We start from the raw sequence: 288,358 nt of genomic DNA on the forward strand, positions 1-288,358 counted from the left end.
CATCACTTTAAGACTGTCCTCTTCTCTTTGACAGATGTGGTGGCGCACCAGAACGACGGCTTGTCTTTCCGCCGAGGTAGGAAGAAGCGGATACCTTACACCAAGGTCCAGCTCAAAGAGCTAGAGAAAGAGTACGCAGCCAACAAGTTCATCACAAAGGACAAGAGGAGAAAGATTTCGGCCGTGACCAACCTGTCAGAGCGACAGATTACCATCTGGTTCCAGAACAGGAGGGTGAAGGAGAAAAAATTCGTGGCCAAAGTGAAGAGCAGTACTCCATAGCATGCAGGTCACTGCTCTTTGGACAATTTGTGACAATTGAGATAATTAACAGTGAATGGAAAAAAATAAAAAAAACTGAAAGTGGGACATCTCACAGACTGCGGCTGTGCATGAATATGTGTGATTCAACAAATTCAGGAGGACGGACAGATAAGAATACTTCACCAAAGCCGTCCGACAAACTTGCCGAGAGGCATTCTGTAATTACAGAACTTTCCTGACTGCTTTGATAATATATCTGTCTGGTGTGTGTCTTTTACTGTCAGTGTTGTCCGTGCCAAGTAGCCTATAGCATAACTACTATGCTCTCCATACAGTTTATATCGCATGTAAAACAGTAACCAAATCACAATGTAACACTTAATAAATTTTGTCCCATCCCAATAAAGGTGTTATGTTTTTAAAATAATTTTCTACGTCTGGAGGAGGAAAACAAACAGGCCTGAAACTTTTATTTAATATTGAAAACTGAAAACTGAAATTAGACAGCAGAGGAATCCATTTTGCGCTTGTAGATTAAAACTGTTCATGAGAGACTAAATTCACTTACCAAGTCTGCGTCTGGAGGAACGCTCCCTGTGGTGGAAGCCTGTCTCATGGAATGGCAAGCATTCTGGTTTTCCATGCCTGTGACAGAACCGCGTATGGAAGAAGAAAAAAAAACTAATTAGTGCAGTTATTATTATCATAGACATTAGAAATGTGTTTAAATATATCTATTTGTTAAAAAGTATTAATAAAAATATTTAAAACATGCTAAACAAAAACTCTCGTTCTTTTCTTCCCTTTTTAAATATTCTATCCATAACATTAACATTACACTGAACTAACGTGAACAGTATTTTAATTTTAAATAAAGTTAACCTAGCAATTCATATCAGTTCAATATTTTGTGAATATAATAATAATAATAATGATAATAATAATAATAATAATTCCAGAAATCTTAGAAACACATACAGAACAAAACAGAATAGAGACTTTAAATCGTGTTATTTTCTTTGCGCTTTCTGCAAATTCTTTTAGCCTGCACTGTGCGTGCGTTTAAGAGAGAGAGGTAGAGAGAGAGAGAGAGAGAGGGCGACAGAGAAAGAATAGGGGGGCGGGCAAAAAAGACCTTGACCTTGAGTGTGTGATACTAATAATAATAATAATAATAATAATAATAATAATAGGTATTCCGTGAAGATAATCCTAGAAGCTTCTGTAGAACAAAAAAGAGTGGTCTGTGCGTATATCTACAATTTTTTTTTAGCCTGCAATGTATGTAGCTCTCAAATAAAAACGTGTAGCGGGAGTGAGGGTGGGTGACCTTGAAAATCATGTGACCAAACAGGCTTGTATCAAGTCTTCCATGAACATTTTATAATAGCGGGGCGTGTGAGGGACATCACTAACAATACACACAATATATACGGGCCACTGCCATGCACCACAGATTACAACCGACACATGAGCTCACCACAGTTTTTACTCGCTAGTTTCAATGCGATGTCCCGCCCTTTAACATTAGTGTGCTTTCTGGCGACTGGGATCTGTTTTAATTTACATAGTCTGATTGTGTGGATGCAAGACACATTCAAAGTGTGCGACTTTAGCAATTGATAAATGCCACTCCATTTCATAAATGTTCAGCACTGGCGAAGTCAAAAGATTTCTTATGTGAACTTCTTGCGCCACGCTCAAATTTGAGTCCTCAATCTAAAAACCACGAGCAACGTTTTGCTAGTTTTTGAATTTAACAACTCCTTTGACTGTGTTTTATGGGCGATGAACCGAGTTCTAAACATTTACTTTAATGCTCAAACATAACCGATATAAATAAACAATTATTATTATTATTATTATTATTATTATTATTATTATTATTATTATTATTAAGAACTGGGGCAGACCGGAACGTATCTCAGAACTTATCATGTCTTTACCAGACACACAGATTGTGGTTAGTAAGCTTTACAGATGCAGAATGTGCTGAATAGCTTGATAACCATTTTCACTTAAAGGTAATTTGTTTTGAAACGCACACAATGTAGGCTATCCTCAAATAAATTTGAAAGCGTTTATAGGGAGAGGGTGTAGTGACGGATATCAGAGGGTGCTATAACTAAAGATATTTGAAACATTTTTTGACCAGTTTTGTGTGTCCAAAACAAGGGTTTAATATTCACATAGGCTGTCCAGATTCTAACAAATAAAATGTGGGGCGAACACAGTGTTTATGTGGGACAACGTGGGACAGGTGAACAATGCTGAGAGGTACTCTGAAATTTTGATATCTAAACTAAAACTAAAAATACAATAAACTGTGCCTGATACAGGATTATCATTTAGCATGTACAGGCCAAATATATCATATTTCCAACTTTTGGTTTGCCCTTATGATCCCAATCAATAGTCAGTATATGCTCAGGCCAATACCCTTTAATTATGGTCAATTGCTTTTCTGTCTGGTAACAGGTTTTGTATTTATAATTGGATGTAGCCATTGATTGGCATAACTTTTTGGGTCATATCTGTTCATTTCGGCAAATTTTATCCATGGGTCTGCGACCCAATATTTGTGTTTCAGATTCTGAATTAATATTCTTTCACTATTGTTATTCCTGGTTTTGGTTATCTTTATTTCTTAAGTTCTTAGTGATGTTAATTCTTTCTCCTTTAGTATTTATCTGTGTTTAGTCTCTGTTCCCATGTCCCATGTCTGTGCTTTTCCCATGTTCTGTTATGTCAGATTAGTACTAGCTGTGTTTCCCTCCTGTTTCCCCATTCCCTCGTTACTCTCTTGTGTATTTAAGCCCTGTGTTCTCCTCTGTCCATTGTTGTTTCATGCTACTGCTATAGCTGCATGTTCCTCTGTGAGCCTTGCAATGCTGAACTCTAGTTTCTCAGTTTGTAAGTTTTAGTTCCTTGTTTCTAGTGTCTAGCTTTTGGTTTAGTTTTCTTGTATTTAGTATTAGTAGTTTTTGTACACCCGAAATAAAGCTGCCTCCCTTAGTTCACTCTTTTGTTTCGTGATTCCTGTATTTGGGTCCCATCCTGCCTGCCACACAGCCAGACCTTGACACATATACTATGTGACTTCACACAATATTTCCCCCCAAAGTGAAAATGAAAAATAACATTAGCAAAAAAGACCAAAAATAAATTTCTCAGAAGATACTGCTGTTCAGTTTTTGTTTGTGATAGTTTCCATCATATTAAACATTTGCTGCAGCAAGAGTACTGACAGGGACTAGAAAGAGAGAGCATATTTCTCCTATAATGGCTTCCCTTCATTGGCTCCCTGTTAAATCCAGAATTTAATTCAAAATCCTGCTCCTCACATACAAGGTATCACTTTGGCCACAATCACAAGATAATAATCAGGCCTCATCTTATCTTATCTGCTGAGGAGTAGGGCATTAGACAAGCTAACCTTCTTCAGACTATAACAAAAAGCTTTCCTTTCATGTACATAGATGTGGGTAAAAACCAGATTAATAAGTGCTAGTTCTAAATGTCCTTTAGAACTAGTTATAATTCCTCAAGATTTGCGACAGGGGCACAGGGAACAAATATGCTGTGACACATTATGAGGGACATTTGGTCACCCTCATGGCCCAAAATTCAAATGAGTATACAAAGAGTGCCTTCTTGATCTCCATGCAGTCCCTTCCAAGTGGTTTTGACCACCAGTGCAGGTTGTTCGTTTTTCTGCAGTTAGTCATGTAAAAAGGTCAAACAAACCTGAAATCCAGCAAAGAAAAATCCATTTTATTGTAAGAGAAATTTAAAAAATTGAGGAATTGTTATTGAATTAAAACACTTTTCAGAATTTTTAGTCTTAAAAACAATTTTGGTCTATATCCAAATCTCTACCTTGAATATTCAGAAATAATTTAAATAAAATCATATTGATGGCTTCTTTTTCATGGCCGTAATTTTTTTTTTTTTTTTTTTTTTTTACTTTATTGGGTACTGTCTTTTAAATGTTAAGATGAGAACTTATTTCACTCCACCAGAAAATGGTTTTCATTGCACTGAGTATTTCATATGCACATTTCATGGAAGTGACACTGTAAACTTTTTAAAGAAAGTCCAAGTCTACTCATGGACTGCTGACTATAAATTCCATGGGGTGACAGCAATAATAATGGTTTAAGTAAAACTATAAATGAAAATGCTTTTGTAAAACTTGACTGGTGTTAAATACATACTTTTTGTGTTCGTGTCAAATTGAAGTTAATTGCGTCACCAGACCTGCTTCTAAAAGTTCTTTGTTCCCTTTCATTGGATACTTTGCTTGAAGTCAATTAATTATATTAAGCAAATATAATGCTTCAGATACAATCAAAGATGAAATGTGAGATTTCTGTGTGCAGGAAGATTTTTTTACAGTAATATCTACAGGCTCAAGTATGTGGCTTACAATACAATATTAAAAACTGAAATACAATATTAAATACAACTTTATTTGCTTTGCCAGGGCGATTTGGCAGAACTGAAGTGAAACTCCAGGGTCAAGTGCACATTAAAGCATACAATGTATTAATTGGAATGAACTGGACAGCAGTAGTTATTTTTGCTTAAAGCAGGCAGCACCAGGGAATGCACATAATTGAACTGCTGGGTGCATATATGAAGAGTTGGTTAATTGCTTCTATCAAGGAAATAATGCTTTATAATTCAAAAGGAGGCACATGCATGTGTTATCATTAAAAATTAACACTGAAATTAACACTGAACTTCACAAACAGCAGTGTGTTCTGCTGGTCTGTTGACTTTCTTTACTGCTCCATCTCTTTCGTTCTTTAAAACCAACAAAATTGATGGAAGACCTAAAGCTCACAAAGCTACTTCTCCCCTTTATTTCGCATACCAGAGAGGAGAAGGAGATGAAAGAGCAAGCCTTTGAGCTGGACCATGCTGTCACTTTATTCACACATAGCTACAGAGAATCCCTTTAATCCACACATGCATTTTAAATGTCTTTCGTCTTTCACTGAGCATGCGTTTTTATTATTACTAAAGAAAAAAAGGCATGCAGCATCTAATGTAGTACTATGCAAAAATCTAGGGCAGGGGTCTCAAACTTAAATGAGCTGTGGGCCACTGCTGGCACTGTCATCTCATTGGAGGGCCAATGTACTACTAGAACACTAAAGTTAGTGTTCTAGTAGTACAAAACAAACAAACAAACAAGAAACACCCACAAATATTTCCGAAAGTGTTGCATTTTCTTTTTAGTTTTTTTAAACTTCAAATATTCTATAACAAGACAAAACTGCAAATGCGAATACAGTTTTTTTTCTCACTCTTAACTAACTGAAGCCTTTCATTGAACTACCAAATTAACAAATTGGTACTCTCTTTCTGGCCAGACACGTGGCAGCACTTCTGCTATCATTTTGTTCGTATTTAACAAAATAAAAATGCAGACATAAATGTACATATTAGCTTTTGACAGCTTGTTTTCTTTACACATAACTCTCTCACTGAACTAACACAGCCAATCTCTACACATGTTTGTACTCTCTGCTCATATTTCCTTCATATTAAATCATTTTTTGCTTTTAAAGAATTTATTTTAACATTGTACTCAACAACAAACAAATCCTCCCAAATAAAAAAAGTAACTTCAAGGGCAAACTTGCATTGTATTTCTTCACATCATTATACAAGTAGGGGTGATGTGGGCCGCAAGTGGCCCTCGGGCCATGAGTTTGAGACCCCTGGTCTAGAGTCATACTTTATATTTTCCTTCCTAGGAGCAAAACTTGTCATTTTTAAGATTGTACTTGAGCAATAGTTTTTTGAAGGTCTTTCTTATGATATTTGCTATTTTTTCACTTACTTTCAGGCCACTCCTTGTACCTAACCATTGTCAGAGGAATTTTTATTTTTTGTTTGTTTGTTAAGCCACTTAACACTCATTTAATAATCACCAAAGAATAAACAAGGTACCTAACTGAAGGTATAAACCAGTGTTGTTTAAACACATAACAGACAAGCACTAAAAATTTTAGTTTTTATAGACTTGGTTACTAGCAGCCTGCCACAAAAATAATCCTCCCCACCCCCATTTCCTTAGCTGAATCTACAAAAATGATAATGATAACACAATTTAACAGTCATTTTTTTCACCATAGGTTATTTCCAAAGAGTTATTAGCTGAACAGTTGGCATATCTTGGCATGGAAGGCAATGTAGGTCAGAACCCATTGCTGTCAAGAAGACATTTCAAGGAAGAGAAACAGCATTACAAACGCACTGCAGATGCGTTGGGTTAAAAAACACATAATGGACAATCCTCCCCAGAGTCCTGACCTCAAAATTATTAAATCAGTGTGGGATCATCATGACAGAGAATGAAACAAAGGGAATCAGCATCCAAAGAATAGCTGGAATGCTGAGCTAGATATACAAGATCCTAAAGATATTACAAGAAACCTTTGTTAGGAGTCAAGGCTGCGTTCAGGCACAAAGTGGTCGTAGCAAACATTGACTTTTAAGAATTGTACAAAGTCAGTTTTGCTTTATAAACTGTTTTTCCATTTATCTTTTATGTTTCCACAAATTACTGTACCTAGTTCCTAGTAAAATATAAAAAAATCCAGGACTCAAGACTATAATATGTAACTCTATCAGAACTTGACAATATCTGTTGAAAATGACACAAAATTAACAGCAAAAAACACCAAGGGTAAATAAATAAAGAAAAAAAATATAATGTCAATAAAACATAAACAAATCTGAAATGTAAAAAAGTGATCTTCAATTTAAAAATGAATACAATAACACGCACATATGAAAGAATCAGAAAGAACATTCACATTTACATTTACATTATTTATTGTATTAATGATTAAGTGCATTTTATAGATTATTATTCAGTACTTTTATTCAGGAAGGTTTTCAATAGAGATATTATGCTTTCAAAGGAGTGGATTATTTTCACTTTGGAATTTTCAGGGTTATCACCCATCACTGGCATTTATATGTTTATATATCAGTGCACAGCTAATATTTTGCTGAGGAATTTTAATATTTGATAAATTATATTATATACTTAGTCAAAATTCAACATTGCATCGAACCAACAAATTTTTTTAGAGACTACATTGACTAGACTTAAAACAACAACAACAAAAAAGGAAATCACATAAAAAAGGAAAGAAAGATGTCCAAAAGAAAGCTGCCTATACACATTTATCCACAGCTGGGATTGACAGTGGTGTGAAGTGGAATTAAATATTATACTTAAGGGGGTCACAATGATTTCATTATCAGATGAGTTATGTGTGCAAATAAATTTATACATGGAAGACAGCTTTAAAAACATTTACTTGTACAACCACAAACATGTTTGGAGATTAATATAAGAGATCAGCGAGATAGATAGTATCACACTGTACCTGTGATCTCAGAAACTTGCCTTTACTTTGTAGTTTGCTTGGTACAGAGGTATGCAATGACATGTTTTATTTAGCATAAATAAGCACAAACAACAAAAACAGCAACAACAACAACAAATCAGAATTAAATTCCATAATTGAATAACTTAAATCAAAGAACTTAACTTAAATTGGTAATTTATTTATTCTAAAAAGTATGATAAAATCCTTTAGCTGAGTTATGAGTAAGGCTGCATAAAGGATGGAAAACGGTATTAAATTTTAAAATTAAACAATTATTTATCACCCCTAAGCTTTATAAATTACATAACTAAACCTAATCAATACTCAATAAAATTCAGTTATTCTAAAGTCACTTAATTATACTAAGTACAAATTAGGATTTCAAGGCATCAAACAAAGTGTGCATTCACTACACGCACACACCCCAGGGGTATACTTTGTGCTTTACACCAGGAATGCAGGACTGTAGCTCTTTTTTTCTGTCTCAAATTCATGTTTAACAGACTGCAGATGCATGCACACACACACACACACACGCACACACTCCATCTTTATCCATCCTTCTCTGTGTGCATTGCAGACTGACTTTTTGTTCCCCAGGTTGAATGTTGAAGTTGAACTTGAGACAGACAGACAGCTTGTTAACTGTTGGCAGTCTGGCCCTTGTCTAGTACGGAATGGCCTGGGGGAGGTGGTGGCAGCCAGCAGTGAAGTGGGGGACTGAATTCAAAAATCCTTTTTTAAACCAAATGCTTTCATATAAAATTGGAGATGGTCTGCATCTTCAAAATATTTAAACTTCATGGAAACTAAATATAATTTTTCAAGCTCTGATCTGTTTCAAGCTCAAGATCTTTAAAAAAAATGCAGTTAAAAAAAATACAGACTGGACTAGGTAGCACAGATATTGGATGTAAAATGGTAAAACTGTTGAAGCTCTAGAATGGAGAATATATGAAATCAAACTAACTTTAAATTGAAATGTAAAGAAATAACACTACTATTGTGTGTGTGTGTGTGTGTGTGTGTGTGTGTGTGTGTGTGTGTGTGTATGCATGTGTGTCTGAGTGTGTGTGAATTTTTACAGCTCAGGAAGAAAAGGAAATGACTATAAACACACTATACAGCCGGACCGGCCGCCAACAAAGCCTTTGTGTGTGGGATGGTTAATGCCAGTCTGATTTGAAAAACACAGAAAGAGACCCTTGAGTTTCCTGGAATTCAGTAGAGCAAAAAAAAAAAAAAAAAACCCAAAAACCCACTTAATTTATTTCATCAGCTGCATATTTCTAAAGTTGATAAACAGTAAACTGAGTGGAAATTATTGGCATATAATAAACGAGGCAATTACAATTATTCCTCTTGTACAGTTATTACTTTTAGTATATTCATAATATGGTAACATTCAAAATATGAATCAATACAAAATCATTCAGTTTATTAACACTGTCACAATGACATGTTGGCATTACTCTTCAGTAGACCATTCTATGTTTGATAATAGGATAATTATGTATTGCAAGCAACGGTAAGGGAAGACATTACAAATAATGATATATATAAAAAGCTTATCCATTGTGTAAGAACATTAAATATATGTATATCGATAGACATAAAAGAAGATTAATTTGTGTAGGGGAACTTTGTCTTTGTTTCTATAAATTCATTTTCAGTAGACATCTTAAATATTTCACTTATAATAAAAATCACAGTCCTGAGTGAAAGACAGCCATTAACATCATTTACAGAATATACTGGAAAACTGATGAACCAACAAGTCTCTTTTTGTAAATGTTGATATAAGAGAGGTTTTAATTTTAATACTTTGATTTAATACTTGTGTTCTCACTCTGCACTTTCTAAAATTATACATATTGATAAATGTGGACACACCAGGATGTCATTATGTCCTTAGATCCTACGAAAAATACAATAAAATACAGGATCGGTACAAGGAATACATTGTAGAAAAGTTATTTTGACTTAAACTGAAGAGTGTTTAAATAAAAGGAAAATTTGCTTGAATGTTATCAGTCTCCATTTTCTTTTTTAGTTTTTTATCTCTTCTTAGATAGCTATTGCGTCAAGTATGCTCATCCTATATTTCTCGTTCTCTAGATCACCAAGTCTGTAAATCTTCAACTCTTTGTTCAACCAGCTAACTACTCAGTGAAAAAATCCTGCTACCCACTTTCCACTGGCTCCCCAGAAAACCACAAACTCTTTCAACTCACACTTCACCTCTGATATCCAGTAGATCTACTTCATTGGGTCTTGGAACTTATTCTATCAGTTTTTTGTGTGTACTCTAAAGATTAATATTTTTAGTCGCAGTCATGCTTTGTATGTCTTGGAACTTTGTAATGCACTGCACTGCAAGATAAACCCTGACAAAACATTATGCAGCTGAAAACAGTGTAAAGATCAGTGACTGATGGTTAAAAAAAAAGCTCAATAAAAATGGCACAGAGGTAATGCAAAACAGTCATATTATAGGCCAAGAAATACATTCAAGATGAGATTGATAGTCGTTTTTAACAGATTGCGAAATTATTTCCTACAGTGAACTGATGCCTACACAAATTCTGTTCCTACCCATAAAATTGAGGGCCCTATAGGTGGCAAGAGACAATGCAAGCTGATACTGTGACATGGCATTTACACTGCAGGTCACTTTTTTAAAATAACATCAATATGCAAGTAAATAAAAGTTTATTTATACAGGAAATTTCACAGACAAATGCCACAAAAAAAACAGAAAATAATACAATCATGAATGCATCATAAAAGCATTTAAGCCCTTTAAGTCATTTAAGTCGTCACAGAGTTCAGTGCAGTTCCACGGTCTGGGTGCAATAGTTTTGAAGCAGGTGTGAGAGGCCACTAAAAGGTTTTGATTCGATGACATCAGGCCACGAGAAGAGGTGTATATATATTTATATATGAATCAAATCAACAATACAAGGAAGGGCTTCTGCATATAATGCTCTAAAAGTTAGAACTAAAATTTTAAAAGTGCAGCAACTTTAAAACAGGGGTTACGAGTTCCTCTGTTTGAGCGAGTCAGTAGTCTCACTGCAGAGTTTTGGACAACCTGGAGACTAGCCAGCCCTTTCTTGTTGAGACACGTAAACAGACCATTACAATAGTCCAGTCTTGTAGAGACAAAAGCATGAATTATCATCTTAAGTTCACTTGTTGACACCATTGATTGAAGTTTTGAGCTGTTCCTCAAATGAAACAAGCTGGTTCTTACTGTCTGTTTTAAGTTATATTTCTGGAAAAAAAAAATGTCAAAAATAACATCTAAATTTCTGAGGCTACAATTCTGTGAGAGACCTAGATCACCCAATTGCTGATTAATGTTGGACTGTGACAAAGTGGGTGAGAACACCGTTTGTCCATATTCTTAGCATTCTTGTTTTGATTTAACCATATTTCACATGTAATCTGCAATAGGCAAACATCTACTATCCCGGGTTTGTTTATGTTTTGCACTTTTACAGATTATATAATATAACATCTTGGTTTAAATCAATCCCTACAAGTTTGTTAAGTTAACATGTTATTTTTTTTTCAACTGTTAATTTGTATTGTTTAGAACTTACCTTACCTACCTGTCTTCCAGAAACAAAAGGAGGAAATGTAGTTTTACTTCCTGCTTTATAGCTTCTGGGTTCATCTGAGGTCACAGGAAGAGACCAATTGCAGAAGGGGAAGAATTCTTGTAATTTAATAAAGTTGATTTTAGAGTGTTTATGGAGAAATAGATTTATTGTTGTACTATGTATTGATTACACCGTAGAGTTTATGTTGCTAGTAAAGAGTAGCAGTAGAGGTTTGAGTATGATAATGTTCATCTTACCTACTGAATGGAATAGTCCAGAGGAGAAATTGTTTGGTTAAGTGGACTATTTAAGCAGAAGAACTCAGGTGTTTAAGAAGAAAAGACCAGGTCAGTGTGGTTGTGTGCAGTTTGACCTTAATTGTGTGGATGCCCTCAAAGGGCTTCCACACTATTGAGTTCCTGTTTCTCTTTATTGTGTGGATGCCCTCAAAGGCATCCACACTATTGAGTTCCTGTTTCTCTTTATTCTTTATTCCACTATTTACTAGTTGCTTCCGTATGTTTTTTGGCACTTAACTACTCCCTCAGTTTTCAGCCGATTTTCTCTGTTCAAACTCTAAACTGTTCTGCTCTTCTGTTAATTCCTGCTATGACTTTTGGTGTTTATTACTATTATACTTTTTAAAATATTACACTTTTTTCCTTTAATTTGTCCCATTGAAATGAATGGGAAACTTCCACAATTCTGCTAAAACTTGCTTGTTTTTGAAACTTAACTACTTCCTCATACTTTCACCTAGAAACTCCATTCAAACTTTAAAATGTTCTCAGATTATTGGGCTATTCCTATATGATTCAGCTTTTTCAGATCTTCTACCGTTTTAATCTTATACCTCTTTAAGTTTTCAGTTGCAAAATTGTGATTTTTCAGAAAATACATGTGTTGCTATGGTTGCTATGCAATTAACTTTGAGTGAGGGCTGGTCTGTTCTGAATTTTCTCTTCATGTCTGAACAACTTCTTGCAACTCGCTCAATTTCCACTCAATCCCCACAAATTATACATCAAAACGTAGGTATTTTTGCTGGCTTTCAGAAAATGTCACTATCATTGTTGTGGGAGTTACAGGATTTTGGCAAATCTCCTCAGAGCAACACAAAGTCTGAAAACTCTCCATAGAGAGTCAATGGAGAGTTTGTTCAAAATCACCGCTGGAATTCTCTAATGAGAGGCATTTTCAAATCGTCATATCTCCTTAACGAAACAAAGTTGAGACATGACGCTTGTGCCAATATATCTTCAGACACCCCTGATGCTCACAATTCAAGAATTTTTTTCTCACCTATTACCGTTTGGCCATGAATTACATTTGTTTGAGGGTACGAAATTCGTGCCTTGCTCAGATCTCTTCAGATTTCAAACTCTGGAAATGAGGCACTTTTTTCTCTCGTCATGTCTTTTTGATGGATTGCAACAGAGCCCTGAAAATTTCCATGACTGTTCACCAAAGCCTGCTGTTTCTTACGGTGAAAGAATGATTTTGATGCTCCATATAGATTTAGAGTTACAAAACGTTGTTTGAGGGCAAGTCAAGGCAGTTTTGCTTTGCCTCTACTCAGTTACAGTGTATTACAAGTCATATATCTTTAATAATTTATATTTTATCTCAGAATTATGAAGACCTGCAGATTCCTCCATCTCTTCTGAACAAAACGGTGTCAGAATGAGCATTCTAGCCCCTACGGTTAGGAAATTATGGCCATTTGTTCAAGGGGAATCCTGAATGTGAGAAATACACTGCAGAAAACTTATACCTCTCTCTGTGTCTGTGTGTGTAAGGGCTGATTACAGCAGGTGCAGCTAATTTAACTGACCTAGATATACCAAGCCCAGACTCTCAACAGCCACTGTTCCTTTTAGGCTCTGTGTATGTGTATGTTTGTGTGTCTGTATCACTATTTCTCCCATGTTAAAGTATTACTCCTCCATAATAGTATTTCTGTTAAATCAAAGTAATTCTACTATATCTTAGTACTTCTGCTCAATCATAGTATTTCTGCTAAATCATAGTATTTTTGCCAAATCATGGTATTTGTGCCAAATCATAGTATAACTGCAAAATAAAGGATTTTGAGCCAAATCATAGTGTTTGTGCTAAATCCTAGTAATTCTGCTCAATGATAGAATTTCTGCTATGCTGTAGTGCTTTTTGCTAGATTATAGAATTTCTGCTAAATTAAAGTATTTCATGTAAATCATAGAGCAGTTTTTACAGTCATCTTACTGTTGAGCCATAAATTACGTTTGTTTGAGGGTTGGAAATCTGTCCTCCTCTCACTTTTCAAACTCCTAAAATGAAGGCGTTTCTTCTCTCGTCATATCTCCGCGACGGAGGTACAAAGAGCTATGAAAATCGCAGTGAAAGTTTACCAAAGTCTGCTGATTCGCCCGGTACAAGACTTGTGCTTCTATCCCACCTAGTTTTGGAGTTACACAACGTTTTGTAACTCCAAAAAACTGCGTTTTACACCTCTCACCGCGATCTAAATCTGACAGCTCATCTCCCTGTTTTCCAAGGCGCTGCTCTCTTTCCCAGTGGCGCAGTTGGTAATGACACCAGTCGGCAGCCCAAAGATCACGGGTTCAATTCCACCTTGGTCAACATGTTTTTTTCCCCTACAAATTAATACATTATCACAGACCACTAATTCTTATTGATCATTTATTACAATTCTGAAAAGTTTTATGATTTTAGCAGCTTTTCTAATATGGACCTCAGATTCTTGTTAACACTCCATGGCAGAAATACTGTTCCAAATCATGGTATTCCTTCAAAATCATAGTATTACGGCAATTTCATAGTATTTGAGCAAAATCGTAGTATTTGTGTTAAAACATACTATGTCTGCAAAATCATAGTATATCTATTATGTTATAGTATTACTACTAAGTCGTAGACTTTCTGTTTTGTTATAGTATATGTGCTGAATATAGTATATGTGCCAAATCATAGTATTTATAGCAAATCATAGTATTTGTGCTAAAACATAGTATACTGGCACATTATAGTATTTGTGTAAAACCAGAATGTCTGCAAAATCATCATATATCTGTCATGTTATAGTATTACTACTAAGGCATAGTATTTCTGCAAAATCATAGTATTTTTGCAGAAACCTTGTACTTCTGGTAAATCATAGTATTTCTACTAAATAATAGTATTTCTGCCAAATCATAGTATTTGTTTCAAATCATAGCATTCGAACCAAATCATAGTATTTGTGCCAAAACATTGTATTTGTACAAAGTCATAATATTTCTTCTAAATCATAGTATTTCAATCAAATCTCAGGAGTTGTGCTAAAATGCAGTATTATTGCCAAATCATAGTATTTGTACCCAAACATATCAGTTCAACTTATTTAACTCTTCTCAACAGCCCAACACCTCTTCTTCACCCCGTTTCAGCAGAATTGTGAGTTTTTTCACCCCTTTTCAGCACAAATCCCAGATTTTTCAGGTGTTTTCAACAGAAATCTCTTTTTAGCAGACATTCTGCTGATTCACCTGTTTTCAGTGCAACGTTCTACTTCTTTACCTCTTTTCAGTAGAAATTCTGCTTATTCACCCCTTTTCAGCAAAATTTTCAGTTTTTTCACTACTTTGCAGCACAAATCCCAGCTTATTCAGCTATTTTCAGCAAAAACATCTTTTCAGCAGAATTCTGAAAAGAGTTCTGCAGAACTCTTTTCAGCAGAAATTCTGCTGATTGAACTCTTCAGCAGAATTTTCAGAATTTTCACCTCTTTTCAGCCCAAATTCTGCTTATTCACCTCTTCTACAAAATTTTCAGCCTTTTCACCTCTTATTAGCACAAATCTCAACTGTTTTCAGAAAAAACTCTTTTCAGCAGAAATTCTGCTGATTCACCTCTTTTCTGCAAAATTTTCAGCCTTTTCACCTCTTATCAGCACAATTCTCAGCAGCTTCTGCTCATTTCAGCAGAATTGTTGGTCTCTCCACCTCTTCTTTGTGAGAATGAGTTTAGCTCAGTGAGACGAGTAGCCGCCTTGAGACCAGGAGAGTCAGGTTCAAATCCTGCTTACAGCAAAATTTCTTTTCACCACTTTTCAGCAGAAATTTTTCCGTCTTTACCCCTTTTCAGTAGAATTTTTGGCTTTTCACCACTATTCAGCAAAGATTTGTGCTTCTTCACCTGTTTTCAGCAGAATTTTCAGTTCTTCACCTCCATACAATTTTTTGCAACTTTTCATCTTTTTCAGCTATTTTCAGCAGACAGCTTCAGCGTTAAGGCATCCACACAGCATTTTCGCAGGAAATGCAAATTTTTTTCTAGTATCCTATTAGAGCGATTAGAACATGCTGTAGGTATTACAGGTACTGCACTGCAGTGGTTTGTATCATATCTATCTAATAGACTCCAATTTGTTCAAGTAAATGGAGAGTCCTCTTCACACACCAAGGTCAGTTATGGTGTTCCACAGGGTTCAGTGCTAGGACCAATTCTATTTACATTATACATGCTTCCCTTAGACAGCATCATTAGAAGACATAGCATAAATTTTCACTGCTATGCAGATGACACGCAGCTCTATCTATCCATGAAGCCAGGTAACACACACCAATTAGTTAAACTGCAGGAATGTCTTAAAGACATAAAGACCTGGATGGCCGCTAACTTTCTGCTTCTTAATTCAGATAAAACTGAGGTACTCGGCCCTGAAAATCTTAGAAATATGGTATCTAAGCAGATTCTTACTCTGGATTCTTGCCTTGGCCTCCAGTAATGCTGTGAGGAACCTTGGAGTCATTTTTGACCAGGACATGTCCTTCAATGCACATATTAAACAAATATGTAAGACTGCTTTCTTCCATTTGCGCAACATCTCTAAAATGAGAAATATCCTGTCCCAGAGTGATGCTGAAAAACTAGTTCATGCATTTATTACTTCCAGGCTGGACTACTGTAATTCTTTATTATCAGGATAATAAGGTGTGTCAGATTGTTTGCTGTTGTATTTGCTTTTATTTTGAGGACTGAGTTCTCCCTGTACCAGTCTGTCACCCTACTCAACCTGCAAACTGGTATGCCCGATGGCTAGTCCAGCTATGGGTTTGGCTTAGTGAGATGAGTAGCCGTCTTGAGACCAGGAGGGCGGGGTTTGAATCCTGGTCATGGCAACATTTCTTTTCACCTGTTTTCAGTACAAATATCAGCTTCTTTCTCCCTTTTCAGTAGAATTTTTTGCTTTTCATCACTTTTCAGCAAAAATTTCTACTTCTTCACTTTTTCTCTGCAGAATTTTCAAGTTCATTAATGCCATACAATTTTTGCACCTTTTCATCTTTTTCACTTATTTTCAGCAGACAGCTTCAGCGTTACAGCATCCACACAGCATTTTCGCAGGAAATGCAACTTTTTCTAGTTCTTTCTTCCACTATTTACTAGTTGCTTCCATACGTTTTTCGGCACTTAACTACTTCCTCAGTTTTCAGCCGATTTTCTCAGTTCAAACTCTATACTGTTCTGCTCTTTCTGCTAATTCCTGCTATGACTTTTGGTGTTTATTACTATTATACTTTTTAAAATATTACACTTTTTTCCTTTAATTTGTCCCATTGAAATGAATGGAAAACTTTCGCAATTCTGCTAAAACTTGCTTGTTTTTGAAGCTTAACTACTTCCTCATACTTTCACCTAGAAACTCCATTCAAACTTTAAAATGTTCTCAGATTATTGGGCTATTCCTGTGTGATTCAGCTTTTTCAGATCTTCTACCATTTTAATCTTATACCTCTTTAAGTTTTCAGTTGCAAAATTGTGATTTTTCAGAAAATACATGCGTTGCTATGGTTGCTATGCAATTAACTCAGAGTGGACAGTGAAACTTTCTGAATTTTCTCTTCATGTCTGAACAACTTCTTGCTGCTCGCTCAATTTCCACTCAACCCCCACAAATTATACATCAAAACGCAGGTATTTTTGCTGGCTTTACGAAAATGTCACTATCATTGTTGTGGGTTTTACAGATTTTTTGCAAATCTCCTCAGAGCAACACAAAGTCTGAAAACTCTCCATAGAAAGTCAATGGAGAGTTTGTTCAAAATCAGCGCTGGATTTCTCTAATGAGAGGCATTTTCAAATCGTCATATCTCCTTAACGAAACAAAGTTGAGACATGACGCTTGTGCCAATATAGCTTCAGACACCCCTGATGCTCACAATTCAAGAATTTCTTCCTCAACTATTACCATTTGGCCATGAATTACACTTGTTTGAGGGTAGGAAATTTGTTCCTCGCTCAGATTTCTTCAGATTTCAAACTCTGGAAATGAGGCACTTTTTTCTCTCGTCATATCTTTTTGATGGATTTCCACAGAGACCTGAAAATTCCCATGACTGTTCACCAAAGCCTGCTGTTTCTTACGGTGAAAGAATGATTTTGATGCTCCATATAGATTTAGAGTTACAAAACATTGTTTGAGGGCAAGTCAAGGCAGTTTTGCTTTGCCTCTACTCAGTTACAGTGTATTACAAGTCATATATCTTCAATAATTTATATTTTATCTCAGAATTATGAAGACCTGCAGATTCCTCCATCTCTTCTGAACAAAACGGTGTCAGAATGACCGTTCTAGCCCCTACGGTTAGGAAATTATGGCCATTTGTTCAAGGGGAATCCTGAATGTGAGAAATACACTGCAGAAAACTTACACCTCTCTGTGTCTGTGTGTGTAAGGGCTGATTACAGCAGTAATCATTACAGCAGCTAATTTAACTGACCTAAATATACCAAGCCCAGACTCTCAACAGCCTCTGTTCCCTTTAGGCTCTGTGTATGTGTATGTTTGTGTGTCTGTATCAATATTTCTCCCATGTTAAAGTATTACTCCTCCATAATAGTATTTCTGTTAAATCAAAGTACTTCTACTACATCTTAGTACTTCTGCTCAATCACAGTATTTCTGCGAAATCATAGTATTTTTGCCAAATCATGGTATTTGTGCCAAAGTATAGTATTTCAACAAAATAACAGTATTTCTGCTATGTTATATTATTACTGCTCATAGTATTTCTGCCAAATCTTGGTAATTCTTCCAAAGCATAGTATTTCTGCCAAATCACAATATAACTGCAAAATAAAGGTTTTTGAGCCAAATCATAGTGTTTGTGCTAAATCCTAGTAATTCTGCTCAATGATAGAATTTCTGCTATGCTGTAGTGCTTTTTGCTAGATTATAGAATTTCTGCTAAATTAAAGTATTTCATGTAAATTATAGAGCAGCTCTTACAGTCATCTTACTGTAGAGCCATAAATTACGTTTGTTTGAGGGTTGGAAATCTGTCCTCCTCTCACTTTTGAAACTCCGAAAATGAAGCCGTTTCTTCTCTCGTCATATCTCCGCGACGGAGTCAAAGTTCACCAAAGTCTGCTGATTCGCCCAGTACAAGAATTGTGCTTCTATCCCACCTAGTTTTTGAGTTACACGACGTTTTGTAACTCCAAAAAACTGCGTTTTACGCCTCTCACCGCGATCTAAATCTGACAGCTCATCTCCCTGTTTTCCAAACCACCACTCTCTTTCCCAGTGGCGCAGTTGGTAATGACACCAGTCGGCAGCCCAAAGATCGCAGGTTCAATTCCACCTTGGTCAACATGTTTTTTTCCCCTACAAATTAATACATTATCACAGACCACTAATTCATATTGATAATTTATTACAATTCTGAAAAGTTTTATGATTTTAGCAGCTTTTCTAATATGGACCTCAGATTCTTGTTAACACTCCATGGCAGAAATACATACAAGTACACAGCCTGATGAAGCAGACAGAAGCAGTACCTCTGATTGGTGAAATTGAGCAGAAACAGGTTGTTCTGCCTCTTTTTAGCAGAAGGTTCGCATTTTCACCTCTTATTAGCACAAATCTCAGCCTCTTCTGTTGTTTTTATCAGAATTTTCAACTTTTTCACCTTTTTTCAGTTATATGAGAACCAGTTTGGCTCAATGAGTAGCTGAAAAATTTCAGCCTGTTCTGCTCTTTCAGAAGAATTTCAGCTTTTTCACCTCTTTTCAACACTATTTCAGCATTTTCACCTGTTTGGAGCATACAGTTCTGCTTCTTCCCCTCTTTTCACAACAATTCAGCTTCTTCGGCCCCCCTGCATATTTTTTCTCTCATCATATCTCTTGTTGGGACAAGAACTGCTTTGGCTCAGTGAGATGAGCAGCTACTGTGATTGCTTCTCTCCGTCTTTTCTGCAGAAAGTATTACTCCTCCATAATAGTATTTCTGTTAAATCAAAGTACTTCTACTACATCTTAGTACTCCTGCTCAATCAAAGTATTTCTGCTAAACCATAGTATTTTTGCCAAATCATGGTATTTGTGCCAAGTTATAGTATTTGTGCCCAATTAAAATTTCTGTTATCTTATAGTATTACTAATAAGGCATAGTATGTCTACCACATCATAGTATTCCTTCAAAAACATAGTATTACTGCAATTTCATAGTATTTGAACGAAATCGTAGTATTTGTGTTAAAACATAACATGTCTGCAAAATCACAGTATATCTGTTATGTTATAGTATTACTACTAAGGTATAGTATTTCTACCAAATCATAGTATTCCTTCAAAATCATAGTATTACTGCAATTTCATAGTATTTGAGCGAGATCATAGTATTTGTGCAAAAACATACTATGTCTGCAAAATCATCATATATCTGTGATGTTATACTATTACTACTAAGGTATAGTATTTCTGCAAAATCATAGTATTTTTGCAGACACATTGTACTACTAGTAAATCATAGTATTTCTACTAAATAATAGTATTTCTGCCAAATCATAGTATTTGTTTCAAATCATAGCATTCGAACCAAATCATAGAATCATAGTATTTGTGCCAAAACGTTGTATTTGTCCAAAGTCATAATATTTCTTCTAAATCATAGTATTTCAATCAAATCTCAGGAGTTGTGCTAAAATGCAGTATTATTGCCAAATCATAGTATTTGTACCCAAACATATCAGTTCAACTTATTTAACTCTTCTCAACAGCCCAACACCTCTTCTTCACCCCGTTTCAGCAGAATTGTGAGTTTTTTCACCCCTTTTCAGCACAAATCCCAGCTCTTTCAGGTGTTTTCAACAGAAATCTCTTTTTTAGCAGACATTCTGCTGATTCACCTGTTTCAGTGCAACGTTCTACTTCTTTAACTCTTTTCAGTAGAAATTCTGCTCATTAACCTATTTTAAGCAGAATTTTCAGCCTTTCACCACTTATCAATACAAATCTCAGTATCTTCTGCTCATTTCAGAAGGAACCTTTTCACCTCTTTTCAGTACAAATTTGAACTTCTGTACCCCTTTTAAGCAGAATTTGGCCTTTTCACGTCTTTTCAGCAAAAGATTCTGCTTCTTCACTTGTTTTCAGCAGAATTTTTCAGTTTCTTTACTGCCATACAATCTTTGCAGCTTTTCAACTTTTTCAGCTAGTTTCAGCAGACAGCTTCAGCGTTCCGGCATCCACACAGCATTTTCGCAGGAAATGCAAATTTTTTCTAGTTTCTGTTGATTTAAGTTCAGTTATGTTTATTTGAACTGAGTTAATTTGGAGTTGAGTTTCTTATTTGTTTCTTTGTAAATATTGTTTGGGTGACAAAATGGTGAATAAATCACTTGCTACACTGGACAGCATCAGTCTCCTGCACTTATTTGACCGCTTAAGTCAAGTCCTACCACACTGACACTGCAATTTCCAACATTAATCAGCAATAATCAGTTAATCAGCAATAATCAAAGTTTCAGTTTTATCTGGGGTTAGCTGTAAATAGTTTTTATTTAATCATTGATTAATGTTAGTTAAGGAATTAATTAAAGCAGACAGTTTGTGATCCTCTGAAGGCATAAAAGAGCAGTATTGCTGAATATCATATATGGTCTAAAGGAAGAATATATATTAAAAAGAAAATAGGTCCCAGCACAGAGCCTTGAGGGACTCTGATTAGGATATAGGATGAAAATCACTTTAAAACAGACCAGACATCCCAACCAGATTCTTCAGTCTGTTTATTAAGATAGTATGATTAATTGTGTCAAAAGCTGAGGAAAGGTCTAGTAAGACCAATGCTGTGTATTCTCCAGAATCTCCTGACATTATAAAATCATTGGCAACTTTAAGTATTGCTGTTTCTAGAAAAATATTTATTTCAGGAGTATTTGCTTAGAGTTACAGTTGAGATAAAAAAAAAAGACACAATTATGCCACACGGACACATTGTTGTTTTATTACTTACTTACTCAATATTTAATATTTAACCCTTTTGAATGGCATCTAAAACCATTTTATCCCATAGACTTTTCACTGTGAAGAGATGACATGACATTTTATAATATATTTTTTTGTTAATTAACACCACAGTATGTTGAAATGAAAAGACCCAAAAACAGGCAAAAAAAAAAAAAAAAAAAAAAAAAAACTCCCCAAGCAGGGACATCAACAAACAGATATGGAAAAGATTTTGGAATGAAAACCACTGAAAAGCCCAAATAGTCACAGATGGACGGCCACCCTCAGCCCCTGCATTCTGCTGAGAGAAAGAGCGAGGTATGGAGTATTTATTTAAGGTATTACATGCAGAAACTGTAACACTGACCAGATTAATATTGATTATCATTATGGAAGAAACTATAGTGCGCAGGCTTTATCTTTTTAGCCTCTAAGCTAAATTTATTTGAGGGGTATTTGAGATGTTTTCATGGAGCTCAAGAAAGATAATGCTAACTCTGGATATCATTAATATTAGAGGAAAACTGAAAAACTATCAATTATAAATTGTCCATCCATCCATGGATAATACACTGCTGCAGTGTAATTTGACATTGGATCATTGTTAGCAGTAGATAGCTAAAAAAAAGACATTTATTAAGTGTTTATCCTATAATAGAATTAAATTCAGGATGGATCAATGGGGTGGAAGGATCTGCTGAATCAGTAAGCGAATACTAAGCTGCTAGAGCATTAGACATTGTTAAGTAAAACTAATGCATCCGGATAAAGTAATTTTACCTTAGATCCTTGGATTAAGGGTGTATTCTGTGGTGCTTTTACCTAAATATTACATATTATCAGGGTTTTAGTGTAGAAAAAATACATAAACAAAAGCAAAAATATTTTGAGATATCAATATACTGTACTTAATAGCTTTAGGGGAACTGACACAGGTGGTGGAAACAGAAAACACCAAAGGTATGCTGTCCTCACTAAAGTTTGTTGCAGGCAACGTAATTTCAGCTATAGAGCTAGCTTAACATTCTTTATTCCCAGCACTTCATCCTCCAAGAAACAGGCCGCTTGTTGTGTTTGGCAGGATTTAATGATGAAAATAAACTCTCTCTCTCTCTTTTTTGTAAAACTGTACAAAGAAAAGGAATACAAAATACACAATAAAGGCATGTTCCATTACACTGGGAGAATAACATTGCTCTAGTGAAAGATACATGACCACAAATGAAACATCTGCTGAAAAAATACAAGCATCTACCTGCCTCCACATAATTTAACCCATAGTGTCAAAACTTACTAATACACATTAAATGTATAAGAACTTACGGATGAAGCTGATATTGTGGACTTTAACACCAGGATTGCAGAGATTGCCATCAGATTACAAATTCTTTCACTGCAGCAGCAGAAGAGCACACTACTTCCTGTAGACCACTTCCTCTACAAAAAAGACATTCTGCTTAGTTACCACTAAGTGGTAGTAACACTTCTAAACAACTATAATATGTCAGTTCCATGACACAGGGAACAAAATAACTTAATACAAACAGACTGGATGAATAATTAAACACTCATAATAATGAAAAATATACATTAGGCTGAAAATGTAAACCAATAAACAAACTAAAAACCAAACAAAAGAATATAAATAAACTAAATAAACTGAAAATCCAAACTAAATACCCTGGGTCCAAGACCAGGGACCCTGGCTTAGCATGGAATGACTGCCAACCTTTTTTTTTTTGGAGTGTTTGTTTCCCCATATGTTCAGAGGTTAGGTTAAGTGGTAACCCTATATTATTACATTTTTAATGAATAAAAAATTTTGATCTATGTAATAATTATGGAATTTATGTAATATCATTTTGATTTGTATATGCTTTTTTATGTCATGACCTATCTCGGTTTTTGTGTTTATTTTCTGTTCTCTTACTCTTTAAAAGTCTTTGAGGTTTTAGGTGTAGATGTGGGCTCCTCAGGTCCGCCTATGATCAGAATCCTTCTGGTCTAGTCACCCTTCTCACAGGTACTCTGAATAACCTCAGCAACCCATGGTTATTTAACAGCTGGATGGTGCAGCATATCAGTAGATCATCTTTGCTATCATGGTGTTATCAGTCTGTGCCTCACCACACTAACCAGCTCTGCTCTGTATTTGCTACCATGAGGAAATCTTCATTCACTGCCAGCCAATCACGTTTGGAATCACGTACCTCTAAGGAGAAGGGCTTACCTGAAACTTAGTTGGCTGCCTGCTCTCTAATGTTGAACCACTCAGTTCTGGAAACTTACCTGCCCTCCAAAGTCATTTTAGTCACTCAAGACTGTTAGGCTAGAGTTTTGTCTTTCATTGCATGATTCATACCCACCTTGACCCTGTTCACAAAGACCATAATCTTCTAATGTTGTCAGAGATTGTTAGTTGATTTTTCTTTTTTTTTCTTTTTTTTTTGGCACACTACACTCTGGGCATCCATTGGTTGGTGCTGTTTTTCAGCCTGAAAATCTGCTGCCATGGACCAACATGATAAAGATGAAATATGGGTGGACATTTCAGGAAGACAATGATCCCAAAAACACAGCCAAGGAAACTGTCAATTGGTTTTAGAGAAAGAAAATAAATCTTTTAGAATGGCCCAGCCAATCACCTGACCTGAATCCTATTGAAAATCTATGGAAAGAGTTCATAGAAGGGGCCCACAAAACCTTCAGGATTTGAAGACTGTCTGTGCAGAAGAATGGACCAAAATCCATTTTGAGCAATGTATCTGACTAGTTTCTCAATACAGGAGGCATCTTGAAGCTGTATTAAATGAATTTCAGTAATCACACTTTTTCCCTGTGTCATGTCCACAAAATTTATGGACATTTATGGTTTGATTTCTTTATATGATGGGTTGTTACTGACATCTGGTGAGAAATTAATGTCAATACTACCTTTAGTATGTGCTTAAAAAACTGGTGATGTTTTCAATACTTATTTTACCCTCTGTATATTACGTTTATTATTGTGTCTTTGTCTTCCCTGTTTGTTACCTCACTTCTTGTTTTACTTTGAGGCTTAGAATTTCTTATGCTTTGTTTTTAGTTTTGCTCCATATGTCTTTTCTTCTGGGATTCAGTTCACCTGTCTCTCATCCTCTCCAGCTGCCTCCATTTCCCTAGTTACTCTTCTGTGTATATGTTGTTGTCGTCAGGGTGTCCCCTCATGTTCCAGTGCTCCTAGCCCCATCGCTTTCTGATCCCAGTATCTCTTTGCCATGGTTTCTAGTTTTGGTTTCCGTAAAGTTAACATTTTCAGTCATTCTTTAGTACTTTATGTCCCAGGTTTTGTATAGTTCTGCTATCAGTCCTCAATAAGCGGCTCACTTTTCATTCAACTCGGTCTGCCTTCACATCCTTTGGGTCCTCACTTCTCACATTCCAGCCAAATCAAGGCTCTGCCTCTTTTGCCACATATATTGACCTATACAGCTCCTTCCAGTTGCCCCTCTATCAACCAGCATGCTTTACAGACTCTCCTGGCTGAAGTAGGAATCTATGGAAAAATACATCAAAGACTCTCTGGCAGCTGGGATCATTGAACAATCCTCCTCTCCACTGGGTGCAGGGTTTTTCTTTGTTGAAAAAAACAAAACAGAAAGATCATGGATAGAGGCTTGAATCAGATCAAGAATAAACCCCTTGCCTTTGCGACAACCTCATAATTTGAACCCTTGCATGGAGCCATGTTTTTCACCAAATGAGACCTTAATTATGGCTTTTGGATTAACTAATTGTTTACACTAGTTTCCATGCTCTAATAAATAATGTGCGGAGAGACCTTTTGAACATCTCTTTATTTGTGTTCCTTGATCATATCGTTGTCTTTTAACAAAAGCTTGATTTGACCTAGTAATTTTTCTCGAAAGTAGTCAATACAGAAAATTGTGTAGTAAGCCATAAAGCTAGTTCTGGGAGAGTGGAGAGGGCTGAGCAGCCTTTTGTGGTTTGGACTGACCACAAACAGAAATAAGACAGACAAAAAGCCATCTTACCTCCAGAATACCAAATGTTTGGCAGATTTCAAACCCCAAAGAATTTTTGTCTCGTCTATGAAATGTATAATGTGTAAACCATTAAACTATACTACGCCGGTTACTATACATATACAGTATATATATACATATACATTTAAATTTACAAAAATATTTTGATATTTTTAGTGTTGCATAACTTTATTAGAAAAGTGTCTGTGACATATTATTAAATGACATTAAATGCATTTTTAATGATTATAGTCATTTAGTATTTATTGTTTAAACTCACTAATTTCTGACTGGCTTTTGCAATGAAGCTTTATATAATATTCATTTGTATTATTATATTATATCCCATTTTATTATATTATATTGTTACTTTTCAGCAGTTTTACCAATTTTGGCCAATAATTTTAAAAATATACAGAACTAGTATTAAATTGAAATTATAAATTATAAATTAAATTACAGTAATTATAGCTATTTTCATCGATATATCTGGTATTTTACAGTCTACTAACAACTGTGAATGGTATAATAAATATTTTGCCAAATGTTTGTTTGGTGACAATTTACAAAATTACATATCTGTTCATTAAAAAACAAGTCTTAACTATTAAGACTTACTTAACAAACTATTTAAAAAACTCCCATCTATAATCATAGAAGGGTAAAGTACTGCACATGCTGATGGATATTATTAATGTTTCAGGCTATACAATGAGGAAATAATTATTTGATCACCTGCTGAATATGTAACTTTACTCACAAAGAAATAAAAATTCTCTTCTTTTTATGGTAGTTTTATGTTAATGAAGAAAGACAAACTCTCAACCAAAATACCCAGGAAAAACAAAAACATTGCATCGATGTTTGATTGACTGATATCCATGTCTTTAAGTGAAATAAGTAAGTTGATACTCCAGCAAAACCTGACTTTGTGTTTAGTGGAGAAACCTTTGTTGGCAAGTTTGTGTATGATTGTGGTCTGGAGACTAGCTAGTGCATCTTCTTTAACCACACCTTTGTTGTATTGGGTCCATGGTTTTGGTCAATGTCACGCTGGAAGACCAATTCATGATTCATCTTCAGTGTTCTGACTGAGGCAAGGAGAATCTCCAAGATTTTACAGTACATGGCCCCATGCATTAGCCTCTCATTGCAGTGAAGTTATCCTGTACTTTTTTGATCATTTCTCTTCCTCTAAGCACGAGTTAATGCCAAAGAGCTCAGTTCTCCCAAGCATTCACCGAATCATTTAAATGTTCACTGGCAAGCTTAAGATGGGCCTGTCCACACAAGGGGGATCTTGGGGCGCAAAACTACAATCCACTATAGTATATTGTTACTTTTTTTCCCCCTCTGTCCCGTTTGATTCTTTTGCCATCAGAATTATTGTCTAAAGGCCAAGAAAGATGCCCAACGGATTTACTTTACAAAATGGACCATCCCGGCCTTGCCGTATTGGTCCATTTGATTGACCTTTGTTTTTATTTTTTATTTTATTTTATTTTCACTTGCTACACACGGGACAGACATGACTGGGGGAAAGAAAAGGGAGAAAGAAAGAGAGGTAGGGAAAGAAAAACAGTGGGGAAGAGGAATGTGATAAAGGGCAAAAAACAAAAACAAACAGACAAAAAATACATATATCAATCACCTGGAACACCTGTTGAAAAAGAAAAAAGAGAAAACAAGCACAAAAAAAAGAGCAGTATAATAAACAACATCATCGCGATAATCTATGTGAATATACCAGTAAATACTAAATATTGAATATTATTGTGCAGCACGTAAGATCGACAGCGCACAGTGTGCTTTGAGGTAGGAGCCAAAGAGGGTGTAGTTTGTGTGTGTGAGCACCCGTGTGTACACCTGTGAGCATGGACGCGCTTGTTTTTAAAAGGTTCCTTCATGTAATGATCTTCTAGAGGGTGTGGGAAGCCATAGCCCCGTCCATCAGGGCATGAAACAGGTATGGAGGAGATCCAGGCTCCAGACATCCAGAGACCCCCAGAACACAAGAGACCAAGGAAGACCAACGGAGGGGCAACTGTGCCACTCCCCCGGAAAGAGCTGAGGAGTATAGTATATTGTTACCAAATGGTGTTCTTAGTGACTTTGGCAACTGCTTTCAGACCATTAACAAGCTCTTTACATGCGCTTCTGGGCTGATGCACTACCATTTGTTTGTTTGTTAATTTATTTCAAACAATATACAGGTACATTTAGTAACGTTCTCATGATTGTCCTCACCCCATGAGGCAATATCTTGCATGAGCTTCAAACTAAGGGTGACTGATCATTTTATATTTCTACTATGTCTGAATAATTGCAACAACAGTTGTAACCTTCAAACTAAGCTTCTTGCTGATGGTCTTGTAGTCCATTCCAGTTTTGTGCAAGTCTATAATCTTCTCCCTGATACTTTGGTCTCACTTATGCTGGTGGAGAGGTTGGAATGGAAGAACTGATTCTGTGGACAGGTGTATTTTATAATCATAAATTCAGATTAGGAATATCTTTAATTGATCTGTGGGATTATAGCTAGGTTGTAGGGGATCAAATACTTATTTTATCACTTTATAATTTTGGAATTTCTGGATTTTTGGTTGATATTCTTTCTCTCTCCATTACAATTACAATGAAGCTTTTGCATCAACAAGGAAGATCTGTAATCACCCATCTGCCTGCTTTTCGGGATTTTAACTGCTTTTCTGTTTACATGTCTACCACTTTCCCTACTGTCAATCTCAACATCATTACTCTAGTCCAATCATCTTCTCGCCCACCTGCTTTGGGCCAATCAGCCTCTGCTTTGCATGATTTTAAATTGTGCTCTCCATCGTTGTCCCTTCAGAGTGTCTTTCGTGGAGAACACCTGCTCCCCATCTCCATCTCAGACACCTCAGCCAGAGCTCTATCAAGCCTCAATTTTGATCTTCACCACCACCAGTGTCTAGACGCTGGTGGGCTCTGTTCTAATTCATATCACCACTTGGATTCCATTCTGCCATGATGGGTCATCTGAATCTAATCAGGAAATACATTAATTTCTAAGTCTCAGTAAATCATTTCAATTCTTCCAAGTGATCTCTCCTTATTGAACTACTATAAAAAAAATAAAGAATACTAATTTCTTAGTAACAGAGCAAACTTACCAATTCAGTGGGAAATCAAATCAAATCAAATCAAATCAAATCAAATTTATTTATATAGCACTTTTAAAAACAACAGCTGTTTACCAAAGTACTGTACAATAGAATAATCAGTTAAAATTTAAAAGGAAAAGATAAGAAAATAGTAAGACTAAAATAATGACAGACTCATCCAGACTTAAAAGACTTAAAAGCTAAGGAGTAAAAATTGGTCTTTAGACGAGTTTTGGAAGTATACAGTGTTGGAGAGGTCCTGATGTGTAAAGGCAGTTTATTCCACAGTTTCGGAGCAGTCACAGCAAAAGCCCGATCTCCTCTGTGTTTTAATCTGGACCTAGTGTCAACTAGAAGCATTTGGTCGGCAGACCTCAAAGATCTCGCTGGAACAGGGGCGATTTTAGCCCATTTTTGGGGGTGCTTCAGCACCCCCAAAATGAATCAAAGCACCCCCAAAGATTTCTTACTTTTTTTGGACAATATTTGCTGTCTGTGTGACACACTGCTAAAAATATAAAAACCATACAGTACTTGGTTTAGACATAACATTTTAACAACAAAAGTATAGATAACACCCCCCCCCCCAAATGGTTCGTTCCAGCTCGGCTCTCCCCTACTCTGGCTCTAGCTCCGTTGACGCGGAGCTGAGGTGTAAGTGCCTGGCTTAAAACAGGACATATTTAACCTTCAGTTACTCTTTATATAGTTAGGTAGGAGTCATAACATGTTTCTTTTTAGCTGAAAAACCTTACACCCAGGTAACCTGCAGTGTTGAAAATGTTTTCCAACGATGTTTGCTACCCTACAATCCGTCCTGCTCTGTAGTAAAATCAGCGACATTTGACCGTCCTGTTGCTCCCACTGAAATGTATATAGCCTATTTAAAATCTAAAACTTAAAATTGTCCATAGCCTACTGTTGTTACCACTGTCCTTTTTGAAATGGATACTAACTAGCTAACTGACTGAATGCCCATTAACCTTATAACTCCTGTTGTGTGTGTCCAGACAACTCCTGCTCATCCCTGCTTCCTCTGGTCTCAATGCACCAATTGCATTAACTGTCATTTTCGCTCAGCTTCCTTGTGACACCAAACTGCAAAGAAAGGAAGCTGCACTTTTGCAAGATTTCAAGGTCAAATGGACCCCAGTTGAGGTGGGGCATTGTGGGTTTCCCAAGTTTATAGGGCCCAGCTAAACCCTGATTGGTAAGGCTTTTTCTGACTGCTTCTGCTCTTCCTTTCTTTGATTGGACAGCCACTTGTTTTTCACAGAAAGACGCTTTTATGGAGCCACAGCCCACTGACGGGCAGCAAGCGTGTGTTCAGCAGACTTTAATTGTCTGTCAGTGGCAATAAAAAAGCCCGGGAAATATAGAACCATAAAAAGAGCTGCAGGCTGGAGCCCAACGTGTCCTAGGAGACTGAAATGAAGAAAAAACGGGCTGAAGGTTGAAGGTGAATAACTGGATGCATTTTAGCTTGAAAATGACTAGGTTTAAGCATTCAGCATTTCCATAAAAGCTGGCTTCACATACAGATAACAGTCACAACATGAAATGTAATTAAAAAAAAAAAAATGCTCCCTTTATAAGTAATACATTTTATATCAACTAACTAAAGACTGCAACTTTAATACTTGTGTAACAAGCTTGTCAACTGGGATACAAGACACTGAATAATTTAGATCTGACACTCTTTTTTTGTATCGGTATTTACGTTTGTTTTCAAAGTTTCTTTCTTTGTACCACGGTGCCATCTGCTGGTTGCCTGTCCATAATACAGGAGTAATTTGTTTTAGTATTTAGTCTGAGTTTATAATTGATGTGTCTATAGTGATCCTTTTTTCAGGTGGATTAATGACTACATCTTAAAGTAACCTACTCTGCATAGAATGCCTCTTTAGATTTTATCCTGTTAAAATGTTTCAGTAACATAATCTCTGTTATTGTGATCTGCTAAAAGCCACATGTCCAGACTCAATCTGGATACATCTGGTCCTCGTGGAAATAAAATTCAAACATAACAGCATGCAGTGTAAGAAGAAACAGCAAAATATATTTTCCGTTGGTGAGAAGTCTTGGACAGCATCATTCATGATGTTTTTCGCAATATCAAATACTGCAAATATCTCCACATATAGGGATAACAGTATTAGCAGTTTTGAAAGAATTTGGTGGAAATATAAATGACATGTGTGATTTGTACATTTTAACAAGGTAAAAAGCAATTAGACCCTTCACTGGGATGAAGTGTACCGGAGCAGATCAAAGTGCTGATCTTTGAAGAGTGCATTGGATTCAAACTGATTGACCTTCAGACACACAATGTCACCATGGGCTGTGTGCATCTTGCCTGTAGGAAATGCAAATCCAGCTCCATAAATATGTTTTAATTCTCCTAATGCGCCCACAGCCTGTTTAAAAAACGGGGGGGAAAAGCCTCAATCCCCTCACAACTCCTTTTAGAGAAAGCAACTAATGAAGGCATGAGAGGGAGAAAGGGATTATAGTGTGTTTTGACATGGATTCTTTTTTTTACAATTCCTCTCAGTGACACACAAACACACAGAAAGGGGGCAGAGTGGGAGTTTGGGGCCTCTTTCTGTGTTGTAAAACTTTATAGCAATCTGGGGCCTGGCTGTCATGGTAACTGGTTATATGAGCTTGCCTGGGGGGGTGGATTGCACGGTGGGGTGGGGAGGAGGGGGGCACCATTTTCAAAAACGTGTGTGTGTCTGCAAGTCTTCCTCTGTTTATAATTATGGGGAGTGAGAGAGTGTGCATATATCCATTAAGAAATTACAAAAGACAGAAAGGGAGGGAGAGAGAAATAAATGAACTGTCATTTTTGAAAACAGAAGGCCTGTTACTTATTTACATACACACAGATTGAAGCACACACTGTCAACCACCGCCAACCTTCTGTAACTTAAACTAGGATCTTTCGGGGAACAGGAGACTGAAAAGGAGTTTAGCTACTTTACTAGTATCTAATGTCGTTGTAGGTCACTGGCATAAGGTGGGCTACTGAAACATACCCAGTGAGGCACATAATTAATGTAGAAAGAAGAATAATCCAAGTCATGACCATCTCTTTGTGTCCTAAAAAAAAATACTTCAGTACTCGTCTTATTTAAAGACTGTCTGACTATAGATTACAGGGATATATAGACTTTAGGGATTGTGGATAAATCTAAGGGTGTGTTATCCACAGTAAACCCCTGCCCACATCACTAGTAAATTCAGCCTTTGATGATTTAAAATTTCAGCAAGGCAGAGAACAGAGCATGTTTACAGACAAGATTGTACTCATTATAAGAAAGCTGAGGATGGCATGAGATTATTAATAAAAGTGTATCTGGACACCACATGTGTTCTCATCTGCAGAATTTGAGAGACTATTTTTACAAAGCATCCATTTGGACTTCAGATGCAACCCAGATCCATGTGTTTTGTGATCCAAATGTGTGATAGTGGCCGTATTCCATATTGATCATGTAATAATTAGGCAGTTTAAGATGCTCATGTTTCTTCTGCCTTCAACACTAAACTTTTATTATTTATACTGGGTTTACATTCTGGAGGGCAATGAGACCTCTGTTTTGGATTACAAAGAGTCCAGCTCTAAAACCTGGTTAAAATAAGTTGGTCATTGGTATGGACAGATGTTTATCTTGCAGCTTCTCCCACACATCGGTCAATATTTCTGTTACATCTTCTTCATAAGTGCCCTAAGAACCAGTGCTCCTACATAACAATTTAACATTACTAGAAAAGGATGTACTTGTTTGCGTGTTCATTTTCCAGTGTTCACAAAACCAAGTGTACATGGACCTCCAGTTATTCAGTTTTCTTCTACAAATGCATAAGTTGTAGTCAGCAGTGTACACTGAAGAAAAAATGAGCAATTTCACAGATTCTTTGCTATAAATTCTACCGAATTTTCCTGCTTTTTTCAAACATGAGCAATCAAGAAACTTAAACATGAGCAATCAAGAAACTTAATATAAGACAATTAATTCTGTAGATTTAAATAAATGTGGTTGTCATTGTAACAGGGCGGCCCTTAGCAGCTGGAAACACAGTGAGATGGACCAAGGCAAGTGTAGTGGAACAAAAGTTTTTATTTGCTATACAGCTCTCCTTACAACAATTAACTCATGAGCTTCTTCACAGCACAAATCCACCCTCTCTAATGACAACTGGCAGCCTTAAATATGTTCAGCTGTCACAGACTAACCCATTCTTCCACTCTTAGGTAAATTCTTAAATCCCAACCTTCCACCGAAGTATACAATATATCAATTAGAATAAATAAATACATAAATACATTTCACATTTTCATATTAATAAATAGTTCACACTTTAATGTTACACCAAACCCAATATTATAAAAACCCAGAAACCCCAAGCACAAAAAGATTGACCACACTGTCTTTACCAATGGTCTCTCCCGGAACCTTTACATGGTGTCTAGACCCCCGGGGAAACATTTGCCCAAACACCTTGAAGAGGACACAGGCAAGAAAGGTGAGTAATCATTATCTTACAAACACTTATTTGCACCACTTTTATTCCTAGATTTCACACAAACACATTTGCATTAGCTTTCCTTACTGGTAAACCTTAATCACAATCTGTATGCTCTAAAGTGCTATACAGATAATATAATATAAATAAATGTAGTAAGGGAGTCCTCTTCCTTACAGTCATTGAACAGATGAGTAGTTATGGAAGTTTTCACCACAAAAATGGTAAAATAAATTAATAAATATTTTGATTTTTTGAGAATATAATGTCCTCATCTAATAGTAAACCTTTAAAAGGTATAGGTACTGTAACTGTTTATTAGTTGTGTGTCTTTAAAAATTGCTGACCAAAATTGGCAAAATTACAGAAAAGTAGTAACAATGGAAATGCATATTCTATATTATTCTTAAGGCATTCACAGATTTAATGGGTTTAGCAAAATGTTAAATATGTCATAAAAATACAGTCAGGATCACTTAATATGATTTATCAGTAAGTAGAGACTGTTTCCTGATTTAACCCTGAAACCTGAATTTTTTTTTCAAATTTTATTTTTGAATAAGGAAATCAGGCCAGCCACTCTACAGTGAAATGTCAAGAGAAGTAGACTTTCAAACCTGTAGTGGGCGAAAGCAGACTTTACACAGAGAGGCCATTGTGGTTGCTGGGAGACATACAAGGGGATAATGTAAAAAAATTTATTTTTTGCAAGGGAAGATGAAGACTTTTACTCATATTTTTTGCCAGATATTTGAGAAAAAAGGGCCATTTACACTTTTGAAGTTCAACATATTCGCTTACTTTCAGTTACTTACCCTAACAATGAGAGTCACGATGAGTGGTCACATGAGGCTCGTTATCATTTCATCATTTCAAAAGTAAAACACAAAAGTTCTTTGTGTTTGCTTTGCAGATGAAATTCCAGCAGTGTAAAACAGATTTAACAGCAGATTAGAATCAGGTGTAATAAAATTTTATACATATTATAGATAGATATAAATAGAAAGTGCCTAAAACATGCTATGAATAACATAATGAGTTAAGCTGTGGTGCCTCCAGATTATTTTAAATCTAAAAACTATAAATATAAAAATACAAATATGAAAACTGTCATGGACTTCACCACGTTTAGCTCCTGTTGGTCTCTCATGCCATGATTCTCTGTTGCTCCTCTTCTCTGTGTGCTGCTGTTGTCTTTGCCTGTGGTTGAGACTCATTCTGGGTTCCCCTGTAATCACCCTATCTCCAATGAGTTTATCAAAGCCATTACTTAAGATAATGGCTGGCAGTCAGTCATTGGTGCATTGGTAAGGTATACAGTTAGTGAAACTGGTTCACTGTGTTGTTGTCTTGCTTCTATTTTCTGTGGATACTGCCCATTTGTCTCTTCTGCACAGATTCCTGGATTCCTTTCTCTGGTGTTGGGTGAGCCTAACCCGAGTTGAGAGAAGGAGTTTCTTGTGTATAACTTGATGTTTAGACTCTTTTCCTCCATGGATTCTTGGATCACTGTTTCCCTCCTTTTGCAGTGTGTTGTTGTTGACTTCACTGGAAATAAAACTGAACTTTGAGTTTCCAAGTCCAGCATTTGAATCCAGCTGGCCTATATTGGCTATGACAAAAACTCAGTTATAGGCTTAGTTTACGTACAAATTTAATATGAAGGACAGTCTGGGTGTCCTTTTTTAGGATCATATATGTCAACATTTATAGAACAACTGTTGTGAAATCATTTGCTGTAGACAGAAAAAAATTCAAGCAACAAAATGTCTGAGAATTTATATTTATTACCAATGCTCATCGCGGAAATACAAATACAGAAATCAAAGAGATTCTTCAGGAATGGTGATGCTATTTTTCAAACTTGTGCACCCACTTCTTGTTTTTAAAGTCATTAAGATATATGCTGTTCAATCACTGAAGTTTGGAGCCACATCTGATTTCTATATATTTAGTAGGATAATGAGAACTAGTTGGGGTGAGAGGTGCAAATATAAATGAAAGTAGATTATATAGTATAACAACTAACTTTTTGAACAAGATTTTAGGTTAATATTTGGAATGACTGTGTGTATTTATTGATCTAGAGCCTGAGCTTTTTTAGGTAAGCTTTATTGTCATTTCTTTAAGTTGCTTCTCCAGAACTATTGGTTTTCTTCTTTGTACGCTGGCTGCCTTTTGTTCTGTTCGCTGTCTGCTTTGTTAGTGATGAGAATGATAGTGTTCCATTTTTTGGTTTTCTATTCAGCTAATTTTACAGCACTGGCAGTATGTTTGGGATGATTATCATGCTAAGAAATGAACCTGTGCCAAGCAGCCATTTCTTAGATGGCATTGCATGGTGTATCAAAATCTGATGGCACTTTTCGACATTCATAATACAATTGCGTTTTACAAGATTCCCAACACTATTTAAATACAGCCTCAAACCAGCTTTATCTCCATTTCTCTGCCTTAAGAATGGGTTCTTGACATCATCCCTTCCAGGTCCTTGGTCATTCTTTGCTGGATTGTTTTCCCTGTTTCTTTAGGACAATGACATGCACATACTTGTGCACATGATGTAGCACATAATGCTGTAGATGTGCCAGCACAGTTTGACAGCAACGGAGCTGTGAGATAGATGGATATATATATACAGAGAGAAAATGTTTATATGAGGAGAAAAACAAGTCTTGCCTTGGCAAGACTTGCTTCAAGTAACCACTGTATGTCTGTGTTTGCAGTAGCAAAAAGGTATATTTTAAGCTGATGATAGAGTGATTAATATCCATGAATTCTGAAAGTTGTATTTTATTGTTTGTATGAATTATTGGCAATTCTGTAAGTTTTGATGAATTGTTCTACATAACACTGCATTTAATCATTAGTTATTATTAATCTCTGGCTCTCTTACACAGTGTGGTTTTGTTCTGTCTTCTTCCCCTCACCCCCAACTGTTGTGGCAGATGGCTGCACCTCCCTGAGCCTTGTTCTGCCAGAGGTTTCTTCCTGTTAAAATTTTGTTTTTCCTTCCCATTATCGTCAGTTACTTGCTCTTAATGTTTTGATTGGTGGAGTCTTTTTGTAGGGTTCTAAAAAACACATCTACAAAATCTGTGGACAATAAATGCTGATATTTCTTTTTTTCAAAAAGATATGCCAGCATTTACTGAAGTGTGTGTGTGTGGGGCGGGGGGGGTGTTGTTTGTGTGTATCATGTTTCCAGCTTAAAAGAAGACCCATGCTGCTACACAAGCTTAGAGGACTGCACACTTGTATTCGGTGGGGAAATTCCACTACGAGCTGCAACAGTAATTGGATGCAGCTTGACAGTCAAGGCGACTTTGCCTCAGTCTCCTGCCCGCTTATAAGCGGTGAAACACGATTGGTTCTTGATTGAAGCGACCGTGAAATATGAACATGTCGCAAAAATATTTAATGAGGCCTGCAGATTAGTTAATAATATATAAGAAAACGACGTCAGAACTTCCGAGCGCCTTGGGCGTGGTATGCCCGAAACTGTCATTGGCTGCCTAATATAAACCCTTTGTATGCCTCTCCCTCTGAAATCCTTCCTTAGCTGAAGGTTTGTGTGCAATGGACGACCGTCCTCGGCCCTCGTCATAGCCACCTCGGAAATCAAATCACCGGTGCTCTCTAGCAATCCATCTTCAATATCCGTTACGATAAAGTTTCTAGATTGTGCATAAAGATGACGAGCCTGTATCAATGGCAGGAGAGCGCTACAAGGTCCCGGTAAAACCCGTGCCGTCGGGTGAGATCATGACAGGATTAACAAGTTAAAGATCCCTGGGGAAAAAGGTTTGGTGGACCCTAGCCAATTTGTTTAGACTACCAATCTTTCTCTTTCTGATTAGAGCAACCTGGCGTTTTCATTTAGATCCAACGAAAGTTTCAGGTCATAAATCTCTGCGACTGTGAAGTGATGAAGACAACCTCCGGAGCAGCTTGCAGTCAACTTCACAAGAATTTTAAAGTTAAATGCAATGTTTTCATACTGAACTGGTTGATCAGAAATGTCAGTTTTCTTAAAATTTGGACATTGCTTTTTTTGCTTTGTCCCTTTTTTAAGCTATTCTCTGTCGTGCCTGTTTGATCCATCTTGGGAGTTTGTGTGTGAGTTTCTCTCGCTCTCCATATATGTGTGTGTAATGTGTGTATGTATGTGTGTAATGTGTGTATGTATGTGTATATAATGTGTGTATATAATGTGTATATATATATATATAATGTGTGTATGTATGTGTATATGTGTGTGTATAAATAAATGAATATATACACAGCTTTGTTTGTTTTTTGGGATGAGCTTTGGTCGGATGGGCTATAGTAGGATATTTACCTTTTTTTTTTTTTTTTTTTTTTTTTTTTTTTTTCCGTATACCATCAAGAGATCCCATGGCGCCCTCATCTGCCCACATTACTCGCGAGGCAAACCGGCAGCTCAGGTAGTCACCCGACACATTCCCCGTCAAGGAGCCTGCTGCTCATCATGCATTGTTCTCATATTTGCCGCGGGTCCGGCTTGTGGTCCGCTCCAGGAGTGTGACTTGGGTATCTAAAACTACAACCAGAGAGGTCCTCCTTCACTACAAACGCAGACCTTTACTTCCAGTGAGAATGTATGACTGCTACAGACGACGGCTGCTTAATTACATTAGAGAAGAGGAAGGTGGACGAGGAGTGGAGAACGGATATAACATAAAGAAATAACATGTCATTCTGTTCTGGTCCAATTTAGCCTTAGAAAAAGCAGTATCGCTGGATGGGACAGCCTGGTGGGGGCAGCATGGTGGGGGGGACAGCGGCCCAAAAAAACAAGGTATGGAAGAGTGAACGTGTCGGATCGAGAGAAATTAGAAATGAGAAAACTGAAAAAAAAAAAAAATAGAAAAGATTTAGATAATGAATAGACGTAGCAGAAGAAGGGTGGGGATACATCAATTCAGAGAGAGGAGGGCACTCGGGAAGGTGTGCTAAATAGAAACAAACGGGGTGTAGCTAAGGGCTCTCTGGCGGGTAGGTGGCACTCTAACTTCCGTGTCGCTTGGCTGGCTGGTTGTTATGAGAGAATAACTTAAAAAGACTAACTTATATAATATACGTATATTATAACTTATTTCCCCCCACTACTTTTCTCCCTCAAATGGATATATTGCTTCTTTAGAATTTAATTACTCACTTCCCGCATACAGCTGGCCACCAGGAAGGCAACAATGCAATGCCATCAGATTTAACAAACGGCTGGTTGTAGCTCGCGAGGTTGCTGGTTCGATCTCTACCTGCTCCAGTCTGGATGCCACGTATCCAGGATCCTAACCCTGCTCTCGGATGCATCAACTGGAGTGTGAATGTGTCTGAATGTTAAATAGAAAAGCACTTATGACTAGAAAAAAGTGTTTAAGGGTGAATTTTGCATAATTATAGCACTTTGAGCGCTCAGGTAGAGTAGTAAAAACCATATAAGACCCAGTCCATAACAAGTAAAATGAAGGGGGAAAAAAAGTATAATATAATAATATAAAAGTCCTGTGAACCAAAACGCACTCTCTCGTTGTCTCTTGTTAACGGTTTTTAAATTTTACTAATTCAGGAAGTAGATTCTTCTTTTTCAAGGAATCGATAAATGATTCATTTTTATTTATTATTTTTAGCTTCTAACACATCTACTGTACTTCTTGGAGGGTACAGGAGAGCAGTATGTCGCTACAGAAGTCATCAGTATTTTTTGACCATACAACTTTTCCACAAACTTTACTCTAAAAGTCTAAAAGAGATGTCTTGCAGAAATCGCGGAATGGAGGGGACATTATTGTGAATTATCACTGTTTAAACCAGAGGTTTCCCACACTGTGACCAGTGTGCATCCAGGTGGCCAGTACCACAGAAAGCGAATGCTAAAGTGTTTTCTGCCATTTATACTTATGATCTATACTGATGGGTATCGATCAGTGACTGTAAAACAGCTGGAACACCCTGTAGCCTAATAATGCAACACGTTCTCACTCCCCAGGCGTAATATTTTACGCTAGGTGACAAAGTCAACATGTTACGCTTCTGGGCACCCAACACGTTCCTAAATGACGAGATCGGAAAAATAAGGAAACATGAGAACCGTTTGGAATCAGTCCACACATGTTCGTTCATTTTCCTCAAATCGCTTAAGTCTGATACTAACAGCCATAATAACTGAACCATATATTTTGTATTTAAGTTTTTATTTAGTTCTTATGCCGCGACAAGCGTTGTTTTGGTAAGTACGACTGTCGAGCCAAATAACATCTGTAACATTAGATAAACTGACGTTACTATAAAATTATACCCTGTTATTCCGGTTAAATTGTGATGGTATCTTAGGCTGATGCGTTTGGCATCACCAGTGTCAGAACACTGAATAATGTGCTGAGTTGTTAGTAGTAGTAGTAGTAGTAGTAGTATTAACTCAAAGTTCTTCCCAGAGTTTCTCCTCCCTGTTTGGTAGAATAACACTGTACTCTATTACAGAAGACTTTAATTGTCGTCAAATGTCATACAAAGTAAATATTTTAGATTTTAACTTTTTGATTTTGTTTACCCCATGTACTGTATTACAACCGCTACTAGTACTGATACTAAAACTACTAGTAGTATGAATAATGATAATAATGTATTATTTCATATTTTCTTACCTTGTTTCGACTGTGTCTAGAAAGGTTTTGGTCGAATAATAAATATAGTGATACAAGGATACACAGTTGCCCTTTTTATCTTTATTTCTTATCTGTTTATATTTATTCAAATTCATCAGAAAATGTGGTATGGAAAACAAAAAGGAATGTTTACTCCAGTTATACATTAAATGATGAATGGTATTTCTTTCAAAGTCACTACATTATATTTCCTGCTTCTGAAAGCTGTATTGTAGTAGTATTAATTAAAAAAGATTAATACATTAACATGTGCCCGATGTGTGTCGCCTTTAAGTCTTCTCCAGATGAGCCCTCTGGTTGTTGGCATGACCTGAGTGGGGGAAAAAGCGTTGTCCTGACACCGATCAAGTGGAGCTGGAGAACTTGTTTTACCAGTGCCTGACTCGACAGCGCCGCCTCATGGAAATTAACATAAACATCGACCTACCAGCCAGGCGACGATGAACCAGAACCTGAGAATTCAGGTAGCATAGCATAACTGGAGCTGCAGTTTTGTTTCAGGTCTGATGGACTGTTGGAGAAGAGCTTGCAAATCTCGAAGCTGTGAAACTAATGAAGACAGGGAACGTGTGAACTGTCCTCTTTGTATACATATGTGCATATACATTATGTACATATGCTGTTTTTGCCTGCATATATGGTCAATGAATATGAATCGTATTTTTTCCCAGGATGCATGCAACCACTCCCCAGTGTAGTGTAGAACTAAAATGCACTATTGATATTTTTTTTTTTTCACAAACTACAGGTGAGTGCGTCTAACTGAACCCGAGGGTGTCTTTTCTTTAGATTTTAGATTGTATTAGTTTTGTTTTATTTTTTTTTGTCTAGCTTACCGTTTTGTTACCTAACATTTAATAGAAAACTCATGCCTCACATGTAAGGTCCTTAAGTTATATATTTAATGTAGATTAGATGAATATGTGAAAAATATACTAGAATCAGTTATGAAGCACATAAATCCTATATTTAGATACATACAGATTTCTGATCATTGTTTTATTCCGTTGCATTAGCACTGTTTTTTAAGAACAGTTTCTCTAAATCTGCTTTGTTGGTTCCATGGCTGAAGCTTGTACCTTTTCTTTCCTTTTTTTTTCCTCCTTTTTAAAAAAAAAAAAAAAAAAAAAAAAAAAAAAAAAAAGGGACAGTTTTCCAGATGTAGTGTGTTATTTTAGAATGGAAAGTTTAAAGAATCTACACTGTTTTCAGATTTTTAATTTTCAATTTTCCCTTATATAGGAAGTATTATTTTTAACATGCATCACTTGACGTTTCCCATTATTTTAGTTTAATTACACTTAAGATAATAATAGTCTTAATAGTATTTGTTTTGTTAAAAGTTGTGTTTAGATACAAGTTTTGTTGTGAAAGCTTAAAGCCATAAACCAGATTAGTGGCCTGTTAAATGGTTAAAGTCTAGTTTGGCTTTGTTAAAAAATAAAGTAATTTTAGCCTGTCATTCTAAAGAATTAAGTTAAAATCACAGCTGACTTATATAAATTCTACAAGACAAGCTGAGTAAGTAAATACAAACAACGGCAGTTTGATCTGCATTTCTTGAAAGATCATATTCCACAAATTTAGTTTACAGGGTCCACACTGTCTACACTGTATATAGTGAAGTCTGCAAGTTTTTGAACAGTGAAATTTGTTTTGTGCCTAATTTATTCTGCAGATCACCAGGATGAAAAGTTATTGGCCGTGTTTCCATAGCCCTTTTTAAAAATATGATTTCATGACATTATTGTGTCAGGTGGTGGTCAGGGGTATCCAGACTGACAAGCGGGACATTGAATGTCACCTTTCCGGTGGGGAGAGAGCCTGAGATTGTCTAAATCGGCGTCTGTTCTATAGCAAATGAAAAAAAAAAATGTTTTAAGAAAGCAAATAAGTTGGTGTTCTAAAGAATATGATTGTTTGCTTGCAGGACACCAGGAGAGATGAGTCCTCCATCACAGATGGTGTGGTCAGTGAGGATGGTCACCTGCGGGTTCAAGGTCATTGCATTTCCAACCCACATCCACTTCCACTGTACTTAAGGGAAGTTGGGACAATGTTAAAGACTTTCTTCTGCACTTACATTAGGATCACCTAAATCCATGACGGTCATTCAGGCAGTAATACCAGGACCACAAGCCATCATTAAAATATTACAACATACAACCTTCTGTGTTTGAATGCAAAACAAATATGTTGTTTGATCTAGAGACTGCACTTGTGGCTGAACAATAAATACATTTTATTTTGATTATATAAGAAATGTAACTTGCAATACAAAGTAATCGGGAGTATAAACATAGTTTCACAATAATTAAATCTGAGACTTTGTTAATAACCTTATACTGAAACAATGATGGCAATGTAATTGTTTGTTGTTCAGTAGAACAGTGTCCAGTATGTTGGCTGATATGCGTTTTTGCATTTGAAAATAAAAGTTGGGCTGATTTTAACACCACAAGAAGTGTTAATTAGTCTTTTTGAATCATACTTACATTTATATAACAATGAATATAAGTGTTGTACTAGAAATTTCAAGGATGATAAAACATAATGTGATTTTTTTTTTTTTTTTTTTAAAGTTACCACAAATTGTTTTTAATTTAGTAGAACTTGAAATGTTTATCAGTGGGTAAACAATTAATATTGCACAGTCAGAAATATCGAGTTGTTCTTAGTACTTGAAATGAATAAGTTGTCCTAATGCAGTTATCTTAAGTAGGCTTTACTTAGTTTTTTTTGAGGCAACGAGTTTGCATAGTTTTTTTTTTTTTAAAGTTCTGGGAACTTAAGAGGTTGTACAGTGTACACACATATACATACATAGAGAAAAGAGGGGCTGTTGGTAGACAGATGGCTGCCATTTGTTTGTTGCGGTTTTCTCTGTATTGTAGATGAATTGAACTGAATTATTATGATCTATGTTGGGAGCTGTATTGAAATGTAATTTTAAAATGGATTTTTAAAAAATGCAATAAAATAAAGAGTTGGGCAGGTTATTCACTAAGCATCTTAAAACACTGTTTGACATCATAACTTCAAATTTTGTTGAAGAAGAAAGAATGTGTTTTAAGAAAAAAAGACTTTTAACTAATATTGGTAAATATTATTAAGCACCCAAATAGCTGAGCATGAGTGGTGATCACAGTGTTTACATAAAACACACATCATCTACAATAAGAGCACAGCTTGGCAGTAATTGTACAAGTTTTTGTGTTAACTGCTCTGAGTACATATGTAATGTCTATAAAATAACAGAACAAGATATTGCAGTTTACAAATGTAACAAATATTTAACATGAATTGTAGTTTTTTTTGTTTTTTGAAATGTTTTTTTTTATTCATCTGTTTTTTATCCATTAAATTATTACAGTCGAAGTAGAGATTAACATAGCATCAGACTAGTGATGTCATCATCAGTATTACTGTTAATGGTAAAAAAATGTATTGTTAGCAACGTGGTTTGTTCCACAAGGACTGTATTTAAGTCTTTCATAAGACAACTTCAGGATGACATCATGTTCAAGTAGCATTTTCACTATAACTGGCGAGCTCCAGGAATAGTGGTCTCTTCATAGATACTAAAAAAGTATTTGTCCTGTTTCCTGACTTATCTGGGTTAAGGGTTTAAGACAGATGGTAGAAGGTAAGGTCAAGTATAAAATATTACCTTACAGTAAATATCCAATCTGCTTCGCCAGTTGGGATTTTTATTATTTTATTATTATTATAAATTATGTTTATTATAATAAAAAATTGATGGAGATTGGAACATGTTAAAACATAATAGAATAGTGGCAGTCAAAAGTGGATGCACTTTCCTCAACATAAAGATTACCCTGTTTCATTACAGGCTAAATCTGACACCCTGGGTCACATTATTTTGCATGAGAAGCAATCCACAAGACTCCAGTGTGGAGCTTTAATCAGAAACACATGCTGTTGCAACAACCAGCGCCCATTTGTTTTTTAGGAGAAGAGAGGAGAGGAGAGGAGGAAAAGAAAAGACACTGAGGAAAGGAAAATACTCACTGGGAAAATATGGTAAACATGGAGTGCAGGGTAAGAAGGGTGGAGAAACAGAAGGAAGTAAACATGAGCTTACTAAAGGAGACAGTAAGGACTGTTCCCCCGCTGCAGGTCTGCAGGCGCCATGTTGAGACAGCAACATTTGTGTCCCAGCACATCGTCTCAAGCTTCATATCTGCTCTGACTCCCTCCCTGCTCATCTATGTATCTCTTTCCTTTTCCTCTCTCTCTTTCCCACTTTTGACGTTTTACCAAGGGGTAATTGGCCATCTTGTTTATTTGTGGCTAGAGAAAGTAGAGGCGGCAGCTGTACACGTTGTGTATATTATGGTAGAGTATTGTCTTATGGTGGCTGAATTGCCTTTTATTGTCTATTGGTGGTCAACAAAAGATACCCAAAAGGAAGGTTTCTACCCTATGGAATGTCTGCTTTGTTATCCTTCCTGTCTGTAGCATTCTCTTTTAATACCCTCATGTCAGATTTTCTGAGTCTGAACTGAAACTTTTTGTCTGTGTATGCTTTTTTTTTACAGGCATTCTAGTCTACAAAACCATCCCTAGACATGATTTCAAATTTCTTTTCATATCGGAGTCACAGCTGGATATTCATTAAGCCAAGCAGCAACCTGGTCTGAATGGATTTTACTTGTTAGATATGATTTATGGCAGCAGGCTGACCTCCTGCTGCTGGATTTAACCACACACAATCCAGTGATTTGATCAAAACCAGAGAAAGGCAATACTCTAAGGCCTGAACCTTTCCCCCAAAAAACCCTAAGCGGCTTATTATACTTGCGTGACAGCTAAAATACTGTCAATTAACATGGATTTACATTCTGAACAAAGTCATACAAAAGCATGCTGTCGCATGTTGCATGCTTGCCCAGAACAGATGTCTGTAAAGTTGACACATTGGATATTGCAAGTAAACATAGCGAGATATTAAAGAATTTTTTTTCTTATTTTCTTCTTTATTTTATTTTTTGTTGCTGGTGTGACCATCGGTTCTTCTAGTATTATAATATTGTAATATGAAATTTGTTTGAGTGGAGCCAGTGTCAGACTCAAGAAGGACTCGGACTCGTGTGAGTTGACAGTTTAGGTTGATATGAAGCACAAAAATAAAGCTAATTTTTAATTTTGGCACATTTCAATCCTGCCTGAGTCACACCAGCTGCATGCCACCAGCCCGAAAAGAGGCGTAAACCAAGCACATCCCAGCACTAGTTGTAGCTGCTGTTTATTGTGTGCTGGTAAAAAAAACCAAACAGAAAAAAAGTACTTTGTCCTGTCCCATTAAACAAACAGTCTATTGGATAAAATGATTGTAAATACGAGCCTTCTTTATGTGGTATTGCTGTGGTGTAATGGAATCACCCATCATCCCATTTGGTGATTATGTTCTACCACAAAAAAGTAAAAAAAAAATAATGAAAAAGTGGATTTTGTGAAAATGATGGAAATAGCTGTCAATACATACTTCAAGGAGAGACAGAAACACAGCATGATGCATGAGAGTGGACCACATTTTGCATTTATGCAGAAAGTGCAATCTGAAAAAGATATGAGACTGTAGTTGCAGGGGCAAATGTAGCTTTAAGGAATTAAGGAGAATGTGGACCCATGTGCAGAAGTGCAGCTATATTTAACAAACAAAAATATAATCTCAACTGAGGCTGAGACTTCTAGAAAAAAACAGAGCCCAATAAGCAAAGTAGTAACATGGAGAAAACCAACAGGGAAAACATGCAGAAACAGATCAGCAGGCAATCAGAGTAACAGAACAAGAACAGACTAACAAAGGATTCCGATAGATCGGAGGCTAATCCGGCAAAAGCAACATGGGTGGGGCAAAATAGTGAAAAAGTTGAAACTAATCAGATTAACAAAATAGGGGAAGCAATACGAAATACAACAGAAATGAGTCAAGAGGTTAACAAAATAAAACAGGATGTAACTAAACACAGAGACATTGACAGACAAAGTTGATACAAGTAGGGAAAGACTAAGAAAAAATAGGAAAAGACTAAACCAAATATGTTGAAGCAGAATATTAAGTGAGCCAAAGAACTTAATGCTCAAGATACCTAGGCAAGTGTCAACCAATAATAAGCAAACTAAGAACCAAATGGAGAATAAAATGATAAAGAAGAATTCAAAAGTCCACAAACTGAGTCCAAAACCTAAAACCATGAGAGCAGCTCGATAGCATTGCACAGTGATCTGTAGGATGACTTTGGAAATGAAGAAAAGGAAGTGAGTGAAGGCACAGGCAAGGATTAAGTGGTGGAAGCAGAAGAAGGAAAAATGTTGCACAGAGTTCAGACAGGAGTTGAAACAGGCTCTCGGTGGTGGGGTGACTGGGAAACTGCCAAGAAGGTATTTGGTGTGCCATCTGGATACAGGAAAGAGAACAAGGAGACTTGGTGAAATGAGGAGGTACAGGAAAATACTCAAAGGAAGAACAAAGAAAAAATGGGACAGTCAAGGAGATAAAGAAAGTAGACAAGAGTACTCTGAGGCAAGGCATACAGAAAAGCGATGGGTGGCAAAGGAAAGCGATTATAGTGATTTGTATATGAGGCTGGATACTAAAGAAGAAGAAGAGGACTTTCATAGGTTAACTAGACAGAGACCAGGCTGGAAAGGATGTGCAGCAGTGTTAGAGTGATAGAGAGGATAGAGATGGAAATATACTAATGAATGAATAGAGCATGCTGAGAAGATGGACAGAGTTCTTTGAGAATGTGATAAATGTGGAAAATGAGAGAGAGAGAGAGAGAGAGAGAGGACAGATAGAGGACAGTATTTAATCACAAAGAGCAGAGGATTAGTGAGGAGGAAGTGAGGACAGCTATGAAGAGAATGCGGAGTGGGAATACCTGTGGAAAGGCTGCAGACATTTAAACTAGCCTTTGGGTTGGTTTGGGGAAGTGTAAGAAAGTTGATGAGCCATATTATGAAGCTATGGCAAAGAGTTCTTCAAGCTAGATTCAGGGGAGAAGAGCTGATCAATGAACAGCAGTGGGTGCACATATTCAATTTTCCTTTTTCCAGGCAGCGAATGTTTGCTTTGAGAGCGCTGATGCTTTGAGAGGGCAGTATGAAGAAGGTCAGAAGGAGTTGCACTGTAGCTCAGGCAGTAGAGCAGGTCATCTACTGATCGGAAGGTTGGTGGTTTGATTCTTGGCTTCCCCTTGGGCAAGATACTAACCCCAAATTGCTCTCCGATGCATCCATCAAAGTATGAGTGTGTGTGAATGTTAGTTAGAAAGCACTAAGAAAATGTGATTGTGTGAATGGGTGAATGCACAAGTTGTATAAAGCGCTTTGAGTGCTCAGAAGAGTAGAAAAGCGCTACCATTTACCATTCACTGTGTCTATGTGGATCTAGAGAAAGCATGTGATAGCCCAAGAGTAGAACTGTGATACTGCACGAGGAGTAGCAGAGAAGTAAAGATTATGCAGAACCTGCATAAGGGCAGCGAGATAGTTGTGTTGTAGGAGTGAGAGATGTGTTCATGGGATGGGATTACATAAGGGATAGGATCTCAGTCACTTTCTGTTTGTCATGGTGATGTATCAAAATCAGAGTCTGTGGACTCTGATTTTTGCAGATGACATTGTGATCTCAAGACAATAAGAGTGAAAGTCAGTAGAAGCAATGTGTGTGTGCATGAGAGGGAGACAGATGGAGAGGTGAGACCAATAAGTACAGGTAGTGAAGGTAAATGAGTTTAAATACCTTGATTTAACCATCCAAAGCAATGGGTAGAGCACAAGAGAGGTGAAAAAGTGTAGGCAGATTGGTGGAAACGGGTTTCAGAGGAGATCTGTGACAGAAAGATACCAGCAAGGGTGAAAGGAAAGGTCCTGTATGGTTTGGATATGGTAGCACTAAAAAAACGACAGAAGGCTGAAGTGGAGGTGGCAATATCTGAAATGCAAACATTTTCATTGGGAGTGACCAGGATGGACAGAAGAAATTAATTATGAATATGTCAGAGGAACAGGTCAGACTGAGCAGTTTAGAGACACATTTTTAGAGGTGAGTTTGAGATGGTTTGGACATGTGCAATTAATATGAAGCTGCTAGAAAAGAGGAAGGGATTCGGGGATGCAATGAAGGAGGACATGCAGAAACATATAACTTAATGTGAATCATAAAACATCTCCAGAGCAATGTGCATCCCTTCAGAGTGAGTCTTGAAATATGAAAAAATATGCATATATTTATGCATTCTATTTATTTTTTTGACTAAGAAATTCATGGTAAAAAGTATTTTACATATTTTTCTTTGCATTATTATGTATTATTTTCGTTTAATTTTATTAGTGTGTGCTAAAATATGCGACTACACAGGGCGGTTTTATTTAGTCATTTATTTCCACATTTTAACTAGCCAATACTCACAAATTACAGATCCTGATTTAATTTTGTGGTGAGAGAAACCATTGAAAAATTGATTCTTTAATAGTTTTTTGAGATATTCATGATCAAACATTGTCTAGGATTTCAATACTGCTGGTAAAAATGTCCTCTGAGGCCATGTATAGTAGAACAAATGTTAGCAAGAGCATGCATTTAAGTAAGCTTTATAAATCTCTATTCTCAATACAAGAATGGTTGTAGGTATTGATGGTACCAAATCATGAATTACTACGCCAGGCAAAAAATAAAATAAATAAAATTCTTGCTTTTATATTGTGCACCCACCTTAACAGACCCATAATGTTTGTCTCCTGTAAATTTTTAAGATACTATAATTACATCAGCAGATCGACTATCATCCCTGCATAGAGCAACGCAGTGCCTGAACGTAAAAGATTTCGTGGACTTATCAACAAGGCTGATGGTTTTTATCCCTATTTGAGTCAAATGATACAAAATGTATCATCAGCAGCTGTATTGTAGTTAAGATGTTTCCAGACATTACTTCGCCGTGAGCCCATCCAGCATAACGATATGTTTCTACTTTTTTCCTGCTGCTTAACTAATGATTAATACTGACTTCACTGTGCCTGTAGCTTAGGAGGGAGAGCGGTCATCTTGTAATCCTAACGTTGCTGGTTTGTATGCAAGACATGGGCACGATACTAACTCCAAGTTGGTCCGATGCATCTATCAGTGTTAGATAGAAAGATTTAAGCATAGAAAAACGCTTGTGTGAATAGGTGAATGAGGGGTTATGTATAAGACGTATTAAATCCTTTGGAAACCTCCTTAAGCTTTTCAGCTGAGAAATATAATGATCTACGAGGTTCAGCCACGTGGTCGTTGTTAAAATATATAGATCGCATCAGTCACACAGGTTATGATACTCATCAGGTTTTATTGTAACGTAACAACCGTTACCTTTAATAAGAATATAAAGCCTAAATGAGCAATTGTAAATCACATGAGTAAGTGTTAACGATTTCTTTTAATTATTTATTATTATCTTATTTTATTTTTTAGACTTATTATTACACCGCTATTACTGGGGTTATAAACGCTGACGTCCACTGTAAATATGACTTTATTACATGGCAGTTATTTTACCAGAAGCATGTATCAGTGTTAATCTCGGAGTTTAATTTTTGCAGTATCTGTTATCACATTTGGGATTTTTTTTTCCTTTAGTTTCAGAATTAACACTGAAACAGTCTGTTCCCGTGGTTTTGTACTCAGCGTTCATAATATATGAGTTGTTCTTGATTTTTAGAAATAATTCAAAAACATATGAATTATATTACATTAAAATATTAATGTGACCACGTGATGCATGCCTATTTTAACAGACTACTTCTACAAACAAAATAGAAAATGCAGTTTGATATCAGAAAGAACTGTTCCAAAGCCAGGCAAACAAAACGACAGACAAAAGAGGAAACGATGTCTCTATGTGTGTTAACTCATTATGCATATTCCATGAAAAATGTTATTATGTTTCTTTTAATGCAAAGGAGAATACTTGAGACCCTCACTCTATTTCAGAAGATAAATGTTAGTGCCTATTTTGCGCTCCTTTCAAAACGTTTCCGCCGTTTAGGAAGAAAAGAACAGCGGATGAAGAAAAATTGCCAGTATGTGGGGAAATTAAATATCTAAATACTAAAAGTTCATGAGACAGAATGTTGAGACCCCTTTTCCCCAGGGAAACTAACCGACTGAACAATTAACCGACTGATTCTGTATTAAATTAAATACAAATATCACAGGGAGTAGTTGATCGGGGTTTTTTAAATTTCAGATCAAAGGGCCAATGAATATATTTTATCTAATTAAAAATAATAAAAAAAAAATTGAAAAGCAATTAAAAAAATATTATTTACTTTTAAAAAAAGAAAAGAAAAAAAATCTCTCCAAACCTTTTCTCTAATATTAAATGTCTGCATAATGACATTTTAGCTGGGTTAATGCTACATCTACATATTATTGTTTTTTGTTTTGGTTTGTTTTGTGACAAAATAATTTAGAAAATTGTTAAGTTCATGTTATTTTTCTTACCCCACCGACTACATTTATTTAATTTTAACTTGATTGTGATTAACAGTCAAAATACTTTTAGCTTTAGATCTAATTTGTCATTGGTTACAATATGATGGTGGAGCGTTCGCTGTGGGAAAAACAAACTAGGTTTACTTAAAAATATTCACTTTAGTATATCAGACACACTGCGATCATTTTCTTTGCAATTTCAATATCTGAAAATACAGAAATGCATGAAGTAAAGCCATCTTCATCATGCATTTAAATTGCTTTCTTACACTTTATTTTTTAATTGACTCAGCCTGCTTCATTCTCACTAAATGACTCCTGCGATTGATTTTAATATAATATTTAAATGTTAAATTATATGCCAGAAAACAGAAAATGGGAGATATTGGAAATGGATTTAGTGCAATGTAAATGCATGTAAACAAAAAAGGGTTAGGGGGAAAAGCCCAATTAGTTTGGTTACGGCTTCAGCTTTAAGCAGAATCATCGGAAGAACTTTTTTTTCTGTAAAGTTGCCATTAAAGCTCGGTACTTTGACTAAAACGAAGATAAAAACATAAAGATTGAACAGACGAGGCTGAATTCTGCACATGTACTTCATTATTCTCAGTTTTGGCAGTGGAATTGTGTTTTTTTGGTCACCGACGTCTTCCCAGTTGTTTCATGCTTTTGTGCCAATCTATGCCATGTCAGATCGGAAATATTTTCTCTACAGGATATTTGAAGAGAACATCTAAATGGATATGGGCAATGTTAAGAAAACGAGCATGACGGTATTGGATTTTGTTTGTGTGTCCATGAAGGTTATTTTCCGAAACTCTCTTTAGTCATAGCACTGAAGATGTTGAAATTTAAGGTGGTTTGCAGAAAAATTCTTTTAGCTTTTTCAGCACGACTGTCTCCAATTAACTTCTCGAGCTGGCAGAACGCCCTGCAGGGCGGAGGCCCACCGACAATTAAAATTCCCACAGCCTGTGGTCTGAAAAGAAAAATATCCCTAGCATTTATGCCTGCAGAACAGTATGTATGTTTCTACTCTAAACATATCGAAAATAATGCTAATTATTGCTTAACAATTTGAAGTGTCAGGTTAATTGACACTTATGTGGCAATGTGCTACACTGCTTCACAACGCACCTCATTACTTGTTCTTGTAGTGCATAAAAGCGATCTGGGTCACAGTAACTTTATCTAGAACCTATTTGATTGAGCATGAACAGCTAGAGTTTTTAATACAGTTTATATTTTTATTTCTTTTTCTTTTTGATTTTCAAACGAAGCTGTAAACGAGTGCTTTAACGCAAAAGCTCAGAGGAATGTGGTGAATTCAAGCTCAAATACCAAACTGTGCGCCAGAATCACCAGTCTTGTTTGAAGGACTCTAGGTTTGTTGGGTTTATATTTGCATTTCTTCTCCTGAGATGGACATTCACCAGCCGTCGTTCAGAATCGTACAAGTCATCATGTCTCCTCAGCATATATGAAAGCTGCGCTATAGTCCACCTTTCACCTTGTAAATAACAGCTTTAATAAGAAGCAACCTGTATTTCATATTTAATTGTAGTAAATAACTGTGTTAGCTCCATACGCGATGCACAGTTCGGATTTATACCCTTGAGTACTAGAATGACTTCCTGAACGAGTCAAAGACTCCAAGTCTGAAATTGTAAATAAATGCAAAGACTTACAAGCCCGGTGACTTTGCAGGTCAGCTGCAAGTCAAATGTTAGGACTCCCGATCAGCACAGACTGCAGCTGCTCTTCAGCGTCCTGGTTTCGAGCACACGGGCGGATTTTATCCCAAATAATTCAGCCAAAGAGGTCACGGCCGGTTCCATGAAATAAAAGTCCGTTCCAGCTTCTCTCCCGGTGCCCCCATTGAGCTCCGGACCGAGCTATGTTTACCCATAGCAGGCTGACCGCTGAGTGAAAAGTACCCTGTACCGGAGTAGCAAGAACGATTCAACAGCCCCAGTTGCGTTTACAATCCGCACCACCACAGGCCATATATCAACTCAATAAAAACCAAAGCAGCCGGCCCGATCTAGGATTTTATTATGGTATTAAACAGACTCAAAAAAGTAGTTGAAGTAGTTTGCGCTATAAAGACAAGCGACCTAACCACGCAGGACCCGATTTAATGACGCTCGTTAACACAACTGGCTGTTAATCTGTCAATAAAAAAACGCTCTAGAACTCTCAGAAAAGCTGCCAAGTAGATCCAGGAGTCAAGTAAACGATGAAAAACACACATAGGTGTGAATTTTACCGCCTATCTTGTCTAGGATAGAAAATATCTGTGTTAACTCTTCTTAAGTGGAGGACTATTGGCACTTATACTACTGGTATTTTAAAAGCACACTCCAAGATCCACAAATTGATTTAACAAGAGCCAACGTTGTTTTTTTCACTTAACATCTTGAATATATAAATTAAAAGTATTTGGCACTACTTATTTGTCAGCCATTGTCTCTGCTTTACAGTTCATACATACAGTCCAGACATAACATAATTAACGGTTTTGAAAGCAGCAGTAGAGAAATTGACAAGATATTCGGAAATAGCCTTCATTTTGCATATTGCATATAAACATCTATTGGGGTAGGGGGTGGGGGCTTGTGCATGCGTGATTTACGCTTCATTGACGCTTTTTTTCAGGTTAGAAGAAAAAAAACCGGCCAATCACTTTGCGCCTCGCTCACAGCCTTGACAAACCCCCGTGCACAGTGCTAGGCTGTAGGGCTGTAGCACTTTGTTTCGAAAGAAAGGGACTAGGGGAGGGATAGAGAGGCAGAGAGACGAAGTAAGAAAGGGAGGGGGCAACCTAGCAAAGGACAGAATTGAAGAAGATAAAGAAAGAGGGAAAGGAAGGAAATCTCGTAATGTCTCTTGTCTTGTTTTCTATTTAGTGAACTCGAGGCGTTTCACAGATAATGCCAGAGAATGTCCATTTCTGGGACTTTGAGCAACTATTACGTGGACTCCATCATAAGTCACGATAGCGATGAACTGTCATCCCAGACTCGCTTTCCTAGCGCCCAATATTCCGGCTCGAGCTCCGCTGCGTCCGCGAGTGGGAGGCTGCCGGGTGGCGCTGCTGGGCACACGGAGCATCCCCATCCCGATTCCTATCCGTCCTGCAGTTTCCAGCCCAAGCCTCCAGTCTTCTCGTCATCCTGGAGCCCGTTTAATCCGCACCACGGTGCCAGTGGCCTCCCCGCTGTCTACCATCCCTACATCCCCGCGCAGCACGTGCCCGCCGCGGACACACGGTACATACGTTCATGGCTGGACTGTGCGCCGCGGAGCTCTGAGTCTGGTCCGGTACAGGGCCAAACGGGTCAGGTCAAGCTGGAGCCTCAGCTTGGCCATCTCGGTGGGGAGATCGCATCCAAAATCATGGGACAGCATCAGCACGAGCCCACCACATACATCTTGGAGTCAACGTCCACGGCAGCGCGCGAGCTTAGCCACCATTCGGCCGCCATCCAGGCAACAGGGTTCGAAGAAAACAAGGACATTTGTGAAGGGAATGAGGACAAAGACGGCCTGGATCAAAGTAAGTTATTAAAGCAGGAAATAACGCGTGATAGTGGGAGAGAAGAAGCGGAGGGAGGGTGATTGTAAATGCTTTTAATGCCGCCATAAAACTAGAACAAAGAACTGGAGAGGCCGAAGTGCCCCCACCGTCTGCTCTCTAACTTTACTGTGTTTTTTGGCTCATGTCATCCTTGTATTTGCAGCTGGCGCCTGTAGTAACATTTTTTAAATGGATTCTGTGACGCAACTTTTTCAGAGTTTAACAGTTCTTTAAAAATATATGTCAGTGACCAGCAAGTGATGCATACGATTTTATTAACTCTATTAAATTAGCTAAAGATATTACGAGCAACACTCTGTATTATAATGCTGTGTTGGATTTCTTGTTTTAAAGGTGACCCTGGTATGGCCGTAAAAGAGACCGTCAAAGTGACTCATAGTGCTTACGATAGTGTTGTCCATCTGGCAAAAGCTTGTCACAGCTTTGCGCAAATGATGCGTATGTATCATATACAAGTAAAAAGATTTGGAGCGCGCGCGGGGAGGGCGGTGAGTCCAAAAAGCTTCGAAGTCAACTTAGGAAGAAAGATTATTAAGACTAACAGTTGGAAAACTTCTGGCCTATTTGGCACTTTTTATCCTCTTCGTCCTTGAAGCTATCAACCCGACAGAAATCACAGAAGGTAGTTTGTTTGTGTTACATCCAGATTGACATACGCATTACTGTCCTGTTTCAAAAAGACCAAATCCTCTTTGAGATAGGATATGATGTTATCTCTGACCCTTCTGCTCCCAATCCTTCGCCTTTACGCATTACGCATTACCCATTTTATGGCCCCTGCGTCTTCCGTTTTTCTTTTTAGTTGTACGCTTATAAATGGGAAGAAGAAGAAGACAAAAAACTAAAAACCAAATTGTCGAACCCGGTTTCTTTTTAAAAAATAATGAAAGCTCAGTGACCCAGCCGCAGAGCTCCGATCCGCCAGCATCTATGGAGCAGAGGCCTCTAAGTCAGCCTGCAGCAGGGTCTGGCTACACTTTGTTAGACTCGCATCAGAGCTGGACAGTGAGGACGTGAACTCTGCCTTCTTACAGCGTGTATAAATCGTCCCACCTAGGCTCATGTAAATTCCACAGTGGCTTCGAGCTTTGCCAGCTAAGTGTACAACGTGAAACACAATGAATATAAGGGCGGAACATAAAATAATTATTTTTGTCTGCATCCTAAATTAATTTCATTTTGTGTGTTCTTTATGTAGTAGCGAGTTTTATTTACTGATTTATTTATTTACTTTTTTTTTTTTTAAAGCCAATAATATATAAATGACTGCAGCCTTCAAATCAGGTTCATCTCAAAGCATCAAACAAAAAGCTAATTAAATTTTAACTTTGTTAAAATTACGCTTTCCTGCTGCGTAATACTTCAACACAGGCACAGCTCTACTGACCTCATTATGGTCTGTAGTCTGGTGGTTATACGAACGTATATGTAAAAATACCACAAATCACAGTCATCGGTCATCTTGTTATAAATCCGCTGGTAGTTTGACAAGTGCAGGACGGTCTTTTTTCTCCCCTATTCTTTTATGTGTGTGTCTTTGCTTTTGTTCCTTTGTGTTTTGTTTGATAGTTTGCTTTTTTAACGACAGCATTTGACCTGTCATATGCTGGGTCTTTTCAGAGTTATCTTCCAAAGTTTCTTGACTTTTTGGGTGGGACAGAAGAAAATCGCACCCTAGAAAGAGGTTCAGATGAATGTATAATTTCATTTTAAGTGACGCCGGAGTTTATTTCGCCTTCTCAACTCCCTCCTGACAAATCTACCAGAGGAGTCGGAACCATCGGTGTGCCGATGCGAAAAAGAGCGGGAGACCTGTGTCTCTATAGTGGCCTTAAGAAGAAAAAAAATGATCACAAAGAAACACACATTCATGTATACACGTTTAGTGTATATATACAAGAATGCTACACTGGAGTCACACACATATGCATACACATGCAGAGCCAGCTTATTACTGCGATTGAGCACGCTATCCATCAGAGCAGTGAGCTAGTCTAGGATGGAGGCTAGCAGGCTCCAGTCTGAATTATTAGACTTTCCGTTTGTGTTCGTGAAGGTGCTCCTCCTGAAGAGCTCCTCTGTTCCCCTGTTTAAATGAGTAATAGAAAAAAAGTTTCTCTCTGAGTTGTCTTACAGGGTTCAAAAAGCAGCCATACAGACTTTTTTCCTCTGGTTAATTTGTGTTCTCTTTGTGTCTGTATTGCAGTGTCTTAATGTTTCAGGTAGTGGGAGCCATACCAAGCAGCATGTGAAAGCCTTTTCTCTTCTTCATAACGTGGACATTTCAAAATGGTGGCGTCAACATGATTGAGTCCCCCCGCAGGACGTTTTTTTTCTTTTTTCTTGAGTAATTAGTAAAGCAGTGGTAAAGCAGTTTGGCTGGAAACACACTTGGTGCTTTGCATTTGTCATTTTCAAAACTCTTTGGTTTGGAATAAATCTTTAGGCATTTTAGAGACATTCTTATTTGCTTTCTTGAAAAAGGTAAAATGAGTAGACTGAAACCATGTTTATGTATGTAGGATACATATTAGGTTTATTAGCTTAACTTAGCTTGGAAACAGGGAAACAAGGAGCCATTAATTTCCAAAGGTAGCAAAATAAAAATTTCAGTACCTCTAAAACCACAAACTGGCATGTTACATATTGTGTACTCATGAAATTAGAACATTAAAGTGTACTTTCTGTTATTAGTCACGGAACACTGCGTCTTATACCAGATAGAAGTGGTCACATATAAATGCCTAACAATGCAGTCCTCCACAGTAACCGGATTCCCCTGACAATTTTGTCTTTATATACTTAAATGTGTTAACTAGACATTATAGCATGGCGAAATTCCTCCCCTATTTGATATTAATAAGGAATTTTGAACAGATGGTTGGTGTTGGAATAATTCTGAAAAAGGTTTTCTTTTTGGCACCACAGAAACATGGACATTTCTTTTTTATCAACACGAAAAACCTGACTGTTTCCCTGATCCAACCTTGTAAATCCAAAAATGAACATGCTGTGATAGCCAGATTCTAAGACTAGCTTGGCTTGGTGGAATCAGTCTAATAAACTGTACCTGTCCTCTTTAACTTGTTTTCAGGGAGGAATATATAAAAATGAGTGTCTGCATGATGTAGTCTATCTTCAGATTCTGGCTGAGTATTTAAAATGGTCGCCATGTGAATAACATCACTGGAATGCTACCTTTGAAAACATCCTATCCAGTTAACGCTAGTCTACAGCTACAGATTTCTCTTTATGCTGCTGGTACTGGGCAGCCTTCCAGAATAAACTACAAGATTACACTTCAGTCTTTGTGCTTCTGCTTTTGCTGCCAAGCAGGCTGAGAAAGTTATTACCTTGAACTTTATTAACTTATAACACAGAGTAAACAACCCCATTAATTGGCATGTTGCTGTTGGTGAGATGGGGGATAAGTGTTGGTGGTGGATGGGGATGGGGAAGTAAGGGAGCGGGATAAAATATGACTCTGGGAAATGTAATAACATGCCTTTGGGATATATGAGAGGTCAATTTCTGGAACTATTAGGGTGAAATTGCAAAGGGAGGAAGACACACAGAGAAAAAGAGACTGGATGGGATATTTATCTTAGCTGTTTCAGTTGCTGTTTCCATGCATTCATCAAAGTAGACACACAGACACACCTAGGCAAAGACACACATGCTAACAACTGAACATCAGCTGCAGTGCCATGGGCTATAGCAGGCAGCTTTAGGGGAACGTAAATCTTTTCATCCATGCGCCTGTCCATGAACACCAAGCGACACATTGCTTCTGCAACTATGTAGATGTAGCCTAGAGAAAACTTAAAGTTAACATACAAGCAAGAGTTACCATTATACAAGCAACACCCCACCCCAGCCTTATTCTGTCTATCAAGATACTCTCTGACTTCCCATCTATTAGAAAACGATGTCTACACTAACTCAGCCCTTTACAAACTCTCCCACTCCTCAATCGGTTTGTCATCCTGGGTGACAGCCATCGTCACGGCACAGCTCTGAGGGTAATGAATGGTCCTAGAGGTGAATATACACCCAGGGAATGGAAAGCACACACTTTACAGTGACAAAAGCTCTCAACCCCCTAGTTCCGACCAGCCTCATCACTTTTCTGGACATTATTTTGTTCTGCATTGAAATAAATCCTCTACATGCTGCTTTTGTTGAAGGAAATTAATTCCAGAAGGTATTAAGGACATATTTACTGACAATGGCCACTAACTATAATTCAACTCGCAGGGAGAACACAAGAGAAACCTAAATGGTATATTCTGTCAAATCCATGCAGAGACAGATGCTGGATAATGCAATCATCTTCAAAACCCAGACCTTCAAGCATTGCAAGATTACTATAGACTGTATACAAATGACGGCCATAGCCATCATGCCACCCACTGGTTATATACAGTGTCAGTTCACAACACCAGTCATCTCAAGGAACTTTATATCTGATGGAAGCAGTTATGGAAGAAAATATCTGCCAACAGATCAGCATGGGAGCATATTTTCTTTCTAAACAATTTTCTCAGAAACTTTATACAGCCCTGTTTATACCAGACTGAGAGCAGCCCCATCAAGGCTGGAGACAGAGCAGTACTGGAAGAGCATATGGGACAAGGACGCAGCACATAACAACAATGCTCAGTGGCTAGTGTAGCTAAGAGCTGACCACAGGAAGCTCCCTGAACCGTTTCCAGTAGCCATCACAGTGGCAGACATCCAAGAAAGAGTTTCAAATATGAAGAGTTGGACAGTACCAGTCCTTAGCGTGGTTCACACATACTGGCTAAAAAAGCTAACTATATTCCATGAGCGTTTGGAAGCACAGATGAACCATTTAGTGTCAGGCATCATAGGGGCTAAGATGAACAGGCATACGGCTCAATAAATGACTCGACCCCAGAAAGGAATTGGCAGAAACATCAAAGGGGCAAAACACCAGCTACTGGTAGCTAGAGTAGTCACTGTCTGCAACATGAGACTGACCAACCATACACCACCTGGACTGACTGCAAGAAAGCCTATGACTGACGGACATACATGGATCCTGGAATGCCCAGAACTGTACAAGATCAACCGGACCCCTTAATCAGGAAGTCAATATGGATGTGGGAAACTACACTAGAGGTCAACTTCAAGCCAATTGCACATGTCACCATCAAATGCAGGATTTACAAAAACTGATACTTTTTCTTCTGGGTGGAGTTACATGTTCTCCCTATGTTTCCATGAGTTGCCTCCAGGTACTCTGGCTTCCTGGCTACAGAGGGTACAGAGTTAATATCCTTATTGTATTTACTCATTTCAAACTCAAAGAGTTGCTTGATATCTAATAATTAAAACAATTTATTTCACATAAATATAAAATGGGATCCAGATGCGAATGTCAGTAATCACAAGGTGTTTTATCTTTTAAAGACTCTACACTATTGCTTAGATGATTATATAAGCAAGCACTTAGTGATGGTGTTGAGGAAAAACTCCACACTGATGAAGAGAAACAGTCTCAGGGAGGAGCAGCCACCTCAAATCTTAAATTGGGAAGTGCGATGGTAACAGGAAAAAAAAAAGACTAAAGAAAAAGACTAAAGAGAAATTTCTTGATATGAAATATTTCTTATTTAATGTATATGAAGGGAATAACCTTGTCTTATTAGAATGAGTTGAGTGAGTTGTCCTTTCGAGAAATGGCATTTTACTGTAATATAGATGACTGTTCGTTTTGTCTGCCGTGTTCTGTAGATTCTGTTTACCAAGTTGTTGTACCTACTGTCTAAAACATGTTCTGATGTTAGTCCGGGGAACCTCTTGTGTCATTGATTTGTTATTTTTTATTTTTTTATGGTGAACAATAACGAATTACACTCTGATGATGTATTGGGGCAGAGATTCAATAGTATTATAATTATCTGCCCTTACTCTGACTTCCACTATTTACTCTCCTGACTAAGGTACTACCTTTTCTGGAGGTCGCAGTTCCAGAAGTCATTCTTATAGAACCACAGGGCTTAACTTTATATTAAGCCACGTGTTTTCAAGACAAAATCAAGCCACGTGAACACAGAGGTGTAGAAGTGTAGCAAACATGAAAGGAGGACGCATACAAGCAAACAAACACGAACCGGATAAGAACAGAATGAAAGGACATAGCACCTCCACACTCCAGTGGACCTGAACACCACGTGTGTGTAATACAAGGTGCTGAAGCTCAGTGCACACAAAATCCTCTTCATAGCCTAGGAGACGTGCTGGTGGGTGCGAGGATGAATCAGAAAGATTCAGAAAGAGTAATTATTTCCAGGTCACACTGATTTATTTGTCTTGTTTGGAATTTTAAGGCATGACTTGGTAACATTGGATGTATTTTTTTCTTTGTTAAAGTTTAGTTACTCTAACTGGTGGGCGTTTCCGTTTGTTGGTTTAACGTAATGGAGGAAGACTCTGACCTAACCACAGGAAATGCTTGCACTTGGTTAAAGGTTTTATTTAGAACATATAAAAATGGAAATGTACCAGAACGAGCTATGGATGCGCACAATTTTCTTTCAGATGAGCAAAAGCACTATGAACGATTTTAAAACTGAGTAGGGGGCTTTGTTTTGATCTATAATTATCCTTTAGAAACTTGAGATACTTAACCTGACAGTTAAAGTTTCTGCAGTCCCCTTCAGCCTGTTACCCACTACTCTCTACCTCACCTTTGGACTGGGTGAGGTAGAGAGTACCTCACCCAGGGCATTGCTTTGAGCCCTAAACCAAACCCATGCCTGCTAAAAGACAATGTAAGGCTAATTACATTGTCCTGAAAGCTATAAGCGGGGTTGTGGTGATGGGGAGAAGGGGTAGTGGAGGCACAGTGGCCTGACAAACAAGGAGGCGAAGCAAAGACGGCTAGGGAAAAAACTGAGAGAAATTCATTATGTTCTCATCGAAAACAAAAACATCCAGTTTTCCTTCAGATTCCTGCTACTGCACTGCACTCAAAAGAGCCAAATCTCAGTACGCTTAATGAATAGCAAAGGATAACCTTGTTTTCTGGATTATAAATTTCCCCCCGCTAAGAAATTTAGGAACAATTGCTACACAAGCGATGGACTTACCACTCTATTGAGATCGCAATCCTTACAAAACCCTAAAAGATAGAACACTTTCACCAATGTGTGTTTGTGTGTTTGCTTTCTTTTTGTCATAAAATTAGATTAAGCTGCGAATATACAGACAGTGCTTACTCCTAGTGCATTCAACTTTGCTTTGCTTTTTTTAGTTTTCTTGTTATCGATAGTTGCCTCTTTGACTGGCGCGTGAAGCGCCTACATGAGCAAATTTTTACCAAGGTGAGGTAAAAATGAGTTCAAAAATAATTTTTAAAAATTAACCAAAAAGAAGAAAAGAAAAAAAAAAGAAATAAGCTTGGTAGTCCGAGTTTGTCTTTTCTTTTCTCTTCTTTTTTTGTTTTGTTTTTTTCTTTAATCCTCTGTCATTTTTAATCTGCATACTGGAGGGTATTCATGGAAAGAAGGCCGCCTGGCTTTGATGTGATGCCATATAAAAGGGCCATGGTTTTACTTCTGTCCAAATTGTGTGTTATTAATAACGTACATAAATGTGTCATTTGCGGAGTCGAGTGTTGTCTTCAAGATGCCGTGAACACAAAATAGTGTTAGAGCGACTGGATGGATTATCAATTATTATTTTTTAATCGATAATTTTTTTTTCTGTCGTTTCTTCCTGCAGATGACCCATCGGCCAATTGGCTTCATGCACGTTCCTCCAGAAAGAAACGTTGTCCGTACACCAAATACCAGACGCTAGAGCTAGAAAAGGAGTTCCTGTTCAACATGTACCTCACGCGCGATCGGCGACATGAGGTGGCGCGCGCACTCAATCTGACAGAGCGGCAGGTGAAGATCTGGTTCCAGAACCGGAGGATGAAAATGAAGAAACAAAACAAGGACCAATCCAAGGACTAGCAGGACATAAACACTCAGACACGCATGCACGCACACATCTCACATATCCAAGAACTGCAAAAATGTACATGCATATCTACTGCTTCAATTTCTTTTAACATTCCGAGTGAGCCAAACGTGATGTCAGTCTCTAAGTATGATCCCTAACAAGCGCATATGACGCCGCAGCTGAAGTATTAGGAACATCTGATTTTCAGAGTTGGAAGTTTCCTGGAACTTCTGGATGATTTTCTATTAGGCGATTACGATAGTAAAAATTTGAGTTTGTTTCGGAGGTCAATCTTTCAAAGCACTCAGACTGACTCAATCTAAACCTTCCGATCAGACTAATAGATTGATGAATTCATAGATTTTGTTGCCATTACTTTCTACCGAGTTCTTATTAAGCTAACAATCATTATACAGTAATGCAATCTGATATCGGATTAAATTCTTCAAGATAAAATGTGCAGAAAGCTGATTGATTGTTTATTGACACCAGAGGTGTGTGTTGAAGTGCTGAAAATGGGATTTCACCCGGTCATTAACAAGCACGAAAAGCACGCACAGCTCGCACAAAAGCGCGTTGCTGTTCATTTGTATTTGTACTCCCTCAACCCCACCCACTCTTTTTTTTTTCTGGCAGGATTTGATTACATAGCGCCTGATAGTCGAAGCTGATACAAGCAGCCAATAGCCGTTTGTTTTCCGGTTGTCTGCCCATCGGGTCTGTCTATCCCTGGGATCTCGGCATTCGGCTTGCTTTTCGGGTGGCTCATGCGCTGCAGCGGCGACTGATCTGTAGCTTGAAGTCACAAGAGTTTAGAGTTAGTCAAGAAGAGGACTCACGACAGTTATTATTTATTTATTAAACCAACCCTTTCCATCAAATTAAACTTCTAACAATTACATTTTAAATGTCACAGAAACACGTTTGCTCCCGCATTTCCAAACAATATTCATAAGCGTCATAAACACTTTTTAATCGGACTAGTCACTACGAATTCAGCAAGGGTGATACTTCAGCAGAGAACTACTCCTTCCAGTCTTTAGCACTCACAAATCTGTGCATGCAGCACAGATTTGTGCTGCATTTGTGCTGAATTCGTAGTGACTAGTCCGATTAAAAAGTGTTTATGACGCTTATGAATATTGTTTGGAAATCTGTGCATGCAGCACAGATTTCTCAGTCTTTTTTTCCAAGTTGCTTCTGATCGTTGGATTCTTAAAAAAAGTCCTATCTATTTTTTATGGATTGTCGTGTATCAACTGCTATGCAAGGCATTCTCTCTTATGAAACGAATTATGTTGAATGCGTGCGCAACACTGGTTTCTATTTACGACCAGAATCTTGCTGCAATAAAAATAAATAAATAAAGCTGAAAATAAATACATGTCTGCAGGTCCCATTACAAGTTTAAGTCTAGAGAAACAGACAGAAAGTTAAAAAAAAAAGTCTTAGGTTAGTGTGCAGATTTTATATCTTCGAGTATTTTCTTCATTTTATGCAGAATTTTATTGATTGGGATGTTAAAACATAAGTAGGCCGCGTTGAAGAGCCGGACTGCGTTTTTGTAGTGTCGGCATACTTAAATGGCGTCCCGTAGCAGTTTTATGGATGGGAAATAAACATCGCGCACGCGCGCGCGTGTGTGTGTGTGTGTGTGTGAGAGAGAGAGAGAGAGAGAGAGAGAGAGAGAGAGAGAGAGAAAGAGTTTGAGTGTGAACCAAGATACATATACAATACATGTACACCTTTTTGCAAAAAATTATAACGGGTTTATATGGCCAGATTTTTTTAACAAGAAGAGAAATCTGCTGTTTCTCCGAAGCGTCAACAAATCCTCTATTCACAAAAAATGTTTACATGGTTTGCGCATGCCTCAAAGACTTCATTTCGTCGTACATTGTTTTGTGCGTTAAATCTGTCAGAGGGGATGCTAACAGGAAAAAGAACTAAAGAGAAGTTTCTTGATATGAAATATTTCTTATTTATTGTATATGAAGTGAGTAACCTTGTCTGATTGGAATATGTTGAGCGAGTTGTCCTTTCGGGAAATGGCATTTTACTGTAATATAGATGACTGTTCGTTTTGTCTGCCATGTTCTGTAGATTCTATTTTCCATGTTGTTGTACCTACTGTCTAAAACATGTTCTGATGTCAGTCCGGTGAACCTCTTGTGTCATTGAATTTTTCTTTTTTTTTTTCTGTTATGGTGAACAATAACACTCTGATGATGTATTGGGGCAGAGATTCAATAGTATTACAATTATCTGCCCTTACTCTGACTTCCACTGTTTACTCTCCTGACTAAGGAACAACCTTTTCTGGAGGTCGCAGTTCCAGAAGTCATTCTTATAGAACCACAGGGCTTAACTCCATATTAAGCCATGTGTTTTCAAGACAAAATCAAGCCACGTGATCTCAAGAGGTGTAGAGGTGTAGCAAACATGAAAGGAGGACGCATACACGCAAACAAACAGGAACCGGATAAGAACATAATGAAGGGACATAGCACCTCCACACTCCAGTGGACCTGAACACCACGTGTGTGTAATACAAGGTGCTGAAGCTCAGTGCACACAAAATCCTCTTCATAGCTCGTCACCTAGGAGACCACATGGCTTAACTTTATATTAAGACATGTTTCTTTAAGACAAAATTAAGCCACGTCATCACAGAGGTGTAGAGGTGGAGCAAGGATGAAAGAGGTCACACACACACTCACACAAACACACACACACAGACACACACGACTTTTTTTCCCCCAAAAAAATGTATGCACACACTCTGACTCCTTAAAGACTCTTTAAAGCCCTGGTTCTTTTTAGCTTGGTTTGTTGTCTCTTGTTTCTTTATGCGATTGCATTGCTGATGCTGGACTAATATTAAAGAAGATACTTTATATTAAGAACATATTTAGTTTTATTACCATGTTGGTATATAGGCTTATGTATTTAAATGTGAGGAGGTTCAGAGTTAGCAGTTTGTGATGGAAAAGACGAAAGACAAAGAGACTGACTGATGAAAGCAGATGAAACAGCATGTGTTTAAAATATGTGTCTCTTCAGTTCTACACTGCAGCTGAAAGAAGAGGGGCGTCTGTTTGGCTGCAACACCAAAAGCCTGTAATAAACCCCCCGACACACACACACACACACACACACACACAGATGATGAGTGCATTCATTAGATAGAGGCGTCTCATCCGTCCATTAGGGGCTTGTGAAGCCGCTGTGGTTCCTGTGTTTGTCTCTGCTGCACCAAATGATTCCTACAGACACAAAGTCTGATTATACATGCAGAGTCTCTATTTCCTTTCTTATTTATCACACATACAATTATCATAGCTGAAACTGTAGAAATAGTTAAAGTTGCCATGGTTATCCTGTTAATGCAGAAAGTTACAAAATAGTAACATGAAGCTCACGAGTGCCTAGAATACTTTGGTTTACTAATACTAGTACTAATATAAATTTAATTTCTCCTTGTGTAATTTGGTATTAGTGTAGCAAAGAGTTATTTAAAAAAATGTAAATTATATATTTAAAAATTGATATCCAGCTGTTGGGAAGTGTGTTTACAGTTGGGTTTGGGCAAGACTTTATAAATATTACTATTTGGGGCTCAGTCTCGTGAAATCATGCTAAATATTTTGGTCCTTTTTCCCCAGCACAGATCTGGCCTACCCTCAAACCCCACCACTTTTTTTTCAAACAAAAAAAAAGAAGAAAAAACGAAGAAACAATAGGTCGGGTGTTGAATCCTGGCAAGAGGATGCATCCAGTAAAGGGTCACCAGGCTATCCCCCCATGCTTACCTTAGAACATGAAAGAGATACATAACTAGAGTCATACTTACCCAGATGTCACCAGGCTTAATATCATCTGTGTCACGTATTATCAGGAAATACCAATGAGAAGTAGGCTACTGGGGAAAAAAAACAAACAAACAAACAAAAAAAAACCATACACATTGCTATACTAGCCATCCCAGCGAGCAAGGCCGGTGGGATCTATGGATAAGTAGAAAGCTATCATTCTCCCTGACCAAGAAAAAAAAAATCTATTATTTCTATGTGTGTTTGCGTAATTGTGTGTACTTGTTTGTATGTTTTGTCTTTCTTCTCCTCCTTTTCCCACACAAGGCTCCAATATTGTTACATATTCAGCACTTAGATCAGCATGTTGACCCTTTCCTACATTTTACTTTTACCCTCTGTTGTCTGGATATGTGTAACTCTTTGGTGGGACACAACAAATAAATAACTTTGCTTGTGTGGCTCCCTAATAATAAAGAAAAGACTCTCTGCTCAGAAAACCTCAGTATTTTCAGGAGAGAGAGGATCTGGAAGATGATAAAGAGTAAGAGTTTTCAAAACACAAGTTCTTTTGTCTTTTTTGTGTAGGGCACTACATAGGAAAGTAAGAGACTCAAGGGGAGTGGAGCATAGGAAGCAAAGGTCCTTGCAGTGTGGTATAATCTGATTGTTAGGGCTTTCTCTTTTTTTTTTCTCTGTGTTATTGTAGGGTCTTTACCTTACAGTACAAAGCCCTTTGTGGAAACTGTTATTGTGATTTGGCACTATATAATTAAAACAGAATTTAATTGCTCTAATTAATTCAATTGAATTGTACAGCAGCACTGTCAAATCATAGTCTGAGAGTGACTTTGAAGAAGAGGATGAGACTGCCTATCAGCCAGCTCCAAAACAAGCCTGCTAGCAGCTAGTAATATAAAGAAATATTGTATGTTTTCGATCCAGCAGTACCAATAAAAAGAGCAGCAATGTACAATGGAAAAAAGCATTTTTGCTCAATTTGCAAGTTTGCTCACAAACAAAAGAATGGAACAGTCTCTAATTGTTAAGGCATTTTAACGGAGGGAGGCGGAATATTTAAAAACACGCACACATGACATAAACGATATAAATTGAATTGCATGTGACAGAGTGAACAATGTGTAGAGAGAGCGTGTATTTGAGTGCCAAGCAAAACAATACTTCAGGTTAGCACATATCTCAGGAATTATTTTGACCCACCCATGCCACGTTGTTGAACAATGAGCTTTACAAGTTATTTAAAAAACACAAACTCCGTCCTCAGATTTTCTATAGGATTGTGGTCTGGAGTGGCTAGGTCACTGCTTCTTTAGCCACACCTTTGTTGCTGAATTTTTTGGGTCATTTTCATGTTGGAACACCCATCGATGATCTAACTTCAGTGTTCTCTAAGAGGTTCTACATGGTCCAATGCATTGGACCCTCAATGTGCTGAAGTCTTCCTGTACGCTTAGCAGAAAAAACAGTCCCAAAGCAAATTGTTTTCACCTTCATGCCTGACTGTAGGGATGCTGTACTTTGGGTCATATTCAGTATTTCTCTTCCTGCAAACTTAACATCTTGAGTTGATGCCAAAAGCTTGATTTTGGTTTTGTCTGTACTTTCTCCCAGGCCTGTACATCTTCACAGATCCTCCAAAATTTCAGTCTACGATATTAGAGGTGCTGCAAAATGTCAATCCATGATGACACAATGTATTGCCAATACCGTGCTTAGTGACTGTGGTCCCAACTGCCTCAGATCATTAACAAGCTCATCCTGTTTAGTTTTGTGATGATCCATCACCTTTGGAGCTCCAGATCCAGGGCGACTAAGCATTTTTATATTTCTTCTATTTCTGAATAATTGCACCAATGTGTGGCAAGGTCAGATGTTAAACAAATACAAGACACCTTGAAAAAGTGTACTAAGTCACATTGGTGTTGTACAGGAAATGGCTGCTGAGAACAAATAGGGATTAGATTTAATTTAATGTATTTTGACAAATAAATTCAAATTTCAAGGTTATTGATTCATATACTATTAAAAGCATCTTGAAACTCACTGACAAATGTAAATATAGGACAAATTATCTAGAAACCCAACTGCCTAACCTGTAGTAGGACAGTTAGTAAGCTCAGCACAGCTTGTATATGAACATATGTAATGATAACACTTTAGCTAAAGCATTCATAAGATATTAAATTGCTTAAAACACCACTGACAACAATATTTTACCTGTAATTAGATAAAAGGCACTTTTAATGTGCTGAAGTCTTCCTGTAGTATATGTTAAATGTTTTCAATCAGGAGCACTACAGTCAAATTCAGACAAATTCCATTTGTAGTAACATATATTTGGTCATGTGGCTCAGTTCTGGGAACTCTGCAGAGTTATGTGAATCCTGGAGGAGCAGCAGCGAGAATCCTTGTGCAGAGCAGGATAACTGACAATATATATGACACTGATTAAGACAAAAAGGAAGCGCTTGGAGGAAGGTAGGTTACAAAATAGCTTGAATGCCACTTTGTAACGTAGCGTAACCCAAGGTTTTAGCTGGCACTGAAATTAGCTGATGTGTTGGAACTAAATTCATGGCCTAAATGAATTAGTCAAAATGATAATAATTATAATCATATAACATTGGCTAACAGCATATAGAATGCATGACAGCTTATAGTTATCAAAGGAAACATAACACAGTATAATAAATATATTAACAATATTTTGTCTGCTGATTTCTTATATATTGATTGCATTCATTAGATTTGCGGGGCGATCGTGGCTCAAGAGTTGGGAGTTTGCCTTGTCGCCGGTTCGAGTTCTGGCTTGGACAGTCTCGGTCGTTGTGTCCTTGGGCAAGATACTTCACCCGTTGCCTACTGGTGGTGGTCAGAGGGCCCGGTGGCGCCAGTGTCCGGCTGCCTCGCCTCTGTCAGTGCACCCCAGGGTGGCTGTGGCTACAATGTAGCTTGCCATCACCAGTGTGTGAATGTGTGTGTGAATGGGTGGATGACTGGTTGTGTAAAGCGCTTTGGGGTCCTTAGAGACTAGTAAAGCGCTATACAAATACGGGCCATTTACCATTTAGTTTTTGTTAATTAACATATTTTCGATTTAATTTTGAGTATGCCAATGAAATTATTACATACAGTTTAAGTTAATAAAAATAAAGAATTGTAATAACTGTTGATAATTTTGTGATGGTTCTAGTATGAAAGGCTTCTAGGAGGAGCAGTGGAAACAGTTTGTTGGAAAGGGTTAGAACTGTGATGGTGACTGCAGTTTGAGCACAGCCTTTCTGCTTCCTCTTGGCCCAACCAATGAAGCCTGGGGATTTAAGCAGATTTAGACTCTGGCCCCAACAAAGACAACCCATAAAACATCTGTGAACTCGACAGCAGATGATTGTGATACTTCTCTGAGGTCTGGCAGGGTCTGAGCTTCATTAAATCCAGAAGTGCCTGGTCTCCTGCATCAGGCCTCCTTCCAGTCTCAGCCTGCTGTCCCAGGGAAGGCAACTGCAGACTGTTTCAACCCAGTGTGTATGTGTGCGCACTGAGGGGAGAACTGTGACACATGGCACAGTAAATCTAAGAGAATACTCCAAGCAGGAGCCCCCCATAACAACATGCACAAAGATCGAGTTAGGTTAGGAATGGAAGTGCAGAAACACCAGGGTGATATTATGGTCACATCTAAAGAAGGAAGCAGTACAGTTATTGTGGATAAGAGAGACTTAGTAGCAAAACTGGGCTTTTTAAGGAATAAACTGCAGGTAGTGTACCAAGCAAAACATTTGCAGTAATTTTTCTGAGATTTATTAAAATTTGCACCGCCTGTGTAGATTTGTGCACCAATGGGAACCTGCCTCAGAAGAAATTCCTTTTCAAACTGATCTGTTTCTAATAAAAATCCAACTCTTTAGTCTGGAGTCAATCTTGGTCATGGTGTTGAATTGTAATCCAAAAGCGATCCACTCTACCATACAATTCCACCGCTAACTCCACTATTTTGTCTGTAATGTATCCCTGCTGTTAGATAATGTAGAGATTCAGATCTGCTCATTGTGCAGTGATTTAGCTGTGTGGCTAAATCAGGCGCAGGCCTCATCATTTCAATGATATTTTCAGGAACTAAATGGGCTGAACAAGACAAAGCACGTGGTACTACTGCTGGCAAGAAATCATATTTCAGCCCACGTGGATGTGGCCAATCCAGTACATCTTCACTTTATCCTCTCATATTAAGTCCACAGATAATAACTGCCTCTGCTGACACATTCTGGGTGGATCTGAGCGCGTAGCAGACCTGCCTCCCCCCCTGCTTTGAGATTCTTCTATAATTCATCAAGCTGTAGAGAAAATCATTCATATTCATAAATTTACTTGAAAAGAGTTATGGTCCTGCTGATATAAATGACTATATGGATCACATCGCATCAGCCATTCTGGACTCATTAACAGTTGGACAGTAAGCCAAGTGCTGCTGGCTGCGCCTCACATGTCACAGCTGTCTCTGACTATGCTGAACAACAATAATAATAATAACATCAAACACAGAAATAATAACAGTATGTGCACATGTGACAACTGCCTATTAAAGTGCAAAAAAAATAAATAAATAAAGGACAGAGGAGTTAAGAACTGCTCAGAACGCTGAGCATGCTGCTTGTTTCTTACTGAACAAAAATATTAAAGAACTAATAGGACCGGGGAAACAATGACAAAAAAATAACAAGAACAATGAAAATAACAAAACTATTAATACTACTACTACTGTTTCGACAAAAAGTAACAATAAGAATACCAAGAGCAATAATTATAGTGCTATGTTTATGACTCATAAATAAGGAAAGATTTGAAAAAGGAAGTTTGAGAAAAATTAGCCATTCATGTCAAACTTCCCAGGACAGATTTCATGTGCAGATTTCATCATTTATCATATTTTCAATAATATTTATTATCTGAATTTTTAACCTCGACACGGGGTTAAAAAAATACAGTGCTTTACAAAATTATTAGACCAAGAGTAAGAGTTATCCCCCACCTGCACTAAATAAACAGTACTGGGATTTACCAAGATCGTTTTTATGTTTTTGTCATGGTGAATCCACCAGTATGTGCAAGCCCTTTACACATAATAATAATAATAATAATAATAATAATAATAATAATTATTATTATTATTATTATTATTATTATCTGTCTGATAGACAAATAGATATCTGATCGCAAGGTATTTCTCATTTAAGGCCAATATTGTCCGAGCAGCGTTTTTCTATTGCAGCTCTTTTTCTTGTTTGTCACATAACTTATTTTATACACTTCCTATCCTCAAACATAGGAAGCAGCACGAGAGGAGCAGGATGTGCTACGTGTGTGCCTGGGGGGTGAATGGGAACGGATGTGTTAGAAGAAGCCGACACCGACTGTCGTAAAAATAGCGAAGAAGAAGATGGAAAACAGGAGAATAGGCGGGACAGAGTGAAAAAAGATTCAAGGCGGTGCGGCGCAATAAAAGAATATGACGGCAATAAAAGTTTATAGCTTATAAATTTCTGAAAGTTAAGAACTAAACGGCTGTAAAGCAAACACACCTAGAGAAGAAGAACAGCGAAGCAAGGAAAGCCACAAAGACGAAGAAAATATTAGAGGAAAGTTTCAAATCTCCCTGCTTGATAATTTATTTGAAGCCTTTTTTTGAACTGATAGAAGCTGGAGTCATGAGATGAAGGCAAATGTTAGTCCAAACGTTTAAAAATGGTAGCTATATGTTAGACTTCCTGGCGTATAGATAAAAAACAACAACAACAACAAAACTTAGAAAAAAGACAAAACAATAAAAATAAAAACAACTTCCTTCCTTCTTCTCATTTTTTTGCTTTCAGCTTCAGGACTTTTATGGCTCTGTAGCCGTTTGGTTCTATGGGCCTATTCCGGCAGCCTTGTGTGTGTGTGTGTGTGTGTGTGTGTGTGTGTGTGTGTGTGTGTGTGTTGTCTTCAGTCCCATCTCCCTTTGTTTCTCTCAGATGCATACTTACAGCTGAAGCCATGAAAGCCACCACCACAAACAAAATGGAAAAAAAAAAAAAAACGCAGACTGCAAACTCCGTCAGACAGGGTGAGACCAAGTGTCGGGCTTCAGCTCGGGCTGTACAGGCTGGGAGGGCAGAGCAATCTCCGCATGTTGCTGAACCGATGGAGGGAGCTGATAGAGAATTTTTGTTTGTTTCTCTTCCGCTGTTTGTTTGTTTTTCCCTTAGGGGGATTACAAACTTGTGATACATGTGCTAAGCTATATTCAGAGACAGAGTCTTATGCTTTTATTACTTATGCTAAGTAATAATGCTATGCTATTCCTTTCTCTGTGGTTTTACCATTCGGCAGCTTATAGGGTTCACATTTCCACAGAGGTGAAATTGAGGATCTGGGCGGCAGTCTCTTCAGATAATGGTAACAACTGCTTTTTACAGTCTGTTTACAACCTGCAATTTAGCCGCCACGCACACACAATCACGCCACAGGTCCCGCCAAACATAAAAGAAGCAATAATGCGCTGTAATAAAACCGGTTTGTCTGCACTGAACTGGATACGCAGTGGGAAACACACTGTTTACTTTACATCACTGCAGCTTTGCTCATTTGAAAATAGAAAATCAGAGTAACCAAAAAACAATTTCAAAATACCATTGAAAATTAAAATAGCTTTCTATTTTCTTTGACGCTTCATCATTAAGCTATACTTCCTCTCTTAATTAACTGTAAATAGTGGACTGAAGTGCAAGAAAACTATAGTATTACGATCCACATAGTATCAGTCATTCATTTATAATCTAAGAGAATCTATAACTGACGAGTAGGTCTGAAACCTTATATGTACAACAGTAGTTATTTATACATTATCTTATGCACATTTTTGGCAAGTTACATGCCTTTGTATTTTTATATATCGCGGTTATGATAAATAAAAACCTCTAACTATATTACAAAGAAATTACACATAAGCTGTATATTTATGTGTACATTAGTAAATCTATTATATGCAAACCGTTACATAAAGACTAGAAGCTAATAGTCCCGGGATTAAACGTAATCTATTTTAGGTGGGCTATAAAACCTTACATAAAAGAAAAGTGTAGTGTGGCGTACAGAGCACAGATCAAAAGCTGCAATCGTTTATATCATATTTCATATTGATCTAAAACAAAAAAAGATGAATAGTGTAAATGCAAATGCGCAAAAACTGACTCTTAAAAATTATAGTTTTTACTGGTGTAACATTTAATGTGGAAGTTGCTGGTTTGAATTTATTCGTTTGCTGTTGGTTAAAGAGGTGTCCTTGAGACAGAAATTTAAAAAAAGCTGTTATCTTTAGTTCACTTTTGCTTTGGGGGCAGTGTTTTGTGGTATGAAAGTAAGGCAAGTACAGTAAATTTCATAATGCCAGAAAAAAATGACATAAGTATATAGGCTACTGACGGCTTTAGGCGGATTATTTCCCCTTTAATTTCCAGACACACAGTGACGTGCCACGGATCTGTTTTCATTTCACTTCATTTTTTTCGCCACAAATCCCAAATCGACCCTCGCGTCAGACTCCCAATTACGACGCACGGTTTTATTTTAAAGCAGCTTATTTAGCTTTATGTGACGACATAATAGAACCATAAAGCCACATTAAAGGCTGCCTTCCTCCCCTGCGGCCTTACTGTAGCTGACCGCTTGATGGCACTCTTGCTTCACGGACATTTCAATTCTCCCTGAGGCTTTTCCTGCCTTCACGGCAAAGGATTCATTTAAAGGGGGCGAAACTGGGCCTATTCCATTTTAATGTTTTATAAAGATTTATTTTAAAGAAGAAGATGATACTTTTTTATTTTGATTTAGGAAATTCTGAAATCTGAAAACATTTTTTTTTCACTTTGCTTTAGAACAAATAGTGAAATTTTAAGTAGTTGTAGGGCGTTTTACAGCGCAGTGGGCGAACAGGAAGAGGTTGAGGCCTTGAAAAAATAATAATCCATAGGTATGCAGGACATGTATTGGGAGCAAGGAAATGTTTATTTTTCCCTTTTCCGAATTCTCATTGAAGACCTTGCTGCGGGGTTGTAAAAGTTTGCTGTAAAAGGTGGATATGATATATATGTTTTTCTTAATGCAAACTTTTAAATTATTTTGTATATCATCAAGGCCTTACCTTGTGCGATCATATTCTTCTACCCATTCTCTGATGTTTTGATCAGAGTAGATTTGATACGTAGAAATTGTGAGCATTGTTATTTTTCATTTAGTGAATTCCGCTCTAAATGCGCTGCCGTGAGTGTGAACGCAGATGTCTAGATGTTTACGGCAGAACTGAACTCTATTTTTCTTTGAGCCCTCGTGCTGTTTTGCCCAGTGTGTGAAAATTTATTCAGCGGAGTGAAAGCTGATTTTTTTTTTTTTTTTTTTTGAGGACCACATTTTCATCTCACCATTCAGATAACAAATCTCATAATCAAACTCTTTATTGGAAGTCTAAAGCACGGAGTGAAGAAGTTTCAATAAGATCATATTCGGGATAATAAAATACTGCAGCAATTACTCCTCGTAAAGTCAGGCAGGCAATCAGCTGATTTAAAGGAGCTCAGTCTGTAATTCGGGCTGTTGCTGGAATTTTGGCCTCTTGTGTCATGGCAGTGAAACGTAAATAAAATCAATTCTGGTAACTTTAATTCATTTCATTTTTATTTTGGCTGCTGTTAGCAGCGATGGCTCGAAAATAAAATAATATTAACCGAGTCTGAAAACGACTTTAGAGTAGCTGTTGTACTGGAACTCCCACCACAAAGTCCTCACATGTGCATAGGTCTTGGTAATTAGACCAAACATTTATTTATTTATTGTTGTTGTTGTTATTGTACCGGAATTGAAGGAAGATGAGACGAAAATAACAATTAATTACGTAGCAAGGATCAGGCGTTTATGGCCTCTGATTGTGCAAAGGGCGCGTCGTAAAGCCCCTTTTTGTTTCTCTGCTGAAAGGACATAAACAAGCAAACCAAGCCCCTCCGCTTTATAATTTGTCTCAGCGTTAGCAGCCACTTTCTCCTTGCCTGTTACATTTGCTGGTCATCCTTGCATATTTATAAAAGCACATGATAATAAGAAGACGAGCTGTCTGAGCGAGTTTACTTTCTGGCCACACGCATACATCAGCAGTCGAAAGAATAATTCTAAAACCTCAGTTTAATTTATAGGGAAACTCTGGTCTACTCACCCCCCATCTACCCTCCCCATCTCTCGTTTCATTGTGAGTTAAACACTCTCTGCCGGGCTCCCAGATATTTTCACGCCTTCGCTTCCACTGCAACTCCACTTGAAGGAATCAGGATGAGAAATAAGAACGATGCACTAATGACACACATAAACATAGCATCACAGGTGCAGCCAACACTAACCTGTGCAAAATTCAAGTAAGGCATCGCTTTTTATTTTGTTTCGATTGAGGAGCGGTGTGTGCGTGCGTGCGCACGTGCCCTCTTTTCTTGCTTTCTCTTTTTCACCTTCTTCATCCTCTTCTTCTCCTTCCCCAGTTTCTTCTCCCATCTTTTTTCCTTCTCTCATTACATTTTATAATCACAGGCGCACAGAGGCTCCGTCAGACGGAAACTATCATCTATCAGTTTATAAGCGCGTGCGTGAGCAAAAAGAAGTGGGGAAATTGAAAAAGACTGCGCATGTGTTTGTGTGGTTTGCGCGCGGGCTGGTGCACACTTGTCTGTATGCCTAGAAAACCCAATGGGATGAAGAGCTGATAACAGATGCAAATTATCCTTGAAACACACACACATACACACACCCGGCCCAGGAGGTGAGAGAAAGAGAGGGCGCGTGAGACACAGCCGGAGAGAGGGGGGGTGAGAGCGAGAAAGAACGAGCGAGGGAGAGAGAGAGAGAGAGAGAGAGAGAGAGAGAAGGAGGAAAATATGAAACAAGTCATTTGCAGGGGAGTAAATCACGGAAAAGCCGTTTGAGAGCGCGACAGGGCTTACAGCGCAAACACCGGAATTGTGATGCGCACGAGCCCTTCCTTACCCTCTCCTTCTCTTTCCTCTTCTTTTTCTTCCTCTGGGCTGGAAATTCTATGGAATCACTGTGATTATTGTTATATTATTGTTGTTGTGGTGCTGGTTGTGGTTTTCACATTTCCGGCTGCCGTCACCGTTACTCACACCGCAGCCGACTCGTCTGTTGCCGCCGTGAGGTGGAAAACACTACAACAACGGTCACCTACACCGGCGGCGGACCTGCCTCACTCTCCCTGCTCGCTGTCTGTGTGTGTCTGTGTGTGTGTGTGTGTCTGCCTCAAACCGTACCACAGAAGCAGCAGAAAAAAAGAAAACAGTTGAAAGCCACTGGTCTCTTCCTTCACCCTCACTCTGACTCTGCCGAGCCGAACACAAATTAAAACAGAAAACAACACAAAAGATGAGTTCATATTTCGTCAACTCGCTCTTCTCCAAATATAAAAGCGGGGACTCTTTACGTCCGAACTACTACGAGTGCGGGTTCGCGCAGGACCTGGCTGGCAGCCGGCCCACCGTTGTGTACGGCCCGAGCTCCGGCGCCACCTTCCAGCACGCTCCGCAAATCCAGGACTTCTACCACCACACCGCCTCGACGCTGCCCAGCAACCCATACCAGCAGAGCCCGTGCGCGGTCACATGCCACGGTGAACCGGGGAACTTCTACGGATACGACGCCTTGCAGCGGCAGACACTTTTCGGCGCCCAGGACGCGGATCTGGTTCAGTACAGCGACTGTAAGCTGGGAGGCGCGCCCGGACTCGGGAGCGAGGACGCGGAGGGAACCGAGCAGAGTCCATCGCCGACACAGCTCTTCCCTTGGATGAGGCCGCAAGGTGAGGAAATGGCGAGTCTAGTACATTTTTCTCTTCTTTTTTTCCTCCAAACCATAGAGCTTCATTCCTACAAAGCAGTCTGCAGTAAGAGCAAAGCTGTTTGTCCTCCAGGAAGCGAGGGCAGAAAATATAATCATACAGGGAGCAGGAAATAGTGGGGGAAAGTTGGAGAAGTTGTTTTGAAAGCAGCAATTTAGGGAGAACAATTAGAGGTTCCAGCGTTCAAATCGGGGAAACAATAGCACGTTTATGGTTTTATTGGTAGCAGCAAAACTTGTGTGAATGACTTTAGGGTTTAATTGCACCGTCCCAAATAGAGAGAGGAAAAGCCCCGAGAAGAGAAGGGGGGTGATGGAAAATAGACAAGAAAGGGGGAGAAATGGTGGAATGGTGGTTGACGAGGGGGAACTGAACCTCAGTGCCTTCAGTTTAGAACTAAACGCAGAAAATCTTAGTTTCAACAGACGGGAAAAAGATACCGAGATGTTGAAGGTAGTTGTTTCCAACCTCACCGACACATTTTGGACATGCAGCTCTAACCCCGGTTAAACTTTTACTAGGCTTTGTTTTTTTCGGTTTACGACTTGCCTGTGGTGGGATTATTGGCTACACGGTGGTCAGTTGTCTACAGAGCTCAGGGAATGCATGTGAGAACAGACAGAGCATTTTTTGCCCTTGGACAGCGTCTGTGGTTTCTAAATTCACAGACCTCGCATAACAAAATTATCCCCCAAGAGAAGTCCCTCGGATTCATATTTAATTCGCTTTTGTGTTTTGTGACGCAAAAAGCCATTAGATATATAGATGAGGCCGGTTCGGTTTAACTCCTTCACATTATAAATCACGTAAGATGCATAAATGTGACTCTCTTTGAAAGAACTGTTTTAAAGCAGAGCCGGGTTTGTAAAGCAGCACCACAGTCAGACCTAAAGACTTGTGCAAGTTGCCATTTTTGTTTTTTTGTGCTTTGAAGGGAGAGAGTGAATGGACTGGCATGTATAGTAGCCTGTTTTGTCTGAGTCCGTATTTCTCTCTCTGGCTGTGTGTGTGTGTGTGTGTGTGTGTGTGTGTGTGTGTGTGTGTGCGCGCGCGCGCTTATGTTCTCGACTGTATTTTCAAAGTAGGGCTGCAGACGCTGTTATGACCTGTGCTGAACTTTTATGACTTCAAGATTATGATCATAAAATTAAAAATAAATAAATAAAACAACAACTGAAATGTGTATTAATCTGAAGCTACCCTCTCTCCATCCTTACAGGATGCAGCTTTTTACCCAGCTGCTAAAGAACCTAGCAATAATAATAGCAGGTAATTCACATTTACGCACGATTTAGTAAAGCGTTTCCTACAACATTTCCGCCTCAGCGTTAGTGTAAATTCTGGTATTTTACATCTTAAAACGCCTGTTGTACTTTCCTGACTCACTGCTTGCCATAACTGTGTGTGTAAGGTCTCTTTACAAAATCAAAAACAAAATAAAATAATGATAAAATTGAGACGCACCTGAGACCGAACGGACTGAGGGTAAAGTTTTAAGTAAAGTTTTAGGTTTTAGTCTCTTACTCCTCTTCCCCTTCTATTTCATTTCATTTCATAGATATAAGCTCCAAAGGAGGGGGTGTAATATTAGAGTTTGACTGTAAACTTGCGAACATGAGCCAGTTTTACGACTTCACTCCTGTGGTTGGAAGTCTTGATAAATCATCTCTCTGTACGACCTTAAACATGACACAAAGAGAACAGAAATGTGATTAGGCCAGCTAATAAATGTCTATGTGTAATGGTATTAGCTCCTGTTGGCCCAGCTTTCACTGGCATCTGCTGTCTCCTTCCTCAAATGTCAACTCCCGTACATTTATTTAGTATTTGTTCCAGTGGCTCTGTAAAGGTTTCGTAGACAACAACTTAATTTGTTTCATTACTGTAAGCTTATACCCACATTTCAACAATACAGCATGCCACTAAAGTAGCATATATTCTTAATGGACAAAACATAAGCTAACATTTATATGAGAAAGATAAGTAGAACAATAACATATATTCTTCAAACACAGGCTGTACGTAAACGGCGAGGATTGAAGGTTCAGTTCCTCGTGGTGTTGCGTCTTAAGAAACTGTATAGCGCGGCCACTGTCACAGTCTTGTGACAACACACACAGAAGACCTCTACACCGCTCACAATTTTATGCATTTCCATGTCTAATCTTCACGTGCGGCCTGTTCCCATACTGTGGAAATGTAAACTTTGTGCGCTTTTTAAAAATTAGACCGCAACCTGTACGACTGTTTTGGTAAGATGTGTTTTTGATACAGTATACTCGAGGAAATTTAAACATTTACGTCCACCCACACCTAGTGTCACCCTATATCAGAGTGGTCGACTACTACTCAAACTTTAGTTAAACCCTTACATTTTAGTGTTGCGGAGAGATGGTTCTGGGCTTGACGCCCCCCCGCCCCCCCCTTCAGAGCCTTTTTTACTTCAAAGCTGTTATGGCATGTTTTGTCCATGGCACGGCGCTCCCTTTTTATGACATAATAATAAAGGCGAAAGGCAAACATGTTTATGGAAATATAATCACTTACACAAATGTCCTCTTTGTATAAACCGTGGAGATACTGCTGCCAGGCTGTCATGGTTAAATGTGTTGTTTTAATCGTCCACTTTACACTGAAACAACTTGGAGTTTATTAACAGCCCCGAGAAGTCATGTTGGATGCATTTTAGCTCAACCTTCAGAGATTATTTCAATTTAAAACATCGCCCTGTTTGCTGAAAAACGTACCTTGCAAGGGTTTATATAAAATGATATGAATGCGCAGAAAACAACCAAACCATATCAATAGACTACATCACAATGCGGACCTGTATTTAGCACATGTTTTGAGAAATAATTCCTTCTTATTCCAAATTTTCATTGTGGGCATCTTTAAAAGTCTTTAGAAAAGACCTTTAGCCTCCTCTCAAATACTCTGCGTATTTTTCACGTTTGGAAATGCAATGGAAATTACGATGCATTTATAGTACTGAATATTTATATGCACAAGTGGAAGTCTTCAGTTGATTTGTCTACATAAGAGACGTTTTAATTACTGCAGTTAAAGCGGCTGAGCGGTATGGAGTTACAGTTTTTAGACTCGTGTTTAAAGAGCGCGTGCGTCCATTTTTACTGTGCTCTTGTAACTTCACGCACCGCTGTCACATAATTTCACAGCGCCTGCATTAAATTGTATTTTTTTTCTTTGGCCCATGCGTATTTGATCCAGATTGCAAATTGTATGACACTGGACGATATCTCGCTTTGTGAGTCGTGTTCATTTCTGTTTGTAAATGAGCCTACTGTAATTGGCACGAAAGCTAATTCCCCATCATTAGCAGAACAAAGAACTAGTTGGAGGAAAAGCGATGACCTGGGAGTGTACATGCCAGTAGACGCCTCCAACAAGGTGAGGTTTAGACGCACAATGTGGCAATTTGTGTATAGTGTTGAAATTGTTATGAGAGATGTATTTATTGGCAATATGAATATAGACATGCAAACATTATCAGTTAAAGGTCAACACGAAACGAGCCATAGCGAGTAGACAAAAAGCACTGATTTAGATGGGAGAATTTAGCAACACTTTGAAAACTTATTTTCATGCAAAGTCATCAAACGTTTTTTGTTTGCTTAAATTAAATTTCATCCACATCCACCACTCTTTTGTGTATCAAAATCAACTGAGTCCCCAGAGGCGTTTCAAGATGACCGAGGAGACTTTGCTAACAACACGGTGCACTCATTACAATATTCGAAGTCAGGTGATATTGGTAAAGGTACAGTAATACGTCAGATATAATGAGAACATTACCAAATCCATAAGAAAAAGAAACACTCAAAAATATCACTGGCGAAGGTAAATTTTCACGAAAACCTGAAAGTTCTGAAGGTTTCCGCGCAAGTGCATGTGAGTGCGTGTGTGTGGTGTTAAGTTGATTATTAAACATGGAAGAATGAAGTTTTGTGTCTAATAATTTTCTCTCTTCACTCTCCCACCTCCCCCCAGTAGCTGCGGGCAGGAGGCGGGGCCGCCAAACCTACAGTCGCTACCAGACCCTGGAGCTGGAGAAGGAGTTCCTGTTCAACCCCTACCTGACCCGGAAACGCCGTATCGAGGTGTCGCACGCGCTGGCGCTGACGGAGCGGCAGGTGAAGATCTGGTTCCAGAATCGGAGGATGAAGTGGAAGAAGGAGAACAACAAGGACAAGTTCCCCAGTAGCAAGAGCGAACAGGAGGCAGTGGAGAGGGAGAGGAGGGAGAAGGAGCTGCGGGATGGCGGCAGCGGCGGAGGTGGCGGTGGTGCAGGAGGAGGAAGTGGAGAAGGAGGTGGTGGAGGAGGCTCGGTGGCGGGCACGGCGGGGTCACAGGCTTCTGTGAACGATGATTGCTGCGAGAAAAGCCACAAGCAAATGTAGGGGGAGAAAGAAGATGGGGTAGATGGGGACAAGGTGGGTGTAAATGTTAGGCAGGATGGGGTGAGGGGTGGGCTGTTTTTGTCTTAACTGAGGCCACTGGACTCCCCTGCTGTCTCCACGATTCAATCGTTGGAAGGGAACTTGAGTTTCTAAAAATGGTGACTGGCTAGCTAGATGGACTTGAGAGGAAAAAAAACATGACAATGAAGCAAGAAAACATAGTCTACACTAGTGTTTAAAATAAACGTAAAAAGAAGAAAAAAAAAGATAGCTTTCTTTCTTTGTGGAACAATTATCGTGGAAACATTTCTATATTGTTAGAAGTTAATCATTAACAATTTTATCTTTGGCAGCTGTATAGTTTTTAAGTTAAAATGATGATGATGATGACGATGATGATAATGGTGCACTTTTTACTGTACTTCTCACTTCTATGTTGTTGTTATGGCAATGATTGATGATGATGGTGATGACGTAGCAATTAATGAAATTTCCAACAACATGAAACTGCCTATTTATGCCGTTTTAGTAGGTCGGGTCTCTTTTTTACACCCTCTAACTGTCGTTTTTTCCCTTTGTTTATTTGTTTGTTTTGTTTTTTGATTGGTGGTGTTTGTCTTATGTTGTTTTCTCTTTGGGGAGGGGGGTTAAACGCATGCGCGCAGTGCAGATTCAAAAGCAAGAACATTTATAAGAATAAAAATGGGAAAAATGTGATAAACAGTCGAAGCTGAGGGTTCCTTTTATGTCTGCACTGTTGAACTTTCTGGTTCTCTCAGTTATCATAGGTTATCCTGGCATCGTATAATCCCCGCCTTTCTTCTTTTGTGTCGCACACTCTCCATTTCCTTTCCTGCATCCTTCCATCCTTTTCCTTTTTTATCCCTCTTCACTCTATCACCACGCAGACTTGCCAGACTTGAAACCGCTCAGTTCACGAGGCCAAACATTTAGCCTTGACTCGGAAATCTCTTCTTAAAACAACAGACATCCACCCTCTTAAATCTTTACGGTGACACACTCGCGCACAATCCTCATCCTTCCAAACATCACTTTATTTATGGCGTGCCCCTCCACCTCCATTTACATTATTAGAGACCTCTAAAGTTATCATTACACCGTGTTCCATCATCATCACGGTGATACTTGAGATCCGAATGTTTCCACATGGGAAGATCAAATTCACGGAGCATGAGCTTGTCCGCATTCACCTAAACTGTGGAGTATCCGTGAAGTCTGGGTTTGAATGCAATCAAATCACTGAATATTTCACTGGTCGGGTTTTTAGGCGTTTGCTGGAAGTCAGATTCAGAGTAAAGCTTTTATAGGAAGACAAATAGGCTTCGAATAAGTGCACAAATCTAACAGGCTTTGACATCTTGAGGCAAAGTGGACCACATTTGCATGTCTGAATACAGTTTCCACAATAAAAGTACATGCACTAATGTATACCTAAATGTTCGAAATATTTCATTCTGTTTGTCATTTTTAGTTTTAAAGTAATGAACCACAGTCAAGAAGCTTGTACTTGAAAATATAATTTCAGAGTACATATTTACAGGCTGCACTTGTTCATTTCATTAGCTGGGCCTATGTCCTCATTTTAGGTTTGACAGCGTTTAAGTAGATAAAGGCGAATGGCTCAAACATGAATTAACCTGCGGTTTGGAGAAGGCCTCGGAGGGGACTGGTGGCGGCTCCCGGGCCTGGCAGATACTCATGTAGTAATGAGAAGTGAAGCCGTGAAAGAATTGAAATAGGGGAGGGAAGGTGTGGCACTGTAGAACTGGGGGTGTCATATAATGATGAGGTCCCGCTTCTGAAATTCAGATATTTTATCTCCAATAATATTTTACCAACAGGAGATAGAGACACTGTAAAGGAGGGATATGGCAGTTGTAGTTGTCAAAATATAAATGTATATCAAATATATATAGGGAGAAATTGGCTTTTTATAACCACATTTTGGGGCACACAAAATTTCCAAGGAATTTTTTATCAGATCTGATTGGTGAGCTAAGTAATACTGACTGATATGTTTCTGATTTGATAAGCACTTTAAGTATGATCAAAGTATACTATTAAAATATCTAATCTCGGCGGGGGGTTCCTGATGTTAAACAACTGCCCATGTGAACGTCATAGCCATGCTTTGCGATCTTGTCCTGCTACATGAACAGTTAAAACCGAGACAGATGCCATCTTTTTTCAGAGGTGTAAGCGTACTACATCCGACTGTCTGACTAGTCACTAAAAACAAATCTTCTTTTTCTCAATCCTCAAACTCTCCCTCATTCTTCCAGTTCATAACTCTTATTTAGACTCAACGCGCAGATTCGATCCTGCTTGAATTGAATGCTGCGTGGAAATTGAACATCTAAGCACGTAGCAGAGCACCTGCACGCCAGGTGAGTTTCTCTGAATGTAGTGCGAGGGCGCAGGATTCATTAAAGCTGAATTCACGTGTAAAGGTGATTTATGAAACGGCCTGGAGAGGTCCGCTTTGTGTTCTTCGGTGAATTTGTAAAAGATCAAGACTCGGTGTGCTAGTTCTTGAAACCATATCCATTACTTGTTAACTTTTGTTTGCCTGCTTTATAGCTGGTGTATTTTAAGAAGCCTGATACGGTATGAGAAATATTAACCCGTAATTTTTTTATTTTTTTATTATTAGTGGAGAGATTTCATCTTTTACCGTGGGCTCACAGAATGATTTTCAAAGTGACACTTTGGACTGCTTCCATTAAACGTTCTCTGTTGTTTGCATTACATCCTCATCTATCACTCTGCCTGTACTGACCAGACAGCCGCGGTCCACTGCAGGCACACAACAGCTCGTCTGTTCTGCTCTCTGCATGTGTGGTCCCCTCAAACCATGAGCCGGGACAAGACACTGAGAAGAAGGGAATTCCGTTTTCTGTTGAAGTCTACTCGGCTGCTTCGCTTACGTTCCAATTAAACCAGTATTCTTCTTCTAATAGTGTCCTCTGCTGTTTGTTTGAAGCCCATTTCAAGTATGGCAGTTAATGATTCAACTTTGAGTTGAATATTTGTCAGATTTCAGTCCTTTTGGTTTCTAGGTGATTGGTGAAGACTCTGAGTTGCCCCGACTTTATTGTATAATGCTGTACATGTTGTAGGAGTCACTCCCTAATTTTGCATCCCGAGGGAAACCCCGTCCGCGATTGGACATCTTGACATCATGTGGACCTTCCGTCACGTGTTCTTGGAGGCAATGGGAGGTGGGGGATGAGAAATACAGGGTGGGGTGATTGTGTGTGTGTGTGTGTGTGTGTGTGTGTGTGTGTGTGTGAAAATCTAGACAGTAATACCCCACCAATAATTCACTGTCGCTCCTAAAAAGATCGACATTAAACCACCCAGGCCCACAAATCACCGGAGCCAAATTATGAGTTCGCTGGACTTTGCCAACGCGCTGTTTACCAAATACCAACAATCCGCAATGACCTGCCCTGTTCTGCTTTCAGCGGACGCTTCAACGTCTCACTGTCCGTCTTCCTCTTCTTCTCCCGCCGTGTCTTCTTCGTGCGCCTTAGTGTCCAGAGGATATCGCCACCATTATGCATCCAATGAGAGAGGCAGCAGTAGAGTCCAGTTTCCTCCCTCTTCTTCTTCTCCTCCCTCTTTCTCTTCTCCTTTGTCATTTGGTTCTTCTCTTTCGGGACTAAACGGGAGCATCAGAGGTGTTGAGCCTACAGAAATACGCTCAGAAGGAGGTTGTAACTCACTGGGAGTTCGACCGCTGAGGTGCCCCGCAGAGCTGTTCCCACTCAATCGGACTCAGTTATTCTCGCAGGCTCCGAGGCTTCCTGAGCCGACCTCCAGGAGGCAGAGCAGCCCCGATAAAAGAAGGCTAAACCATGGGAGACTGTGTATTTACCCCTGGATGAAAAGCTCAGGTGAGGAGAGATGGGGATAGAAAGTTATGAGAGGTGATGAGGCGCCCTCCCCTCTCGTCAGCTGGGAACACGGGGAGGTGAACTAAGAAAGAGAGCTGTGTGTGTGTGTGTGTGTGTGTGTGTGTGTGTGTCCTTGTTCGTTAAACGGTCTTTAAACTGTTGGCCCGGTTGCGCAGCGGCCACTGTGGGTTGATGAACTATGCCTGTCAGGGTCTTTTTGCAACTATTTTACAGCACCCCTACCCACTCTGCAGTTCTTTTATGGCTCTGCCATAATGCCATAAAACCAGAATTTAAGACTTTATGAATATTCATGAGGTGATATTGTGTTTAAAACGGGGGCAGGGTGGAGCTTTATTCTGACTGTTTGAAAATGAAGAAAAATAGTTTTCACCTGGCCGTCACGAGTAGAATCATCACAGTCAGTGTTTGGCTCAGGTCACCTCATCCTTATGTTTCACTGTCTGCACAAACCACTCCGCTGAAAGCCCATTGTGCTATTGTACTGTCACACAATAAGCTAACCACTATAAACACTATAAATTAGCAGATCGTTGAATGCTTGCTCTTTCCCACCGACTGATCTGGAGTGCCGACATCGAGCTGTATGCAAAATGGATACTGGGTCTCGAACTACAACAAAGATACAGCATACAATATTTTGGTTTTATAACTGGTAAAATGGAACATGCGCTACAATATGGGATGCACGTTAGGAATACTGCTGTGTAAACCCTCCGTAAAAGCGCTGAAGATATCTTTGCCCCCCACAGTAAACAGGCACGTGGAATCATATAGGAGAGAAGTCAAAAAATGTTCAAGCTTGCCTTGCTTCGCAGGTGAGAACCTGAAGGTTCTCACCTGCGAACCTGAAGGTTCTCACCTTTAGAAAAAAGCAGGTAAGAAAAAAGCAACGACAAGGTTCGTGTGTAGAGGACTCAGGTTTCACTATTATTTATTGTCACCATACATTCCTCCTGTCCCACAGCCCCCGTGTGGGTGCTTGTCTGACTGACAGGATAACAAAAATTTGAAGTGCCTTTCATTTCAAGAGCTCCATAATGTCTAAACATTAAACTGAGATTTATATTGTAAAGAATGAAGAAATTATTTTGGAGTTTCACGTTTTCAGGCAGGAAAGTGACAACAACATGTGTCATATAGAATTGTAAAAACTTAGTAATGGACAAATAAAATACTAGCCCACATATTGTGGCCTACAAAAATAATTAGAATAATTAAGCAAACACGAAAAAAAACTAATGGTAAAATCCGTATTCTTGTCATTCCCAGTCTTCTCTATTTTTATTTAATGTGTGTTGAGAGAGCGAGTGTTCCGAGGTCGAATCAGCCAATGAATTTATAGATGTTGATTTAGATCCAGGCATCCGAAGATGACTTGACAGAGAAGACCCGGATGTTCCCGTTGATAGTGTGGATTAAGGAGACTGTTGGCCTCTCTCTTCGACTGTGTATGTGCGCACAAGCACACCAACAGACTTCTTTTTAATTACTTCGTTTTGGTTTTCCGTGTGTGTGTTTGCACCAGAGAGAGACACTAAGCAGCAGCAAATCCCCTCGTTGTCACTGACTGCCAGAGAATTCGAAATCTGGCTCAAGCAAATCACTGCTGACAAACCGAGAGCAGAAAATATTACCAATGAAAATGGAAAATGGATTTCTCTCTCACTCCCCCCCCCACACACACACACACAAACTAGCAAAACACGTCTAGGTGCTAGACACTGAGATACTCGACAATATTCTGGGTGAGCCTTTAAATGCAGGTAATCGACTTTCTCTTTAAGGACAATGAGAGCAATTTGTATGTAGGCGTATATGTAAACATATATGAGTTTACATATGTAATTAGTCTCCTTCAATCATTATTAATTATTGATATGAACTGTGAGTTAGGAAAATATGTGCATATGTAAAACAGGAGAAAACGGTGAGATATCCACTGACATGAATAACAATAAACAGATAAACACATGAACCAGCCAGTTAATACAATATCATCAAATACAAACAGTAGCTGCAAGGATGGAAGTCTCTGGAAGTCTTTTTTTTAAAATTAAATGTATTGATTACATTCATAAATACATTCCCTGAAATGTGTATTTAAGAAAAAATAACCGTAGACAGGAAATAAACATCAGAACATCATATTCTCTTTTAGCATTTGAACGTGACAAGGTTGGTGTCTGTGTGTGCGAGAGAGAGAAGAGAAAGAAAGAAAGAACAACAAACCAAAAAGAGAGAAATTTAGGGCTTTTGGCTGAGTGAGTTGACATTTCGGGTTAACGGTGGTGCAGTGGTTACCACTGTTGTCTCACAACAAAATGGCCCTGCGCTTGAATCTGCTCTAGGGACATTCGGCGTGATGCGCGTTCTCCGTGTCTTTCTCTCTTGAGATACTCTGTCTTACTAAAGCAGTGCATGTCATTATGCCATTTTAAATCGACCACAGGTGTGTGTGATCATGAATTGTTATTAGTTATTTGTCTGTGTTGACTTGTCACAGATTAGCAGTATTTCCAAGCTATACCCGTCTTCTTGCCCCGTGAGACCTGGAAATCGAATAAGTGGAAGGAAATGGATGGAGTCAAGATTCTTTTACAAGCTCATAGACTGATTTTTACCCAAAAGATTTTATTTCCTAATTATACATAATTAGGAAATGAAACCATATCATGCATAATCACACACACACACACACGCCTTTCGTAAGTATGTATTTATTTTGCTTGCTTTTTGGTGAAATTAAGTTATTATATACACAGAAAGGAATGATGGGAAATCACAGGCAGGCACTGCAAATCCTTTTGTTATAGATTTTATGATTGCACATCTGTGATATATGATTCTTGTACAGTAACAAGTACAACAGACAAAGATTCATGAGCTGTGCTTCCATATCATACAGTCAATGTCATTTAGGCAGAATAAGAACGCCTTCATCAGAAGACCAGACATTCCGATTTAAAACAACCAACCTTTAATAGATTTTATGTAGATATAGTCACTAACAGTATTTCATTGTCTTGAATGGCATTCAAGCTACAGCTGCAACTTTATTGGGTTCGCCTACAATTCACATAGTAGAAGAAAACATTTAGTCTATCCTAGTTTTATTTATTTTTTGTATGGTCATTTTGAAAGAGGTAGTTTGTTTTGAAGCTGTACAGAACACATTACAATAAGGGGACTAGATTTGTCTAAAGGTTTTTCACAAAAATGATATTTTCAGTACATAAAAATACTCAGTAATTCCTAATGATAAATATATATTTGCTCTATTAATGACGATAACAATTCACAGTCTTTACAGACAATGATTGTGATACAGATTGTGATCCGTCCATCATGTGTAAATATTTTACAAGAACCATGTAAAATACCTTATCGGTTGCTACACCTAGATTTTCACTGGGCACACCTAAAAATGTAGTGCACTGTGATCCCTATTGAAAATCGTCCAGTACACAATAGATTTCCACTGATCTCTAAATGTCATGGGTGCAGTACAAGAAGCTTTGTTTTACTGAGATGTGCAGAGGAAATGCGTTGGACGTTTTTGTGTCCGGCAAATGACCTTTGAGATTTAAAAATGTGACCTAGTTTCTCTTTAGCCTTCAGGCGATGTGTGACCTCATAAACACAGGAGGTCAATGCAGTTTCACTGATTCATGAATTTTTCACAAGAAGAGACTTTTTTCTTTAGCTTTAAATTGAATTAACAGTTCTCTAGCCCTATTTCCATGTGCATGTGTCCGTTTACACTGATTGTATTAATTAGTTAAAAATTACACATCAATGATCGCAGTCAGACTGATTATTTTTCTAAATTCTTTCATTAATTTTGTAGATGAAAAGGGTAGAAGTATAGCCCAGACAGGTAGAAGCTGAAAAGCTTTTCCCCAGCATTTAGAGGTTTTTCGGGTTTGCTAGAAAGTGGAGTCGAAGACTAACTGACAAGTCAACAAGCGACTATATTTGATCACATTATGTGACGTCAGACTCCCACGTTTTTTAACCTGCATCACATTTCCTAATCTTTTTAGGAAGATTTTGTTTTGAAAGAGAATATGTTTTCTTCTGTCCAGGCTCTGACAGACGAAGAGGCCGACAGACGTACACGCGGCACCAATCGCTCGAGCTGGAGAAGGAGTTCCACTTCAACCGGTACCTAACACGTAAAAGGCAGATAGAGGTCGCGCACGCGCTCGGCCTCACAGAGAGACAGATCAAGATCTGGTTCCAAAATCGGAGGATGAAGTGGAAAAAGGAGAACATTGTGACCACAGCAGTGAGTCGAGAAGAAGAGGAGGCGGTCGATGAGGAGGACTGATGTGTGACTATAGATTTTAAGAGATAAGACAAAATGTACCAGAATTTACAGGATAGGGTGATTTTCAACACAGAACTCTTCTGTTACAGTTCAAGAATCCTAGACTCCTTCTTGTTATTGCCTCAAGTGATTTCCCGCAGAAAGGCACAAGATGGTTGTTGATGCAATGAATGAAACAGCAGCACTTGTGACTTCTGTAGATTCGTGTTAATAATATCTATTCCATGTGCAATTATGTATGTATACATTTTTATGTTTGAAAAAGTCTGAGCCCATATTAGCCGGTATACAAATCAAAATCCAAGAGCTATACCTACCTAGCTTTTTGTTTGTTTGTTTGTTGTTTTCTGTCTTGGCTATCCATCAAACGAAATCTTTTTGAGAATTTACAGCTATCAATATCCAACACTTTCTGGTATTACTGTTCTTATTATCAGTTCAAAGCGAAAGTAGGCAATCCCCTCCTCAATATTTTGATTTGTTCCCTCAATATTAAGCAGAAGAGGTTAATTTTTACAAAAAAAAACCAAAAAAAAACATAGTTTAATGCTACTAATAGATTTAACAGTAAGATTTGTTTTAAATGACTCAGCAGGAATTCTGCTTAATGAGAAAAACTCTACGGTAGGAAGAATTGTCAGCGAGCAGTACTGCATTATACTTCTCTGTGTTTTGTGTTATCTAGTGTCTGAAAGTTCTGTTTTACCTTATAAGACGTTGTTACCATAAATGTATAAAGAAAAGACAAACTTGAAGGGCAAGATTCGGAAGTGTTTGACTCTTCCAGGGGGATGACCACCGCGATGTTCAAACGAAACGGACACCCATGTATTATTATATTCATCCACTGATTATACGTCCAGTAAATATGGATCTTTAGTGTGGTGGCAGATACAGAACCCTACCCTACAGACGCACAGGTAAGTACTGCATACCGAGACATTTCATATGAAACATTCATGTGGTAAGGTGTTCCAACAAATTTCGTTGCAGCAGAAGGCTGATTTTTATCGTAAATGATCACGTTTTTAAAATAAAATTAAAATTAATCGACTGTTTGCACCAGTGCTTCCTTACTTAGTTGCTCATATACAGTTTATGTTAGCGCATTACACTGCTTATATACTGAAAATATCATTTTAGTGACAAATATTTAGAAAAATGAAGACTGAATATAATTTTTTTTCTAAACTTCATTTTTAACAGTCACTTATTCTAAAAGATGTGCTTGTAGATATAATTGATGCTAGCACATTATTCTTCGAGCCATGTAAAACTAAAAGATTATAATGTAATAAAATACAAGATTTGGTATCTAGTGTAATAAAATATTAGTACAAAACGCAGTTGTTTTGTTTGTTTGTCTGATTTTAAAACAAACAACCAAACACTATTGACTATACATCGATCTATAACATCAATAAAGGCTAACGCTTTTCCTTCATCACCATTTCAATATTTAAAAATCTCTTTCAACAGATATATGTTACTAAACAAAAGGGTTTTTATTTACAAAAACGTGCTTCAATAATCCAGGTCCTTTAGCATCAGCAGAAATCTTTATTACTTAAGATAAAAACGGACTTTCTTGTGTTGTTTGTACATCCATTATTTTTCAGCCAAAAATATCCAGTGTGTGCCTTTAGTTTCATCAGACATTTCAAGGACTGTTTGCCTAAAAAAAACCCACCCAGTATCATAGCATGAGTGTGTGTGTGTGTGTGTGTGTGGGTGGGGGGGGGGGGGGGGGGGGGGGGGGTGAATTGCATCCATGAAAAGGCCAAAAACTCCAATAAAGGCATCGGGAGATGGGAGGATGGACTAATTCCTCGTCCTGCTCTATGCTGTTGTTTTGTTTTCAGTTAAAATTTAACTCGAGCTATTCAGATAGAGGAAGCATCGGATCCGCTTCTCCTGCTAACCAGACAGTGTGCTGGTTTGGAAAGGTCACACATGGGTCAGTGAGGGTTTAAAAGCAAATCTGAAATCTCCCAAACGTCGAGCCTGTAAATAGGACGCATCATACAGGGGATCACAGCGACAAATGGAGACTGACTTGACCAACAAGACAGAAAACACTAATTCTGCTAATATTGGCGCTTTTGATCATATGTGATATGGTTCCAGTCTGCTGTCAAAGCAAATACGCTTATAAGCTGGGTTTTAATATCAACGAAACCTAATTTAAACGTTTGAAAGGTCTTTTTTTCTTTGAAGAGATCTTCTTGTAGTAGACGCGGGGAATGGTTCGTCATACTGCAGCAATTTAGACTGCAACCTCTTTAAGATTCAGGAGGCGTTGGATTTGGACTTCTTTGTGGGAGAACAAGACCTGCATTACCAAATAAAATGATGCGTTCAAAGACTTTATGTCAGGTTTAGTCCAGACACTCGTCGTTGAAATGAAGCTCTGATGTGCTTGAACATTTCCGATTTCTAACTGTATATCTGTAAAAACATTAACATACTTTCGCTGCAGTTTTTGACTATCCTCGGCTTCGGGCCTGCAGGTTTTAAATGGTGACGCCTTGCCGCATTGCGAAACCACTTTTACGCACAACGTTTCAAGCCGGGACAGGTAGTCCACTCCGCTGATGCTGATTTATGTTTTTGTTTTTGTTTGTCTAGAGATCTCTCATTTAACTGATTTTCACTTTTACATTTCCACAGTAGGCTAGGATACACTGCGTTCAACCCCTTGTGTCATAACACTTTAAACGCAAAGAAAGACGTTTAAAATAATTCATTAATGATAAAAAAAAATGTCTCATAGGCGGCTTCAAAAGATGAGAGATTTCTGTTGATTCAGCTGATTCATATTTCAGCACCAGGGACGCAGACTTTACGTTCGTGCCCCTTTCACAAAAGAAAACTTGTCTGTGTTTTGACACCCAGCGTAGGTCTTCTTACAACAGCAGAACACGGAATATTGGTGTTGTACTAAAAAAAAAAAAAAAAAAAATCTCAAATGCAGTATGGAAACAGAAACTTGTTTGCTCCACATTATTCCTCCTACCTTGTCTTTATATAGCTACATCTGGCTTCTGAAACATTTTGGGTCTAAATATTGTCACGTGTCCTCAATGAAAATGTCATGCAAATATGCCAGTGAAGATAATGAGGAAACTCTGTCTAATTATCTAAAACGAACAAAAATCAAACAAATATAAAGCATGAAATGAAAAATCCAAACGAACGCGTGGCAAAATTCTTCACGCTCTCCAGTGTTTTGAAAGCTTTCAGCTTGCTTTTTAAGAAGCGGTCGAGGAAGAAAATGGCGGCCTGGAGAATGAAATAAGAGAAGGAGCAGCTCGGTTCTAACAACACTCCATGAAGAAATGCAATAAATTCTTTGTTGTTTTATGAAAATTTACAACTTTGTGATACAAGTTTATGAGTGACCGCGCGCGGGGATTGGCCGACGGGCGGGTCATGTGGACGCGCTTAACGTGAACATGAACTTTTTATGATTTCCCAAGTGGCTATATTGCTGCAGCACTCCTCTCCGGCCCGAGCTGCCGCCTGTCCTTCCCTGCTCTACCCGGAGCCTGCTAGGCTCCACTCGGAGTCCGGCCACCGCCAGGAAATGAACACCCGGCTGTAATTAAACGGACGAGTTAATGAGAATATTTGTTGTGACTGTGGAAACCGGCACGGCGAGACGCCGACAACAAGCCGCCCCTCCCCTCCTGCTTCTTCTCTTCCTGCTTCGCTATGGCTTCTTGCTCCGTCTGGTCTCGTGCTGCTGCTGTCTGCTCCAAATTGGCTGATCTGGATGAGGACAGTTCCGCTGTGATGAGACAAAGAAGGGGCGAGCAGTGGGACCCAGCCAGAGGAACGCATCCCGGAGATGCCCTCATGATTTACATTTTTAATTTCAATTTGACATTTGATTTGATTTGTCACTGCAAGGATGATGAAGACTACGGTGGTGGGTTGACGCCTGGGTGACAGCAGTCCCCCATCCCCAGTTCCTGCTCTTCCTCAACATTACATCCATCTAATTACCACCCAGTGCAGGGTGGTGTCTCGTGCCATTCCAGAGTGCCTGACTTGTTCGAACGCAAGGAAGTGACCGGCAGGTGTGTGGGCTCGTGACGGATTATCAACAAACGGTAAGAGCCGTTCACGCACGTTTAACGCAACCCTGCATGATGCGCATTGTTAAAGGAGCAGTGAAAAGGAGTCAGAGCGCAGCATTTCTCAATTCTGCAGCATCTAGTTGATTCATTTGTTTTTTTTTTTTTTGTTTGTTTTTTTTTGTTTTTTTTTATTTTTCTAAACGAAGCGTTGCTCCGCCATCTCAGAATAAACCGTTTCCTAGCTGGATGTATACAGATATATTGGTTAGTTTAAATAGCGGCATTGGCTGTCGAGGAGCCATCTATTGCTCGAAACTCGGCTGTTTGAGAACTGGAAGATTAGCTTCCAGCTTTTCCACCAAAAGCTGCCCATTGTGTAGGCAGGGAGGGGGCAAATATGCACATGAAAAAGATCGGCTTTGATCTGATGGCTTTGGCAGAATTTGAAGTCCCTCATTTAATATGACTTTTAAAGATAAAAGCAACATAGTTTTCTGGTTTGGGGGTTTGCATCTGGCTGCAGGTGAATTGAAGATGAGCTTCTGCGGTTTTTGTCAGTGTTTTACTTCCAGCGTGTAGGTTTTTTTGTTTCGTTTTTTTGTTTTTCATTAGATTGACAGTGTGTGTGTGTGTGTGTGTGTGTGTGTGTGTGTGTGTGTGTGTTTGTGAGAGAGAGAGAGAGAGAGAGAGAGAGAGATAGTTTACAAGCACAGGAATGTTTGTCTGTCTCACTTTTATGGCTTTGGTTCCCTTCTCATTTCCTCCCTGGAGCAGGCGTTTTTTTTCTTTCCCTGCAATCACAACCCCACAGTCACAAACACTCTTTGGTCTCCAATTTGTTGCCGTCTCAAATATCAGAAAGCCAGACTTTTCATCTCAGAGCACACACACAAACACACACACACACAGACACGCACGCACACACACACACACACACACACACACACACACACACACACACACACACTTGATCACAAGAACAAAAAATGAAGATTTTATTTTAATGTTTTACCTTGTCTGACTGACAAATCATTATCACCCAATGTTTAAAGCTTATATGGTTTTTCTTATAGTAACATGTTATTTTCTAACGCTCATATGTGCTCACATGTAACCTTGATATTCCGCCTCATACAAAACAGGGTCTGACTGATTGTCTAAGAACATTGCAAGGCTGCAAATAGCTGTGGAAATTTTCGCTGAGCAAATATACACTTTAACAACTTGTATTTTACCTTATAGTAATTTACTTGGTTGTTGTCTAATTATTCACAAACCACTCATAGAAATGTATACACATGTATTTTTACAGTAAAACCACATTTCGAGTCGCTTCCAATTCCGCTTTGTGGATGAACAGCTAACACAATCATTCTTATGGGGTAGGATGGTTTAAAACACACAGTAGACACAAGGATATCCTTAATAGTAAGCTATAGCATGATGGACATATACCCTAGAATCAACAGTCTTCCTTTGTGAGAAATTCAGTATTCTCAATAAACACCAGTTTTTTAAGATAAAGTCAGTGCCTCGTTTTAGGGATATATTGTCAGCCACATGCAATACGCAGTGCCGGACTTTCTAAAGCCACGATCACACTAAGTCGTGCCTACAGATTTTTCAACTTTTCAAATTCTTTATTCCGTCTGTAGTCGTAAATGGAACAGAAATTCGTCGTGCATTCGTTAAGTTACGGGGTACGCTGAACGTGATACATAAAACAAATGCAAACACAGAACAGAGGAATAAAACTTATAATAAATGATGTATATATTTTTTAATGTGTTTGCGATTAGAAGGGATTTCTATTGTAGGGCCTATCTTACAATATAAAGCGCCTTTAGGGGACTGTTGTGATTTGGCGCTGTTTAGATAAAATTTAATAAAATTTGAAATTTAATTTCTTTTTGGTCCCAGGTACCGTGAAACAATTGCTTTAAAAACTTGACTTTGCTGAAATGCATTAAGCATACTTATGGGTTGTTGTGTCACATTTTACCACGACACAAACACGTATGCTAAAATATGCATATTTTTGTCGCAGATATCAATATCGTATTGAGATTATTGAACAGAGAAAGACCACGCAGAATCTCGAATCTGTTATTGACACTCATTAATGTCAGCACTGTGGTATTAGTTTTATTATTATTATTATTATTATTATTATTATTATTATTATTATTGACTAGGTTTTAGAGCAGCAGTGTGCGCGGACTCGAGAGATGTTTACGGTCGTATTTAGCATAATTAGAAGTGCCGTTTTTAGTGATACATTTATTTAACCGTCAAACAATTTGGATCATATACAAATGTTAATGTATGTCTTAATTCTGGAACTAAAATGGATAATTTAACACAAATAGAATTGTTATATAATACTAAATGAAGACAGTAACATTTGGAGAGTGGTATATAAGGTACGAGCAATGTGTGTCTTTCTCTCTTGTGTTCTCTGTTTTGGTAGATAAGTTCAAGCCAACAGTCTGTTTTCCTGTAAGGCTGTGATCACGCAGCTCTGGGAGCAACGGTTAAAGACAGACACAATCCGGAGGCTGTTTGTGTTCGGCGGCAGTCCTCACAATGAAGCTTCAGAGCAGCCCAGAGGCCGCACCTAACAAGACACTCTGGTGCCATCTAGTGTTCCGTTAACAACAATACCAAAGAGCACATAGACACATACACAGGTTCTTCTTTCTCAAGACTCGGAAACACAAGTTATACGTCCCTGGGTCAGTGTTAATGCGTTATTAAGTGTGTCGATTTACAAAAACCATGCCCGCAATTTTACTTATGTATTATCTCTAGAAAAATAATACCAGGTCAGCCACAGCGAGTGGTGCAAAAAGCTTTTGTGTGCTTTCACAGGAGTGTATGCTGAAGGATTTTTTTTTTTTTTTTTATCTTTGATGTAGGGTTGGAAAGGTCGACTTGTAGCACTGAGGTAGAGAAACGGGTGTTTCTCTCAGTCCTGGTTTGTCTCCAAGGTTAGACCTGGCTGCTGTTACAGTGGTGAATGAAACGTGTAGAAAACCGTGTGTGTACAAAATCCCAGAAGAATGGTGTTCTTGTGTGTGTGTGTGTGTGTGTGTGTGTGCGTGTTTGCGCTTGCGCACGAGCACTGGATGTGCTCACGGAAAAGTAATTCTGGATGCAAAATTTATGCTGATTGGTCAGGAGGGCTGTTTCGGAATAGAGCGGCAAGCAGGGAGTGCATGTGCTTCACTGTGTTCATGTCTGTGTAAGCATATTAATTCGTCCTTTCTTTGTGGTTTTATCACTCACGCTTATCTGTAAATCTGTTGTGCAGTCCCCCTCAGATATATGTTTCCAGTTGTGAACGTGTGTGTAATCATCTGAAAGACCCTCATGGAGGGAAAACTATGGTGTTCAGTTTAATTTATGATTTTAGCATAGTCTTAGTTTTATTCAGCATTCAACTTCAGAGTATTGAGATCAGACAGAAAATTTGTTTTCCCTTCATCTATTTGTGGTTTGCGCAGCGGACAAATACCTCGACAGGATTTTCTGTGCAGTTAGATAACGATTGCCAGGGTGATAGTATCAGAAGTTAATTTATGATTTTTATTATTATAATTATAATTATTATTATTATTTTTCGTCTGACCTGACCAAATAATGTCGAATAAGACTGTTTGAATAATCAAGCTCGACTCTTCTTATTTAGCCGAAAAATATGGGTCTCTTTCTGATGCTGCATTCACCCACCGTTAAACTTTAACTGGTCCCGAGGCCTTTTGTGGCTGAGGGCTCCCGTCCACCGGTAATAGTCCGGTGAACTGACCTGGAGCGCGTGCTCACAGTACCCTGAAGGACGCGGCGAGTCGACTCAAGCTGCCTGGAAACGATTAATATATTAAACAAGAGAAAGTACTAGTCAGGCAGTTTTTTGGAGTTTGTCATTAACTGGTGCAGTAGCAGAGGTCTCCTTCTCGCGCGCGCGCGCGCGCACGCACACACACACACACACACACACACACACACACACACACAGAGAGAGAGAGCGAGAGAGAATTAGCAATAGGAACTCTATTTATCTAAACTCTAAACACATGAACTTTTTATCTTCAAGTATCGCAACTTCTGGAATCTTCTATACGATCCAAAGAGCGAAAGTATTCTACTTATGTCAAAAAATGTCCCTGTTTTTTCTGAGATGGGCAAAATCCATATAAAATTTAAATGAATGACATTATAATAGACCACTTACTTAACATGTCATACAGTTTAATCGCATATTCTTTTTACTTTTTTTATTTTATTTTTTTTGTTTAGTCACAGTTTCTCTTTAAATTACACTGATGAGAGACAGGGTTAAATTAAAGGTTATTTTAGTGGTTGCAATAAACGCGTCTGCTCTGCCAGAAGAGGGCCAGTCTGATGCGCTAAGAGTTTTAAACTACTTTTTACAAATAACTCGAACTAAAATGCTACATAAGAGTACTTTAGTAGGATAAGCAGTGAATTTTAAATTTCATAGACGGTTAATTATTTAACCCGTGAAATGCAGTCGACCCTATCACTGCCACGGCTGAAATAAACCGCAGGTGAGCTGCACAGTGCTCGTTACTTGCGGAGAACAACACATTTGTTCATCTGCCGGTTTGCTGCGGGGCGGTTTTTCAGATCGTAGCCATTCCTCGGACTCCTTGTAAAGAGTCATAAAAAGTCATAAAACCATAAAAGTCCTGAGTTCTCTCTCTCTCCTTCGCACATACCCCCACCCCCACACACACGCGCGCAAAAGGTGAAAGGGATCCATAAAGCCATAAAGCAGCCGCCTGACTCTTTCAGCTTTAATTGTCGATAATCTCTGAAGTTTCCCGGATTCCTGGAGTTCCTTCAGCGCCTCTTGGCTATTTACTCTGAAGCTGCACCAGAAAGATTTACTGTGCAGGAATACAGCAGGCTTAAAACACATATCCGTTTAGAAAAAAGATGAGATTTGCAATTGTCATCCTACCAATTTTCAACGTGGGAGAATGTCCCACAATATTAACTTTTTGCTTTCTTTGTTGTCTGATATAATCTAGACCATTCCATCTCTCTACAGTTTCTATTTATTTGCGTCATTGTGATTCATATACTTCTAACAGATTTCGCTTCTTGTCATTACCCTGTTATTAGTGCTGGACCAGTGGTAGAAACTTAATAACTATAGTGCTAATGACTGGAAGGCTGTTAGCCTACTGATTTTGGGGTGGTCAAAGTAGCTAACAAGCCATCCGAGGTAGCTTATATTATTTTTTGTCTTTTAAGTCTCCCATTTTTTACAGTATTGTCGGTACTCGAATGAATAATTCGTCGAACTGCGGCACAAAGGTCTAGCCTACGCAATGTAATGGTAATGCTCTTAGCAGCGTCGGTGCACAGCCCCGTTCCCTTTTTTTCAATACTGGTGGACGGCAAGTTAAAGTTTGGTAGACTTCAATATCCCCATCGACACAAGGAAATATCAGGCACAACAACAAATAACAAATATCAACACAACAAAGCGTAAGGTCATGTGACATAAATTGTGACTTCTTTACTAGCTTTAAAGCAGACTATGTCCTTCTGCTATTCCTTTATGTCCAGCCCCCACTCATCTCCCTTACACACACTCACACAGGGACCAACCATCCGGTTCTCAAATAGCAAAAAGTTTCCAAAGTTTAGGTCGTTTTTTTTCTTTGCTCTGCTCTTTCGTCTCGTCTGCCGCTCGCTTCTCCCAAACTGCATTTGTATCTGCAATGACACATAAATATATGTCCACTAGCAACATGGAGGACAATGTCATCATGCAGTGTTGCCTATGAATATTTCCACGCAGTCACATGATATAAGAAAAATGAGCCGACACTACCTCATTCATTTCCTGCTGAATCATAGCCATTCACATTAGCCATTGATAGCATTAGGGTTAACAGAAGGGTTACAATTTGGGGTAATATTAAGCTATCCTGTTTCATGTTGCTTTTCCAGCATTAGAACCAAACTACAAGCTCGTGAGATCTCCTCTGAAGTTATTCTCAAAATGTTACATTAATCTATACATTAAATAAGCTTCTAATCTCTTCAAAATTGTCATATAAAATACACAGAGGCTTCGTAACAAAACTTTCGGTATGTTACTATACCAACACTTCAGTTGGCTTGACAATATTCTTAGCTTAAGTCGAGCTGTACCTCGAATCAGGAAAAGCTATGATTCTGCCTGTATATTATTATTATTATTATTATTATTATTATTATTATTATTATTATTATTATTTGTGTTTTTCAAAGTTTTCGTATTTACTCTGTGGGCTGCTGCTGGTATAGGCCTACCACAGATATAATACCAAAGCCACAATCACGTTAATACCGTGCTAATGCAAATAGGCTGTATATATAATAATAGTATTACCGTCCTGTGTGTGTCCCAGGCTGTAGGCCATGCCTGTCCTGTCCCGACTGTTAGTGCTCATTAATGATTACACCAGTCAGCTCCAACACAATGCTGTTGCTTCCCGTTCCCACAAAGCGGAGAGGAAACGGAGCGTCCTGCCAACAAGAGAGAGCGAGAGAGAAAGAGAGAGAGAGGTCAAAATAAAAGTTCAGAAGACAGATTCTCCATCAGTCTGTGTAATCCTGCATAGGACGCGCGGCTCGGGGATTAAAATTCATATTTGTTCTCCTACGCTGAACAGTATTACTTTAAAACGAAGAGATTGAGGAACTGATGAAGTGGGGAGGTGAAGTAAAAGTAAAAATAGGCTTTGTCTCTATTGGTAGTCAAACTGTCTACATTTCGGCCATTCAGACAAGTCAGAGCCTGTAGAGGAAGCACAGAAAGACACCGAGAGGGGGGGACTTATTTATGACTGCGGTTATTTTACGACCTCAGCGACACATATTCCGTTTGTGACCGCGAATGAAAAGCACGCCGAAATACCCCCACCCTCCACCCAGCTCGACCCTATTTATTCTCCTCTCTAATTTTGAAGAAGGAAAGGGAGGTTCTAATGTTTCTTTGCAAAAAGAGTGCAAAATGTGTGTGTGTAAATTTAGTTTTTATTATTCTAAGGGATGATAATAATAATTTGTGACACCAGTGTAGCCATTCGCTACGTTTTTTTCTTTTACATTTATAATTATCGTTCCGTATAGTATAAAACTGAGAAAAAATATAATTGAACTTTACAGTATGTAGTATGTTTTTTGTTAGTGGTAAAACTAACAAATCTATAATAACGGTTTTTTTGTTGTTGTTTGTTGGTTGTTGTTTTTTATTTTAAGAGTTTATTCTAATTGTTTTGTTTTTTAAAACAATGCAGTATATTTGGGTTCAATATAAACATGGACGTGATGGCCATATATATATTGAAAGAGCTTCAGGCGCGTGGGTCTAATGAGTGTCAAGATGACCCTAAGAAAAAAAGCAGAAAGAAAAAAATACTTCTTTTCTTTTTCCTGTTTTACATTTCAGGTTAATCAGTGTCACGGGAGAAGAAAAAAAGAAAATAATAAATCACTGCACACGCTGATTAAACCCAGCACACTCTGGCACAGTATATGAGTTGCATTTTTCTGACTGAGTAGTGTTATGCTACTCATATAGCAGTATATATATATATATATATATATATATATATATATATATAAAGATATATATATATATAGCAGACAAGGGTTTCCCGGGTTATCTTTCACATTTCTATCAGATTATGTGCCGAAAATCCCTTCTAGATTGAATTAGTCATATGCTTGAGAAAATAGCAGCCTGCGATAGGAGTAGGACACACACACTGACCAAAGAGGGGACATAAACTACCCAACCACCAAATATACCAATTGCAAATATACAACACTCCAATTACATGGCCCATATTATATAGTAGGCTGAATCAAATACTAGCATCACACACACTGCACACACAAGACGCGCGCACGTTCCCGGCTGTGATTTACGCTCCACAAATTCATTTTAATGCGGTCGGTATTATCTCCAAAGCGCCGGGAAACATATTTTATTGTTCGGTTGCCTTCTCTCCCAACCCCAAGGGGAAAACGCGCATACGTGTGAGAGCTGCTGGTTTTTATGGGTCCAACAACAGACGGAGGAAGACACACGGGGAGAGAAAAGAATCAATTTAACGCGCCGAGGATTCCGGTGTGATTGCGCAATGTCACCGAGAACAGAGGGAAGATTAGAAAGAGAGATTAGATACGAATTAAAAAGGAAAGAAAGAAAGAGACCGTGTTTGTGTATGGTGGTGGGGGGTGTATTCGGTAGTTCCCAGACCTCCTCCTCTTCCTCTTCTCTTCCTCTCCAACGAAAGGAAAAGAGCGAACGAATGCCAGGCACGGACGCTTCCCATTGGTCAGTTCGAGGTCAGCTGGTGTCTGCCCCCCCAACCCCCCACCCCACCCCAATACCCCTTCTCGCCCCATCCCATGTTCTCCGAGCGCATACACACACGGAGAGGTTCTCTCTGTTGCCCCCCACCCTCCACACGCCCCTCCGTCCCACACTGGCACTCAGCCCACGTAATACACCCCCCCACCCCCACCTCCTCCCAATCTGCGATACACTAAGTGATAGCGGCAGCCCGTCGGACTGTCGGCTATAAAACACAACAAATCATAAAGTGCAGGCAGGGGAAGGCAGAGGAAGGAGGACGGGAGGGAGAACCGTTAGCTGCTAGCCGTTAGCCTCTGCCTACTCCTCCTCCTTCTCCTTCTTCATCGAGTGAACGTTGTTATTGTGTTTGTTTCGTGCCCTCCTGTCCTCCCCTCTCCTCTTTTCCTGTTTCTCCTCTTTTTCTTCTTTCTCCTGATGAATTCCTATTTTGTCAACTCCTCTTTCCCGGTGACGCTACCGGGAACGGGTGGAAGCGGGCAGGCGGCGGCAGCAGAGTCATTTTTGGGTCAGATACCTCTCTACTCATCGGGATACGCCGCCGACCACCCGCTTAGGCACTACCCGGGGGCAGCAGCCGTTACCGCAGCCGTGGCATACAGCGCCGGCGGACCCGGCGCACACCAGGACAAACCGTACCCGGCGTCCACCTACTACCAGCAGGCGGCCAATGGAGCATATACCGGACACCGGGCGACAGCAGCAGCGGCGGGGGTCGGTGTTGGGGGCGCGACCGGAACCGGTGCCTGCGACTACGCCACGGCAGCGGCGGCAGCGGCGGCCGCAGCTGCAGCCACGAGTTTCTACAGGGATAAGGAACACCCGTGCGCTCTGGAGGAGCATCAGCTCGCGCTCAGTCAGGACGGCGTGCAGCGTAAAACAGAGTGCGTAGGGCTCAGTGCAAAGGGGCTATTCGGAGAAACGATGGAAGACAAACAGTCGGCGTCAGTGCCCATTTATCCATGGATGCAGCGGATGAACGCCTGCAACGGTGAGTGTCTTCTTCTTCCTCTTCCTCTCTTTCTTGCATATTTTATGATCCCAGTCATAAGAATGACATTTGTTTCCTCTGTCAGCCTCTGTTAGATTTCCTTTCCTTTTTCCCTCCTCCTGCCACAGAAGCTGCTTTATGATCCCCGTATGTTGACCTGTCAGTCAGTCATGTGCTCTGTATTTTATTGTCCGTCATAAAACGGGTTTGTTTGCATTGCGGCTCCTTTTACTGTAGCCTGTGTGACCTGCGACGATGCTACCGAGTAAAGCGAAGTGTGGGGGAAAACAAGGAGTAGATAAAAAATTAATGATGTAGATAGAGAGGAAATACAGAGATAAGTCAAAATATCCACACTCAGTTATTCGTTTATTCAAATGTGTCTGAATAGTTAATCTCTTTTATTTTTGAAAACTGTTTTCCTCTCAGACATACTCTGCTTTGAGACATGACCAATAAGATGCGATAAAAACTGTTTTGTTTTCGCAAACGTTTCTTTTCTGTGCTGATAAAGATATCTCACATTTCCTGTTGCTATTATTGGTCTTGACCTTTTCTCCCTTATCGTTTATTGAGCCTCCGGAGTTAACTTTGCAGCGTAGACAGTGTTATTCACTGTTGATTCAAATCGTATATAGATATAGCCTAAAGGCTCCTAAGTTTAAAGTGAAAGTGAGGCAAACCGTGGCAGAAATAATGTGAAATAGTTTCATTTAGCCGGCTCTCCTAAAAGTTTGTGCTTTTACACTCTTGCATGAATTAACCTAAAGTGTTAAACACCGTCCTGTGCTGCAAACCATCTTTAAGAGAGAAAAACGGCCTGTTGAGGGTAGAATGAGTAATAGCAGATGATGCAGAGCTAGTGTTTTATAAAGCCCTGCAGGACACTCCGAGTTATGACAGACGAGGTGGTAACATATTTCGCCGCAAATAAATATATATGGAGGAAAACAAAGAGCGGGCTATAAATGACAGTTAAAGGTGCAAATAGTAGCCAGAGAAAGGGGAGAGTTATTTATGGTCATTTGGATTTAGATATGAATAGCTTGTGGTTTGCAATCCATGCTCTTACTTTCAAATCAATGCATAAACTGAAGTTGCCTTAATTGTTAGTGAAGATCGGTGGAGTATATACCCCACAACGGGAAAAATTATTATTATTATTATTATTATTATTTTCTTAATTTACTGCTACTTACCACCAGCAACTTTATATGACATAGTTATTCTGTGTGTTTCATAAACCACGACTTTCAAATTTCCTGTAGAATGGTTGTTATTTTGTCCAAGTTTTCACTTTTCACAAATCCAAAAGTAATCTGCGGCTTCGCAGTCAGAGTAAGTAAACCAAACATTTTACTAAAACAATGTTAAATTCACATTAAAACAGTGTCCTTAAGGGATGGTGCACATTGTTAGATGGCAGCCACTGTCTGCAGTGTTTTTTTAATGTGAACAGTAGTGATTCTTAATTTCAGCGAGGGGCAACATAGCCTAGAAAATACTAAACAGGCACTGTTGTGGAAACTTAGAATAGAATAGAATAGAATAGAATAGAATATGCATGTGATGAACTTTTCTGCTAACTTTTGTTAACAGAATAGTTAACGCCTCGGTGTTGTTATCTTGGTTCAAATGTATCTGTCTCTTTCTTTCCTTGACTCTCAGGGACCTTCAGTAGCCCCGGGAGACGCGGTCGGCAGACGTACACTCGCTACCAGACGCTCGAGCTGGAGAAGGAGTTTCACTTCAACCGGTACCTCACGCGGCGACGTCGGATCGAGATTGCGCACGCGCTGTGCCTCACGGAGCGACAGATTAAAATATGGTTCCAGAACCGGAGGATGAAGTGGAAGAAGGAGAACAAGCTGATTAACTCCTCTTCTACATCCTCTTCTTCTTCCTCGACGGCGAACGGAGCAGATGAAGAGGAGAAACGGACTGAGTAAAACAGGACGAAAAATAAACTGATGTAAGACACGTAAAAGGAAGGGCAGAATAGAAGAGAAGACATGCTGAATAATGTCATGCCTCCAAGTTTTTCAAGAGTACCCCCCCACCCCCGCATTTTTCTCTCTCTCTCTCTCTGTTTTTTTTTTTTTTTTTTTTTTACCTGAGCAGTGGTGAAACAACGGAATGGGGGATTTATTTTTATCCCTCTTACATCAACTCTTTCTGTAGGCTGTACTTGCCGCTCTGAGTGGTCTGATATTTGGTAATAATTTGTAAAACACTCTACAGCAACGGTTATCTAACAGTGGAAAGGGACAAATACGATAAAAAGGGGGAGGGGAAAGGAGCATGGCATTAAATTAAAGAATACAATAGATGAATAAAACTTTTTTAAAGGCCACCAACACAAGGCCACAAGTAGTTTTGAAACACAATTTATTGCTGCATTCCGCCTCCGGTTTTTTTACTGTACTTTTTTATGGCTATGCATATTTAATTTATTTTTTATTCTTTCAAAGACATCATGTAAGGCACTTGTTTTAGGGTTTATAACTTGTTTTGGGGGCTTTAGAACTTGACTTCCGGCTGTTTCCTTCCCGATTTTGTTTCTTATTATTTGTAAATGTGTGTAGCCTTTAATACCTTTAAGTACACGTGCAAGTATGCTCTGCATATACACGAAGGGAGGAAAAACTATTGGAGGTATGTATGTCTTATGGTGTTCATATTTAAACTGTACAGAAATAAGCAAGGGAAAAACGCCTTGTATGGTGAAAATAATGTAACTACGGTTTCGGGGAAATTTTCAATATCGGGAGACCGGTTGAAGCTTAGGGTGGGGTGGCAGTTGTTAACCTACTGATGTTATTCGCCAAACTACCTAAAAACATTCAGGAAAGTGTATATTTTATCGATTTTTACATGTTTTGTTTATGTGTTATTGTCAAGTAATTACCTATACTACCTATGACAAATGTTCAATAAAATGTAAAGGAATTTATGGAGAAAGGTTATTTTTATAAAGGGGTTAGGGTTTGTTTGTGTGTGTGTGTCTTTGGGCCATGAAATGAATTTTCATTTATTCTAACATTAATTAACGAGCAGTAAAGGTTGGTCACACTCAGCATTACTGGATTTGAGATTAGAAGAATATAGAGGGCACCTTTGTGGGGGGGGGTGAGGGGTGGAGGGGGTGAGGGGAGGGGGGGGGTATGCCCCCTCACACCCCAGCACAAACTTCTGCTGCTCCTCAGCTGTTTTGACATTTTTCGGGTATCCAGATGCCTGCTGCTTGAATTTCAAAAATGTTTTGACATAAGGCTTAAACAGTGTGTCAGTCTTATTAGGGAAGTGCCAAACCTCAGCGATGCAGACAATCTGATACCCGAAAAATGTCAAAACAGCTGAGGAGCAGCAGAAATTTGTTCAAGACTATTATGAGAGAGAAGGCATCAGACTAGAAGGCTTCAGACTAGACCCTGCTAAGATTTGTGTAAACAAAGCAATCAGAAGTTTTAATAAACTACTTCTGAGCTCTCTGTGGGGTCGATTCTGCATGCGAACAAATATGCCATCTTGTGAGCTGATTACAGGCCCTGCCAGATTCACACAGCTGATGTTTAGTGACCATTATGACATACGTCAGTTTTGTTTCATCTCTGATGATGTTGCAATGGTTCAATGGTGTCACGCTGATGGTAGAGGGTCACGGGCCTGATTGCCCGCAACATCAAAACGGACGACGTCAAAGTCGGCACAGTGGCAGAGACTCTCTTGCATGAGCTGAAATCAGTGAGGAAAGTCTTTTACGCCATCACCGAGGCATACGACAATGTAGTGGGGGAGGATGTGGTGAAAATCGGACAGCTGCGGATGGTCACAGAGTGTTACAAAGGAGGCCGCTAATGTTTTCTCTGAAAGATTGATTCTTTCCAAAAAACACGTATTGTACCGCATCTTTCAAACAGTTACCATGTATCCTGTTTTTTTCTTTCTTAAAACGTGTAATCTGCATTTTACCACATCTTTTAAAAGCATGTATCCCTTTTCAAACATGTATCTTACATTTAGCGCATTTAAAAAAAAAACAAAAAAACATGTATCCTGATATGGCCACCCTTCCAAGCCCCTGAGGAATTACCCGAACCACTATGGGTTAAAGATGAGGACTTACCCTATGTACCCACGTAATGATGAATTGTAAAGTTACAATTCTTTTATGTAAAAAGGCATTTTTATTTTTGTATATAAATACATGTTGATGTTGTGCTGACGGGATTGTGTGCTTCAAATTACTTATAATGTGCCAAATCACTACAACAGACGGCCCAAGACAATGAGGTCAAGAGTAAGGATCATGTTAGACAGTGTTTCTAAGATTTTTACGTCCAGTTACAATAACTTTCTATAGTGTTAGGATAAAAAGACAAAGTAATTCCTGTTTGTATAAATTTACGATGAAAAAGCCAAAATACACACAGCGGATGATGAACCTAATTAAAACGCACCCCGCTAGGAGAAGACAGAGCGTGCATGGTGGGACCGCATGGCCCGGAAGTGCCACTTTTTCGGATGAGTGAACGCGCGTGCATGAGTGTGCATGTGCGCATCGTCGTACGTGCGAAAGGTGCCAGTTTTTAAGCTCGGCAATGGGCTCCCCTCACCCCCTCCACCCCTCACCCCCACCCCACCCCGCCTCCTGCCCCACAAAGGTGCCCTCTATATTCTTCTGAGATTGGTTTATTTTAAGATTTAGAGGACAACTTTAACACGCTTGAGCCTTTTAGCCTCTTACTGGTGTTAAACACGAGGCCGCGGCCAAGCAGGCGCACGCAACGATCTGGAAGGGAAGCGACGAGGAGAGTGAGCTGCTGATGGCGGGCTCAAACTAAATGATGACCAGAACGAGACAGAGAAAGTTGACCTCTCCTCGAGCCCTGCAGCCAGACACGTTACACATAGACACACACTTCACGCAGACAAAGTGGACAATGTCCCCGTGACCTTTTAACTCTACTTGTCCCCTGAGTGACCGTCGCGTTGTATCTATCTTGGAAGTTTCACTGATGTGGGTGCAAACGCACACACACACACACACACACACACACACACACACACACACACACACACACACACCATTTTGCACATTAGCTTATCTTATGAAACATGAAAACCACAAAGACAAATGTGGTCTAAATCAGCGTTACTTTAGAATGATTGCATTTGCTGGCTTTTCATTCGGAACATTCGAGATATATTTCTGAATGTTCGAGTTATGCGTATAATAACACATATAATAAGCATAACAGAAAATATTTATTTATTTATTATTTGACGTTCTTAGGTCATATCAAGCAGGTACAATTATTATAGCATGTATCTAACGCATGCACATTTTAAGTTTAGAAATAAATTCCTGTTGGAATACTGCCAAGACAAAGATGGCATAAGCTGGTAGTAAATAATTAATAAGCACACCTAGAAAAACCAGCCTCGGCTAGCACAGAGGCCAGGAACTTAAGATTTCACATGATTTAATTAATGATACTTTTAGTTATTTTTTTTAATTTAATACTTTGAGAGACAAATTGAGAATATAGTGAGACTCGCAATGAAATTACCTCAAGAGAAAATCTATTAAAGCTTATTCTGCAGCACAGACATATTCAGTGTACTTTGGTTTCTTTTTGTGTCTTTGGCTATGACTGGATTGGCGATTTCGTTCGCATTTTAAATCAGTTGTATGACTACGTGCTGGCAGATGTTCTATGTTAAACACAGTGGAAATGGTTTTACTGTGAATCACGGGGACTTGTCTTTACATATTGCACATATGTGCTTGGTGTTTAACATATTTTAAGGAGAAAAAACGAAGAGGAAATGTTTCATGCTGTTTTGTTCTTTCTGTCTCTAGTGAAAGATGTTCTCTACTGAAAGTCTCATTTTTGAGTTTTTGTTTGTTTGTTAGTCTGTTTAAGTCAACTGAGCATTAGTTAGAAAGAGTTTCTCTTAGACCACAATTTATAATTGGTTAAAATATCAAAATCTCCAAAAATGAAGCATATTGAAATCTGCGTGGCTCAAAGAATGAGATTATTAGAATAAAAGGAACTGAATCTGTGCACAAGCACTGGTTGCAAAATGTTCTCTAATCTGGACTCATGCCTTAAATTCTGACGTTCCTTTATTCTTACTCAAAATGCCACAAAATCAATATAACATAAAGTAAACGAAAAACATGTACAGCTCAAGAGAATGGTATGTTGAGCGAAAGAAAAGGGATGGATGGATGGATGGATGGATGGATGGAGGGACGGATAGTTTTATTCTATGCTAAAACTGAATGATGATTGTCTTCAAACTGGCCTCATTGAAATATTTCGATGTATTTCGTTCAGTGAGCTATTTCATGGAACAAATTCAGTGCGATGGCGCTGATCTATAAATACCAAGGGCGGTGTGCTGAGAGGAGTGTGACAGCTGGGTCTTTTGTGGCTTTAAACCCCATGTTACTGTTATGTGTGCTTGCCCGTGTGTTTTAAATGTGCCTGCAACTTTGTAATATTCAAGATGAATTCCATTCCAACTGCTGGTTTCTTTAGCCGACACTCTGAAATGTGGCCTGCAAACTGCACACATTTCCCCACTGAGTACATCCATTTGTATCATTTCACACATACACACAAAGCTCTGGAATTCTTCATCTGTCCCCTGTTCTAGCTGCTGTGCCGGAGTTACAACAAAGCGTGTACACCCGAGTGCACACTGAGGCCTACTTCAAACACGCAAACGCTTAGACACACACAAGCACTCCGGCGGCTGAAATGCATCCAAACCCGGGAATCAACAAATCATAAATCAGCAGATTTCCATCCAGTGTGGACGTCACAGATCAGGTTTAACATTCCTCGTATGCAGCTGCAAGGGAGGCTGCAGTAAGAAAGAAAGAATGTACAGTCGCAGGCCAGTCGGACTTCCATAATTCAAACATTTTGTGTAGTGTTGACTGTTTAGCTTGGTCTGTGATGTATTTATTTATTTATTTGTTTATTTATATTTGCCTAATTGTTGTGATATTTTGCACAATATTTCCTACTGGTGTTTTGTACCTGTGCCGGAAGTTGAGGTACAAACAATTAGTGCAGCAAGGTGAAACACTGCATAACACAAACAAACGTGTATTTTATCGGTGAGACCGCTTTCTGGTGGAACTCTGGAATAAATATCAACAGCTCTCAGATGTATGTGGAGACAGGCTAGTTACTATTGGGTTTTTTTTTTATACCATTGTGTTCATTATTAACGTTTGGTTTTATGGTTCTTACGGCTCTTAATTGCGAGACTAAGCAAAAGGTCACTTAACAGAGCTTAGTGATGAGCACACACACACACACACACACACACACACACACAATGTTTTTTTTATATAGCAGTTGTCTTAGACTCTTTTGAAGTGTGTCCTTTCTCCCTTAACACTTCTTTCTGTGCAATAAATTATATCTGCAGTAGGTGGCGCTCTGAGCTCACCCCCGACGCCTCTAGCAATAAGGAGAGAGAGAGACGGAGAGAGAGACGGAGAGAAAGAGACGGAGAGCTTCCCCCGCCCAATCTTTATCATTTGAAACCTCAGAGCATAAATTACCTCTCCAAAGTCATCGGCGAGAATTTACGACTGGTCAACAAAAGCACGTGACCGTCCCCCTCCTCCTCCCTCACCGCGTGTGTGTCTCTCTCTCTCCTCCCTCACCTCACCCCTCACCTCCCCCATCACACACACACACCCCTCCATCCAACACACACACACCACCCCACCCCCATATTTGGACGGCGCATACATAGCTAAAAACGAAGTACAGTGCAACGCCATAATTCACTAATACATCATAAATCGTTGAAAGTACCAGCGTTATAACGACCCAGAGAAATCTAACAAATCAAGCGCCCCTTAGTACTCAACTATAAACCTGCAACTCTCTAAAACAACCTAAATGAGCTCTTATTTTGTAAACTCGTTCTCGGGGCGCTACCCAAATGGCCCCGAATATCAGCTGCTAAATTATGGAGGCAGCAGCGGCGCAATGAACGGCGGGACGTACAGGGATTCTTCCTCCGCCACCATGCACCCTGCGACAGGCTCTTACGGCTACAGCTACAATGGCATGGACCTGACCGTCACTAACCGGGGAGGGGGAGCAACAGTACCGCCAACGCTGGAGGACACTTCGGGAGCGGCTCAGTCGGTGGGGACTCGCGGGGTTTCGGCTCCCCGGCCCCGGACAGGGGCTTCAGACAGCAATCTAGCTGCTCCCTTGCCTCTGTGGCGGACTCCCTGCTGTCACCCGGCAACGAAAGCACAAAACTGGGCGCCCGGAGTTCGTCTCCTCGCTCGGATCAAGCAGGAAGCGGTAATCTCAGCTCACCAAACCTGTCCTCCGCCTCCTCCACCGGCGGTGGCGGCACAGTGCAGCGTTTCACCGAACTGGATGATGCGTCACCAGAGACCGAGGACTTGCAGCATAACCGGGACACTAGTCACGCCAGCAATCCGCCACCCAGGACCGGGCATAAGCAGGAGGGCGGCCCGACGGGATCAGCCGCTGGCAACACTGGCAGCGAGGCGCAGACACCACAGATATTCCCCTGGATGAGAAAGCTACACATTAGTCATGGTACACGTTGCTCTTGTGTTTACAACTTATTTACCATGTATCCTAGAAGTTTCAGGCGATAGTATTCATATGGCTGGTTCAATAGAATAGCCTCCGTGTTGACACATGGGACTGGTAACAGTTTAGTGCTTGTTGGAGCTATATCGGGGCTTCTTAAAATACACATTAATGATTGTGCAGAATTATTGCAGCTTTGATCTGTGTAAAGTGGATGCTCGAGAACAGCAGGGAGATACCCAATTAGCCACGGTTCTTCGTTTTTGTCTGCACCCTACCAGGTTTTTTTCTACTGCGTCAATTTCATATTTTCATGTGGCTGTCAGAAATCAGTTGTCAAGATTATGAATCTCAAAGGAATGCCGTTTAATTGCGCACATTGGGTTAATATTGATGCTTTCATTTCAAATGATGTATTCATTTTTTAAATACTGATATGAAGATCTAAAAAAATCGAAACAGTACACCCCAGAAAACTTCTCAGTTGAAAATTCCCATTACATTTTCGTGTTTTAGAAATCATAAACGCCGGACAATTGCCCCTTCTGTCTCCTCTTTTTTTTAATTTTAGCAAATTCCACAAAAGCGTCATAAATCTGTCAGGGGAGAGACGAGGGGAAGAAAAACTCAACAGGGCTGGGAAGCTGCAGACAGAGCCGGGCAAAGAAAGAAAAAAGAAGCCGAAAGAGAGGCCAGGAAGGCTTTGGAAGCTGCTTGCTCCTTTGAAAAGTGAAGCTTTATTACGGGTGGGAACTTTATTAGAGAGATGAGGCAAAGGACGGGGCAATAAAACCCTGAAGGGTGTAAAAAATGGGGCATATAGAGAGGTGATGGTGAAGACGGGTGGTTAAAAAGGGGGAAAAAAAGTAATGTGACAGATAAAAGCAAATGTTTTAACGCAGGCTGTGGAGTGGAAATAGCAGAAATAAAATGTGTCAAGAAAGGTTGTGGTTAGAATGATGGACAGTTTTACTCGCTGTAGGGCTGCCTTTACGCTCGGTGATTTTGATAAAACAGTAAGTTGAATTCCTTGTGGGGGCGTTAGAGGTTGATACAATAAAACAAACACCTGTGGCTCCAGTCTATGAGAATCCTTTGACTCATAGAAAACATCAGCCTAACAGAGGTGTTCGTGACTTTAGATTGATATTTTCAACTATTTCTCTTATACTGGAGTGTATTTTAGAGCGCTGTAAAATAGTGACTTAATATTGCGCACTCTATTTTTGTGTGCACTCAATAACAGCCCGTTTCTGTCGCGTGTTGGCGCATCTTTAAAAGCCCTTTGTCCTCTCATCACCCTCAGATATGACGGGCCCGGACGGGAAACGGGCACGGACGGCGTACACCCGCTATCAGACGCTCGAGTTGGAGAAGGAGTTCCACTTCAACCGGTACCTCACGCGGCGGAGGCGGATAGAGATCGCGCACGCGCTCTGCCTCACCGAGCGGCAGATTAAAATCTGGTTTCAGAACCGGAGGATGAAGTGGAAGAAGGACAACAAATTGAAAAGCATGAGCCTCGCCACTGCTGGAAGCGCCTTCCAACCCTAGAAATGTCTTTGTTTTAAACCAGAATCTGTCTTCGTCCATCTCTTTAGAGATGATACTACCATGTACACGCTTCCCTGGAGGAGGAAAGAAACAAACCAGAAATAAAGAAAACTTGAAGAAAACAACAAAAGAGAGGCCAACAAAAGAAGAAGACGAAGATGAAGAAAAAAATTCCAAAATGTAATCAGAAACATTTAAGAGTACTGTACAGCAGCGCAGCACTTTTCATTTGTTTGGTATGTCGGTCTTTGGTGTTTTAGGGCAACGTAAAAAAATCATGACTGTGGTACTTGCTCTTGTAACAAAAAAAAGTGTTTCTTTATGTTGTCCTCTTTAAAAAGGAGGGGAGTCACGGATAAATATGCTACCTACCTTATGTCCTACTTACAACATTGCTACCTACCTATTGTTTAATGTCTAAGTATCGTTTTATGTGTCAAGTGTGAATTTCTGTAACTGACCAAATGCTTTCTAGAAAAGTTAGCATGTGAGGTCTTATTGTAAGTTATTTACATCCAGTAAGGCACGTATACCCTCGCATACCCCAAACCCACTATACTCGCTGTCTTACCATTAAATTCTGCGCTATTTTGAAGCAGAAAAGGTGTGTGTGTGCGCGCGCGTGTGTGTACGTGTGTGCGTGTGTTCGAGTTTGAAACTTAAAATGAATCCCTTTGCCTGAATCTGTTTATCCATCCAAAAAGTTGTGTACAGCTCTACTATTCAAAAAAGCGGAACTGTATTATATTGTTATTATAATTGTAATTATCGGTTCTATGCTTCTCAAATGATGTATATATATATATATATATATATATATACATATATATATATTGACATTTTTAAATGTGACCAGTTGGCTATTTGTAGGTGCAGTGTGCGAGTTCGTGTTTATATGAGTGTGGTTATGGCTAATGGCTACCGTCCTTTAAGGCCTGTAACCTGTCTGCCAGTGAGCTTTTTGTATTTGTTTGTAGCTTCAAGTAAAAAAACAAACAAAAAAAGCAAACAAAAAACCCAATAAAGTTCATTGTACTCATTAAACAGAAAGACTGAAGCAACTGCTCATAATAGAAACTGTCGCAGAAACAGCTTAAGAGGAATCTAGATTGATACCGGTATGTTTTTTTGTTTTTTGCTTTGTTGTTTTTTTATATAAGATACTGAAGAAGTGATTCGAACATATGTCGTATTTGCATATTACCTAATCTATACCATATTTATATCATATATCTTTATGCAAATTTTGGGCTTTGGTTAGCATCAGTTGCCAAACACTGGTGTCTGTGGCTCCTCCAAACTGCACGCGGAAGTCTTCTTTGGCAAGATACCGAACACCAAATTGCTCTCTTTTCATATCCATAAGTGCTGTACCGATATGCCTCAATAGTTAGTAGTGGCGTGTGTGGTCATTTACTAAAGCAGTACTACATATTTTGCCAACAATACCAAACCATTTATTATTTTTACCTGACTTCCAATATAGGCTGAAATCAAGTTGTTTGATTTTACATTATGTAGATCTGGCCTAACTCTTCAATCCGAGGTTAAGTCTTTATTTTTGACTTTCGCCTCTTTTTGTAGTTTTTTTTACTCACTTTCTGACATATAATGCACAATAGGTATACCATGCATAAAGACGCAACACATCAAGCATGATTGGTTGCATCAAGTGCGCAATCACTAAGGGGGCCACACACACACACACACACACACACACACACACACACACAGAATCACTGGGTTTACTGACAGTTTCTTTTTCTTTCTTTTTTATGTGATGAACATCAAAAGGGGTCAACACACACATACACACACACACACACACGGAGAGAGAGAGAATTACAAATACAAGTATACACAGAGCACACACTCACAAACCAGTTGTCGACTCTGCTGACCAACTCTGACAAGACAACAAACTACCCGCGGTGGACAAATTGGTCACTTTTTTCTCCTTTCCGCCCGAACGGAGGCTACTCCCGGGCAAATTAAGTTTCCTCTCCTGTAAACAAGCGACTGAACTTTTAAACTCACCGGCTTGTGGTGCTGCCGTTTCCCTACTACTACAAGGCTTTCCTTCTGAGTCGCTGGGGTGGGGGTGGGGCTGGACACAGCCTCTATCTCCTGCTTCTCCTCTGTGTGTGTTGAGATATATTTTAAAAGCTAACCCCTTTCTGCTTTGAGCTAAACTGTAAAAAAAAAAAAAAAAAAAAAAAAAAAAAAGGCAGCTTTGACATTTACATGTCAAACAAATGAGGGTTTTTATCTCCAAGTTGGATCGTAAAGGTCAAGCCTGGCCTCAGACTGATACCTCTCACTGGTTCGCTTGTAGTCACGTGGGGTCCCATAAGCTTAGTTTTATGGTTTTGGGGAGTTGACAATGTACTATATATTTCGCATTCTCCAAAGCAAGTGACGGTTTAACTGCTTCGCGGGGATCCTAAAGGGGTCAGTAAAGTAGACAGAGAAGGGGAGAGAGGGAGTATGTGTGTGTGAGAGAGAGCAGGCCACTACTACCGGCCGCAACTCCAGCTCCGGTTCACACTACACTGGGAGACCGCTGATCTCCGCTCTGCTCTGCTCTGTGGACGCCGGAGAGAAAGATCTTGGACTCACAGCACAGTAAGTAGTGACGGCTGCCTGCAAGTGGGGGCTAAGTGGGGAGAGGAGTCGGTAAAGTGTGTGTGTGTGTGTGTGTGTGTGTGTTAGAGAGAGAGAGAAACAGAGAAAGGGAGAGAGAGAGCGGGATGGGGGGGGGAGTGGAGGTTATAATTACCTTGTCACTCACTATGTAGTTCTAGGATATTAATGCGCTGGCGGAGTGCCGCCAAGCACCGGTGCATTTGCCAGCGACAATTAGGACTCGGAGAGACTCGGAGAGTCCTGGTAGTCGCCGGTTCGGGACGTGCGATAGTTATTACCTCACAGATGAAGCAAGATTAGAATAGTCTTTGTATGTGCCAGTATCCACACATATACGCGTTTTATTTGGTGCATAATGATGACGCGCAAAGTAAGAATGGCAATTTATGTTTGGTTTTCTGTGGGGAGAGGTGGTTGGTAATAAACACAAATAGACTAAATTCATACAGTGATACTAAATGTGTGTGTCTGTATACAAGTATGTGGGTTATATGCTGAACTTTAAAATGATAAAATAAGACAGAAAACCATGCGCATTATTTTACCACTTCCTTTTTGCATTTTCGAATTTACTTGAACTATTTGGATAATGCGTTAGCTGAAAGGCTAATGAAATCCCACCGAACAGCAAATGTTGCAGATTTCGGTTTATGTGATCTTTGAAAGCGTAAAAGTCTTGTGACTCATATGTTCACTCTGTGATCAAATAACATATTTACCCACAGCCAATGCGGGCGTAAAATTGATTTTTTAAAGGATTATGAGTTGGAAAAATCAACCATTACACTGATGGAGAAGAACACACGCAGGCGCGTATACACAGGCTGTGCTGATAGGCGTTCTTGGGCACAAGACCTTGCCCCCATGTTTTTCTGTTTTTTAATGCGGGACGCATGTGAGTGAAACAGCTTCGTAGATGAAAACAAGGTTCGCCATCAAAGTCTTTAGAGGTATTGGTTTTACGCCGTGGCTTGGGCCACACACACACACACACACACACACACACACACACACACACAAGGAAATGCTCGTAAATTAACCCAAACCTGCTAGACCTCAAACGAATTCTTTTACTCTGACCAAAGTGTTACCAACTTTCACAGGTGCAGGCGCTGGAGCAAATATTGGTGAAATTGTTGACACAAATACAGACGCTTAAAAATGCAACATCAGTCATGTATTCCAGTACGAGCTAAGCGTTCATCACATGACACGAAAGCACTCTTGATGAAAATATAACTTTAGATTTAACCAAACCGCACAGTCTCTATCAGTCTTTAAGTTAAACGGATACCCAAATAAATACTCTTATATACAGAATTATTGCATGTTTAAGGGAAATGTTAACGAAGGTAGATGACACAAACATGATTTCTTGTATGAAAACATAAAATTTATACAACATACAACATGAACTAATCGATTCAGCACGCTATGGCATATAGCTGTAGTTTATCCTCTAAAATGAACAGTGTTATACTTTTGTTTTATTTGTGACACGGAAAATCGTACTTTAAACCGTTCATTGGTGAGCACTAGCACAATTTTATCAAGAAATATACAAGCAGGTCGTGTTGTGAGTAAACTAGGCGAAGAGTGGTAATAGTGTAACTCTATTTTCGACCCTCCAAATCTAGCTCTTCTTCTGTCTAGAGTGGGACTGAAGCTGTCAAATAATTCGGCTACCGGTCACACGAGCCGTCCTCTGCCCCGTGCACGCACTCACCCTTTTGCTTTGAGCCATCGTGTAAATTGTTTAATATGTTATGTCGGGACTGAAGCTCAAATTTCGATACACATAGAGTCCAAGCTTGTTTCTATTCATTCTATTTTTTGAGAGGTCAGTGTCTACTGGTTTAGATCGCCATGCGTCAGTTAAAGCAGCGACACCATAATAACTCCATAAAATGCATAGATTTCTGCATTGAAGACGGTGAATACACGAGGAAGATGATTCCCAGGCACAAGAGAAAATGCTGTCTGCAAAAAATTTCGTATCTGTTTAGAGTTACTATTACGCTTAAAGAAACATGTCACATTAAGAAACCATAATTTGGAATAAAGCAGAACAAGGCCAAGATACGCTGTTTATTTTCTGACAAAATGTAATCTGTTCATAGAAGGATTTATTTTATGCTGTTTTTTTAAGTATTTAGTATTATGAAGTTTGATATTTTTTTCTATTTTTAAGCAGTTATTTTGTCTGCTTTTTTTTAACTAATCAAACCTCTCGAAGGAAGTATCCTCCACTCTGCTTTACAAAGTGTTTTGCAGTGGAAGTAAACCTGAACTAAACCTATTCTTACAATATTTATACATACAAGGCTCCTTCAAGTACGAGCCTATTTCTCCTACTCACCACCACCACAGAGTTAATCCTGTGGCCTCTGTGCTGCTCTAATAAGAGAGGAGAATTCCACTTTTCGGAAGTCCCTCTCTCCGCTCAAACTCTCATTTATTATGTTCACTTTACATGTGAAGTAAGTCCGGCTGGCTGGCTGGCCCGATGTATTTTCAGTCTGGGGATTCCTGGCGCTGCCCTCCGCCATCGCAATGATTTTTCATGAGCTTCACAAGAATGTTATTTAAAGTCATGTTTGGGATGCCATAAATTATTGAGGCACCAGTTGAAGGAGGAAGACAGGGATAGGGGAGTGAAGCAAGAAAGCTCTTTCCCTCACCCTAAACGTTTATCTGATAAAAAAAAAAAAAAAAAAGAATTCCTTTTTTAGTTAAAAAAATATATTTAATTAATTACCTTAAACTAATAGAATGTTTCCTAAAATCGCAATGTTTTTTTTTTCAAGCCATTTTTACTTTATGTGCCAGTTAAGCACAGTCGGACGTAATTCCAAAAACAGAGAAATAAGGAAGAAAAAATTAAATAATGACGTAAGGATCAGCTAAGTTACTTTTAAAGCCTTTAACCGTATTTTATTCAAATGCAATGTAATGCAATTTAATGTAGGTCCATTTCATTTGGTTTCATTTATTATTATTATTATTATTATTACTATGTTGCTTCTTTTTTCCGTCGGTTTATAAATACATACGCACGAGCGTTTCGGGAACGGCCTGGGTCCTTGAGGAAGTTTCAGTTCGGTAAACAGGAAGGCAAAAAAAACTCCCTATTTCATTTTTCATCAATTTCCTCCTTTTAGTGATGATGCAGGAACACCTCCCTTTAGCAACAAGAGCCTACACTCTCTCTATAGCTCCATAGCCTGTACACACGCAGGGACAGGACATGACACGCGTGACACAAAGTAGTTCCTTTTCTTGTCCGGGTAAGCGAGAGAGGCTATGACATGGGAAGGCGCAGCAATGGCTTTGTATGGGCTCCTTTGTTTTTGGTGTGTGTGTGTGTGTTTCCCGTTTATGTACACAGGGCAGCTCCAGTGTACAGACGCGCTTCTTTTCAGTATTATGTGTAATATGTGTATTATGTGTAGGGACTTGCTGCTCCTTTGAACCTGTCCAAACTGTCAAAAGGCGCTGAGTTTGGCTTTACAGCCTGTGTGTTGGTGATGATGAGTGGGGTGAGTAACTAATGCGATCGGCCCTTTTTTTTTCCTTCCCATTGCTCTGCAAAGGTGTGTGTGTGTATGCCTGTGTGAGAGCGGCTGCTTTGTGTAGGAGTAAGTGGGGTGTGTTTTTCTGTGTTTGGTAGATTTATTGGAAGGGCATGAGAGAGCTATGTATATGTGTGAGTGAGGGTACAAGTGTGTGTGTGTGTGTGGGGGGGGGGGGGGGGGGGGGGGCAAGCTAGTAAAAAATAAATAATAACTGAAAAAAGAAACAACAACAAAGTTTGGCCAGTTTCCACAATCCCCTGTGTCTTCTCTTTCCACGTGTCACGTCGTGTGATTGCATTACTTTTAAACAGGCATTTGCGGCACTATGCTAGTGTTGGGGTGACCCACGCGGCCAAGCCTCATGAATAATGCATGCCAAGAAGTCACCGCCAGGTCAGCAGACAGGCTCCAGTCAAGCACTGCGATCTCAGTGCCCCCCCCCCCGCGCGCGCCGCAGGTGCTTGTGGAGGAAGAAAGGCTTACAGGTCGGCGTTAACATCCCCGCCCCCACCCATTTTACAGAATTCAAGTGTATGTATGTTTACCTCACCAACATAGTGGGCGGGTGGAAATAACAGGTGGTTGCTTTAAAGTGTTCTCCATTTTGATGGTAAAAGAGGGAAATTTGCCTAAGCCAGACGTCAAACTTCGACAATTTTAGGGGGAGCACTGGGCAAATAGACCGTTCAATTAACCCACCATCAAAAGGTTGATTATTTAACACACTACCAATAATAAAATAGCCATAATACCAGCACTTATTTTGGATTTAAAGTTGCTAATTGAAAATAGCCTGTCTAAGTCACTGAACGGCACCTACAATCAACGCTGAATGCTGGGAATAAACAGAAAGATGCTCTCACTGACTTGTTAGTTTCCTAAGTGTTTGCACTATATAAAAAAGGCCTTTATTAGTGCCCCTTTGTGCAGCTTTGAATAAAGCCTGGATAACAGCAGAACGGACTTGTTTGGCAATTGGTTATGAAAAAGTTCAGGTTATGTCAATATTTGTTCTTTTCAAATATATAATTTAATTTTGTTAAAAAATTATGTATAGAAGTTGCGATCATTTTATATAGCTGAGTCACATAATAGTAATCATAATGGAGAAGTACGCATTTAAATAACAGCAGATAGGAAGTAGCTTATAATAACATGCAACATATGGACAATGAAGGAAATATACATATTAACTTGTTGCAACATTCAGTGTGTCCCCATCAAGCGTTTTGCCTTCACAATAATTCCTACTTCTACTCCCCAGTGTACCTTCTGTGCTAATTCATATTTTTTAGAGCGCTTTGGGGTGGTGGTGAGGTTGTACTCTTCTTTCTATTTACCTCCATTCTGTGGTTTCAACATGCTTGGGAAGTTCGTATTTTTTCCCTGAGAATGCAGCTCTCTCGCGCCGCCACCAGAGCCCGCTTTAGACCACTAGGACGACGAGAATGAGCTCAAAAGACCCCCACGAGCCCTGCTCTGCCTGTACCTCTCTCCCTCCCAGCACGTGTACGCGTCCCTTTGAATCCTAACTGACGATAACCTGCAACAACCTCCCGTCTATCTCTCTCTCAGTTAAAATACACAACTGTCAGAGCGGTCGCGCTTCTCTGAAGCTGATTTATGGTGATTGTATAAAAACACACAAGTAGCCTGTGCCATTAAGTGTAAGGTTCAAAAAGTAAGATAAAAAAAAAGTCATTTAAGGACTTAATGTTCATTTCCTTTAAACTGCATTGCTAAGTCGCAACAGACTCAGCTAAAAACACAAAGCCAGGCAACATTCAGTCTAGCAAGCAAGTTATTATAGCCTTTAGCTACTATAGGTTTCCTCTGTCTTATTCCCTCTTTCTTCCGGCCCAGGGCAAAGACGAGGAGTCTTATTATCAAGAGAAAAACATAACTGGATGTCCGAGCTACTACCCAGCCTGCAGAGACAGGTTCACTGAGTTGAAGGGTCAGAAGTTCACCGTCTTGCGTGAGTTCCGCCCTCGTCTCTACTCACTCACTCCACCCTGGACCAATTGCTGTATGTCAAAGGCAAAAACGGGGGAGGGAGTCAGAGGAGCCAAGGTTGGGAGGGGGTACAGATGAGAGAAATGATAGCAGGAGGCAAAGGATAGGCGAAGGCCTGACCTTGCCTTCTCTTCCCCAGTAATAACAGCAAAGCTCCTCCTGCAACAATAATGTGCGGGCGGGCAGAGAAAATGGAGGAGTCAAGGTGGTGGGAGGGCAGAAGGAGGTAAGTGGATGTCTGGGGGATTACAGGTGTTTGGTACACATTTTGTTCACACCAGCTAGCGTTTGTTTCAAGTATTCACGTTCTTTTTTCTTTTTTTTTTACACCCTTATATTGCGATGAATTACCCTTAATACAGTCGCAATAATAAATGTAAAGATTCCTGAATATTTGGCACACGCGCGTGTGCGTGCGCGCGCGTACTTCCATAACTAGATATTTGTGGTCTTTAAGCTGTGGTTTTATATTTGATAGTAAGACTTGTTGATATGTGTTTGAGAATGCAAGTTTAGTAAAGCAGAGCTCTTCCTCTCCGGAGTCTTATCGGCACAACCCTGTCAAAAAACCAAACTCTTATCTCGCTCTACATCCCAAAAAATATTACTCCCCTTATCTGATTTTTCCTTTGCGAGATTAACGTCCTGTCCCGTTTGCTTCGATTTCCCCCCGACGTCTTTTTCATTTTCTCATTCTTTCTTTCCGCTACTGATAATCATAATAGCGATAATAATAATAATATAAAAGGAAATAAAGTTTTTATAGAAAATCTAGCGAAAGTTAGTAATTGTTGAAGTGTTACATTTCGATATTCGTCCAACTTGAGCGATGCTGCTCAATCATTTGTCATAATCTAACAAATTTAACCTTAAAGATGATAATTAGAAGTCATCTTAAACAGAAACTCTTCTTTTAGAATAGGGCAGTGTAGAGAGGGAAAGGATGTGAACTCTTGGAACAGCTGATTTTCTCAATAAATTAAAAAATAAATTAATGAATCAACTTTGGCATAAAACAGGCTGACTTTTCGCCTTTTCCACCAATACACAAACGCACATTCTCCGAAGGTAATGGGGGAATAACTCAGGTCAAAAATGTTGCGTTTCTCTGGGTTCATCCAGAGTTCACCTCATTAATTCAGTGTATGTCGCAGCGCGCGCGCCTGTCTGCCTATAGCAGAACGGTTTTAATAATCTAGCTTCCTCATTTTCCCGTTCATAAGTACCAGTTTCTTTGCCTTGGTCCTTGTCTATCCAGATACATACGAAAACATAATCCAAATTGAACAGGTATCGGACAGAAACCTACATTCTACCGATAAAATGTTCGAATTTAAGCGCTCTGTGGACTCGTGGCTGCTGTGAACTCGATAAGAATCTATTGGCGGGTTGCAGAGAGTAATAATATCAACATAAATTCACCTGATACCCATGTCCGCGGGTTCCAAGACGGCTAAGCACAATAAAAGCATCCGTTTATACTAACCCCGCTGCAGTGCACTGCATTTGTTTGGACAAAATATTCTTTTACAACTCTATGAAGAGGCGGTGTCGTTATACGATCTAGGTCCACATGTCACCGTGCACCATTTATATATATGCAACAAAAGGAAAAAGAGAAATGATCCTGGAAGAAAAGACTCATCTGTGTGTGTGTGTGTGTGTGTGTGTGTGTGTGTGTGTGTGTGTGTGTGTGTGAGGGAGAGAGAGAGAGAGAGAGAACCCCCCTTCTTCCTCCACATGTACTGGCCATTTTTCTTCAAATTAATGACTCCAACTCAATTTAGTATGACAGAGAGAGAGGAGGAGAAGAAAGACAGAAAGAGGGGATGAGGCACAGAAAGGAGTGAAAGAGAGGTGGAAATGGCAGAAGAAAGGGTGGGGAAAGGGGAGGGAGTGGGAGAGTGAGAAAGAGAGGGAGAGGCTTGGCTTTGCTCGGGGTGAACGGGAGGTCAGCGAGTCTCACCAATATTAAAATGTGTACCGGGGACACGGGGTGACACGCCTCGCCCGTTAAACAAAGAGTGTGCCAAACTGGCAGATTAATTTGAAAACTTGAGTTCATGCACACGCACACAACACTTAATGCCTTAAAGAGCCCAGAGTCTTCACAGAAGCCCTGCTCTCGCGCTTTCTCAGCCCCAAACAGCTCCCTGTAGGACCGGAAAACACGGGGAACGGCCACCGGTGATGGGGGAAAGAAGAGTGCTTTATCACTGAACATTTTTAACGCTTGGCTGTGATGTCGCAGGGTGAAGCTTTGCCGTTGTTTGCGCTGGATTGTCGCCATTACACTGGCCCTTGCTCTAACAGTATCACCGCATTTAGGCACGGATTGTGAACCGTGCTTGTCTGACAGTCTTATTTACTCTCACCACAGGGTCTATCTCTGCCCGTGTGCCGGCACGCTCGTGAGCGGGGTGTCCGCGGAAACGACAAGGACTTTTTTTTCTTTTTCGAAGAGGTCAAAAACATCTGTGGCTTCGAAAGAGAGGAGAGAGCGAGAGAGAGGAAAGGGAGACTGAGGTGTGAAAGCTGAATTAGGAGGGAGGCTTCGCAGTACGGAGGAAACAAAACGTGGAGCGCAGCTGCTGAATTATTGCAGATGTAAAGAAGAACACTATAATGGTAACATAAAAAAATGGTTGCGCTTGACGTGACGACGCTAGAACGGAGAGGAGGATCCGCGAGCTTCAGAAGAGTGAGTACAAATCGCGCTGTAGAAGAACAAGCTGCCTCATTTGCATATGGGTATGCCCGCATTTTGCTCGCACCGTGTATTTGTGTGGCAGGTGCTTTGCCCACGCTGGGAGGGAAGAGGGGAAGACCACGTGTAAGAGTTGGTGCAAAACCCCCTCCTTACCTTCCATCACTGCCACCCTTCCTCCCCCCTCCCACCCTACTCACCCTTCGCAAGACAGTTTTTTTACGATATAGTGACCTTATCAATTCATATTTTTGAACTGTTGGAGGCTGTGCACATACCGTTGCGGGGATATGAACTGCGTGTTTCATCTGTGCGAGCTACATTTCTTTTCAATACCCAGGCTATTAATTTGTTAGCCTAATTAAGGCGCTTGGAGCTACCTGACTTGAGAGTGCATTTTATACGATTTAGGGTGACTGAGGTTTTACATATCCAACCAGATAGATAGACATTCTCAACCAGATAGATAGATAGATAGATAGATAGATAGATAGATAGATAGATAGATAGATAGATCATCACAGGTGAAGGCCCACTTTCTCGACATTTGAGTTCCAATGCTTTAGTTTACTACAGATGTACTACAGATATACCACAGATACTACAGATGCATGTGAGTTATTTTGATTCACCATTAGCATCGCTGCAGTTTTTTCATATGCAGTTTTCTACTGGTATATGAAGCTTGGGCCGGTAAATGTCACAGTTTTTCAGGTGTCTATTACTGCCCGCCTGTTTCTCTCTTCCTCTGGTTGTGAGCTTGTATGGGGATAAATTGCTCCGATTATGCAAGGAACATTTGTTTCTTTTCTGCTCCTCTGTCTGTACAAACACTGTGCTATTCCTGGTCCTATATCATATGCTACTAACAGGACAAAAAAGTAGCCTAATTTACTGTAAGCTTTATATTAATAATAATAATAATAATAATAATAATAATAATAATAATAATAATTATTATTAGTAGTAGTAGTAGTAGTAGTAGTAGTAGTAGTATTTGTCTTTGTAGTGTATTGAGCCGTGAGAAGGCTTGTAATTTCACTGTATCAGGGGAAGAAGAAGTGATGCTTTGGAAATGTGAGGGAAAAAATTATATTTGCTCTGGCTCAACCCACTTCGCTTATCTTGTTCTGTTAGCACTGTCCAGTGGTACCTACCGTCAGTTTGTAAAATTACTTTTTACTCTCACAGACGAGCGTTTGTTTTGTTTTTTTCTCCAGACGAATACTTGCCACAGGGAGGGACGTGCTGCAACGCTTCATTTTTTCCCTCTCTGTCCGTTAATTTGCATGACAATAACCAGGGGAATGGAGCTCAATTTATTTTTCAAACTGCACAAAGAAGTAAAGCACATTTCTCTTCTTCGTCGTTGTCCCTGTAGCTTTGTCGCCTCGGTAATATTTCAGAACACTGACAAATCCGGTCGCTGCACATAATAGGGCCGTTTAACCCTTCAGTATGTTCGCTCTAGTTTTCTCTTACCAGACTTAAACCATATAAGACCTTGTGTTGGGGGAAAACTCTTAGTAGTTTAAAAATGAAAAAGAAAATGGGCAAATGAAAAAATAAAATAAGAAACAAACTAAAAAAACCCCTAAAAATAGCAGTTTTCTGTTAAGATAGTATTTTATACGAAGCGCACGATTTTGTACTTCTGGCACAAATATAACCTACAAGACCTTTTCACCTGTCTCTACTAAATAAGAATTTAATCCCAGTTTACTGTTAACTACAAGCATTGTGCGACAGGTGTTTTTAACAGTTTTCAGCGGTAGCTGAGATTGTGGGCTTCTGAGACGAAGACATTCGAAAGTCGTAAATTGTAATGGGGGCGGCTTTTAAACGTATTTATTCTCCTGCTCCCTGAATATTTTATTGCTCTTCATTTCACCCCTAACTTCTTGAGCTACCACTTGAGCCTACGTGGTGTTTGAGCTGTAAAAGGAATTGACCCGCAATAAAACTCAAATGCTGAAATGCAAATCGCTGACCTTTTCCATTCTCTTCATTTCGCACTACTGCGTGCTGTCCTCCTTTAGCTCCACTCTCCCGCTTGAAATATGCACTGATATTACGTTTACATGCTATAGCTTAGAGAGACACCATGCATTTTAATTGTTTAACTGTGTAGCACTAAATGAAGTTTATTCGCGGACTATTCGTGTGGACTGAAAACAGGACGGTCTGGTTGTTTTAGATGGGAGTGCCGCAGCTAGTGAAGTGGCCCTTAGCATCAGACAGGTTAGGATTTATAATGTTTATCTAAACTGTAAGATCAAATCAGTGTATTTTACAACTAGTAAAATAGGCGAGACGGATGCGTATCATGTTTTGCTACTATTGCATAGCAAGATGTCTGGATCATAAGACTCTTATCTGGCAACAAGATCGCTTTGTTTTTGTCTCCTTGTATCTTAATACCTGTGAGTGTGTCTGCATCTGTGCTTCGCACACTAACCTTTACCTGTAGCCCCAAACAATGGGCTCCCCGACTACTGAATGGCTTACTGCTGACAGACTTGACAGAGGGAAGGGAAGTGCCCCAGTCAGACTTAACACACCTTGATCGATACCTGAGATGACCTGCAAAGCACAGAGAGAGGTCAAGGTGACAAAGGAAAACACACACACACACACACACACACACACACACACACACACATAGATAGATAGATAGATAGATAGATAGATAGATAGATAGATAGATAGATAGATAGATAGATAGATAACATTATTTAAACTGTAGGTATTTACCCATAAACCATAACTAATCTTCCTATCATATAACAGCGATCAGTTCCTATAAATAAATCATAAATAGATCATAAAAAATAATTTAGTTATTTCAGTTATTGTTTTAATTAGGTGCACATCGAGCGTTAGAGTCACAAAACCTGCGTGGGAGCAGCGTGACAGTAAATACCACTACATCAGGACAAACATGTGACCGAGAACAGCATGCCACTCCTCTATAAATTTCATTTAAATGATTTATTTATGATCTATTTATGATTTATTTATAAGAACTGGGTTTCCCATTTACAATAAATACAATTAATATATATATATATATATATATATATATATATATATATATATATATATACATACATAAAATAGGTCCTCCCTATACAGTCCTTTTTTTTTTTTTGATTCATTTAAATCAGACTTTTGAAGTTTGATTGCAATTCATTTAGTAAAGTGAACCGACATTCATCCATTTATTCACCACTCCATTCATTCTTCAGTCAGATGCTCAGAACTATTTCTGATAGGAATGTGTTTCCCTGTGCCAAGTGATTTGTCTTTTCTTTCATTAATTTGTTTTCATTCTGTTAGTCGCTGCACAGTTGGAGATGCCAGGATCTTTTTTCTTCTTCTTTTTTCCTTTTTTCCTCTTTGCCCCCTTTTGTGACTAATTAGAACTGTAGTTCTAATTAAATTTTATCTGAGTTACTTTTGTAGAGAGTTCATGAATATTTTGAGATTCAATCAAACTTTTCTTAATCACAAAGTACAAAGAAAAAAAATATCATTCATTTACCAAAAAACGTCGTTGATAAATATATAGGCATTTATTAATAAAAATCTGTTCGTTAAATAAAAACCATAAATCACACACAAATATAATACGTAAAATCATTTAAAGCACATCCCATTAAAACAAAGTATGGCCGTTTTGTTTTTGTAGGCCATATTTGTAGGCCTTCTGTCTGTATTTCCTTTTGCTTGCTCCGACCACATTTACCTTATTTCACAACTTAATATATATATATTATAATTATTGCTTGTTTGGTTTTGGGTTTCTTTTTGGTTTGTTTGCTTTTTTGGACACTGTCGAGTTACAGGAAGCGTGAAAGTATTATAACTTCATCTGCCAACTCCCCACCCGCGGTGAGCGGGTCACGGGTCAGAGATAGTACTGACGAATGGAACTGTCCTATAGTGGAATTTCTCTAAGCAATAAAATCCTGTGGACGGCGTAGATCTGCGCCCCTACAGCGTCAGTTAATGTCTTCTATATCTACCCTGTAGATCCGGATTTGTGTAAAAATCATTAATACAATCACAAATTCGCTTCTAGGGGAGTATATAGTGGATTTACACACAACGGCGTCTAAGGATCCAACACAGTGAGGAGAGGCCTTCAGCTACGGTTCCTGGCTGGTAGAGCTTTTGTTCAGTTAGATTCTTATAGAATTCGTTCGATAAAAAAAAAGAAAAAAAAAGAAAGAGCGGAAGGAAAGGGGTGTTTTGTAATTTTTAAAATGCTTTTGGACACATAAATACAGACGTGCACTTGTGTCTGTTCGGTGATAAAACTCAACTATTTTTATTCCGATCATCAGAACGCTTTGCTGTCTTCAATCCCAACTCCAGGCTGAATTGGACTTTTTATTTCTTGTTGAAAAATGATGCTGTCTGCTCCACTGTTCATTCGAGAAAGCGTGTGTGTGTGTGTGTGTGGGGGGGGGGATTTTCTGGAAACAAAGGACTTTGATATCTACATCATCATTCCTGTGTTTGTGTGCGGGTATGAGTATGAACCTTTTATCGTATAACACCAGCGAAAGCGGACTGCAACTACTCCAATCTACCGACCGCAATATTTGTTTGTGTTTTTGTCTTTTATTTAAATGTGTTTTTGCCACGTTTTGATGCTGATGATTGTAGAAAGAGCAATTCTCTGCAAAAGGTGGTTATAGAGAATCATCAGATTAATCAGTGGTGCATGCTGGAACGTGCCTCCCCTGTCTGCAAGCAAAAACCTTTGTTTTTCGCTGTTTTATGAAAGTAAGAAGAAGCGACACCAAGCAGAGATTGAGACTGTGCTACAGACACTGTGTCAGTATCTGACACGAGGAAACAAAACTCTCAAAGTCTGCGGCAGCTTGTGTGAGATGGTCAAGGTTGGCAAGATGGGTTCCCTTGAGGCGGAAAAACAAAGACCGTCGTACCTCTGTTCAGTAACAGCTCAAGGGCAAACGCATTGGGTACGTGGACTCAATATGCCACTGAAGTTGATATTAGGAAGTGCGTGGAAACAAGTCCTGTTTATTCATGCAATCTCGGTCCAGGCAGAATTACTATGCGAGGCCAGTTAAAATGTGAAATGTGGAATGGAAGCCTGTAGGAGCAAGTTTTTCTCTTTTCTTTTTTTAGGGGGTGGGGGGTCTCGTCTCTAATGCAAAGGTCTGCCGGTGATTTAGGAGGTATGTAACCTGAATTAGTTGATGAATTTTCTATCGATCCCAAACAAGCCAAATTTATCTCTGACACAGTGCTGCTGCTGGGTGGAGGCGCAATAGAAGAGCCGGGCCACTCTCCAATTCTCGTTATTAGCGATTAGCGAAGAGCAGGGAAAAAAAGGGGGAAAAAAAGCACATCCAAACACACACATACAAATATATACACAGGAGATATTTCAGGCGCAACTTTAAATCCCCCCAGCATTTTCTTTCTGTTGCCTTTTCCCCTGTATTTGTCTATTTAAAGTTCCAGTCGGACGCGTCAGAGGCAGAGAGGGTTCAGTTGCAATGCTGCATGGGGCGTGTGTGTGTGTCGGGGTGGGGGGGCGTACTCTTCATCTGCGCCGTACTCTTTTGCTCGACTTTGTCGAAGCAGAGTGGATTTTTATCGTCAGTGACGCGCTTTATTAACGTGATAATTCTCTGTCTGCTGAGGTGGCGAGATATAGAGAGGAGACATATGGAGAGAGACGGGAAAAGTATTGAGCGCCCACGAACTGAGGGCATATAATAGTGCGTGTGCTGGGGCCGTGTTTATCCTTAATCCCATTTCCTTATCCGGGGTTCCTCCTGGACGTGCGCCATTGGCCGACTGTAGTCACGTGGTGTCTTAACTTTGTTCACTTGACAGAAAAGTAGGAGGGTTCAACGGAACAGGAATAACCGAAGAGTAAAGGGATGAGATATAAATTTTAGTTATATATTTTCCAAGTAGGTGCAGTTCCACAAAAAGACTGAAATTAATGGCCATGAGCTCCTATTTGATCAACTCCAACTATGTGGACCCCAAGTTTCCACCTTGTGAGGAATACTCACAGAGTGACTATCTGCCCAGTCACTCTCCGGATTATTACAGCTCCCAGAGAGAGGAGCCTGCTCCCTTCCAACCGGACTCTCTTTACCACCACCATCAGCACCACCCGCACCAGAACCACCAGCCGCAGCAGCGAGCCGAGCCGCCATACACACAGTGCCAGCGTGGATCGCAGACCGCTTCGGTGGTGATGTCCCCACGAGGTCATGTCGTCGCCCCGACCGGACTGCAGACCACTCCACTCCCGGAGCAGAGCCACCGCTGTGATTCCGTGACACCGAGCCCGCCTCCACCTCCGTCTTGCGGTCAAACACCCCACAGCCAAAGCAGGTCTTCCCCAACAAGCACTCGTAAGGACCCCGTAGTGTACCCGTGGATGAAGAAAGTTCATGTAAACATCGGTAAGAGAAGCATGCAAACTTGTTTCTCTCCCCCCTCTCTTTTTCTTTGTGCCCGTGTATAGTCAGCTAGGTTTCCACCGTCAAAAGCTCCCCCTTTTTTTTCCTTAGGAGTAGTAGGAGAGTAGCCTTTGGGTCGAGATTTACGATCGTCTGTTTGCGGGGCCAATATAATTACACCCACCATAAATTTTTATTACACCTCTCCGCTGAGGTGCCCTTTGAAGTCCGATCTCTCGCTAGTCGGCTCTAATTCGTCGCCTTATGACAACTCAGACCGAGCCCATAAGTTAGCTTTTATGCTGTGATAATTTGATTTTAAGTGGCCGGGTTGTATAAACGGTGTACTTTACTCTGTCTAGCCTTCCTTCCCCACTCGTTGTTCCATGGGAGGGAAAGTTTTATAGCAGCTGAAATATTCATGTTTATGGATCCGGTCGTAAAACACTAATGCAAGACCGAATAGCTGCAGTCTATTATAGCTTATCTGTGATGTTCTAACAGACTTGCTGCATACTGGGATAAGCGGAGTCACTTTTGCACCGTAATGCACTCTTATACTTGATAAGAAAGAAGAAGAAGAAAGCTTTGTTTCTTTCATTTTCATTATCTGCCTCTGCTTTCTCTGTTTGCTGGCTGCGTAAAAACTGTATGTTGAAGTTTTTGAAATTTGTTGAATCATTACCTAATCTGCCAGTGACTGTCGTACATATTACCCACCCCTTCACCCCCACCCCAAACGTTGCTGTACCACCACCTTTATTCCTAAACACCAAGTAATAGACGATGATACAATCTCTCTGTGCATAACATGCTGAAAGGGACGCAGCAATTGGCCCTGCTGCTTGTCTTTATATATGATCCTGTATTGCGATGCCGGTCGTACGTTGCGCAGACGTGTCAGTACAGCGCTGCTTTTCAAGCTTACATCACAACATTTGGACATCAATTGCAGGCTGGCAGTATTGCCAGGATTCCCACCGCCGCAGGGCCCAGAATGACACCTGACAACACGTTTCAAAATATAATCTCCTCCTAAAAGGAGACACTGTAAAATAAACCAGTCAGGCTGTAAGCTGGCGTCTGACAGGAAAGGATGAAAGGACTGCAGTCATGTCCCATTCTGTAGATCCAAACGCAGTATTCTTCTTCTTCTTCTTCTTCTTCTTCTTCTTCTTCTTCTTATTATTATTATTATTATTATTATTATTATTATTATTATTACTGCATTTCAATGCTATAACGTTCATTGTTATTATTTCTCTGCAGTGAGTTCAAACTACACTGGGGGTGAGCCGAAGCGCTCGCGGACGGCCTACACGCGCCAGCAGGTTCTAGAGCTCGAGAAGGAGTTCCACTACAACCGGTACTTGACACGCAGGCGCAGGGTGGAGATTGCGCATACGCTGTGTCTGTCGGAACGGCAGATCAAAATCTGGTTCCAGAACCGGAGGATGAAATGGAAAAAGGACCACAAGCTGCCCAACACCAAGGTCCGCTCTGGAACAGGCAGCAACAATACAAACTCCCAGGCTCTAGCCGGATCCCAGAGCCGTTCTTCCGGACCACTATAGCCCATTCTTTGGCTGTTTGTCTGATGCAGGCAATTTGTCCTTCCCCCTTTGCTCCCTGAATCCCATACTGAACAGACGGGCCAGCCACGCTTGCAACCACCGGAACCTGCACTTTGGGCCGGAATGTTTTTGGTATGGGGGGAGAGAGAGATGTCATAGCCGCCGTTCTGGCCCTGATCTGCGCTGACGTTTCTCACAATAATATGACGTTATGATGTAAAAAGGGGTGGCAAGGGAGATTTCCTTTATATATGAAAGTGATCAAAACTACCCGAAGAAGATGAAAGAACTAAGAGAACGTTGCTTTCGCCCGCTTTCCTTCTTTGCCTTCCTCTCTGTGCTCGTCTTTTTATAATCCTCTCTCTCCATGTCTCTCTCTCTCTCTCTCTCTCTCTCTCTCTCTCTCTATTTATCCATCTGTCTCTCTCTATTTCTAACTCTTTCTCTCTCCTTCCCTCTGACAGAGCAGGGGGTGGTAGGCTGAAGACAGTGTTCCCAGCGCGTGTGTGGTTCTTTTCCTGCTCCTTTTTCTATTCAACACTTTTTTTTTTTTTTAATTTAAAGATGTATCCTCCTTTTCATCTTTAATCATGCCAAATTCTGCCCCCATTTGTCATGTTTACTTTGCGGGTATATAGCAAAAGGGTGAACTGCTCTTCCCATTACACCACTCCCTACGACATCCGTACTACTACTACTACTACTAGTACTACACACACACACACACACACACACACACACACACACACACACACACACACACACCATCACCACCACCCCTCTCCACAGTTTTTACACCCAAGGCGCACGTGTAATATATTGAACTCTCCTTTGGTCAAGTAAAGCATTCTTGCACTCCACACTCACTCATAGAAAAGCCACACATGCTCGCTTACCTCTATGTGTCCTTATAGTACTTTAACATAAGATATAAACCACGATATGATCCAAAGTAGCACCAGGCAGTTTGCCGTCTTGCTGTTCAAACTTCTGGTGCGTTTGTTTTGTTTAACGGCGAACTATAGCTTTTCATTTTTAGTTCTAGTTCTTTTTGAATTTAGTGTTGAATGTAAAATGTTGTTGATGCTGAGAGTGACGAGGAGCGTTTTGTGGTCAGTTGATTGTTCGTAATATGATGTTGTATACAAGCAAACAGTGTAACAGGGTTATTAAAGAGAAATTAAGTAATTTCTCTCAACTTACAAAAGACACTAATGATCACACCAAAATCCCGGTACAGATACTTTAATAATGACAGAAACACAGCACTATACGATGTACTACTTATTACCTCAGTTCTGTGTGTGTGCGTGTGTGTGTGTATGCGCGCGCGTGCGTTTGTGTATCTATCTATACGCGCTGGATCGGACGATATTGATAAGTTTATTTTTTTATGTTATTTTTTTTTCGCTCGTTTAATGAAGTGACAGCTTTCTGAGCTCCTATATTTTTAAAATTGTGTAAAAATCTATTATTATTATTATTGTTATTATTATTATTATTATTATTATTATTACCTGTTATTACCTGTCATTTAACACAACTGTTCAGTAAAGAGACATTCATACAAACAAGTATCCTCTGCATGAAAAGTGATTTATTTCTTTTTTAGATCCCCCTTTGTTCTTTCTCCGCGCATTAAATGCGCGCGCACTTCATTTTCTCTTTGTCCCTTCCTCGTTTATTCTTTCACTTTGTGTCGCTTTTTAGATATTTTATTCTAAAAGTGTTATTTCTTTCCACTGATGCCCTTTTCTTAACATTCCAAAGATCCCTTTCGATCGTTATTGATGAAATGGTGCTGGTGAACATGTGTTACATCCCCCGATGTGTATGTTGCTCCGTCCTCTTATTTGTAAATAGTTCATAGAAATTTAAATAAATGACTGAAAACGTACACTTTCTATCTTATTATTATTACTTGTTATTTTTCTAGTTTTTATATGTAAAATGGATTTTCTAGGACTAACAGTTTGGAGTCCTGTTGAAATTTACTGTCTCTGCTCACCTCCCCAGATTTGAGTAGCAGATGAAACGCTTCCATACACAACAGTTTCATACAATTTCACTGTTGTTTTTTCCTGCAAAGGCAAAGCGACCTATCTTTCGAAATCAAGAGCCTGCGATGATTAATCTGTCCCGGCCGTGAGTGATCTTGGTACATTACATCCTGTAATCTCGTTTTAAATCACAAACCGTCCCTCCGTTTCGCGGCCGTCCTCCCGTTAATTTAACGGCTGCTCAGATGCGCTTGCACCGGACCGACACAGCATAGGTGACAGCCCCCCTCCCTTCTTCCGTTCTGTGTGTAGTTCTGAAGAACAAAATTAAATAGTTTCTCGGTTCGTGGTCTCTTAATGTGCTAATGAGTGTAATTTTTGCACCACACTGTTTTTTTTCTCTCTGCTCCTTTCGGTGTTTTCTGGACTGCTTCAGCGCGCATATATCTATCTATCTATCTATCTATCTATCTATCTATCTATCTATCTATCTATCTATCTATCTATATTATATATATATATATATATATATATATATATATATATATATATATATATATATATATTACAAAAGGGAACGGGTCCGCGCCATAGCTCAAACTCTGACAACCAAATAGATAATCAACAAGACGAATGGCTTCTTTTGTAAGGCGCGGCTCCCGTATTAATTTTCATTTTCTTTTGTTACAACAGGTATCGAAAAATATAGAGAAAGAGGAGGGGGGTACGAGAAAATAGCATTCTTCTCGATGAACTTTAAACAAAAAAAGTGTGCCCCCCAAATTGGTTCTCTCGTATTCCTCGGCCCACAGAAGATTCCCTATTACTTGTTGTTTGATTTCTCCCTGGGCTTCTTGCCACACAGACTCCCGTTACCCATTTATCTGTTTTCTTCCCATTTATGAGAGGCTTCTCAAGCGCAAAAAACCACCTCCAATTAAACTGTACCCCTAGATGTGCTCGGGCACCCACTCGAGTAGTCAAAATAGTAAAATCGTACATTTCACTGTGTCATTAGTGAAACATTTAATCTCGTATTTTGTTTTTCTATATTAAACAACGTGATTTAATAGGCCTTCATCTCCAGTTGTTAAAAGCAAGCATACATTTTCCTCCTATATTGTGAGAACAATAGTGGTTTAATACCGCGTCCTTCACCCTGAGGCTGTATACCTCTCCTTATAATATGATATTTGTGTCCAAATGTGGTAATATCTGCTACACGTCAGTTGTCCCATATTGGAAATCAGAACATATTCGCACACACACACACACACACACACACACACACACACACACACACACACACACACACACGCCCTAACACAACACAATGACGCCCTAAAGCCCCTGAGCACTGAGCAGTCTCAGTTAAAATAAATGAATTTGCGTGCAGGCTGACAATTATGCATAATAAAATCCACCAAGAAATCCTTATTATTATTACTATTTATTTTTTTATTTAGTTATTTATTTATCTTCCTTTATCAGCCGGGACGTTCAGCTGCTTCTGTGAAAGCAAGTAGATTTTTGTGAGGATGCCAAACCCCCACCACACACACATCAAATCTCTGTGGAAAAAAAATGTTCACCGCCATTATTTTCTGGACAGGACAGAGGGGACAGCCCCTTAAGAAAAATGCGAGAATTATACAAGAAACAATCATTAATCACTTGTTCTTCTTTAAACAGTTCTTTTACTTTTTTTCTTCTCTATTGTCATCCGGCAGCCACACACAAGACCCCTTCTGGAGGTGGTGGTGGTTGGGGGGGGGGGGGGGGGGGGTTGCCAGAGAGACTGAAGAAAAAAAAGGAGACGTCTTGGAAGACACTACGAAGACACCCCCCCCCTCACACACACACACACACACACACACACACACGCACACACACACACCCACACATACACACACACACACGAGCCACCCTTGCCCCCTCCTTTACACACACGCCTCCCCTTCACACCCAAGCTATTTTTTACTCTACATAAATATGCTTCCATAAGAAGAAGAAGAAAAACTTTTTTTTCTTCCTCGTTGGAAAGAAGAAAATCTCTCCAAAGAAACTCCAACAAACCAGTCAGAAATCCCTCACGACGAAGCAGAAGATGGCTCACGGGTCGATAAAACTAAGAAAGGTAAGGGCCTGAGACAAAATTTTGTATTTTCTTTCTCTGCTTTGACTTCTGTTGCCTTGTGGTGTGGTGTTTTATGGTTTTATTGCCCCCAGCGCATTTGGCGAGGTCAAGCTGTAGGGGCATTTACGGCCGTGGGGTCTTTGACTTTAAGCGCCTTAGGAGAGTGTTTGTGTTGGAATCAGCCTGTGTGTGTTTGCTGGCGACCTATACGGCCACAGATGACGGGCCGGTGTTGTGCTCTTTTTTTTTCCGTCAGTTTATGCAACCATTGGTGTCAACTCTGCGTCTGTTTGTCACCCACGAGATCTGACGCTTCCTAAACAGCTGTTGTTGTGCGTCGAATGTGCTACGGTACGTCTTTTACGCGTGGTATTTTTAAAGAGCCCGTTTTTGTGTGCTTTTTCGAAAGGCTGATCTTTAACTTTTTATAGGTTATATAATATTATCGAGTTGCTAACTTAACAAGGATGCCTATGGAGGTTCGCATTACTCAAGGAAAATTATAAATGTTGTTGCTAATATGTGACAGAAAGGCCCACATGAATAATTTCTGGTTCCCGGAACTTATTATGCATTTTGTCTTAGCTGCGTTTCTGCGGTCATAAAGTGTTTCTGTGGTTTAGGACCTATACCTTTTAATGAGATATTTTTAGTGTATGTGTGTGTGTGTACTTTGTTTGCCAGGTGCAGGCTACATACACTGCAGTCGGAATATGAATAATACAGCGTTCAGTTAGACAGGGGCGTCTGGGGGATTAAGGGTGGGGGGGATTAAGCGAACTGAGGGGGCGCGCTGGTTAATGGATACTCTCTCGGTTGCGCTTCCAAACAATTTAGCTCGAAAACAAACGGTTCGGGAGGCTTTTCAAATGAACTGCCAATGATCGCCGGTCGCGATGCGAGCTCAGGGCCTCCGCTATCTGCTGAGCCTAACAGCAACGGCCTCAAGAAGCGCCTTCACTTCAGTTTGACCCCTTCAGAAATCAATCTGCCAGCGATTCGAATTAAGGGGTAGCGTTCTGGTAGATGGGCCTTCAACCTCTCAAGGGGACGTGCGCTGCAGCGGGATTCGATGCGTGGAAAGGAAGGACAAAAAGGAATAGAAAGAAAAAAGAGAAGGAGAGGTGGAGGAGGAAAAAAAATCAATGGTCATATACGGAATGGCCAAGCTAAGGCCACAGAGGGTTCAACCAGGGGACATGTTTTTTTCTGACCGATGAGGTCCAGTGGCTCTGAAACCAGAGGCTGACCTGTGGCTCCCCTCTTCGTCCTCCACACCATACCTACCCCCTCTATTCCCTGTCCCCCTTGACCTCACTGGGTTGCGCTCCCTCGGACATTCCCAGACCTCCAGAGCCACCAGGCCATTTAGTCATAACAGACTGAGTTCAGGGCACTGTAACCCAGGGGTACAACAGCGATATCTCCACTCCCACACCCAAACAGACAGACAGCAGACAACCCATCCACCTCTACAGGGGTCAGTAAGAGGCCACTGCTGACTGGGACTTCAACTGACGTGTGGTGTAGAGGTTTGATTCATCTGAAACTAAAGGAAATGTCTTTCCTTCGTTGAACCCTCTGTCGTTTAGAGAATATAAGACCAGGGTTCTCTGCGTCTGGTCCTGAGAGCTAAAAAGCGAAACTGTGTCGTAGATGTGTTAGTCCTGATGTTGCACAGACCTCGATGATAATGTAAACATAGTGTGCCCCTTCTGTCTGCATGGCTGCTAAAGCTGCTAGTAGTCTTTTAACTAGTGGACGTTCTCGCCAGTGTGTGTGTGTTTGTGTGTGTGTGTGTGTCTTCAATAGTACTGATTCAGCAAAGCAACCAGTATATAAACAAGAAGTTGTGTATCAGTCATAACAGTGTCTGTGTATATTTATTGAAATTATAAGACATTTCAATTACATTAAACGTCAAAGACATTTTTAAATGAACCACTAAGAAGCAGTCAGATATTTATACATGAGCTGCTGTGTATTCACTGATGGCAGGATCCTTAAAACTGTGCTATGCACTTTGCCTTGCTCAGGTCAGCCATGTGCTAAAGAGTAACTTGGAAAAAGATGTGTCCATGCACAATCCCAGTTCAGTTTCACACATTTCCATTGAGATAAGATGATCGTTAATTGACAGTTTTTCCACTTACAACAAATGTGAAGCTGGAGTGCTTCAATGCCACATTTTACAAATAGTTTACGACAGGAAAGGTTGAAGTTTATAGAACTGTGATATTCTGAGCATTATTGGAAATCTTTGGAAACTTCTATCATTTCTTTTTCCACAATCTGTTTTTTCCCTGTGACCCAGCTGATAGTTAGCAAAATATATCTTTTTAAATGAATTGGTGTTTTCTAGTTATTACATAAGGTTTATAGGGTTGGCAAGGGTTTGTATAATTACAGTTAACTATAAAAGTATTCAGAGTAACCATTTCAATTTTTAAGGTTCAAAATGTTCAAAGATGTTATGCTTATGTTGGTAGTAGTGCAACATTTGGTAAGGATTTCACAGATGAGTCAGCAACAGAACATACAGACACAGATGTGGAAAACGTACAAAAGCTGTAGACCAGCTGTTTTGTTACGATTCTTTGTTTTTGTTTTAACTGTTATGAAGACTACATTTCTGTTAATTCCTAAGAACTAATGGATGCAGTTTTAAAAATAGGCAAGCCATTCCAGCATGTGACAGAAAAGTGTTTTTGTGCATTATGTGGAACATTTTGGTAAAGAATATTGCAGTCAGGTGAATAAATCTATAATACAATATTACAATTATGTGGGAAAATTCAAACTTGACCGATCCCTCGATGTTAATGTTGAGTGTAGTGATGGATATTAAAATACTATAATATGATTCATAAAGGACCAATTCTTGAAGTGACTTAATGCAATTTCTATTTTGAGCTCTTGCAGTTTCACTGAAAAAAAAACAGACAAACAGCATCTCTCTTATATCGCAAAGGTCTGCTGAGCTTTCCTTTACTGAAAGATACTTTGTACCTGTACGCTTGTGTGAAGTATTTTCTCTGTAGCTTGACTGGCAAGTAGTCAACCTGATACTTCGCTTAATCCAAAAGAAGATTTCTTTTGTAGTGTCAGGGGGATTAGCATGTAAATACCTATAAAGTAAAAGCATGAAACAGCCGGGGATCATACAGGCAGATGTGACCTGCAGTTTACAGACAAGCAGCTCTTTGCTTTGCACGCTGTTTGGAGGCTCTGAGCCAACCGATGGAACTGATGTTTCAACAGCAGCTTTGCACAGGAAACAGAACACTCACACATGCAGTGGAACATCAGTTTTCAAGTGCCAGGCACCGAATATGAGCGCATGTGTTCAGCGATCGTCATAGACTGGAACACACACACACACACAGATACACAAAAGTTACACAAACTTCTGTCTTTTCCTCCCTCCCTCCCTCCTTCCCTCTCTGGCCCGCGTTTGCTAATTGCCAGACAAATGCCCCCCCCCCCTCCCTCCCTCCCTCTCTCCCAGCATCAACGTTGCCTGAGAAATTTATTATTCTGGAGAGCTCGAGGAGCCGAAGAGGTCACAGTGTAGGCGCGCGGGCTGCAGGAGGAGGTCGTCACGAGAGATATATGGTTGCCAGGTTTTTACTGCTGCACGGGCTGAGCGCGTGCATGAGCGCGTGCGGGAGAGCCATTTAAAAGTAGACACGTATTAAGTATTAAAAAGAGAGAGCCAAATAGCGGCTGCCAAGTAGCAGCACGCGCATACACGTTCTTTTTAGATTCCAATCTGCAGTGGCCGTGCCTTGTTAGTCAAAGGGTGTTCTAAATAATTAAATACTTTTTTTTCAATAATGTGCCAATTAATCACGAGCTCAAATATTATTATATCGTTAACCCAGGCAATGAAGAATTACAGAAATTGCTAGTGTCTTGCCTTTATCAGCACTAATAATTTTATTAGTAGCAAGGACGGGAGAAGAGCTTTCGAGTGGACTTCACTGCAGAACAAAAAGAAAGATGGAATGATGATTCTAATGGGGTTTAAACACTTTTGATAATCATTTGTTTGCTTGTTTTTTGTTTCAGCTCTGCAGCTGGCTCGTATTCAACTCCAATGTTCCCGTCCCTGATAATAAATGTATAATGAAGAAATCACGTGTCAATTTGTGAACAAGTGTTGTCAGATTTCCAGTGAAATTTGGAGACAAGCAGGCCTGCAATCTGATGAAGTTACCATTGTACGATACAGCATGCAGCGCTCATATCCGTTACATGTGAGTGATAAATAGGTTTCTGTTGCCTGTATGACTAATGGCGGAGCATTAGGCCCATACAAGCCTATTTATACTGCTGGATTAACCAACTTCTCTGTACTTTTTACTGCAGCATCCTAATGACAAAGACTCACTGCCTGTTCATATAAAGTATAGCTGGAATAGCGCGCTGAGAGCAGCAAATCGGAGACACGTAAGAATGAGGATTTGGTCAAATGTGCCGTTTTTTTTTAAGTTTATTATAAGTCACTTATAATCGTCTTCCAGCATTTTAGAAAAAAAGATATCTGAGTGTCATGTTCTAAAGATCTCAATCATTTACACGCTGGCTTACCCTCAATTCCACAGTGACGATTTCAATTAATAATATGTCTTTAATACAGCTAGAACTTCACAGGGGCAACAGAGACAGTTGTAAATGTGGGACATTGAGTAGTATTATCAGTTCTTTTCATGCTATAATATTTATCATTGTTTCTAAAATAAGTCTGAGCATTATAATATTGTTGCAAATGGCGCGTTCGTGGCAAAATATTTATTTTGGTGTGCGTCTGTCGTTGCTTGTGCAGGTTAATGCTGCATTAAATACCCTGTAACAGGGGGGATCACTATAACTGTCTATCGTCAGTAATGATGATAGTAAAAATCAAATGTGTATGATAAATGATATGATAAATAATTGTCTAATTGTGCTTTTTGCGTGTTTTTACCTTTTGGATACTTTCTTTACGGACTCGCTGACCACCATCATGTGTTTGTACTTTGAGTTTAATTCATTTTTCCTAAAAAAAACAAAAAAACAAACACACATTAAGCGAAGTTGGACATTAATTTGAATTTAAATTTATTGCTCTTAATTTTTTTGTCCAGTTTTCCATTCCATTCCGTTTTGATGTTTTTTCAGATTTGTTCCTCACAATCTTGTAAAGTGAAAATCTGACAGCTAACTACGACTGCCCTGCCCCATATCAATCAGCCCCACAGTTTATATCACGCTCTATTATTGATATTTCAACACAATAAATAAACTGTACGCGGATATATTAGCTGCTTGCTAATATCCTACACGATATAAATTACTGTGAAGCCCTAACAGACAACAATTTGAAACTAATCCATACTTTTCCCCTTTTCCCTTTAAAATGAACTAAAGTGAGGGTTAGCCACTAACCCACCTGTCTGATCAAAAAAACACCCACAGCTGTGGTTGTGTTTTCTAATTATTCCATGCAGGCGAGTTTCGAACAGGATTCTGATGTCAGTTATGGAGACTTCATTTCATAATAATAATAATAATAATAACAATAATAATAATAATAATGTTGGCATAAATAATAATGTGACTGAGTGGTTCATTATATAGAGCAGCGAGGAAGACGAAGAAGAAGGAGTAAAAGAAGATAGTCCTTCGGTTGTAGGATGTTTAAAACTATACTCGTGAAACCGACCCGGGGACGTCACCGCTTGAATCCCAGAGCGGAGGGAAGACCTCACGTCTCGCACGTGGAGAAGAATATTAGGGGGGGAAATGGTTGTATGCGTACTGCTATCTCGAGACAGATTTACGAGGCGCAGTAAAAGGCAACGTGTCGGGGCAGGCTAAATCAATCTCTCTCTCTCCCTCTCATTGTCTCCCCTGTTTCTCTCACACACATCTACTACTACTATTATTACTACTGTGACTACTGATATTATTATTATTATTATTATTATTATTATTAGACATTTTATCACCTCGAATGTGTGAGCGCTTAGTCACATCTCGGCACTTTCATTTTAAGGCCATTATCCATCTTAACAAAAGATTTCTCTCTTTTTATTCAAAACTTAGTTAATCATTAACGACGAGGAAGAATCTACCTGTCTTAATCCATCACTGACCTAGAAAGCACCAGGATCTCAAAGAACTCCTTTACAGTCTTTCCAAGTGCTGGCTCTCAGTTTTAATCCGGAACGTTCAATTGATAAATGTTAAACTAACCATTTGAAGCTGGCGTGGATCGCGCGGTGTTGTGTTGTAATGCTGAGTATAAGTGAATTATTCGAGGAGTATAAATGTAAAATAATGCATGGGTCATTTTGTTCTCATGATATCAATGGATAAAGATGCAGATGAGTGAAAATTCATCCGCCCGTCGCTTTTGGGACGTTTTGAAACGGTTTGGTGTGTTGGGGTAATGGCTTTGCATGTGGTTGTGCCAAGTTTACAGGGCTGATTCGTATGGCTATTGTCAGGCCGGCCCAGGTCTCCTCCGCTGCTGCTTATCTTAGCTGTTGTTTCAAACTGTGATTGCTATAATTTATGGCCGTCATTAAAGACGCCATCATCACCACGGCAAATGTTTGATTTCAATCTTGTTGTGGGTAAAAATCTCCGCGGTGCTGGCAGCGTAAATTTAAAGGAGTATCTGCATGTTTTTATTGCATCAGAAAAAAGAAATAAATACACATCCACGCAGGTCTGTCACTGATAATAGTTTACAGCCACATTTGTTTCCTTTTGCCAATTATTTGGAGACGTGTCATGGGTAGATTGTATTTTTAAAAGCAAACTGGCCAGTTGCATTTCTGTACTGCACTTTTGAGAAAACTGCTCTTTATTTATACACAAAGGCTCCTATAAAAGAGGAGCCTTTGTGTTTTAAAAGATGAACTTCTGAAAGCTCTTTAAAACTCTCTCCATCGCCATGGGGGGAAAAAATCAGCGCTTTCTTGAGGATCCCGAGGCCCATGCTTTGACCTTGAAGTGTTTCTTATTTGCTACTCAGCAGCTAGGTTAGCCTTCAGAGCCTCAACATTTTTTTTTCTACTCCAAGTCTCTATTGTTCTGCTGGAGTCGGCTCGAGCTTTGATAGCGAGCAATAGAGGGATTCCAACGTTCTATTGTTACAGCCCAGTCGGCCTCACGGCGGGGTTTTTGTCAGTTGGCTGTTTCTTCATCTATTCTTTTCTTTTATTTCTTCCTCTGTGGTGTCTTTCTCTTTTTTGTTTTGTTTTTGTGAGAGCTCTCTTCTTTTCTTTGCTACTCTAAATAAGTAATACAAATCTCCTTCTAATGGAATTACACTTCGCCACCGCACCAACAGCTTCTTAATGGGATAAAAAAAAAAAGTAAGATGAACGTTTGGATAATTGAGTCCAAGCAAAATATTTAATTCTGAATTTTATTATACTATAGAGTTCGGAGAAAAGCCTGCCTTATATTTAGTTTTGGGTTTCCAGACGCGTAACAGGATGTCTGTCCTAATTATCAAACAAACAGATTTAAGGGGATTTGTTCCCACTGACGCAGATGGCAGGTAGTCTTTGCTACCGTTAAATATTTAGTTTAGCTTCAACACTGGTGTGAATATGACACCGAAACAAGAAAAATCAACTCCGCCCGCGGAGTGCTGTATATCTGATAAATTATTGCCGCCATCATCGGGTATTTCCTATTGCTAGAAACACTGAAGTATAGCACAGGCTGAAATGTAAGACGGAGCAACGAAAGGAATCCCGCTTCTTTGGTCGGCTGACGGCGAGCTGAGAAAGAGATGACAGTGAGCAATAACGAAGAACAAGTGTGAGGCGTGCAGTCATTTTTAAAAGACGAATTCATCTTTTATCGGCCCCTCTGTGTGTCTGTCCCAGGCCTCCACTGCTTTACCCTACACACGAACATCCTCCGACTGAAAAGTCAACACAAGTGTTTCCTTTTCTTCTTCTTCTTCTTCTTTTTTTTTTTTTACTTCATTTGGACTCCTGCGAGCATGCATGCATCCACGGGCCCGTGTGGGTCCCACAAACGGAGAGAGCCCCCACCACCACTACCACCACGCCAAACACCTCCCGCCCCGAACAACACGTCACGTGATTCATTAAATAATTAATGCAGAGGTTGTAGAATAGATATGTATTCGTCAGGAATATAACGGCGAGATGTGCCGCTGCTCTTGACGTAGAACTGTCCTTTCAAAAAAAAAAATCCCCCCCCCCCCCCCAACAGCGGGGAGAGAGAGCGAGAAGAAAAAATAGAAAGAGGGGAGAAGAGTAGACACCAAGAAACACCAACAGAGAGAGAGAGGGAGTGAGTGAGTGAGAGAGAGAGAGAGAGAGAGAGAGAGAGAGAGAGAGGGGGGAAAGAGAAAAGAGAGAAGGAGGCTGCAATAAAACAAATTTGGACGGGCGTGTATCTTGCGGGTCGTTGTGGACACCGTGAGTATTGCGGAAGGAAAGGAACTGCATGGGGGGAAACCACACTCCTTCCTCATCTTCTCCGCCGCTGCGCCGCCTTCTCCCGCATCCCTCTCTGTGAATCATAGGCTACTTTAACATCGTGGTAAATATTGCCCCCAAAATACTCGTCTTTCGCCGTGTGTTTTTTATATCGTGCATGTTTCTGTCGTGTTGTTTACACATCACCCCCCACCTATCATCATCACCATCAGCCATTGTTTATGGGTTGTAGCGTGCAGCCGAGCAGCCTGCAAACCAGAGAGAGAGAGAGAGGGAGAGAGAGAGAGAGAGAGCGGTGCAATGTTAGCCGACGGCTGTTTATATTTTAAGAAACACTTGGATATTCTTCTCCATCTTTCGTCCATCACTTCATGTCTGCTTTTACATCTCTCTCTATCTGCCTGACTCTCTGTCCATCCCTCTCTCTCCCTCTCTCTCTCCTTCTCTCACCCTCTCCCTCCCTCTCTCTCTCGTTTCCCCCTCTCTCTCCCAGCTAGCTACTTCTCTTGATTTATTGTAAGGCACGGTGTCAGCGTGCGGCCGGGGCTGCCGTTGTGTGTTTGTGAGGGAGCGCTGTTGTTTATGGCGCTGCCCACGATAAATCACGGTTTCCTGCGCTGTGTGTAAGACGGCGGGGGAAAATGACGGTCGATGGACCGACGGTACAGGGGAAAGAGGAAGGAGAGCAGGAAGAGTTCACGCCATGGCTGCGCCACTGGCTCCTCTTCCGGCTCCATTTCCACTAAATCTCTCTCCTCCTTCTTGGCCCCTTTTTATTCTTTCTGTCCTTTAGCTTTGTTTTTACACGTTATTATTACTCGGGGCGTTTCGGGTTTTCCCGCCTCAGCATGACAGTATCTGGCTGTAGCTTTCAGGTCTCGAATTACTGAGACGACCAATTAACGGGAGATTTGTTTAAATTTGGCACACCGGGGCACGCTCGGCCGGCATGAAATCTCATAAAAAGGACCTATGGGCCAGGAAAAGCTCATCTATCTAGCCGTGAGGCAGAAATGAAACCACGTAACTCAGCCAAGGAAGTCGGACTAAAGATGTAAATGACGCCGGTTACCTTGTTGAACTTCATTAAGTCCCTGGTTTATAAGTGAAATGCAATCATTAGGCTGCTTTCTGCACTGAAACAGGCTTTGCGGTGAAGATGGACTTTTTACATACCAACAAACCTAACTGCATCTTATTGTACATTTTAAATTATCTACCGTTAGGCGCTTTGTGGCATCAACTTTAACTTAATGCAACAAATAAAGTTTTGTTTCTCCCTTTTCTGTGGATGCCCATCGGAATGGAGATGTTCGCCATTACACATGTCAGAGCTCAGTGTCTCTGCCTTGGCTCAAATCCTTCACCGTGAGTCAGAGCTTCTAATGTGGTGAGAAAAATAAGATGCAGACATGGGAGGACGTTCCTCTCTATTTCCCCTTCCATGTTTATATTCACACGTGTCTGCTACGTGTCCGTGGGTTGCATTTTCGTGTGCCCTCTTGTAATGGAAAGCCAGACACTATGAGATGTTCCATTTTTAGTTATTGCCATTGCCAGTAGGTGTGTGTGTGTGTGTGTGTGTGTGTGTGTGTGTGTGTGTGTGTGTGTGTGTGTGTGTGTGAGGGGAGGGAGGGGAGGGGAGGGAAGGAGAGCAGGCCAGGTAAATGGAATTTCATCGGCTAATCTCATAGCTCAGAATGGCTCTACAGTGTACTAGGCTTGCTGCGTTGTTTTGGTGTGATACATTTGCTGCATTGCAAACAATGAACTGCAAGACTGTTTACAGATTTGAATGTTATTAATATTATTTTATTAATACTTTTATTACAAATTACAAAACAAATTACAATTGGTATTGGAACTGATGGATGTGCCCCTCGAATCGTTTTACAGTTAAGGCCGGGCCCCTTCGCATCATGGTACTCTCTCTCCCTCAGTAGTCTCGCTCCCCGCTTGGCCATCAGCAGCAGTGTAAACCTTAGTTTAACCAAATTAGAGCTTCTCCGCCGGCCTCCCATCACATAATAACGGCAGCAGCAACAAAAGGCGGCGCTTTTCAAGATGTGTATTCCTGTTCTCCGCCGCCCTGTCAAAAACAATATCTCGCCTCATTTCTGTAGATAGAAAAGGGGGTGGATGGTGGCACCAACCCCCAATACCCTCACGCATACACGCACAGGCATACACGCACACACACACACACACACACATATATATATATATATATATATATATATATATATACACACATATATATATATATATATATATATATATATATATATATATATATATATATATACATATATATATATTCCACGACTGCAGCATTGAAATAGTTCTTGAAAGATTTTATCTTATTTTATCTCAGGCATGTGTCCACAGTTAAGTATGTTTGGTTCAGCAAGATAGTTCCAGCTCAGACTCATCTGAAATAGTTGTTTGAAACGGTGCTGAGAAATGATATCACTCACTGTCTGACATCCATTCAAGCTGCTGCTGTTATCCACGTTTAACTTCTCTGAGACCGAACTGTGTTCACTTGGTCCGGTATTTATGTAGCCTTATGTTCTGTAATACAAATGTGGAAAGAAATTACTATTAGGCATTAATGTGTTACTGAGGCGTGCCTTCTATTGAAAGACCACAAATAACTGACGCTGAAATTAATGTTTATACTGAAACCCGCTGCAGGGCAATGGTAACACTGGCAGCTCATTTTAGCAGAGAATAAAAGAGGCAGCTAAAATGCTATTGGAATAGAAATAAGCATTTGTGTACGGGTTACTTTCCACTTTATAATTACAATGGTCAGAAAAATAAATAGAAAAATTCTAAAAAGAAATCCAAAAGTAAAGACAATATTTGATCATACTATGTTTACTATTAACTGTCTTTTTTGGCCAATTAACCAAATGTGAAATATATATGCATGGAGAGTCCGCAACAGTATAAAACACGGCACAGATGTTCAAAGCTAACGTTATCATATTACAGGACATGTTTCAATATAACGGGTATTGTCGGTAGCGGATTTTGTGATACCCGTATTTTTTCTCATTAAGAGCAGTTTGTCGAAGTACCTTCCTTTTCATCCTTTCCATTGCTTGTTTTCTTGTGTTGCTCTTACGTCCTACGTTTCTGTTAACATTCACTGTGACTGAAGCATCCTTTTATTGCACATGGTCAAAGACAAGGTACAATCCTACGCATCTTAAAGAGAAGCAAAAGCAAGTAGGCACAAGACACAAGACCTCACACAAGGAATCTTCCCACTCACTGCTGAGACTGGCAGCCATATTGACTGCTTCAATGTTCTTTTTCCCTAGCAGGAAATATTTTCAGTCCTCGGAACGACCATTCTGAAAAGAGTGAATCATTCTTTTGAAAGCTGTATTTAAAATATTTAGTTCAATTTTAACGCCCTCTCTATTTACACACAAACTAGAGATATAGTAGCCACATATTAACGCAATAAAATGACATGTAACCTTTTTGCGGCACATACATCAGACAGTGCGATTTTGTGAAATTATACATATCTATGTTACATAGCAAAAATGTTTTTGTTGTGACCGCATTTAAAATAACAATCATAAAGTGTATTAAAAAAAAAAAAAAAAAAAACTCTGTTCATGTAAAGGCGGAATAAATCCAAATGAAGAAGCAGCACTGTCGAACTGAACAGTGCTCAAAATGTGTCCCACTTCTAGCAGAAGACTGGTGCCTAAAGTTAAACTGATTTCTTTTTTAATTTTGAATTGTATTTTTCAATACATCGTGCTCAATAGTCGCTTGCAGACAATCCCGGTTTAATTGCCTGCTAGCGGGTAAAGCGAAAAACGAAAAACGAAAAAAAAAACGTAAATGGAAAGGCAGAAAAACACTGAGAGTAGGGTTTCCTCGAAAACAGTCAAAACATAAATCCACTCGGCCTCATAAATCTGCAGCCGCTGGACGTTAACGAGGGAGAGATTTAGCGTGGGAAAAATAATGTTTACAAAAACCGGTTACATTCTTTTAAAGGACCCCTAACAAGAAAGATTTATTACAGTACAAACACACTATTAACCAATGTAAGCACGACGGTATATTATTATTATTATTATTACTAATAATAATAATAATAATAATAATAATAATAATAATAATAATAATAAACCTGGAATCCGATATCTCTTACTGGCCGGAGTTATCCACTCTCACGCTCGGTGCGCCAGGTACTTCCAGAGCTCTTTCTTGCGCGGAGATGATTACCCGTTCGAAAATAAATCAGTAAGAATCCTTCTGCTAATTTATAAACGTCTGCGTGACGGCAGTGATTCGAAGTTTGTGAAAAATGAGACGCTGAAACCGTATCCAAAGCCCGAGAGCTCCATTTTTTTTCTCCCTCCATCACCCATTTGATCCGGGCCAGAGAGCCAGCACAAGCGCGATAAGAGAGCCCGAGCTGCTGAGCCGGAAATGTTTCCACCAGGAGTGGAGGGAGAGAGCAGGCGCGAACTGATTTCCTTTCTCCGTTCTCTTTCTCCTATCATAACAGCAAACTAAAAATACCGGCTTTACTTTTGTGTAATTGAACTTGTCTCTCACATACTCATTCGCTGTCTCTCTCTCTCTCTCTCTCTCTTTATCTCTCATTGTGTGTGTAGAGGGCATGTTTACAAGCGTGGGCAGATGACACACGCATCTTTTACAAGCATGAACTGCACAAGCATTTTTTTCTCTTTTGTGTCTGTGTGTGTGTGTGTGTGTGTGTTGGGGGGGGGGGAATCAAAGCCAAGTGTATCTGTTTGTATCGGAGCAAGTAAAGATAAACAGGACTTGAAATCCACACGTGGAAAGTTTTACGGTACTGCTGGTTGTCCAAAATGTCCCCAGATCATCCCCAACAAACTGCGCTCCTTCGATGTTTCCAATTAGAATACTGTTGCTATAACACTTCATTTCCAGTCACCGTTGGTATATCACATCAACATCATAGATTTGAACAAATAAATAGGCCTATATCTCTTGGTTACGTGGTTGTATGCAACTTTTGAATCTTAACATTAATAATGAATTCATCGGAGATCTTAAAGTAATTGCACATAGGCTAAAATCGCCCACTAAATGTGTAAAACCAAGCGACGTGGAAATGGTTCCCCTCTGTGAACGCGCAGGTCAAATCACAGCGGAATTTCTGCTCTCTCGGCCTCCTTCTCCCTCTTCCTCTCCTCTGATCTCGCGCAGTTTGACGCCATGTAATAATCAACATCTGGCCTTTGCACAGACAGGATGAACAGGCAGGTTACGGTGAACCTCGCTAACCCTTCTGGTGCACCTTAACCACACTCCCCTATTGGACAGGAACAAAACCAGAACTCCCTTTTCTCCCTCCCAGATTCCCCAGGTTGTCTAGGTTGTCAGACCGCAAAGTGCTTCAGGAACAGTTCACGGTGTCAAGCCGCCTGTCCAGAAAAGCAGGGACCGCCGAAAGAAGAGACTATATTCCAGCAGTAACCAAAGAAGCAGTTACGACGCTCCTGAAGATACGTGTTTTAGGCTTAAACGTAGATTGCTTTGGTCTGAAGAGGTTTTAGGTAACCAAGGTTACTCATTGCTAGTAGTAGCACAGGAGAAAATAATAATAATAATAATAATAATAATAATAATAATAATAATAAAAGAAAAAAAGCAGAGCCCTGGTGGATTTGGATTTAGTTAGCTTTCACCAAGACGAAGATAGAGAAGGGCAGAGAAGGACTGCGCGACCCTCTTTTTAGTTAAACGAAAGAGAAGGGAAGAAAGGGGAAGGAACAGCGAAAAGCAGCCCAGGGAATACAGCGTCACCCTCAATGCAGGAAAGCTCTATCCGTTTTTATTCTGAAGTCCAGCTCAGAAAGAGGCCCACCGGCGCTCAGCACTCTCCCAAACGTTAGTCGGGTGGACAGTGTCAACTCGGACGACAGAGCAGACAAACTTGAGCCCTGGATCTGGCTTTGACCAGGAACGTACCAGCCCGCTACAAGGGGAGTTTTGCAGCATAAGGCGGAGGGGGTGAGCGCGTGCACGCGGTGTGTCGTTTAGGGTAAAGTAGCACCGCGAGCCCCAGACCGAGCAGGCTCCGTCAGCGTGCTTGCTGTAGGTAGGCTTGACTGCTGGAGATTTATAGCAGCCGCTCCAGATTTATGTCTTTTCCCAAACCGGTCGTGCAAACGCTTGGCGTCTCCTTTACGCCGTGTCACAGAAGCGCCATAATGAGCTCACCAGTGCTATAATAACAGGTAACGGTGCAGTTTAAACGTCGGCTTTAATTGGCATAAATAACGTTTTAGTGCCATTTTGGACTCCAACCTCTAGGAGCGACTGCTTGTATTTAAGTACAACTAATTTAAAAAAAAAAATACGCCCAAGCCTTTCGGAGAGGATTCAGTGGTCATCCTAACTGCAGCTAGTGTGTCCGTCCGTGTCCAAAACAGACTGCACCCAGGAAAAAAACCGAACACCAGGAGGATATCCATCTGGAAAGACACGCCAAGAGCGCAGGTAAGGTCTGTCGGGTTGCTTCTTGCTCAGTGTCCCCGTGCTTATTCCCGAGGCGTCCCCATTCCACACACTCCACCGCTTGACATGTCATTAATTATCTGTTGTGTGACCGCGGTCTCTCTCAAACTCGCACAGGCATCCATGGGGTGAAACCGCGTGCAAGCTCTATTGCTAGCCAACACATTTTTTCTTTGCCCGCGTGCGTGCGTGCGTGTAGGCAACTGAAGACAGATGCATCCGAATTGGTAACAGAAAATAGGGCGAACTCTGTCTCTTACTTTCTCAGCCTCCCTGCTCACTCGCCCCACATTTGGAAAGCAGTATACCTGCTAGACTAAGTGAGGTGTTAGTATGTGCGTGTTAGCATGTGTGCGTGGGACAGAGAGAATGAGTCTCTGCAAATAGGGACATGGCTGCTGTGTATAAAGAAGGAAGATGCATGCTAGCCACGACGAAATTTGGGATAGTGTGACGATTGCTTACTCAAAAAATCAACCCCCATCTCACCCTTTGGCCCTACAAAACAGATTTTAGCTCTAACCAATTTTAAACGAAGTGGTTATCAATAGACGTCGAATTACAAGTGCAACTATTGTAAAATAACTACAAACAGAAATTATTCGGTCTAATGCGTTGCCTTTCTCCTCCTTACACCAAGACGTAGGTCCATTTATTGGGTGATCACAAGGATATGAAAACACCATAAGCAAAACTGGATCACAATCAAATTATACAATGGCTGAGGTGAGAAATTAAGGTCCATAAAAAGTGCATTAAATATAGATTTACCATGCAGCCATCAGATCTTGAACCCCTTAACACATTTATTGTGAAAGAACAAGATTTCAGAGTCAAAACTGTGGCTTTATTCATTTATGTAGTCTCCATATTATTTATGAACTGTAGATATAATAACGTAGAAATGTCTCAACACACATAACTGCAGTCATCCAAGGAAAACAGCCCACTACTATACTATGCTATTATTATTATTATTATTATTATTATTATTATTATTATTATTGTTGTTGTTATTATTATTATTATTATTATTATTATTATTATGATTAAAGATAAGCACTTAAAGGTTTGGTAACTATAAGAAGAGCTATTCCTGAGAGCTCACATCCACCAGTCTGGAAAGCAAAAAAGGAAAGTGCTGTCTTCTGTTGTTTCTAAGAAATCAGTTATTTCTAAAAACCTAGCTTGTTTGTTCTTGTGTATTTTTACATCTAATGTCAACTGATATATGATTTTAATCAAGTTTAAAAACGGCCATATTCTAAAATGCTGAAAATATCAAATACTCCCACCCTGTATCTTCCAGGCTAAATCTGAGTTGCTTATGCCATCTCGTGTAATAGTGGTTAGATCCTCTGGACTTACCTTGAAGTATTTTGCTAAGTTCCGGGTATAGAGATTTAAAAGTTATGAAAAACCCACAGCAAGTGTAACACAGCTGCGATTTAATTGATTTCCTCGTGTATCACTGACAAAGTATGGGCAGAATACCAATCACAGTAAAATAGTAGGGGCAAGTACAACTAACACTGTTGCTGTGTATAAAGGCTGACAGGTCTGGCTGGGATCCATAGAGCCGCTTTCTCCCGCTGTAACACACTACTGTCTGCTGCTAGGCCAAGTGGCCCGATTATCACTGGCTTCTTTTTCTGAATCTTGCGTCATAAGAGGACCATGTTGTCAGGAAATGGATGCAGACCTTTTATAGTGGTGGAAGTTGTTCAACATTCAGTGTAATGAGGCCTCAGAGCTATATAATAACTTAGGAAAATCCATTTTGAAAGCCCTGCCAAACCCCAAATTACTATAGACACATATCACTGCTCCTGTCCCTACATGGACTAACTCTCAAATGCAGAAAATGATTGTTTTTAACCAACAGGCAGCCACAATGACAAATTCTACAAAAAACATGGTCAGACGAGACCTTGTGTTTATTCTCCTCTAATCCATAATAACACACCAAATCTAATGGAATTCTACAAGTGGCAGCATTCTATTCTGCATTAATAAATAATCTATGTCAAAGTGAGTTAAATATTGATGAGGTACACAACTCTGTGATGTCGATATTTTTGGTCTTCAGCATATGATCCAGAAAGAACAGACTGTGTAATCCCACTACCACCATTCTCCCCGCCCACCACCCACCCATCACTATTTAACTGGTGGGTCTTGTATATATTTTTTGCAGTTATTGACATTTGTTCCACCTGAAACATTCCTCAGAGAGAAGCCCAGCATCAGACCAAACCTGCATGTCACTACCTGTAACAGGTTTCAGCAGTGCACAATACTGACCAATATAATCACCATCTATGCATCTGTCTTAGATGTGAATAAAGAAATATTAAAAATTAAATATAACCAGGTTCCCCCTATTAGACGTATGAGTCAAAATGAAAATGTTAAAAATTACAGACTGACTCAAATTTTAGGTCACTTTTGAAATCTATTAAATTTGAATGTAATATTTACAGATAAACAATTTCATTTTAATATGCAGCATTTATATTATATGGTGTTTGATTATGAATTTAAATAAAGGTCAGGAAGTCTACACATCTAAAAGTAATGCTTAATTACAATGTAAGAAGTGGAGTTTAATATGCTCAGTAGCCCGCACCACTAGTAGTAATGTATGTCCTTTCCTCCCCTATGAGTAACATTTACAGTGTAATTGCTTTATAACTGCCAGGTGTTATTCCCCCGTACCTACAGTCTACGTACTGTTAAGAGCAATTTAATATTTATAGGTATACATGAAATCTTACATTGAAAAAAAATATTTGGTAAATCTTGGAAGTTTTTTGAGACATTGCTGACTGTATCATTAACTGCCAGCTTTTTCCTATTGTGATGAGCTTTTGTTCAATATTACACATTTAGGTAAAAATGTAACTTGCTGACCATTCACTTCGTGAATACTACCTGCCCCCCCTAACAGACACACACACACACACGTGCATGGAGGTCACATCCATCCCTGTCCAACCTATGCCTGACAGGCTTGGTGAGCTTGGCACTTTTCATGGCCCAGGAGCAGAAAGAACAATTCGACCCCCACATCATACCTTCTAGTAAACCCCAAGACCCCCCCTTCTTTCCTTCTCCTAGTGTCAGGGCTTTCTTTTACTTTGAGGTCAAAGATTAGCATCTCTGATAAAGATTAACTCAGTGTCAAAGGAAGGCGTTGATGGTATGAGTTTCTGATTTAGGACTGTTAGGGAAATGGGGTTAGTTCTTTGGGAAGTTGTGCGACCCTGCCTGGAGCAGTAGAAGAGAGTAACACTGGACTAAAATGATAGACAAGGAGCTAAGTGTAGGAAAGAAAAAAATCATACAATGAAAGGGTATAAGGGATGTAAGAACTTGTTAGGCTCAGCTCTTGTTGTTGGATGTTTGTGCATAATCCCTGTTTGAGTTTGAGGGGCCATGAAGCAGAAAGCAGCTTCAGCAGAAGCACGTGGTTTAATTAGAGTTCAAACAGGTCTTTTGTACACAGGAAGAGTGTAATGCCTCAGTTATGTGTCTACAGCAACAGACATTAGTAGCTCGTGATGGTAAGCCTTACTAATAAAACAACAACACCAAAGATATGAATTAGTAATTTTCCACATAGTAAAGTTACACAAACATGCTCCTTGGCTGAGATGTTTAAAAAAAATGCTTGTTCATGCACTTGAATTGTTTGAATTTGGTTAATTTAACCTTTCAGGCATTTTGTTCTTGTATTAAATTTAGAATGGAATATGGGAAACAAACCAAAAGTCCTTTCACCCCCTCTGAGACCCACTCCTTAGTTAAACAAACTGGAAGCAGATGAACATGTAAGACTTCTCTCTCTCTCTCTCTCTCTCTCTCTCTCTGTTTCTTTCCCTGGTGCATAGCTGCCCTCTGAAAAATGGTGTTGAAAGTGGCATGTCATCTGCAAGAGGGGAGGAGATGAAATGTGTTGCCTTGCTAGGTTTGTTGTTGTGTCTGTGATGTTGGTATCACTGCTGCATGGCTGTTCGAGCTCATTACACTCGAAGAAACTCTGCAAACAGACTTGATGAAAAAGTCTTTTTTGGACACAAAGAGTATGGACATTGACTGATTTCTGAGGAAGGTGGTGGTGATGGCAGTGGGTGTCCTTATCGACCAAAAGTGACATGGAAGTATCCCAAAGTGATAGAGTAACAGGTATTCCATCTATTCTAAAGAAAGGTGTGTGTCATTGTGATAAAATGTATTTTTATTCATTTTTATTCAACAAAGCATGTGTGAAATTTAAACACTGGCTAATTTTGGGTTTACTGTGGAAATAATGTTTTGAACTTTGAATCTTTTAGAGTAAAATGAGCAAACATGGAAAAAAATCAGATATAAATTAATTCCGGCAAACAGTAAATCATCATGATTTAATGTGACATCATAATGCAAAAATTCTGATGTTAATATTTTCATCTTAGAAAGCATGAACTAACAGCTTCTCTTCTGTGACACAATTTTCTATCTAAATAAAATGCTAACCACTGTGATCATTTGAAAAGAATGCAAGTGGCCAGAAGCCCATTGATGTTGCACATGATGTCAAATCCAGAAAGTGGATGCACATGGGGGATGTGCTCAGCAGATAGCTTGTTTAAGGTAAGGTCAGATTGTTTTAAAGTTCTTAGGTACCTCATCATGGAAAGCTCCACAAAAGACTTACCAGCAGGCGTCTAGCAGCATTTGCAGACAAGCGTGTACTAAGCTACTATTCAAATGATGTGGACTTCATTTGAACAGCCAGCTATATTTATCTGACATCATAGACAGAGATTATTTAAAACCTCACATCTGAAACCAAACACTGACAAAGGAAAAAAATCATTGCGATGTGGTTAAATAGATTAATATCAAGCTAGTTTGAATAATTATAGAAACAGGTGGGTTGCAGGCATATTATCAATGACATTCCAACTAAAATAAATTAACAAATCCTATTTAATATGTCCATATGCCAGTGTCAGTATGGATGTGCTGTTTCAATAACTGCTGTGGATTGAAGACCTATACTTTAAAAGTCTACGGACTTATTGAGTCTGCCTCGACTGCTCATGCTTGCAACTTAAAATAAAGCTGAGTGCTAAAGGTTATCAGAGTCTGAGTCAAAGTGTTCAAAGCAGAAACTGGAATTCTAGTTGTGACCAGTTAGTTGATCATTGCAGAGCTTATCCATTGGTGCTCCAGGGTCAAAGGTCACTTTTAGAAAGCTGTTACCCAATATGTCACTGTGTGAGTGCTTAAGTGAGAGGTTTCAGCTTTTCCTGTTAGGCACAGCATTGAAAAAATATAACAGGGTGTGATGTGTTTAAGTTGTGTTTGAATCATGTCCGAGGTCAGAGGAAAACAAGCACTAAGGAAATTGCAGCAGAAAAAGAAAAAGATTTTTTATGTCCAACTAATCTCACTAAACGCGTATCTCTAAAGAGTCAGTGTGTGCATGTGTTTTCTGAAAAAAAAAAAACTTTGTGTGTGTGTGTGTGTAAGTTTGGGGAGGTGTGGGGTGCAAGACTGGTCTGGTGATGGCACCACCAGACCCGGCAGAGATAAGAGGAGAAAGCCACATGAAAGTTTTTACAGACCATGAAACTTTGAAGCCCAGCAGCATCAGGTCCCATAAACCCTCTCAGCCTTAAAAAAAATACATCTTCATAAAAAGTAGTAGTAGTAGACCTGTAGGATGCAATGAAGTCTCAGAAAAACAAAGGCCTTCGTTATCCTAATCCATGCATGTTTACAGCCAGCTATATGCTGCAGTATTGCTGTATTTATTAAAAAGAGAAAGAGAAAATCACACACTTGTTTCATTTAGCGCTCCTCCTTTCCTTTCCCCCTCTATGTCTCCATCTCCGTGGAGTCTAGAACCTGCTGTTCACATCCACTTCACATTCTGTTAAATTATACGCCAACAGCCTTTGTTGCACACCTTTTTCTGCTGCTTCTTTGTAGCTCCTTTTAAACTTTTACAGAGAAAAGCTTCCATCCATATTGTGGTATTATGAGTCCTGGTTGCAGCCAGAACTCCCCCTCTCTCCCCCAGGCTCCTCTTCCTCTAAAAAAAAAAAAAAAAAAAGGCTCATCAGCTGTTTTGGGGGCTCTAGGGGCTCTGGAGGCGGCCTCCTCTCTTTGTCTCGGCATACAGGCTAGCTGGCTAAGCTAGTCGGCCCTTGCATCACTTTCTGGGCAACTTTAGACTAGTCCACTCCTGCCTGCTCTGCGGCTGCAAATATCAGACCGTAACCGCCGGGGCTGAGGGGGAGGGGGGCACACTGAGGAGACCCCGACTGAAGGAGCTGGAATGGGGATGCACAGTAGCCAGAGCGGTGCGTGAGTTCTTGGATGGAAACGATAAATAACTTTATAGCAGCAGGAGCAGTAGTAGCCTGGTGGTAGTAGTAGTGGTGGTGATGTAGGCTTGTACGGGGAGGTCGGGGGATCCTTTGCGTTTGATTTATGTGTTTGGGTGAAGCTGTCAGGAGGAGAAGCAGAAGCAGAACGACTCTGAGATTTTATTGCAGCACTTTAATAATAATAGCCAACAACATGGAATACGCTTTTCATCCTGTGATGCGCTTATATAATTATTGAGTTCAGCTTTATACAGTGTTTACGGACCCGCACAGCAGCAGATGGATATGTGTTTATCTGTGGACAGAGCTAGATGTGATCTCTTGCTGTGGGTCCTCAGCCCGGCAGTAAGACTGTCCACAGGACTGTCCGGAATGAGTGTTTTCTCACTCAGTGATGCTTGAGTTATTTATGGGCCGCGTGGATCAAACAGCTGTTCGCTTTATGGGGCCTGTTCTCATTTTCGTTCGCCCCTCTTTCTCTCTCTCTCTTTCTGTTTTCCCCCTATTTTTTGCTTCTCTTAAATCCCCGTTTGGTGCTTAACAGAATTTATGACTTTTTTTTGGGGGGGGGGGGGGGGGGGGGGGGGATGTGTTCAATATTTATGAAGTTTATTTAACCTTTGAGGTTTTTAAAAGAGACCCTGCATTAAATTCTGATGATCACTTTTAATAGCAAGAGTCAGGCATTTGATGCACTTGGGGCATGCCTTTCGATTTCGATTGCAGTTTTTAGATTTCATATATATTTATCTCTTATTGTGTTAATTCGTGTGTGCTAACTGGAGCATTATTTCTGTTGGGTAATTATGATTTAAGTATGCAATTTAGCTATTTATGTATTTATTTATTGCGCAAATCCTTCTGACCTAAACAAAGTCTATGTTTATTTATTCTAGGCCATTGCTGCAAATGAACAATTTCTAATGCATTCTATATATTCCATACCTCTATTCCCTACATAACTCATTTTCGTACGCATGACGAGATAAGCAAGATCATTATTGAATATTAAATCAGTGTGTTTTTTGTTTGTTTGTTTTATTTATTTAATTAATTATTTTGAGGGAAACAAGACAAATGTGTAATTATGGTAACCAGACTCAATAACATCTCACACCCTCTAGCACAACCTTTATCCTTACTCGTTCTTTGTTGTTGTTGTTTTTTTGTGAATTATTTAGGGTTTGAAGTCAAGCGGTCGCTGCTGACCCAACCATTCGATTAGAGTACAAGTGGTGACCCGCCTCTGTATCTGATTTTACCGAGATGTGTTTCATTGCATATGTCTTCTTTCTCTTTCCTACCTTTTTCCCATTCCCTCTGCATGCCCCTTTTCCCGCAATATACTTCAGTTCTTAGGAGCTTTCTGGAAGCCGTTTTCCTCCATTAAAACATCAGGGGAAAATAGGAAATATTCCGGTAAGTTCGGACTTTTTTTGGCATTATTTGTCATGATGCAGCCTGCATAAGAACGAAGTCTGAAGTTTGTGCATGGGTGCTGTGCACGCGCTAATAGAATTATAGGATGAGAAGGCATTGACGATTTTACAACCTGGCATAAAGGGTAGTTTTTCCATTATTTTTAGACAATTAGGACGCTGCAAATGTTGAAAAAAAACTGTATTCTATGAATATTGTATTGATGTGTAGAATGTATTACTATTTCTACACGAACTGATTTGTCTATTCATAGTAGAAGCATTCTCTCTATAATTTAATTTATATCGTTTAAGCATTAATGCAGCTACATAAATATGGAAAATATTCATGAAGTTGCCAGTGATTGTAATGTTGAAATTCTACGGGTGTGTGCGCGTGTACGTCTGTGAGTGATGTAATATCGTGTAATGACACGTGCTTATGTAATATAATCCTGAGGTGTGAAAGGAAGTGTATGATGGCCGCGGGTTACAGGCAGAAGCATGGAGGGTCAGTTCATCATTTGATAGACAGTTATTAAAACTGCATGTTGTAACTGCGGCAATGATATTAATGGTACCACTGTTCATAGCCTATTAATACTGCTATATTTACATAATACAGCAATTAAAGTGACAGCGGCTAAATTAAATAGCTCACAGTTGGAGCCCTGTGAAAAACAGTCATTCTGTACTTGTGTACAATATTTTAACATTGGCATTTACAGCAACACAGAGTTTTAATGTATTAAAATTGCATAGAAAAATCGTTTGAAAAACAGAATCAAAGGGAATTCCTCTGTCATCCTCAGTGGCCTATATATCTATAGTCCCAAAGGAGAAAAAAAAAGTGGAAAAAGAAAAGAAGATTTCCATGGCTCAGGAAGGCACCGCGTTTTAGTTGTGAAACCCAATATCCGTGACTCAATCCGAAACATGCAGAGTCGATGCGAGTCTTCCATCCGAGAAAAACAGCCGTCCTCCACAAGCACTGGCGTGCTTTTGCAAGTCAGTGCATAGGTGTAATCCGTTCTGCTTATTTCTCCACATGCACGTCTCTCCCACACATGAAAAAAAAAAAAAAAAAAAAAAAAAGAAAGACAAAAAAGTAGCTGATTAGCTGTTTGGTTAATGTGTAATGAGGTTGGTTAGCAGATCCTTCAGTCCACACAAAGGCTGGTTTAAAGGAAAAGTTGCAAAGGGACACATTTCAGGCTCCCACCTTCCACCTACACCGAGCTCATCCTCTCATTTCTGCTGCCCACAGCGAATGCTATCTGTTTTAAAGTCGGGCTGTTTACACACACACACACACACACTGCTGGGTGCGAGAGAACTCATAAATCTTACGTAGCCATAAACGACAGGAGTAGCGTCCTGAATAATAAAAATAGAGGGGAGCGGGAGAGAGTTAGAGAACGGAATGTGTGTGTGTGTGTGTGTTGGGGGGGGGGGGGGGGGGGGGGGGGGGATTAAAACATCATAGGACACCCTTCATATTTTCATTTCCATTTAGGTCTCTCTCTTTCCCTCAGGGTTTTTTCTCACTCTTGGTTATTATTTGTTGTTGGGCTGTGCACGTCTTCCTCCTCGGTGCTTTCAAGTCAAAACGCAAGACTCGTTTAATGTTTTCTTTAAAGACCTGTTAGTGAAGCTTTAAAACCAAGTTGATCACATACAGTCTTTTTTTGCTACAATGTTAGCGTAATGTGCACCTTCTATGTTAGTCTTGTCCCTCTCACTCTGGCCTCCGTTACTTACGTCTTAAGTGACGTTTATGCAGCGAGGCAGCAGCAGAAATATTGAAAAAAATATTCTGAAAAAATCCTAAAAACTATTTATGATGAAGGAAGTTTACATTTAAATGAATGCTAATATTTTATCCATAGTTTAAAAGAGTAAGATTGATGTAAACAAAAACACATAGCAAAGTCATCCTGCAGAAAGAGAAAACTATAGTAATGGAATTGGCCCAGGAGCTTAAGCCGTTTCCCCACAAACTTTGCATTTGTCGATAATATGTCCCAAGCGATATTTTCAGATGAGGTCAGCAATTTTAATAAACCTTGTACTTTTATATGTTGACCTCACCACGGGTTGGATTTTTTTTTCTTTTTTTTTTTGCTTGTTGCCTCCTATAGACTTTAATGTACACAGATGCTCTCTATAATTTCAAAAACAAACAATTAGAGCTAAATGTAATACCAGGTTAACTCAGTCAACAAGACTTTCTAGACCATAAAATATCATTTATGGTTAATAATGATACACATTGTTAGTGACACTGTTTGGACTGTTACTAGTTAACCTGAGCCTTGTTAGAGAATGCCCACGTGGCCTATAGTAGCATACAGACAGCCTTTAAGTGGGATTTTAAAAACATGAAAAAATACTTCTCTGCAAACCCCTAAATATAGGTTTATTGAGGGTATTGCCTCAATACCCTCAAAAAAGTTCAATTTGTGAAAATATAAACTTTTAGGTTATATATAACCAATATAACAGGAAGTGAAAAGCACATTTAAGTCAAAGACTTTATTAGAGTTAAAGTTATGGTGACACGTGGAAAAAACAACCTACATGTCTGGTTGTAGAGCAAAAATTACTGCCTGCTTGCATGGTTAGATCCAGCGCAATTAGCATAATTCTTGAGTGACGCTGACTTTATATTGAGGGAATCATCCCGTCCAGCCGTCAATCTGGTTATTCCGTTCGTTACAAGGCCTGTGAGGGTCTCTGATACTGGGGCGTGTTTTCACCAGCATAATGAGAATATCTAGGATACTACCACAACCACACAGAAGACTGTAGGCTGTAAACTGGTGCTGCTGCTAGCCGTGTGGAAGGCGCACACCTATAGCCTGCCTAAGACCGAAGCAAGGAGCACAGACCAGGGGCAGACGAGAATAATACCAGGGAAAATGAGCTTCGGGGAGACTTAGAGAAGAAGAGCCATAAGGAAATAAAAACCAAGAACAGACAACTACCTAAAATAAGATGAAGTGACATTTTGTGGCGGACATACTCCTCAGTGGCTGTGTGAATAACTGGCCGACCGTGTGAAGGACAGTGGCTAAAAGAGAAAGAAATTTGAGGCCATTGTTATCAGCCAGAAGCGGTGCAGGCAGCGCTGGCGCTGGGGTGGAGGGTGGGTGGGGGATGGGGGGGGAGGCGGGGGGATAGCAGGCATGCTCCCCGGTAAGCTCGTTCAGCTCGTGCCCTAACTAGCCTGCCTGTAGCCTGCACCGAGCCCGTCTGTTAATTCTGCCCGCAGACTGAGCCCCCGCCGATAGCCTTGGAACCCTCCGACTCTCTCATCCGCCAGTCGTTCATGCCACAAGGTGTCCTGTTCGCGCAGCCCGGTCTGCCGCTGCTGGGGCTTCAGGAGGTGTTGTTGTGGTGGTGGTCGCGAGCAGCCGTGCTAGTCTCGAGACAGCACCGGAGGAGTAGCGGGGTTTGCGGAGAGAAGAGAGGAGAGGAGGAGGAGGAGGAGGAGGAAGAGGAGAGCAAAACGGACGACCAAACGAGCGGATTCGTTATTTAATTATCTGTTATTATTATTGATTACCCACTGAGCGCGTGCGAGGACTAATCTATGATGCGGTGCTGTTGGGTCCGTGCCGGACTGGACTGGGATCACCGGTGCTAAGGCAGGTAAGGAACATAATCGGCGAGCAAGCAGGCCAGCCGGTCATGCGCGAGCTCAAACAACAAGCCAGAAATACATAGTGTGTTTGCTCGCTGTGCGACGCGGAGTAGCTGGCTCAGTGATTTATGGCCTGTATGACTTCAATCCCGGTTCAAGAAGAGTTCACAATGCTTTAAACTGCCGTAGCTACCCGCCACAAGCAGCCCCCCTTTTTCTTTCGACCGTCCATCTCTGTCCTTTTCTGTTCAGCTTTTTCCGTTCTCATCTCTTCCACTACGCTTTCCACGCCTCTTCCTCACTTAAATTATATTTAGGAGCGATGGCCGGCTGTTTTTCTGTCATGGATGATGCACTTTCTCGTTCCATTTGTGTCCCTCCACACAGGCTCCTGTTTTATTATCATGTGCGTATATGGGATGCATTGTAATTATTCCTAAAATATTTTGATGGTGTAATTTTAATCACACATGAATATTTGGCGCTTTTAGCGATTTCAGTCTAAAATGAGACCGTGAACATAGCAACAATAGCTCAGATATGGCCAATCCTTTATTGTTTCTCGTTTAGAGTCTGTATAATTGGTCTCCGTCTCTGTCTCTGTCTCTCTCTGTCTCTCTCTCTCTCTCTCTGTCTGTTAATGGGAATACGTGGATTGTCCAAGTTAATGCATTCTCTCTGTCTCACTGTCTACATAGCTCTTCATGGCAGACGCCATTTGTAATTTTATATCCCAGGATAAAACACAGACACTGGACACCAAGGCCGACCCGCCTCCTCTCTACCCCCCCCCCCCCCAATCTCCCTCTCTGTGTTGTTTTTGTTTGGGTGGCTGTTTCTCAGTCAGTGTAAGTGGATTATTCAGGCAGGCGTCTAGCAAAGTTGGTGATTGTATTAAGCTGTAGCACTACAAGCCAGGGGCAGAGACATTACTTGTCCCGTTTAATGGCGAAACAGCGATATGATTTAATAACATATTCCTCCTACACTCACTCCCATGCCCACCCCCCCTCTTTCTACCTCTCCCTCTCTCGTTGGGACTATTCCTTAGAGTAAATAATTAGGATTCCAGGTTGTCTACTAGAAAGATAAATGGGTGACATGTGTGACGTGCTGAGAGCCGGAGAAAGGCTGGACTATTTGATTTAGAGAAAAAAAATGGGGGCACATTTTTAAAATAGTTGAAAAGTGAATTATATTATTTTAGCACAATTTTACCAATCTATAAAGTTATTGGTGAGTGAACTGGAATTTCTCGATTTTACTGGTAGAAGACAGATATCAATAAAACAAATTTGTTGTTTTTTGTTGTTATCACGCTGATAGCATTACCATCTCCAATTTCTTCTTCTAGTATCTTCAGTTATGTTGGCGATATATCATTCAGGCCTGTGCTTTATATATACAGTGTGCAGAACCATCAGTATATGAAGTAGACTTTGATACACACAATCCTATTTTCGGTCCAGCTTTCATGAAGCTCGGGCCTAGTATCTGTCATTTTAATGTATCGTCTTACCTTCGCACCTTTTTTATACATTTCTCCTTAACGAGGTCCACTATAGCAGGACTAATACAAAAATATCTTCGACAATATAAAGCGAAATAAAAGAGATGGCTAATAATAGTGAACCGTTCTTGCAATATGGAGCCGGGAACCAGGCTAAAATACTGGTAAGGTTAACTTGGAATGCCCCAGTAGGCCTAGTTGTAGATGTAGCTAGTGCTAGCGCTGCTCAGCTTGTGTGTAATGGAAGAGCTGCTTCATCTCCTCGTCAGACAGTTTATCTCCACTAAAGAAACGAATGCCAGGTGCTCTCTCCTGTCTGTCAAGCCGGCCTTTTGCGGCCACAGGCCCACACCAGCGGTGAGCGCAAGATAGAGTGTGTGGAGGCTAACCCTGCTGTTTTTCCTTTTCTTTTTTCTCTCTTCCTCTCTTTTTAACTAAAGGCGCCGTGACTGAGCATTCTGACCGCTTAACCCTCGTGGATTACTGCCTAGTGAAGTTTCTGCCGGGAGCCTCCTTTCTTTCTTGTCTTTTTTTTTTTTTTTTTTTTTTTTTTTTTTTTTTTTGCAAAAAACAATATAAATCGTACATTGTTGAGCGCAGTTACATTTTATAATATGTTTCCATTTACTGTTTACCTCACGGTAAATCAATAAATAAATACAAACAAAGTAAATACATAAAACTATCACAGGGACTACTTGTATACTGAGATCCGAGTTCTAACCTATACTTCACCTTTTATATACTTTTCGTCATTAGTAATATTTGTTACTTTTTTCTCCGTTTAAGATAGATAGATAGATAGATAGATAGATAGATAGATAGATTCTATTTTTCAGCAAAAAAAATAAAAACCTGGTGAAACAAAAATCCTTTCCGCTTGGATTCCTGTGAGTGAAGATGAGTGAGGTAACAGCAGAGAGAACACAGTAAATCACAGGCGGAAAGTAGAGGTTGACAGAAATAGACTATCTACATCAGTCACAAAGGAAAATAGATATGGGCCGTGTCCACTGCCGCCATTACACATAAAATGTCGTGTTCAGCCCGAATAACAGCACACATTTGAGGGTAACTCTTTATTAGGAAAACATAAAAAAAAACCCGAATATCTCTGGAATGTATGGAAGAAGAAGAACAAGTATGGAAGAAGAATCAACATATCTTAAAATTGTATGATAATCGATTTAAATTTATTCTGTTTAAAAACAAATCTAAGTAAATTGCGTAATTTTCCTTGCATAAAAACAGAAAATAATTGGTAAAAATCATAAAATAATAATAGCCATTAATCTACAACTACAGACAGTTAACAATTGATAATAACAAACTATAGCAGTAATAAAAACTGCAGTTAATTACAATTTAAACAGAAATTGCAACATTAAATAATTGACATTTTGTGTGTGTGTGTGTGTGTAGTGTGTGTGTGTGTGTGTCTGTGCATTTGTACAAGAAAGGCTGTGCACTGAGATCAGAAGAGCATCTGCAGGCTGTGCACTGGCCTCCAAAGGGAGGGGAAGGGGGGCTGTGGAAAGAAAAGCAGTGGTTTCTATTCACGTCACGGTGCCTTTCATTCAAGGAAGATGGATTTATCTTTCTCATTTATTTTTTTCTGTCTCTCCCTAACCTTTTAGGTCAGGTTGCAGGGGACCGTTGGAAAGACACCGTCACGTGACCCCCGGTACCAAATGGTCTTCCGGCAGTGGCTCTCAATAAGGACCGGAGCACAAGAAGACGCCACCACTTCTCACAGAGATGCAGAAAACAACATACTACGACAACTCCTCAACACTTTTTGGTGGCTACTCATCCTACCCAGTGCAGGGGGCAGCAGTGGGAGCAGGAGCAGCTGCCAACGGCTTTGGGGGCTATGATGCCCCGGTCCCAGCATCTCACCACCAGCCAGTCTTCCAGTCGGCTACCCATCTGGATGTGGATTCATACCAGCGCTCTGCCTGCTCTTTACAGTCACTGGGCAGTAATGGTGGCCACCAGCAGCAGCAGCTAGCCAAGACCAAGGAGCTGAATGGCAGCTGCATGAGGCCCAGTCTGCCACCTGAGCACCACCCTGGCTCCCAAGTGTCCCCTCCACTTCCCCCCAACCCCAGCAACGGTAATACTGGGGCTCAGCAGCCGGGTGGCAGTACTGGGGCCTCCTCACTCTCTAAATCAGGCACCAATAAGTCATCTACTTCTTCCTCTTCTACATCATCTTCCACATCGTCTTCATCCTCTTCACTGCCGCCCAACCCAACCCTGGCCAAGCAGATTTTTCCCTGGATGAAAGAGTGTCGTCAGACGACTAAGCAGAAAAACTGTTCACCCAGCAACAACTCTGGCAATGGTGTGTTCCAATACACCTGTCTCTGTCGGTCTTTCTGTCTTTGCTTTGATTGCCCCCATGGAGCACCACAGCAACAGCACAGCCTATCTCTTTGTATCTCTCATTATTGCTTTCCCTGGCTCCCCCAGTCCTTTCTTTCCTCTTTCATTTTCCTTCCTCATTAGCATCTTTGTTCCTATTATCCCACATCCCTCTTTCCTCACCTCTCATATCAACATCCTCTTTCCAGCATCAGATCCCCAGAGAATTTACAAGGTTTCTTAGGCTCTTATGGCAAGCCAGGTTCCCACAGGCACTAGCTGAGACAAGGACATGACACTGGGCTACTAACCAGCTGTTCTGTTCTCTCTCTGTACCTGGTGACTGAGTTTATTGTAGTTCTAGTTAATTTCGGTGTGGAGTGTGGAGTTTACTAAAGCCATTGATCTCTGAGTATTTTCAGTGACCAGTTCACCAGCAGGATGATTATATAAGCTCTAGCTTTAGTTTGTTTCCATTAGTAAAAGAGGCTAAAGGTCTAATGTAAAACTGTCTGGCCAATATTGAAAACCAAGAGAAGTGTTCAGTAAAATACATGAAAAGGGAGGAAAACCCATTACTTCTATTAGCAGCAGAAAATTCATGTTCTGTGATGTGTCAAAAATGAAATAGTTTAACATAAAGACTTGAAGCAGGAAGAAACAGCTGGCGTGGTTCTGTTAAGAGCAACTATAACTTTAAAAGTCAGGAAAGAAATAAGTTGTATTTTGCTTTGTTTTAAATAGCAGACAGGTAAAAACAACATTGTGCAGTTTTACAGTCATATCCTGGAACTACTTCTTGATGAACAACAGTTGGTATTTGCATTGATCTTTTGGAACCTGTCAGGTATATTTATTCATATTTGACTGAACCAGAAAATTCTGCAGACATTCAGAGATGACAAATACCTGGTTTTACCGGGAATTAGTGTCAAATCTTAGGAAAAGAGTAATAGTTAAGCGAGTTACATAAACTTTGTTGGCAGGTTATCTTGAGATGACTTTCTTATCAAGTACGACTAAACACTTCTCTAAAGACATCACTAAGGTAAAAATATAGTCTACCAACACGCTGCCACAAACCTGCAACCAGTAGCTTATACCTCTCTTCATTCTTTTACCTCCTCCTCCCTATCCTGCACTTCTTTCTCCTTTCATCACTCCATGAAAATGATTTGCTTTCCGATTGTTCGCCTTTCTTCCTTCTCCTCATTCTTGTTGCTCATTGAAAAACCACTTTAAGTAGAAAGATATTAACAGGAAGAATTTAAATGTCATGTATGATAACAGATAAATGGATTTTCAAGGAGAGGGTGAGAGAATGATGAAGAGACATTTGAAATGGAAGATATTAGCATCTGGATGATAAATTTGAATACCATCAGCATGTCTGATAACGGGAAAAGAACACAGTCATTGAGGCAGACAGATATGTTATTTCATTTGGTGGTTATCATTGAGAAAAAATGAATATGAGTGTGATAATCATATTCAAAAACATTTTAGCTGACCAGACAAAAAACTGAAAGGAGATTAGACTGCTTATCAATGAGAATTTCAAACAATCATTCAGAGAGTGTCACTGCTCCAGACTAGTTACTGCTCTCATCTTTCCATCTCTGTTTATAGAAATACCATAACAAAGAAAACATAACGAGTGACTGGATCTCGGTTTCCTTAAGCTGTACTGCATCAGCTGTTACTAATGAGAATGCACTGCTAGCATGCACATACAAACATTTATATCAGAGGCTGCTGCTCCACACATGCACACAAGGATGAGAGAGGTTATGTTGTTTTGAGCAACTGCATAACATAATCAAAAACTCAAGATAGAAAAAAAAGAGGTTGAAGCGAGGTTGTTTTAGTTTAACTACCAAGTACTACAGTTTTTTAAAAAAAGCACAGGAGTTCCATGGAAACTTCTGAGCTAAAGAAAATAACTTTAGACTCAAGCTATTTCACTTTCATCATTAGTTGTCTCATAACTTCACTGGATCCACAAATGTACTTCCTGGGAGAGAAAATTATAGGAAACAGGTCTTTATCAAATATGCATGTGTTCAATCCCTTGTCTCTAAACAACTTTCTGTTTCTATTAGAATTCACTGTTATAATAACATAAATGAGATGAGAAGTTTGACTTTTCCTGGCAAGCAAATTGAAGTGAGTGCAGGTCAACCTCAGTTCCTGCTCACAAGTCCTTGTGCTGCAGCTGGTGTTGCTGTGGGGGGTTTGTCTTTCCAGCCAAGATGCAATTTAGCTTCTCTCGGCCAGCACTGGGGCCTCCACAGCTTAATAACTGCCACTGTTATGAAGTGTTGACAACTAATATCAAGGGATTTAGTCGGCCTGCTAGACCCCCCTCTGCTTTATTAAGAACCTGAATGCTTTTAATTTCCTTCAGCATGCAGCCTGATTATGTTATATTCTCTCTACCTTTCTCTCAGCTTTTACCTTCTTAAGATGCCAACATTTTTTTTTAAATATCTTTGGTTTCTTGCCTTTCTTCCACTGTCACCTTGGTATTTTTCTGTGGGTGGCTATGCACTCATGTTTTCTCACCTTCACTTTTTGTTCTCTTGTCAGCATCAGGAGGAGCTGAGAGTGGCAGCAGCGGGGAGAAGAGTCCAACCGGTGGCTCATCAGCATCATCTAAGAGGGCTCGAACAGCATATACCAGTGCCCAGCTTGTTGAGCTGGAGAAGGAGTTCCATTTCAACCGGTACCTGTGCCGGCCACGACGCGTGGAAATGGCCAACCTGCTCAACCTGTCAGAACGCCAGATCAAGATCTGGTTCCAGAACCGACGCATGAAGTACAAGAAGGACCAGAAGAACAAGGGCCTGAGTTCCAGCTCTGGAGGGCCCTCACCAACAGGCTCTCCTCCTCTGCCCTTGCAGTCTTCTGCCAGCTTTCTCAATTCAATGCACCCAATGGGAGGGGGAGGTGGAGGAGGCAGCACAGGCTATGACGCGCCATCTCCACCATCCTTTGGCAAACCCCACCAGGGAGTGTCTTACTCCATGTCCACTGCCTATTCAAATGTCCCCATGAAGGGCTGCCCCCCCCAGCAGAAGTATGGCACCCCAGAACAAGACTATGGTGATCCCCATCCCCACCACAGCCTAGTGCAGGCTAATAGTGCTGGCTATGGGACACCCACCAATATACAGGCCAGTCCAGTCTATGTGGGGGGTGCTAATTATGTGGAACCCATGCCTGGCTCAGGGCCTTCCATGTATGGGCTTAACCACCTCGGCCCCACCCCACCCCACCACCAAACCATGGACTACAATGGCGCAGGGCCCATGTCGGCTGCCAACCAGCACCATGTGGGTGGAGGGGGCCCCCCGGGTCCCTGTGACCCACCTACACACCCGACATACACCGAACTGTCGGCGCACCACACCTCGACTCAGGGCAGAATCCAGGAAGCACCCAAGCTCACTCACCTGTAGCAGGTTTGGAACAAAATGAAAATATACAAAAAAGTGAAGACCACATTGAACAAATCATGGCTCACAAACAGACTTACACATAGGGAGACTAGTGCTGCAGCAGGATAGCATGAGAGGCAAAAGAAGACTCACAGGGGCCGTCCAGTGGTTTGTCCTGAGCTCTGAAGTCACAAAGGGGAACAGCCAGTGTTGGGTAGTGTTCTGCTGCCGCCCTGTTTTCACTGCCTTCATAAAGAGCTCCACTAAATGTGATTAGGACGAGACCTTTCAGTTCTACCTTGAAACAGCAGGTAATTTAATTTTAAAAAAGGCAGCAGCATCGAGTATCACAGATGAACCCAAACTTCGCATGTTGTCAAATAACTTGATAAAAGACATATCGTGTATTATAATGCAAACTCTTTTTTAAAATAGATTTTTCAAACTTACTAAACTAACTAGCATAATTTCTATTGCTCTAACTTTATGTGCCACATACAGGGAATTAAGTAACACAAATTTTAAACCATATTGAATCATATTTGAACTTGGATTAAACATTTAACTTTTACTTTAGAGGTATAGTCATTTTCAAAATGAACCCATCTATACAGTATTCCACAGCCCCAGGGAAATGAGGTGTATTGTAGGAAGAGGTCAGGCGTACATTCAGTCCCCTTGCTTCTCTTTGCTGCTACAAAAAATTCATATCAAGGAGCTTGTCTTATGGCACTGGTGCAGAGACACATTGGCAGCTGTTTGGTATGACAGGATCCACGTTGAGCACCGTTGTATAGTCATTTGTCAGATTGAGACTCAAATGAAAACCACCATGTTTGCACAGAAAAAATTAGGAAGATTTGTTCAAAACAGCATAAAAAAACCCTAAAAATGTTGAATTTAAGACACTTAGCAATAAGTAAAACATTATTAAAACAAATATATTTTATAATTTAATATAATGCTTTCCCAGACTTTCCTATACAGGTCTCCTGATACTGTAAAATATTGAGAACTTAGCTGTGCTTCTATTTTTAGCCTTTTAAATAGAAAGTGGGGTGAGGAGTGTGTGTGTATGTATGTTGGGCACGTGAGCATAGCAAATTCAGGAGTAGTTTAGCTACTGTGTACTAAAAGGACTCTTTTGGAGGTAGCATTTAGTCTAAAATTGTACTTTGATACTTAATAGGACACATATATGCACGCAGCTCTCCCCCTTCTAAATGAAATGGTTGAAATTTTAATGGCCAGTTAACAAGGTGGTTAGATTTATGGTGCTTTCTCTTCCCCTCCAGACAACACATGTTGTTGTCAGCCAAGTTGAGCTATGTGGAGGGCTCTGTCTCTATACCAGCTTGCGAGAGAGAGAGAAAAGAAGGAGACAGAGTGAAATTGAAAGCAGAAATATATAGCTGGAGCTGGCAGAACACATCTTCTTCCGCAAAAACCACTCGACGGTCACTGTCCCTTTCTGCCTCCTGCTGTATAACCATCTCAGACCCAGTCTTTACTAACCCACTGTCTCTTGTCTATGGCAGCAGCACATGGGTTCAGAAGGAGGCAAAATCTCCTACAATCCCCCACAGACTACCCCCCACCCCCACCCCCTTTCCCAACCACATACACACACATTCATCACCACATGGACAGCCTACCTATCGCTCGAACAGGGTTTAAGAAGCTATGAGCTCAAATGCTAAAGTAGTCATCGACACACATCTGTGCTAAGCTACTTTAGCTAATCACACCTTCATGCACACACAGCAGTGCTAAGCTAGCAATGTTTCATCAACACACCTCCATAGCCAGGGTACGTCAGCTGTTGACACCTTCAAACAAACACATGAGAGGAGATGGAAGAGACATTTAAAATTCCTTATTTTAGCACATTATTGACACAGGGTAAATGCGAAAGAGCAGAGAATATTATTTATTTATGTTGAAGTATATCATTGCTGTCTCTCTCTTTCTCGCTCTCCCTTTCTCTCTCTTTATCACTTTGGAAGGGTTAACTTACAATAGCGGACACCGATGCATAAAAGTCCACACTTTCTCCTGTGTTGTTTTGTTCTCACATATCTTGACTTTTAACATGGATACAGGGTATATATTTGAACAAGAAATGCATGTCCCAGAAGTCAGAGCTGCTGTGTAAAACACATTTTTAAAACTACTGGGTTTATTTACTCGAACCATCAGTGAGTGCATTTGGTACAGCGCACACAGAGCCTTTACAGTGTGGAACAAACACAAGCAGTGTGCGCTCGACTCTCTCTAAACTTGCTGATGTTTAGTAAGTGAATCCCTGGTTTTGTTTTTAAAAGTGCATGATTTACACAAAAGCTTGTCACATCTGGGCATCATTGTTGCACTTAGAGTTTACATTTTGATGGTTAAAGGTAAAAAAAAAAATAATAATAATAATGAAATCTTATTTTGAAGACGAAAGGCCCTCCAATCAAAGCGTCTTTTGCCAATGTGTGTTCAAGTGAACATTCATATAAAATATTTATTTGTTATAGCCAGTTTAAAAAAAAGACTTTCTGTTTTGTATGACTATTATTTATCCTTCATGTATTTATATTGAGAAAAAATACTGTACTTTTTTAGTATTTACCTGTTATGAAAGAAAAAAAAACATTGTTTCTTCTTGTCCATTGTACTAAAGTTACATTTTTTAGTTCTTGTATTTTAGAAGAAAATGAGTAGTTTTTATGTTCCTATATTGACCCTTGTACATAAATGTCTTGGCTTGTACAGGGGAAAAGGCAAGTGTGGGGATTGGTGAACCACCCATGCATAGTGGGAAAATATAGACTAACTATTAGATGGAAAAAAGAACAAGTCTTTTTGGAGAAAAAACAAGTTCTTCTTTTGTCCTTTGTAGCTCCTTTTTCTTTCACTGTTGAGAGAGTTGTCTGTTGAACAATTCTTTAATAAAATGTTATGTTATTCAGAGCTAGCCTCAGTGTTTTAAGAATCACAGGAATGTAAAGCTTGATTCATGCTGTTTTGGTAAAAGAAAAGAAAAGAAAAAAAGACTGAAATGTCAGCATCAGATAATGTTAAAACAAGCAAAATACTACTATCACAGTAAAGGTATCAGCAGAGAATCCTGCTCCTCTTATTTTGATTATTACGGTAAAACAAATGCTGGATTTCCTTGGGTTAATATGAAATATAAAATTTACAAATAGGAGATTTGTTGCTAAGCTAAAGTCACAATTGCTAAGATTATATAAATATGTAGAATATTGATTATCACAGCATATTCAGTATGATTGAAAATTCTTCATCCTACTAAAACCTTTGATGTCAAACAAGCAGTTAAAACACAAATCTTATAGATACTGACATGTGTGAAAGACATGCTTGTTATTTTACTTAAATAACGCAAACACAGTGCCTCAAAAATGTCAACACAAAAGAGGAATGGATTTTACTGGCTTTTTTCTAGATGTGCAGTATTAGGAAAGGTGTCACATGAAATTAATATTCCAAGTAAATTTGCTTTCTAATTCACTTCATACAATCATTGTTTTTAGGTGCTTTTATAAAAGATGAACTCAGAATGTATTTATGATTAGCCTAGACTTTTTAGTTGGTTAAAGGCACTTTGTGTTGTATGTGTTAAGAGACACTGATATGAGTGTTTGTAACATTCCATACAACAAACAGTTTTTACTAAGGTTGGAGCAACAGTCCTGACCTTTTAATAGCTAAATCTTCACACAGTCTAAACAGCACTTTTGTTGCATTAGTTATAATCTCAATCAGTAAGAATTATAAGTTAAACATTAACCATCCCATCAGTCTTTCACTTGCATTCTGTAAGATTCCGTACTAAAAAGTACCAATTTTTAAATTAAATAAATATGCATAAAAATACTCTTAAAGATGAAAGTAAAAACTGGAACTCAGAAACTCATAATAGGACTTGGTACTTGTTTCAAAAGCCTCTAGAGTGCATAATAGTGTCAAAAGGTTAAATCAGATTGAAAATTTGACTGTCAAATTTGATAGATAGTTAATATAGTATAGAATATATATAATATATATATATATATATAATATAGAAACAAATACTGCTCATAAGCCACAGCTTAGGTGTGGCCGTGACTTAGTTCAAACAGCTTGTCTCTGATTCAGGACATGACACTGGGCTACTAGCCCTGACCTGACTCTGGTGCCAGTACTGAATACTGGGTCGGTGTGTGAGGATAAAGCATCACTGTCAGAAAACTTACAGAATTGTCCGAAAAAGAAAAGACCTTTAGCTTTCAGAAAACCTTCTCACTGCTTCTCTTTGCTGTACAAACTAAAGAGAAGAAGGGCTTTATTATCTGATACCACTGTAAGAATAGAAAATGTATGAATCACCACCTATTACTCTGCTATTTAGTTGTTGTCTGGTATTAATTGCTGGGATAGCAGCAGAAGCCATCCTTTTTGCTCATATCAGATGGTTTTAAGGTTGGGATTAATATTAAAGTACAAAAACTTTCCCTACAAAACCTGAAAAATAAGCACCAGATACTGTTCTAATGTGTTTTGAGTTTTTTTTTTCTTCTGGCAGCTGTTTTTTTTTTTCTGCGGGCTCAAAAAGTTGAATAAAAGAATGAGCACCAGTCCCTTCAGTCAGATGCATTTTCGTGTCATGATCAGTTAGCTGTCCTCTGGCAGTTTGGCTTCTGACACATGTTCAGCAGTGATTATTGTCACTAGTGGTGAAGAAAACATTCGGTTTTGGTGTGCTGAATCCAGTCATTACTAAAATGATGAAGATCACTTTATAGCAGGCAGGCAGTTGAGTGAAAAGTATTCAGTAGCCAGTTGTACAGGCCAAACAATTTGATTTATTTTGCTTCACTGCAGCTCTCCTTATGTATCAGTGTTTATCCAAATTAAGTAACAATTTGGCTTGATGCAGTACCAATACTAAGAATTCTCCATTCCTTTTATGTATGTATGCATATACTTATTTATTTAGTCTTGTTCTTACCAATTTTCCAAGGTGATGAAGAAATCTTTTGATATTAATTTAATGCCCCCAGCTTTAAATCAAAAGACAGATAAGGGCACTGACACCTCAGGATGTTAATCAGTCAACAGAAAATACTGGCTAGTGTGCATCTGCACTAAAAATACTGAAATCCAGTGAGTAAAAACTCCAAACAACAGCTATAGGAACAATGAAGTTGACTAGGAGGTTGCCGGAGTTGGGCAGGCTATGTATACCCATAGAGGAATTTCAATATTTTCAACAAATCCTCTATTAGGCACTTTTTTTTTTTTTTTTTTTTTTTAGATTTGTGGCTGATATAATTCCTAATGCTTTGCTCTTTGAAGATTTCTCCTCTTGCATGCAGCTCAGCTATGTGTCAGCTGTGTGTTTATGACTAAAAAAGCCCCGAGGACTGCGCCTCGGCTCTATCACGTGATCGACCCCCACCCCTCTTCTCTCTCTGTCTCTCTCTCTCTCTTTTTCCCTCTAGCACCCGCGTGCTTGGAGGGCTGAGAGCCACATAAAACTTGAGACATAAATCAGACTCCCATAAATAATGGCCGCACTTCCCTTTACATCTCCGTTGGACTAACAGACAATAAAAACACCTATAAGCAGAGATTGGATCTAATTTATTGCCTCATAAAAACAGACGGAGAGCTCGGATCCGCTTTAGCAGCGCAGGCACTACTGAAAATCGTACAGTTATTAGTGTAGCACACAGCAACGTAAACACTCACACACTAGTTCGTGGGCTTCAAAAGATTCCAAGCGGAGAAATTTTTAGGTGTTTTGTTAGACAGAAGATGTGACAGAGCCGTTATCGTGTTATCATCCAGTATTGAACTATTTGACTACAGAAATGCTATACTGCAAATAGTATTTGTATAGTCATGATTGAATTAGAAGTGTGTTTACTGTAGTACTGGTAGTATTAAAAGAAGGAAAAGTACAACAACCTGGTCATTAGTGAACTATGAAAAATAAAGAACTGTTATTCGGTAACTTCTAACACATTGTATTTTCTCACGTTACATATTTAACCAGAAATGGGGCTTTAGGCCAATTAAAATCTCAAATAATATTAATGAAAAACTGTATTTGAGATAAACAAATAAAATATTAATATTGTCAGTGGATTGACTAAAAATGCATTTTCATAATAATCAATTGATAAAACTAATCAAATAACCGATTGCCAAAAGCGTTATTAAAATAAAATAAAATAAAATAAAATAAAATAAAATAAAATAAAATAAAATAAAATAAAATAAAAATTACACGTTCCCATCTTCAGTCGACCAATCCACGCTCTTCAGGTCTTTACTGGCATGTGGAAAAACGTTTTCTGCTCGCCACAAAATCTTCAAATAAACTCCCTATTCTTTATCAAAATTTAAAAAAATATACATTTATATATATTATTAAAAAAATAATTAAATTAAAAAAGAGAGAGAATGAACGCTGCTCGCTCAGCAACTTGTGTCTGCTGTGTGGGCTTGTGTTTTCTGTGCCCCTCGGCCTACTCACTGCCTGCGCTCAATGGCGTTTCCTCCCACACACATTTCTGCCTTTTTGCTGCCTTTTTCTCTTTCTTAGAGCCTGGGGGTGAGGCAAAGCGACTTGGAATGAAACGGGGCAAGGGGGGGCGGGCGAGCTAAGAACTTTTCAGTCTTTTATTTCAGTCATATCTATAACACGTCGAATCGAGCTCCTAAAGGAAGAGAAGGAGTGAGGCTGGATTTTTCCTTGTTATTTAGGGAGAGAGAGAGAGGCTGCTGTCAGACTCTTTGCAGCTAGAGAAAGATTGATCACCGCACTTCGTTTTCTTCCACTCGGGGCTATTCGGGCCCTCCCCAAAATATCCCCAGCTAAACAAATGACCACTTCTTGATCTCTCGCAAAATCTACATGTACGTCCTGTTGAGTCTAAAGGGCGCTCTCACTTACAGTTACCATTTATACTGCTGCTGTATTCTTTTTATCATAAGAAGTAGCGGGAGGCCCGCAGCGCTCTCTCCTTTTTTCCCAGCTGGGTGAAGCGACCTCGCTGTGAACTCTCCCTCTCCCTCTGCGTAAACACGGTGAACATTTTAACACCGTGGAGAGAGGGTGGGAGAGGAACCGTGGTATCTTGCAAGAAGACTTTTGGAGCCTCTCTGAAAAGGTTATTTTAGGGTAAGATTATATTTAGACCTTGTTTAAAGTTTCCTCCCCTCTCATACACACCTTTACGTAAACGTGATATCTATTAGATATAAAAATCGCACACTTACACATCAGTAGGCTCCCCTCACTGTCTGTCCTCAAATCTAAGCTATGCTCTTGTAAACTGTTCCCTCTGCACTACTGCTGAGTAGAAATCTCCATCGTCCACTCCTCGTGCGCTGCTGCGCCATCTAAAAATTTCTCAGAATGTTCTAAGCGTGACATTTCCACCCTCTGTCACACCTTCTAAGATTAATGAGCAGCGCGTTGTAAACAGGAGACATATTGTAGACGGTGCTGGCCGGCTCCATACACCTAACCGTCACCACATCACCCAGAAGACGGGGACAACATGCTCAAGAAGAGGATGCTCTATTGTTTGTGCAGCATCACCGGGCCTGGATGCGCCGGCCAGTCGCCCACTGCGCACATGGCGAATGGCCACCGCATCGTTTTTTCACGCCCTGTTAAAACACAACAATGGCAGCTACCCTGCGAAGTAGTATCCTGACACGACATTTGATGGAAAAAAAATAATAATGCTGCTTCCCACAGCCATCACAGCCGCCTGGCCTGGGTCCATGATTGGCTGATTTGGATCATGTGACCAGGAACTGGCTGCAATTTCCCCCATAGTTCTTCAGTTTAGACTACCCAGGTCCCCACACGCTAGTAATATCACCAATATACACAATTATTATATAGCCACGGTGTTTACGCCATCTCGGTCGGGAACCTACATTTTCGTGCGTTTTTTTTTTCAGTTGATTTTTTTTGTGAAACCATAGTGTGTTGCGTGCGTGTGCAAGGGTGCGTGCGTGTATGTGTTTTTGTTGTTGTTTCTTCTTATTTTTATTTTTGGGGAAGGGGCTGTTCGGAGGGTATCGCCGTTTCGGGGTAAAAGCCCGTTTGAGGGAGCTATGAATTTTGAATTTGAGAGGGAGATTGGTTTCATAAACAGCCAGCCGTCCCTAGCAGAGTGCCTGACGTCCTTCCCCGCCGTCCTGGAGTCATTTCAAACTTCATCAATCAAGGAGTCGACAGTAATTCCGCCTCCCTTTGAGCACACCATCCCCAGCTTCAACCCCTGCACAGCCAGCCAGCCGAGACCAGCTGCGAGAAGCCAGCAGAACCGGAGAGCCTCCGCCACTAATGGCCTCCAGACGCATCACGGAGCCGCCCAGCAGCCATACACGACCGGCCATGCCCCCGCCCCGGCCACGGTCACCCCGACCGGCCCGATTGCCCACGAGTTCCCCTGGATGAAGGAGAAGAAATCATACAAGAAGTGCCCTAAGCCAGGGAGCAACTCCAGCGGTACCGGATCCATCATCCCCCCGCCTCATCCTCCCCGTCGTCAACTGCCTCTGGGTACGCTTCGGCGGGCATCGAGTCACCCACAGGTCGGTATGGAGGGATGCCGGGTAACAGCATGTATAGCTGCGTGCATGTGTGTGGTAGTGAGTAAGAGAGTGTGCAGCATGTTCTGTTATTTTGTACTTGCATCACATTTCCAACAGTTGTTACACGCTACGTGGATATACTTGAACGACATTGTCTTTTTCCCCATCCGTGTGTGTGTGTGTGTTTGTGTGTGTTTTGTGCAGCGCTGTGTCAACAGGGAAGCCATATCTAGACCACTGCATTATGCTGCAGTGCTTTGCACACTCTTTCATCATGCATTAAACAACCCATTAACGTCTTACAGATAATCCTTGTCAGTGCGGATCAATACGTGCACGCCAGCCATACTGAGGGCAGATCTTTTACATAGGCACTAAATAATTTCAGAACTTTCGAGAATCGAAAATGTATAAATTCCATGTGAAATTATTTGTCTTGCGTAAAAACACACACAAGGGAGTTTTTTTCTCTTTTTTAAAAAATTTCATGTTCATCGCTTATATATTTGCTATAGCCTATATCGCTTTCAACCTTCTTGTGCAGTAGTAGCTGCATGGTCACGTTATTATAGATTCATAACACAACTGAGAATGTCGCCATGTTGGATGGAGGTGGGAAAAAATAATGGCGAGATGAGGACAAAATACGTTTGGGTGTGGAGGTGGTGGTGGGGGGTGTAGGTTTCGTCCCCACAGGAAACACACTGCACACTATCTGATTTTGTGTGATTCAGGTTATTTCTGTCTCTCACACTGAACTCTCTAACAGTCAATGCATTTTTCAAAATAAATACATAAATTTGCAAATAAATAAGTAAGCAAACAAACAAACAAATCGATGAAATAATGAAAGAAAGAAATTCCAGTTTTCCATTCTTATTCCCACACATTTAGAAATCTACCTCGTATCATTTTAATGTGAATTTCTCGGCCAATTTCCTGGCTTCTTTTCTGAAGTATGAAAAAAATCAAATCGAGCTTTCAGTTGTGTTTCTGACAGATACCGCTACATTCGTTTCAAAAAACATTCCCACATTTCCACACGCATTTCCTTCTAGCTCCGTGATTTATTCGTGTTCCTCTCTGATCACAGAATGCAGAATCTCATAGCCCTCGCTGATTTACAGGATTGATGACATAGTTATCTTTCACTCTTCTGAGTGATGGCTGCTACTATAAGTGGAAGGTATATTTTTAAAATATTAGTATTAGTTCTTTTTTATTACAGGCGAAGAGCCAAGGTGAGATCGGCGGCGAAGTAGCATATTTCTTGCAGGAAAAAAATATATAAATATATTCGTGGTTTCATTTATTGTCTTTGTTCCTGTCCAGACCCGAGTCAGGCGGGCCTAGACGCTGGAGGAGCAGGCTCCCGCCGGCTGCGCACCGCCTACACCAACACGCAGCTGCTGGAGCTGGAGAAAGAGTTCCACTTCAACAAGTACCTGTGCCGGCCCAGGAGAGTAGAGATTGCCGCCCTGTTGGATCTAACCGAACGGCAGGTGAAAGTTTGGTTCCAAACCGGCGGATGAAACACAAGCGGCAAAACACGCACCACCGGGACGGGAGCGGAGGAAGCCATGAATCCAGCGACACGGGAGGCTTTGAGCCGCTCGAAGGCGCTGACGCCTCCTCTCCGTATTCAAGCCAGCCGCTGGAAGCATCTGGCACAGGGGAGACTGCCTCGGAGGGAGAGCCGGGGGGCGGCAATCCATCTTCGGCCGCCTACGCGAATGACAGCGGGGACAATGCACAGCCCACACTAGAGGAGGGAGGCCGTTTGAGTATCCCCGAGCGGTCACCGCTGTTTACGGCATCGGGGTGCTCTGACTCTGCGGCGGCTCGTCACTCTCCGCCGGCGTTGGCGGTCACCAACTCTGCTGACAACCCGGGCCTGATGCAGCTGAGAGAATCCGTGCCTGGATTAACAGCAGCTCCCGAGCAGCAGAACTCCTCAATTACACCCACAGCTTCATCTGCTCCTTCTGCCGTGTCTTCATCGTCTACCCTACCAGACATCACCTTCTTCGCCGGGGACGCCTGCCTGTCACCCAGCCTGCAGAGCACCCTGGACAGCCCTGTGGATTTCTCAGAAGAGGACTTCGATCTGTTCACAAGCACACTGTGCACCATAGACCTGCAGCACCTCAACTTCTGAGACCTCAACACAAACTGAAAGTAGGGTTAAATAAAAGCGAGTGGGGCAGTGGGCAGAGGGCCTGCGTTTATGAGAAATCCAGCAGAGGACACAACACTTATATAAAACAGAAATAAAAGAATATTAAAGTTTTTCGGCAACATTCCTGAAACTTTTCTCCATTAAAAAAAATGTTTGTTTGTTTTTTACATATTCTTCTTGCTTTTTTGGAGGGCAGAATAGTTTCAAAGAAAGCCAATTCATTTTTCACTTTAAAACATCGAAAGGATTTTTTCCCCCTTCTTTGAAAATATGACAATATGTGGATGTATTTTTTGTACTGACTTTCTCGGTTTGGAATTTTATTATTTTTTTTATTATTTATTTATTTCTTTTTTAGGGGGGGGGAGTAAATCAATCCTTATGAGTTTGTGGATTTGTTTCCTCTAGTTCATCCTGGTGCAGCTTCATGGATTCTTAAAAGCTTCTCAGGAACTGTTCACGGAGTCTGTAGGCGCAGATATCTGGACCGTTTTGACAAAATCCAAATGGAACAATGAATGAATGAGTTCTCTCTTTGAACGGCACGACGCAGAGAGAGGGAAGCCCTGCTGATGACCGGAGGTTTAAACACTAGTTTATTTATTGAGATTGTTTAATAGTGAAAATTCAAATTATTTATTGTACATATATTTTCATAGTGGAATAACAATAATAATAAAAACACAAACATTTATATTGTGCCCCATGTTTTTTTATAGTCTCTGAATTTATAAATTAGCACAATTACGTGTGTAACTCTAACACATACTATGGATTAATTTATTTGACACCACTAAATAGGCTAGAACGTTTTTATACCAACAGCCTACAAAATTATTTTTTTACAACACATTTTTTTTTACTTGACTTGATTTATTGCAACTATTTTTAATTATTTGTATTTATTTGTAATTATTTGTATTTTTATATATAAAGCTTGCTGTGTTTTTTGCACGGATACTTTATACATTATAACCACCTCCAAAGCAATTGAATCCAATACACTTTTCAAATTTCTCATTTCAATTCCAGCTTCAATTTATTTATTTTTTATTAGATAAGGATTAAATAATTGACCTGTTAAAATTCCTAAAATGCTTGTTTAGTTTTTCCACCTTAAAGACTATAGCCTAGGAAACTATGTATAGCTAGTGTGTTTACATGGAGATAACCTTGATAAATGGGAACAAAATAACACATTTTCCGCAGCTGCTTGCCTTCATCAGATGTTAGCTCAGCACGGCTAGCTCTCTGAGTACAAGCTAAGGGTTAGCATAGCGTGGCCCTCCTCCTCCACCACCACCACCAGCAGCAGCTATTACAAAGTAGCAAGGACAGCAGTGCTAAAAAACAATGTAGCCTTTTTACTGACAGTGAGTGGAAGAATAGCAAGGCTCACCTGCTGCTGAAGTATGTAAACATGGAAGTTAATCCCTGATTGGCGTCCCTTTATTAAAATGTGAATGTGAAGTTAACCATGAGTGTGTCTGCCATTAGTGTGTGCGTGATTGCAAAGCTGCTCCTCCTCCCGCGGAGTCAAAATGGCGCTGAAGACAAAGCAGGATGTGAACAATAAGCAGTAGCAGCCATTACAGGATGATCAGCTCAGTGTGACAGTCAGGATGTTTGTGTGAGGACAGCGAGCAGAAAGGACAGAAGAAACATTTTATATTTATTTTAACACAGGATTATGGTTGACTGTTCCAATCTTATAAGGAAAAAAAGTAGAGTATAAGATGATAATGGCAAGAAAATAAAAAAGCTTAATAATTATTTGAGTGTAGAAAACAAAGCATATCATACATACATTACATACATACACGCACACACACACACACACACACACATATATATATATATATATATATATATATATATATATATATATATATATATATATATATATCAAATAGTATGCCATAACCTTCACATAGTAAAATTAAGGAAATTTAATTAAAATTGTAAAAAAGAGTTGCATTCTATTACACAATAATAATAATGTATAAAAGTTATAATCTGATAATAAAATGTATTAGTTGCTAATATAATTTAAAAGTCCAAAATATAAATATTTTGTACCAAATTTAAATCCTTTTTGCGTTATTTATTTTAAATAATAAACTGCACAGATCAAAACTGTCCCTGTTCATGCTTGCCTGTGGGTGTGAGCTGTATTTCTTTGTCATTAGAAGAATATAAAAATGTTCAGAATCAAATTTGTTAAAAATCCGGTGTCAGATTTTACTTGTGCCCAAGTTAATGGGCATTGATATCCATTATTAACCTGCCACAGTCAGTAAAGAACATTTTACATTAACATCTTACCATCAACACATTTGTGAGACTTGGGCACCAGTGGCCTTGACTCTAGGTTTAAATAAAGTAGATCTTTTGTTGAGTTTTAACCCTTGCCTTAACTCCTATTGGTGAACTGTATTGTTTTTCTGTTTTGTCTTTCTTCTTTAGTTATATTTACTTATAACATATACTCTCCAGCTCATTTAAACATTGCACCACTTTGCATATAACACTGAGCATGAGTGTGTGTGTGTGTGTGTGTGTATATATATGTATATATATATATATATATACATATATATATATATATATATGAATCATGCAATGAGATAATTCACCATAAAAATAACAGGAAATGGGTCTGGTATAGTGTGTAACTGTCAGCAAAAAGACAACACTGTTTTCACAGTGTCTTAGTAATGATAAAATAAACAGAGACAGAAGCAAGTGAAGTCTATGCATGTACTTACAAGTTGTAAAATGGATAGATGTATAGGTGTGATTCCCATGGAAACCAGCACGTACAACAAACACCATTCTTCTAAAAATAGTGTTGGGTGAAGACACTGACACTGGTATCAAAATGTTCTGCATTTGGATATAAACTGGTTATCAGCTATCCAAATTGTTCTTAAAACTCTGCTGAATGGCATACTGATCTGAGCAGCAAATGTGTTTTCACTTTTTGTAATCCCAAACTACAGTGTCACACGCTGAAATTATGAGGGGGAAGATGTACACAGTCAACATCCACCTCAACATCACCACATCCAAACATCATATCCTTTATTTTTAAATTAAAGGAAAAGTCTCAGTTAAGGAATCTGACACTTATATAGCACTTTTTATTCTAACTGAGCACTCAAATTGTTCTTTTTTTTTATAAAAAAAAAAAGTATTAATATTTAATTAAAGATTTATTGGCTAACATCATTCCATTCCAACAGCACTCCATTAGAGCCTTACCTAGATAAATATAAACACCTTTACAAAAGTCTCCCTTCTTCTTTCATTCAGTTCCAGTATGCTGTTAATTTGCAAAGAGTTTGTCTATATAATATCCGCCCCAGATGCATTGGTTTAGATTATAGAAGAATCAGACACTGCAGCCATGCTTCAAATTACAATTTATAACAAATTATCCCAAAATACAGATGTTTAGAATGTGCAGAACATTTTGGACATAGGAACATATCCTGTGTGTCTGTGTGTGTGTAAACAGATGACACATGCACATTTTAGCAGGTTACCTGACAAACAGACAGAAGCAGCTTAATAGATGTACTGACCATTACAGTCCATAGTTCTTATCTGATCATACTGAACTCTCAAGTCCTTTTGAACCTGCATAGAAATCCACAGGAATGCAGGAAAATTTAATTTCAAATGCTCAGAAATTGCCCAGAGCAGAACGTCTACACTCCTACATGTGTCACCACTAATACCCAAACACAGTTCCATGCCTGTGCCCTGCAGCAGCACGTAGGAAGAAACACTTGTGGCTCCAGAATAGAGCCATGAGGAACATGACTGATTGAAGGCACTGTGAGTTTAATTTTACTGCTTTGCTGTTTTAAACAAACTCTTTTAATAGCAATGCTAAAAATTGTCCTATATTGCTTAAGACACTCGGGTAGAATTCATATTGTTTAATTTAAAGCTTTGTTAAAAGCTTTTTGATTGAGCAACTGCTTAACCCTCTGAGGTCTAGAAGCACTGTCATCTATAATGACTCCAACCCCAACTCTAAACATATCCCTAGGAAATCAGAAAAAATTAAATGTCATTTTAATAAATTGTTCTCCCTTGTCTTGGAAATCAACGAGCAAAGAAAATAATCACTCTGACACAAATCTCAAATTATCCACACTGTATAAAAAAATAAAATAATCTGTTTTCTGTGATACAGAGTTAGTGTAGGGTTAGGGTTAACATCTGTGATGACTCAGACATCAGATGAGTAAAAGAAGATTCCCAAGAAAATCCTTGGGTGTCTTTGTTTTGTTAGTCTTTAAGAAAAACTAACATTAAAACAGTCCCGATCAAACTTTTAAGACTACTTGAAAAAGGTCAAAAAATCATGTTTTGCATGGTTGAATCTTAACAAGGTTCCAAGTAGCGCTTTTAGCATACAAGAAGAAGAAACCGGAGTGAGATAAAACAAAAAACCCATGCTCCCCCCCCCCCCCCCCCCCCCCCCCCAAAAAAAACAAAAAAACCAAAAAAAACAAAAAACAGAAATCAAAGCTCCAAACACGAACTCAGTAATGAGTAGCTCCACCATTATTGTTGATCACTTCAAAAATTAATTGGGGCATCAGTGATGCAAGCGTTTCCATGAGCTAAGTGGGAACATTTCTCCAAGTGGTGAAAACTGTCTGGAACTGTTGTCCATTTTTGTAAACTTCCCTTGCCATCCATCCCCAAAGGTTCATGAATCAACATTTTCGCACAGATTTTGCCTTTTAAAGGGATGTGATCCTAAACTTTTGATCAGCTGTAAAACAGCTTTTTTCAGTTTAAGAGTTGTTTTCAGTAAATTGCGTGCTCAAAAAAATGTCTTGTCTCATTCCCATTTCTTCTTGTTGCATGTTGAAGCTCTACTTGGAACCTTGTTAAGATCAAAACATGCAAAATATGATTTTTCAAGTGGTCTTAAACTTTTCATCGAGGCTCTATAAAGACCAGGCACAGGCCTTATGCCAAGCTAAATTTCACTGTACAAAAAATTAAGAGATGTGCACACTAAGCGGTTTTGTGCTTTAAAGTTCGTTTGTTTTTTGTTTGTTTGTTTGTTTGTTTTTGGTAAGAGCAGTTTGAAAAAGTTCCTGGTAGGTGTGGTTGTTATGATGCTTTTGTCTCACCCTTCCTATATTGTGAATGGTGTATCTGTCAAAATATCCAATCTTATCTTTATGTCTTAAAAAGAAAATGGACTGGTTCTTTTATAGCGCTTTTCCACTCTACCTGAGCACTCAAAGTGCTTTCATACAACGTACCTCGTTCACCCATTCACAGCCACTGTTTTTGTGTTTAAGTATTTACTATTTAATACTCACTGTCCAATAGATGCATTGGAGAGCAGCTTGGGGTTGATTACTTGCCCAATGATATTTGGCACCCACAGTAAAACAAAAAAATAAATAAATAGTTAAAGTTAAAGATTTTTTTTATTTTTTTCAAAGTTAAAAAAAAGTATACTGCTGCTGTAAGTGATTTTATATAATTCTTCACCTTTCATTACTACACAGTGGTTGAATGACAACAATTAAACAATCTTAAACAATGAGAGCACACTTCCTGTGTCTCAATATTTAATTCTGCTAGGTTTACTGTGAAACAGTGCACAAGTAGTCTAGCTGTACCAGGATGGCATGTCCATAGGTCCATTTACAAGAAATTCTTCTGTGTCTCGAAGCACAGTCTCAATACTGTGGTAGAGATACCAGGGGATAGGCTACATGGGGAAAGCAGGACAAGACAGAATTGTACAGAGACATCAACTGAGCCTCAGGATCAATGTCTTTATGCAAGGAGGAACAGAGCAAACACTGCCAGTTTTTTAGTGGGACATCTTCTCACAGTCCAGCACCATGCAAATTGTCTGACATTCCCCAAAGAATACTGGAGCTGCCTGGTCTGCCACTGGTATCTCGTTCTCTTCATAAATAAGAAAAGGTTCACGCAATTTCAGACAAGATGAGCTCCAGCTACTTGCTCAAAGTGTTTTTCTTCCTTTTATAATCTTTTGCTAGGATTTATTTGTTGAATTGAATTCTAAAAAAAAAGTAGTCAGTGACTAAAACAATGTACTTTACATTAATATATATATATATATTTATATCACCAATTAAAGCAGCAAAATACTGGCAAACACCAGATGGATGAATCTGTGTAAATCCAAAAAAGCATTTGTACTGAATGCTAACTACTGTGTATAGGTAGCTGAAAAGCTAAACATCACCTCAGTCATTAGCTTTGCTAGCAAGCCCACTCCCCTCTTAATATAAGAAGAGGGAAGAGTTGCTTCAATAGTTCAATAATAGTTAGTGGACAGCTGTGTTAACTATATGCAATGTGTCAAGTTATATTGCTGGAGTAAAGACTGTATATTACATTAGTAAGCTATTGCTACTGAACTTAACTTTGGTATACTTGCTTTGCAGATGCAGCATGTTTTGTTGTGCCTGCTGGGGATTGTAAATGGTACTTTTGCCTCTCTCAGAATTAGTTACTGATGTTTTTACAACAATTTTAGATTATTTTTTCTGAAAGTAAACACTGGTTGGTTTTGTAAGGTCCATGTGCGGTCCATTTCCTAAAATCTGCAATACTGCAAAAAGTCTGCAAAAAGTATTCCCATGTCCATTATTATTATATTATTATGTTAATAAAGCACAAGGTCCAGTTAGCTTTGCAAAAAATAGCTGGTACAAATGTCCCCCAAGAGTTACTTTTTACTTTCTTACTTACATTTCGTAACGTGTACTTTTTCGCTTTTACTTAAGCAAATAATTTGAATCAGTACTTCAGCTTTTACCACAGTATTTCTACCATGGGTGTCTGTAAGTGCAGTGTCTGTACTTTTGCCACCTCTGGTACCGATACCATTAAAAGATTATAAACAGCAGGAGATTTGTGTGGAACTCCTGTTTTCATCTCCTGTTTGGATATTCACTCATGTGTCATTCTACATACTTATTATAAAGTGCTTCATTAGGAAGGAATGGTTTCTCAGTTTACTCTTCTGCTGTACATTAGTAGGCGAGTATTGCATGAACTAGAAGGATAATTCAAACTATTCTAAAAAATATTTAACTGAAAAGCTATTCGAATCACCATATAAGAAGTATATTAACTATGAGACTAGGCTGTGCAACATGCAGTTAAACACAGTTGCAGTTACCCACAATCTCTCTTTCTTCTGCAAACATTCATCTAAGTGTGTCTTGTAGACAAAGAGATTACAGCAATAATATGTCTCCCAGCATCTCTATGCTGGGAGACATATCTTACCTTCTGAGTGGCTGCATGTGTGTATTGGGGACAGAGTGTGTGTGTGTTCCAATAATCTCTCTCTCCTGGCTGTCACCGCCTGTCGGCCTGCTGCCATGCTGTAATATGCGGGCTGCTCCTTTATCTCTTGCATCACCATTGCCATCATTATGATTTCTGCCTGTGTGTATGTGTGTAAGGGTACGTGTGTGATATTGCATAACTCAGGTGTGATAGATCACCCACTTAGCAGCAGTGGTGAAATATGTGAGTAGTGGATTTTTATCATCCTGGTTGTCAAGAGGAAACTTTCCTCTCAAAAGACTCTCATGCTATTGATGCTCCTGCTGCTGCTTCGCTAGCTTTGCTGCTGACCTACGAGTCAAAGGGATGGGCTTAAATAGAAAATGAAACACTCTTTTAAATCGCAGAAGTTTTATACTTAACCTTCTTTCATGTAGAAAAAGAATCAGTTTCCTTACTAGTTAATACAACAACATCACACCTGAATGCAAGCATTATTAGACAGCAAGACACCAAAGAGACACCAACATTCATAGCTAAAGACTATGGCAAAATTAGTTTCATAACCTGGCAATCAAAAAAGTTTACAAAGAAGTGAATATTTTATCGGTATCACATTACTGTGCAAACTGGTTTTCTCACAACACTGGAAACCTCTGTTACATAGCTTATCATTTGATATATTTATACATAATCTTTTCTGTTTATCCAGTTCAGGGTCACAGGGGGGCTGGACGCTATCCCAGCTACCATAGAACTAGAGGTGGGGCACCCTGGACCAGTCACCAGCCTGTCTCAGATAAGGAAATCCATACAAGTATCCATACAAGAGACCGGTGGGATTGCTACATAAAATAGTTTGAAATTCCCCCTAAGTTACATATTGAATTGAATAAAACTGTATTTTGTGATAAATCCTTTAATTTAGATCCAGTAATGGGCTAAAATGAGATAAGTTTTGCATTCTAGAAAATTTCTACCACCCCTATTTTCTATTTATTTATTTGTTTGTTGTTGTGATTAAGCATATCAACTAGCTAACAGCGTGAACAGGGCAAACAATACTGTAGCAGGGGGATGTACAACTAATAATAAATAATAACAAGTCCTCCATTCTAATCACCTTATTGGTTGTATATCTCTGTCATAGGAGAATGTAATAATTGCAGGGAACAGAAAAATCAGTAAAATAAATAATCCTATGGTAAAGACTTTAACTATTTATTTAAATACTAATATTATGTCAATAGTACATTTAGGGAATTATGCAACTGTCCTTCTTCTCTGCTTTGAAAAAATTATGTACTTATGTAAGTATTTTGAGTCTAATTAAATTACCAAAAAAGCCAAGGCACAATAAACAAACTTAGAGGTGCATTTCACTGATAGTATCATTGACAAAAGAAAAAATTCTTGTTCAAATCCACTGTTGTTTGATGACCTTCCTATCCACCCTGACCTACTCTTTATGCTGATTTTGGGGATCTAAAGACAAAGTCACCTGACTTCATCTTTTGTTCCCATGAAAATTGCTATGGCCACTAGAGGGTCCTGTCACTTGAGCCAAACCAGACATCATTTCAAGGCATTCCTGAAATGACTGATGGTCACATAATTGTTTTCTTTTTTAACCCCTTCAACATTTGCTGTGACACTGTAAGGGTTTAAAACAGAAAACCCCAAACCTACCTATTTATTATAATAGGATGTTAAGGTTATTTGGAGCAGTTTGGAAGGATAACCTGCTCTGTATACAGCTCCGGTAAACAAAACTACACTTCTGCTTGTGGTGTCAATGAGTGCAGCTTTTGAATTTCAGTTGGACCTGAACATTTGGTTTTAGCAGCTTTTCTATGAGTAACTGTATGATGAGTTCCACTGCTGCTAGCCTAGGATATTCATGATTTACAAATTATTTATAGATGCTGTTCAGGTTACCGGGCACCCAAAAATGAAGAAAGCTAAAAATAAAGAAAGTTTTATTAGAAATAGAAAACACAGAGCCTGTATTGAAGTTCAGTATTTTATTGGCCTCAATATCCACCCTGACCTTCTCCTTATTCCAGTTTTGTGGCTCTGTGACTGTTACTGGATTTCCTCTTTTGTCCTATCATTACCAGGGCCACTGGACCATTCTGTCACTTGAGCCTAACCAGATGTGGTTCTGAAGCATTCCACTGCTGGAATGGCTTATTATGTCTTTCATAACTGGAACAGCTTACAAAAAACAAACAAAAAAAACTCAAAAAGATAATTTTGAGAGTTTTTGAAAACTGTTTTGAAATTCTATTTAAGCACAGTTTCAAAACACAAGAAGTTCTCTGCACGACTGTCTGATAAACTGACAGCTATCAGACAGTCTTGAGTTAGATTGGCTAACTCAAAGTTGTCAGTTTTGTTAGACTGCACGGATCGGTTCCTAGATTTGTGCTAGCCACATGTCAAGCTCTGAAACTCGTGTACATGTCAAGTTTATTTGGTATTGCCATATTTTTGCCATAGATTATTTTCAAACCTAATTTTATCATCTGATATGATCAGATGCACTTGTTATTATCTGCTTAAATATACAGCAACATATTTGAAATCATATATCACAGCACATATCCTATAATGCCAGAGAGGGCAACATTCTTAGTACTAGATAAAAGGCACTCAATAATGCAGGTATAGAAAATGACTTTCAAGATTGAAGCTGTTTGTTTTTAATCTTACAATAAGGGACAACATAGGGGATTCACTGAAAGTCTCTCCAACCTGCCATCAGGTAAACTAATGTGCATTCTTGGCATAATTACAACTTATTTAAACAGTTTTGGGACCTGAACAAAAGGTCTGTCCAGTTTGTTTGAAAGCAATAAATAAATTTAAAAAAAAAGGTGTTATAAAGAGCAGAGTCACAACTAAAGAAAACAAATGTGTAACTGGGGTTTAGAGTGTGTGCATGCTCTGTGCTTGAGTCACATACATGTGTACAGTGACAGAATCAATTCCACTGTATGTTAATGGTAGGTAAACTACCTTCCATTCACTCTTGTATGTGAGCCAAAGAGAGGTGAGCAATACCTATGAGGGTGCCATCAATATACAGTTTGTTGTGGATGTGAGAGCAAAGATTGGACAGCTTTCCCCCCACCCTGCACAGACACACACACAATTCTGTATATTGAATTATCAAGTGGTAGCCTTGGAGGACACACACCAAACACAAATCACTCTCCGCATGTGCACAAAACTCCCTCATGCACTCTCTTGCTAATAGGTCAATAAAGAGCCATTCCATGGGATTACTGGTATTTGCCAAGGGACCAACACAGACAATTGTCAGTCAATTCAACTGCACTAATTAACTGCCACTAAATAGACTGCTGAGTGGTCGACTCATACCACTAACCAGCAGCCAAGAACTGAGAAAAATCAAATAATGATGATACATCTAAAAATGCATGGTGGAAACACTATGATGTTTATGTGTGATGTATAACATCACACATTAAAGGGGTGCTCCAGGTTTTTATAAGACATTGTAAACTTATCTAGTGGACAGAGTTGAAGGTAATTAACCTTTTTTGAAATACTATACTAGATAAATTGTTTGTTACCCAAAACACTCTTTTTTTGCAGAATTTTGAGTTTTCATAAAATGTCTGTTTATGATGTCTCTCTGTCACAAGGGAAAATTCCAGATTATGTGATTTACTATAGATGCTTGCTGCAACTTTTAACTGTCCTATTAATCATAGGACACAGATTTTACCTGTGCTTTGATAGCTGTGTCCATCCCTCAGTCTGTTCTTTATCAACAATCATTTAATACCATGTTTACTACAGCAGGGAATTGGACATCCATCCATCCATCCATTTTTATAACTGAAACATTGTGCAATAGTTGGAATACATGCCTGGACAGGCACCAGGCTATCACAGCTCACATTATTTCATCCTTTGCCTGAAATACTTGCTCAGACATGCTGGACTTTTGGCTGTAGGCAGATGATCTCTTTTGTGGTCGTGGTGGTTCTCCTTTTGGTTGTAAATGTGTTGTGAAGACAAGAGCAGCCTAACTGACCGTGTCTTATCAGAGATAGCTGATTGTAGCAAGGCAGCATGAAAACCCCCTCCAGCTCTGACATTTCTCTTCTGTTCTCCACTGTTCTCTCACATCACCATTCTGTGTGCAGAGGAACACTACATAGTTACTCTGACCTCCAACATTTGACGTCAGTTTGAAGAGTATGAAATGTATAGCTACTACATCGATTGTTCCAAGAAGTGAACTTGTATTATTTGCTAGTACTAATAGGCTTCTTATTTTGTTGAAGCTAGGTTAAGATGTGGCTTCATGCTGACAAAGAACACTACAGATGGGATATTTGCTTTGAGAGTATTGTTGGAGAGGAGGGTTTCACAAAATTTAAAGAAGTCCATTTGTCTTCTTTTTCAGGCTCTTTAGACCACCATGACTTGGATGACAGTGGTGAGATGTGCGGTAGGAGTGACAGATGGGTTCAAGGTGGGGGTGGGATTACATCAGGGACTGGCTCTGAGCCTCTTCTTGTTCTCAGTGGTGATGGACAGGTTGACAGATGAGGTCAGGCAGGAGTCTCAATGAAGTATGATGTTTGCAAAGGGCATTGTAATTTGTAGTGAGAAGTAGGAAGCAGGTGGAAGGGAGCTTGAAGAGGTGGAGGTATGCACTGAAGAGAAGACGAATGAAAGTAGAGGCAAGACAGGATATATGTGTGTGATTAGGAGGGAGATAGTTGCCTCAAGGCACTCAAGGCCCAACACCCCAAAAAATACAGACAAAAACATCAACAATCAGATGACCCGCTTTGAGCAAGTACTTGGGAAGGAAGAAACTTCTGCCAGAATCAGGCTCAGGGAAGGGCGGCCATCTGCTGCAAGGGAAGGAAGAGAGGACAAAAGAAAGTTGTGGAAGAGAGCCAAAAATTAATAATAACTAATGATTAAATGCAAAGTGCTGTATAATCTCTCGGGCTCTCTCTATGACTTATGACTTTTGCGTTGTGTTGTGATCAAAAAACATCAAGATCATTTTCTTCTGCACGTCAAGGAAGCTTTTATTAGTGGTTCCCGTACACTTGAGCTCCTTCACTGTTACAAATGGTGACCCTTCAACTTGGCTCTCATTTTGTGAAGGCAAGGCAAGGCAAGGCAAGTTTATTTATATAGCACAATTCAACAACAAGGTGATTCAAAGTGCTTTACAGACATTAAAAAACAAAAACAAATAAAAAGCATGATTTCAAATTGAGAAAAAAAAGGAAGGAACAGTAGATAAAATCAGTAGTTAAAATGTAAGTTTTGAAATTTAAGCTTAAAAATGTGGATTTGGTGCTTTATTCAAATGCAGCTGAGAACAGGTGAGTCTTCAACCTGGATTTAAATAAACTGAGTGTTTCAGCTGATCTGAGGCTTTCTGGGAGTTTGTTCCAGATATATGGAGCATAAAAGCTGAATGCAGCTTCTCCGTGTCGGGTTCTGACTCTGGGAACTGATAAAAAAACGGATCCAGATGACCTGAGGGATCTGGAAGGTTCATACTGGGTCAGGAGGTCACTGATGTATTTTGGTCCTAAACCATTCAGAGCTTTATAGACCAGCATCAGAACTTTAAAGTCTATCCTCTGACAGACAGGCAGCCAGTGTAAAGACCTCAGAGCTGGACTGATGTGGTCCACTTTTTTGGTCTTAGTGAGGACTCGAGCAGCAGAGTTCTGAATGAGCTGTAGTTGTCTGACTGATTTTTTAGGTAGACCTGTAAAGATGCTGTTACAGTAATCAAGCCTACTAAAGATGAATGCATGGACTAGTTTTTCCAGGTCCTGTTGAGACATCAGATCTTTTATCCTTGATATATTCTTGAGGTGATAGTAAGCTGACTTTGTTATTGTCTTAATGTGTTTTTCTAAGTTTAGGTCTGCATCTATCACTACACCCAAATTTCTCGCCTGGTTTGTGGTTTTTAGGTGTATAGATTGAAGTTCTCTGGTGACCTGTAATCGTTTTTCATTGGCACCAAAGATTATTACTTCAGTTTTGTTTTTGTTTAGCTGGAGAAAATTGTGGCACAACCATTCATTAATTTCCTCAGTGCATTTACCAAGAGCTTGTACAGGGCCTTGGTCTCCAGGTGACATTGTGATATATATTTGTGTGTCATCTGCATAGCTATGATAGTTTATTTTGTTGTTCTTTATAATGTTCTTTATAGTGAAGAGGAAGAAACTGTGGAAAACTGTTTGATGATAGCTAAATGAACTTTCATCACAGGTAACTTGATGAAAGTCAGGTCAGCTGAAATTGCAGAGGCATAAGAGCTCATGATGAGACTCAAAGCAGTCAAAGCCTTTGATACACAAGAAGATGACCTTCATCTCATTTTCACTGTTTCACTGTTGGTTCTGTTTTTCTTACCATTTGATATACAAATGATAACTAAATTTTTAAAAAAAGCATTAATGAGATCACTGTCATGAAAGTATCCACATTCATCGATTCAACTATAGCCAAACCACAGTTTTTTTGGTCCAGTCAATGTCAAGAGATTAAAACTGAAAAAATAGTATATTTCAAAACAACAAACGTTGACCAAAGTACTGCAAAATGTTACAGAAGCCAAAAAAAAAAGAGAAATAAAGATCTTAATCCTCAGCGATTGTGAACAATAATGATAACATTTAATGCTATCAAAATGTTAGATTTTTGGCTTTGAAAAATGTTCTTAACATTAGTGGCAATCAGGGGATAATTTTTTTTTTTTTTTAAAGTGCTTTTCTTTTTCTTTAAAATACATGGTAGTAATTACAATTATAAATAACTGATGGTAACCTAGATCCCACATGGTTAATAATAAAGTCGCAACTCAAACTGGATCAAAAAAGTGTGAAAAACTGTTTTAAATTTAGGCACCATCAGAGCAATCTCATTAAATGATCTAAGATATGTGACAAACTACTGTCCGTTTAGGTCACATGTATGGCATGTTTCAAAAAACAGGAAGAACTGTCTAATAACATACTAACTACATTGCAGATCATATCTCACTTTTCTGCCTTGGTGCTGTTTGGCCCCAGGTTTGTTGATTGATTTACAACAGCCAGTAGTAGCAATACTTAGAGGTTATAACATGCAAGTATTCTTTTGAATGTGTCTTCCTTTTTCCAAACATGGTATGTTGAAAAAAGAAAGAAAAAAAAACAGTTATATTGCATTAAATTAAAAAAACTGTGTTAGATGGAATCAGCATGCTGGATCTGTGAATTTGAAATGTGAATGATGATGTCCCGAAAAGGTACGAAAACAATGACGTAGAAGATCTACTTCTTCTCATCATGACTTCATAAATGCAGAAAATGTCAATATCACTTTAATTTCATTAGCAGGTTTATTTAATGTCATCCGATGGTGTGCAAACTTGGAAAAGAAATTAAAAACGAGAATGTCAGCGATGCAGACCATTTCTCTTTCTTTCTTATCAGCTGAAATGTGTGTAAATGTTATTAATAAATTCTGTTTAATATCTGCATCAGTGTTTCAGGTTACAGAATTAATGCAACTATGTAAGCAGTCTCCTCTGTTTCCTTCACTCAGTCAGTGCTTTGCTTTCACTCTGTCTCCTATATCATCTTTCATGATTTTCTGAAAGCCCCTCAGATCACAGACACATGCACACACACACACACACACACACACACACGCACGCACGCGCGCACACACACACACACACACACACACACACACACACACACACACACACACACACACACACACACACACACAATTGCATCCACGTGCATGTACAGACAAACAGACACACACATATCTCCACTCTTTTCCAGGAATACTGGAGCACAACTTCCTGATTCTGGAGCCCTTCGGCTGACAGGAATATTAAAATGAGAGACAGACAAATAAAGAAAACTGAAGAAGAAGCATCTGAAATCAGACTGATACATTTCTTTGAAGAAGGGATTAAAGTTACAGTCAATCACAGTAAATCAGCTTTCTGTTTTGTCTCTGCCTCTTAATTCTACCTTTTAACCTATTTAAATTTAGTCCTGGATAGACACCACAAAAATGCAAACACTCAGAAACATAAAGAGATAGTTGGAGGTAGTTTGGTGCTGAGCTTATAACTAAGACTCTCTGCCATACCTGAGACAAGCCTCACAGCTCACCAGCCCTCCCAGCTAGAGACTCTGGTAAGTGGAAAAAGATCAGCAGAAAAGCAATTTTCTGTACATGCTTTAACTTCATATTTCAACAGGTTTGCACATTTATTTCATTTTTTTCCAGGACAGCAAAAATGACTAATAATACAGGTCATTAGTGGGCAGCAGTAATATTCTATAACTTCCAACCTAACCTACACACCTGCTGCTCATATACTTATCAAGCTGCCAGTATTTAAGAAGCAGCTCTAGCCACTACTCTTTGCCAGATTGGTACCAATGGTTGTGGAAGTTGGGCTCCTAAATGTTCCCTGTGTGTTCTTGAAATTTTAATGTTCCTGTTTCCTCAAGTGTGGTCATTTCCTGTGGGAAAACGTACCTTTTGCCTCAGTACTGGTCTGATGCTCTGTGGAAGAATTTGCTCAGAACTCAGCTGGTACCTGGTACAGGCAGATAACTCATCTGTCTGTCTGTACCACTGTTGTCACCCACATGAGGAAGCTTGACCAGGGTATCCATCACCCTGTATCTCTCAACTAAGCACTAGGACCAATTCATATTCAAGTCCTCACCTTCCATCTAAAGGACAAACGAACTTCAAGGCACAAATTCATGCAAGAGACTTGGTTTGAACATTTTTACATTTTTGAAATTCAATTCAATTTTATTTATATAAAGCCAAATCACAACAACAGTCACCTTAAGGCGCTTCATACCTGTAAGTTAACAACCTCGTTAACCTACAATAATGCAGAGAAAACAGAGAACCCCAACAATCATATGGCCCCCCTATCAGCAAGCGCTTTGGTGACAGTAGTAAGGAAAAACTTGCTTTTAACAGGAAGAAGCCTCCAGCAGAACCAAAAACTAGTTTTTCTGCGTCACTGTGAGACAGGATGCTTCTAATTCTAGAGATATTGCTCAAATGAAAGAAAGCAGCCCTACATACATGTTTAATATGTGCATTGAAGGACATATCCTGGTGCTTTCTGGCTCTTTAACACACATCAAACAACTTACATTTATATAGTACTTTTACAGTTTTACTAGCCAAAGCCATGATTTAAAAATTTACATTCATACATTGCTTGCAAATACTGCTACACTATACTTTTCCTACCACAAATTCACTTCTTTCACTATGTCAGCTGTGTTCCTTTCAGCCTGTATAGTGTTTAACAACACACTATTTTTTTTTCAAACAGAAAAATAGGAAGGAATTATATAAATATAAATATTTTCAAATTGGTCATATATTGTCTACTTTCTGACAGTAGACCTGTCCATGTTGTGTTTGGTCACAAACATGGACAGGTCTGTGCTATGTGAAACTCAGGGTTTATTTAAGGCTGACTTTAAAAGCAACTTTCATGTTACCACTTATCAGGATTACCATGTTAGGCTAAGTGACACAAGATAACAGATGGATATCTTTGTAAAGTTGAACCCTATAGTGCAGGCTCCACGGGGATGTGAAGAGTTGTAAAAATTGCTATTTCTGTGAAGACAAACAAGTACACCTTTGGACCCAAAATAATCTCATAGTCACAAACTACTGGTTTGTTTACAAGGACACAAGTTTGATGTATATATTGTTATATATGGACCCGGAAATTCACAGTAGTGGTTCCAATGAGCAATAAGTCCACTTTAGGAGACTGAGTAGGAGGCACATAGATTTTTTACCAAACAGGCTGAAAAACTTACATTTCGTTTTCATTAATTTTTTTCATTGAGCCTAAAAAGCTACTTAACGGGCTTTTATGGAAGACTATGGTCTGGTGTCTTGAACCGGTGGCTCTTTTGCCCATCTGAAGAAACACTTTATGCATTTGGCAAAAAAATTAAATAAAATAAAAAGAAATTGAATAAAGAAGCAAACACTTATTTTAACATTCAGTTTTATTTTTGATTGCTGTAAGTGATTCATCACATTTTTTAGTAATAAAACTGTATATCCCTAATAGCAAATTTAAAATAGATGTATCCTAAAATAGGATTTAAGTTAGTTAAAGTTAAAAAAGTGTCTGTTTTTAGAGAAATGTTTTATAGAAAACATTGTATTATGGGTCAAGTCATCTCCATTCACACCAGTGGACCATTTCTTTATAGCAATAGCAGATCATGGACCCTTTCAGTAGTTCATGGAGGTTAGTACCATGCAGGAGCTATTCCACTGAGATATAGCATTACAGAATATTTAGAAGCAATTTTTAATAAGTAAAAAAAGACTCTATGTTAACAGCACATGTAAATTAATTTAAAACATGTTAGTGGAACAGTAAATTAGGATTTGTGTTAATTGATGCCAGAATAGGCTAGCAAACACAATAACAACATTTTTAACATTACAAAATTCACAATGGCTTCAGTTGACCAAGTGAAATATTAGTCATTTTAGCATGTCATTTTCTGGCATATTTAAATAAATGTACCCACTGAGTATACAGTGGCTTGCAAAAGTATTCGGCCCCCTTGAACTTTTCCACATTTTGTCACATTACAGCCACAAACATGAATCAATTTTATTGGAATTCCACGTGAAAGACCAATACAAAGTGGTGTACACGTGAGAAGTGGAACGGAAATCATACATGATTCCAAACATTTATTACAAATAAATAACTGAAAAGTGGGGTGTGCGTAATTATTCAGCCCCCTGAGTCAATACTTTGTAGAACCACCTTTTGCTGCAATTACAGCTGCCAGTCTTTTAGGGTATGTCTCTACCAGCTTTGCACATCTGAAATCCTTGCCCATTCTTCTTTGCAAAACAGCTCCAGCTCTGTCAGATTAGATGGACAGCGTTTGTGAACAGCAGTTTTCAGATCTTGCCACAGATTCTCGATTGGATTTAGATCTGGACTTTGACTGGGCCATTCTAACACATGGATGTTTTGTTTTAATCCATTCCATTGTTGCCCTGGCTTTATGTTTAGGGTCGTTGTCCTGCTGGAAGGTGAACCTCCGCCCCAGTCTCAAGTCTTTTGCAGACTCCAAGAGGTTTTCTTCCAAGATTGCCCTGTATTTGGCTCCATCCATCTTCCCATCAACTCTGGCCAGCTTCCCTGTCCCTGCTGAAGAGAAGCACCCCCAGAGCATGATGCTGCCACCACCATATTTGACAGTGGGGTTAGTGTGTTCAGAGTGATGTACAGTGTTAGTTTTCCGCCACACATAGTGTTTTGCATTTTGGCCAAAAAGTTCCATTTTGGTCTCATCTGACCAGAGCACCTTCTTCCACATGTTTGCTGTGTCCCCCACATGGCTTGAGCCAAACTGCAAACGGGACTTCTTATGGTTTTCTGTTAACAATGGCTTTCTTCTTGCCACTCTTCCATAAAGGCCAACTTTGTGCAGTGCACGACTAATAGTTGTCCTATGGACAGATTCCCCCACCTGAGCTGTAGATCTCTGCAGCTCGTCCAGAGTCACCATGGGCCTCTTGGCTGCATTTCTGATCAGCGCTCTCCTTGTTCAGTCTGTGAGTTTAGGTGGACGGCCTTGTCTCGGTAGGTTTACAGTTGTGCCATACTCCTTCCATTTCTGAATGATCGCCTGAACAGTCCTCCGTGGGATGTTCAAGGCTTGGGAAATCTTTTTGTAGCCTAAGCCTGCTTTAAATTTCTCAATAACTTTATCCCTGACCTGTCTGGTGTGTTCTTTGGACTTCATGGTGTTGTTGCTCCCAATATTCTCTGAGACAACGTCTGAGGCCGTCACAGGGCAGTTGTGGAGCTGTTTTGCAAAGAAGAATGGGCAAGAATTTCAGTCTCTAGATGTGCAAAGCTGGTAGAGACATACCCTAAAAGACTGGCAGCTGTAATTGCAGCAAAAGGTGGTTCTACAAAGTATTGACTCAGGGGGCTGAATAATTACGCACACCCCACTTTTCAGTTATTTATTCCAAACCAAAATGTTTGGAATCATGTATGATTTCCATTCCACTTCTCACATGTACACCACTTTGTATTGGTCTTTCACGTGGAATTCCAATAAAATTGATTCATGTTTGTGGCTGTAATGTGACATAATGTGGAAAAGTTCAAGGGGGCCGAATACTTTTGCAAGCCACTGTAACCTATTGTGTTTAAATGATAACTATAACAATCAGGGAAACAGCTACATTTTTTGTGAAATTTGGCTATAAATAATATGTGAGAGCATATTTGAGAGATTTTGTAAGTATTTTTTTAGGCTTTGTGGTCTGGGTTTTTTTTGTTTTGTTTTTGTTTTGTTTTGTATTATATTGGAGTTCAGGCCCAGAAGAGTGGAGGTGGAGGACCCAAATGAGACTGAAAACACAAAGTAGATTTTAAAAAAGCCAAAAATCTATAAAATTAATCAAAAGGCTAAATGGGAATTAAAGTGAATACACAACAACACTCACTTCTTTCTTGACCACGGCAGACTGGTACAATGTCCACATTACTGCAGGAACAGTAATGTGATCCAGTCTATCTGTTATTCTCCTGTTCGCCTGTCCCCTTACTTGTGTTTAAAATCCTAAAATACTTAAACTTCTGCACTTGGGGGAGCAAATCATCCTGCATGGGTATTCCACTCTTTTTCAGCTGTGAACCATGGTTTCAGATTTAGAGATATTAATTCTCATTCACCGCCTCGTCAGACTTGGCTGTGAACTGCTCCAGTGTGAGCTGGAGGCCACCGCCTGGTGAAGCCAACAGAACCACATCATCCACAAAAACGCGAGACGAGATCCTGAGGCCACCAAAGTGGAATCCTTTCCCCACTTGGCTATGTCTAGAAATTCTGTCCTTAAAATTTAAGAACAGAATTGGTGACAAAGCGGAGCCCTGGTGGAGTCACTGGGAGTAATTATGGCTGACTGCCAGCAATTCAGACCAAGAGCTTAATACAGTTATAATAGCTGATACCAACAAACAATAGCACATACTAAACCATAGTACCTCCCATAGTAGCTCAATTAAATGGAGTGAAATGCCTTCTCCAAGTCTACAAAATACATGTAGACTAGTCAGGTAAACTCACATATAGACTTGAATATGTCAAAGTATTCCTTCTATGACAGGTACAGGTAGTGCAGCCACAGATCCATGTAGCTGCCTCAACAATGGAGGTGTGGAACACGTTTAATTTAGACTTGAGGTTCCCAGCCTCCCTCATAATGTCTTTGAAGTTCTGCAAGACGTGGAAATTGAAGATTTTGTGGTCAGGGGTCTCTGTCAGACACTCCCTTATCATATGATTGAACGCTTACTATACATTTGAGTGGGCCTCTCCAGCATCCTCCCACACCACTCCATCTCACTATCATGTGGTGCTCATTGAGAGCTCATCTGATGATGTGATTCCAAAATCAATCGGGGAGTCCTGGTGCCAAATGCACTTTTGAAAATCCTTAAGTTCAGACATGGTGTTCATTATGGACAAACTGTAACAATAACACAATACCACTCAGGTTCAGATCAGGCAGCCATTCCTGCTAATGTTGTCTACATGAGTGAAGAAGTATCCCAGTAGGACTGGAGTGTCCAGGAGGGGCACTGTAGGAGCCATTTTTTGTTTTGTTACCTAATGTGTGCCACTAGGGGTCACTTTTTGTGTTTTACTGTATGGTGTGTTTATGAGACTGTATTTAAGGTAGACACACATAATTAGTGTCAGGTGTTAATGGTCGGAAAGAGCAAACAGTTTGTGACCACTGCGCTGTTGTCATTTATGATAAATGACACTGGATAAAAAGAACTGTTGAACAACAAATACAACCAATGGAATACAATAAAGATGTTAAATGGACAAGATAAGTATGGCTGGAGTTATTGGAGTGTGGCAAGTTTCATTCATAACAGTGGCATCATGTCACCCCCACCATCAAACACCTCAGTGGCTTAAAGCATAGGCTTAGCCTCTGCTTGATACACCCAGCAGCTCCATGAAGGCTGGGTACTGTTACTCAGTGTAGAAACACGGACTATATCTATATATCTGACACTATATCTAGTCGGTATCTCTCAACCTCATCCTCTTGCTCAAGCTCCATCCCCACCGGAGAGGTGACGTTCTATGTCCCAAGAGTCAGCCTCAACAGCCAGAGATTGGATTGCCAGGGCCTTCACTGCTTCGCTGCCCAAAACATGTTGCACCTGACCCATATGTGGCCCATGTTGTGCCTCATGTGGGTGGTGAGCAATGAGGAGTAAGAAAGAAATACAGGTTGATCACAACTGCCTTAGTGAATGAATTATATTAGCCAATTTTTACTATAATTTGGTGGATTGGTAAGTGGTGGTTTAGTTGAAGCTAAATAAAAAAGGGCCTATGCTGTGGCATCGCTTTTCTTGTGTTTTAATTTTCTGTATTAATTCAAAAATAGTAGCACTTTTTACTTAGTTTGCACATTTACACCTGCTTACTAGATCATATGGCATTATCATGTGTTAACCAGGTACAAACCTGTACAAAAAACTAACATTACAGAATTACATGGATGTAAAAAACTAAACATGGGGACACAGTCGAGTTTGACCAGTTGACCCCTCTCTCTCTCTTTTTCTTTCCTTTAGGCTCCCCACCACCCAGGCAGCTGTGTAGGCGTCATTTAATCTTTTTCTTATCCTGGTCTGTTCCTGCAGACATCCTGCCCACTCATTCTGCCTCTCTTTCCTTTCAGCCCCTCGCTGATTATTAACCTCCCTCCTTGTCGCTCGCCCACGCCGCTCGTTCTGATTTTGTCAGAGCGGCACGGCTGCAGTACGCCTGCTGTCAGGCACTTCACACAGGCTCTGGAGGGGAAAAATTGATGATGGGTTCATTGGAGGCAGTTATAATGGAGGCTAATGACCAATGAGAATGTGTCCAGGCTGTGAAGTACACACTTGAGGAACAAATGTTTAATACATATGAATGTAAGAAATGAAGAGATTTTGTTCCCTTTTCTCCTTGAAAGCATATAACAAAGCCATATAAAGACTGAAATGAATTAAAAGTCCTATTCTGAAACATTTGCAGAAGAAAATATAATATCCACTGAAAAGACTTCTTCCAAAAAACCTCAACGATTGCACAGTTGTAGGCCGTTGATATATACACATGTACACACACGCACACACAGAAAGTACATTGTGTTGCCATTCCTGCTTCCTGCTCTGCTGGACCAGCAGGATTTGGCCCACTAAAATGCCTCCTGTCTACTTTAACCTCATTTGTGTAACAGATCAGCTCATTCATTCAATTAGCACACACTCTCACACGGGCACCTGCACATGCACATTCACTCATCGGAAATCTATGGCTTCCCAATGCAATTGTTGAAAACTCCCAAAAGTCCCTTGCAATTGAGCTTTCTGATCAATAAGAGCCCTTTAGTCCATAGAAAGATTTTTTCTGTCCTGTCAAGAGAAATGTTTGTTATAAAAAACAGCTAACTTTACCCCAAAATGGCTAAACGTGTTCCTAGTGTTTAAGTTATATTGTATGTGATTAGCTACATGTATGTATTACTTGGCTTATAATTATGCATTCTGTAAGTGCATAAGTGGCTGTTACAGGAAGACGAGTCAGTACAACATCCACATACAGACAAATGTCAGAGCTGAACAGCTGGTGCTCAGCACAGTGTCACGCCTTATCCAATGATTTGCTCATCACATATTGCATTGTAGCTAATAGTTGATCACTAGTGGAAACTGCATAGGTAACCTAATTAATTATTTTCAAGTAATTTTTGAAGACCTGTTCGCAACAACAGTCATCCCATTGTCTGTATGCTGTAAGATAAGACAATGTAATATTTTAGGAGCAGCCATCTGCTATAAACAGTTGGGGGTTGAGGGAAAAGAAAATACACAAAAGACATGTGTATTTACTACACTATCCTATGTCAATGAACAGTTTTTTGCTGTCATTGGTAGCTGCTTCTATCCTTCATCTCAAACTTAAGATATGTTTTACCTGACACCTGTCCACTCCTCATCAACACAAGTGACAGAATTGTTATTAACATGCCAAAATCAGGTTGAAACACTTTCCATAGATGCCTTTCCTCACATTTAAAGAGTCTCCTTTTACAGTATTGCATATATGCCATGTGGTGAGGGAAAGAGAGCTATCTAAGTAGAGTATGCAGTAAGTCAGAACTAGAGTCTTCAATACTGAAATCTAATTTTGAAATAGATGATTGTAATTTGTGTCATCTGTGGGGTTTTTTACAGAACAGCTGAGGTAGCGCAGGGTTTAGGAAGCTTTCAAACACTAAGGAGCTATGTTAAAAGATAATTCTAAGTTCTTTCAACATGGACCCTATTTTACTTGCTACAAATAAGTACAATAACATGAACAATGTTTATTTTGAAGAAATTTAAATGAGAACAAACAGTTACATCACTTACCAAACTAAACACATTTCCTGTTTTAGCACTCTCTCTGTCTATTGGTTTTATTGTTACGTGCTCAGTGTTATTGTAATGCCTGCTTCCAAAAAAGGGCACTATATCACTGTCGTTTTTCCGTCCACATATACAGTAGGTTTGGATATACCCAAAGGCTCAACAGTGGACTGTGAATTATCACTGACTTTGATGTAGTGTTGTTCTGTGTTTCTGAATTGCAATTTATACTGGAGTGCAACGTTATACTAGCTGAGCATGGACAAAACTATAATAAATTAGAATTTTTACTACACAATTTTTATTGTGTAGTAGATGTAGAACCAGTATTAGTTGTTGTATTAATATTTAATAAAGGGATAGTAGCATGGTACCAGTGTACTGTATTTAGTTGATTTAGTTTCAGTCTTCTTTCTTTGAGCTTTTTGCAGGAGGAGGTCTGGAAGCTGCAGGCCGGCTCACAGGTCCTCTTTTATTCTCTGCCTCTCTCTTTGCTCTGACAGATCCGTGCTGATATCAGATTGATGGGCCGGTTTGATTGAAGTCTCTTTGTCGTGCTAATGTCACCGCGAGTGATGGATGAGGTAAATGGGCCAACTCAACGCGCGTGCGTGTAAACTCGACTCCAGAACCGAAAGAAAGAGCCTCTCCCCTCCTCCCGTACACACACACACACACACACACACACACACACACGACTTCCCTCGCTCCCGTGACCAGCTAACAAACTTCTGGCCTCCGGTCACCATAGGCGACGAGCCACGTGACCTGCCATGGAGGTAAGAAAAGAAGTGACACGGTAAAACGGAGAGAGGGAGACAGTTGAAGAGCAAGAGCCAGAGAAAATTGGAGAATTTGAAGAAAGAAGACAGACTTTAGGAAGACTGGGTGTAACCTGTGTGAAGCTGAAAACGTGACTGTACTCTTTTCAGTCCTCTCCCGTTGTTTTCCACTGTCACTGACGAGCCTTTGAAACACAGGTTGAGTTACTGACAGAGTAGGGCCTTTAAAACACGCACACACACACTGCAGCAGACCACATGCGTTTCTGTTTTGGAGACGTAAAGCTTTCGCATTTTTTCATTCAAATTGGAAATGTCTACAGTTTTTTACTTGTAATGTAATTTTGTTGCGACTTTTTTTTATTACTTTAAGCGTTTTTCAATTAAAAAATTTTAGTACTTTAGTACTATTTTAGTACGATTTTAGTACTGCTTTTTGCGCACAACAGGGAGATTTTAAATCATACTGCCGACTATAGGAACAACTTTCAAATGGATTTTTTAGTTATTTGATTTTTGCTTTTCAACGAATTTCTATTAACCTCGGTCGTGTTTCTTGCTGATAGCAAGTCGAGACATTTTACCAATTCCCTGGTGCTTCGGGTCTGCATGGACAACATGAACTCCTTTGTGGAATACTCTATTTGTAACCGACAACCAACTGGCATTTATTCTGCGCCTAAATCTGGATACCACCATCATCACCTGCACCATCACCTTCCTCTGGATCAGCGTCAGGGATTCCCCGTGAGCATCCAAACAGGTCTCAGCGGTTCTCCTGTCCCCGGGTCCAGAAATGACAACAGAGACGTAGGAGCGAGTTATACCGCGGACGGAGGGATGTACGTGGGCGTTGGGGCGGACACCGCCAGCGGAGGAGCAAGTCAGCATCATCAGCAACATCCTCCTCAACATCACGAACAGCATACGCACAGCGGCTACCAACATCCAACACATCACAATCACCCTCAGCTTCACCAGAGCCAAAGCCTGCAGAGTGTAATACCTTCTCCTTATAGTAACGGCTGTAACACGGGGGCCTATGTGGGCCAGGCATGCACCACAAACTCCGAGTATGTTGCTGCCACAGGCGCACCAAACTCCGTCCATCCGCAGTATTTCATGGAGGATTCTTTGGCCTCCACCTACTGTCATCAATCAAGCTTCCCTAACTCGGCCTCAACCGTCGGCCCCAGTTACAGCTCTCTTACCGGGGTCTACTGCGGGCCTCAGCGCACCCTTGCTGGGTCACAGTACCCGCAGCAGATCGGCGGGGGGGTTCTTGACGCAGGAGGCTACCTGGAGCTTTCGCCTGGGGGAGGCTACGGGGAGCTGCCGGTATCTCAGGATCGTGAAAGAGGGGACGATGAGGTCCAGCAGGCCGGGCAGGGGCAGACCTTCGACTGGATGAAGGTGAAGAGAAATCCACCGAAGACAGGTGAGGGAGGGTTCACTTATCCGTTTAACGTCATATAAAACCTTATCGTGAGATTAAGTCTGCAGTCCGTCAAAAGTTCCGCATAATATGTAACCTTGACGTCCAACAGAAATGATAGCATGTTTTTCATATGAAATGCAGTCAAAACTAAATACATAAAACAACAGAGCGGGGGAATTCGTTTTAAGACGGTCAATGAGGACTGAATGTAGCTTGCAGTCAGGAGCATAATTTGTAGATCAGAACATTATGGTACAGAGAACAACATTGTTTGATCGAAATGATTTTTACAACATTATTTTATCCTTTCAGAGTAAATACATCATATTTTTACCACTACTTTCTTTGTGCGGATGTCAGGCTTTTATTTTTATTTGCGTACTTATTTTTATTTTTTTTACTTATCTTAATTACTCAAAACGTCAAAGAAGAGGAAAGAGAAAGAAAGAATAACAGTTGTGGCTTTCCAACATAAATAAGGCCCATAATGAATTACTGCAATTCGCTGTTTCGAGCACTTAAAAAGAAGACAGAAGTTCCCATATAAAAAAAAAAGATTGCTCGTTAATACCATCCAGCACGACTAACTGGTCCCAGATAAATTAGGCCTTTAAATGATTTCATTTTAAATAACACAGTATACAGAATACACAGTATTTTTATTAACAGAATGCTTTGTTGCATTTAAGAACGCTTTGGACTTTATTACTGTGACACAGTTAATTGAATGGCACCAAAAGTACAAATCAGAGTCGTTTTTGGACTTCACTATGCAGTCATATCTGTAGATACTTTGGTCTGGGTCAGCTGAGCCCAGGGAGTGTGAGGCCTCTCTCTCTGTGTCTTAATGATTATAGCAGACAGGTTATTTCTCCGTTGGAAGTCTTTCCTGCTTTGTTATCTTTAAAAGCAGCCCCTCCATTAACCACCTCCACCACCAACACCGACACCCCCGTGCTGCTTCTCCATCCCTGCAGTGAAAGACATAAGGCCCACTGATGTCCTTCACTGCCCTTTTTTTTTTTAAACCTCATCTTTGTGATGCACTTTGTATTTATTTTGATGTCATTTAATAAATCATGGATATCAAATCACAAACCAAACTCTGACTAAAGCTAAACATATCTCTATTTTCTAATTAATAACGAACAGTAACGTCTTGATGCATTCTCAATCATCCAGGAAAGTAAATCTCCAAAAGTTGAATCTGTTCATCTGGACGTAGCGTTTTGTGGGAGAAACGTTTTGTCACTCATCCAAGTGACTTCTTCAGTCTCAGCTGACTGCAGGTTGTAAATGTACTGTTTATAAGGTTTAGGGAAACCTGCAGTCAGCTGAGACTGAAGAAGTCACTTGGATGAGTGACGAAACGTTTCTCCCACAAAACGCTACGTCCAGATGAACAGATTCAACTTTTGGAGAAATGGTAAATGGTAAATGGCCTGCATTTGTATAGCGCTTTTCTAGTCCATAGGACCCCAAAGCGCTTTACACTACATTCAGTCATTCACCCATTCACACACACATTCACACACTGGCGATAGCAAGCTACATTGTAGCCACAGCTGCCCTGGGGCGCACAGACAGAGGCGAGGCGAACGAACAGTAACAACCAGCGCTTTTCTTATTACACAAGTAAAACATAAAACATTCGCCTAACAGCTTGTCCATCTCTCTCGTAGTCAAAGTGGCCGAATACGGTCTTGCCCACAACAACGCCATGCGCACCAACTTCAGCACGAGGCAGCTGACGGAGCTGGAGAAGGAGTTCCACTTTAGCAAGTACCTGACGCGAGCGCGGCGCGTGGAGATCGCCGCCACGCTCGAGCTCAACGAGACGCAGGTGAAGATTTGGTTCCAGAACAGACGCATGAAGCAGAAGAAGCGCGAGCGGGAAGGCGCCACCGCGTCTGCGCGGCCATTCTCCTCCTCTTCCGGTACCGGCAGCAGCTTGAACAAGGAGCTGGAAGACACTGACCGCTCTTCCGCGTCTACGTCTCCAGGCGCGTCCCCGAGCTCGGAGACGTAATCTGGCTTTGTACCACTGGGATACACTCTTCAACCCATTCTTAAAAGACTGCCTGTTGAAAAATTTTTCTAAGTCCCAGAATTCTATAATGGCCGACCACCCATTCAGATGGACTTTCATGACTCATGTACATGAACATGGAGAAAATAACTTCTCAGTGTATTTTAGAGAAAGAAAAAAATATATATATTAGTGACATAATTGACAGTTACATACAGTAAGTGGACTGATTTGACAAACTAATGGCGCTTATGCCATGGAGATAACAGAAAATGCATAAAAAATGTCTGATTATAGATTTTGGTACAAACTGGATGAGAGGAGCAGTGAATGTTGGGACTTTTAGTGAAAATCATTCATGTTCACGGGGGGGGAGGGGGGGGGTGTACAGTTCCTATTGATCTTTTGTTAATAGTTTAACATTGTTTTGGGAAAGAAAATCTATTTTAGTCATTCTGTTATAGCACTGAACTTTCTATATTTAAAAAAGTCAATCCCATAAAATGCTCTTACTAAATTGCTTTTACTATGTCACTAAAACTCACCTAAAAGCCTTCATGAATGCTGCAAATGTAAATGATCTCGGGGAGACACATACAAAACTGTGAAGATGATGATGTGGGTTCTGAGCTATGTCGGTAACACAGGAAGCCTGATGATGAGAATATAGTGCTATCTGGTACACTTTGAACATACTTTTTTTTTCCTGTTTCTTACTGTTTCTAGTGTTGGCCTACATGTGTCTTCCTATGCAGCTCTGGTCTTTGCACTATGTGACTACAGGGTGACACTTTCAGACAGAAGATACATGAAGCTGGAATGTTATGTTTTCTTCAGGTTTTATGAGCATTTACAAAAGCTGTGATTCTTCTGCAGTCTGATTTAGAATATGAACATGTTAGTTAGATTCAGGTTAATGTAGAGTGTTTGTTTGTGTGCATTTAAAAGGACAGGGTTTAGGGAAACTACTGAACTTAAGATGAAGAGTGGACGTGTTTAATTTTTACTGACTGGGTCCTTGCCATTGAGAATAACTTATTGGATGTGTTGTTTATATTTTTGATTCTAGATAATATGTGTGTGTGTGTGTGTGTGTGTGTGTGTGTGTGTGTGTGTGTGCACATTTGCCTGTGTGTGTGCATGAAGGGGGGTAATGTTCCTTTTCCAGACAAAATGATTTCACATAAAGTGATTCACCCCTAAATATGACTTTAGAAAAAAAAATGTGTTTGGAATCTCCCTTCGCCTGTACCCACTCCAATACCAGATACTTTTATCCAAACGGATCATGTTTACATCATTCAGGAGTCTGTTTTCATATGTTTTGTAATTGGTTGGGTTTGATGTCAGCCTGTACTCTGAACTGACAATGATGTGACTGATTTTTTCTTATATTGTTTTTAAATGAGAACAGGGTTCGTTTTAGTTCTGCTGCCTTGAAGAGACTCTCAGTGATATTTCTGCCTCCTTTTCTACTTTGAGCTACCTCATAAAATTATTTTCTCTCTTTCCAGTGAAGAGTTGATTCTTTGTTTTTAAACTGACCATGAAGTGTCTAATGCATGCATGTCAAATTCCGTTTAATTAATGGACTGCATACAGCCCAATTTGATCTCAAGTGGACCAAAAAAGTGAAACTGTTGCATAAAAATCTACAAAAAAAAACTCCGAAAGGCTGAATTTCATTCTGCTTTCACATTGAATGAACGGTGGATTCACAAAACAGATGATATACAGCTTGTTGTAAGAAAAATATGTCCTAAATTCCATATATCTAAGTTTTTCCACATTTAGTCAGTCTACTTGCACACATGGAAAAAATGAAGCCCAAGAGTCCATGAGAAGGCTATAAAACTGAAGATAATTCAGCTCTGGCTTGGAACAGTTTAAATAAGCGCTCTGATGACTTAATGACTTGAAACACACTGCTCTCTTTTGAAAATACAGTAAAACATCAAAAAATTCCTCTATTTTCACACATTGCAAAGTCATCTAGAAGGTATTATACTCTTTGGCTGTTATTTGGACACATTGGCCAAACATTTGACACCCAGTATGTGTATGATATGAATGGATTGGTTCTTCATTCATAGATAATGTTTTTGTTTGTTTGTTTTTTTCAGTTTTAAGGCTGTGTCAGAGTGCTGAATACATCAGAAAAGTCTCAGGAAAAACACTTAAAGGTATAAAACTGGATTTCCATCTGTCTAAACTCAGGAGATTTATTAATGTGTATTCTTAATATTGTTTTTTTTTTTTTGATTTCAGGAAACAATCCCACCAGTTGTGTGTTACAGTCATAAATTAATTAATAACAATTTACTGTACCAAAAGCGTAGGACAGCCCTTAGAATCCAAATGACTACGCTAATCCAGTAGTTAATCCGTGCATCCGTTTCCATAATAGCTAATTCATGAGCCAAGAGGAACGGGAAATGCAGTGAGGAAATGGATTTTCAGATGAGGAGTGGAATCACCGTTTTAAATGTCAAAATGTCAGAAATAAATCTTTGATTCTTTAATTCAGTTACTTTTTTTTTTTAATTGAAAAATCAGCAGGGGTTTTTCATTTAGAACTCAAAATTGCCTTTTGAAAATCTGTTTTAACTGAAAATTAAATTTTTTTAATGAAATTCATTTTGGATTTTAAGTATTTATTAATGGATTAATAATTCATTTTGAAAAATTGATTTATAAATAGTGTTTTTATTTTAAATTAAATTATTTAAATAAATAAAATGATTAAAAATGAATTCGTAAATGAATGAACAAATACATATTTTATCATACAATTCAATATTTAGGCTTCTTTTTTTTACAGAAGAAGAAATACATCACTTCTGTATAATTTAGTGCAAAGTGGTTACATTTAATGAAAGATTAGAGTTAAAATTGAGAATCTAAGGGTGCAAAAAGAAAGATGTGATTTAAACCATAAAACAGTCATCATTACTGTATAATGTTTTTAGTTTGAAATTGAAAGTCTTCTGTGTTAAAAAAAAAAAAAAAGTGAAAGTCAGTTTTTTCTTTTGGCTTGAAAGATTTATTGCAGACCATAACATAAAGAGTTAAATGATATAAATAACATAAATGTATATGTCTATCAAAAATGCTTTGCACAAAACATCATGGAGAGAGTTTCATGCATTTCAGTGGCAGGCCTTCCTCTCAATTCACAGGGCCACATTGCCAGTGGTTGAATCCACCCTCCTCCACATAGGCTACGATGAGGAATGTTACAGACCTTTCTGGGTGGATAGCTCTATCTAAAGGTGACCCTCTGGAATATCTAAACATGTAAACAGATTCCTTCTCATCACCTTCTCGTCACTCCTGTTCTAAAGATTCCTCTCCTAGAGGCTAACTGGGAAACTCAGTCATCGCTTCATGACAAATAAAGATTAGACAGAAGCCACTCACAGATCCTTTTTACAGCACTTCAACTTCCCCAGCTGAAAAAGTCCCATCAGACAAAATACTTGCAGATGTGAAAATTGCTTTATGCACCATCCCCACCACCAGACTCACTGAAACCATTGAGCTCATATGACTCTCCCACAGCAAACCAAGAAGAACTTGGTATAAAACCAAGGATGCATGTAGAGAAAGCCCCCATGGAAAACAAGGCTGGAAGCCAAAATCAGAGAAGCTCAGAAGGATATTAGTAAGCTAAGTGAGGTGTAGAGGGCCATGGATGAATAAAAAGTAAAATGTCCATGACTGAGGTACTAGAAACTGCCAAACAAAGTCTCACAGCCCTTGCCACTAGGCTGAGGAGATATACCAGAGAAGCAGAGGCCAAGATAATAAATGGCCTGTGCTCCATACATGCACACAGGGTGCATTCTCAGCTACAAGTGAACAGTAATAAAAGCTCAGATGTACCTATTGCTAAAAATGACTAAAACTTGGAAAAACATCTGGGAGAAAGAGGTGTCACACATTGTCAACCCATTGTTGAACCATACACTGGTGCAGTGGGTCCTAGGTTCCTCCTTCCTAGGACTTGTCCCCATGATTGCCTGACCTAACTTGAATTGAAAACATTTGGGACATTATGTTTCACTCTATCCAATGCCACCAGGTTGCACCTGAGACTGTCAAGGAGCTCAGTCATCCCGATCTGGGAGATACCCACGACACCATCCATCATCTCATTAGGAAGATGCCCCAACCTTGTCAGGCATGCAAGCACGTTGGGGCAATATGAACTATTGAGTATTATTGTAGGGTCTTTATAAATTGAATTGAATTGAATTCCATTTTGAGTTGCAAAATGAACTAGCTTACTGCATCATTTTTTCACTTTGATTTTTTTGGGGTGACTTTGAATTAAGCCCTCTGTCTTTATAAGTTTCATTTCCATCAAACAATGTGGGATCCCTTTAATTTCTAAAGGATTACTCTGCCCATATGAGCATAGGTATCCTGCATGATTTTTTTCCCACTGAAATTGGATTGGATGTCTTTACTAAGTGTTCTTTTAATGAATATGAGCAGTGTATCAGTTTGTTAATGATTTAGTGTGATCTCACAGGAAAAGAGTTTAATTCAGGGCATGCAGTTATTATGTTGAAATAATGTAAAATACCTAACAGTAGGAGAATTACTCAAATTATGAGCACTGGCAACTAAAACTGCTGTTTTAGTTTCCTTATAGTGTCCAAGTCTAAACAAAGAAGACAGTCTCATGGATTAGATGTTTAATTTCCTTCAAATTTCTTGCAAACATGATTTTGATACTATAGTTAAATTGGTGAAGCAGGACAAAAATATTGCACCTTAGCAGATGAAGTGACAAATAACAAGATAAGAGTGTGTGTAAGAGAGAGAAATGAAAGAAAGACCTCAGCAAAGAGTGGAGATTCTTTCATGATGACCTCACTGGGGCTGACCTCAAACTCCTGTTTTACTTTCCACAACTCATCTCAAGTTCAACACACTGTCTGCTGCTGTGTTCAGTATGCGCTTGCGTGTGTAATGCCTTCATAAAAAGCAGTGAAAAATAAAGTGGAGCGGTTACAGTTCAAGAGTTCACATTCTCATTCAAATTGAGGACAGCATGTGCAGGCACCCACAATCTTACCCCACACAAAAAGATATAGCGTAGTCATGTTAATAGAGATATAGCTTCATGTTACAATTCCTCTACATGCTCTGTTTTTTCTAACCAGCCAAGTGATCAGTATTATTTTAGTTTTTGATCAATCTAAATCCACTTTTTGAAAATTTTTCATGGTGTGTGTGTCTGACCAATTAGAGCCAAACAGTGGGATGTGTATTCACAGTATACATCAATATGTTTTTAAATTATTCAGCTGATCAACATAACATAATCTCTTCTTCTTCTTTGTTGTTGGTTACACAATAGTGATTGCATTTGAGAAAGTCCTGATACCTTTCTGCTTTAAATGACACCGGGGAACATGAAGTAAGAGTTTGTCACTTTAAAAAAATGTTTTTATAACAATAATAGTGGTGGTATAAGCATTGCCTAACAGCAAGAAGGTCATGGGTTCAAATCCACCAGCAGGCTAGGGCTGTCTATGTAGAGTTTGCTTGTCTGTGTGGGTAATTCATCTTCCTCCCACAGTCCAAAGAGGTTAACTGATGACTCTAAATTGACCATAGGTATGAATGGTTGTCTGTCTCGCAGTGTCAGCCTGGGATAGATGGATAGATGGCAACTTATTCTTGCCTACATTTTAATATGTTTTTATGATGTGCCCTTAAGCAGTAATTATATCATGCACCTTTAGGCAACTGTTGTTGTGATTTGGTGCTATATTAATAAAACTGAACTGAGTAGATTTTAATCACTTTTGATTTTGATATCTATTTTGATAAGGCTTTCAGAAATAAACAAATAAATAAACAAGAAATAAATGAGAGCAAACTGAAGTAAATTTTTAGTGTTTTTGACATGCTAAGTTAAATGTGCTTGTGGGATAGAGAGAGAGAGAGAGAAAGAGAGGGACAGCGCAGTGGTGAGCATGTGTGCTGGTTTTTATCTGTAGGGGTCATCCGGAGTTCAGTAGTTCTCCTCCTTAGCTCTGTCCACAGAGAAGCATGTGAGCCCTGCAGAGTCAGCCTGTTGACTCAGTGCTGCTGCTCTGAAGAAAAATAAGTCTGGCATCATTCCCCCAATAAATCATTTGAAGGTGAATCTTCTTAAGTCCAACGGAGTTTCCCCCAATCTGCACAATCTACTATCTTGTCAGACTGAAGAAAGCTAAAAATTATTTCCCCAATGTTCTCGGCAACAGCCAGGATCAAATAACAGCTGAGATTGTACAAATATAGTAATGACCAATCTAGCCTACTGTAATCTGTAACTAGTGGACAGAAACAGACTTCTATAAGCTGAACAGATAAACCAGAATTAGGTTACACAATTCGTTCTTGTTAAGATGCAAAAGCACTAACCACATTGCTGTGGCTTAGTTTTTGAAAGCATCATTCCATTAACAAAGAAGTCCTGTGTTCTAAACCCTGTAGTGCATCTTTGGAATCAGACAAACCTTTGGTGTTCACTACTAGTGAGTAGGGAAACACATAAAAGAGGTCGTAAACAAGCACTGAATTTATTATTTTTACCCAAATAAGAGTGAGCTTGTTCCATATTACAGTTTAAACTACAACAAATTTGGAATCCACTCCGCATGCATCGCAGTACCCCAGGAAAAAAAGGAAAAAGAAAAACAACATACTGGATTTTATAATCGATGAATTTACATTAAAAATAATTTAGCACTTTCTAACATGACATTGTGTAGCAGAGCGATCTAGATGTTTTATGAGAAAAGAACACCAAAAAAATGAAAGAAAGGCAAAAAGGTCACGAAGGCAGAGTTGAAGTTTTTTTTTAAAGTGTGCTTGTCAGCAGGCTGGAGGTTAGAGGGAGAACAGAGAGCAGAAGGTTATCTGGCCAGACATTCCTGTTCATCCAGTGCAAGAAAAAAACAAAGAGGACATTTCAATGGAAATTATGATTTCAAGCAAAACCAAAACCAAAATAACACCATTTAAGAATGTTTATGAAGTGCTTAAATTGGACATATTCGTTTATCACAATACACAATACAGTTTTACAGCAGTGGTTTTCCACACCACTTTGTCTTTTGTGTGGCAGAGCGAGCTGAAAGCCTGAGAGTGTTTGGTTAAGTGATGCTGTGTACTCCCTGACCCTGTGTCCTCATCACAAAGACACATACACTAGAGGCTGCATGCTGTGTTAGACTGAGATAAACAGATTATTGTGCCATGTTTTTTCAGCACTAACTGCTCAATATATATATATATAGATAGATATACATATATCTATATATATATGTGTGTGTGTGTGTGTGTGTGTGTGTGTGTGTGTGTGTGTGGGTGGATGCTTGGCTTGAATGAAAGACAGGGGAAACAGGAACAGCTAAAGTGCATTAACAGTCCTCAAAATGGGGGCGAAACCGAGGGCACATCTATCACACAGTGACAACAGAAATGCATCACTCCCAGCACACAAACCTGTTGAGCTCTGTGACTTTAGTTTGTGAAGAAGTCGATTAATTTACGATATAAATATAAATATATAAGAAAAAAAGCATTCAAACTAGTCGAACACATTGTCGTTTTTATCAGTGGTTTATTCTATTCTCTGTAGTAAAATGCTGCGATCAGCGGTATCAAATGTGGCACTGAGGTTGAGCAGGACAAGTACAGAAATGTGTCCAACAAGCCGATCATTCGGATCCTTCACTAGCATTGTGCTATAATGAACTCTAAATCCTGACTGAACCTCATCAAATAAGTCATTCCACGGCAAAAGATCACATAGCTGATTTATATCAACTCTTTCTAGAGTGTTTGAAATCAAAGAAAGGCTGGAAATCAGTCTAAAATTAGCTAAGACATTTGAATCAAGTAAAGGCTTTTAAAGTAATGGCTTAATTACAACCACCTTAAAAGTCTGTGATATGTCACTTATTAATAAAGATGAAGTGAAATTGAAGCAATAATTAATGATAAGGCTTCTTTGAGCAGTCTTGAAAGGATGGGATCTAATAGATATGCTGATAGTTTGGAGGAAGTACTTATTACCTTATGTGTTCACTTTTTGAAGCATAGGAAAAACAAAAACACAAACCTTATGGTTAGAATTTGACACAGGGAACTTTTCAGCTGTTCTGTTCTTGACTCTGGATTCAGTATAGGCAGTGTTTAAGTTTATCACCACGTTTATCACCACGATAGAATTAAGAAATGAGAATTGAGAAACTTAAAGGACAGTTCTGAATTTTGGATTGTACTCTAAATACACGCTGAATTTATTAATATAATTGATAGCCAAGTGTTAAAAGCACAGTGGACAGAAATATATTTCCACTTTGCTCACATAAACCTTAAAGGCAGTAAATATCCTCCCCAACACTGCCTGTAAATGAAATAGTCATAGATTATCCTACAGGAAGAATTGTGGTATAACCCTGGGAGCACTGATAACGTTTTATAACAGCTCAGTTGATTTGTCTGTGAGATGTAAGGTCAGCTTTTTTTTCTATGATGACTTCAGGTCAAAGAGTTATGGTTTTAGGTACAACTTTAGCTTCCGATCAAAAAATAAATGTTCCAAAGTTCAAAATAGACAGATGAGACAAAAAAGAAGAATAAAAACTGTGAGAATGAGCTTAACTTGACCTGAGGGGTGGATAAATGGCGCAGTTTGGGGATTTTTTAGCTATTTTCATGTTGCCCTTTATCTTTTTTATTTCTTCTTTCCTTGTCCACTCTGAGTATGAAAAAAGGCACACCTTAAAGAGATAAATGCCTGGATTACATGTAATTTCCTACTTTTTTTCATCTTTAATTTCATCCTACACTAACAATGGAATAGGAAAAAGTGGAAGAAGACAGAGACAAACAATGCATACAAAAGCAAGTTTTTTAAGACATTATGATAACAGTGAAGGTGAATGTATGTATTGCAAAATAAATTCAAATAACCGAATATAACATATCATCGTTAGCACCACTCCCAACAATTACATCATCATCATCTTTTCTATGATCATGCAAATGGAAAGTATCTCAATTGCATTTAAAGCACAGCTTAAATAAACATTTAAATGTTTAAGGATTATTATTTAAATGCATATATTACAAAAAGCTCAAGCGGGTAGGAAGTGATGCACTATGCATTTAAATGTGACTTGGCTCAGATTGAAAGTCAAATAAAATGGGTGGGCGTATAGTATTAGGTTAAAGAAAATACAAAAATCCTACTTCTAAATTCAGACAGAACTGCGCTTATTGTACTTGGAAGGAATCTTGGAGTTATTTTTGACCAGGATATGTCCTTCAGTGTGCACATTTAACAAATATTTAGAACTGCCTTCATTCATTTGCGCAATAACACACAAGTTAGAAACATCCTGTCTCAGAGTAATGCTGAAAAGCTAGTTCATGAATTTATTGCTTCTAGGCTGGACTACTGTAATTCATTATTGTCAGTCACTCAAAAAGCTCCCTGAAAAGCCTTCAGTTATTCCAGAACATGGTGGTGAGACAGTATGTAGAAAGACAGACTATATTTTAAAATCCTGCTCCTGAAAGTCTTGAGTAATCAGGCACTGTCATATCTTAAAGACCTCATAGTATCATTTTATCCTAATAGAGCACTTTAGTCTGAAACTGCAGGCTTCCTTGTGGGAAGTGGGAAGCGGAGCGGGAAGCAGAGCTTTTAGCAACCAGGCCTCTAACCTATAGAATCAGCTTCTGGTTTGGAATCAGAGGAAAAATATACTCTCTACTTTTATGGCTTACAACCTTTTAACTTTCTTGATAAAGTTTACAGTTATGGCTGGATGAGGGGATCATGAATCACCTGTTCATTATGTTGCAATGGGCTTAGATTGCTTGGAGTTTCCTTCGATGCACTGTCAGTTTCTTCTTCACTAACCTCTTTTTACTCTCACATGCTTAAATACTGTTATTTTATGTAATAATAAGTAATTATTTAACCTTGTCTGTCCCCCATAGTGTTCCTTTAGTCATGTCTCCTTCTGCTCTCTTCTCATTTTTCTTCACCCCCAACTGGTCACGGCAGATGGCTGCCCCTCCCTGAGCCTGGTACTGCCAGAAGTGTCTTTCTGTTAATAAGGAATTTTTCCAATTCACCATCCCCAACTGCTTGTCCATAAGGGGTCATCTAACAGTTGGTGTTTTCTTTCTAATACTGTAGGGATGAAGCTGAAGCTCCTTTAGGTAACTGTTACTGAGTTGGCTGTAATCTGAAGAGATACATTCTTTTGGGCAGTTGTGGCAATTTGAAAAGAGCAGAAAATGTCAGAATTAAAGAAGCTATTGAAAACAAGAAAACTCTGGCGAAACTGACAGAAGAAACAGACACAAATGTGAATGTTTATTCCACAAGCACCTACAAATATGTGTATGTGTGTGTGTCCGGGGGGGGGGGTGTTAAAGAGATAGCTAAGATCTCAAGGATCAGGTTTCGTTGATCTTTGCTAGGGTCATGTTGAGTTCGGGCCAAGAGATTCTTGACATTTCTCTCTGCACTACCTGACCCGACTTGTAACCAGGACTTTTGTGTGTTTTTGTGCGTGTGTTCAGCTATGCCACATTTGCTGTTGATAATAAAGAATAAGTAAAAATGCACCTATTCATTTTAAGTTTTTGTTTTTAATTCAGTTCATTTTGAGGCAGGGTTTTTTGTTTCCGTTTATTCATCAATGTTTGGAAATGTGTAGTTTCAGTGTTCAATGTTTTAGTCTTTCTAATTATTAGTTAATGAAAAGCACATGTGAGATTTAGGAAAATCGGTACAGCTATCACAACACGCTTGAGTCAAATTCTTGTAGATATGCATCGTCTCAATGAAGATCTATCAATAACTTGCCTCATCGGGCAAGTTATTATAAAATTTTTACCAGAGTAACAGATACTAAAACTAATGATATCTCCCCTCTATATTTCATTTATTTATTTTTTTAGCTTCGTAAGTTCACAAAATCATTTCAGTTAATTTAAATTTGTTTTTAAAAAAAAGTTTTTTAACTAACAATTTTTTTTGACATATAGTTTCAGGCTTTTAGTTTAGTTTAAAACAAGTATGTTAGTTACTGTTTGTTGGAAAAGAGAAAGAGAAAGCTAGAAAAATAGACAAAACTGTTAGCAGCTTACAGAGCCAATAGACAGAAAGGTTTCCTGGCACTAGAGCCAAAATGGATGTTACATATCCTCAGTTTGTGTGGCATCAAAATGTTGCAGTTGATAACAGGCAAAAGCAACAGTGGTTCACTGTTTGAAGCCAGTTAAATCAACATTTGAACCTTATGTGACCATAGTTTGGGAGTTCACCTTAACGAACACACAAAATTTACATTCACATATCGTTCTTTTATGCTACATACAGATTACATTTGAACAATAAAATTTATATATTTTTATTGTAATATTGATGTTTGCCTGTATTGATAAAGGAAGGGGTTTTTTTTTCCCGGCTCAACACAATCTTACATACTTGCTTCACTAGTTGATGCAGTACAACAAAATAATACAGATAAAATAAAAGTGATCCATTCAGCACTGCATGTAAATTGTCAGGGAGAAGCACACACTGTACTGCTGAAATGTCTGTACTCCTCATTGAAGCTAAGCAGCCTGGTGATGGGGCACAAACTTCATCCAGAAGTCCAGAAATAGCCTGAGGCAGGTGAACCCCTGTGGTGCTGCTTGTCTACTGGTCTCTGCAGCCCTGTTTAATGCCTGAGTCACACTCACACTAAAACACACCCTCATCGACACACACACTCATGCGTGTATGCACACACACACACACACACACACACACACACACACAGCAGGCAGTTGTATTCTGAAACAGTAACATGCAGTCAAACTGGCAACCATTTTCACCCTAAACAGAGTCCATTCTGTTTAGGGTGAGCGTTTCTTTACTTTTCAGTTCCAGAGGTTGCCAGTTGAAACCAAGTTAATCCGAACAAATGTGTAATGCTGAAACACATGCATGGCTTGAACCCATTATGATACAATTTTACAGTTTTTTCTGAATGATTAAACCCAAACTGTAATTCTTATAGCACAATTTCTAAAACTATTAATACTTATAGCAAAACTACTCACTGAGTTTGCAAAACTAAAAGCACAAACACTGCTTTGCACTCAGTTTGCCATTTTGTAACACACACTTTGCAAACCTGTAGCTACAATCCACTGCACAGCACTCTTTTTGCAGAACTGTAAACACAACTCACTGCTTTACACTCAATTTCCAAATAATCAACGCACTCCTAGCAAAACTATACACATTTATGGCTATTATTTACACTATTTTGCCAACTGTCTGGCACACTGTCACATGTGAAAACTTTTTTAGATAATTAGTTCACTTTGCAATCAGCTTAAGCACTATAATACAGGTAAGCTCTGTGTGTGGACTACAATGGAGGGAGTAGGAAGAGTGAGAAGTAGAGGAGGCCGAGGAAGAGGACGCGGAGGTGAAGAAGTAGGACGAAGAGGATGACAAGGACAAGGAGGAGCAGGGGGGGGGGGGGGGGGTGGAGAACGAGGAGGGGGGAGAGGAAGGGTAAGAAGAGTAAGAAATAGCATTGCTGATGACATTAGAGCTACAATAGTGGACCATGTAATCAACCATGGAATGACCCTGAGGGAAGCTACGGAGGGAACCAACGGGTTCAGCCTAACTCGAGCTGCTACACTATAGCAAGCATCATAAGGACATTTTGAAATGAGAATCGGTTAGTACAGTCACTTTGCACTAAGATCTGTAGCACTGCCATATGCTAATGACAAACACAACAATACCATAGATGTAAAATTCCAGAAGATATTTTCCCCAGTGCCTTCGACTAGAGGACATTGCATGTGATGTAGACAAAATTTTGTGGCCAGATCCAGAGAGACGACACAATGTAGACTGATTTCTTTTTTTTTCCTCAGTGAAATTACTATTTCGTTTTCACTTGGAAATAAACACTTGTCTTTGTTTTGATGTGTGTGAATAAACACCAGTACTTGAAGTTTGGATCCGTCTATTTTTATGGACCTATGACCTCAATCTGACATAGCCTACCTTGTGCACAGAGAAAGCAAAAACCAGATGTGTTTTTCATTCATACCATCAGTGTGTAGTTGGTGCATTGTGTGCTTATTAATATGATGGCTTGTGTTAACTGTTGGATACAAAAATACCATTTTTACAAAGGTGTGGAGAGTTACAGTTTTTCTCAGTCGCTTTGGTGCGTTTCTCAGAACACCATCAACATTTGCACAGCAGTTAGTGCATTTCCCAAAACAATTAGTGCAAACTGCAAAACCTAGTGGATAGCCTGCAAAAGCACGTCACATGCACAGAATTGATTATCCATACCGCAAAAGCAAGTATCCATGTCAATGAAACTGCCAGTGCCATCAAAATGAAAAGTCTTGACACCATCTGTATGAACAAGATAGTCAAATGGCATTGTCATGTTTCCACTATGACAGTTTATAATTTCAGTGTTTCCCATTGCAAAAACAATTGGTGACACCTGAAAATGCTGACGACAGCACTATGGCCTACCTGTACAGCCATCTGAAATGTGCAGTGAAGTCACTGTAGATGTTATGGGAGTCTTGGGAGTAACTGAGACACTGAATACGTACGTTTCACATTTCCATTGTGTAGAAGTGTTTGTAATCCTACAGAATTGTGCAAAAGAAAAATATGCTACAGTCACTTGTTCACTGTAGAATACATGTAAACATAAAATCACCCATTTGGTAGAGCTGTGCACTAATGTGAACAATAAACAGCACATGTAACAGTACAGTAAATCATTCTGGCACATCCAGACGTTCCTGTCTGTCTGGCCACATATTTTCATCTACATCACAACAGATGTTATCCCTCGCAATGCAGCGAGGAAAGTATCTCCTGGAGTGGCGAATCCACCCTCTGCAGGACTCTGCTGTGATGTCATCACAAGCTTTTGTAGATTCAGTATGCACCTCATGCCAATCCTGTCTGTTGGTTTACATTATATATATACTTGTAGAGTAGGGGATACTGTAACGCGATTCACCTATGACTGGGTAGAAGAGGCTTTTCATTGGTTGCAAGTAAGAGTAACACACACCAATTTTCATTAGTGTGAGATAAAGTTCACCTGAGAAAAGTAATTTATGGAGATTTTCATGGAAACTCCTTAAAAATAGGGTTTTCAAAATGGATGTACAAATTGTTTCACAAGATGTTCAACAATTTTGAGTGCACTGACACAAGCAATGACATGAAGACTATTAGTTGTATGGACAATGACTATTCAGCCGGTACAAGTATAAATAATTGTGACATTCATGATAGAAGCAAGGAGATAGTGATGAATAGCAAGTCAAAAGTGACCATTCTTTAGATATTTGTACTTACTCAGCTGCTTCATGTCCAAAGGCATTTGCCTTTGGACGAAATGAACATGAAACTGCCACAAGGTTGTGCCAAAACGACTATATGTTGTGGAGGTTGAACTAACTATTGTGCAAAGTTTAATTCTGTTGTGAGAAATGCACCAAAGCAACTGAGAAAAACTGTAAGCAAGGGTTATTCGCTTTTACAGTTTTTTCTGAATGCTTAAACCCTAACTGTGATTCTTATAGCACAATTTCTAAAACTATTAATACTTATAGCAAAACCACTCACTGAGTTTGCAAAACTAAAAGCACAAACACTGCTTTGCACTCAGTTTGCCATTTTGTAACCAGTGTTGGGGAGTAACGGAATACATGTACCGCCGTTACGTATTTAGAATACAAAATATGAGTAACTGTATTCCGTTACAGTTACCGTTTTAAAAGGTGGTATTCAGAATACAGTTACTTTGTTGAAATAAATGGATTACACGGCGGTACTTTCCTGTTTCATATTATCGCGGGTCAGGACTGTTTGGGTTTGTTTGACAGCTGTGTTCTGTTGTTCCAGGCGGCAGCGTTACGGTTGCCCTGGTTACAGGATGCCGCTCTCTCTCTGCGTGTTTCCTGGGTGAGAGAGCGCTTTTTTGTTGTTGTTGTTGTGCTAAGCTAATAGGCAGAATGCTACATGTATAGCCCTAAAGAATGTAGCATGATGGGCAGTGTAGTCCGTGCTGCAGCGAGAATGGACTACCGTACCCGTTATGTTGTGGTGGACCACTAGAGGGCTCCACTCACACCCAGTGTTGAGGAAGTGTGTTCCTCTGTTTTGTGGCGCGATATGAGCAGTTGATGTGAGAGACGAATAAAGAAGGAGTGAGAACTGAGAGCTCTGTGTCGTTGATGCTTACCTCCACATTGGTGACCCCTGACTAGAGCATGCAACGGGCCGCAGATAACGCAGACTCCGCTATGGAGGCATCAGCGGCCGCCGGTCCTCCGCCTCCTGTTGCAGCTACGTTCGCTGTGGCGCTGAAACTGCCGGACTTTTGGCTCCATGACCCCCCGTCATGGTTCGTACACGTGGAGGCTCAGTTCGCCCTTCGCGGCATCTCGGCTGACGGCACGAAGTATCACCATGTGGTGGCCTCGCTCGACCCGCTGGCCACCCGTCGCGCGATGACGCTCCTCCGGGACCCACCCCCCCAAGGGAAATACCCCGCCCTTAAAGAGCTGCTTCTTCGGCGCTATGCCCTCTCCGACGCTGAACGAGCCGAAAAGCTCCTCAACCTGTCAGGCTTGGGTGGCGGTACCGCGCTCGAGCTCATGGAGAACATGCTATCGTTGCTCGGGCCGGATGACGGGGGATTCCTCTTCGCCCACCTCTTCCTCCGCCAGCTACCGGCCGCCGTGAGAGCTGTCCTCGCAAACTCCCCGCTTCTGCTTGCGAAGGATTATCGCTCCCTGGCTGAAGAAGCGGATCGCATTCTCCTGGCTAGCCGCACTTTCAACGTTCACGCCCTGGCTACGGACTCGCCGGCGGCGCCTTCCACACCTCCACCTGCCTCCCCCGGAGCATCCGCCCCCTTGCTGACGGCAGGGAGTGCTACACGCCGGCACCGCGGAAAGAACATCTGTTTCTACCATCAGCGTTTTGGCGACAGAGCGCGTCGCTGCCTGCCGCCTTGCGCTTTCACGGCCCAGGGAAACGGACCCGCCAGCGCGCCGTAGCAGCCGCGACCGCTGGCAATACAGAAAGGCTGCTCTTCATAGAGGACTCGCGCTCCGGGAGACGTTTTCTCGTGGACTCCGGCTCCCAGAAGAGCCTCCTTCCCCCTACCGCTTCCGACAGACTAGCAGCGAACTGTGGGCCGCAGCTCCTGGCAGCTAATGGCTCTCCCATCAAAACGTTTGGGGAAAGGTTGGTGACTGTTTGTTTTCATGGCCGGGATTTCCAGTGGAACTTTGTTGTTGCCACTAGCTCTGTACCTATTTTAGGTGCTGATTTTCTGTGCGCTCATGGACTGCTTGTCGATGTTGCTAACAGATGTTTAATTGATGCTCTCTCGTTTTCTTCGCTACCCTGTTTTACTCGGGCCGCCGAACCCCTGATTCGGGCTAATGTAGTGACCTCCGGGGATGCTTTTCAGCGTTTGCTTTCAGAGTTTCCATCGCTGTCTGTCCCTGATTTCTCTGGCACGGTAACGAAGCATGGGGTTGAGCATTATATTCCCACGGTCGGGCCCCCGGTATTCGCGCGCGCGCGCCGCCTCGACCCCGCGAAACTGTCCGTCGCTCGGGAAGAGTTTGCAGCCATGGAGCGCCTTGGCATTGTACAGCGTTCGAACAGTGCATGGGCCTCTCCGCTTCACATGGTGCCCAAATCGGATGGTCGGTGGCGGCCATGCGGAGATTTCCGCCGTTTAAATGCCACGGAGAATGAGCGTTACCCCATCCCCCACATTCATGATTTTTCTGCCAATCTCGCCGGAACGTCGATTTTTTCTAAAATTGACTTGGTGCGGGGGTATCACCAAGTTCCCGTGCGCGCCGAAGACGTTCCTAAGACCCCTGTCATTACCCCCTTCAGCTTGTTCGAGTTTTTGCGCATGCCGTTTGGCCTGAAAGGTGCCGCCCAGACCTTTCAGCGGCTGATGGACTCAGTTTTGCGTGGGCTGCCGTTCACTTTTGTTTATCTGGACGATATATTGGTGGCCAGCTGCTCAGCGAGCCAGCACGAGTCCCATCTGCGCCAGGTTTTCCAGCGTTTGGCAGCGCACGGCCTGATCATCAACCCTTCCAAGTGCCAGTTTGGGTTGCCTGTTCTGGATTTCCTCGGGCACCGCATTTCCGCTGAAGGTGTGGTTCCGTTGCCCGACAGAGTCCAGGCCGTTTCAGCTTTTCCGCGCCCCGCGTCGATTAAAGCGTTGCAGGAGTTCTTGGGGATGATAAATTTTTACAACCGCTTTCTCCCCAGAGCTGCCCACCTGCTACTGCCACTCTATGCTGCCTTAAAAGGTAAAACAGCCAAAGATCCGGTTGACTGGCTGCCGGAACGCGTCCATGCGTTTTCCGCAGCCAAGTCTGCGCTGGCTGACACCGCCCTGCTGGCACACCCGCTTCCATCGGCGGAGATCGCGTTGACCACCGACGCGTCCAACGTGGCAGTGGGTGGGGTGTTGGAACAGTGGGTTTCAGGTCTCTGGCAACCGCTCGCCTTTTTCAGTCATACGCTCCGGGATGCCGAACGCAAGTACAGTGTTTTTGACAGGGAGTTGCTGGCCCTGCACCTCGCCACACGACATTTTCGTTTTTTCCTCGAGGGTCGCAACTTTACTGCGTACGTTGACCACAAACCTTTGACGTTTGCGATGTCCAAGGTCTCTGACCCATGGAGCGCACGCCAGCAGCGCCAGTTGGCGGCCATTTCAGAGTTTACCACAGACATTCAGCACGTGGCTGGTAAGTCCATTCACGTCGCTGACTGTCTGTCACGTGTGTTGGTTCCTCCGGTGTATGTCGGCATCGACTACGCTGCCATGGCCGCCGAGCAACGTGCTGACCCGGACATCCTGGCCCTTCAGTCAACGAAAGCGGGCCTCTTGCTGGAGGACACCCCGGTGTGGGACGGCGGTCCGCACCTTCTTTGCGACGTTTCCACCGGCCGCCCCCGCCCGGTGGTTCCCCTTTCGTGGCGTCGTCGTGTTTTTGACTCGGTGCATGCCCTCTCTCATCCCGGCGTCCGGGCCTCGGTCAAGCTGGTCAGCGCCAGATTCGTTTGGCCGGGCCTTTGCAAGACGGTGAAAGAATGGGCGGCGGTTTGTATCCCATGCCAACGCTCGAAAATCCACCGGCACGACCAGGTGGCCGGAGGCGGTACCCCTGGCGTCCACGACAGCGGCGACGGTGGCCAGAGCATTTTTGTCGACGTGGGTTTCACGTTTCGGTCCCCCTGCTGACATTACCTCAGACAGGGGCCCCCAGTTTGTTTCTGAGCTTTGGTCTGCCATGGCTGACGGCCTGGGGGTCAAGGTCCACCGCACCACAGCATACCACCTGCAAGCTAACGGGATGTGCGAACGGTTTCACCGGTCTCTTAAGGCTGCGCTCCGGGCTTCCTTGACAGGTGGCGACTGGATCGACCGTCTTCCGTGGGTTTTGCTGGGATTGCGTAGCGCGGTTAAAGAGGACCTCGGGGTTTCCCCAGCTGAACTGGTCCTCGGCCAGCCCCTCCGGGTCCCGGGGAATTCTTGCCTGAGAGCCCTCCCCCATGTTTTGATACCTCTTTGTTGCCTTTTCGCAACCCCACGAGACTCATTTCCTGTTCCTGGTCCTGTGCACCACTGCCTGCCTGACACTTTTGTTCCGAGTTCGTTGGACTCTGCTCATTTTGTTTTCGTCAGGCACGATGCCCATAGGACTCCGCTGCGTCCCCCATATGACGGGCCATACAGGGTTCTTAAACCAGGCAACAAACATTTCATTTTGGACTTTGGCGGTCGGCAGGAGGTTGTCTCTGTTGACAGACTTAAGCCTGCACATGTTATGCATGAGGATCAGGTGGTCCCGGCCCAGGCCCCTCGCCGCGGCCACCCACCTGCCACCGGGCTGATGGATTCTGTTTTTTCCCCCAGGAGCGACCCACAATCAACAGCGTCCGAGTCGTCTGCAGCTTTTTCTGACCACCAGTGCCAGCCTCGCTTCGGGCTGGGTTGCCCTCTGTGAGTTCCCCACCCCCCGGTTCAGCCGTTCCGGCGGTTTGCTTAAGCCCTGGGTCCTGGACTAGTTCTGCTGGGTGTTGGGGGGGGGCATGTGTGGTGGACCACTAGAGGGCTCCACTCACACCCAGTGTTGAGGAAGTGTGTTCCTCTGTTTTGTGGCGCGATATGAGCAGTTGATGTGAGAGACGAATAAAGAAGGAGTGAGAACTGAGAGCTCTGTGTCGTTGATGCTTACCTCCACAATGTGTCTGTGAGCGAGGGAGGGAGAAAAAGGAAAAGTCCGAGTTGTCACGGAGCAAAAACGGGAGCTGGAAGCATGTAAATATAATAATAACCACTGCAGCCAAGAAGAGTGCCTGACGAGCCCAGTTGTAAGTAAGCTATTAAGACTCGACTGTACGCTGTGTTCGTGTTTTCCTCCGGAAAAAAATAAGTTCCGTTGGAGCAGCCTTTCAACGCCTCTCTCTGTCTCTCGGAAGGAAAGTGACCCAGACAACAAAGTAAAGCTATTTTTCGGCTACCAGCCCGACACGGAACCCACCGTATTAGCCAGAGGTCCCTTTACTACGGTTCGGAGCCGCGGACCTTCAGTAACAGTAATAAATCACAGCAATAGTACATTCACGTAGTTGTAAACAGCATGATAATATATTAAGTAATCCAAAGTATTCAGAATACGTTACTCTCATTGAGTAACGTAACGGAATACGTTACAGAATACATTTTGGGGCATGTATTCGGTATTCTGTAGTGGAATACATTTTAAAAGTAACCTTCCCAACACTGCATGTGAAAACTTTTTTACATAATTAGTTCACTTTGCAATCAGCCTAAGCACTATAATACAGGTAAGCTGTGTGTGTGGAGTACAGTGGAGGGAGCAGGAAGAGTGAGAAGTAGAGGAGGCCGAGGAAGAGGACGTGGAGGTGAAGAAGTAGGACGAAGAGGACAACAAGGACAAGGAGGAGCAAGAGGAGGACGAGGAGGGGGGAGAGGAAGGGTAAGAAGAGTAAGAAATAGAATTGCTGATGACATCAGAGCTACAATAGTGGACCATGTAATCAACCATGGAGTGATCCTGAGGGAAGCTGGACAATGGGTTCAGCCTAACGAGCCGCTACACTGTAGCAAGCATCATAAGGACATTTTGAAATGAGAGTCGGTTAGTACAGTCACTTTGCACTAAGATTTGTAGCACTGCCATGCTAATGAGAAACACAACAATACCATAGATGTAAAATTCCAGAAGATATTTTCCCCTGTGCCTTGGACTAGAGCAGCGCTCCCCAACTCCCAGGCGTCGGACCGATACCGGCACGTGAGTCGTTTGGTACCGGGCCGCGAGAGTTGAGGCTCAGGTGTGAAATGTATGGTTTCCAGGGTTTTTATCGGTTTTCAGCGTTATTTTGTTATCGTTTTTATCGTTAACTCGCTTTTCCTGGGTCTTTTCACGTGTGTTATGAATAAATCGTCTTTTTTTTGGTTTTATTTTGTTGTGTTTATCCGCGACACCTTAAAGGCCGGTCCGTGAAAATATTGTCTGGCATAAACCGGTCCGTGGCAAAAAAAAGGTTGGGGACCGCTGGACTAGAGGACATTTCACGTGATGTAGACGAAATTTTGTGGCCAGATCCACAGAGATGACACAATGTAGACTGATTTCTTTTTTTTCCTCAGTGAAATTACTATTTCGTTTTCACTTGGAAATAAACACTTGTCTTTGTTTTGATGTGTGTGAATAAACACCAGTACTTGAAGTTTGGATCCCTCTATGCTTACGGATCTATGACAAAAGTATGAGCTCAAACTGACATAGCCTACCTTGTGCACAGAGAAAGCAAAAGCCAGATGTGTTTTTCATTCATACCATCAGTGTGTAGTTGGTGTATTGTGTGCTTATTAATTTGATGGCTTGTGTTTACTGTCTGATACAAAAATACCATTTTTACAAAGGTGTGGTGAGTTAAGCAAAGGTTATTCACTTTTACAAGAAAACTATGATGTTTTGCTGATTAGGTGAAGAGTTTTCTTATTTGTGTGTAGAGTTTTGCAAAAATAGCCAATAGTTACAAAAAGTGTGCTATGGTATTGTTGTGTTTGTCATTAGCATATGGCAGTGCTACAGATCTTAGTGCAAAGTGACTGTACTAACCGATTCTCATTTCAAAATGTCCTTATGATGCTTGCTACAGTGTAGCAGCTCGAGTTAGGCTGAACCCGTTGGTTCCCTCCGTAGCTTCCCTCAGGGTCATTCCATGGTTGATTACATGGTCCACTATTGTAGCTCTAATGTCATCAGCAATTCTATTTCTTACTCTTCTTATCCTTCCTCTCCCCCCTCCTCGTCCTCCACTCCCCCCCCCATCCTCCTCTTGCTCCTCCTTGTCCTTGTCGTCCTCTTCGTCCTACTTCTTCACCTCCGCGTCCTCTTCCTCGGCCTCCTCTACTTCTCACTCTTCCTGCTCCCTCCATTGTAGTCCACACACAGAGCTTTTTTTTATTTTATTTTATTTTTTTTTTTTTTATTTGTTCATTTCAGGCACAACAAAATATATATATTGAACATAAAGTGCACAAAACAAAAAACAAAAATTACCTGAAAAGGAGTGGGACGAAGAAAACTTATTAAATCCCACCCCTATACTCACTCATCAACAAAAAAAACAATAAGCTTCCCGCAGCTACGCCCATCGTTGCAAACCAAACAAACCCCGGGCACATGCAAGCATCTCAACCGCAGCTCGCAAATAACAAATAGAACCTTCATAACAGAATACAGAATATATTAATTACAAATTGCGTTACCACAGGTAACAGGCAATAATAATTATATAGTAACAAACACACATACATATACATACATACAAATATATCTACACACACATGTACATACATGTACATACATACGTACACACTTTTTTTTTTTTTTTTTTTTTTTTGGAATCTATACCAGCATTGGTAAGAGAACAGACATTACAGAGCACACTAAAACCATCATTGATTATACTGTGACCAGACCAACTGTTTGTAGAGGAATTTAAATCTATGAATATTTTTGCATTGTTTCAGTTGTAAACTCAGACTGTTCCAGATTTTCACACCACATACAGACACACAAAAACCTTTACGGGTTGTTCGAGTTCTGGGTAATTTGAATTCTCCGAAGCCTCTCACATTATAAACCCTTTCTCGAATTTCAAATATAGTTTGTAAATTTGCAGGTAGAAGTTTATTAAAGGCTTTGTATAAGATTATGGATGTATTGTAATTAACCAGATCCTGGAATTTAAGTAACTTTGCCTGAAGAAAGAGTTTGTGAGTATGATCTAGATAACCAGCCTTGTGAATAATACGCAGTGCTCGTTTCTGTACTGTGACTAATGGATTAGTTGTATTTTTATATGTGTTTCCCCACACTTCCACACAATATGTAAAATATGGAAGAACCAGGGTACAGTACAGAGTACGAAGTGCATCTTTATCAAAGTATGGTTTCACTTTGTTCAAAACTGCGAGGCTTCTGGAAATTTTGGTTTTTATGTGTCTGACGTGGGGTTTCCATGAAATTTTGTCATCAATTACGACTTCCAACAATTTGTTTTCACTCACATTATCAATTGGTACACCTTCAATGATAATTGGTAATTCTATATTATATTTTAAATTACCAAAAAACATTGCTTTAGTTTTATTTATATTTAATGATAATTTATTTATATCCATCCATTTTTTAATTAATTTTAGCTCCCTGTTTACGGTCATTACAAGATCAGTATAATCATCGCTACTGAAAAATATGTTGGTGTCATCTGCGAACAGTATGAGTTTAAGTACTTGAGAAACATCAAAAATATCATTTATGTATACATTGAAAAGTTTTGGTCCCAACACTGACCCTTGGGGAACACCACATATAATACCAAGTTTCTCTGAATGGTAATGCCCTATGCTAACATATTGTTCCCGACCCGTTAGGTAACTTTTTAACCAGTTACCAGCTTTCCCTCGAATACCATATCTTTCCAATTTATCCAATAAAATTGAGTGATTGATTGTGTCAAAGGCCTTTTTGAGATCAACAAAAATACCAACTGCATATTTATTTTTATCCAGTGCATTAGTAATTTCTTCTACTGCCTCAATTATCGCCATTGAAGTGGTTCTTTGCGTTCTGAAACCATACTGACCAACATTTATTATTTGATGTTTTTCAAGGAATTTTTCTAATCTTGAATTAAAAAGTTTTTCTAAAATTTTTGAGAATTGAGGCAGTAGAGAAATAGGCCTATAATTGGTAAAGCTGTGTTTGTCATTACTTTTGTATAGTGGTATTACTTTCGCAATTTTCATTTTTTTTGGAAAACAACCGGACTGAAATGATAAATTACAGACATATGTTAAGGGACTAGCAATATTCAGAATAACCTGTTTAACTACAGACATATTTATGTCATGATAATCCATTGAAGACTTACTTTTACATTTTAATGTGATATCTATTACTTCTTGCTCATTTGTAGCTGAGAGGAACAGTGAAAAGGGATTTGATTTTATATTACTGATATTTTCATTTTTTTGACACGGGATGTCCGCTGCTAGTTCAGGGCCAACAATGTTACTCATGTTGTGATTTTCATCATTTGCATCAATGAAATATTCAGGATATGATGTTCCAGAAGATCCTTGTTTGATTAAGTTATTTAACACATCCCAAGTTTAGCTTAGCTTAGTACAGCTTACCTGTATTATAGTGCTTAAGCTGATTGCAAAGTGAACTAATTATCTAAAAAAGTTTTCACATGTGACAGTGTGCCAGACAGTTGGCAAAATAGTGTAAATAATAGCCATAAATGTGTATAGTTTTGCTAGGAGTGCGTTGATCATTTGGAAATTGAGTGTAAAGCAGTGAGTTGTGTTTACAGTTCTACAAAAAGAGTGCTGTGCAGTGGATTGTAGCTACAGGTTTGCAAAGTGTGTGTTACAAAATGGCAAACTGAGTGCAAAGCAGTGTTTGTGCTTTTAGTTTTGCAAACTCAGTGAGTAGTTTTGCTATAAGTATTAATAGTTTTAGAAATTGTGCTATAAGAATCACAGTTTGGGTTTAATCATTCAGAAAAAACTGTAAACTCACCTGAATACTTTCTGGTAGAGCAGTTTGCACTCGGGAACAGACTCCAGTCTGCTGACCAATGAGCAGTGAGGAAACCGTTACTTACTGATTCCAGATTATTGGCTTGTACGCAAAGAAAGAGGCAGATGCTTTGGCATGTGTGAGCAGTGTGGAAGACGGATGAGTGTGTGAATTCATCTGACTTCCTGTATAGCAGTCAGCTGGAAGCTTTTGACTTAATTAAAACCTGTGTGTGTGTGTGTGTGTGTGTGTGTGTGTGTGTGTGCGTGTGTGCGTGTGTGTGCGTGTGTGTGCACATTTGCCTATGTGTGTGTGAGATAGAAAGATGGAGGGAATGCAGAAGAGAGACACTGAAGAAGTAGTTTGTATAAGTGAATGCTTCTCCTCTTTCAGTGTAAGATTATCCATGTGCAAGAGCTGTGTATAGTAAGTGTGTGAGTGAGTGTGTGTGAGTTAAAAAACAAATAATACTTGCTCTTGAGACAAGACTGAAGAAATTCTGTACAGCACCTGGCAGAGAGAAAGAAACCGACAGGGTGTATGGAAGAGTTGCATACAAGAAAAAAGAACATAATCACTAGCAAATAATTTCATTTCAGAGGTGCAGGTATTCATTGCCACTTGTGCAATTAAATTCCTTGACCATAAATTTAGCAACTCGTGCCCACAAGTGGCTTTTCTTGTGAGCACTACAGCAGATTAATGCAGGCAACTCTGCTCTCAAAGCTGAATTCAGCTTGCTGGAAAAAACCTGACTTTTGACAAAGCTCAAAGAAAATGGGATCCTAATGTGACTGGTCACTTCAAATCACAGGCAATTTAATGGACAAGTTTGGTTTACTGTGTTAAACCAAGTTATACCGTGGAAGCAGCATAAGCTTAAAACCAATTTTTTTACAATTTAGAAAATTAAGTTCTCATTATTTATTACCAACAGTTACTTTTTTCTGTGTAGCAGTGAAGATACTAGAATATTTTTCGGTATCAAAGTGGAGTCAGTAAGAAAACAGTACATCCACAGGTGTATAGAAGAAATAACATCTATATATCTTTTTTTGTCTAGTCATCCTGGGCTGAGTTGCAGGAGCAGGAGTCTAATCAGAGAAATCCAGATTTCCCTCTCCACAGCCTTCACCTCCAGCTTATCTGGGGGTACACTGGGGCATTCCCAGGCCAGATGAGAGATATAATCTCTCCAGAATTGTCCTAGGTCTAGCCTCTTCTCCAGGTACAACATGCGCAGAACATCTTGCACTGGAGGCGCCTGGAAGGTATCCTTGTGTGATCACCTCAACTCCTTTTGATGTGGAGGAGTAGCAGGTTTACCCTATGCCCCTCTAGAAAGACTCCACTCTTACATCTATCTCTAAGGGAGAGACCAACGACCCTTCGGAAAGCTTAATCCATTGCTTATATCCCCAATCTCAGTCTTCCAGTAACTACCCAAAGCTTGTGACCATAGGTAGGGTCGTAGATTGAATGGCAAATAAACGGCTTCACTTTTACACTCATCTCTCTTTTCACCAAGACAGACCACATCACTACAGATTAATTTAACATTTCAATTATTTTGGGTCAAAATGACCCTGCCAATTGCTTTAAAATCTTGGCTTGAGAAATTTGGGAGTTATTACTTTTAACCGAAATATTATATATTTGCACAGCTTTACAACCTTGCTAGCAGTAAGCACACTGCACCTTCCTCGTACTTTCACCAGTCTTGACCTGCAGTGCAATCATCAAGCACGAACATAAAGTAAACATGAACGTAAAACTACCAAAAACTGCAGATCTTCTAAGAGCTACTTGAGACTGGCTCTAACAGAATATCAGTCAAGGTGAGTGCTGAGTGGTGAGTCCAAGTTTTGAGACAAAAAATGCAATCAGTGGTTATTTCAGAATGTTTTAAAGACATTTCCCACAAAAATGTAAAAACAATGCTGTGACCTGAGTCCCTCTTTCACTGAGGTCTGTTGCTGTGTTGTCTCATCAATAACCCTCATATTGACAAGGGAAGGGACACACAAAGGCAGGGACATCCCTCAACAATGTGATGACTATGTGTGTGTGTGCATGCATTCACATTATTCCCTCCTGCAGTAATGTGAATGAGGTTTTCAGGATTATGAAATGTTGTTGTGTGTCTTTACTTCTGTCAGTGAGCAGGTGGTCAGTCTGGTCTCATCAACCTTTCCCTCAGTCACACACACAAACACACCCACCCACAGTAGCTCTGTAGCAAAGGACAGATGTTTGTAGAGAATCCCCAAAACACTCTTTTGCTGTTCTGAAATCCAACTCTACACCTAACTCTATATAAGACTATGAGTCTCATGTTCTAGTTCTCTCATGAAAGTGGCTTTAATCATTTCTCAATTTTTCTAATGCAGCACATATATTGCTTGTTTTACTATATATTGCATAAGAAAATTGTTAAATCTTAAAGTCATATGAGAAGTACAATACAATTGTAAAAACAATTTTTATATTATGCCTGAGAAAGGCAGATCAATAAGTAGAAAACCCGTCTCAACAGATTGTCTGTGGCCATTATTAACTGTATAGAGTATGTATACTTTGTAGAAATATAAGATGGATACATGGACTAGAGTAGACTTGCTCTAAATACTGTTTTCCTTGTTTACTCTTCAATGACTGCTCAGCAGTGGTATTTATATACTCGCTGTATAATCTAAAAACACTGTATCTATGAGCAAAGATAAAACAGCTTTTACGTGATTATTTTCCCAGGAGACATTCTGTAAATGCATTTTGAAAATGTAGTTTTGTGTTTACAATTAAGTGGAACGGGAAGGAGTTTTCAAGAAATGTGTCAGCTGTTATGAAAAATGTAATTGTTAACTTTGTTGAGTTTATGGGGTTGTTATTTCTGTATTTATTACATACCAGTATCTTTGCCAGTATCGAACAACAGCAAGAACCATCCACGAGTTTTTTCCAAAGCAAAAGTTGCACCAGTGACTTGACATGAATGACCTGGCACTATTTCATTCCACTAAACCAGGGGTGTCCCACTCCAGGCCTCAAGGGCTGGTGTCCTGGAGGTTTTAGATCTCACCCTGGGTCAACACACCTGAATCAAATGATTAGTTCATTACCAGGCTTCTGGAGAACTTCAAGACATGTTGAGGAGGTAATTTAGCCATTTAAATCAGCTGTGTTGGATCAAGGACACATCTAAAACCTGCAGGACACCGGCACTCGAGGCCTGGAGTTGGACAACGCAGGACTAAACAAAGGTTAAGCCAAACTTTCCCAATTATGGGAGCTGCTATGCTGCATTTTTGGAGCCAAAGTCTGTGCTTTGATGATTCAAACTCCAAACAGTTATCAGCAGTTATTGTTTGCAGTGAAGCAGGGGAAATACAGACAACTGTCACAAGATTACTTTACTGCTGAAGAAATCTTTAAAACCAGAACAAGTTCTGAAGCCACTGGACTGCTGTTCCATTAATGTGTTGTACAGGATTACATAGATTTTATGATTAGAAAACATCATCATAATGAACAGGATGCATCGTTTCTAAAAAAAAAAAAAGAAAAAGAAAAACAGAAACAGAGGAAAAAACAGAGTCGAGGATGTGACAGGCTGTCTTTGGTAACGAGCTCATTTGTGTCATCTGAAAGTGTCTGATAAACAGTTCAGGTTGTTGCTGTCATGCTATGCAAATGTAGATGCTTTTATAACTATATTACATGCCTACATGCCATTTCTGCAGCTGAGGCATGCTAGGTGTGCTAAGTGTTTATGTTTTGTGCTTATCTCTGTGGGGGTAACCACCAGATTAACTTTAGTTATTTTTGTTGGAAGTTCATCACTATGGTCTCTATGGAGACCTCAGAGAAACAATTTTTTTGTTGTCTGTTGTCACTGCTTAAATACTTCTTGCACAATTTTATTTACCTTTTTTTTACATTTTTGTTTGATAAGTTTATTTGTTTTATTTGTTTATTTACAAATCTTAATAGTGTTTATAAAGAGAACAGCATTAAAGAGCTGTTTATGATTGATACAAAGATCTGTGATTGTCAGTAAAAATATTGTAACACTGTTTTGATGAACGGCAAACAAATGCAATGATCAAATGCTGATTACCAACTTTTTACAATTGTGGAAAAAGTACTTATCCTAAATCCTACTAAAAATGAAAACAGTAATGCTAAAGTATATGTACATTCTTTAAAAATATTTTTTAAATGGAGCTAAATCAGACCATAATTTATTAGTTGATTTATATTTTATATTATTCAAATTTTTGCTAAATAGGATTAGAGTAAAATGGAGCTTATTATAAAATATTAGCCTTTCTATAATTAATTTTATAATTCTATTCATCTGTTTTGAGTGGGTGAAATGTTTTGTCACTGATTCAAGTGACTTCTTCAGCCACAGCTGAATGCAGGTTACATGTTGTTGCTGCAGACTGAGCAACTTTTTGTTGACAGGTTTAAATGTTTTTGCAGTGGCTTCAGAACTTGGCTTAGATTTCTTAAGCAGTAAAGTAATCCAGTGACAGCTGTCAGTATTTCCACTGCTCCACAGCAAACAAATACTGTAAACAAATACAGCTTAAAACGGCTGCCACGGTGTTACTCGGTTTAACACAGTAACCTGAACTGTCCATCAAAGTGACAGGTGTGCTCCACCTCCAAATAGTCAAAAGTCACTTGTCAGCAGGATTCACCTCCAAGTGCATAGAGCAACCTGCAAGAGCGGGAAACTGTAGCAATACGTGCAAAACAGACACTCTCACGTGCATGATGGCTCTCATCTAAATCGCATAACTCATCAAAAGTGTTTGTACTTGTCACGGACCCGGTTCTGGGGACTAGGGGTCCGTGAGCAGTGTGGACTATTATTATTGCTATTTGATGTGTGTGTCTTCTGCTTTGTGCTACTGTTCTGTCTCCACATTTGTATGTAGGCAGGTGTGTGTATGTGTGTGCAGCTGTTCTCTGTTGGCCAAGTTACAGGCACCTTCAGGCCTGGTGGGTGTGGCCCTGCTGGAGGACTGGCCACACCTGAAGTCCTTGCCACACGCCTGCTGCTGATCAGGGCTCATCGGGGGAGCTATTTAGGAGAGTGATGGAGCTCCCACTGACGCAGGATCATTGAGATAAACTCCAAGTCAGTGTGTGTTAGTTTACGGTAGTGCGGATTGTGTATGCCCGCAGGGGTCAGTGTTTGATGGCTGCTTCTGTTGTTTTCCTGCAGGAGGAAAGTGGAACAAGAAGGACAGCACGCGCAGGGTGTGCAGAAACACAACAGCAGAGAGCACGCGCATGGACGTCGGAGTGGGACACACACACGGGAGTCTGGGGAGCAACGGGGATTTATTGTGCATCTGTTATTTACCTCACTGTAAATAAATGCACTGTCTTCACTAAAGAGTCCAGCATTTGGGTCTTCCTTCAACACACCCACGTTTGGCGCTGGTCAACCGTGACAGAACTTTTGTCTGTCAGAGCTCTCACTTGCCTGAATACTTTCCAGCATTGCATTTGGTTTTTCAGTCAAATGACTTAGAACTGAAAACATATATGTATGAAATATGAAAGAGCAAGGCCAGAAACACACTATCAGTGGTCGCAGTGAAACTGCCCCTCAGCTGAAAGTACATATGGGCCATAAACACCTTTTCTGATGTTCTCAGAAAAGGTTTATTTGAAAAAAAAACAGACATTCAGCAAGGTGTTGGAAAGATTCCTCAGAGATTTTGGTCCATATTGAAATGCTAGTATTACACAGTTGCTACAGATTTGTCACCTGTTTATCCAAATTTCCTCTTTGACCACATACCAAAGATGCTCTACTGGACTGAGATCCAGTGAAGGCATTTTTCCAATCTTCTGTTGTCCAGTTTTGGTGATTCTGTGAGAGATAAATTTCCTGTTGCTGTTCAGAGAACGTTTGTAACGAGTGGTTGATTGATTTACTGTTGCTTTCCTATCAACAACCATGTCACATTCAGTCACCTTCATTCCCCATTTTGATGCTCGGTTTTGAACTGCCTTCACTGTGTCTACACACCTAGATGCTTTGAGCTGCCAACATTAATGAGCACTTAAGGAAGTAGCATGTGTTATAAAGTGGTTGCGGAATCTGTGTAGCATGACTTTACTGGACTACAAATAGCTGGTGCTATCTAAGATTTTATATATTTTCTTTGTTTTCTTATGCATAGAGGCTCATGACTATCATTTTGCTTTTCTCAGTTACATCAGTTTTATAAAGATTCAAGTAAATCATTCGCATTTCATTTTAATGTCTGGACACATTTTCTTCTACATTAGGCCTAGATTTTGCAACACACTTTCCAAAGTCAGTAGGAATTTGATAAAGGTATAAAAACGTTTGGTGCCTTAAGTCTGAGTTCAAATGGAGGTGAAAGGTTTTAATTATTTGGTCACAGAATTGAGGTGATTAACTGAATTTATATGTCTTTACGTATGAAAAAATATCTTTGAAAGATTTTTTGTTTCTTTTGCACAAGTCCACACAGAAAACCAACAGAAAAACCCCAAATGGGCATGGTTTTTACAGGTGGACGCCATTGACATTTTCTGACAGTATTTTTTTTTACTTTTGCATTTGTCAGTGTTACAACTGGTAGCAGGAGACAATACATGGATTCAATCTTGAGAAACGATGCCTGCCTGGAATGTACCATACTATCAGACATTAACACAGCCTAGCCTACCTTCCCTCTGATTTTCTGTACCACAACCAGATAGCTAGGGTGCCCTTACTCCAAGGCAACTTGGGTTAGACAAAAACATGAAACGGTCTCTTCTAAACAGTGTTAAACTTTAATTTGCTCCGATGGCCCTTTGAACTTTACCATCCACCAGTTACGATGGGCCCTGAAAATCATGGATGGCAAGAAACAAAAATGCAAAAGAAATAAAAAGAAATCAGGTTCAACGAATGAAACAGGCAATTGTGACCCCACTGTTGTAAAACCCTTGTTTTACACTAGCCACAAACGAGGATCCAAAAAAATCACAAAACAAATAAAATAATGAAATTAAACAAAGAAATTCTCTTCTCTAGAATGATTAACACTGTATCACAAACATAACACAATTTACAATGTTCACAGGGTAATAGTCCCAGTTCCTACGAGTCAGTCCCAACAAAATGTCCTTTGAACATGCAACCATATACAGTCTTTTTTTGAAGGTGTAACTGTAGTGAACAGGAGCTGACTGCAGGGTACCAGTCCGTTAAGCTGACCAAAGCTACAGCAGCCGGAGTGAGCAATCCAGTCTCAGGTTCACAACAGCAAGGAAAATAGAAACCATACCTTTGTCTATTGGCGACAGTGCGTGGGAAAAGCACTGGCCACGAAAAGGCGACACTTTCACATACAGCGTAACCAGGAGGATGAACAACCAGGACGTCATCTAGATGGCAGGGTAACCTATTCCTCGGTGACCCACTTTGTCCTCGATGTCGGGTCTGTAGAATGCATCCAACCTCAGGCTAGCAACGGGCAACATTAAGTGTCGTAGCTAAAGTCCTCCCATCGGCTCGTCAGCTCCCAGCGAGATGGCTAACTATGCTCCCTCGCTCCGAACGTTCACTTAACAGCCAAACCCAGCCTAATCCAACTGGAAACGGTGGAGGGTCTTAAAGAAAAGCGCAGCTGGAGTTAGCTCTCACTCCAACTCCCTGTCCCGACGCTATCTACCTCGACGGTGGCCTGCAGCACACAAGCCAAGCTTCGCACACGGAGCGAAACTCCGTCTAACGGTGTGTTCACACCGAACGCGATAGAGGCGGCCAGAGCGTCAGGTTTACATGTAAAGTCAATGTAGAAGCGCGATGATGCGCGATTGCGGGTCCCGCGAAAATTCGGAAGCAGATTTGCGTCGCGAAAATGCGAAAACGCGTGAAACGCGCATCACAGCAGTGCGTCTAAAACCACGCGCGTCAGTTTTTGTGTTGCATTTTGTGCATACACGCGTATTTCGTCTACCGCTCGAGTTGGAAAAATCTGAACGCCAGCGTCAATTCGCGTCGCGACAACCAATCAGGAGCCTGGTGACGTGGCTCTGACCTAGGTCAAAAGGGCAGATTCAGCCAAAGCCCTTCATACTTCATTCAATATGGAGGAAAGGCTAATCAACGCCTTAGCAAACCACCCGGAGCTGTACGACACCAGCTGCTTTCTGTACCGAGACAGGAATATAAAGGACTGAGCTTGGAGGAAGATATGTGAAGAGATCGGGCAACCTGGTAAGTTCATTCATTTCTCTTTTGAAATTTTTCACTGACCCGGGGAAGCCGCACAAAAGCTAGCAAGCCACCGCTATTTTCCCACTGATGTACAAATACCATTCTGCTTTTATGCATGTTGTCATATAGGAATATATTTTATTGTTTATTAATAAACAGCACACAGTGGTCCCTCTGTTCATCCGTTCATTTTTATTCCTGTCTCTCTTTAAATACTTATATTTTATATATTTATGTTTAATGTTTTTCTGTTTGAGAATTTTAATATTATTTCAAATAAATTTTTATAATGACTAATGTCTCAGTTCTACTACACAGCAAATGTTGGCACACGACTTGACACATGTAGAATTTATTTCATATTATACTAATGAAAAAATATACTAATACAGTGGGATGCAAAAGTTTGGGCAACCTTGTTAATAGCCATTATTTTCCTTTATAAATCGTTGGTTGTTACAATAAAAAATGTCAGTTAAATATATCACACAGGAGACACACTGTTACATCCCCCAGGAGGATGTCTCTTCTCCCTACTGTTTGTTTTGTCTAGGCTCCACCTCCTCTGCCCTGATTGGATGCTGCTCAGAGCCCAGCTAATTGTTAATCAGCAGAGCACTACTTAAGGCCTGTGGAGCTGTGTTTCTGGGCCCTCTGGCCATTTTGGTTGCCATACCTATGCAGGCTTGCATGCCTCTGCGACTTGTATGTGCATTTTGTTTTCATGTTCAGACTGCTTGTAGGGGAGAGCTGCCTTTTGTTTTGACGTCCCGTTTTCTCCTGTTTATGTGTTGTTAGGTAGGTTATGGTTATAGCTTGTATATTTTGTTTTCTTTGGGGTTAGGTAAGTTTATTTTATTTTTACATCATGGATGTTTTGTTTGTTATGTTGGCCTTGGCTCTCCCTGAAGTTATATCTCAGTCTGAACCCAAACCTCATCATCTGCATTAAATAAACTTTTTAGAATTACCATCTTGTCTCCTCCTTCACTATCCACCTTTATGTTCGTCCCTTCAACCCCCTAGACTAGCCAGGGGACATAACACACACACAGTGATATTTGAGAAGTGAAAAGAAGTTTACTGGATTTACAAAAAGTGTGCAATAATTGTTTAAACAAAATCAAGTAGGTGCATAAATTTGGGCACCACAAAAAAAGAAATGAAATAAATATTTAGTGTATATCAATGTGTGTGTCTCCTATATGATATATGGGGTGCCTTTGTCTGGACGTGCTTCCCATCCAGAGCTCCACAGCAGAGAGGGAAGTTCCAGCGCTCCTGGAATCCCTCTGTGATGGACCGCCAGTCTCCAGGTGAAGGCACAGCCATGAAGTCGTCCACTAGACAGTCCCAGATGGCCGTCGCTACCAGGGGGGTGATCCGGCACACCGTGGACACACCGACTCTGAAACTGAATGCGATGGTCCTGAAGGAGTCCCCGGTGGCAAGGAACCTGGACAAAATTGTTTAAAATTAGTATTATGTGTACTGCAGTTACAAAATACATTATTCCAATTCCAAAACACTTTTGTGATGTCAGATTTAAATTACAAAACATAAATCTTACATAAAACATTTTGTAATTATAAGGATAATTACATAATATATATTAGATATAATATAAAACAGTGGTGTTTTGTTTTAACTTTACCATATCATAATTTGATTGGTAGCAACTTTTACCACTACAGTGTGCCAATCACTCATAATTCCTAGACATGTCAATCAGGTAGGAATTAAGTAAGACATTAATAGAAATAAAGAGTTGTATGTTGACATGTAGCCCTTTCCTTCCTTAAATCATTGTTAATATTTTTGAAAAATTAACCTGTGATAAGACATAGCATATCAAGGTAGAATATGCTAGATAGAACCATATAACTAAAGATGAACCAAACGGTTCACAATTTTATCTAGCACTCAGTTTTGGTGACCCCTGTTATAGAGTCTGACAGCTGCGGGGATTATATACAAATATTCAACTATACCAGAATTAAACCAGGTCTAAGTAAAAAAAAAAAGGAGTGTGTATCACTACAAAGATTAACCCACAGTGGTCCTAATACCACAGTTTGATATCACAAAACAACGCAAGCATACATGACACCACAGCCATGCTATCATTGCTAACACTGATAACAGCATAAATCAAATTAAATCGGGACTTAATGAGACCTTTCAAGTATCACTAGAAATATTATAAACAGTCGTCTCCATACCAGAGTTCGCTATCAGTAAACACCGAGGGCATTCACTGTTAGCGTACCACATCCATATTAGCAGTGTATAAACAATAGTTTAGCATATATTAGCACAGGTATCAATAAAGGACTACCGTATTATACACTTTTACTAACCACAGGCAGATGGAGAGGCGCTCTGCAGGTGGGATTGAGCGCCTGTAGTTGGTGTCTAGGCGGGCGATTCTGGGACCGACACGGGACAGCAGGTCTAGGCGAGGGAAAGACGGTGGTACCGCTGAAAGCAGCCGTCGTCCAGGCACAGCTCCTGGAGCAAATGGTGAAACTCACCAAACTGCTCACGCCTCTGGAGCAGGGGCGGATCTAGAGAAATTTTCATAGGGTGGCATGAGGGTGGCAAAGAAATCAAATGGGGTGGCAAAATCAAAGCCTTTTTTAAACACTTATACAGGTGGTTATATATGGTTAAAATAATTCAAATGCAGTAAGCATACACATTTTTCATATAACTATAGTCTATAACTTAATTATTGTCTGTAGTCCACATAATTAAACACGTTAGTTACATAAAACATGTGAGTTTTGATTTTATGTACTGTATAGCCTGTATAATAAATAAACATGTAGCCCAATAAGTATAAAATCCAGAAAGCTACACAACTTGGGGCGGTTCATTTACAAACACAGGTCTAACTTAAGTTTCACACTGTTTTTTGTTAGAAAACAATCACACTGTTACATGCTTAAATTACACAAAATGTCAGAAATCTGCACTGTCATGAACAAAAATTTAAACCTAATTTTTCATGATTTGTTAGATTAACCTTCTGAGGTCTGAAATACAACCCGCCATTATTGACCCCTTTTGATTTTACATTTGTATTTCCCCCTCAAATTGTTTAATTTAATTTTTTCCCCTTGCCTTGTTTGGTATCATTCTTTTCAGCTCAACTGAATTTAGTTGTTTTTTCACTGACATACTGCATTAGTATTACTATTACTATTAATAGTACTATTACTGATCTGAAATCACACACAGAACTTACAATCCTAGTAGTATTTTTTACTGTAAAAAAACCACAGACATGTTGAGTAAATGTTTATAACTTGAAATGCAAATATAAATTGTACATTTTGTAAACATATACAATTATTTATCTAAAAACGCAGCTAATACACCTGCCGTTTTTTTTAGGTCTATTAGGTTATGTTACATAACCTAATAGACCTACACCTTAGTTCACAGATTCACTTTGTCTACGGTTTATTTCTGGGATTTGACACAACCCAGGATTCAAGTCATGTATTCATAATGGGCTTGGATTTACAACATTATGAATGAAATGTGCTCTATTTGGAAGCAGCAGGTCTCCCTCCCCTTTCGACAGGTTGTGTGTGAGACTTTAAATCATCAAACTGTAAATTATAAATTGTAAATAGTTATTGATCCCTTTACCCCGAGTCCTAAAGTGTATATTTATTTTCTTTCTCTTCTTATATATATTGTTTGTTTACTTGCACTGCTGTAACTGGAGACTCGTCGTCTCGTCTCTCTATATACTGGACTGTATATAGCGTAGATGACAATAAAGTTTACTTTGACTTCTGCACCAAGCGGGCGCACCGAGGGCTCTCGCGCTCACTTTATAGAATTTCGAAAAAACATCGGTGCAAATTATAAGTCTGTATCATTATGTCTGGTGTTTTCGTGTTTGTTGGTTTGTTTTTATTTTGTTTTATTTTGCGAGTTGGTTATTAGACGCTGCTCCAGCCAGCCAGAGAATCCCCCGCCGCCTCGCCCTCTCCTCCCTGTGCCACAAGCAGCAGGCGCACCTCGCAAACGGAGGGCGCCCTTACTCCCAGCAAATGGGCGATAGAAAACCGATCGGTGCCTATGACATCCCCAGTATACGCTGGCATGACGTCGGGGCAGCATGAGTACGAGCAATTTTTTTTTTTTTTTTTTTTTTTTTTTTTGCCAATGCCCGTGATGCCGCCCCGGGCAATCAAAAACCGCTACTGAGGAGGTGTATCACTCTGGTTTACATTGGACAGTGTTTACATTGCAAATGTGCCTTTGTGACATTCATTAGTTCCCTCACTGACACGCAAAACAACGACTACACAACAGAACAACTACACAAGACAACACAACACACTAACTATACACTCCACACTAAACGTCACAAATCTCCCACATCTAAAAGCTCTCTCTGTCACACACGGACTCGCTCGCTCTCGCTGCCGTTACCGTCACTCCCCAAACTTTCCCTCCCCTTCTAAACAACCAAATCCCACGTGTTGACTGTTTTTTTTAATTGGTCGACATGGTACATTTTTCCACCGATAGGAAAGAGGTTGCTTTTTTTTCTTTCTTTACTGTTTTCGCGCTGAAAACGCTTAAACACACACACACACACAAACACACACACACACACACACACACAAATTGACGACAGTATTTAGAAAAAAGCATGGCTTATATATATTATCATAACTCTGGATTTACTGGCCTGTAATTAAAATTTAAAAACTTGGAAGTCTGAACTTTCAATGTGGGCTGAAATAGTGACTCAGCATGGCTGCAGCTTGTTGCTGTGTCACCTTAAATCCGTCATGTGATTTGGAGATGCAACGTGTCCGTGGACCACAGAGGGTTAATAACGCTCACCTTCCTTCCATTTCCAGAGTGTAACATCCAACCACCTGTGTAAAATCTGAAATTCCCATGGTGTTGTTCAAAATGTGCTCTGGCACAATCATAAGCATCTTGCTACTGAAAACAAGAAAAAAGCCGGTCCTGCTATGGGCTGAACCATTCGTTAATGGTGGAGGGGGGGAACACTATGCAATATATTCAGTTTTAGCATTTATATTCACTGTTGGCTGTATCTACGCTCAAAGTGTTAATGCTATCTTATTTTAGTAAACAACACTGTCATAGGCTAAACTGGGGTGGCACTTGGGGTGGCAAGGGATCATTTTAGGGTGGCACTTGCCACCCCATGCCACCCTTCTAGATCCGCCCCTGCTCTGGAGGACCTGATGGACCCAGGTACAGCGAGGACGTCCTTAACGCCGCTGCTCTGCTCTCCACAGTAAATAGAGAAGGGAAACTCTCTCTTCAAACGCTAGCTCGACAGCTGCCATCTTGCAAAGATACCGTCTGGCACAACTTCCTCCCACATCCCTCCCACATTTCTGGTTCACGTGCGTCAAAATTGCATATTTTGACACGCGATGAATTCGCGTTGGACACGCGTCAAGGTGCGAATTTGCACGCGTCAAGTTAGGGGCGTTTGATCACGTCTATCGCATTCGGTGTGAACACACCGTGCAGTTGCGACTTCTGCTCCACTGATCTCACGGAAACCCCTTTTGGGCTCAGTCGAACCATGAGGCTTTCTTAATGTGGCTGGCTGTGACAACACGTGGGAGACAGCTACTTCTCTCCTCGGCTCCACACATGCACACCAGAGCGCGCACACGGCTTCTCTCTGACTTCTATTTGATTTTTTTCCTCACCTTACCCAGACAGGCCACTTGAGGCACTATATGGCAGCTACGGCCATCTACATGCATGTGCCCTTACATTTCCCCCCAGCTAAACCCTGCCATACCAGCAACGTCTCCAGCAGTGCATCACTGTAACAAAACACAGAATAACATATATCAAGTCATTTGTCCAAAAACATTCAGTGACATTCACATATGAATTACATTACATAGCAAATGAACATAGCAGTGGCCCATTACTTCATCTCATAACATAATCCCTATACTTTGCAGGGGGTACCCCTCTGGTTCGCCTCAATGGACGCTCAGACGGCAAAACTTCACCTCGCTCTTCCTGCATTTCGTCGCTCGTCACTGAGGCCCCATCACTCTCCTCCTGTTCACTTGGAGTCATAGCTGCTTGCGCTTCCCCCGCTAAATCTGGCTCCAACCCCTGGGAAACACAATTACCAACATTGTCGACCCCTGGGGCAATGTGAGCGTTCGGATTTGACACACACAGGGGTGGCGGAACACAAACGACCTCCATGCAGTCTGTATCAGACTCCACTTCTGCTGATAACCTATTGACATGTCTTAACCGCCGTATCGGCGCTTGAAAAGTGCACAACTTGAGCTGATCTCTATGTACGACCTTCACTGAGCCACCTCTCTCTGGTTTGATTGTGAACACAGGAATGTCAGGGTGGTTCTGCTTCACCACCAAATAAGGGTTTGGTTCCCATTCATCCTGTATCTTATTCCTACCCCTGGGCTTGTGGTTGCGCAACAGCACCCGGTCACCTGACCGGAGCAGAGCGCCGTGGCACTTTCGATCATTCCTCCTCCTGGAGGCCTCCTGAGCAGCTGAGTTTGCTACCTCTACAGCTGTCCTAAGCCTCTCATGGTGATCCCTGACCCAGTCATCCAAATTATCTGCCTCAGGTTTCCTCATGTCTTTTCCTCCCAGGAGGTCAAGGGGCATTCTTGTGTCCCTCCCGAACATGAGGTAGAAAGGCGCATAACCAGTGGAGGAGTGCACACGAGTATTATACGCCATAACCAACTCTGGCAAGTATGTTTTCCAATCCCTTTTTTTCTCTGGTGGCAGTGTTCTAAGCATATCATGCATGGTCCTATTAAACCTCTCACACTGTGCGTTACCCTGCGGATGGTAAGGACTGGTGCGACTCTTGGCAATCCCATAGGCCCTACACAGCTCTTTTATGACACTAGCCTCAAAATTTCTCCCCTGATCTGAATGCAATCGGGCTGGACACCCGTAGTAGGTGAACCAGTGCTTTAGCAAAGCATTTGCTGTCGTCTCAGCAGTCTGGTTTCTGGTGGGGACAGCAACTGTGAACCTGGTGAACATGTCTGTAAGAACAAGGACATTTTCATATCCCCCGCAGGACTTCTCCAGCACCGTATAGTCCATGGCAAGGACCTCCAGGGGTGTTGTGACATTGCTGCAGGTCATTGGGGCCCTGTGGTTAGGAAAGATATCCTTTGCCAGTGCACATCGCTTACACTGCTGAACCCAGTCTTGAACATCTTTACTCATTTTAGGCCAGTAATAGCTCCTCCTCATCACAGCGAGGGTACTCTTTGCACTGAAATGCCCCCCATGCTCATGTTGGCTCTCATATACCTTACGTTGCAAGGTCTCTGGGACAATGAGCTGCCTGATCTCTTTTTCAACCACAGGGGTCTCTAACATGCCTATACAACACACCTTTATAAAGCCTAAGGCAGTCAAACTGCTGGTGAAGTCGCTTTGTACCCGGTGTTGACAAGCAAAGTTCGGCATGGCTCATTCCAGTGCCCTTCTCAACCACCCGATACACGGGCCCGACAACGGGATCGTTTTTCTGTGCCGCTTCCACCTCATCCCAACTTTGCCCACCGAGAGCTTTCCCGGCAGTCACTTGCACCCTGGCCTTCATGTCAGTCTTACCATCCCGCACGCACACACTTCCTCAGGACCCACTTTAATAAAGTCCTTGTCTGTGTCCTCCTGCTCAAGTTCCTCCTGGTAAGGAATCCTGGAGAGGACGTCTGCGTTCGTGTTTTGCCACCCAGGCTTGTAACACACCTCAAAGTTGTACTCAGCGAGTTGTGCTACCCACCGCTGCTCAAAAGCCCCCAGATTAGCCATTCCCAAGTAGCGCAGCGGGTTGTGGTCAGTAACCACAATGAACTTGGTGAACATCAGGTAGTCCCTGAATTTCTCGGTAACAGCCCATTTAAGTGCAAGAAGTTCCAGTTTAAATGCGCTGTAAAACTTGTCGTTCTTTTCAGAATCCCTTAGCCCATGACTTGCATAGGCTACCACACGCTCGACGCCCCCTTGCTTTTGACTAAGCACAGCCCCGAGTCCATGCAGACTCCCATCTGTGGTCAGTATGAAGGGTAGGCTAAAGTCAGGGTAGGCCAGGATTGGTGGGGACGTCAAGCACTGTTTCAGCTCATCCAATGCTTCCTGGCACTCGCCAGTCCAAACAAACATCTGGGCGCCGCTTGTCGTGTCTTTCGACCCGTTCCCAACCAGGGCATGCAGAGGTTTAGCCAACTGAACAAACCTCGGGACAAATCGCCTGTAGTAGCTCATAAATCCAAGCACCTGCCTCACCTCTCGCACGCTCCTTGGGCCCGGCCACGCCTCCAGGGCCTTGACCTTTTCTTGATCTACCTGCACCCCTTTGGCAGAAATCACGTGGCCAAGGAATTTAACTTCCGGCCGCAGAAGGAAGCATTTGGCTTCAACTTCAGCCCATGCTGCTTCAGACGTTCGAACACCGTCTCAAGCCTCTCACAGTGGCTGTCGAAGTCCCGGGAGAAGACTATAATGTCACCAAGATAGACAAGGAGTATATCAAAACTGAGGTCCCCCAGTACCATACCCATCAGCCGCTGGAAAGTGGCTGCGGCGTTGCACAAGCCGAACGGCATCCGAGTCCATTCGAACAAGCCAAATGGTGTTGTAACTGCTGTTTTTCCCCTGTCCACCTCACTCATGGCCACTTGGAAGTAGCCTGCGGTCAAGTCCAGGGTCGAGAATAACAGCGCGTTACCGAGCGCGTCCAACGACTCTTCGATGCAAGGAAGTGGGTATGCATCTTTGCATGTTACTTAGTTCAGCCGCCTGTAATCGCAGCAAAAACGAACACTTCCATCTTTCTTAATAACTACCACCGCAGGTGAGGCCCATGGACTTGAGCTTTCTTTGAGGACCCCCTGGCTAACGAATTCCTGAACATGTCTCTTGAATTCCTGAAAGACATGGGGCGGGACCCTTCAGTGCCTCTGTTTGATAGGGGGTGCCTCGGTAGGGATACTGTGCGTCACAGTGGTAGTATAGCCATAATCACTTTCACTTGCTGAAAACACGCCTTTGTGTTTCGCTAGTAGCTGACAAAGCTTTTGACACTGCAGCTCTGTGAGGTCTTGAGTGTTAGCCTGCACAGGGACAGGTAACTGCCTAACCTCGCCCCCTGTCGCTATGCTCTCACCCTGGCCCAGCGGCTTAACCACGAGCGTCCCCTCTCTCTCCTCTACTTGTACAACCTCTTTGGGGAGTACAGCTCCTGGCTTGCTAACAACCGCAAGCCTGGCTCTAGGCATCAACTTGACAGCTCTCTCACTTGTGTTCATCACTCTGAGAGGGATTCTTCCACAAATGCTCGTTGCGAGGGTGTTGGCAACTAACAGTCCCCTCGGCAGCTCTATTTCTCTCGCCACCTCAGCCAACACTTGGCACTCAACCTTAGGTGGGACCCCGCACTGGCCCTCTACCACTTTCTCACTCATCGGGGGAATTATGATGATGCCCCTTCCAGCCACCTTGACGAACCCAATTTTGCCACCCGAACCCGTGCAGGGGGTCTCCTTCCTCGCTCGGGCTATCAACCTACGGATGGTGGCCTCTGTCTCGTCGGAAGCGTAAGGATCCATTTGGACACAACCCCCATTCCGCGGTAAAAAGCGCTTTGAGATCTTCTATAACATTCATCCCCACAATGCCTGGGAGCCCATTAGCTTTGCCTAGCTGAGGGTGAGTGTCAGTGAGTACAAAAATGCACTTCTTGCCAACCACTCTCCCGGCGCATTCAATCTCGGCCTCCAAACAGCCCAAGACAGGAATATCGAGCCCATTTGCTGCTGTGAGCTCGATCCAGTCTGCTGACCTCAGCTCTTGTGGCCCAAAGCACCTACGGAAATGGGACTCTGTAATAGCAGTCACATTTGACCCCGTGTCCCAGAGGCAGGTGGTGTCCACTCCCCCTATCTTAAGGTGAACAGTGCGACACTTTCCGAGAGCACTCCTTTTGAGGCTCTCCTCCACCTCTGTCACAAGACACTCGGCTGCTTGGCACCCAATGGTCAGTGTGGTGGGGTGTTTCTTAGCCCCATCCTTGGAGTTTGGATTGCCAGGAAATACCACCTGGGTCGGGTGACTGGTGGTGGGCCAGTGTCGATTTGGGGAGGCATACCTATTAGGGCTGCCACAAACGATTATTTTGATAGTCGACTAGTCACCGATTATTTTTGCGATTAGTCGACTAATCAGATCATGCATCCATTGGACGTAAAATGTACACCTGAAAATTTGTTAAACGTTTATTTTGTGACCCAGAAAGAATAATAATTGTAATATTAAAACTAACTAGCTGCCGCCATTGTTGACAACTGCGCTGGGCCGCGCTATGAATTCTGGGACACAGTTTCTTCTTCTTCGGGGTTTAACGGCAGCTGGCATCCTTGTACATGCAGTGCTGCCATCTTCTGTTTCAGTCCGTTATTACACTCTTAAATACTACTACTTATTCCTGCGTCTTTTGGGATCTTACAAAGCTTCAAACGACGCGTCGACTATTAAATTAGTCGTCGACGATTTTAATAGTCGACGTAATCGTGACTAGTCGACTAATCGTGGCAGCCCTAATACCTATATAGAGTCACACAAACAGAGGTCTATATAAGTTAACACCTCAGACTTGTTCTCCGCAAATAATTCCTGCATTATTTTTGATTTGTGGGAGGGTTCAGGAAATCAGGGAATACCGTTTCCATGTAAAAGGGTGCATGAGTGCAACAATGCTTAGGTAGGTGGTATGTGTCAAAGTACTATCAACATGGATTGCAGGACCCAAAGTTTTCCAGTAGAACATTGACCACAGCACACTGCATTCTTTCTGAATGGTCACAAATTATGCTGAGACTATGCTGAGAGAGAAAAAACACAGTGGTGTTTGCAGTTATTTTAGCAGTGCCCAAGAACTGGAAACGAGACCCCCCTGTTGTTCTTACAGTATAAAGTGGATAATAAAAGTACAATAACACTAACAATCGTTTATTCAGGTGCATGGATTGTTTTCTCAAATGAAAATAGCCTAGCTACCAAACATAGCTTTTCTCCAGTAGTTAACTACTGATCCTGCTGATAGAAAGCTAAGGACATTAGCTTACAATTAGCTTAGAAAATGCACATTTAACCAGAAAAAGTATCACAGCGCCTTGAGTCTCTCATGTTGGCTAGTTCCGTTTACTGCAGAACTCAGTCATGTTTATGGAAAAGTAAACACTGTATCTCCTCCTCAGCATTACTACTCTATTGAGTCTATTCCCAAATAAAGATACGTAAGTGTCTGTGTGACAGTAGCTGACCGTGTCAAAGGTTTCAATCATGACATTATATTCAATTTTACAGAATCATGTTAGTAATTAAAAACAAACTTGTGAACAAAGTGACACCTTGGACCCCAATCATTGTGATAATAACTATTTAAATTGTTAGAAAGGATCTTTATAATAATTAAGAACAATTAATCGTTACAATAATAATTTATCAGCCTTTTGTTTTAGTTTGGCCGCTACCCTTTCTGCCAAGGAAAAAGGTGCACTATTAAGAGCAGGGTCAAAGCAGGGTCCTTGTATGGATCGTCACCTGAATGACCCTTGTTGAAATAATCCCTTATGATTCCAAATTCCTCCAAATTTCTAAAGTTATGTCTTAAATATATACATAATCCCAAGCTGGTAGTAACACTGAGAATTGTGCCCAGCTGAAATTGTTGCTACTCATGTTTAAAGAATATTTCAGATATATTTTGTAAAGCAAAGGTGAACATATCTATGAGGGTTCTTAGATATGTGTTATACTCTGAAGCAAACTATGGTGGTCCTGCTGTCTGGACAATCTCAACAGTCACTGATAATGACTTATAATGTTTAAGGTTCTATCGTTGTCTTGTTGACTCAAGCTTTCTTCAGATTTGTGTGTGTGTGTGTTTTTAACCTCATATATGAAAAGCAGCAATGTAAAAATGACTCGCTTTAATATATCAGTGAAGCCCCCAACGTCATCTTCACTGTGTAAAGGGCAAGTCTCTCTCTCTTCTTCTCTCTCTGCATGTCAGTATGTGTAGATGTATGACAGTTTTGTAAGAGTGGATGCAGAAACAAGGAGAACCAGTGTGGAAACCTGTGGAAATCTTTTACAGATACTGGTATGTGAGTGTTTGTGTTGTGTTTGTGTCCTGGATAATTCTGAATAATTAAATGTCACTCACTTGTAGTGATGGTCTTTATAGAAGATTTCCCATATCAGTCTCACTTACAAGAAAACTGGAATACATGGTAAAGAAGTAGTGATTCTATGTGCAGATAGAGGAAGAGGGAGAAGAAGAAGGTCCAAGATCATCACTGTTAGAAGCTACCATTGTTGTTCCTACAATCTGCTCAGCTTTTTAGCATTGTTAAAATCTAATTGCAAAACACACACAAACACTTTTCAACCAGTCAGCATTCAGCCAAGCAGCAGATCTGCTTAGGTTGCAGAGTGTACTGTATTATTTCCATATTCATTCACTCTGAATGCCTAAACACATATGGAAATGGACAAAAACACAGCACCATATATTAGACCTCAGAGGGTTCAGAGGTTACAATTCTGACTGATGGTTGATTTGAACAATTGTAGAGCAGCATCTTAAATGGTATCCAGCTGTGCTGTGCTGGGTTGCTGCTCTGTGTTGACATGTCCTAGTACAAAACTCTCTCTCTCAGACACAGTAAGGAGAAAGAACAGCTGTGATGTGAAAATGATCGAGGCAAGAGAAAGAGAGAAGAGAAAATTATAATTTAATGTCAATAAACACACACACACAAACACAGACACACACAATTAACACTGTGCCTTCAAAGCCATCATGTTTTTATTACTGTGTGTGTGTTGAACCTGTGGATTGATATGTGGTCAAACGAAAGAGGAAGGCTTGTGGCTTGCGCTTGAATGGAGCTTAATTTACATGCTAATGTGCATGTGTGTGTATGTGTGTGTGAGTCCTGTAGATAATTATTTTAGTCTGGATCAATGTTGAAATGAGATGACACTGCTACCAAGTGATGTCACATACACACACATAGGCTTGTAAAGGACTGACATTTCTACCAAAACTTTATTGTGAAGCTGACCAGTCTTCTAGCTGTCAATCCACATGCTCTCTTGGTTTCACAAATAGTTTGTTATCTGGGTTGAGTCCTTTAAACCTGCTTTTTATATTTATGTATGTAATGTTAAAAATTAAATATGTAAACAATTCCATGAACCCAACAGGTGGAGGCAGAGGAGGACTGTCAATGGTGAAATCCCTACAAAGTTGGCACTCAGACCATCATCCTTCCAGTCCTTCTTGTATTTATTCAGTTCTGGAACCAGTTCTTGATCTGACATTCTGACTGGCAAATTTCCATGTGCTGTGGCTAACCTTAGTATTGGTTGAAGTGGAAGTCCTTTGCCAGCTCAACAAGCTTACAGCTTTGATGGAGTGCTGGAAATAAATTGATTCCAGTCTGTTTTATTTCAAAATCCCTACACCCATGCTGTTGTTTGGATAATGATGTGTTTCTCTCAGACTAACAGTGCAGCAGCTCTGCAGCTGAGAACACAATGTCAGCAACAGTGACAAAGAGCAGTGAGACTATTTAGGCAATCTTCTGTTTCTACAAAATGAAGAACCCATATATTCAACCAATGGTTTTAATCATTTAATGATACTTTAGTTAGATTACTCTCCTAGATATGATGTAGATGTTTTGTTAGCAGAAAGTTCCACAATAAGAAAATACATTGGTTTTGATATTTGAAGGTGATGTGAAATAATAACTGCCCTAAAATGTCTTAAACCTAATTCAACAAGTATGTTTTGAAATTGTAAGGACTAGAAAATACAGACATTTGTGTTACCTGAAAATTCTACTTATATACAGTAACAAAGTATTCCTACTTCATTACTTCCCACCTCTGTATTAGATCCCATGTTAAATGAATCATCTATCAGTTACATTAGGATACAGTTAGCGTTTAGCATGGTAGCGTGGTAGTCAAATCAAGTTCAGTGAGTTTAATTTTGTGAGTGAAGACGTACAATTGTATGCTGGAACATCTGTAATAAAAGAGGCTTCAGTGGCGATTCTAGAGTTTGCCCAGGCTCTATGCCAAAATTCAGATAGAGCCCTTCCAATCAGTGTTCATCACATGTATTTAATGAATAATCTGAGACTAACAAGGACAACAACAGACCTATAAAAAGAACAGGTAAAACACTACCCCAGAAGTGGGAGAGGCCATATTTAATTTGATAACAATGCCCAAGACTAAGTGGCCTGGTTATGAGGTGTTAATACTGCTTATATGTTATTTTGACTTGCTAACGACACCAACAATACTCAGTCAGTCAGTCACATAATGGGAAGCAGAGCTTAACATACCAGGCTTCTCTGCTACTGAGTTAATATTAACTGTCAAAATAAAAAAGATTTTAAAAAAAAACAAAACAATAATGTGATGCTAGTAAAAGTTACATTGATGTTTGTCTCTCTCCCACATTTACTTTGCTAAACTAGTAACATTAACTATTAGTAGTTAATAATTGTTATCTGCTCCACTCATTACTGTCTTGCTTTTTTTCTTCTTTCTTCTTTTCACTCCCACTTCAATTTTCAGTTAAATTTTATTTATACAGCACCAAATCACAACAACAGTCACCTCAAGGTTCTTTATATTGTAAGGTAGACACTACAACAATACATAGAAATTGGTGGAGGATAGTAGTTTCCCCTGCACTTTCAAGTCGCACAATGATCACCTTGTGCTCTTGGTTACAAAAGAAGCTCCACAGTTTGGCAAGTATGTGACTAACTGTTGTGTAAATCCGTCCCTCTGTGGGCAGAGTGACTTTCTCCACTCTTTGGTCTGCATCGTGCAATCTGCGACTGGCTGCTTCTACCTAACACTAGCTCAAAGAGCTCTGGTCTACAAAGCACCTCAGCAACCTTTTCAATGTGAACTCCATCTAAAACATCTGAGCTATGAAGCTCAAACAATACCGTGATGATTTTTGTTGAGTGGATTTCATTGTTCCAATTACATTTGTTTAACTGGAATCATGCATTCCACTTTATATACTGTAAAAGTAAGTGGAGCCAGGTGGGACCATTTATATCAGGTCTCATGTATTGTCATTACAAACCTTTGCCAATTCACACTTTAGCACTTTTATTGTTTTGTGTTTAATGCTGCTCTGTTGCACATTTTAACTTGGATGTTTATGGCAAGGGATTCTCTTTTAGAGTCAGCTCAAAGTTTTTAGTACTTGTGTGTGATACAGTGTGATACAATTAATGCAAACAGGAACAGCAGTAAAATGACTGGTGCTGATGTCTCCCTGCATTATTCATTCTATGAAGGTTAAAACATGGCAGAACAGAAGCAGAAATAATGGTTTAACTGACAAATGAAGATTTAACTGGGAACTGCAGACGGAGAGAAATTCTAGGAGGAATGGCGCAGGATCAAGTGTTACCGTAGCAACTGAAAACCCATCACGGATTCCCATCAAAGCCCCACAATGCTCATTTACAGTCGGATCCCGTAAGGTCCTGACCCGGGCCAGCACTGCAACCATGGCAACTAGGCAGACACAGCAGATAGACAGATAGATAGATAGATAGATAGATAGATAGATAGATAGATAGACTATAACAGGTAGCAATAGCTTTATTTCAAATTCTGCAACAGTGATAGGCAAAAGAATGCCATTTTTTCTGCAAATAGAATGCATATTTTTGCATAATTATACCAGTGTCAGTATTTTTCACTTTAAGGTTCAGCTTCCAGTTCTGACACAATCCAGATTGCCCCCTAGTGTTTTTGATTTGGTACTGCAGAAAGGAGCTGGAGTGATTTGTGAGGTCTTAAGCCTCCTACTCATTGACAGCACTCACAAAAGTCAAAGAGGCTGTCTGCTTTTCACTATGACACTCTGTCACCATCACCACCACATACAACACATACTCTGACTCTGATTATCATGGTTACTCACTTCCAGCCTCATGCTCGTAGAAAGTACCTGTAGGCTAAAAACACCAGAATTTAAAGTGTAAAACTGATTTAGTTTGTATGCTCACACATAGAAATATATTATTATTATTAGATATTATTTTAGCATGCTGGTCACACAATCAAGCAAGCAAAAAAGAAAGAAATAAACAAACATCATGAACAACATTCACAGCCTTACCCTGGGGCCCGTTGCCAAGGCAACACAGTGATGGAGAGAGTGCAGGGCTGATGTCAGGGTCACCCAGAGTGTGAGGAGAGGGAGGAGGTGGGGGTGTGTGTGTGTGTGTGCGTGTGTGTGTGTGTGTGTGTGTGTGTGTGTGAGCATGAGCAGTCTTCTGAACAGGGGAGGTTTTCCTGAGCAGATCTGTCAGTACCTCTTTGGACTCTTGCCAAACACCATACCACATTGCAGATGAGAAAATACCACACACACACACACACACACACACACATACACACTATAGGTTCAAAAACCTTGCACACTGCACTGCCACCCATTGACGAACTGCTGTAAAGGCAGCTTTCTTTCTTCCTCTCTGTTTGTTAAGTCCTGCTGAGTACTGCTTGGACTGTATACTATTGGAACTACTTCTGTTATTATTACTGCGAAGGATACCAATGATAATACTGACAACCCTACTGATTCTATTGCCTGGTTTACATCCACTGATGACCCCATTATGTTGGTTATTGCTTGCAGTTATGTCAGTTTTGAAAATAAATAAATAAATACATGTTGGCAGATATTATGATAGCACAGAGCAAGATTTTCAATCAAAATTATATAAAGAGGTATAGCGTTCTGTTTAAATTTTTTGTGAAAGAGAGCTGCAAATTATGTTGCTTTGTTTCTCCAACTTGTTGTGTGTTTATTTACATTCATAGTACAGTTTGAGGGGCTGCATTCCATTTACCTTGATGTCAGAATAGCAAAGCTGGATAAGCAAGAATGAAGATGATAAGGTTATTAACTGTTACTAGGGTGAGACAGATAGTTGTGTGCAGAGTGATCTGTTCTTCATTAAAAACAGGATAACCTACAAACTAAATTTTAAGCTGTCTTGTGTCACCTAGTGAGGGTAACGAGTAAAGTTTTATGCAAGTCAAGTACAATAAATGGTGACTGGATTTAAACACTGCAATATTTAAGTTACAGTTGTATTACTTCAAAAATTCTCCTTAAAAATGATCATTTATGACTTAATAAAAACTTTAATTTAACAATAATATTTTATATTTTATTGTATTTTATGTATTTTATTACATATCAACCTTAATGTTTGAACTGCAGTAACATATATAAAATGTAATTTATTTCCTTAATGTTTTGAGTTCTGCCACCTTTGACAGTTTACAGTGTGGAAAGGGTTACAGATCATTTATTAAAGTTGACTTATACAAAAGTTGAGCATTAATTTACAACAAAAGTGGGAAGTATAAATATGAATAGTGTTATTCAGACTTACAGGCTTAGTAGAAGATCTACAAAGAGCAGTTCTTTAATTACCAAAGTTTTTGGTATGAAATTTCAATAGCTAATGATAGTGCCTGTTTTTTCTATATACATTCTTCCTGCCTGCCAAATATCAACATGGTGCTAAAGTTACTGTGCAGCATTTCACTTTCATTTTTCGTCTTCTGCACTAAAACTGAATCCTTTTCCATATATACACCATGTGATACATTATTTGTAATAAAGAACACATCATATTCAGTGTTTTACATTCTGAGTGTAGAAAGTGAACCATTGTTTACTTTCACAGCAAGGGAAAAATTGTCCTAAAGCAAGAAGTCAGCTGCCATGCTTTGCTACATAAAGTGCTTTAGGTAAAAATGGTTGTATGGTTATAATAGATCAAAAGTGAAGTATTCAAGAAAAACTTGAATGCTTGCCTGCTTTAATTGCAATTAGATGGCCATATTTAAGGACATGCAGTCCCCCCGCAATGTTTCAACCTATCTACATAACACAAAATTGCCCAAAATGAGGCAATGCAACTATATCTTGGAGTTGTTTTGTGTTTGGAAGTTATTCCTGTCAAGCTTCTGCAGAATTTTCCTAACACATGCAAACACACACACACACACACACACACACACACACACACACACACACACACACACAATAAAGAGAGATAAAGGGTGGACAGTTGAAGATATAGAGAGTCTGGTCTGGTTCTGTTTAAACTATGATTACTAATATACACACACATAAAAAGACACACTAACAAAGGCACTTCCCACTAACAAAGCGGGGAGGTTTATGTAGGAGCCTTTTGAAAAGAAAAGCAAATGATCACACCCATTTTGCTTTCTTTCTGGGACATTTTTTATTCTCTCTTTCGCTCTCTTACTCTGTCTTTCATCAGTGTGATAACAAGGCTGTAAGAGCTTGTTAACCTCACACACACACACCACTTCTCAACCCAAAACCACAGTGGCTGAATGTGTGTCTTTGGCCCGCTCTCTTTCTGTCATCACCTGATTTAAAAATACTTAGGATGAAGTAATGTTTGCCTCCAACCATTTGTGTGTGTTTGTGTAAGAGGGAGCGGGAGAGAGGATTCCACATTAGACTATTTAACTTAGACTTACCAACCCTGCTGTGTGTGTATGTCTGTGTGTTGGTATGTGTGTGTGTGCATATGTATACATGTGTGCGTGTGTTTTCACTGGCTGCAGCTTACAATGTCAGAGTTTTGGCAACCTGGTACAAAATTTTGCTTCCTCAGCAACGCTGTAACCAGGAATATACAAACACTGCCTATACCCAAACAACATAACACTTGCTGGCACTGTTATTCTTATTGAAGTATAACAAGCATACATTTATTTTTGGCATTTATTAGAAAATAAAGGAGATACCAGCACCAGGAAGCTGATGGCTAGGCAACGTGACATCATCATTATATTATCATGGATCATGAACTTTTGTGGATAAAAATGGGATGTTAATATGGTCAAATTAAAATGTTAGGATGCATTTGTAAGGCTTTATAAGTGCTTTAAAAAGTACTTAAGTAAAAGTACTTATAGAAAAGGATAAATGCTAAAAATATGTCCTTTTAGCCAGCTGCTGAGTGGTGGCTGATAAAAAATGATGCAGTTAATATAGATAAGATCCTTTGGGGCCTAAAATGTATCTTCTTGTCAAACTTGATTGCTCAATTATTCATGCACCTGGAGTAAATGATCTTACATAGCACTTTTCTACTCCGATTGCTTCATTCACTTCATTCACCAGTGCTTTTCTCTGTATCTGAACACCTTGAGTAACATTTACACACTCACAATCAATGGATGCATCAGTTTCAGGAACTCAGGGTTCAGTATTTTAGCTAAGGATACTTTGACATGCAGGTTGAAGGGGTTGGGAAGTGAGATACCAGCCTCTTGATTGGTAGATGACCCACTGAGACCCAAGTTGCCCTCCACAGTCAAGTTCATGGACTAAGAAACAAACACAAACAGACACAGAGATTTCTTGTATTATGGTATGACATACTCTTCATATATGTATAAGATGCTGTTAATTCTAATATAATCCTGTAGAGATGGGAATCAATAAGAACTGAACAATTCTGATTCCATATATTCCATATATCACTTATGATTCTTGATTCTCTTATCAGTTCTTATTGGGTTCTCAATGGCTCCTCTTTGGGAGTCACCACCATCTCTAAGCAGCATAGACATTACATTCTGCAAATTAATTGCATGCTGTGTGGTCAAATGTTTGTGGATTCCTGAGGACTTTCTCCTCTTTGTTCTGATCATTGTTAGGGTCCTTAATACTCATTAAATTACTCATTAAAAAGACCTGAAACAATACAAACCTATAGGCTACTGTCCCGCACACCAACACAAATCAATATCATAATGAGGAGATAATGAGGTCAATCAATGAATCAATCAATCAAATGCATCACAAATTTCACATAATTCATGTAAAACCTGTGATGATTAGTGTTGGTGTGTGTGGGACTGCAGCCTATAGGTTTATATTATATTACTGGTAAGACACGATGCGTTCCAGGTCATTTTATACAAAAAAAATATAATTTATAATTTAGTATAATGCCTTACTTTATATATAACGACCCCAACACTGATCACAACAAAGATGGGAAAGACCTCCACCACCATGCAAGTAATTTGCAGAATGTAATGTAACAGGAGCCAATGAGAATCCAGTAAGAATCAATAAGAGAATCAATAAGGAATCAAATTGTAATATCGATAATGCAACTGAAATAAATTCTTAAACAGATTGTCTAACACAGTCTTTGTAACACTATGATATTTCTAGATGACATTGTGATCTGTAGAGAGAGTAGAGAGCACCTGTAGAGGTGGAGGGATGCTGTACGGAAAAGAGTAATGAAACCCAGTAGAAACAAAACAGAATACATGTGTGTGAATGAGAGGAGACAGGTGGGAAGCCAAAAATGCAAGGAGTACAAGTAGTGATGGATATATATAAATCTACATATCTCAGGTAGAGGAAAAGAGGAAGACCACCGAGAAGACTCATCGATGTATTGAAGGAGGACATGTAGAGGGTTGGTGTGACAGAAAAGGTTGAGGCAGATCATATGTTGTAGTGACCACTAAAGGGTGCAGAAGAAGATGTATATGCAACATAAATGTCACTTATTTTACATAGTATGTAGCACAAGTCAGTAATTTCACCCATGTTCTGTAATTTAAGTGAGAAACAGTACAAAGACTATTTAGTCCCCAGATACATCAAGGCAACACCATTCACCATTGAAATGACAAAAAATTTGCACTGAAATAAATCGTTCTGTATCTTGTGTCTGATCTTGGTAAGGTCAGAGGACCTCATCCACATCCACATCACCTGCAATGTTTCCCCAGCAGGCCAAGCAGCTGGGGGAAAGAAAACATCTGCAATGGTGGCTCCATCCCTGCATTCATCAGTCCTTCTCCAGAGTAGTGGCACATGGTTGTAGGGATTGTGTTTATATGCTTTCCAGCACCATGCTGAAAAGAATCCTTCTATTTAAGTTAGAAATGGGAAATATGATGGAGGGGACAGCACTACAAAATATGGGGTGTGGGCGAACGAGTCATGGAACACAGCAGCCTGGTGGAAACTTCACTCGATTAGAGTTGCACTCGATATCGGATCACGACATACCTGTTTCATCCTCAGCTGGTGTTTATGTAGTACAAGGTTGATTTTAGATTTTAGGCTAACACTGTCAAGGTTTTCAGAATGAATAGTGTTTAGTAAACTTGTAGCCTCTGCAGCCTTTCTGTTCTGTGAAAAGTAGGATGCACATTTTACTGTATAGCTGTGTCAATTTAAGACAAAACTTTATACATAATAGGGTATGTCCTGAAAACAAAGTTATGGTATGTACTGTAACTACTCTACAGAGTACTGTACAACTTTTCATATCCTTTTGATATTTTCATATTCTTTTGTCTAAATATTTAGATAACTTAGGCTACTGTGAAGCCATTCCAATTTGGCTGTACTCACCACCCAGTTTCAGTCATGGTAAGGCCAAGACTGATTACATCGTCCACCATGTATTCAGTCCACACAGTGACAGATACTCACTACACAAGATGTGTTTCCTTTTTAAAAATGGCTTGCTTTTGCCTTCCCCTTCCTGTTCCTTCACTTCCTCCTCCTCATCCTTGTCCTGGATGGCGTCCACTGCCTGCTGAGCATCCTCTTACACTAAGCATTCACTGCCCGCTAATCCTCCTCCTCTTGTTGTCTAACAATTCTATGAGTCTCTTGAGGCATCTATTATACTCTGGCACATGATTGAATTGTTCTTACAATTGAGTTTGAGCAAGTGCAACATCAGTGAAACTAATTGGTAATCAGTGAGTTGGTTTTTGAAGGCCAAGGTTTCTATACGTGAATAAAGTGTGCTAAATGATGCAATTTGTGCCTGTGTTTTGAAATTTAAAAAGTGGTCTAAAGTGGCATTTGAATGAGACCAATAGATAGATAGATAGATAGATAGATAGATAGATAGATAGATAGAAAACCAACAAAATTTGTTTGTCAGACTCATTTCCATATCATGCTTAATATGAGAGGCCACTGTCATGCTCTCAGTAGTTTTCCAGGCACTCTTTTATTGAAAGGCATCTGGTTATCCCACGGTGGACGTTAATGACTCATAGGCTTGAACTGGGTGGAGTACTGTTAACCACAAAGGCGAGCACATGTTTCTGTGTGATTGACAGGTGAATGGAGGTATGAGTTTAGTTTGCCCCCTGCTTAATTTTCCCACTTCTTTTTATACATAACCCGTCATGTGCTCCATTTTCTGCATTTTCCCTCTCCTTATCCTCCATCCATTTATCTACTTCTTTCACGTATCCATCTGACTCTGAATTCTCAGATTTAAGCTAAATAAAATATTAGTTCTGTATGCGCTAATTTAGAGTCTGGGCTTGTGGAAATAAAAAGAAAAGACATATTACATAGCATTCACAGAAATTTGGAAGCTTGATTTCCAGCTTTTTGTCCCTTCCACACACACAGTAGAAATGCTAATGTTGACAGACTGTTAGAGTTATGTTAGAGATAATAGAGGCATTAATACTTCTCTAAATACTGCTCAACTCTCACTGTTCAAGCACAATGTGGCAAACCATACTGTTCATCTGATATTACTTCAGTGGCACTGTTTACACTGATGTATCAGGATAGGACAACTTTTCATGTAGCCTCTCCTGATATACAATTGGCTGAAACGTCACTATGAACCTTCTATGACCCTATTATGACTCTGCAGTGCCCTTGCCTTGATACCCTGGCCCCCTCCCCACTCCCCCTACTCCAAACACTCCTCTGGGAGTGATGATCTATTATAGCCATCACACATATTCATCTGCAGTTCCAAATGCAGCTCAAACGGGAGAAAAACCAAATGCTAATAAATTGTGTTCATTTCCTCTTTTTCATCATCTATATCCAATCTAGAGACTTTCCTACCCCGAGAATATCTAAACAGACAACCTATTTAAAGGACCTACTTGCATGTCGTTGTTTTTGTATCTATAAGCTATGCTTTGTTTTAGATGGGACTTCTAGCAATTGTGCAAAAGTCCATGTGAAATGATGTCAGTTTTTGTATTACCCATACAATTAGTTTTAATATATTTCAGAGTGTTTATATTAATATTAACCAAGGTCTATTATACACATTTCCTCCTAATATGGACTTTTTGTTTTTTTCTGCTAAAAAATAGAGATGGCACGATACCACTTTTTTATGTCCGATACCGATACCGATATCATAAATTTGGATATCTGCCGATACCGATATGAATCCGATATAGTGTGTTTTTTAATCAATAAAACTGTTTTTTTAATATCTTGCTGCATTTTGTATAAGTTCATACTCAAGTTTAAATAAACAACAACACTAAAGCTATTCTGTTATACCTGTATGCAAAAAATACACTGCGCCCAAAATATTTCATAGTTCAGCAATACTGATCAATCTAATAAACTTAAACCTACCTACTCCATCCTCCCTATTGTGGTATTTTAAAGAGTACTTAGCAGAAATATTAAGCAACCTAACTAACAGGGTTGCAAACTCCCAGCAAAAGAAAATGGGGAAACCCCCCACCTGATGATTCTTAATCGATGTAATCAACTTTAATTTGATGCAGGGTGAAAAAAATGCACAGAAATAAATTATTTTTCAAGAATAATTAAAAAGATTCAACAGAATTGCAGACTGCACAGATGGTACTTTCCCAAAGGAAAAAGTACTATAGCTTACTAGGGTATATTAGACTTAACAGTTACTATATACAGTAATGGACTTCTATACATTTTACATCAGATTAAAACTTTGGGTGTAAGATTCAGATAATTATTTATTAAAAGCTAGATATTTTAAATGAGAATAAGAAAGAAAAGTATGTCTTTGTGCCCCCTTTTCCCTGTTAATGCCCTATCGGCCCCCCTGGCTAAACTTTGCTAGATCCGCCCCTGCACAGTTACCAGCCGTCAGCTACGTAGAAAAGGAACCTGGTGTAGAAAGTAATATTAAATAAATTCTAACAACAGCTTATCAAGGTTAAACGTGCTGCTGTTGTTCCGCCGCTGGTTTCCTCTTTCTGGTGCAAAGTGGGCCAAAAACAAAGAAGAGAGACGGACTCGCGACAGAAAAGCCGATCAGCTGATCATTGATCAGAAGTAGCAGCAAGAAGGGGAGGGAGGGAGAAGAGGCAGTCGCTCCATATATCGGTTGTTAAGCTTAACATGGGAACGCTTTACAAACATTCAGAGATGAACTTACACACTTGCTTTACTTCTCTCTGGGATAACTTCCTCGGAGATGAAATGCCGGATTGCTAGCGAGGCTACAAATACACACAGCCGCTCTATCATGTGAGGCATACTGCTCCGACGTGCTACGGTTATGAGCCGAGTTACACCGTGTCACAAGTTTTTTGAGGTGCTTTTTTGATATTTAATGGATCGATTACATTTTTGATTTCCCTCCGATATCCGATCCAGTAATTTAGGTCAGTATCGGACTGATACCGATACGTAATATCGGATCGGTCCATCTCTACTAAAAAACACATTTATATCTTGTTACAGGTTTCTATATGTCGAACTGAAGGAAGAAAGAATTTAGTTGCAAGGCTTCCTCTGATCTCTGACTTACACTATTTTGTTAGTCAAAAAGTTGATCCACAGTTTGGTTGATTAAACATTTTTATAGGTTTATTTGTAAAGGATCAAACTCAGTTCAGGCTAATTTCCATCAGCAACCCCCTGGCAGTTCACAGTTTAACTATCCACACAGTGACAAATACTCATTATACAAAGTATACAAATAAGATATGGCATGTAATGCAAAATTATACAGGGCAGCGAGTAATTTGATCTTGAAGGGTAAATCTCAGATGACATGTTTGTTGACTGTAAAAAATAAAGTACATGCAGCTTGAAAGGCTGTGCAAATTGATACTGTAGGTACTCTGTAAGTATGATACTAAGTAAATTCAGATTAAACTGCTGCAAAAACAGCTCAAATAAATGGCTATTTCTTTGTCTTCTTCTTTATTTTGAGCAGTTCTAAATGATTACTTTTTTTAACATCATCATTAGGTTTTACCTTTACATATAATTTTTTGGCAATTTAAGTACGTAGATGATACCAGCCATATTTTGTTGCTGATAAAGGTTACACAAAAACAGAAATAACTGGAAAGCCACATTCATCGATGCTTGTTTGCATATTTAATTTCTTGAATTTTTGTTACAGAAGCTTTCCAAAACTACGGATGCCTCAGCGAGGCATCCGTGGTTTTCAGCTCTTGTCATCTGTTATTATTTTGTTATCATTATTTATTATTATATACATTTATACAGATATAGCAATAGTATCTTTATTATGATTTTTTTACCACCACTATCTGAAATCAAATAATCTGATGTCATGATAGACTAAAACAATTCATTATCTGATGTGTCTTAGAGTAATGCACCTGTATTAATTTACATCTGTAGAACATATAAACATTTTAAGAGGTATTTCTGATAACAATGACCCATATTTTTGCCAAGAAAACAAAACTTTCAAAATGACTGGAGCATGTGATCTGAACTTGCTATGACCTGCTGACATTACCATGACCGTCTTTTGAACCCACTGTGACATGAATGTAACCCCATCTTGTCCCCACTGTGACCTTCTGATCATTTCATAGTGAGATGAAAAGCCTTATCAAAGGCTCCTTCTTGTAAGAGTTGCACTATTCCCACCCACTATAACCTGCAGTCCAATCAGACATTTGGCATCCCGTGTGACTGAATGCTCTTTGATCCAAGCCCATATCCTGCATTTCCTCCCTCTGGTCACTGCAGGAACTGCCTCCTCTGACTTGTGACCTCTGCCACACCTGGTCTATGAGCTCACAGCTTCCTTAGTCCTTTGATCATGTTCTGATGTTTCATGTGAACACACTCTCGCCTTCAGGCCAGGAAACTAGTCATCCAGGTGTCTATGAGACAGAGATACACATAACTACTGAAAGTGTATATGTCCACATGTGTCTGTTTTTTAAGTTGATCAGTGAGAAGGTAAGCATTGCAACGTTTCACTGACATTTTGGGATATTAACATAGGGAGCTAAGGTCATTGTTACTCACTCGTGATTGTGATTTGCCAGGAATTCAGACCAGACTAGAGCAACCAGTCTGCTAGTTGCACATGCAAATACATGTATGCACATGTAAGCTCCACCTGTCACCTCTCTTTAGTGTTAGAAAGGCACCAAAAAAATCGTCTCTCTCACACACAGACAATCCACACAAACCAAACACAGACACACACTCTCATAACAGCTAAAAGTGTGCATTTCCATGTATGTGCGCTGCTATTTTTAGGGTGTGTTTGTTCAGCTACAGGTACATAAATGTGGCACGTATGTGTGTATGTATTAGCCATCAGTGTGGTTTCTGTTAGACAGGATTAGCTGTTGCCATGACATTGCTACACATGGATGGATGTCTGTCATCATGACATCATCATGCAATGCTCCTCCCTTTGACACTCTAACGTAAGAAATCCAAATAAGCTGACCAATTGGATACCACCTTTTTTAAATTTAATTCAATTTATTTTATTTGTTTTACGTTGTTTTCTTTTTTATGTAATTATTCTTTTTCTTGGGTCTGTGTGTGTGTGGTGGTGGTGGTGGGGGGGGTCCTCCTACTCCAGCCCCTCCGAGGCCCTCTAGCTTATCCCAATACTGCCCCCTGGTGTCTCGTCTGTGTGAGAACACACTTCTCAACACTTTGGTTCTCTGTTCTCCTCTTTTCTCTCCATCACTCATTGTCTATTTAAATAAGGTTTCTTGTTACAATTACCTCATTTTTCCAGACCATGTTTCTGTCTTGGACCTTTTTTCTTTCTCTCCTTGTATTTTCTCTTCTTTCGACTTTTACCTTGTTATTATTTTTTTCGTTTCTTCTCCCCAACTCTCTCCACGTTAGTTCACTCATTTCCTCTGTTCTACTATCCTCACCTCTCAAAGGTCACAGGGAGGTTAGAGTTAGAAGGGTTTACTGTGTCTTCCTCTCAGCTAATGACTGATCACTTCCTATTTAGAACACAGACAAAAATGAATGGTGTGTGTGTGTGTGTGTGTGTGTGTGTGTGTGTGTGAGAGAGAGAGAGAGAGAGAGAGAGAGAAAGAGAGAGAGAGAGAGTAAGTGAGTGAGAGAGAGAGAGTGCAAGAAGGATGTGTGTTTCCAGGAGCAGGCAGGTGTGTGTATGTATGAAAAAAAAGACAAGGCCAGAAAAGGCAAGAACATAAAAAAAGAAATCAAGTAAAACAGAGCAGAACAAAGTAGATTAGAAACATTTGTTAATATTTAGACAATAAAGGCAATAAAGAACCAAAAATAGCACAAAAAATCTATATCTAATAATTTGTGCATGTGTTTTTTCAAAGAACAGACAAAAATATAATTTTAAAAAAGTGGAAAATATTTCTTCCACTAGGAAAACAACTGAATAATATTAATATTATTATTTGTTTTTTAAATCAGTAGTTTGTTGTCAAGCTAAATCTTTATTAACCATGCTTATAGATTAAGTGAAAGTAAACATCCAGAGGCTGATAGATAAAGATGGTAATATCACAATTTTAAAAACTGTTATAAAATCTCTACTTTTCTGCAGGTAAGAGAAAGTATGAGAAAAAGTCTTGCGATGCATGGTTTTATTGCATGTCAGAAGCTATATAACAGGTCCTAAAATGGAGTCAAAATATTTCTTACTTTGTCTGTATGTGTCTCACATTGGATGTGATATTGCACATTCTGTTGAAAGGGGTTTCTGTTATTTTCTTCACACATCCTGCATTTTCACTGTACTGGAACTAGTCACATTAGTTATTGTGTTATTTAGATTATTTAGATTGTATTCCTTATGTTTTTCTTTCACATGACTTATTCTATTAATTTTCCCTCATTGTACTGAAACAATATTTCCAAAACTGAACGCGATGAGATAAGCTCCTATCTTCATCCCAGTGTGACTGGAAAAAATGTGGACAATATGTGTGACACGCATACATAAGGCAGGTGTATACACTCATATATGTGTGTGTGTGTGTGTGTGTGTGTGTGTGTGTGTGTGTGTGTGTATGTATGTATGCGAGTGCTGTGTGGTGGTAAGAAAGCCCTGTTGCCCTCATGATGACCCAGTTGCCTGTTCAAGTTCAGTTCAGGAGTTCATAACCATAATGACCTGTGTGTGTGTGTGTGTGTGTGTGTGTGTGTTTGTGTGTGTGTGTGTGTGTGTGTGTGTGTGTGTGTGTGTGTGTGTTTGTGTGTGTGTGTGTGTGTGTGTGTGTGTGTGTGTGTTTATTGCCATAAAATGAAAGGAAGAAACAATTTTCCGATACTGACTTGAAAGGGAAACACACACACACACACACACACAAACACATACAGAGTTTAGAGAAAGAGTGACACGTGATGTATTGTAATAGACACATGTAGGAATGATGCTGCAGCATTGGAGCCGGATTTTTTTATCAGCAAAATAAAAATGACAAGCCTTTATGCAGCTGAGGATCAAAATGAAAATACATAAATATCAGAAACACATTCAAGAAGTTGTATCCACTGAATTATTATGTAATTTAAAAAGAGTTCTTTAGTTTCAGTACACATAGGTGGTTATAGAATATTTTATAGCTATATAAAAACACAAATAATTTAAAAATGGAAACTAATTGTATTTCAGATATTATTTATTTATCTAAATAAGTTTATGTACTAAGAATATCACTAAGAAAATTGAGGATAGAATAGAAGAGTAATAATAGCTAGAAAATGTCATGCTATATTTTTACTGATTTTCAGTAATTATTCCAGGATATAAGGGGAATAATTCAATTTCTATTAATATTAAAATCGGTTAAAGAATGATAAAAGAGACTCTTCTAATTGTAGCATTAAATAAGTAAAACCAACTGCAGCACACTTGTTATATTAATGAAAATATTGATTAATGGTGTACGGAACAACATAAAGAAGAACATAAGATTGATTAAAAATATAGTTAGAAAATAACAATGACAAATAAATGATAATAAACCATTAAGTACTCTTAACAGTAAATATTTATAACTTGTTCAAATAGTAATACTTATTTTTATTTTTAGATTAGTTCTGATGGCTTAATTGTAATGAATTTTATGTGTATATAGACTAACTCACATTTTGGCGTGAAAACCAGAATTATTTTATCAACCTTGAGTGTCATAGAAGGTTGGGGGGTTACCTCAGTAAGATGGAAGCTTTTAGGGATGGCAGCTGTAATAAAAAACGTGAATCTAAGTTAAGGTTAGCAAAAAGTTAACCTTGCTTGTTATGGTAAAATTAATTAATTCATGACTGTTCTTAAAAATAATGTCATTTCTGGGGTTTTATTTACTGCATTCTTGGTTTAAGTATTTATACTATTGTATTTATAATATTCTTATGAACGAGTATTATGAGTATGATTCATTTCATTTTATGAGTCATTTCAGAGCTTTGGCTTTAGCTGCTTATTATTATTTAAAATGAAAGCTAGACAATACCAGAGTAGTTGACTGGACTTAAATACTAGCAATAAATAAGCTGTTTTAATGTTTGAGCTTGTGGATTTAATTAATAGGCTTAATTGGCTTAAATATGCAATAACAAAAGATAAAAAAAAAATCCCAATTCTGCAATAACGCAGTACTGAATTTACAAATACTGCTCAGCTGATGTCTTACTGAGAGAGAGAGAGAGAGAGAGAGAGAGAGAGATGGTTAAATCCAGTCTTCAGTACAACAGTACAATGCCATAGCCTGAGCGGAGTGTGTATGTGTGTGTGCAGACAGAATGCAGAAGAATGTGCACATGCTTGCAGAGACCTTGGTGGAGATTGGTTTTCATCTGCATGTTTTTTATGTGTGTATACAGTACACACTTTAACCACCCTGGAGGTTGCCAGTCTGGGGGCTTGTGTACTTTATTCTTATAATGAGACATGTACGTGTGTACGTGTGTGTGTGTGTATTGGTTCCATTCAGGCAGGTGACACTAAATTTGTTACCAAGTGATAGTAACAGATGGACCTCCTATTATGGTAATGTACACACAGACACACACATAGGCACAGTGAGCTGTATGGTAATGTGAACTCAGTTTCACCCGAAAATGCGGCATTTGACCCGACCGTGTACACTTCACTTCTCCTCCCTCTCTTTCATCTTCATCTTCGCCTTCTCCTCCTCTTCCTCCCCATGCCTTTGTTTCTCCTCAGATCCTGCATCCTGCATAAAATGACAAAAAATCTGATGACAAGACATCGTATTGCTTCATTTTCTTCATTTAGACTGAGAACAGAGAGAGTGGGAGCATGCTTGATATTTAAAACTGAAGACAAAGACTGAAACAGAAAGAAAGAATAAAGAGTCTCTGTCGCAGGTCAAGTTTGCCCTTTATCTTCATTGTCACAGGACCTAGTTGACAGTCATAGATGTCAATGCAGTTGCTCTCCACTGCATTATCTCTAGTAGTCTTTATTTAATATGTAAGTAAGCTTTTGTAAGTCATTTGATGGATATTTATCTTTAATACTGAACAGTGCCAATAAATTAAGGCAAATAACTTTTATTTTTATTTTTTCTTTATTAATTGTACCATGGTCATTAGTTTGTTCTTTTCTTAATCATGAAGACAGATTTCTACTTTTCATCCACTTTATTTTACATTGAAGAAAACAATGCTTAAGTCGAGCACTGTATTCCTCAGACTGAGGAATACAGTGTTAATTAAACGCTGGTATCAGATCCGTATCTGCAACTATCCAAAGACAAGGTACAGGTATTGTATCGGGACTGGAAAAAATTAAATGGATGTACCCCATGAATGGTCATTCTGTAAACTGCTAAGAGTTAGAATTAGGTTCACATCTTCCCCTTTATACAATATAAGAGATACAGCAGAAGATTTTTAAGACCAAATTCCATGTAACAGACTTTATTTTAAAGGTAACATTTTGTAGCTTCTGAAATTAAGCTTGTTTAGCTTGTGAGTAAAATTCCTCTCTACCCTAAGCAATTCACTGGTGACCTCGTGGATGTTTCAACATGAACAACTGGCAAACATTCATGTATGCAGAAATCCCTGGTTCCTATTAGAGAAAAACTGTTCCAGATTGATAAATGTCAGCGGACTGAATTGTAGTTCATAGTTAATAAAATAGCCAACCCCAAGTCCAGTATTCTCTGAAGTCTGGACTGTTTGGCCAAATTTTGCAGTGCACCATGCTGAATAAATACACTCACAGAAAAACAAAAAGAATGAACACACTGATAGTCATGAAATACTGATTAGAAAGGAAGAAACACCATAAACTAGATTTACACTTGACACTACCAGAATCATGCTATAGGCGTGGGTTTTGATTTAATGTTTGGCATTTACATGGTGAAGCACCCAACATATATTATACATCATCATGCATGTATATAGATGGAGTTTAATCCCTCTACCATCACTGAATGGCCCTTCTTTGTTTACTTTCTTTCATGGTAGCTGTTTTCACACAGTTTTCAAAGAATCTGGTCATTTATAGCATGCAGGAGATTTTCAACATCGTGTTCTTATAGAGAGTGTTTAGTATCCACCAGGTTATTATCAACCTCTGTACTGAGGGGTAGAATTTCAGGTAAGTTAACCTCAAACCCCTATCTTTTGATTTTTCATGTATTTAGAAGGTTTTGACAGAAATATCAAAATTAATGTTACTTAAGCTGATTCATTTATGTTTGAAGGTGTCACGAAAGGTTACATGAGACTAATACAATAAGGCCAGACTAAAACTACATAAAAATATCAGTCCAAACTATGAAACTACAAAAAGTACTTTCATAATGTATACTGGACATTTTTCCAGGTCCAAAATGTTAAATCTGATGTCATCCAAAGCCACTGAGACACAGTCCTACATGTGATTGTAGCTGATTTAAATTTGCCTGTTTATATTTGTCTGTTTATAAGACCCTTTGTCTCTCTCTTTGTCTCTCTTTGTCTCTATCTGTGTGTGTGTGTGTGTGTGTGTGTGTGTGTGTGTGTGTGTGTGTGTGTGTGTGTTTACTCTATTTGCTTACTAACATGCAAATTGGGAAATAGGTGGCGGATGCAAACAAACGTCTCTGCTGATTTGACTCCTCAGTACAAACAGCCACACTGCTGAAGAGAAACTTATTTGAATTGTGACAAGTTGTGCACCTGCTGGGGGCTCTAATAATAGTTTCTCTCCACATGAGGCACTAAATGTCAAAGTGTGGGAACATGAGGTGCTGACTCTTTTAAGATCTGTGTTAGAAAAGAAGCAAAAAGAAGCAAAAAGAAGCCTCAGTTTCTCCAAAGAACACTGACTGAACAAAATACTGATTTACATTCGTACATTTCCACAGATTTTCCCAACAGCTAGTCGCTTTCGATGGCCAAGCTGCTTTGCAGAAGCCGCAGTGGATCAAATCCACATGTTTGAGCCTGTGTCATTATGACACCCACCTACAATTATGAAAAGATTTTTAAAATTAAGCTTAAGCTCAAAATTGAGGCAGGACCTGTCTGAAGTAAACAGAGAGGTAGGAAGCGCTCCCAAAAATGCAAACACAGTTTGTGGGTGACAAAAAATACAAAGAACTTGTGATGATGAAAATCACAAATTATATTTAACTGACAATGTTTGACAATATGATTTATAACTTAAGCTTAAAAAATAAATAAGTTTTAAATATACTACTTTGCTACAAATCATAACAGGTCAAAACGCTTAGTTATTTCATTAAAGTAATAAAATCACCAGAACCAAAATAATAATAAAACAGATAGAGCTGGGTTTAAGGCTCATATAGCCACCAAAGTCCTGGTGCTGTATAAGTTTGATCATTTTATTAGATTAGATTGCACCAAAATTTTAGCCCTTGGCTAAATTTAGAAATGTTGCTTAATGTGGAAATTAATGATTAATGATTAAGTTCATGGATGAGCAGTTTCACAGACCAATTTTCAACAGAGATGCAGTGACAAGAATGCTGATAAACAATGTCTTCATATTTTTTTATTTTCTTTCCGTTATTAGTTAAAATTAATAGATTAAAGATGACTGTTTTTCTGTTTTAATAAACTTTTGTTTTATTGTGAAAAGCAGATTATGAATATGTGTGCAGTTTAAATGTTTTAGTTGGTAATGAGAAATCAATTAAGAAAGTCTAAAAGTGTTTGAATGTATAGCACTATGTAAAATTCTTAAGCCGCATCTCATTTCTTTATGTTTTCATTGCAAAGTGCTAGACTTTCTTTTAACTTCTAAAAGTGGACACATTTTCAGAGGAATGGTTTTGTTTGTTGTTTGTTTATTGATAAAGTTGGTTAAGTCACTTAACAATGACTATAAATCATTTAACTACGAAAAAGGCACAGAACAGGGGCAGCACGGTGGTGAGCACTGTTACCTCACAGCAAGCAGGTCTGGAGATCAATTCCACAATCTTTCTGAGTGGAGTTTACACGTTCTCCCTGTGTTTGCGTGGGTTCTCTCCAGGTACTCTGGCTTCCTCCCAAAGTCATGCAGTTAGTGGGATTAGGTTAATTGGAAACTCTAAATTGCCCATAGGTGTGAATGGTTGTCTGTGTCTGTGTGTTAGCCCTGTAACAGACCGGCGACCTGTCCAGGGTGTACCCTGCCTCTCGCCCTAAGACAGCTGGGATAGGCTCCAACACCCCTGAAAAGGATAAGCAGAAGAGAATGGATGCAAAGGCAGAGAACATGTACATGTTGTACCAACATGTAACAATCAACCAAGAAAAGAACAAGATTGAAATTGTAGATTTAGGAACTTGGTTACCAGCAACCTATTGCAAAGCATATCATTTTTGCCAATTTATTAACTATAAAAACTGTAACGATAACCATCGGCGTAACTTTTTGCTGAACATTGGGGGGGTCAAGATCTCTGTCTAAGTAAATAAATAAATCTGGGTAAATTCCCAGATGATTAAACATGCAACTATTTTGCTGGTAATACCTGAAATGAGTAAACAAAATCAACAGCCTATTTATGCAAGATAATTCATAATTTTTGGGGGGGGTTATATTGGTTGGGTCCGATTATTGGGGGGGTCATAAAATACGCCCCTGACGATAACACAGTTCATACCAAAATATTGACTTTGAAGCTCATTAGAATTATACAAATGTACTCTGTTTTTGCTTAATGTACTGAATTTCCCTGTATATTTGCATATTCTTCAATAGATGACCTATTTTTGATTCATAATTTTTCATTTTCCTAGCAGACTTTCGTAACTAATTGAAGTTGTGGACTAAACTACTCTTCTTTGACTACTTCTCATTGTCCAACAACAGACACTAAAGATGCTACTTTTTGAACCCTAAATTTTCTGCATAAATACATCTTATTAAAACTTTTATTTATAATTTATTCAAATTGCATATTTCTCTTTTTGGGTTGTTTTACCTCTGTACCATACAGTGAACCTCAAAAACAACAGTAGTTTGCATTTACAATTTATACTGAGCTAGCAGTCCGAAGCTCTGAGAATTTTGGTACACCTGTCTCTTGCTTTGAATAAGAGTGTATTTACAAGTGAACTGATGGACCGTGACATGCAAAACAAGACGTTTGAATTTCATCAGCATGTTAACATGGTGAGTGATTGCTAATGCCAGCTGATTTGATAGTAGTGATTTTAATGATACATGACACTTTAGTCAAAACGACATGGGGGATTTCATTCAACAACAGATAAACAAAAACAATGGAACACATGATATGTGTGTGTGTTTGGTATTTGGGGGTGGGGGGGTATAGTGACCAACAAAACAAAGAAGAGGAACTGAGAGAGAGGAGCACCAAGATCAGTCTGCTGACCTCTAGCTGACCTCTGTCCAATTGACCCTGTTTGTCACTGTGGTGATTGTTGCAGGGGTCATGCCGGTGTCAGTGAGACGTAATACTGTTGGAAATCTGTGCACATATTTCCTCACTCTCTCGTACACTTTCCTTTCTATTGTTTTAGCCTCTGAAAATGTTCACAAGCTGCAGCTTGTTACAATGTATGTGTGTGGTCTTGTGTGAGACTGGTAACAATGGACAAACTGTGAATACACAGATACCACACATCTTATCTTCTGATTTTTTGTTTCATTTTTTTCTTTATTAAGCTGTTTTTCAAACACAGATGTACACCAAAATTATTTTTTAATGCTTACACAACCGTGTTTTTTGCAGTGCTTGTTCCATTGTATCTTCTTAAATTATTTAAATCACTTAACAACAAATGTCAGCTAATGTATATGCATTTTCACAAAAAATGCCAATCAATTTTGACAAAGCTAAATATTGTCACAACCTTTTAAAACACACCTTTTTACATGTACTTGAATAGTGTTGAAAATAACATAAAGATCTGTGTGACCTCTAATTTCCTGCTTCTAAATTCAGATTAAACTGATGTTATTGTATTCTACTATAAAAATCTTAGAAACATGGTGTCTAACCAGATAATTATGCTGGACGGCATTACCTTGACCTCCAGTAACATTGTGAGGAATCTCGTTTTTGACCAGGATATGTCCCTCTACGAACATATTAGACAAATGTGTAACACTGCTTTCCTTGGTTTAGAAACACCATGTAACACAGTGATACTGAAAAACTAGTTCATGCATTTATTACTTCTAGGCTGGATTATTGTAAGTAATTATTATCAGGCTCTTCAAAAAGTTGAGAGCGTTCAGTTGAGGAGTACTGACAGGGAATGAAAAAGCATATTTCTCCCATATTGGCTCATCTTCATTGGCTCCCTGTTGAAGCCAAATCAAATTTAAAATTCATCTCTTTACATACAAGGTCTTGAATAATCGGGCCCCATCTAATCTTAAAAACCTCATAGTACAATAATCACCCCAATAGAGTACTTCTCTCTCAGACTGCAGGCTTACTTGTGGTTCCTGGGATAGTTAAAAGTAGAATAAAGGCATTTGATTTCATATCCCTCTCCCAGTTTGGAATCTGGAGACAGACACACTCTCTGCAACTTCATTTTTCTTTTTCTTTTTCTTTTTTTTTTTGATAAAGCATATACTTGTGGCTGAAAACTCCCATAGTTACATTATAATTGACCTAGCCTTCTGGGGATTCCCATGATGCAGTGAGTGTTTCTTCTTCACTTACCTTTTTTTACTCACTTCATAGACAACTTTGCATTTAATTATTAGTTTTTAATTAATTATATTTATTAATTATTATTCATCTCTGGCTCTTTTCCAGAGTGTGTCTTTTATCCTGTCTTCATCCCCTCACTTCCAATCGGTGGTGGTAGATGGCCTGGTTCTGCCACAGGTTTCTTCCTACTAAAGGGGAGTTTTTCCTTCCCACTTTCGCCAAAGTAGGTAGTTTGTCTAATTTTGGGGGTTTTCTCTGTATTATTAGAGCATCTTTACCATACAACATAAAGCACCTTGAGGCAGATGTTATTGTGATTTGGAGCTATAGAAAAACTAATGAACTGAATTGAAAAGTTGATCATTTTCAGCAGGATTAATCTCTTGTCTTATTTTCAACAATATTGCATTTGAGTTATATTTTTATATTTTTATATATATATTGTCATCATCTTCTGACAATGATTATGATTTAGATGGCAATGATAAGGAAAACTTTTGACCTGTGAAATGACCCTTTTAATGTGAGTGTGCATAGCGCCTGAAACATAAAGAGCATCGTCTAAACTACACAATATAACAGGAAGTAAAGTGAAAGAGCGACTAAAAATAAACTAACACAAACACAGCAAGAAAGAGACAGCAGGAGCACAGAAACAAAGAACAGAGCCTGAGAATCATTACAAAGACTGTGAAATGGTTTTGAATGTTTCCTCAGAAGTTTATCACTCCAGTCAATTATATACATGAGTTATGAGTAGTAAGTGATTTAATAATTACCAAAAACATGATTTATATTCAAAAATCGATGTCTTTTTTTAAACCACTTATATAATATCTAGGGTCACAGGTGCGCTAAAGCCTATCCCAGCAGATCTAACGCTCAGTTCATTTTTGCATTTGCACCTACTGCAAATTTATACTCACCTGTTAACCTAACATGTGTGTGTGGAAGCCAGAGTAGCTGAGGAGAACCCACCTAGGCACAGCAAGAACATGCAAACTCCACGATGAAAGCCCCAGCCGACCAGTAGATCTTAAAACAAAATCTTTCTGCTGTAAGGACAAATGTGTGTATCAATCTAAGACAAACCTTACACTTTTTATGGTTCTGAACTAAACTTTGCTCAGGAAATTGTCGCATCGTAGGATCTTAAAGCAATAACACAACACTATTACCATCATAAACATCAATTAGTCCTCATAAATGGCAGTGAGCAACATCCTGCTGACACCTAACACACACAAGTTATTACCATCCAACATACCCTGCTTGGCTAGGAGTGGTCGAACAGGAGACCTAATTGGATTTAATGGGCGATGGCCATGCAGACATTCAGCCACTCTCTGATGGATAGCAACATGTAAATACCAGGAGAAGCAAACTCCTGTGCTAACTACATCAATATATTGAAACACGCAAAATAAAATAAGACCATGGCAAGAACATGAATTTAAGCAGTCATAAGCTTTAATGTGACCCTTGATGTTTAATAACTTTTTTAAATAATTCTGAATGTGTGTTTTCACATGTGAGTGGTAAATTTAGGGAAGAAAAACAACAAATGAAAGAAATAACTACAATGAATCACACATAGAGAGGGGTGGAGTTGATATTAAACTCTCTCTCAGAATCTTTTCAATATTTTAGATGCCAAACCTACTTTTGTTTTTATGGAAAATGTAATTATATTATTGTGTATAGTATTATACACTAGGGAATGTGTGTATATGTGTGTCAGGGTTGGAGAAATACAGTCGAGTGAGTTACAAATAATACAACACAAATATTAACTGTAGGCCAAACTTAGTTATGCAAACAACACAAGTTTAAGGTCGTTTACCACAATCTAAAATATTAGACAATACAATTACATACTGTGCGCTGATTACGTTGCATTAAAGTACAGTATAGCTGTAATATTAACATATACCATGCTGTAAAGTGGAATAGGAAAATGATTTGAATGAACCAGAACACTCACACAGAGGGGGCTGTAAATTATATCGCCCTATGCACAGATGGTGTGTCTGTTTGTCTGCATGTGTGTGTTTGTATGCCCGTGTCTCCCTGATTTACAGCCTCTGACATGTTAGGAGGAGAAGGAAATTGAAGTCTAAAACCAGAAACCATCAATCCATATGCATACACGTGCACACACACACACAAACACACACATAAACATACAGACAAACACAGAGCAGCTGTTGCTCTAATTAGCTTTGCCCTGCTGAACACACTAATCACCATTACCTGGCTCTGTCTGCTAATTCAAAGATCAATTTAATTTTATGGATTCTTTATTGGAAATATAATTCACAGAATATACCACCTCTGTGCTCTGATTGACAGATTTTAGCACCTGTTAGTGGATTACAAATTTCCATGGATTCAATTATATATTTGTCAGTTTTGATTTGTCTCTAATTTTCAAGAGAGGGACTCTTAGTGTTTCATTAAAGTTTATATGAAATTTGATAGGACAAACCTGTGAAGCTGGATTTGATAAAGTTTGGAATTTATGTTTTTTGTTTGTTTTTTGTTTTTGTTTTTTTCAGTACTGTATCAGTCCTAAAAATAATGGAGTCAGTCATTTTAAAAAAGACTAAGGACTGAAATGAAATGGTATGAACTGGTACTGGTAATACTACCAATATAGTTAAGAATATGTAAAGCAGTTCTTGATCTATCAACCACAAATTCCACTTTGTGGGCCAACTGCTATAGACACCCATGGCATAATTCAACAAATTTGAACAACGGAAACTGCATTTCAGCGTTATAATTTTTATAAATATCATGCTTCAGCAGTGTAGAATTCTATATAAAGTTTGGAAATTGATTTTTTTTAATAACAAGAGCCTTCTTTTAAGGTCCACTTTGAAAGACAGCAAAATTTTTATGGACATATAATATATAATATAAATATAAACCAGCCCTTTATAATGCATCATGTACTGGACCAATTTCCAGGGCTGAAAAATGATGATATTAAAGCTACAGTTCTTCTAAGGTTAGTAAATTAAAAAAAAAACATAAAACTTCAACAAAAACATATTGGCAGGGTGCTAGCAAGCAAGGTATACGTGGAGCACTATAACCAAGTGACTGGCATAGTATACAGGGAGATCAGTGACAAGTATGTTCTAGAACTCCCAACGTCAAAATGGAGATGCTCCCTAGGGTGGTTGAGAATAACCGAGCCAAGACCTTGTGGGACTTCCGGGTACAGACAGATATACTGGTGATGTTGACACAGTAGTGGTGGATGATCAGAGGAAGAAGGCCGTAGTGATAGATGTAGCTATATCAAGTGATAGAAATATCAAGAAGAAGGAATATGTGAACCTTACAAATATCCAGGGTTGAGAGAGGAGCTGGAGAAGATCCATATGGTGAACGCAACAGTGGCAATCAGAGCAGTTGTCTCTGTCCAGAAGAACTGTGCAGGACCCTTAATCTCCCAGGTCTATGCTAAAGGCCTCCAGTAAAGACCAGCTGCAGGTGAGTGGGGATGTCTGGATAAGCAGTTGTGCTGACATGGGTTTTTGTTTTGATAGCTACCTGATTGCATTACGTATTGTTACATATTCCTTAAGACATTATTGATCATTTTCTTTTTGTATATATTTTAATATATTATTTTTCTGTTTATTTAATTTTTATTATTTTTTACGCAGCAACTTTTCAGACTTATCTGAGAAACTATTATTTATAGATAATTTATTTATTAACTCCTTGACCTAAATAAGATGTGGTTGGATGTTACTGTCATGAGTTGTGATCATGTGGTCAATCACGGGTGACTTAAGATGACAGTGCCCTGTGTTTATTGTCTGATGAAGAGCAGGTGTGCTAGAAGCATCACACACTACTTGCAATAAATAAGGTAAAATGGAGTTCTGCACTCTGCGAACTGTTAGACCCTTTTCAAGAACATTATGATGTCACAGCAATATCTTTCAAAAATGGGGTGATATAAAATATCAGTCATTTTATTTTATTGGAGATTAGTGTAACATTTTGTAAAATAGTGCGAACTCTGTGTTCAAATTTGGATTAGTACATCCTATCTAGGTGAAGGTTTCTGCCAGATTTTTAAACTGCCTGCACCAGTCCAACCCCCTTATTTGACAATAAAAAGCTACCGTCTGTATGTCCTGTGTCACATTTGCAACTGCACACAATCTGATTGTGATAGTTGCCACTGAGACAGTTTGATTAATCAGAAGTATCTAACTTGTGTGGTTCAAAGCTTTGAGCATGGTGCAAAAGTTCTGGCTCTGTCAAAGTAACATTAAATTTATTAATACAAGGATAGGTCAGAGTTCAGCAGAAATGTTGTCTGCACATAGTGCAGGTTGACTTAACAGACATATTTCAAATTTATACAGTGGAGCAGTTTGCACGCATCCTTTGTATGAATCCTGAGTTTCACCTGAGCCCCAGAGTTTTCCAGAAAACAGCTTTTTCAACCTGCATAACCACACACAATCCTCTGGAATTACTATCTTAGAATGTCTGTCATTATTGAAATTAAATAGCTTTATTTATGTTTATAAATTACCATTGTTTTAGTACTCAGCAACATTTTCACTCATGTTGGCGAATTTTTATGATTCCAGCTTTTTTTTTTATCTCATAGTAAATCTTAACTTTGGTATCATATGAATTTAAAGTGATCCTGACCTTTAGCCCACAAATTGAATTATTTTAATGTTGAAACAAAAGTCCACCTAGATGGCCACTAAACAGGAGAAAACTTGTATAAATAAAAGGACAGTGAACTTCTACCAAGCTTCCTCTAACATTTATGCAAATTGAATTGAACAGAGCAGGACAGGCCCCACAGATTTGCTGCAATGAATCTCATGAGATCACTTTAAGTAACCACACTTTGGGAGCAGCGCCCAGTGGCTAAACTGCAAAAACTGGTTGCTGCTTGAGCTATATACATGCAGGTTCACATTTGAGCACAATGTTGTAAAATGCTGTTCAGCTATAGCAATCGGTTTGGGGATACCTAGAACACATAGAAGGAGAAAGCATCTCTTTTATGAAAAAGCCAAAAAGGTCAGTTGATTTAACGACCAATGATTCACTGTATTAATCGTTGCCAGTATTATACTGATTTCTTGAGCTGTATACTCTGTCCGCTCCTGGGTCAGCATCTACTTTTTCATCATTAGCTTTTGGGCTACACTGCTTTCCCTTTTTTCTTGCTCCTCCTGCCAAAAGTCAGCATCAAAGTAGCCAGAAAAACAATTTGCTGCTGTAAATCTTTGCAGGACCAAGCATTTCAGTAGTAAAGCTTTGGAAGAACAGTGTTTTTCTAGGCCACGACCATAACTTGAAGTCATATCCATGGCCAGGTTTCAGAAAACTGTTCTCAGGGTTACAGATAATGAGGTCATGTCGTTTGGTCATATGTAGCGCTATAAACTTTCTAGGAAAAGGCCAACCACAGAGAAAGCAAGAGAGGGTTAAAAAGAAGAAAAAAAAACAAGAGTTGAAAAGTTCAACTCGCTCCTCTTAGGCAATAAGCAACTGGTACTGACACACATTCTTTATCATATCGTTGTCCGCTCTTTCTCTCTGTATTCATTTTCATCTGAGCTTGACCTTTTTTAACTTTACCCTTAAATTCCTTCAATTATCTCTTTCTCTCTCCTTCTTTCTTTGTGGAAAACACATCCTTTGTTTCTTCAATCTGTGCAGCAGGCAGCATATTGAAAGGAGCTGGATCCTATTAAATACACATCACCTTCACTGTGTGTGTGTGTGTGTGTGTGTGTGTGTGTGTGTGTGTGTGTGTGTTGTCATGTTGTTGTCATACATACTATGTATTTATAGCACATACACATCTGTGTGTGTGTGTCTGGTTGTGTGTGTCATGTGTTTGTGTTTGCTACAGAGCAATGATGCATTCAGAGGCTGGTTCACCACGAGGTCAGACACACACACACACACACTAAATGGCTACAGAGAGAGATGTATGGCAGTCTGAGGCTCCCTGCTGCTTTGATAGGAAAATATATGGTGCTGAAGTAACCATGGTAACACACACACGCGCGTGCACGCACACATGCAGAAATGCACACTTATTCATGCATTCATTCACATAAATGCTGATTTTCATAAAACTCTGATTTATTTAAAATGGTTTAAGACTGTGAATTAACACACACACACATTCAATCACATGTTTTTTCTTTACACACACAACATGTCTGATACTATAATCAGAAATAATAATCAGTGAATTTATATGAAATTTTTTTGTCTGGCATAAAGCTCATGTATTTTCTGTTCAGTGGTGTTAATTTAAACGGCTAATCTTGTGCTAACGGTGTTGTGAGTGTGTACAGTAGAAGCTCTAATAATGGGGTGGTATATCTGCAGGCCAGAGGCAATAAAATTCTCTCCTTGATGTATAATGTATATAGTATCTGTATAACAAGGTCTACTGGCATACATTCATGCATATTTGATTTTCAATAAAATGCGATCATCTATCAATTCAAAATAGTTATAACACATGTGTGTGTGTTACTAAATCTCTGATGTACATGGTATTATCAGTCTCTATAGTTTTATTTTATATATTTCATTTATAAATTAGGTCATTTGACTTATAATAAACCATAATAATGATAATAATAATGCCTGAAGGTGTGCTTGGACAACAAACTACATATACTATATACTATAACACAATTTTATACATAAAGTACATGTATGTAAAATAATATATGGAACAGCAAAATATCCAGGAACTTTTTTTATCATTAATGCTTGTGTGTAATTAGTAGATATTTTTTCCATTTACCCCTTTCAACAAAACTGTACTTGTAATTTTTAATCTCACCCCTTGAAATATGGATTGTACAATATTTTGTATACATTTATAACAATGCATATCTTTACTTTTGTTTCTTCTTTTTGTTTGTAGCATGAGTCTGTGGAGTGCGGTCCCCCCACTTCCTATGAACGTACAGGCAGTAGATATAAATAATGTATATATGAAGATGTAGCAGACAAGGAAAAAGAGGAGAAAAAACAGATCACAGCAGACTCGAATCAGCAAAGTATATGGTGTGATCAAAAAAACAGAGAGAAAAGGAAACAGAAGAATCAAGAGAGATGAGCTGGAAATAAAAAAAGAGGATGAATGTGAAAACAAGGTGATGAATTACCTTCAGAAGAGGGCAGTAAAAGAGGAGAATGAGAAAGGGAGATCTGAAATGGCAAAAAGTATTTACGAGGAAAAAATTATGCAAGAGAAAGATGAATACATTTTAATACAAAATATAAACATGAAAAAACTGTTATATGGTTTCATTTTGATTTTAACCTGGGCAGTATATTTATAAAAATCTATCAACTGGCACCTTGCAGTCTTATTATAATATTATTGTATTTTATAACATATTATTATGATTATTATTGTTCTATTATTATTATTCAAATACATATGAAATAATGATACTATTATGATAAAATAGCAGTTGCAACAGCAGGCAAGCTGTAGTGCAAAAGCTTATTACACATAACTAAAATAAAACTTAAAACTGAAGGTGTGATTTGTAAATTGTATGATTCAAACAACATAAACCAATTTTTAAAAAAAAGAAAAAAAAGAAAGAATTTTCACTTTGTCACTGTCGTAAAAAGTGACAGGACACAGTTAAACTTAGTTGGTGATGGTAAATGTACCAGTCAGTTTCTCACAAAGGACCTCCTGGTAGCCTTACTTTAAGATTTATTTTTCTGCTCTCTGTGCGAATTAAACTTACCAGTTGCTGGCTGTGACACTTTATTAATCAGACAAGTACAGAACTTGCATGTCTCGTTCTTACCAAGAAAGCAAAGTTAGCCAACAAGTTATATGTCATTACTGAGAAGATAGTAATGACATACATTTTACAATTAAATGTATATTTTGGTACGTTGCACCACATCGCTACGTCAGTTCTATGGCAATAGATTAATATATGTTTGTGTGGGATTTTTTGACATTTGACAGACAAGCTCAGCTATTTCAACCAACCATACACTGACTTGTACATATCCCAGCTTCTTTGCTCTCTACTAGCATGTAACCTCTGTCTGACCTTTGCTCTGTGGATGACTGCAGACCAGCATTGACCTCAGGTCGACCTCTGACCCCAACTCCCTCATGACTGTAATCTCTGTACAGCTCCGTGTGTTTGTGTATACAAAGCACACATAGACTTCTACTGATTTCTACTGCAGCCGTATTAAGTAAGACTCTACTGAACTCTACCAATCCAACCTAGAGTATCATGTGTCCCAAAACGCAGCACATTTCCTGTCCAACATCTGCACCCCATAAACACCCCGATGTGTGTGTGTGTCTCAAGTCTTTGATTGTGTGAGTGTGTATACACAGGTCTCACTGTGGATTACTCTCAATATATCATCCTGTGTGTAAGTGTACGTGTGTGTGTGTGTGTGTGTGTGTGTGTGTGTGTGTGTGTGTGTTCTCCTAGTGAATGAATATGACACTTTTTCTGTATTCCTCATCTATAGTCTCAGACAAACACTTGGCGATGACAGGAATATCCAAGCCACTCTTCTTCTGTATTTTCACAGAGTGTGTGTGTGTGTGTGTGTGTGTGTGTGTGTGTGTGTGTGTGTGCAGCCGTTCACTCATCCTCTCCTTCCACATTCCTGCTGAGCAGAGCAGAGGTCACTGCCAGGACAAGTCAGTGTGTGTGCATGTGGGGCCTCCTGTGTCCAGGATGAAGGATGGAGGGAGGGAGGTGAAGGAGAGGTGAGAGGGTGACATGGAAGAGGTCAGCCTGGAGTCAAATACAAACACCTCCTCTCACTGTCTATTCTTCCTCATCCCCCTCCTTTTTCTTCTGTCTTTTTCTCCTCTTTTCCTTCACTCTTTCCTCTTTTTTTCTATAAGCTCCCTTTAGCTTTGTCAAATCTATTTCATTTCATTGCTCCTCTTCCTCTGCCAACTTTTTGGAACATACAACACACTGTCTGAAGGCTATTTTTAGCTGCAGGAAGTTTAGAAGAGACATATTTGCTCGAATGGATCTAATCTGATGATCTGGTTGTGTTTCTTTCACAAAAACACACACTCATGTACACATACACATATGCCCATGGAGCACCGACCCAGAATGTGACCCTGACCAGTAATGGATAAAAAATGAGAGTGACCTCTGACCTTCTCCTTCTGTCTCTCTTCCTTCCTTCTCTTCTTTTTCCCTTCCCTCCTCCCTCTACAGCAGACCCCATTTCCTCACTTCTTTTAGTCGCCCTTCATCCTTCTCATCTTTTAAAAATGGCTTTTTTCTTCTAGGCGTCTTACGCTTGTTCCCTCTTTAATCTGTATTTATTTTGAAATGATTAAAGTTTTATTTTGTTTTATTTTACTTATGAAGGTCCTTTCTACATGTTTATAAACACACAGAAGGATTCTTTCAGTATACTGGATTGTCAAAGGAGTTTTCAGAGATATTTGTAATAAGTAAGTAAGTAAGTAAGTAAAGTTTATTTATTAAGTGCTTTTCATAGACAGGTAGCCACAAAGCGCTGCACACAGAGATTAAAATAAACAGTACAATAAATAGCAAAATGCACAATATATACAATATAGAGTTTAAATGTAAATTAAAAATATAAAAATGTAAAAAAGCATTGGTCAACAGAAAGCTTGTTTAAACAGTAAAGTTTTTAACTGTTTTTTAAAGGATTCCACAGAGTCAACCAAACGTAGTTGTAGAGGTAGACTGTTCCACAGCCTTGGTGCCACAGACTGAAAGGCTCTGTCCCCTTTCGTCTTCAGACGTGTTCTGGGAGCAACCAACAAACTGAGTCTGTGAGCGGAGACGGCAAGCAGTAGTGTATTTTGTGAGAAGCTTGGATAAATAATCTGGGGCTTGGCCATTTAGTGCTCTGTACGTTAAAACAATAATTTTAAAACGAATTCTAAAATCTATTGGGAGCCAATGTAAAGAACATAAAATAGGAGTGATGTGAGCTCACTTGCTAGAGCGAGTTAGTAGTCTGACTGCTGCGTTTTGTATAGCTTGGAGGCGAGAAAGAGATGATTTATCCAAGCTGGTAAACAGGGAATTATAATAATCTAAACGCGATGACACAAATGCATGGACAATTTTTTCCAGTTCAGCTAAGGAGACCATATGTCGCAGTTTAGAAATATTCCTTAAATGAAAGAAACAGGAACGAGACAGAGATTTTACGTGTGAGTCAAGGCCCAAAGAAGAGTCAAATATTACTCCAAGATTTCGAATATTTGGCTTAGCAGAAGAACAGAAAGGGGCAAGAACCTGACTGATTTTAGAATATAGATCAGGAGGAGCTATGATCATGGTCTCTGTCTTGTTCATGTTTAAAACAAGGTAATTGTTAGAAAGCCAATCAGAGATTTGAGTTAAAGC

At 39.6% G+C, this 288,358-nt stretch overlaps 10 protein-coding genes and 3 long non-coding RNA genes across 29 annotated transcripts in view; 11 read left to right on the plus strand and 2 right to left on the minus strand.

The window, feature by feature from the left end:
- Positions 1-649, plus strand: part of hoxb13a (homeobox B13a) — a 2,669-nt gene extending 2,020 nt beyond the window's left edge. The window contains exon 2 of the mRNA XM_005468651.4: positions 35-649. Coding sequence (XP_005468708.1) covers positions 35-282 — 248 coding nt within the window. The 3' untranslated portion in view covers positions 283-649. The remainder of the gene's footprint in view (positions 1-34) is intronic.
- Positions 650-32,966: 32,317 nt separating this feature from the next.
- LOC106098326 (uncharacterized) lies at positions 32,967-42,509 on the plus strand. The gene is made up of 3 exons (XR_001224524.2): positions 32,967-33,269; positions 40,233-40,422; positions 41,889-42,509. It is a non-coding gene; the product is annotated as an uncharacterized LOC106098326 (long non-coding RNA).
- Positions 42,510-53,115: 10,606 nt separating this feature from the next.
- On the plus strand, positions 53,116-66,091 carry hoxb9a (homeobox B9a). The gene is made up of 2 exons (XM_003446378.5): positions 53,116-54,027; positions 61,822-66,091. The coding sequence occupies exons 1-2, from the start codon at positions 53,412-53,414 to the stop codon at positions 62,055-62,057; spliced, it is 852 nt and encodes a 283-aa protein (XP_003446426.1). The 5' UTR covers positions 53,116-53,411; the 3' UTR covers positions 62,058-66,091.
- Positions 66,092-76,192: 10,101 nt separating this feature from the next.
- hoxb8a (homeobox B8a) lies at positions 76,193-82,749 on the plus strand. Of its 2 annotated transcripts, none has more exons than XM_003446380.5 (2): positions 76,193-76,764; positions 80,812-82,749. In XM_003446380.5, exons 1-2 carry the CDS (start codon positions 76,332-76,334, stop codon positions 81,219-81,221), a joined length of 843 nt encoding a protein of 280 aa, XP_003446428.1. In that variant the 5' UTR covers positions 76,193-76,331; the 3' UTR covers positions 81,222-82,749. The 2 variants fall into 2 exon arrangements, with proteins under 2 accessions (XP_003446428.1, XP_005468685.1); XM_005468628.4 differs by having other exon boundaries at positions 80,815-82,749.
- Positions 82,750-84,529: 1,780 nt separating this feature from the next.
- On the plus strand, positions 84,530-90,032 carry hoxb7a (homeobox B7a). The gene is made up of 2 exons (XM_003446426.5): positions 84,530-85,141; positions 89,251-90,032. The coding sequence occupies exons 1-2, from the start codon at positions 84,631-84,633 to the stop codon at positions 89,493-89,495; spliced, it is 756 nt and encodes a 251-aa protein (XP_003446474.2). The 5' UTR covers positions 84,530-84,630; the 3' UTR covers positions 89,496-90,032.
- A 2,722-nt stretch (positions 90,033-92,754) lies between these two features.
- On the plus strand, positions 92,755-173,011 carry hoxb3a (homeobox B3a). 14 transcript variants are annotated; one of them, XM_025906671.1, is made up of 5 exons: positions 115,408-115,772; positions 123,765-124,085; positions 159,025-159,091; positions 165,884-166,593; positions 169,203-173,011. In XM_025906671.1, the coding sequence occupies exons 4-5, from the start codon at positions 166,005-166,007 to the stop codon at positions 170,072-170,074; spliced, it is 1,461 nt and encodes a 486-aa protein (XP_025762456.1). In that variant the 5' UTR covers positions 115,408-115,772; positions 123,765-124,085; positions 159,025-159,091; positions 165,884-166,004; the 3' UTR covers positions 170,075-173,011. The 14 variants fall into 14 exon arrangements, with proteins under 14 accessions (XP_019213876.1, XP_005468688.1, XP_025762456.1 ...); XM_019358331.2 differs by lacking the exons at positions 115,408-115,772; positions 123,765-124,085 and adding an exon at positions 92,755-93,610; XM_019358336.2 differs by lacking the exon at positions 123,765-124,085.
- On the minus strand, positions 93,749-101,988 carry LOC102077826 (uncharacterized). 2 transcript variants are annotated; one of them, XR_001224520.3, is made up of 3 exons: positions 101,822-101,988; positions 99,990-100,126; positions 93,749-99,328 (listed from the first exon to the last, which is right to left on the minus strand). It is a non-coding gene; the product is annotated as an uncharacterized LOC102077826 (long non-coding RNA). The 2 variants fall into 2 exon arrangements; XR_269137.4 differs by having other exon boundaries at positions 101,868-101,986.
- On the plus strand, positions 102,191-105,925 carry hoxb6a (homeobox B6a). The gene is made up of 2 exons (XM_019358340.2): positions 102,191-102,975; positions 104,644-105,925. The coding sequence occupies exons 1-2, from the start codon at positions 102,402-102,404 to the stop codon at positions 104,922-104,924; spliced, it is 855 nt and encodes a 284-aa protein (XP_019213885.1). The 5' UTR covers positions 102,191-102,401; the 3' UTR covers positions 104,925-105,925.
- Positions 110,686-114,191, plus strand: hoxb5a (homeobox B5a). Its single transcript, XM_003446381.5, is given in 3 exon segments — positions 110,686-111,117; positions 111,120-111,596; positions 112,900-114,191. Coding segments are annotated over 3 exon segments (927 nt in total). The 5' UTR covers positions 110,686-110,915; the 3' UTR covers positions 113,148-114,191.
- hoxb4a (homeobox B4a) lies at positions 128,148-134,023 on the plus strand. The gene is made up of 2 exons (XM_003446382.4): positions 128,148-130,555; positions 131,822-134,023. Exons 1-2 carry the CDS (start codon positions 130,084-130,086, stop codon positions 132,124-132,126), a joined length of 777 nt encoding a protein of 258 aa, XP_003446430.1. The 5' UTR covers positions 128,148-130,083; the 3' UTR covers positions 132,127-134,023.
- A 129-nt stretch (positions 173,012-173,140) lies between the features above and the next one.
- Positions 173,141-182,323, plus strand: hoxb2a (homeobox B2a). The gene is given in 4 exon segments (XM_005468633.4): positions 173,141-178,595; positions 178,598-178,669; positions 180,002-180,184; positions 180,187-182,323. Coding segments are annotated over 4 exon segments (1,305 nt in total). The 5' UTR covers positions 173,141-178,186; the 3' UTR covers positions 180,828-182,323.
- A 20,723-nt stretch (positions 182,324-203,046) lies between these two features.
- Positions 203,047-209,332, plus strand: hoxb1a (homeobox B1a). The gene is made up of 4 exons (XM_019358339.2): positions 203,047-203,253; positions 205,236-205,316; positions 206,081-206,952; positions 208,635-209,332. The coding sequence occupies exons 2-4, from the start codon at positions 205,312-205,314 to the stop codon at positions 208,979-208,981; spliced, it is 1,224 nt and encodes a 407-aa protein (XP_019213884.1). The 5' UTR covers positions 203,047-203,253; positions 205,236-205,311; the 3' UTR covers positions 208,982-209,332.
- Positions 209,333-242,922: 33,590 nt separating this feature from the next.
- Positions 242,923-275,349, minus strand: LOC112846639 (uncharacterized). 2 transcript variants are annotated; one of them, XR_003219741.1, is made up of 6 exons: positions 275,178-275,349; positions 271,858-271,979; positions 257,611-261,080; positions 257,092-257,198; positions 243,887-244,093; positions 242,923-242,982 (listed from the first exon to the last, which is right to left on the minus strand). It is a non-coding gene; the product is annotated as an uncharacterized LOC112846639 (long non-coding RNA). The 2 variants fall into 2 exon arrangements; XR_003219740.1 differs by having other exon boundaries at positions 257,092-261,080.
- Positions 275,350-288,358: the final 13,009 nt, after the last annotated feature.

The sequence above is a fragment of the Oreochromis niloticus genome, linkage group LG4, assembly GCF_001858045.2.
Source record: "Oreochromis niloticus isolate F11D_XX linkage group LG4, O_niloticus_UMD_NMBU, whole genome shotgun sequence".
NCBI lineage: Eukaryota > Metazoa > Chordata > Actinopteri > Cichliformes > Cichlidae > Oreochromis > Oreochromis niloticus.

Excerpts from the sequence above, each read along its gene's own strand:
- hoxb7a (XM_003446426.5), top strand. The coding sequence starts at position 84,631 with ATGAGTTCGCTGGACTTTGCCAACGCGCTGTTTACCAAATACCAACAA. Across the intron at positions 85,142-89,250 it reads CCCCTGGATGAAAAGCTCAG|GCTCTGACAGACGAAGAGGC; the intron begins GTGAGGAGAGAT and ends TCTTCTGTCCAG.
- hoxb4a (XM_003446382.4), top strand. The coding sequence starts at position 130,084 with ATGGCCATGAGCTCCTATTTGATCAACTCCAACTATGTGGACCCCAAG. Across the intron at positions 130,556-131,821 it reads GAAAGTTCATGTAAACATCG|TGAGTTCAAACTACACTGGG; the intron begins GTAAGAGAAGCA and ends ATTTCTCTGCAG.
- hoxb8a (XM_003446380.5), top strand. The coding sequence starts at position 76,332 with ATGAGTTCATATTTCGTCAACTCGCTCTTCTCCAAATATAAAAGCGGG. Across the intron at positions 76,765-80,811 it reads CCCTTGGATGAGGCCGCAAG|TAGCTGCGGGCAGGAGGCGG; the intron begins GTGAGGAAATGG and ends ACCTCCCCCCAG.
- hoxb6a (XM_019358340.2), top strand. The coding sequence starts at position 102,402 with ATGAATTCCTATTTTGTCAACTCCTCTTTCCCGGTGACGCTACCGGGA. Across the intron at positions 102,976-104,643 it reads GCGGATGAACGCCTGCAACG|GGACCTTCAGTAGCCCCGGG; the intron begins GTGAGTGTCTTC and ends CTTGACTCTCAG.
- hoxb1a (XM_019358339.2), top strand. Across the intron at positions 206,953-208,634 it reads GAGAAATCCACCGAAGACAG|TCAAAGTGGCCGAATACGGT; the intron begins GTGAGGGAGGGT and ends TCTCTCTCGTAG.
- hoxb9a (XM_003446378.5), top strand. The coding sequence starts at position 53,412 with ATGTCCATTTCTGGGACTTTGAGCAACTATTACGTGGACTCCATCATA. Across the intron at positions 54,028-61,821 it reads CAAAGACGGCCTGGATCAAA|ATGACCCATCGGCCAATTGG; the intron begins GTAAGTTATTAA and ends TTCTTCCTGCAG.
- hoxb3a (XM_019358331.2), top strand. The coding sequence starts at position 166,005 with ATGCAGAAAACAACATACTACGACAACTCCTCAACACTTTTTGGTGGC. Across the intron at positions 166,594-169,202 it reads CAGCAACAACTCTGGCAATG|CATCAGGAGGAGCTGAGAGT; the intron begins GTGTGTTCCAAT and ends TTCTCTTGTCAG.